This window comes from Anolis carolinensis, chromosome 1 (assembly GCF_035594765.1).
Source record: "Anolis carolinensis isolate JA03-04 chromosome 1, rAnoCar3.1.pri, whole genome shotgun sequence".
NCBI classification, from domain to species: Eukaryota; Metazoa; Chordata; class Lepidosauria; order Squamata; family Dactyloidae; genus Anolis; species Anolis carolinensis.
The window spans coordinates 329,318,137-329,583,328 of NC_085841.1; the positions used below are offsets into that span (position 1 = coordinate 329,318,137).

At 40.2% G+C, this 265,192-nt stretch overlaps 3 protein-coding genes across 4 annotated transcripts; 1 reads left to right on the top strand and 2 right to left on the bottom strand.

Annotated features, from left to right (window-relative positions):
- Positions 1-29,975: 29,975 nt before the first annotated feature.
- On the bottom strand, positions 29,976-38,364 carry isca2 (iron-sulfur cluster assembly 2). The gene is made up of 4 exons (XM_003214384.4): positions 38,233-38,364; positions 32,231-32,390; positions 31,549-31,664; positions 29,976-30,490 (listed from the first exon to the last, which is right to left on the bottom strand). The coding sequence occupies exons 1-4, from the start codon at positions 38,289-38,291 to the stop codon at positions 30,316-30,318; spliced, it is 510 nt and encodes a 169-aa protein (XP_003214432.1). The 5' UTR covers positions 38,292-38,364; the 3' UTR covers positions 29,976-30,315.
- Positions 38,365-50,559: 12,195 nt separating this feature from the next.
- On the top strand, positions 50,560-65,343 carry npc2 (NPC intracellular cholesterol transporter 2). Its single transcript, XM_003214383.4, has 4 exons — positions 50,560-50,733; positions 61,236-61,343; positions 63,156-63,328; positions 64,587-65,343. The coding sequence occupies exons 1-4, from the start codon at positions 50,655-50,657 to the stop codon at positions 64,671-64,673; spliced, it is 447 nt and encodes a 148-aa protein (XP_003214431.2). The 5' UTR covers positions 50,560-50,654; the 3' UTR covers positions 64,674-65,343.
- Positions 65,344-65,716: 373 nt separating this feature from the next.
- Positions 65,717-219,291, bottom strand: ltbp2 (latent transforming growth factor beta binding protein 2). Of its 2 annotated transcripts, XM_008124397.3 has the most exons (34): positions 218,367-219,291; positions 204,195-204,265; positions 181,809-182,052; positions 158,807-158,997; positions 153,290-153,460; positions 151,573-151,764; positions 151,021-151,292; positions 145,946-146,048; positions 127,838-127,912; positions 116,901-117,023; positions 115,129-115,293; positions 111,805-112,035; positions 109,970-109,989; positions 106,817-106,856; positions 105,356-105,454; positions 101,607-101,732; positions 100,262-100,390; positions 99,187-99,306; positions 95,203-95,328; positions 92,942-93,067; positions 87,298-87,420; positions 85,929-86,054; positions 84,584-84,706; positions 83,791-83,922; positions 81,818-81,943; positions 80,691-80,834; positions 78,471-78,662; positions 78,222-78,305; positions 75,904-76,032; positions 75,077-75,217; positions 72,999-73,166; positions 70,342-70,617; positions 68,953-69,102; positions 65,717-66,859 (listed from the first exon to the last, which is right to left on the bottom strand). In XM_008124397.3, the coding sequence occupies exons 1-34, from the start codon at positions 218,867-218,869 to the stop codon at positions 66,693-66,695; spliced, it is 5,208 nt and encodes a 1,735-aa protein (XP_008122604.2). In that variant the 5' UTR covers positions 218,870-219,291; the 3' UTR covers positions 65,717-66,692. The 2 variants fall into 2 exon arrangements, with proteins under 2 accessions (XP_008122604.2, XP_016846813.2); XM_016991324.2 differs by lacking the exon at positions 127,838-127,912 and having other exon boundaries at positions 218,367-219,289.
- Positions 219,292-265,192: the final 45,901 nt, after the last annotated feature.

Consider the following 265,192-nt stretch of genomic DNA (forward strand, 5'->3'; position numbering starts at 1 on the left):
ACACAGCCTGGCACCATACCCTGTTTCCCCGAAAATAAGACATCCCCGGAAAATAAGACCTAGTAGAGGTTTTGCTGAATTGCTAAATATAAGACCTCCCCCGAAAGTAAGACCTAGCAAGGTTTTTGTTTGGAAGCATGCCCAGCACCTGCCAATCAGAAGCATGCAGAATTGGTAAATGTACATACCAGTTGTACATGGAAATAATGGTAGTAACAAGAAATTCTTAATAGGATTCACAGTTTGTCCAGTTATGTTGGTTTGTGATGACAACTACTGTACAGTATATAATAAATGTTCCTTTTTTTTGTTCAACAATAAATGTGAATTCTTCTTCATAGAAAAATAAGACATCCCCTGAAAATAAGACCTAGCATACCTTTGGGAGCAAAAATTAATATAAGACACTGTCTTATTTTCGGGGAAACACAGTAGTCCCCTTTCCCCAGTGCTCCATGGTGTACTAGGGAAAAGGGGGAAGATGGGAACTATGTTGTATCTGTCACCACGGCAGCCAGGTTTGGAGCTACAAGGGGCTCCTGGCCTTCACCTGGTGCTGACAACAAAACCCATGCAACAGGTAAAAAGAGGGGGAAATCCCTCCTCCTTCTGCTTGATTGTACAGGTGCCTTTGCTGATGTCAGCAAGGTATGGATAGCTGCTCTAGATTTTTTCTTCTTCTTGACCAATGCAGCTTACTTTGTTTACATGGCTGGAATCTGTTTCCCTGATGTTAATCTTTTTCGCCTACATTTTCCCTCTTTTGGATTTTTGAGTTCTCGGTCTTCTCTATGGTAGAACAAGCTCTGAAAAGGAAAACTACAGCCATTCCCTCCAGTTTCCCAGACATCACAGCAAGCCTTCAGCAACCTGTTGGAACAACACACCAAAACTCACCAGATGACCAAGTGTCAAATGCTGTATAATCTTTGATACATTATTTAGGTGTTTGTTTATAGCAGGCAGTGGAGGGGAAATTGGCTAGTTTGAGGTTTGTGGTAGGAAGGACAGAGATAAACCACAAAGATCTTGAGTAACTGTGGAGTGATGACAGAACACTCTGATGGGTTTGCTTATTTGCTTGCTTCTAGCCGATCCATTAGTTAATTGCATGTGTGTGTAATTTCAAGATACATCTGATTATTTGGCATGAAAACTTATGCCAAATAAAACATGTTAATGTTTAAGTTGACCTAAGATATTTTGATCTTTCTTGCTCAGATGATCTTTTAATTTAGCGTTACCTTTACAAAATGATATTTTATTGGATTACATTTATATTATATTTGTATGTTGTGACATTCATTTATAAAATTAATTTATTTCAGGAAGTTAATGTTGTATTCTATCGTGTTGTATGATGATAACATCTGTTGTCTTTATTTCTTAATTTCTTGCTCTGCCAAATGTATTGCAATTCTCTTGTTATGGCACACATTCTTTTGGGATTACTTTATTTTCTGCACCTTTAACAGTCGAATAGACATTCAATAAAGAAAAGGTCTCCCATGAACGGCTGCTTCTTCCTGGTAAGAAGTGTTGCACTTAATGCACCTGTCAAAAGTTCAGAGCCTCTTTCCACAGGGGAAGAAAAAAATATATAGCAATCCTGATGCAGGTTTTTAGCATTCCTTAACCACAATTCGAAAATCCAAAATACTTAAAAATATAAAATACATAGTCCAAAGATAGTGACACCTTTGTTTTGTGATAGTTCGGTGTAAACAAATTTTGCTTCATACATTACATTGTTTACAAATGTATAAAATTACCATGAGATTAAGTGTATAAGTTGCATACGAAATGAAATGAATTTTGTGTTTAGACTTGGGCTCCAAGATATCTCATTATGTAGGTATATATAGGCATTCCAAAGTAAAAAAAAAAATCTGAAATCCAAAACACATTTTGGCGGAGGGATACTCAACCTGTACAGAATTCACAGTCCATCTGTCTACCTCTCTACAGACTTCTGGTAAATCACACTGTAATTAGATGCGAAACTTCATGACATTGTCTCCTCCACAGGAAACAAGAGAAGAAAAGGGGCATGGCCTTGCCCTCGCTGAATGACTCAGGGCAAGTTCACCCTTCCACTGTGATAACTTCGGTCATTACATGATGACTCACTGTAGATCTCTGTCTAGCGTCTTGTGTGGTGTGTGCTTGGGATGAAGTCATACTCCATTTTTTCAGTAAGGTTGAGACCATCTTCAAGGAGTAGCTCTTATTCACAAGTAGGTGGGGATAAGAGCAAACTGAGAAGGCACGATTCCCGGTTTCTCATAATGCCTCAAGAAATCTCTCTGTAATGGCTTCATATCTGTCTTCTTTTCTCCAGAGTCAAGTTGTCCTTTCAGTTCCGTCACTAGAATTGTCAAAGGAGAAGCAATATCTCCTTCAATAATGTTTCGTGGGAGGCAGGGGAAAGGAAAGAGACGTCTTTTCAAACATGTGGGTTTTGCTATTAACCTCACAGGCTTGGAACTCTCATTTGGAAAACAATTTCTGCTCTTTCACAAGATGAAAATATCATGTCTATATCTCTGAATATTTGCAAATGTTTAAGCTGGCCACACATTGCAAGTAAGAATCATCTCTGTATGATCCAGATATGAATGGAATGGGAAATGAGCAATGCATTGAAATACTGTTATTTTCAACTTGAGAAACATTCTCACCACCACAGAGGATTTGATATTAATTTTCACCCACTTCTACTTCAAAATGAAATATGGCCAGTTTTTCTTCTCCATCAGAAAGATGGATAGATAGAACTTAAGATCCTTAAAGAATTAAAACATTCAAAACATAATAGAAGTTGAATAGATCCCATGTCTCATCTGCATCTAATTGCATTTATTGTGTTTTGATTGTATTTTTAAGCAGACACACAATACTATTTAATGACTCAAGTCTACAGTCCTTAATGAGAAGCAACTAGATCCCATTAGGCTAGGCTGAGGAAATCTCTCCCTCTCCTGAATGTCTGTTGAGGTATCTGGTTTTCTCTCTCTCTCTCTCTCTCTCTCTCTCTCTCTTTCCTCCTATTCTAACTGATGATGTGGAATGGGATTTCTTTAGGATGCATGTCCTTTCATTTAAGACCTCATGGTCACACTTCATCTTTTCCCCCCCTTTTCATTTAGACCTCTTTCTACTCTGTGTGATTGAGAAAATGTAGTATTTACAGGCTCCCCCCCCCCCTTTTGTTTGAACCTTAGAAGCAATGGAGTTAGAGAGAAGCTTAAACCCAATCATTTCTATCAAGAAAAGATTTTTCTATTGACAGCAGTACATGTGAAAGATCCTTGTGGACCACAAGTTAAACGTGAGCCAACAATGCAATGTGGTGGCAAAAAAAGCCTGCATAAATAGGAATAGATCCAGGGAAGTCATGCTACCCCTCTAGTCTGCCTTGGTCAGACCACACCTGGAATACTGTGTCCAATTCTGGGCACCGCAGCTGAAGGGAGATATTGACAAGCTGGAATGTGTCCAGAGGAGGGCAACTAAAATGATCAAGGGTCTGGAGAACAAGCCCTATGAGGAGTGGCTTAAAGAGCTGGGCATGTTTATCCTGCAGAAGAGAAGGTTGAGAGGAGACATGATGGAGGCCATTTATGTAGGTGAGGGGAAGTCATAGGGAGGAGGGAGCAAGCTTGTTTTCTGCTACCCTGGAGACTAGGACGCGGAACAATGGCTTCAAACTACAGGAAAGGAGATTCCACCTGAACATCAGGAAGAAGTTCCAAACTGTGAGAGCTGTTCAACAGTGGAACTCTCTGCCCCAGCGTGTAATGGAGGCTTCTTCTTTGGGGATTTAAACAGAGGCTTGGTTGCCATCTGTCGGGGGTGTTTTGAATGTGATTTTCCAGCTTCATGGCAGGGGGTTGGACTGGATGGTCCACAAAGTCTCTTCCAACTCTATGATTCTAAGAAATGTAGTCCTTATATATTTTTTTTAATGAACCTTTTGAAACTTTAAGGATTCAACTCTGCATCTTTTTCTCCTTAGCTGAATAATTCATTTATAGTCACAATACTACACTGTTTTAACTGTTTTAATCATTTTAGTTTATTGTATATCAGTGTAACAGCATCAATTGCCACTTGTAAGCCACCCTGAGTCCCCTCGGGTGAGAAGGGCAAGGTATAAATAATTGAAATAAATAAATAAATAAATAAATAAATACACCTTCTGCTTGCTGTGAGCTAGTTGCTCAGCTAAGTATCCTGTTTTGTATTTTAAATACTCTGCTATTTTGGAGATTTCTATAACATTTAATTGGTTTTTTAAATTTTTGTATTCGCTTTGTTTTAAATTGATCAAAGTGTGTGGTTGTTAGCAGGGCTGTAGCCAGATTTTCAGGAGGAGTTTTGAAAATTTCAGGGCGGGGGGTTTAAACCCCTAACACCCCCCCCCCCCGGCTACAGACCTGTCAATATCTACTTCAGATAGTGCCTGGAGGGACTCTTAATTTTTTCCGTCTCATAGACTTAACATGGGGATTTGGTTAACCAGTTAAAATTCATGAGTAAACCAGGTTTTTTTTTAATCTGAAAAATTTTTAGGTTGAACCCCTAAAACCTGCCCCCTGGCTACAGGCCTGGTTGTTAGCCTTCTTGAGTCACCTTGTGGAGAAAAACAGGTATAAATATGGTAAATTGAAAAATAAAATAAATCTCCAACCCCCTGCCAGTGCAGGAATCCACACCTAAAGATCCCAGACATAAATCTGTGTGACGAAAACCTCAAATGAAGGACAATCCACCACCTTCAGAAGTGCCTGTTTCCAGTATCAAGTCACTCTGGCCACCAGAAAGTTCTTCTTAAGGCAGGCATGGGAAAACTTAGGCCCTCCAGGTGTTTTGGACTTCAACTCACACAATTCCTAACAGCCTACCAGGCTGTGGGCTTCAGCAAGACAGGAAGATATTTCTATGTCCAATGGAAACTTAAAACCCAGAAGGAAAAGTGAAAAGTGCCACTCTACGCTCTCTCCTGGCTAGATTTGACGTTGAACACATGACCCCAGTCAGTCGAAATATTAAAATGCATACACTGGCACAGCAGCAGAGCGTTCCGCAGGTTAATGCAGCTTCAATTTTTATAATGAATATACTGTGAACATCCGGAAAGCTGAAGATATCCAGCAGCAGTTAATGACCCCCAGGAGACTTTTCATAAACCTTTTAGTTAAATATATCATTCCAAACTCTAAATAAAAGGGTTGTCCTTATTTTTCTACTTCCTGGCAGATCCAGCTGGAAAGGATGTCAGCCGCGATCATTGCTCAAGAAGATATGCCATACAACAGAATACATTACACTTTATAGCAAAGAAACAGGGCGGTAGGATTTGAATTTCCCACTCACCGCCCCCTCAGCCGGCTTCATGCTGATTGGTCGTCTTCATCAGCTGGAGGGGAGGCGCGAACCCTCACCCAATCAGGGAGCCAGCCCTGCTTCGGCCTCTCGACCAATCAGGAGCGAGGGGGCAGTCTAAGCCATAAACAATGGTCTGGAGAGCAAATTATGAATTAATCAAGATGACTAAGGTGTGCCTGATGGCTGTCGATTACCCTGGGGGTCCTCAAGACAGTCTGGTATTATTTCCAGCAGTGAGAATATACATTTTGGGTCTGACGTGGCTGCCAGAATCTGGTTTTTCTAAAGACTGGATATGTAAACAGAGAGATCCTGTCAGTCGTTTCTGCCAGGTGTGAAGGCAAAGAAGAGACAGTTGGGACAATCTTAGCTTTTCAAAGGCCAGTTGCCCCACATTGGAATATGATAAGAGCACCAGGTGGGCGTCCCCTCAGGTGGTCATGCTCCGAGACCCAGGGGGATGTCCATTATAATTGTTCATGCAAAAAGTATTTGATTTAAGTCCTTTTTTGTGAAGGGATTATCCCCCCCTTGAAAGTGAGGGAATTTTCCTGCAGCCGGGGTCACATAGAGGTGGCATTTCATATTTCATTTCATAGTTCATACATGGGGCCAAGGGGAAGGGAAACATATAGGGGTACATTTATAGGATCAGAAATCATATCCACCCATCCCCAACCCCAAAGAGTCCAGGGTAAACTCATGAGTTACATAGGAAGGCATGAAACCCAAAGGAAAGGAAAGGGTTCCAGTTAGTATCCATGAGGCATAGCCATGCCGGTCAAAGTTCAGCTGAAGGGGGTTGATGGAGGCTGTGATCATTGCCTGGGGCTTGGAGAGGCATTTTGGATGACCCCCTTCGTGTCCACCATGAAGTCTGAACTCCACGAGCTGGGAAACGGCGGCGAGGTGGCAGAGGCTCAGTTGACAATCAGCTGTTTGTCCCTTTAAATTTGGTTCTTATAGGAATAAAAATCATGCCCGGAGCGTAGGGGTCCAAAGTGCAAAAAGCAAGATAGTAGTTAGGCTTAGAATTAGTTCAGGAAGATGTGGTGTGAAAATGGTGCCAATCCGTTAATGTGCGGTTACCAGAATCCGTGGATCTAAGTAACCGTGGTTTAAACGGAACGTACTTCCAGCCCGCAGCCAGCGATCGCCGGAGAATTGGGAGAGAAAGCACGATATGGAGAGCTAGTTGTTTAGTGGAAAGGAAAGGCTCACACGCTAGTATCAATGGAAAGACACATAGTAACCACTGTGAGAGGAGAGGGTTAGAATGTAGAATGTAATGATACTTTTATTAGGGATTGGTTAAAATGTTAGGGTTAGGGAGGGAAGCAAAAGAAGAGATCCAACATGTTGAAAGCTGCTGCTGAGGCACACATTTCATTGTTGGCTGGCTCATCAGGGCTTTTCCGGATCTGTGGAACTCCCTGCTGCAGATCAGATTTGATTGAATGCAGGGAGCTTCTGGTTCGACCTCATTCTGAGGTGGTTTTGAAAGTTCCTTCCTCTGAAATATAGTCTACAGCACCTGGCATTCATTGGTGGTCTCCCATTCAAATATTAACTAGGGCTGGCCCTGCTTAGCATCCAAGATCAGCCAGAACCTAGTGCCTTTAGGGTATTTAATCTTTTCCTGGAAAGAACCCTTATTCTTTCTCTCTCCCTTCCTTTTTGGATCAGGCGGTTCAGGCAAATCTAAACTGCAAGTCTCTAGAAGAAGCAAAGTTGACAAAACTACAGAAAATGACTTCTCTTTTGTCCTCATGTTCTGGTATGACTGAGCATAAGTGAGGCAGTAGAATATAGCGGCTGACATGCTATATCATTTCACTGGCATAAGCAGAAACAAGGCACAGCTCTGAAGGAAAATTAATTATCTCATTGACTCTGGGCCTAGCATATCTATTCTCTTTTTGTCTAGAGACACATGTGATGGGGTGGGCCCTAATGCGGAGATGAAAAACAGCTAGACTATATTGGGGGCGGGGAGATGGAAGCAAGCTGTAACTAAGATTCTACATTGGAGTGGCAACCGTCAAGTCTTGAGAGGGGCTGCTGTTACCGCTTACTGAGTCAGGCCATGAAAGAGAAATTGATTCAGGGAGCTGAATTCAGCTGGGAGGGAAATGAGGATGTAATTGCAGATGGAGTGGATCATCCTTTTCCTTCCCCTAGGAGCCCTGAGCAGCTATATCTTCGTGGTCTGAATTGCCTCTCTTCTCATTCTCCTACCCATCAGTAAGCAGCACAGCAGTCTGAATCACATCTCCACTTGGGTTTTAATCGTTTTCTCGGGAGGGGAGTTTGGGGATGGCCCATAAGAGGAGAGAGTAGTTCCCATGCTCCATCCAAAAAGGTACACATCCATAGTGTACCTACATGAATGTATCTTGTTAACAGGCCAGGTCAACCTGTTAATGACATGCATTCACATCAGTACAGTTGGTATATGTTAGAGAAATGAAAGCCAGCATGGTTTCGTGAGTTGAGGAGTGGTCTATGACTGGAGACCAGGAGTTAGGGATACCCGATCCTGGGCAAGTCACAAACTCTCAGTTTCAGAGGAAGGCAGTGGTAAACTCCCTCTCAACAAATCTTACCAAGAAAACCCTATGATAGGTTTGCCTTAGGGTTGCCATAAGCACACAACACAATGCATTTGAGTAATGACTGCAAGTCAGCAATCTTGTTAATGACATACACACATAAGTTGTTTTCAACAATGCAAAGTGTTATTCTGTAGTCTTTTGCACTCTGTCTTAAAGAATTCCCTGTCAAGCACCCTAAGGATACTATTACAGTATGTGGGAGGTGAGCAGAAAGAACTGCCTCTTGTCCATCCTGCAGTTTACTCTAAAGGCAGATAAGGGACATGGTTGCCGTTGTGCTTCATGTCTTTGTAGTGAACTGCAGTTAGCACTAGAGACAGTTCCTGCTACCCAATTGCCTCATCTTCCATAGCAGTGATCTCAAGGGGCTTGGCAGCTGTCTGCAGTAGGAAGACATGGGACTGTGTGTGTCAAACTGTTAAATTCCATGTATGCCATTTGAGATTTTGGCCAGTAAGTACAATTGGCTTGCCATGTGTTTTCTAATCTCCTAGCGGCAGTGACCCTGGAAAGTGTGCTGCTGGGCTGTGTTTCATGAAGTGTGAAGTACACTTAGAAATATTAAATCCAGTTCTTAGGATTATGCACAAAAAACAAATGAGACGCTGTTGTCACTCACTGAGCACAACGCTGTAAAGAAGGTCTTCAGGGAGATGCTGCCAAGTGGAGGATTTTATAATGGGATGTGCATTTTAGAAGCATAAAGGATGAAATGACATCTGGATCATACGTAAAACAAGCGGACACCCACGCTCTGTGCCAGCTAAATGCTTCCCAGATACTATATGTGATTCTTTGATAGGGCTTAACAAAAGTGAAGTGGCAAAGATAAAAAAAAAAAAGGGGGAGATGACATTGAGCCAAGTGAGCATGTCAGCTCAGGTTCAGACCTTTATACTCTTGTTCCTGTGCATCCATAGATTCAGCATCCACAAATTTAATCCTCCACTTGAAAATATTTTTTTAAAAATACAAAAAAAGAACCTTGGTTTTGCCATTTTATATGAGGGACACTATTTCATTCCACCACTGTATATAATGGGAATTGAAAATCCATGGACTTTGGTATCCATGGGCGACCTGGAACCAAACCGCAGCAGATATCAAGGGACCACAGTACAGCTGTGATGGAGGACCAAACAAGTCCAGGTTTGTGACAACTTGAGTTGTCACAAACCTGGAAGATGCTGGAAGACTTGCTTTAAAGCTGGCTAGATACTGGTTAGAGCATATAAGCAAGTCTGGCATATAGTAATGTATAGCTAGTGGAGAGAAACCAGTTCAAAAGGGTGCCAAGAAGCAGGGATTTCCTGCTTCTAGGCAGGGTGTTGGACTGTATGGCCCGTGAAGTCTCTTCCAACTCTATGATTCTATGATTCTATTTCACTGCCTCTCTTGCATCCTTGAATAGTTCCAGTGCTGGTGTATCTCAGTATGAATCCCTGAAAAATTCACCAGGATGATGTTTCTAAGCAGTCTGAACCTAACATTAATAGGCTCTGAGATTGCAATGACCCCATGGTTCCAGTAACAGGTCAGAGCTGTCACTGCTGCAATGCAAAATACTTGGGAGGTGATTAAGTCTTACATGGGAAATTAAGATCTATTACTTATACAAAATCCCCACTCCTGCTGAAAACTGCTAGAAACGTTTTCTTGCAGCTTGAAGTTTTGTTCTCTTCTGGGAACAGAGTTATGGGGACTATCCTGATCAGCACCTGCATATCAGAATTAATCACTATCTTGTGGTGGCAACCTGCTCTGTATGTCTTCTGCCCACAGTGGGTCACAGAAGACTTCTTTCCTTCTTTCTTGCCTGCCAGGATGGTTGCACTTTCCATTCATTGGACAGTGCTGCAACAGAAAAAAGTCAAGAAAGGATGATAGGTGTTTTTGCAACAAATGAGGGTGCGATTTTGCACTCCCTTTAGGAGAAATGATCAGTACAGATATTTCTGCAGATAGGTGAGATGATGAAATCCCTGGGAAATAAGGTCTGCTCCTCCTATAGTAGAAATGGGGTCCATGTAGCTCATGAGATATTAACTACATTGGCTAGAGCAAATTGCCAGGAGTTTCCATGTCAAGATACAGAGGATCTATTTTCTTTGATTCAAGACTTTAAAGACATTGTCCAAGGTTCTGAACCTTGTCCCTAAAAAGAATTTGGCACTTCAGAAAGCTCCTTCAAAGTTTTTACATCTCTGACATGGAAATCATGGCTACCATTGGCTAGGGGTGATGGAATTTGGAGTCTGGCAGCGATTGTAGGGCCCCATATTTTTTGACAGTGCATGAGGAGCTTTCTTGCAATGGTTTGTGGTTTTGCTATGTAGAAGGATGGAGTCTCCAGCTCTTTTGGCTCTCCCTTCAATATTTCTCATTTTGTGTGAGAGCTGAAGAGCAAAACCTGAGGTTCTAGGATAGAGATTTAATATTGATAGTCTGACAATAGTGGCATGAATGCACTTGAAATTCAATATCTCCTTTTGCAGTGTCTTTTTTAGAAGTAAATTTATCTCTCCTATAATTCTGCTAGAGGTTGTGTGTAACACTGAAATAAAGATAAATTTGTTCCCATATATGTCCTCACACATTGCAGCATACAGTTATGAGTATGGGGATGAGCATAGCGAGATGCCTCATAAGAGGCTTTCTCTGAATATTTTCCTGCATTGTCCCTGCTTCTTATGGGTTACTGTAAAACTTTGGTGTCAAGGCAAATCAGAGTCCGTCTTACTTTTTACTCATTTTCTTTATCTCATGTGGGGGAGACCTAAAACTGCTAGATTAATGCCATTGTGCAGGTTTCACATTGAAAAGCGAGGGAACACTAATAATATTTAGAAAGAAAAGAGTTTTTAAAGAGAGAAAAAATCTACAGCTGTCTTTGGTGACAATGGGAGAAATAACAGAGATACTCCCCATTGTGAGCAAAACTTTATCTCCCTGCTAGGATTGAGCACTTAGTGAGGAGAAGGGAGGCAGGAGGGCTGCACAGGAGATTTTGGTCTCTGTTAACAACACTCTTCTCACAACATCACTGTCCTACATTCCCAGAGCACAGTCAGAGTCCAGAAATAGGACTGAGAGAGCGAAAGAAGTTTCTTAATCCTTTCTGAGCAGAACAGAAATGTAAAAAGCCAATTCATAGGGTAAGGAAGAATTACGCAGGAGAAAATTGGGTCCACAAATCAAAAAGCAGCTTCTCTTGTGCAGAGGAAGAGAAGAGAAGCCAGATAGGAGGAGAATGCTATGGGGGAAGAAAAGCCTGTGGCTCAGCATGGTGACAAAATAACATTTGCTGAAGGGGAACTGAGTCCAGAATGAGGGTCTAGTCCCATGTAGTACAGCTAGAGTTTGAGTAAGTTCTCCTCCAGAAACACTCTTTCCCACTTGAGTGATGTTTCTGTTCTGCTTACAATGTAGTCTGTCTCACCAACATGTTCTGCATGTCATCATTTACTGCACTGTAGAGGAACCTGTGAGGTTTTCTGCTCCAGAGGCCAAACTGTCCTGTCTTGAGCATTATGCCTGTGTTATGGTGGTGTCACTGGTATCCACAGGACCAGTTCCAGTGAATGGGCTTGTGCTATTCCTATTCAGCCACATAGTTAATAAAGCTCCAGAGTGCCACAGGGCCCCATTCTATCCCTCATGCTGTGAAATGTCTATATGAAGCTTGTAGGGGGTCATTAGAGGCTGGGAGGTTGGTAGCCATTAAATAGCTCATGAAACGCAGCTCTAGTTCTGCTTTTCATTGGAGTCTCCTGGGGCCGTGCCTGGATGCTGTAATGGGCTGGATATATGTCAGTAAAGTGGAGATGAAGCCCAATAAGACAGAGGGGCTGTGAGTTGGTGGGTCTCGGGTTTGGGAACTGGCTAAATGGCTTTTCCTGGATGAGATTACATTGCCCTTGAGGGAGATTGTATCTCAATTCATCTTTGTCACTGGAGGCCCAGACAGACATCATGGCTCGAAGCCTGATTTGACTCATCCACCAGCCAAACCTTTCATGGACAGAAATAACATGATTAGTCTCCTGAAATTTGTTCTATATGGGGCTGTTGTTGAAGATGACTCAACGGATACTGATTGTAGATTGTTTACTGGGGAACCTTATTGACACCATACAACACAGAAATGGAGATAACAGCATACAGCACAGTATGACGCTGGTCTAAATTTAAGAGGCTTATGATAGTCAGAGCCATAAATGGCTTGGGATATCAATACTTGAAAAAATGTTGCTCCCTATATATGCCTTCCTGAAGACTGTGGTCTCCAAGGCTTAAGGGATGCTATTTGTTCACCCTGTTCCTTCCTAATAGGGTATTTGTAGTGGCATTTGTAGTTCATGTAAAGCATGCTTTGGATTTAGTTGATTTCCGTACCGAAACAAAACAACCAGCAAGGAGAAAATTCAACCTGATAAGAACTCTTGATTTAAAGTATGGTTTTGCTATGCATTGCAGAGTAAGGGAGCTTCTAGACAGGGTCTCATATGTCAGAACACTGGCTATTCTAGTGATAGCTGAGGCTTCTCATGGCAGTGAAATCATTCCAGGATTTCACAAACTTTAGAGAAACTTTCCAAAGTGCTGGGCCTACTCAAGAATTAGCCTCTTGGAGAGCTCCTTTAAAACGTGAATGAACACCTGCAATGGATTCACCATCTCTCTGAGACAGGAGCCACCAGCCACCATGGAGCTATTCCATTATTCTTTTCTTAACTAGTTTTTAAGTAATCAAAAACACAAAAGAAGCTATTGGAAGGCATGAGGAAGTTGCATGCTGAAAGTGTCTATATCTGGAGACCCCCTGTAAATTCCTCAGAATGAAACTCGGCAGGCAATTATACAGCAAAAACCCTGCATGAAGGAAGAAGGGAACGATACCTGTTTTTCCTTCATAGCTGAACATTATGTTCCATACAATATAGTACAAAAGATTTTCCAGAAAAATGCTCACGGGGCAAGCTCATGACACCATGTAAAACAGACTGAATATAAATAGACTGTGTGTGGGATATATAATAATAGTATAGCATCAGATGAATTTATGTCCTTATTGTGATATTAAGGCGGTGGGGGCGGGACTTTGAGAATGAACAAGGAGGTGGCACCAGCACTGATCAATGTGCTGCAGAATTGGTGCATTTGATTATCCTCCAACCTTGTTTCCGGAATGACACCCTTTTTCTTACCATTTTCCCTGTTCTTTTCCCTTTGTTTTTGGTTCCTAAATCTTTTCTCAAAGTTTCATGAGAGAGAGAATGTAGTGGACAAACACAAGCTTTCAATTAATCTTTCTTGTTTATTAAGTGAAGTAATTCCAGGTCACTTAAGCTTTGGGTAAAAAAGTACTCAAGAACGTAGATTTTGATGAGTCTGGAATTGGATGAGTTTTGTTTAGTAACTGAAAAACTCAGCAAATGAAGGTATGAGTGTGTACCAAGTGGACTTCATTTATCTTTTAAAATTATATTGCTGCCTATTTCTTTTATGGACAGTTGCATTTCAATGGATATGCCACATTCTCCTAAAAGGTCTTACTTCTAGGACAAAGAAACTTACTCTACATTCAAAATATTATGCATGCTGTTGATGAATATACATGTTTTAACACTGACTTTAAAACGTAAGACCAATTCTGATGAAAAATTGAACTGATTTTTTTCACATATAATACTTACACCATTATAACTTTGAAGCCCCTGGTAGTGAAGCGGATTAAACCGCTGAGCTGCTGAACTTGCTGTCCAAAGGTCAGCGGTTTGAATCAGGGGAGCGGGATGAGCTTCCACAGTTAGCCCCAGCTTCTGCCAACCTAGCAGTTCAAAAGCATGCAAATGTGAGTAGATCAATAGGTATTGCTCCGGCAGGAAGGTAACGGCGCTCCATGCAGCCATGCCAGCCACATGACCTAGGAGGCATCTATGGACAATGCCGGCTTTTTGGCTTAGAAATGGAGATGAGCACCAACCCCCAGAGTCAGACACGACTAGACAATGTCAGGGGGAAACCTTTACCTTTATCTATTATAACTTTGGCTTTCACAATATTTAGTATTTATGTTAAGGGTCTTGGGGAAGAATGAGAGCCAGATCAGGAGCAGAGTTTCATTCCATGGGAATGAATGGTGCTTCCAAAAGAAGGAATGATACTCCAGTACTCTAAACACCAAAATGTAACAAGGGTATCAACAACATGCTTTATGTGGTTTAAATGTTAGACCAAGGCACTGGGAGAAAGGGGTTCAAATCCCCACTCTGCCATGGAAACCTATGGTGTACCTTGGGGAAGTCACACGATCTTAGCCCAGGAGGAAGGCAAGGACAAATCCTGTCTGAATAAATTATGCCAAGAAAATCCCTTGATAGAGTCAGTCACCTTAAAGTTGACCTAAGTCAGAAATGACTTAAAGCCACACAACAAAAATCAACAAGCTGGAACATGCCCAAAGAGGGGTGTTCAGGATAGTAAAGGATTTGGAAACCAAGCTCTGTGAAGCAGAATTATGTGAAGCAGAGCATGGAGGACAGAAGGTTGAAAGGTGCAACGATAGCCATCTTCAAATATCTGAAGGGCTGACACATGGAAAACAGAGGAAACCTATTTCTCCTGCTCCCGAAAAAAAAAAAAAAGTTTTAAGTTACATGAAAGCTATTGCAATTACACTTTAGGACATTGACCAAGGTATGTTATTTTGTTCTGCTTTCCTTCCCAAATTTAAGTGGGGGCTGCAAAGGGAGATAGGCACCGCTTATCTTTCTCCCAGCACAACACAAGATCAAAAGCGTGCATCCCTTCTGAGCTAGTCTACTTAATTTCAATGCCAAATGCTTGTATGAGGTTTAATGATGTCCTTTGGGTGTGAGAGAGACACGAGTCTCCCTAACACACCCAAAGGATATAATTATGGGTGGCATCATTGACCCTGCCTCCAGTGGCCCTGTCCTCTGGCTCACCTTTTCCATCCTGCATGAGCCACCACTGGCTTTGCAGCCCAAGTGCATCACCAGAAGGGAGAAGGTTTTTTAAAATGAAGAACTCAGTAATTGAACTTATTTTCTCCTTCTCCGATCACTAAAGCAAGATTTCTCAATGCAATTACTTTTTGTAGCCTGCTCAGGAACTGCTGAGGTACAAATTCTGAACACAAGGTATCCACCAAGGAGGTGGCGGTCATGACAAGTTCTGTGTCATGAAGACACTGCTAATGAGGTGAATCTGAGACTGTTTTCTCAATAAACTGAGAAGTGAGTAGGTGATCACTCCATAGTTGCAACCAGGGATTCTGAAGTTTCGTTGGTAACCCATCTTCCAGCAAGCTCAGAAGACAGTCTATGACTTTACAATGGCAGATCCTTTGTTGCTTATCCCCACCCCCATTTTGAAGGAATGAGTCCCACAGATAGAAGCTGAAGATCATGGCAGGTTGCTATGGCGATGTGCATTTAATCTCACTGTTTCCAAGGCAACTGTAATGGCCCATTCTGTTCCTCTAAAGGATGTCAAAGGTAAATGAGACCTGATTAGCCAAACAGGGACATGAGTCAAAATGCTGATAGGATACAAAGACTGAAGGAAGGAACTCTTGTCATTAAAAAATAAACTATCAAAACACTCAGGAAGACATGATATAAAAGGGATCAATTTTTAAGCAGCTTCAATATAGGAGAAGGCCTTGTTTGAACCATCTAAGACTACATCATTACAAGATCCTGGATAAGATGTTGACCATCAGAGCTAGGAAATTGGGTTAGAGAGGAGAGTTACACCCATAAAGTCAAGAGAGGTCACTGGTCATTTCTCATGGTTAAACGTAGGATACTTCGAGTATCTTGAAGGTTATTTTTAAAATAAACTGATTGTCTTAACAAATAGATGCCACAAAGCTCAAATATCTTGTCATGTTATGAGAACATGTGTGTGAATAACATTTATTTTTGTAGATTTCGTCTTGGCACTGGAAATTTTTGCTTTACATTGACATTCAGATTTATAGAGACACTCCACTGTAACCTAGAAATCAAGACTGAGATGTATCATTAAATGTTTCCATTAAACAACATACCTTAGTACAGGTTGAGTCTTCTTTTTCTGGAGATCCAAAATCAAAAAGACTCCAAAACCTGAAAAATGTTGCTCCTCTCACATCTCCATCTTTGGGGAAAGGGGGCTAGTTATCCATCTTTGAGAAAAACTCAGCAGGAGCTGAATGTGCAGGAGCTGAAGCTCCACTTCTCTTCCTTCCCCTCATTCACTATGTATATGCAAATACAAGTACAATGTGCTCTTAATATCCACTGAAATTTGGTTCCAGGGCCTGCCATTGGATACCAAAATCCAAGGACACTCAAGTTCCATTATAAACAATGCCATAGTAAAATGGTGTCTCTTCTATCAAATGTCAAAATCAAGGTTTGCTTTTTGGATTCTTTCTTTTGTATGAAACTTTATTTATTTATTTATTTATTTATTTATTCATTTACAGTATTTATATTCCGCCCTTCTCACCCCGAAGGGGACTCAGGGCGGATCACATTGCACACATATAAGGCAAACATTCAATGCCATAACATAGAGCAGAGACAGAGACAAACGCAGGCACGGGCTGGCCTCAAACTCATGAACTCTTGGTCAGAGTGATTTGTTGCAGCTGGCTACTAACCAGCCTGTGCCACAGCCCGGTCATGAATGATACTGTATCTGTTGATACAGAGAGCCAGCTGTATTTTAAAAATGGAGGAGGGGAAAGGAATCTGAAATACCTCTGATCTCAAGCATTTTTGATATGGGACATTGATCATATTGGAATAAAACCTACATGAACATAGGTTGAATAAGACCAAAAGCCTGTTTAGTACAATGTTATGTTCCTATGGAAAGCCACTTACTCATTAAGAAGAGCAGCAGAAAATGAATGCAACTACATTGTGCAATTTGTGTGTCCCAGCAACTGATACACAGAGGGATATGACCTCTAATAGTTGGGATGACATGTAACTATCCTGACTAGAAGACATTTGATGGTCCCATCCACCAAAATTTATTTTTAAAATCCTTTTACAGTCACCTAAGTGGGCAGCCCTCTCTATATCTCATAATAGTGACTTCCACCATTTAACTACCGTTTGTGCTGTGCAAAGAAGTACTTCTTTTTATCTGACCTGACTCTTCCATTCAACGCATGTCACACTGGAAATTACTGTGAACCAAGTCCTGCAGTTCATAAGCTACTTTACTTGGAAATTTAGTTTCAATATGTAGGCTATGACCTACATTTAGCTCATATACCAAATAAAAGCACGAGTCTGAGATCCTCTTTATGTTGTTCCTTTCGATGAATGTTGCAGGCTGGCTTGTTTTATTACATTTTAGTTGAAAGATAGCATATGAAAACATATTCTCAAACCTTTCCCTTAAAAGAATTTAGTTGTGAACTCTTGTATTTATTCATTTCATCTGACCTAACTCAAAATGAATTGCTTCAACTAAAGTGTAAGAAAACATAGATATTATGCCAGGGCCCCATCCAGCTATTCATTTTACCAACAGAATACATGTCCCTTACATCTGTTGTGTTTGAGCATTTGTAAGTCTGAAATATATAATTAATAAATTAGTTTTACATTTGAAATTAAGAATATGATCATTTGAACATATTGACCTGTATTCTGTTAGTGACATATGGCAGACATAAGTTGGAGGGACAATAATAATGGTCATATTTAGTTGATGGCAGTTGCAGATGTGGGAATGCCGTGCATGCAGTAGTACATTATAGTACATAGAATAGCAAGGGTGTTGTGATGGAGTCTTTGAGTAGTGATACTACTAGGAGTACTAGAAGGGGAAGAAAGACTACTTGTGAGCAAGACTCCGATGAGGAGAGACAAAGGAAGCAGATCCGGGAAATACTTATGGAGCCTACTGACGATGACTCATTTGAGGGCTTTGAGGGGGATGATGGGGTTGAGAATCAGGAGGATGGGATGGCAAGTTCAGAGGATGAGGCAATGGACTGGACTAAGGTGCAGGAGATCCAGGACATCTGTAGAGAACCCACAAGCAGCGGCACGTTTGAGGGTTGGCTCAGTGGAGATCCAGCTGAATCTTGGGGAGTTATGGGTTTGGATAAAAGATGGACAGAGTGGAGGGCTCGGCAAGGGGCTTCAGCTGAAAGGAGGTCTGGTGGGTCGTTGTCTGATTCCAGTTCTGAGGAGGAATTGTGAATAAAAGTGGGGTTGGGAAATGGGGCCCCTTTGCAGTCGGCAAGGTGTTGATGGGTATTCGTGTGTCCTTGAGAGCTGTTTGGGAAGACGTGGTTGGGAAGACTGCTGTGGACGTAAATTTAATCCAGATTATTCTTGGCTACGGGGGTTGGAACTGTGATGGTTTTCTCTTGACTGCTTTGTGTTGATCTTGTGCATTAGCTGCCGTGCTGCATTCTACGCCTTGGCTCTGTGTATGACCTGGACTGGATTCTCGTGTTTGCTGCCTTCCCCTGCTTTGACCTGGATTGAATTCAACGACGATGATACTGTGTTTGACTGACTTCACCAGACGTCTTTGGCCCCCCGCTGTTCGTCTCTTCCTGCCTGCTGGCATCCTGCTGTGAACTGGAGTGCTTTTTCTGTTGTTTTGCACAGTTTGGAGTTTGATCCGGATTATACTCCGGTTAAATCCGGGTTATTTTCTAGGGTGTGAGGTTTTTCTTTAACTGTGGAAAATACTGTGCTTCACACTGAAGATTAAGTGTTTTGAACCTTTTTGAGTTTGTTTTTGGGCTCTTTTTGTTGTGAACTAATAAACTCCACTTTCATTAAAGACTGGTCTGGCACTTTAAGGGGTCTGTCTTACTACAAAGGGAATATGCATTGCTCCTATGCATTGTCATTGTACATTGCATTTTCACAATGGATTGTCAGCCATGCACATAGACTATTCACCCACATATGGTGCAATACGTTGGTCTTCACTATGGGGCAGAGCTTTACAAACATTTCATGTTGATGACACACTTTTTAAAACATGCATTTTGCAACACAGTAATTCAGTTTTACTTGCAAACCAGAGGTTAAACCAACTCCTTATAAGAGATATAGACACATACATACATTTTAATAACAAAATGTATGGGGACACAGGTGTTTTGGACCTCAACTCCCACCAGAGGTGGTCCACCGGCGAGGCCAATTAGGCGCTAGCCTGTGGTGCATTATTACCGGGGGCGCTGTCGAGGCGCCCCTGCGTGCACCAGGAGTCCCGGCCCGCCTAGGCCGCTCCATATGGCACAAGGCCGAAGCAATCACTCCGCGCGGCACCAGGCCGAAGGAATCGCTCCGCGCGCCGCCAGGCAATCGACTGCGCAGATGGGTGGGCCTTCCATATCCATGCGGTCGATAGGAAGGCCTGTGCACGCGCACAGGCCCATCGCCCAAAAAGCATGGTCAATGGGCCTGTGTGTGTGCGCAGGCCTTCCAATCACCTCTGTGGATGGGTGGCTGGGCCTTCCGTGTCCGCGTGCATGCTCTCCAGGGGGCTGCCATCGCTGCCGCATGTATTTTTCAGAGATTTGTTGGGGGGGGGGTGTGCCAAAATTCTGGTCGCCTACTCCCAAAAATCACCTCAGGATGGCTCTGGCTCCCACAATCCTTAACAGATGGTATGATGGCTGGGATTTCTGGGAGTTGAAGTGCCAAATACCCGGAAGGCCAAATGTTGGGAACCACTGTGTTACGTTCTAGTGGCATACCTACACACTTCAGCCGACATGCTAATGTGTTGCAACAAACTGTTTGGAAAGCTCTGCTGTAGGGGTTGCATAGTGTAACTCTGATGGCAGCTATTATTGCTGCACTAAAGCAGTGTAAGTTCTTTGCCAGCAAAGAACTCCATAGCATCAAAGAAACTCACAACAAAACTTAAGTTTTCTTGTTCCAACCATTGTGCAGAAAATGGTTGCATTTAGGACAAAACTAAGTAGGCTTTCATGAATAGTGTACTGCAAGGTAGTTTCATGGTATGGATGCAATTACACTCAACCAAATAAGCAACCGTATACTTCAAGTCCATCTGACAATAGTTGTATTCAATAATCCATTCCCGATGTTCGCCATATACAGGAGACCCTTGGTATCTACACTGGTTACCAAAATCCATAGATGCTCAAGACTCATTATATACAATGACATAGCAAAATTGTGCCCCTTACACAAAAAAATTGAGGGTTGCTTTTTGGATATATTTTAAAAAATATTTTGACTCCATGGTTGAATCTGTGGATGCAGAATCTGTGGATACAGAACACTGACTGAATGATGCTTTCACTATATAGGTGTAAAGACTAAAGACAGGTATATTTCATTACAATAAGCAGTCGGCTTCCAAACTTTATACAAGTGGTTAAACAAGAATATACATCATCTTCACAGATGGTACACGTGGGTGTTCATGTTTGCTGCAAAATACACCTACATAAGGAAAATATCTTGTGTGTAGTAGAAGCTAGTGAGGGACACACCTGATTTTCAGTTTTTTAAAAAAAACAGGTGCCAAAAAGATTTGTTAAAAACAACAACACCCCAAATCCTCTATGATCATACATAATCTGAACATGGTAACAGTTTTCAAAAACAGCATCTACAGTGTAGATTCAAAGCAATCTTTCTCATTCAGTGAAAGGCATTCAGGTTTTGTTAGGGTATATACATGCATTAGGGTATAAGGAAATGTACAACACCTTTAGTTAGCTGGGGGAGGGGTTGATTAGTTTTTATTACTTCTTTTTTGGCTCCACTTGTGCTCTTTTGGTAATGGCTCTAACAATTCCCCCCAGGCTGCTCTTTTGCATTGTTACACTTGAAGAACTTGAGAGCACTTGCTCCATATTCCATACTTTTTGGACTACTAGGATGACCCTTTTGAGCAACCATCAGCAGTCAAAGCTTTAGAGCCAAAGAGCTGAACCAATTGCTTACCATACTCCTGAATAAGAGGTTTTCTAAACAAAGGAAACACTTCACTACTTTTAATGCACAGGGAGAGAGAGCCAAAGCAAAATATCCTACCAACTCAGTTATTTGCATCTCAAAGGACAAGGATGCCCTCTAGCGAAGCAATACTATAGTTCTAGAAAAGGGGAATACAGTTTTGGATGGATCTCCTATCAAAGCACAAAGGTGCATGAAAAAACACTGGCCTAAATTTAAATGTGGAGACATGATTAGATATGACATTACATCAACGAAACTTTAATTCAAATTTCAGTGTACCATTCTCATCCATTGTGTAAATTAAAGCTATTTTATATATGTTGTTCTTAACCGCTGCTGATTTTGCTTTAAGCGAGAGACCTCTAAGACACCCTGTCCTCACCAGCCCTGCACAGGTCCTGCGCATTTGGGGCTGTAGCTTACCTTATTGCATCTATCCACCTGTAATTTCATACATGCATGCACACACATACTTACACACACACACACGTCTTTCAAGGAAAATAAGTCAACTGCATCTTTTATAATTTCACAATGTTAGCTGGACAAATTCAATATATTTCATCCTGCAATTTCCCCCCACAGTCCTTTCAAAACCTTCATTGTTCTTCAAAATGGGCTTTGCCCTTCCTTATAGAATTTGATTTATCCATTAAATGACTTGGAGAAATGTTTCAAAGACGTTTCCAAATGGGTGATGCTCTTTTTACAGAAGTACCTGCTTTGTTAAAACTGAAAAGGAAACAATTAAAAGAGCATCAAAATAGTTTGGAACATAAAAACAATGCAGATAGATAACACAGCCTGGATATGCTTTGGTGGCAGTGGCCATCATGTAGTGATATAGTGAATCCGCCATGAGTTTTAGCCTGCACTCTGAAAGTGCTGAACACTAGCTTCAAAATATGTTCAGACCTTAAAAAGGTCCTTTTCACTTCAGAAAAAAACATAAACTGGACTGATTGCTCCACTAACATGGGCATCACCAACTGTGTTTCTTTTGTGGGAGGGAGGTGTTGAAACTCAACTACACCTTGCAGAAAGTTGCAGTCTTCATTAAGGATTTAGATAGGTAAATGATGTCTAGATACGTAGTTCTTTGAATAAAGTCTTTTATAGCTTTTTAAAGCTTGACTGTGCTCCTGAATTGCTTAAGCTTAATCACTCTACTCCTAGCACTAGACGCTTCTGATCTGCTAAACTGCTGCTACTGCTGTTGTTGCTGCGTTACCATTTTTCAATGCTATTTTTTCCTTTTTGGAAATTACTCCTCCGCCCGCACCCCAACACTTACACATAGGAGGAAATACCTTATTTATATATTTACTTATGTAGTCAGAAATCAGTCAGAAATCATCCTATATCATAGAAGAGAGTATTTATTTATTTATTTACAGTATTTATATTCTGCCCTTCTCACCCCGAAGGGGACTCAGGGCGGATCACATTGCACATATAAGGCAAAGATTCAATGCATTGACATAGAACAAAGACAAAGACAAACGCAGGCTCCGAGCTGGCCTCGAACTCATGACTTCTTGGTCAGAGTGATTGGTCTCAGCTGGCTGCAGCTGGCTGCTCACCAGCTTGCGCCACAGCTCGAGTAGAAGTAAAATCAATGTTAGCAAATGAAAACAATCTAAATAAGTTGTCAAGCTAAAATACAGTTACAACTCACTATAAGCATTCTAAGAGCATATTAGAATTAGTTCACCAAAGTAGAGAACAAGTGGGGTTTCATATGGCTTTTAAGCCTCCTTCAAGGATCCTAATGGTAATGAAGACTTGAGCTTTCCTTCACACTGGAAAAGTTAGTTGCCGTTGGAGGAGATGGGGACAAGATTAGGATCCTAAGGGTCCAAATCTCAAAAGCACATTTTCCTCCAGATCCTTTTTGCAACAAGAGAGGCCTATAGTGGTGGAATTTAATTCCAGTAAGAGACAACTTTACAAACTTTTTTTATCCCCCCTTAATCTCTTGGCCACTTTAAGGCACAGAAATTCAGCACTTGTTGTTTTACAACAGAGGGAAATGTTCCTTAATTACAATGCTAAATAATACTGCTTTGACTCTAATTCCCCTTCAGAATCAGCTGGGAATTCAAAACTTAATTCTGGAAGCAGAATTAGGCATTGAGTAGCACAAAACACTCCAGCAGAGGAAATTTTTCATTGGCCTCAAAGGAAGCCCAGTGTGCATAATTGCAAGTTAGCAAGCAGGTGCAGCCAAGTCAGTTTCCCTATTTCCTGTTCAGTGTTTTAGTATATAACCAAAAACTCAAGAGGCACCACAGGCTGTGGCCATCTCTTTTTCCCCAGATACATCTTACTCAAAACAAACTGAATCATGAAATATACATGAGTTATTCTACTTTCAGTATAGTGGGGCCAGCTGTGCTGAGCCAGTGTGTCCAATATTTTCATTTGTAACATCAAGCAAGGCATTAATTGGATATTTAAATTATTTATACTAGAACATCTAAAATCTTCCACAATATTTGGAACATTTTCTAATGTCCATTCCACACATATATACCCATGCAAAGTGATAGCAACAAAACAATACTTGCCTGTAACACACCCACAAGTAGGCTCTAGATCACGGCTTCTTAAACCTTTTCCACTCGTGCCCCTTTGAACCTGACACATTTTCATGTGACCTCAAGTATATAGATATATAAAATAGTTATAAAAAGTAAACATTTACTGATAATCAGCATTTGCAAAGCTTGCTAAAGAGGCTGATTTCCCTTTTTATGAAGTACAAATGAAGCATTTTGTGCAGAATCCACTGTAAAAAGTTGTTCCTAACAATTTCATGTAAATGTCTAGGTGGCATTCAGAAACCTTTTGCTATTTCCACATTTTTTGTGACTCCAACATTGAAATAAGGACTTTTAAGATGTGCTCTGCAACAAATTCATGTAAATGTCTAGGTGGCATTCAGAAACCTTTTGCTATTTCCACATTTTTTGTGACTCCAACATTGAAATAAAGGGATGTCATTTGGGGTTGAGAGACCACCTTTTAAGATGTGCTCTAGATGTACTGGATGATGCTCTGCAACACTATCTGCTCCCTAGCAGGGATGGTGACAGAAAATAAAGCTTTGCCCATCCTGGTACTTTATCCACCAAGGACCTTTTCCAAGTTAGATGCATTCTGTCAGCTTCACCACAGGCATATCCCTGCTGATATCATGAATTAGAAATAAGAGTTAAGACTCCTGTTCCTGGTCATCCCTAGGAGCAGGTAGTGGAGAGAAAAAGTCAGGGACAACATATATACTCATGTAGATGGACTTCATCCCACAAGCAGGGGAGAGTGGAGGAAACCAATTACCTCGTTCCCTCCAGTCGAGATCCATCTTCTGGGATAGCCAGCCATCCCACATCCTTTTCCCATCGAGGTCCGCCTTTCCTCTACTTTCTCCCATCTGGAGTTGGGTAACACCTGAAGGGCTCTGTTTCCATGCATTGCGGAAATGAAACGCTAGAGTCCCACTGGAAATGCCTTTACATCTTGTGATGGCCTCCATGAGACTCTTGTAAGACTGTTTCTGAAGCACATGGAAACAGAGGTCTAAGTCTTTGTGATGAGTTAGTGAGTCAATAAGCCAAGCACAGGTTTTGGAGCCAAAATGATTGGTTTTGATATTAAAGGTAGAGTTTTTCCCCTGACATTAAGTCTAGTCGTGTCCGACTCTGGGGGTTGGTGCTCATCTCCATTTCTAAGCCAAAGAGCCGGCATTGTCCGTAGACACCTCCAAGGTCATGTGGCTGGCATGACTGCATGAAGCGCTGTTACCTTACTGCTGAAGCAATACCTATTGATCTTACATTTCCATGTTTTCGAACTGCTAGGTTGGCAAAAGCTGGGGCTAAAGGCAGGAGGTCACCCTGCTCCCTGGATTCGAACTGCTGATCTTTCCATCAGCAAGTTCAGCAGCTCAGCGGTTTAACCCGCTGCACCACGGGGACTCCTAAAATTTTAATATTACCCCTGAATAAGTTGGGGGGCATTCCATGGAAAAGGTACAGCTCCTGGGCTGCCTCAGAGACTAGTCACCCCTGACCACCACCACCATTTTTCTGTCCAGACATTCAAAAAGACCAAAAGCAGAGAGAGTAGAGGGGGTTAGTGCTTCTTTTAGGTTATCTTGGGACAAACTAAGCTCTTGCCTTTCACCACTCTACCCAAAGAACCTAACTCCTTTTTTGATAAGAGTTAAGGCATAATATTTGCACAGATCTGTGGATAAATTTACCCACATTTTGGGGTTGGTTTTTACTAAAATCACTAAAACAGACATATATATAAGTTGTGAGCCTCTGCCAGCCAAGTGATGAAACCTCATGAGCTAAATTAGGTTTCTGTGCTCAAAGTCTCCTATTCCTGCTGAATCATGTATATCTCATATTATGCTACCCATTTTCGGTGTCATAATATGCACTCAGTTTCAATGTACTGTGACAAGACCATGGCAGGACCACACCAGGGTAATACTTGGCACTGTCAACTCATTCCACTTCTCCAATTCACTTTTCCATAAACCTCGTTGTCTAATGATGTCCGTGCAGAGATTGTTCAGATTGCTCCTTAATTTCCTTTCCAAACTGTAAGGAGATGGGCTCTAGGAAAGCAAGCAGGAGTTCCTTTGGACCCAAAGAAAAATAATTACATCTGTTCACACAAATCCTGTGAAGATTTGCTGTGAATAAACAGCAAAGGTGTGAGGAGAAATATTGTGTGTGTTTCCTATGCTTACATTTAATGATAACTGATACTGGGGATGTAAAGCATACTGACAAATGTTCTTATCCTTGATTAGAAAAGGTGTCTCAACACATCAAGGCATCCTATCAAGAAAGCAGCCAACTGTCAAAAGAAATTGATATACATGTGAGTGTGAGTGTGAAAATTTGCACAAAATGTGTGTATTTTGCATGCATACACATCCAAAATCTTTATCACACAAAAAACATTGGGCTGAATCCTATTGTTAGTCCCTTATAGGATTTGCCTACAATAACAAACAAAAAAAATCTATTTGGTACCCCATTTTCCTCGTCAGCATTGACCTCTTTAACCCTGCTGAAGTCACCTCACTATTAGGGGGCAGTCCACATTCCCTGTCCTTCATTGCCCTTCCCATCACACATACAAGTAAACGTATATTTGGTTAAACAAAAGTATGCCAATCCTATCTACTGATATACAAGTATCTCAACAAATACGCCTTTTAAAAAAAACAACTTCCAGGAAGTGGGTGAACTACACCTCTTATCACTCTCCGCCAAGTCCCACATAACCCACCAGTATTTAAAGTTGGTCATGATGGGTATGTGTGCCGAATTTTGTCAAGATCCATCATTGATTGGATTCAGAGAGCTCTCTAGGTGTGGTTGGAGTATTGACATCATTCTTGTCAATCCCCCCCAGTACTTTAAGTTGATCATGATGGGTATGTGCACCAAGTTTGGTTGAGATCCATCGTGGGTGGGATTCACATGGCTCTCTGGATGTCAGTAGACTACAATGCCCCCCACCAGTATTTTGTCATGATGGGTATGTGTGCCACATTTGGTCCAAATCTATCACTGGTGTGGTGCATAGAGCTCTCTGGATTTGAGTGGACTGCAACTCCCATCATCCTCTTCCAACCCCCCTACTTCCAATCCCCTGCAAGTATTTAAATTTAGTCATGATGAGAATATGTGTGCCAAATTTGATCAAGGTCCATCATCAGTAGCCATGATGGGGCTCTCTAGATGTGAGAGTCCTCCTGGAAAGTACATACACATAGATACATGCATACACACATACATACAAACTTTGTTATTATACAGTATATATAGATATAATCTATGTTACTATATATTTAACACTGATAAAATCTTTTGTTTGTCACGAGCCAAACTGTTAGAGGAACAGAAAGGAATATTAAACTATTCTTACACGAAGACAGTTAGAAAATATATTTTATAATAAATCATCAGAAAGTGGTGTTGTGTCTTAAGTTTCCACTCAATGTGAGGCAGCAACTCCCATTCACAACCAAAAGGTAAGCATCTTCACATTGGATGAAGTAGTGGGATCTCTATAGTCACATTCAGGTCCCTTCACTGCCATGTAATTCAGAATATCAAGGCAGATAATCCACATTATCTGCTTTGAACTGGATTATCTGAGTCTACACTGCCACATAATCCAGTTCCATGTGGATTTTATATAGCTTTGTGGGAGAGGCTTTAATCTCATTTCTTAGAAACTTTATCTGGCACACAATTTAAATTTCCTGTACCTCAATTATTCCAAACATAAAGTGGAATATCAAGTAATGAGTTATTCAGCTGTGTCAGTGTCAAAATATGCTCACCTTCCTGTGTTTAACGCCTGGCATTCCTGTACCTTCCCACAATTTCCCTGTGCCAAATCTCCATCCAAATGCATGTTACATCTTCAAGAGGGCTCCAGGATCCATTGCTTTTACCTACAACAAGGTAGGTAAAAACATTCAAATCCCTCATATTTAGGCACAGATTTCTACCTACTTCTAGTCAGGATTGGATCTAGTTCATAAGTTATCATCTGTGCAATAAAAAAATCTGTTAAAAATAATATTGGCACTACAAAAGCTTTCATATAAAAACATGCATATTTTTTACAGGTGAATAAGTTATAAGATTTCCAGAAGTCCGCCAGTTGTGTTTAGGTCTTATATGAGGCCAAGAGATTTCCCAGTCTTGCCATGCAAAAATCAATTAAGTTCTAAGAATGGGGCTTTCAATTCCCAACTGGTTTTGAGTGGAAATTCAGCCAAGGCATTATTATTTAGCATTCTAATTATGAAACTTTCCCCTGCCTGTCAAAACAATAGTAGCTGAACTTTTTTGCCTTAAAATGGTCAAGAGATTTAAAGCAGTTTTTAATTGTTAGCGTTCATGAGAGGCAAAAGAATTTAAATCACCAAATCTGTTTCCATTCAAATTCCAAAGAAAACCTTTTCAAAAATATTGATTTGCCTACCATAACAATGGAACCCCGGTAGGCAGATATTGATCTGCCTACCATAACATAATGGAGTCCCAGTGGCGAAGTGTGTTAAAGCACTGAGCTGCTGAACTTGCAGACCGAAAGGTCGCAGGTTCAAATCCCGGGAGTGGAGTGAGTGCCCGCTGTTAGGTCCAGCTTCTGCCAACCTAGCAGTTCGAAAACACGACAATGTGAGATCAATAGGTACCGCTCCGGCGGGAAGGTAACGGCGGTCCATGCAGTCATGTCGGCCACATGACCTTGGAGGGGTCTCCGGACAACACCGGCTCACATAATCTCGGAGGCGTCGACAGACAGTGCTGGTTCTTAGAAATGGAGATGAGCACCAACCCCCAGAGTCAGACATGACTGGACTTAACGTCAGGGGAAACCTTTACCTTTTTACCATAACAAATGGTTAAATTTAATTCATTCCGTGACTGAGCTTTTAACTCAAGTCGCTCTTATCTCAAAGCAAATTTTCCCATTGAAATGCTATTAATCCATTCCACGAGGTCCAAGCCCCCCTTTTTGTTACATGTTTTTAAATAAGAAAATGTAGCAAATAATGTATAAATGCACATTCACACGGAACAATAAAGAAGAAAGATCAATTTTAAAATGGTAGAAGCACAAAGTTGTGACAAGGAAGTACATTTGAGACAATAAATTGTATGTTGGCCAGTGTAACAGCAAGGCAAAACCTGCACATTTACATGGAACAATAAAAAAGAAAGAGCAACTCTAAAATAGTAAAAGCACAAAGTTGTGGTAAGGAAGCACAAAGTACAAAGGAAGAAGCATCACTTTCTTCATACTGTACTCATTCCAGCCCCCCTCCCTTTCTTGCTCTTCCCCCTTCTCTTTATGAAGCCAAACATAACAGAAATAAAAACCACACAAAATCAACTAACATAAAGTTCCTCAAAGCGGACAAGAGCAAAGCGGCCAGCAATCCTGAGGACGAGGCATGGACGCTGCTCCCTTGAAGCCCTAAAGCTCTGTACTCTGGCGCTAGCTCTTTGCCCAAGAAGTTGCTCATATGTCAAAGTGAAATCAGAGCCATGTGATGGCGCTTAACTCAAAATGCTCTTAAGTTGGGATGCTCTTAAGTCAAGGTTCCACTGGATACAAATATGAGCTGCCTTTTCTAACTTTCCGTTTTATGGTTACAGTCCACACAAGGGGCCTACAAACACTTTTCCTGTTCACATGTTAGTGCAAATAAAATAAACGAGTAACTCAATTCAAGTATGCATTTTGAACATATATAAATGGTTCAAAACATGGACTTTAAAATCTGACCAGGAATCTCTCCTGCAAAAAAGGGTAGTCCTAATGGTTCTGGTTTACAAAGACAGAAATTAATTGCCATCAGTAATGCAGACATGCAAGTAGCTATCAACTATTATCAAGAAAAAAACAGGCTATGCCTTACAGCTGCTCCTGTTTGCCCTACCCGACCTAGTGATTTACATTTTTAAGAAAACTAGAGATATGATTAGGATAAGAGTCAAGGCCCTTCAAGAACACTATCAGAATCCAGTCTTCACAATCTTTAGCTCCTGGTTTTCTTAAGTTGAAATCCTTGCATTCCTGCACATTTGCTCTGATTTCTTTCTTTCTCTATATACATATATACGAATGTGAGTTTTTGTGTTCCCAATCTGTCCACAGTACTGGCACCATCCACAGATCCATTGTATGCTTTTATTCTTGGAATGTATATTATTTCTGCATTACTGGAACCTGGCAAACGCATCCTCCAACAATTTGAACACAATGCTAGAGGAATTCAAGACTCTGCACATGGGTTCCATAAGGAGTTACTTATGTAGAGAAATCTGGGACGGGTTATGGGCCCCTTTCACCCATCAGTGCTTCAGCATACAAACAGATATATGAAAAGGTATTGTAATATCCACACAAATTACATGTAATGTAAATTTATTTTTTAAAATTAAATACATTAATCACAGAAGTATATACAAACATCTCCCAGCACAACACAGTACTTCACATGCTATGCAGAAAGTCATCATGGTTCCACTGGGAAATTGCATGTGGATTCAGGTTGAACAATGAAAACTAATCCAGTTCACATTTCGTCTTGAAGAGTTGAAATGTTGTTTTGAGATTGTTCAGAGGATATTTTTGCATCTTTATGTACTAGACCAGTTGTTGCAGGAAGCAGAACTTCGCTGGGGAACATGCAGCTGAAATGAAATTTGCCTGTCAGCATCTACAAAAGTCTACATCGAGTCATTTGATCAGAGCTTAACTGAAAACGATGACCCACAAGAACAGCCTTGTTCTGCTTGTGGATTGTTCACCACCTGGAAGGAACTGCGAATTAGCTCCTGGTTGAAATCGACCATTGCTCCTTTCACAAAGCTTAGGCTGTCCAAGTCCACAACCACTCGGGCACCGCCTTGTTCAAAAATCCTGGTAAAGGAGATCCATATAGCATGTTAGAGCACTTGAATAGACATCTTGAAAGACTATATATCTGCCTGTCTCCAGGCCACACACAGACTGGCCTCCAAGACTTACTAGATGCCTGTCCTGCTTGCAGGCTACTTTACATCACTGCTTCTTAAACTGTAGGTCTTGTCTCCAAATTGGGTCCCGTAAGAAAAAATGGGGACAACGAAGAATTTGGCAAGGGTAAAAAGTTTCTGTATGTCACCTAGTGGCTGTTTCAGACATTTACAGAAATAAATACTGCACTGTTTACAGTGGGCTCTCCAGCGAAAATGCTTCAGCTGTACTTCATAAAAAAGAAAACCAGCCTGTGTAGCAAGCCTTGCAAATGGAGATTTATTATTTATTTATTAACAGTAACTGTTTGATTTTATATACCTATGTACCCTACCCAGGCTCACATAAATGTTTCTTGAGTGGAACAGGGTCACAAGTGAAAAAAGTTTCAATAGCCTGCTCTGCATGTCCTAAAGGGCAGCCACCTCTGGCCTGATTAGCTACAGACATTATTTCAACTCTCAATAGCTCCAGCCAACATAAAGGTCAAGGAACACGGGAGTTATTGTATAAAACTTCTAGAAGATATTAAGCAGAGAATGCTCCCTGCATTTTATCTATCTGAAAAAATAAGAACTTAGATGTCTTGAATCAGGTTTTCCTGGTTATGAACCTACAGCTCTTGAACTCTTCTTCAAAAAAGGCATGTTGAACCAACTTTTCAAGAGGAAAGCCATAACCTTTCTCTTTCTAGATGTTTTTGATCTTGTCAAGCCCCCATTTTTAACAGATATTACTTTACCCTGGTTTTTTGTTGTTGTAGATGGTGCGGTTGTTTTTATTGTACTATGTTTTTAAAGGCATTGTCTATGTTGTGAAGCCGCCTTGAGTCCCCTCCGGGGTTGAGAAAGAAGGGATAAAAGAGCCATAAATAAATAAATAAATGTTCTTCATTTGTTATCCCTTCTTCTCTCCCATCTACCATTCCCTCTCTTACTACACACAGGAATCTATGTTCTTACCTATCATCCGAATTCACAACTGTATCCAAGGAAAATTTATACTGGAAACCAGAACAGCCACCTCCTTCTACTTGCAGCCTGAGAAACTCAGTCCCTTCTGCAATCTCCAGTAGTCTCTATTAAAACACAAAGAGATGGGCAAAATTCACACAACTAGCAAGACTGTTCTACAGAATGGTGAATACCAGACAAAGAGTGACACAAAGCACATGATGGAGAAGGAAGTTATACTTATCAGCCTGCTGGCACATTATTTCACAACTGCTACAAAAGAGGTCTTTGTATGACTTATCTAGGAGTAAATGGGTTATTATCGCAACAAACCTCCAGATCAATCCACATGACCTATTTCTTTATCTTAACTGAAAATAAGCCCTAATTTTATCTCTCCAGCATGGATCAAATACTGCATCACAAATTTAAGTTCCTGTGCCGCCATATGTCACTAGTAGCTCACTGTCATTAATCATAACAAAGCATGTCTTTCTCATATGGGGAGATGATGGAGATTGTCAGTAAAATAATGTGTACCCTTTGGACTAGGGCAGTCACACACTTATCGTACACACAACTTTACACATTCATACCCAATGCTGCAAAGTCACATTAAATAACAGGTCAAACTACAACTCAGGAACATTACAGCTGGCACATACATAGGATGAGTTCCGAAGAATGTTACCTTCACACAATTCTCACTGAGGGAGATTTGTCCTTCATTGGAATCACTCTGGATGCTGGCAGAGGATGCTACCCATTGCACTCTGATTCTTGGCACACAGGTACCAACCTGTGAGGCATGCAATGGAGTTTTCATGAGATGCCAAAGATGAAAGGGACATCTATATGGTAAAGATGAGGAATAAAATCTCATCAGTTGTTGGATAAAAATTCATCAGATTAGCAATATGAGGCATTACAGTAGAATAAATGCTTTATTAGAAAAAGGCAATGCCAGACAGATGGAATGTCTTACAAGTTTAGAGGAAATATCTCCAAGACGAAAACTGAGCACACCAGCTACAGTACTGTACAATTCAATGCAATTTAGTATTTCTCTATATGTGGTGAGTTCTGCATTTAGTAAACAAACAAGTGAAAATTTGGCTTTGGGAGTAAGCACTTGGTCCAGCATAATTATCTGTGCAATATAGTTGGAATTGGCTTTGGATTGATGAATATGATTATCTGGCTTTGGATCTATGCACAATAGTTGTCTAATGTCTACATATGTTGTTTTAATGTTGTTTCAAATTGTTGCTTAATTGCTTTTAATTGTTGTTGATCAGGCATGAAATAATGCCACTCATGTAAGTCACCCTGAGTCTTCTTTGGGGTGAGAAGAATGGGATATAAATGTCATAAGAAATAAATAATAAAAGTTTTGTATATATACTATATGCTAGGTTAGGCTGTATACCACTGTAAAGCCCCTGAAACGTACCCACCTTCCCAACAACCAGGCCATTCTTTAGCTTGTGGGGAACATACAGAAGCAGAAAACAATTATCCTATTCACTCATGTATAAATCTAAAAATTATAGTTAAAAACTGAGCTCAAAACCCTTGGTTGACTTATCCATGAGTCAATCTAAGTATTGAACCTTAACAATTATAAAAAAAGAACCATCCTCTTCTCTGAGTTGAGCAGCAAAAGGTAAAACCTTAAGTCTGCCCTGGACTTATACTCACGGTTGACTTCTACATGAGTATAAATGGTACATCACTGCTGGGATCCTTTGGAGACCTCAGCATTGTTGTAACCATCTTGCATCTGCCTATAGTACATAGCCAGATATTTGTCTGATCCTACGTAGATTCAACATGGCATAGCATGGTTACACAGGATTAGGGTGCTTAAGAGGCTTTATAGCAAGTCCAGGAGCACTCTGGCAATTGTGGACCGAGTGGGGGAACACCAGTGTCCCAAAAAGCATAAAGAAAATGTACACATATGCTACTAACAGGATGCCTGACAGAGACAGCAAACTAGGAGTTGAATTTCTAAAGTCATGAGCTCGGCGAAGCACTTACAAAACCTTTTTGAAACATACTCAGAAAACCCAGAGCCACAGTTTTCATCCTATCAATTCTGCCCTTATGTCACAGTGTTGACTCAAGGAGAATTTGAACATTTACTATTAGTTTTAAAACGAAGGTTTGAACCTATGTCAAAGAAGACAGTACTTCCTTTACCTGCTCAAACCCGTCTGTCTTTTGAACACAAAGTCCTTTCATCATTTTACAAAGAACTATTATATCAAGTCAAGTACAGTTATACCTCAGCTAACAAAGAAAAATGTGTTTTTGGACATTACTTCTTTAACAGAAAATTTTGTGCCAGAGGCAAAAATATAATCAAAAGAAGAGAGATGGGTTCCTTCATCACAAAAAATATGTTTCAGCAACTTTTAAAATTCAAAACTAATAAAATGCATGTGTGAAGTGAAACAACCTTATCTGGTAAGCCTTGGAGAAGTAAACAAAACATCTGAACCTTCTAGAGACCACATGAATGGATTTTCTAAAGTCCATCCAAAGGCAACTTTGTCTTTCACCAGCTTCTACTCTTATGATTTACATTTGATAGTCCAACTTGCAGATCTACACTTTTTAACATGCTGGAGAGAGGTGATGAAACAATCTCTTTTCTTTCTATTCTACTCTTCCTGCACACCGAGTAAGGGAATCTGGAGGCAGTAACTACATTTGCCTGTTGTAAGCAGGCACGAAGAGTTAAGCAGAATTTCTTTCTTTCTTTGCTCAAGTTTTCTTGCACTGGTTAGTACAGGTACAACACCAAAAGCCTATGTTTCTCCAGTTCTTTTTCACTATCCTCCCAATGCAAATGCTGCTAAATAAAAAAAAACTTCCAGCTAGACAGAGAACAAAAAAGAAAAAGAGGGGCTGGGCAATCACAGCAAGACTTCGTAAAAAGCAGCTTCTTTGTCAGCTTTGTTAAATGAGGTTTGCTAGCATTCAAGAGTGTACTTTGGCCTTTTAATAAACTCCACAAAAGACATTACTGACTTCCCTCTGTAACTATAGGAGATTTATGAAGGCCGCATTTGGCCTTCTGAGCAGGAGGGAGTAACTGCTGCCTATAACAATTATGTCACAATCTCAATGACTTTTTTTGAAATACAGAAGTAACTGTCCATTCATATTGTAAATGACAAATTGTGAATCCTTTAACTTGAAATTAGTACTAGTTATTTTCATCTGCATTGGCCTTGTGTATACCAGAAATCAAATCATCTCTGTAGCCATTTTTCTTACTGGTCTGTTGTCATTAGCCCTATGCATGAACCTTACTTGAACCCAGTTAAACTCCTAAACTCAATACAATCTTCTGATGGGAAGATCCATACACTAATTACGTCATACAAACAATGTGATTTGTTTGGCTTTCAATTTTAAAAAAAAGATTTCCTTTGTTCTTTCCTGGACTATTCCTTTCTCTCAGAGATGTATCACTACAGCTCAATACTGTATATAGATTTCCGAGTGATTATTTTCGTCCGTAACTAAGAAGCTCTAGATGCTTAAGTATTGATAGACTAATGATGTTAACATTGTTTTCATCTTTGCTTTTCATTTAAAAACATCCACATCTTTAGGATTTAATTCTAATTGAAAACACAATGCTGTTACGTGCATTTCTTTTACTATTATACTATATATCAATAGGGCAGTTCTCTATAGATGAATGCCTTCTTCTGCTTTCCTGAGATAATCCATAAAAATATGCCTCATTCTCCACTCTTCCCCTTTTGTTAATAAACCTCTAGAGTCATTCAGCATTAAAGTGTATTTGTGAAGGAATAAAGAAAACTGGAAGAGTAACCACCGGTGCCTAGTGAGGATGATAAGAGATACTGGTCTGCTGCAATATCATAGAAGTGTTTTCAAGACAAGGGGGCTTAACTTTGACAAGTAGGTACTTAAAGGTATTTTTTTTACAAAACAACTTAACACAGATTATATTGCATGAAAATAACCACCAATTGAAATAGAAATCAATCTTAATAGTATGATAGCAATGATAAAATTCAAATGAATTCTGCATCCAAAAATTTGACCATCTATGGCTAGAAAATGTTTAAAAATAAATACTAAAATTTAAAGAATAAACCTTGATTTTGCCATGTTATACAAGGGACACTATTCTACTATTCTACTGTGTGTGTATTGAGTTTGGTGCAAGTTTTAAAAAATATTTTTGTGTTTTTAGCTATGTAACTTATTGCATATATTTTATGTTCATATGATTTGAATTTGTTGTACCCCACCTCAAGCAATCAGGAGAGGCGGATAATAAATTTTAAAAAATTAGGCCTGAGCAGATATTGGTACCCATGGGGACTCCTAGAATTAAGCCTCTATGAATACTAAGGGCTTAATTACTCATGAAGGGGAAATATAAAAACAGTTAGAAGGAGTGCAAATTACTACAAATTGCATTTAAATCCTTAAATATGTGTACTGAGAAGTTCCATGTTCTCAGCATAGCTTACTTCCAAATTCGTTTACACAGGATACATTGTCTGCAACCTTTATTTTCACATGAAGGCTGAACTACAGTAACTGCAATATTTGTGTGAACCCTTAATAAAATCTTGATTAATAATTGCTTGAGGGAGCTTGGATACAACCACACAGGAGTTGTTGTCATGTGCTCCAAGTCATTTCGGCTATGGTAACCTCATCACAAGGTTTTCTTTGCAAGATTTGTTTAGAGAAGGACTGTCATTGCCTTCCTCTAAGGCTGAGAGAGTATGGCTTGGTCAAGGTAGCCCTATGGGTTTCCAGAGTTGAGCAGGGAACTGAACTCGGACCTCCAGAGTCACAGTCCAATGCTCAAACCACTACATCATTCTGTTGTTTTAAGGCAGGCACGGGCAAACTTTGGCCCTCTGGGTGTTTTGGACTCCCAACATTCCTAACAGCCTCAGGCCCCTTTTAAGTGTCTGATGGGGAAAGGAAAGGTCCTGAGGCTGTTGGGAATTGTAGGAGTTGAAGTCCAAAACATCTAGAGGGCCAAAGTTTGCCCATATCTGCTCTAAAGGGTGGATCTATGCTGTATAATTAATGCAGTTTGATACCACTTAAATTGCCATGGCCCAAAACGAATGTTTTGATTGTATGTATTTTATGTTGATGTGTTTCGACTGTGTTGTACCCTGCCTCGAGCCATCAGAAGACAAGTAACAAATAAAAGGTATTATTATTATTATTATTATTATTATTATTATTACTACTACTATTGTTACTATGGAATTACGGGAGATGTATCACAGGATGTCTATGCCCTAAACCACTGGAGAAATTATGCTGTTTAGCCAGTATTGCACTACCTGATATCTGTCAGGAAATAGCAACCTGTAATGAAAGGACCAAGGCACTCACATCTCTGGCCCATCCCCTGTACAGATATCAGCCAGCAAACCAATGCCTTAAATCAAGAAATAGCTTCCTAAGATCTACAGAGATACTCGCAGGAACACCTCAGCAAGCGAAAGTCCAAATGTGGCAGGTTAAAACCCGGAACCTCAATCCATGGCTGATACCCAATGAGAAACTCCCTTCCTGGGCACACAGAAGACTGGGCGACTTGGAAGATACTGAACAGACTGTTCAAGATGCAGAATTAGCCTTAATAAATGAGGCTATAAAGCGGAGACCACGACATGCGAGTGTGGGGAAGAGCAAACCAAAGACTATTACAGTGCAACCTGAGTCCTGCCACATGCACAATGGAGGATCTTCTGACAGCGACACCAGATGCACTCCAAGCGGCCAACTTCTGATCAAAGGAAATCTAGTATAATGTCATGTTTTAAACTTTGTATGCTTTAAAAATATATTATAACTGTACCCTAAATTCGCTTCTGACATGATAAAAATGGGAGATGTATTCTTGTAAGGCACCAGCACTCTTTGGCAGAGAGGACTTGTAAAAACTACAGATCTCGTGATTCGATAGCATTGAGTCACAGCAATTAAAGTGGTGTCAAACTGTATTAATTCTACAGTACAGATCAGGCCTGGGCAAACTTGGGCTCTCCAGGTGTTTTGGACTTCAACTCCCACAATTCTCAACAGCCGGTAGGTTGTTAGGAATTGTGGGAGTTGAAGTTCAAAACACCTGGAAGGCCCAAGTTTGCCCAGGCCTGGTATAGATGCACTGTAAGACTGAAGTAGAAATGTCAACAAAACATTATGAGAGTTGCCAGAGTGAAAACAAGAGAGGCCTCCTGTGCTTTTAAAATTCTGCAGAAGCAGGTTTTTCGGCAGGAGTTGTGTATCACCAGGTCAGAAGTAATTATTTCTTAATTTAGACAACCATTAAAGGTACAGGGACTCTCGCTAGTGTTCATTCTGCCAACCTCATAAACCGCCGTCACTATTTTCTTAAGTCGACCTTCTTCAGCTCCCAGCCTTTGGGCCGCTAGGCTTCGTTAGGACTTCAAATCCCAGAAGCCTCAGCCAGTTTAGCCAACTGCCAGGAATTCTGGGAGATGAAGTCCAAAACACCTGGAGGACTAAAGATTGGGAACCACTGAAAGCCGTGCGTGGATTGTAAAATAAAGGTGACTCCCTCTCTGCCACTAAAAATCATCTCGATCAGTCTGAGGGCACATTTGGACGACTGACGGGAAAAGGGGAAAGAACCGCCACTACCTGCTCCGCCCGCAATTCTTCAGCGCCCTGAAACAAATAAGTGCTCCCAGTGCCGCCATGTTGTTGTCCTCTTGACTCTGTCGCTATTGGTGGAGACGAACCATTTGTCCCGCCCATGCCCTATGTCAATTGGTTTGCGGAAAAGGAGACGGCTGCGCCATTGGAGGTTAGCGGAGAGTGACGGAAAGGTCACATGGCTTGGGATGAAGGCGAGGAAACCCGGGCGGAAGTCTGGGAAAGCCAATCTCATTGTTTGTACATTATGAAGCGTTTTGATTGGCTGGCGCCGAGACCCCATAGGCGGGAACTTTTATTATTGATACTTGAGTTTCTTGTGTAAAGTGAGAATCTGCTTAGGGGTTTTCTCTTATAATTGCAGAAAAATAACTGAAAACCGTGTCAAACTACACATTCATTGAAATCCACAAGCATGTGGACAATTTCAACAGAAAGGAGGGAACCATAAAAATGAACAAAATCTGGCTACTAGTGTTTAAAAAAACTCTAGAATCAGGACAGTAAATAAAGAACAATACAGTAGAGTCTCACTTATCTAACATAAACGGGCCGGCAGTACGTTGGATAGGCGAATATGTTGGATAATAAGGAGAGATTAAGGAGAAGCCTATTAAACATCAAATTAGGTTATGATTTTACAAATTAAGCACCAAAACATGTTATACAACAAATTTGACAGAAAAAGTAGTTCAATATGCAGGAATGCTACATAGAAATTACTGTATTTACGAATTTAGCACCAAAATATCATGATGTATTAAAAACATTGACTACAAAAATGCGTTGGATAATCCAGAATGTTGGATAAGCGAGACTCGACTGTACTGTGAAAACAGGAGAATTCCAGATAGAAAACAATCAGCGCCAGCTAACACCTCCCAACAAAGGATTCCCTCAGGCAATAAGCAGCCAGTCCTTGAAGCTGCAAGGCCACTAAATGCTAATCAAGGTAGCCAACTGCTACATAAACACTTGTCTCAAACAGACAAGAGTTATTTCTCCCACTCTGGACTTTCCACAGATATATAAACCCCATTTGCCTAATTTTCAACAGACGTCCCAACCTCTGAGGATGCCTGCTAAAGATGCAGGCAAAACGTCAGGCGAGAATGCTTCTGGCAAATGGCCATACAGCTTGGAAAACTCACAGCATCCCAAGTGAAACGTTATTGTAACTGAAAACATTGAAAACATAACTCAAATCTTATTTTCAGGGTTAATTTATACTTACCAATATGTAACCCTCCTCCCCAAGTGAATCTAATAGGATTTACTAACACGTGTGTTAACAGGCTTTATGATAATTTTTATATGCAATGTTGTTATAAATTAAGCAATAGGGGTAAACGTGAATTAAGGTCTACACGGCCACAGAATAACTTTCCGTGAAGCTATTCATAGCCTATCTTGTGGCGTAGTCCTCACTCATTATCTCACAAAGTAACTAATGGTGTAATGCCACTGAATTGCATGATAATATATCAGATGAAGGACACCACACAAATCGCTCCCCCAAACCATCTATTTTTCCATTCCTTTTTTGAGAAAATGGGGTCACCCTAAGTTAATAGGTAACCTGAAGGCAGGCACAAACACACACACATATACAGGCAGTCCCCAAGTTATGAACAAGATAAGTTCTGTAGGTTTGTTCTTAAGCTGAATTTGTATGTGAGTTGGAACATTCACATTTTAAGTGTAATTCCAGCCAAATATTTATGTAAATGTATATATAAGATTTGGATAGCACAGGGAAGGGTTAACACTACTGTGGTGTTTGTTTTGCTGTCTGTGCTGTCTGTTGTTGTGAAAACCAGAATTGGTGATAAAGCTTCAGTAGAAACACCTTTCCCCCCCAAAAAACTTTTAGGAGTAATTTCCCATTCTAGGGGTAGATTTCTCTCACTTCCTGTTGTCTCAACCCGTTCTTAACTATGGTTGTTTGTAAGTCGGATGTTTATAACTCGGGAACTGCCTGAATATTGTTTTGAAAATCCCTGGATCTTAATCTACACCAAATAAATAAGATGGAAAACGAACTGCTCTGACAGTTCCATTTCCTCGAACTATTGGATAATATTTGACAGTTAGTCTCAAAATTGCTAAGCTGAAAGTTCAGCACCTAAAATTTAACTTATAAGTTAAATTTATCTTATTTCTGGGGAAATCAAATGTGTGCACATTTCTGAGACATATAGGTTGGCCTTAATAAACGTATTGCCCAACTCCCACCAACTGTAGCCTTGGTTTTTTCACTTTCCTCGTCATAATATTCCTTGAGTTAAATGCATGCTCTTGATGTAGGTGAAAGGGATCTGCTGAACAAGCAAATTTGGACAAGGTTTAACCTATGTTCCTTCTTGCTGATCTGACAAAGATGAAGAGACATCTCCAAAGTGGCCCTCAAGTGATATGGTTATCATCTTTGAGGTTTTGAAAAAGGACAACGACTTGCCCTGCACAAACAAAATAGAGTTCTAATCTTGTGAACTGGGCTAAAGGTTTCCAGAAGCAAACAGTTTAAGCCTTCAAATGAATCCTTATGGCATTTTTTGCGCACTTCAGTGGGGCTGTGAAAAATGTTATCGAACTGGGTTAAGGCTGAGTTAACTGAGGTGAGACCTTTCCAAAGAGGTGGTAATGGCAGTTTGTTGCAATTATTTATTCATTTATTTATTTCGTGTCAAAAGCATTGAATAAATAGCTAAGTTCATAACTGATAAAATAAAGGGATCGCAAGCTGCTAAATAGTTTTAGACCAAAAATGGGCAACAGCGGCTGCATTGTCTATAGCTTTAAACAGTTCTTCTTCAGTGCATGAGGCAGACCATTGTGGGCAAGCATACAGATGCAGATTTGTTTGTTATGCTCAAATGGTCGCACAAAGTGAAGGAGTCTTCTAGGTAGTGCTATTTTGCCAGATTGTCTTTTAATCTGCCAACTCTCTTCCTGAGTCTTTCAGGGACTTCCAAGTTGCCCATTCTTGGTTTGCCCCTGGAGGAAGAACCTCGTGGTGGTGGTGGTGGTGGTGGGGGGCATCCACTTGGAATTGCCTGATTTTGCTGCCCACAGGGATATTTTTGCTGTTGCTAGAGGCACATTTAGAGGAGTGGTGGTTCTCATGAAACTTTTCCTTAATTTAAGTCTACTGGAAAGAGGCTGATAGCCACACAGTGGGTGGCTTTCATAGTGTTCAACCTTATTTCTCTCACAATTGGCAGCAACTTCCCATCGCACATCAGGCGGGGCAATGCCAGCTAGTTTATAGAGTCTATCAACAGGTGTAGGTTTAAGACATCCTATGATTATTCTACATGCCTCATTCAGTGCTATACTCACCTGCTTTGCATGGGCAGATTTATGCCAGATGGGGCAGGCATAATCAGCAGTTGAGTAAAACAATGCCAGGGCTTATGTTTTTATTAATTTTGGGTCAACACTCCATGCTCTGTTAGTAAGTTTCCGCAGGATGTTATTGTGTGCAGCTACTTTGTGCTTGTTGTTTGCTCAATGTTTCTTAAATGTTAGCAGTCGATCTTAGGTGACTCCGAGATATTTATGGTGAGAACCGTGTTCGAGCTCTTGGGCTTCCCATGTAACCTTCAGTTACTAAAATACATTACTAAAAATACATTAGAAGACCAAACCAAAATCAAGTAACTGACAAATATAAATTGTGTAAAGAAATCTGCCACCTGCTTCACGTGGCAGATTTATGCCAGACAGGACAGGCATTCTTAGCAGTTGAGTAAGACAAGGCCAAGGCTGATGTTCTTATTAATTCTGGGTCTGCATCCCATGCACTATTAGTAAGTTTCCACAGGATGTTATTGCGTAACACCTGACCAGATAGTTCACCAGCAAATTCAATTTGTTGCAATAAAAACAACACATACACAAATTTTAGTGCCTTGTATGTGTTTTCGTGCCTTCAGGTTTACTAACAGCATATGGAAACCTTCTTGAATTTCATACAATTTTCTTAATCAGGAATTCTCAGAGGTGGTTGGCTATTGCATTACTCTGAAACACAGTTTACAGCATCTGATATTTCTGGTCAATCTCCCATCCAAGTACTAACTAGGCCTGACTCAGTTTAGCTTCCAAAATCAGATAGAATTGAGTGCTTTCAGAATATCTAGGCCCTTTTGGCATCTTAAACCTTAAAAACTAATAAAGTTGTAAAGTTTTATGGAATATGGTTCAAAAATTAATTATTGCTTCACAGATTGCCCCTTTTCTACTTTCATTCTAGAAAGCATATAGCAGTTGGAAGTCTCAAGAAGGACACACTGCTGTCAGCATGCTAAATGAAAAACACATTACAACAGAAAGTCCTGTATGAAATGTTAAATTCTAATATATAAACTCATAACTCCAACTATGGCCTTAGTGAGATTGATGGGGACTCTATGACATAAAAAGCACAAGGCTGAAGAAAGCAAGAGGCAATACTTCGTTGCCTCCAACAAACTAGTTTGCTGTCCAAGATCACATTTCTGCAAGCTGTATCTTGGACAGCAGCCACATGATGTGCAATGCTGAATTTCTTAATCTAGCAGTGAGACACAGTCATTCATCCATTTGGAAAACCAGAAGTGGGTGTGAGTGACATGGGAGTTTTTCTGGTGAATAAAAAGTGACATATACACTACCTCCTATTTCCCAAGTGCCAGTTTCTAAGGCCAGCTTATAAGAGGGAAATGGTGAATGAACCATTAAAACTAAATACAACTGCTCTCTTCCCATGGGCAAATTATGAGACAGGCATGCACACACACAATATATGTATAACTTAGCAAATCAAATAGATGGATTCCTGCACATTATTGTTATAACAGAATACCTGGAACCAGAGGCAGGAACAAAACAGAAGGAATGGGAATGTGTTCCTGCATCATAAAAAAGAGGAGCAGAGACTTCTGGCAAGATGGTGGGGCGATCAGGGTGGGTCTAGATCAGGGGTCCTCAAACTTTTTAAGTGGAGGGCCGATTCACAGTCCCTCAGACTGTTGGGGGGGGGGGGCGGACTAGGATGAAATAGTCCAAAATTAGGATTGTTTTTGCGTGCCTTCAAGTCATTTCACACATACGTCAACCCTAAGTCTAATGTTTAGGACAGATGCCAGGTAAATGACCTTGGAGGGCCGCATCTGGCGCATGGGCCTTAGTTTGGGGACCCCTGGTCTAGACAATCTCATAAGACCATAGGTAAGCAAAGAGACCTCCAAGACCATCTAGATGGTCTCATAGGACCATAGATAAGGAAAGTGACCTCCAGAAGCCATCTAGATGGTCTCATAAGACCATAGATAAGGAAAGGGATCCTCAAAGACCATCTAGACTATCTCATACAACCATAGGTAAGTAAAGGCACCCTCAAAGGCCATCTAGACGGTCTCATATGACCATAGGTAAGGAAAGTGACCTCCAAAAGCCATCTAGATGGTCTCATACGGCTGTAGCTAAGCAAAGAGACCTCCAAAGACCATCTAGACAATCTCATAAGGCTATAAGTAAGCAAAGAGACCTCCATCGACCAGGTAGACTTAGGTCAACCCTAAGTCTAAAGTTTAGGACAGGGGCCAAGTAAAGGACCTTGGGGGGCCGCATCTGGCCCCCGGGCCTTAGTTTGAGGACCCCTGGTCTAGCTTCTCCACGGGGCAGTTTGTCTGGAGCTTGTTATCAGGGAGCAGTTTGATGGGCACAATCCCTCATCACCCCATTTCTTTACCAGGCTGCAATTGGCAGCAGTGGAAAGGAACAAGGGGAGGGAGAACAACAGTGCCTCCGAAAACCGTTGGCTAAAAGCCAGTAGCCCTAGCCAAAAAGCCATAAATCCATAAAACTACTTTTTGTAGTGTCTAGAAGAGAAAGAGAAAAAAGTGAACAGAGAAGGAAAAAGTAAACTCCAAAGTCCAACTACAAACTGCAAGTTTAACCATAAAATGATTTAATGAGGACTTTAAAAGAACTTAACTATTGCAAAGTTGAATAATAAGGGGACTCAAACTGCTATGAAGAGAGACCTTTCCCCCTGCCTCCAACAAAAAGAAAAACAACCTAATAATAAATAAGTTTATATGAAATACCTGAAAAGAGGGGGGAGGCCTTGAGATTGTTTACATTCCAAAGAGATAGACAGACTAAAAAAGCAGCCAGGAGGAGACTCTGAAGTCCAGCGAAAATGGAGCTAATGTTATACGTCTGTAGACAGCCAAAATGGAGAAAATACTGAATTTTTAAAAACAAATTAATTTTGAGAATGCAAATGAACCAAGAAGATGAATTTCCAATACATTAAAAACAGAAAAAGATAATTACAGTGATTCAGGATAATGGTCACGAAATCATGGAAGACACAAATATACAAAAAACCACTGTAAAGTATTACCAAAGCGTATGCAAACTACAATCTGTCCATCAAGATGACTTAAACAATTATCTTTAAAAGTTTAACTACCTTTACTAAAGAAGATCAAGATTGTTAAATAGCCTCATAACTACATAAGAACTCAGGATGGCCATTAAAAATGTAAAAAATGACAAAGTCCCAGGCCCGGATGGGTTTATTTCAATATTCCATACAAAAATGGAAGATGTTCTAATTCCTCAATTACACCAATTAATGAATGAGGCTCTACAGAATAGATAGATTCCCAATTCATGGAGATAACCTAATGTTATGTTAATCCCAAAGGAAGACCAGGATATAAAAAAAATTTCAAAACTATAGACCTGTCGCTTTGTTAATTATGGTTTATAAATTATTTATAGTCATACTAGCCAACAAAATAAAAAAAGTATTGAGAACTTGAATAACATGGACCAGGCAGGTTTCTTGCCCAGTAGACAAACCAAAAATAACATGAGAATGATAATTAACTTAATTGAATTTCTACAAGGTAATAGAGACAAACAGGCAGCCTTTATATTCTTGGATGCAGAAAAAGAGTTCAATAAGATCTATAGGAAATTCATTGAGGAGACCTTAAAAATTATAAAGTGCGGTGACAATTCCTCAACAGAGTAAAGAGAATATACTCCAAACAAAGGGCAACACTGCAAATTAATGGAGAACACTCGAGTATTTTCCAATCTAGTGGGGAGTATGGCAAGGATGTCTACTGCTCCCCTGCTATTTATCTTAACAATAGACATTTTGGCCAATAAAATTCAAGATTCTGAAGAAATCCCAGGTATTGTTAAACAAGAAGTATTTAAAATCAGGCTTTTTGCAAACAGCGTGGTCCTGATGGTGGAAAAACCTCTCAAATCTGTACCTTCAATAATAAAAATTGCTGAAGAATTTGGAAGATATGCTAGCCTCACCATTAATAAAATGAAAACCAAAGTAAAATATGTTTATTTTTTTATTTTGTGTCAAAAGCATTGCATAAATAGGCAAGTTTAAAACTGATAAAATAAGGGGATCACAAGCTGCTAATAGTTTTAGACCAAAAACGGGCAACAGCAACTGCATTGTCTGCAGCTTTAAACAGTTCTTCCTCCATGCATGAGGCAGGGAATTGTGGGCAAGCATACAGATGCTGAGTTTTTGTTCTGATCCACAGTCGCAAATGTGGAGGAGTCCTCTAGATAGTGCCATTTTGCTAGGTTGTCTTTTGATCTGACCACTCTGCTTCTGAGTCTGTTCAGAGTTTTCCAAGTTGCCCATTCTTGGTTTGTCCCTGGAGAAAGACCCTTGTGGGAGGCCATCCATTTGAAATTGCCTGATTTTGTGGCCCACAGGGATATTCTTGCTGTAGCTGGAGGAACATTTAGAGGAGTGGTGGTTCTCATGAATTTTTTCCTTGATTTAAGTCTACTGGGAAGAGGCTGATAGCCATACTGGTCAACACAGTGGCTTTCATAGGGTTCAACCTTATTTCTCTCGCAATTGGCAGCAACTTCCTGTCACATATCGCGGGGGGGGGGGGGGGGCAATGCCAGATAGTTTATAGAGTCTATCAACAGATGTAGGCTTAAGACATCCTGTGATTATTCAACGTGTTTCATTCAGTGTTATACTCACCTACTTTGTGTGGGCAGATTTATGCCAGATGGGGCAGGCATATTCAGCAGTTGAGTAAGACAAGGCCAGGGCTGATGTTCTTATTAAATTTGGGTCTGCACCCCATGCTCTATTAGTAAGTTTCCGCAGGATGTTATTGCGTGCAGCTACTTTGTGCTTGGTGTTATACAGCGTTTCGATCTAAGGTGACACCGAGATATTTAGGGTGTGAACAGTGTTCAAGCTCTTGGCCTTCCCAGGTAACCTTCAGTTACCAAAATGCATTACTAAAAGTACATTAGAAGACCAAACTAAAACCAAGGAACTGACAAATATAAATTGTGTAAAGAAAGTAAAATATTAAGGGTTACAACTAATGATGGATACCTGGTGAGAAAATTTGGGCCATTATAAGGTCTGACCTGACTAAGTGGTCAAAACATGAACTATCAGTAATGGTACATATAGTGTCAATTAAATAAATGTCTTCCCCAAAATGATATATTTATTTCAAAATATACCAATGACACTACTTTAAAAATTGGAACAAGGACATCTTAAAGTTTATCTGGAATGAGAAAAAAACCACAAATAAAATTAAACTATCTACACAGAATATAAAAGAGAGAGGAGGATTGGTGCTATTCTAAATTGTGAAGCAGCCGTGCTATCTGGGGTTAAAGAGTGTATCACCTTAGAAAATAAAAAACTACTAAGGCTGAAAGGATATGATCTGAAATTTGGATGACATGCCTATTTAGTATACAGAAAAAATGGACACTAATTTTAAAAAAACATTTAAAATAATGTTTTTAAAATATGGATTAAATGAAGTTCCAAATGTATTTTGAAAATCCCAAATTAGATATCACTGCATTCCACAAATTGCACTACAAATATACATCCTGGCTGACAGATAAAAACCTATTTTTTAAAAAAATTGTGTCAGAGGCGATTTGAGAACATACTGCAAGTCGCTTCTGGTTTGAGAGAATTGGACGTCTACAGAGACGTTGCCCAGGGGACGCCCAGATGTGATACTATCCTGCTGGGAGGCTTCTCATGTCCCCATAAACTAGAGCTCACAGATGGGAGCTCATGCCGTCTTGCAGATTCAAACTGGCAACCTTCAGGTAAGCAGTTCAGCTGGCACAAGGGTTTAACCCATTAACCTATTGAAAATAGGCAATAATAGGAAACTATTACAATCCCTATCAAAATTCCAAAGCAATGGGCACTCAGTCTCCCGGTTCCAATATTTTCAAACTGATTGCTAGGATCGACAAAGTATTACTCAAAAATCACAGGCAGGAAGATCAAGTAAAAGACAGATGATTAAATGGGCACAAAACATTGGACATAATATTAAAATGAGTACATGGGAATACATGTGGAAAAAGAGGATAAAGTTCACCCGTAACTCCATGAGAATTTTTGGTATATTTATTGTTGGTATATGACACCAGAACAACTAGCTAAAATCCAACCTAAGAGAAGGAATATTTGTTGGAAATGTAATGCAGCATTTGACTCCTTTTACCATGTGCTATGTGATGGCTGTATTAGACGAAAAATATTGGACAGACATACACAAAATAATGGAAAATATATTAAACATTAAACATTATTTTAGAGCCCGAAACCTTTCTATTAGGTCTCGTTCATAAACCAATTTCAAAAGAATATGAGAGAGTTTTCCAATACATGGTATCAGCAACCAGGATATTATTTGCAACAGACAACGCCAACAGTTGAAGAAAACTATTTTAATAGATTAGAGAGAAGAGCCAAAAGTAACAAAATGAAGTTCAACATGGACAAATGCAAGATACTTCACTTAGGCAGAAAAAATAAAATGCAAAGATACAGAATGGGGGAAACCTGGCTCAATAGCAATACGTGTGAAAAGGATCTTGGAGTCCTCTTGGACAACAAGTGAAATATGACCCGGATCAATGGAGAACTAAATTGATGGACATTAAGGACATGGACAAATTGACTTTTTTGATTAAAAAGAACCTGGGTAACCCTATAAAACAAACAATCTGGGATCAGGTAGAAAATTACTTCAGAAGAAGATGAAACAAATAACTACTGGGAAAGGTACAGTAATATAACAATATACCCAATTGAGGGAGAATCTGCAGAATTAGAAAAGAACCAAACCGCAAAGTATTGGAAGTCAATATCATTTTTTTCTTTTCTTTTTTTTTCTTTTCACAATTATATAAATATATATATACAGTAGAGTCTCACTTATCCAACATAAACGGGCCGGCAAAACGTTGGCTAAGCGAATATGTTGGATAATAAGGAGGGATTAAGGAAAAGCCTATTAAACATCAAATTAGGTTATGATTTTACAAATTAAGCACCAAAACATCATGTTAGACAACAAATTTGACAGAAAATGTAGTTCAATATGCAGGAATGCTATGTAGTAATTACTGTATTTACGAATTCAGCACCAAAATATTACGATGTATTGAAAACATTGACTACAAAAATGCGTTGGATAATTCAGAATGTTGGATAAGTGAGATTCTACTGTATATTGCTTTTTTACTTTTTTGTTATTATTACTATTTTTTCTTCTATTTTTCACTATTTTTGTTTTTCTTTTTATATATTTTTTCTTTTTTCCCCTCTTTTTTCCCCTCTCCTTTTTTACAGTTCCCCCTCCCCCCTTCATTACCACTCCTCTTTTTTTCCTTCACTTTCTATTCAATAATTGTTCTCACTCTTTTGATATATTCTATCTCTATATATGTTAATAAAAATAGTTTTTTAAAAAAACAAGTTAAACATGAGCCAACAATGTCATGTGATGCCTTAAAAAGCCAATGAGTTTTTGGGGTGCATCAAAAGGAGTGTAGTGTCTAGATCAGTGATGACCAACCTATGACACGCGTGTCAACACTGACACGCCTAGCCATTTTTGCTGACACACTGCCGCATGCAGATTGATTGGATGACTTGTCTTTTGTGGCCAAATTTGGTGTGATTTGGTCCAGTGGTTTTCTTGTTTATTCCGTGGGAATTATGCACATTTTATTATATCATTCTATTATTATTCTATTATTATTGTAGTATATTATTACTATTATATTATTATTATATTATTATTCATTATTCATGACTACATTGAAACTAGAATAGAGAGAAACTGCAAGCAATACCATAGATTGTTGTACATGGAAATAATGGTAGTAAATAGTTTTTGGCCTTTGGAGATATAGTCATTAATTAATCAGCCCCAGAGAGTTTTTAATAATCTATCCCGTTTTTATTACGATTTTACCATTTATGTGTAGTAAATGCAATTTTTTATCCTGTATTTTTGTTTTAATTGATATATTGTATTACTGTTTTATCTTTTTATAGTGTGATTTGTATTATGTTGCCTATGTTTTGTTCTATGTTGTTTGGGCCTCTGCCCCATGTAAGCCGCCCTGAGTCCCCACGGGGAGATGGTGGCAGGGTATAAATAAAGTTTTATTATTATTGTTTTATTATGACACAGCAAACATGATAGATATGCTGGATTTCGTATCACAAAATCACAAGTCGAACAATTCCCAAGTGTCTAGGACTGTGTGATGTATTTTTGTATGATGCGTGCAGATCCCAGTAGGGTGGCCTTTTGCAGTTGGCAGATCGTGATTTTGTCAATTTATTCTTATTAATATAACCATTATTATTATTATTATTATTATTATTATTATTATTATTATAATATTACAATTATACATTTTTGTTATTTAAACCATCCATATTGCGAAATTATGGTTTTTTTTTCTCGAAGTGACACACCACCCAAGTCATGCTAGGTTTTTTAGGTGAATTTTGACACACCAAGCGCAAAAGGTTGCCCATCATTGGTCTAGATCCAGGGGCCAAAGGGCATTAATTGTACAATTGAGGCAAATCTATGTATCTGTGTGCATTTCAAATACTATCAGCACGCACTATTGACACAGATGGAGAAATATCAGCAATGATAAACAGAGGGAGATGTCATGCCCTAACATTATTGGCACAGCAGAGTCCAAAACACCTGGAGGGCCCAAGTTTGCCCATGCCTGTAGTATTAATGCGGTTTGACACCACTTAAATGGTCATGAGCATTCCCTGCCTAATCATGCTGTTGCCTCTCCAAATTACAATCCACAGCCTTGAGCCCAAGTAGTACCAAACTGCATTCATTCCTCATTGTGGATTCACCCTAGGCTCCCCCATTGGGCCCCGCCCCTCAGGTGATTGCTGGGGGCGGGGCCAGCCCGGACAGCCTCCCCTCACGTGGCGCCGACGTCACTCTCGCCCAGTCGGAGATAAACTCGCGCCCGCCCGGCGGAGGAAGAAGAAGAAGTTTGCTGCTCTTTTGGGGACGATGCTGGCGCTTACCCTCATCCTGTTCCTGGCTGCGAGCGCCGCGGTGAGAGCCGAGCCACTGAAGTTCAAGGACTGCGGTGAGGCTTCATCCTGCGAGATTTCCTCTCTCTCTGCTTGGCCCCGCCTGGCACGGCTTCTTTTCCTCCTCCGTTGGGTCACATGGGGTGCATCTGCTCAGGCGTGGGCAAACTTCGGCCGTCCGGGTGTTTTGGACTTCAACTCCCACAATTCCTAACAGCCTACCGGCTGTTAGGAATTGTGGGAGTTGAAGTCCAAAACACCCGGGGCGGGAAATTCTGAGCCTGGCTATCCTTAAAAGTAACTTTGCAAGTTCTGTTTTTCTCTTAAGGAAGGCAGGTGACAATTGTGGAACTGACAACTATGTCCTGCCCACATAGATCATGCAGAGTGTTTGAATGGACTTTGCTATGCCTTTTATTATGTCTCCTGCAAGACCAGCATATAAAAACTCTATGGCAAGGTGGAAAAGGGAGCAGCTGTGATAATAATACAGTAGAGTCTCACTTATCCAACATAAATGGGCCGGCAGAACGTTGGATAAGCGAATATGTTGGATAATAAGGAGGGATTAAGGAAAAGCCTATTAAACATCAAATAACATTAGGATTTTACAAATTAAGCACGAAAACATGTTATACAACAAATTTGACAGAAAAAGTAGTTCAATACGTAGTAATGCTATGTAGTAATTACTGTCTTTAATAATAATAATAATAATAATAATAATAATAAAACTTTATTTATACCCCGCCACCATCTCCCCAATGGGGACTCGGGGCGGCTTACATGGGGCCATGCCCAAGACAATACAATATAACCATAACATAATACAATTAAATAATACATTACATAAAATAAACAGTACAACGTAAGATCGAAACAGCAATATAACAAGAGCGGGCCGCATGAACACTACATTTAAAAACTAGATTAAAAATTAAAACTCTGGGTGAGAAAGGGATCAGAATAAAAACCTCGAGGGACGGGACATCAGATAGTGAACCAGTCTAGAGGATAAATATTGGGAGGGAGTAGCATAGAACATTTACTCTCCGAAAGCACACCGGAAGAGCCATGTTTTTAAATCTTTCCTGAAGGCTAAAAGGGTGGGGGCTTGCCTGATTTCAATGGGCAGCGAGTTCCACAAGCGAGGGGCCACCGCAGAAAAGGCCCTCTCCCTTGTTCCTACAAGGCGGGCCTGAGATATAGGTAGTGGCGACAGGAGGGCTTCCCCTAATGATCGGAGAGATTTAGCATCAAAATATCACAATATACTGAAAACATTGACTACAAAAACATTGACTACTGCGTTGGATAATCCAGAACATTGGATAAGCGAATGCTGGATAAGTGAGACTCTACTGTAATAATGTTTATTTATATTACAAATTTGACAGAAAAAGTAGTTCAATATGTAGTAATGCTATGTAGTAATTACTATATTTATGAATTTAGCACCAAAATATCACAATATACTGAAAACATTGACTACAAAAACATTGACTACTGCGTTGGATAATCCAGAACGTTAGATAAGCGAATATTGGATAAGTGAGACTCTACTGTAATAATAAGTTTATTTATATCCTGCCTCCATCTCCCCCCGGAGGGGACTCGGGGCGGCTTACAGAAATATCAGATACAAAACAATAACAAAGTACAATACATCAGTAAACAATAACATACACCAGTTACAATATTTCAACATTGACTAGTAAAATAAAAACACTTACTAAAACATAGAATTAAAAACAATGAGGTTGTAATAGTAGATTAGCAAAGTGCACATTATAAGTTGCGAACTCAAAAGCATAGATAAAATGCCACAGATTCGTTTGAGGTCAACTTGGGATGAGAACAGTGATGATACAGTAGAGTCTCGCTTATCCACCCTTCGCTTATCCAACATTTTGTATTATCCAACGCAGTGTGCCTTTTAGTAGTCAGTGTTTTTGTAGTCAATCTTTTCAATACATTGTGATAATTTTGGTGCTAAATTCGTAAATATACGGTAGTAATTACTACATAACATTGCGGTGTACTGAACTGCTTTTTCTGTTGATTTGTTGTAAAACATGATGTTTTGGTGCATAATTTGTAGAATCATAACGTAATTTGACATTGAATACGCTTTTTCTTAATCCCTCCTTTTTCAACATTTTCATTTATCCAACGTTCTGTCTGCCCATTTATGTTGGATAACTAAGACTCTACTGTAAAAGATGCTTATTGAGTCATGGCCTGGCAAACCCATTCCTTTCTGTTGTCGAAGGCTTTGGGGGCCAGAATCACTGGGTTGCTGTGATTTTTCTGTGCTGTATGACCAAGTTCATGAACTTGAAGATATACTGTAGTTGTTTTTCTTAATCTGATTATCCTATTACGTTAATGTTATTGATGTACTCTCATTGTTGTTTATGCGATTTTAATATGTTGTGAGCCGCTTTGGGTGCACGAGGGAGACAAGTGGGATATAAATAAAGATTTATTATTATTCTCGCCTGATGTTTTGCCCACAGCTATGGCAGGCATCCTCAGAGGTTGTGAGGTCTGTTGGAAACTAGGCAAGTGGGGTTTATATATCTGTGGATTGTCCAGGGTGGGAGAAAAAACTCTTGTCTGTTGGAGATAAGTGTGAATGTTGCAATTGACCGGCTTGATTGGCATTTAATGGCCTTGCAGCTTCAAAGCATGGCTGCTTCCTGCCTCGACTAGACTTAATGTCAAGGAGAAAGCTTTACTTTTTAAGTAATGTGGTACTTTGATGTTCAGCCTCCAGGAGCTCAGCCCATATTCCTGCCTTTTCTTTTTTTTTTTGACAACTAAGAACAGTTCTACCCTATTTTTGTGAGCCTTTTGCTCACAAGAGGGGTATAAACCAGGCATGGTCAAACTTCAGCCCTCCAGGTGGTTTGGACTTCAACTCCCAAGCACATGGAGAGCTGAAGTTTGACCATGCCTGGTCTAAATACCCAAAGGCACCAGATCCCTCCCAATCCTGGCAGCTAAGCATGGTCAGCCCTAGTTGGTGTTTGGATGGGGGACTATCAGTGGCAAGGTAGAAAAGGGAGCAGTTGTGATAGTAAAGAACTCCCAATTGAGAACCATGGATTGGCAAACCCATTCCTTTCTGGGTTGCTGTGAGTTTTCTGGGCTGTATGACCATGTTCCAGAAGTATTCTCTCCTCATGTTTCACCCATATCTATGGCAGACACCTTCAGAGGTTGTGAGGTCTGTTAGAAACCAGACAAGTGGGGATTATATATCTGTGGAGTAATGTCCAGGGTGGGAGAACTCTCGTTTGATTGAGGCAGGTGTGAATGTTGCAATTGGCCAGCTTGACTGGCATTTAATGGCCTTGCAGTTTCAAAGGCTGGCTGCTTCCTCCCTGAGGGAATTCTTTGGGAATCATGAAAATGAACAAAACCTGGCAACCAGTATAAAAAACCCTCTAAAATCAGAACATTAAATAAAGAACAACATTAAGAAAACGGGAATTCCAGACAAGAAACAATCAGAGCCAGCTAACACCTCCTAACAAATGATTGCCCCCAGGCAGTAAATAGCCAGTTCTTGAAGCTGCAAGGCCATTAAATGCTAATCAAGCTGGCCAATTGCTACATTAACACTTGCCTCAAACAGACAATATTTCTTTCTCCCACCCTGGACTTTCCACAGATATAGAAACCCCATTTGCATAGTTTTCAACAGACCTCACAACCTCTGAGGATGATTATCATAGATGTGGGTAAAACATCAAGAGAGAATGCTTCTGGAACATAGCCATATTGCCTGGAAAACTCACAGCAACCCAGTGATTCTAGCCATGAAAGCCTTTGACAACACCATTCCTTTCTTGTAGACCTCTGGTAGAACTGGTTGCTCACCAGCAGTTTGAGTTTGCATTTAGATTGCTTGATGGCCCGTCTTGGGCTAATTGAGAAGGAAAGGATAGAAATTAACCTGTCTGCCCCAAGCCTTAAATAAATTCTTGCAACTCCATTCATTCATTCACTCTCTTATTCTATTACAGTAGTTCTCAACCTGTGGGTCCCCAGATGTTTGGCCTTCAGCTCCCAGAAATCTTAGCAGTTGGTAAACTGGCTGCGCTTTCTGGGAGTTGTAGGCCAAAGCACCTAGGGACCCACAGGTTGAGAACTACTGTTCTAGTGGCTATCAAGGACAACCTGATTTTTATATGTGAGGATCCATCCATTCTTCATTTTTAAATTGGGTAAAGTCAAGGGTCTTTACCACAGTTTTTTTTTACTACTGTTTAGTAATGTCCCGGGGACTGCGGTGGTGCAACAAGTTAAACTGCTAAGTTTCAGAACTCTGATCAGAAGGTCAGAGGTTCAATTCAGCGGACGGGGTGAGGTCCCTTTGTTAGCCCCAGCTTCTGCCAACCTAGCAGTTCGAAAACATGCAAATGTGAGTAGATTAATAGGTACAGCTCCGGCAGGAAGGTACTGGCACTCCATGCAGTCATGCCAGCCACATGACATTGGAGGTGTCTACGGACATTGCCAGCTCTTCAACTTAGTAATGGAGATGAGCACCAAACCCCAGAGTAGGACACGACTAGACTTAATGTCAAGGGGAAACCTTTACCTTTTAAGTAATGTGGTACTTTGATGTTCAACCTCACTTTGCACTACAACATCTGAAACGTTATCCCAGAGAAGTTTCTGGGTATGATAAGGGGGTCTGCAAGAGGTTGTAGTGGTTTTTGTGCACAGTTTGGAATTTGCTCTTGCTCACCCTGCAGTTGCCACTCTTCCAACTGACATGGTCCCACGGTGTATGGTATTCCTGCCCTCATTTCTTAACAACTAAGAGCAGTTCTATCCTATTTTTGTGAACTTTTTGCTCACAAGAGGGGTATAAATCAGGCATGGTCAAACTTCAGGCTTCCAGTGTTTTGGACTTCCACAATTCCTAACAGCCAGTTGGCTACTAGAAATTTTGGGAGTTGAAGCCCAAAAACACAGAGAGGGCCAAAGTTTGACCATGCCTAGTCCAAATACCTAAAAGCACCAGATCCCTCCCAATCGTGGCAGGTAAGCAGGGTCAGCCCTAGTTGGTGTTTGGATGGGAGACTGTCAATGAATACCAGGTGCCATAGGCTACAAATCAAGGGAAGTAACTGACAAAACTACCTCTGAGTATGGCTAGCCTCCGAAAACCTTATGAAATATATGTGATTGCCATCAGTTGACAGGTACCTTTAAAACACGTACACACACAGTACTTTAAACAGGCAATGTCATGCAAGTCAAAACATGGCTTTTAATTAAAGTAGTTGTGGTCTGATTTTCTTTTCAGATTTGTGTTCATGATTTTAACTGTTTTAATCTTATAAGCTGTTTTAACTTGTTAGCTTCTTTAATCTGTTTTATTCTGTTCATTTTGTTGTTTAAATGTGTATTTGTTTGAAATTATTAATATTGGGTGGCATCCTGCTAGTGAATGCTGAAGTTATCAGTTGCAATGTGCAATGCTTTTTTCCCTTTGGTTTTTCCAAAACAGGGAATTCTCTACTGTCCAAGCCAGGCATCCTCAAACTGTGGCCCTCCAGCTGTTTGGGTCTCCAACTCCCAGAGCCCTAGCCAGCTTGTTCAATTGCCAAGAATTCTGGGAGTTAGAGGCCAAATCAGCTGGAGGACCGCAGTTTGAGGATGCTTGGTCCATGCAAACATCAAATGCTCCATGTAGTCACTGCTGCAGCTCTCCCCCTGACCCAGCACGACCATTTACTGGATAGGGAAAGTGTGGAAGGAATATGGGGCAGAGCCCCACTTTTTTCAAATAGCTGTATGCAGAGTAATGGCATTATATCCCTTGTGTCTCCAGCTACAGGAATAAAATTTGACACTACTCTACACCCTGCCTACCCCCAATTTCCAAAGACTTAAGAAATGGCTGTTTTAGAGGCACTACAGTAGCTTTGAATGTAGTGGGGAGATTCATACTACTTCCTTTGGGAAAGTTTACAATACAGTCTCCGTTCTAGGATCTCGACCAGAGTTTCATGTGCATACTGCTTTCATACCCATCATATACTATAGCTCAGGCATGGGCAAATTTCGGCCCTGCAGGTGTTTTGGACTTCAACTCCCATAATTCCTAACAACCATGCCTGCTATAGCTTATGTATAATAATTAAAAATAATGCAAATCCATGCATATATACAGAGCATTTGAAACTCCAATTACATGTTTCAGTAGTCAGAACTATGCACTCATATATTTCCTTCATGTAAACTTTTCCCTCCACTAACAGATTTTATAATACCATGGAGTTTCCATAGCAGGTATTCTTTACACTATTTTGACTGGGTTGCCCAACAGGTGTACTGGGAAGCAATAGTTCAGATTAATTTGGTAATGCCACAGTTGTCTAGCCAGGTCCCTTCTAGGAAACATGAATTTTAATTATATCAGAAAGTATAAAATGTATCTCAAATCTATAGGAGGGGGGAGAGAGAGGCTGGTCTCCTATTGCTGGATTGACACTTCCCTATTGTCCAGCAGTATTGTGCTTGAATAATAGATCAATAGAGGCATGATTCTCCCTTGTCTTCTGGGTTGTTTTCTTGTTTAGCCCTTGCCTGCATTTGGAATTCTAAGATAGTATTCATTCTTGATTCATGAAACTGGTTTGTGAGCGTCAGCTGACTCTTTGTGAGGCATGGTGTTGTTATGGACATATATTACATATTGCATTCAGTTTATTTTTTGAAGTGTGGAGAGAAGAAAGGCATTGATTCTTATGGGAAAACTTCAGAGGGCAAATTGATTTGCTCAGACAGAAAATGGGTACACAGGGATGAGGTGAAATGTGGCCTGTTGCAGAGTGACAAACTTCTTTCCTCCTCATGGAAATCTTCAAACAGCCACTTCTGTTTTCTTAAAGGGTTTTTATGTGTCATGAGGGGGTGCATGGAAAGTCATTTGGCTACGCTGCACATTATTTTCCTGAAGCTCAGTGCACACACATACTTTATAAGATAAGAACAATCTGGTTATGATACATGAAGTGGTAAAATCAAAATTGCCGAGAGGCCAAAGTAGTTGACAACTCCATGTCTATACTACTAATAACACAGTGCCTCCTCTTTCACTGTCCATTTTGTATGGGAAGCAGTTTTACATTTTACACACTGTTTTGTATAAATTACAGGTTTTCCTTACAAGCCAGGAATGTTAAGTGCTTAACTATTGGAATGGATAAAATGTAATTCTCTAGGTCATGTTGAACTGCAACTCTTAGTATCCTTCACATTTGGCTTTGGTGTCTATTGTTGATAGGAGGAGCAATTCAGACACCAAAAAGACTACACATGCCCCATTCTTGACCTGGTGGGTGTCTTCTATTTCCTTGTTGTAGTGGTGGAAGGCAGCACATAGACAGAGACAGTACCAGCCCTTGGAGGCTAGAACCCCTTTCAGCCCTGTAAAAATCATGTGGCCCTCCAAGATCTTGTGGGATTGCAACTCCTATTAGGATAGCTAATAGCAAGGAGTATGCAGTACTGCAATCCAGCAGGAGTCTCGCCACTGTATGATATGGAATCTAGATAAAAAAGAGGCATGACCATATTAGAATACTAGTATTTCAGGCTTCTTTATTTTGTCTCGAGTCCAGCTCTCATCAGACCCAGTCCCATCAGCCATGGATACTGGGATTTTAGCCCAATATCCTGAGGTGTCTTTATTTATTTATATTTATTTATATTCTGCCCTTCTCACCCCGAAGGGGACTCAGGATGTATCACAATGTATATATACATGGCAAACATTCAATGCCATTAGACATATGGCACACACAGACGGAGACACAGAGGCTATTTAACGTTTTCCAGCTTCTGGCTTCATGAGAGTATACTCGATTCTGGCCACAGGAGGAGCTGCTGCTTCATTATCCACTGTGAGTCCAAGTCCCCTACTTGACAGTTGCAACTGTCTTTCGGGTTGCTTAGGTAAACAATGAGCTGGGGCTATTTAATGGTCAGGCACTCAATCCAACCTAGGCTTCGAACTCATGACCTCTCGGTCAATAGTGATTTATTGCAGCTGGCTACTAACCAGCTGCGCCACAGCCATATAAAGTTGTCATAGCCAAGAACATATAGGTGTAGCACAGTGGTTCTCAGCCTGGGGTCCCCCGATGTTTTTGGCCTTCAACTCAGAAATCCTAACAGCTAGTAAACTGGCTGGGATTTCTGGGAGTTGTAGGGCAAAACACCTGGGGACCCACAGCTTGAGAACCACTGGTGTAGCAGAATGTTGGCTATGATCTGGAAAAAAGAGATCCTATTTGCAAAAATTGAGCTGCCTGACTTGTACTAATTTTCCTTTTTACACATTTACATGCTTGCACTGCTTGTGATGCACTCCCAGTCAGAATAAGGTGTGGTTTGAAGCTATAGAGGTATGGATGTGAGTGTGTGTGACTTGCAGGATCAAAATTGCTCTGAAGGCAATATTACTATAAAATATAAACTAGTAGCTGTTTTAAAATGTATGCCTAGCCGGTGTTCTTCTTTAGTGACCCAGAACAACAGCTAAGCTGCACCATCAGATTTATGGATTAGGGTACAAAGTTTGTAATAGTTTGTCTGATTTCAGAAGAAGAAAATACTTCCATTCACCAAATGCCATTGATGATAACTTGTTCCACATGGAACAGTAAAATACTTTGGGGAATGATAGACTAAATCTAATTGCTAGTTCCAACTAGAGTAGACCCACTAAATCATTGAGATTTACATAAGTATTCACTTAACATTCAGCAGTTTTTTGGATGTTCTGTTTTAGAGCAATTGGATTGAACCCAGTGTTTGTGTGGTAGTGGCATTTATAAAACCACATGTTTTAAAACTGCTTTCCCACAAATTGGAGTATTATCATGCTTTGCTATTGCATCAACTAAGGTTTCTTCACTATGGTTTTGAAGAAAGCTTTTGTACAAAGTCCCTGTTTCTCTACACCTGGTTTCAGAATTGTTGTGAAACCATGTGCAGAATGATTTGGTAAACAGCACAGCTTGACTCAGTAAGTTTAAGTTCTGAGTAAACATGCACAAGAGTGTGTTGTAATACTGTGGAAACATAACTGCACTTAATCAGGAGTATTGGACACAGAGTGTCTTGTTTCTTTGTAAATATACTTCAGATTGCCCTGCATTCTGGGCAGCAAATCCACTGAACCCAGTGTGGCTTTCATGTGAAGAAATGCCTGGGGATTGTGAATATTCTCGTGTTCTCTCTGCAAGACAGGCTTTTACATTAATCGGCAATATAAACACAAATTCAGCAGTCTCCCCCAAGCCACAATTTCCTGCCACTTCTGCATGAATAGCTAAAGAAACAGCCTGACGTTACAATGGATTGATGCGTCACTAATCATATGAGGATACACAAGGCTGATTCACACTTAAAACTGTATTTGTTATAAATACTCTGTGTTTTCCATGCTAAACATGGCAGAGTGTAGAAAAGTTAGTTTCTAAAATCTGTCCTATTATCCTTGACTTCCCTTTTCCTCTCTTCTCTTCAAATGTTATGTTGGGACAGAAACATTTTTGCCCTCCAGATGTTTTGGTCTACAGTTCCAATTGGCATGGCCTGTATTGAGCCTAAAGGTTTTGTGGTCTGAAACATCTGGACAACCAAAGGCTCTCCAGGTCGATTTGGATTAAAGTTATTGGATCAGGAACTGGTCTGTCCTTCTTTTAACTGTTGCTATTTCTAGATGCTCGACACTTTCCAACATCCTCTCACTCCTGTGCAATGAACAAAGCTTTTCAGTAGTGGAGGTAGGACTCAGAGGCAGGCATGCTCCTCTGCTGTGAGGAATCATTAGGTTCAGGGAACAGGTTTAGTGTTCACTTGGAGATGTCCTTAAGTCAACTTCTTAAAGTTCTACTATTATACATGAATTAAGTCTTGCCATTTCCTCCTATGAGAAAAATAAAACCTCCACACTTGAACTATTGCTTTCCCTACAAACCTCAACCTGTGTTACTTGGGTTTCGTTCACCTTTTGGTTTTCTTACATATACAGGTAAATTTGAAATGAACAGTAGTCTTGCAAGCTTTGTGAAACATTTGTGTTTCACCATTGTGGAAAACATAACTTTCTCACCATCATGCTGCAATCTGTTATGTAATCCATTTCCTGTTCTTTACCCAAGCCACCTGTTATTTCCATGCAGAATTCTTTCTTTTATATACCTCTTGCAATTAAGAAAATTTCCCTGAAGTTATAGGCTGTTTTTTTCTAAATAGCTACTTTTGGCTGCTATTTCATATTCTCATTTAAGGATGTATGAGCCTCCCTAAATGTTAAAATAATAAGTAACATCTTTAATTTATTTCTGTCAGTTGGATCATATTGTTAGGTTGTTACAAGGTGTGGTTGATGCAGCAGTTTATAGGTTCTCATATAATATTCTGGACTTTGACTAATGGTTGTAACGCATTTAACATATTGTCTAGTAGAGCTAGGACATTAAAAATGTGGCTTTTTGTTTTGTTTCCCTTTCTTTCTCAGGTTCCAAAGATGGAAATATTACAGAAGTCAATGTGACTCCCTGCCCTACAGAACCTTGTGTCCTCCATAAAGGAACATCTTACAGTGTCAATGTCACATTTTCTAGCCGTAAGTATAACCTCTTGATTCTACACTCTCATAAAACAGTCATATTTATTGGACTGAAGGGTTTTAAAGAAGTTTATGTTCAGCTTTCAAATGGCAGGTGCTTTAGCTATTTTCATTTTTTATACAGAAATATTTTTTTCTGTAAAAAAATTAGAACATTAGTTGCATATAATGAATATGAGCATGTAAGTGTCTTACATGGTTAGGTGACCAAGGTTTATGCTGGATTAATTCCTTTTGTGGATATTGTGCAAGGAGGCATCTAGTACCTTCTTACAAAATGTTTCCTCACTGCTGCACATTTACAGCATGATGGTACCAAAGGACATTTTGGCAGCTAATACATCTGTGAGCAGGAGGGATACCTTGTTTTATCTGTTTGCTTCATATTCCACAGCAAACGTGTATCTTTTGCAGGACAGCATCCTGTTAATGGCCTTCTAGCATAGATGCGTGATACAAAAGAGTCACAAATATAGTTACTGCATCTAACAATCTGCATATTGTTTTCATTGTTTTTATAAAAAAACATGGAATTATTTTTGTTCAAGAAATGCAAAGGAAAAGGTGAAGATACATTGATATGAGGGTTTTCTAGCACACTTGTTTTTAGTAAGGCTAGGCAAGGTGCAGCTCTCCAGATGTTGTTTAGCTGCATCTGCCAGTATTCCATACCATTGGCTATATGAGCTAAGGCTAATGAGAGCTGTAGTCCAACATATCTGGAGGGATACATTTAACACTTCCTATTATACACAGAGTAACAGTACATCTCCAACATGGAGGTGTGAAGAATTGAAACTTAGAATTTTTTTTGCATGCAAAACATGTGTTCTACTATTGAACTACAGCCTTTCTCCTGAGATGTGAGAGAATATATACATATAATATTAATAATATTATAATGTAATATAATATAATACTAATAATAATACAATATGATAATCTTAATTATGTATTACATACTACATGTAATATTACTAATAATATTACAGTATAGCGGTATAGTTCAATATAGTAATATATAATGCTAATATTGTGCTATGCTAATAATATAATATAATATAACATATGTACATATAATTTGTAAGCCGCTGTGAGTCCCCTTCAGGGTGAGAAGAGCGGGATATAAATGTAGTAAATAAAGTGAACCCCCACCCCCATGCACTGTAGTCTTGATGCAAAACCAGGAGAGCACTTTATTCTGTTAAGTAGCTGTACTATGAACACTATGTAACAAAATTTGAAAAAATCTGTTCCTACTTCGAAGGTCTTATTTCCTGTTTAATTGTGCGGTATCTACTTTGAAAGTTGTTGTTATATTCCAAAAAAAATGTTTTTGTGGCTGCCATAAACTATGTTGAATTGGTTGAGACTCTACGAAATGTTCATTTTAAAACTGTAGCAAAATGTGCTGCAGGATGTCCTGTCAAAACAATGTTTGTGCAGTTTAATAAATGTTTTCCATGTTTTTATGATAGTCCCAATTAGCAAATGACATTTATAACCCAGGAGCAAAAGTCGTGTTACATAGTGGAACGGGGCAGTAAATTTGCCCTTGATTTTAATTCAAACTTCGAATGAGTTAGCCATAGTGCTGAATCCTATACCCCAAGTTCAGTGCATTAGATAGCTCATTTAAAGTTTTGAGCCAAAAGAAAGGGTGGCCTGTTGCCTCCCGGACACTGGAACCATCAATTGCAATGGCTTATGGTCAGCCTTGGAATCCCACATTCCCTGCACCTATCAAAGCTCCTTTCCTCTGTCGTAAACTCTAATTCTTATTTTGTTAATATTTTTCTTTTTCTGCAGATATTAACAGCTCGGGCAGCAAAGCAAAAGTCTATGGAGAAATATTAGGTGCGGACGTCCCATTCCCCCTTGATGAACCTGATGGCTGCAAGTCAGGAATAAGCTGCCCTATCCAGTCAGGCCACACTTACAACTACCTGAACAAGTTACCAGTAAAAACCATCTACCCATCTGTAAGTGATTCCAGTAAATAGTAAATAGAGATCTCTCTTTATCTCATTTATGGCAAGGGATGAAGTGCTGGATATCTGTCTATTCAGTGTTTGGGGAATGAAGGATACATGATTTTTGAAAGAGTGGCAATAAGCAGTTTGTAAGGATGAATCATAGAATCATAGAATAGTAGAGTTGGAAGAGACCTCATGGGCCATCCAGTCCAACCCCCTGCTAAAAAGCAGGAAATCGCATTCAAAGCACCCCCGACAGATGGCCATCCAGCCTCTGCTTAAAAGCCTCCAAAGAAGGAGCCTCCTGAGTGTTTAGGATGCTTTGATTTAATTCTCAGAAGGGACATCTGGACTGTACTACTTTAGACTAGGGTTTGGAGTCAGTTTCAGATGACAGAAAGCTCCCAGTTTGAAGCATATCACCAGCATATCAGAGAGGAGGAGTTCTCCCTAACATCCAGCTCTCTGTTCCCAAGGAACAGCTTTGTTTTGTTTTCTTTGAAAGAGCATTCAGTCAGGTCACAATACCCTGTCTTGCAATTTCAAAAATAGGGACCCAGATTCAAGTTCCACATGTTGTCTTCTCAGTAACACTTGGTAAAAAAGATGTCCCTGTCTTTTCCTTTGGTGGAAGGCCAGGGGATGTTTGTGGGAAATGTAGTAATTCATCAATTATATCATTTATTTGTTCATGAACATAGTAAGAGATCATACTGAGAATAATCATAGTGTAACTCTATAATTCTGCAGAGCTGTGGAGAAACATAATACAGCCAGACTTTTGGGGGGGGGGGGGGTGGCAAGGAAGAGCACCAGTGACTGTTATGCCCTTAAGAATGTTTTTGTACAATCTCCAGGGCCTCCTTTTGTAAGTTTATAAAACATACAGCCACTTGCAAAATTGGTTGCTTACACAAATATAAATTCTCATGAAGATTTATTCTATAGTTTGATTCTATGTTGAGGTCCAAAGTGAAAGCAAGACTACAGAAAATGCCATATATATTCTTCAGCTGTAAACCTGCTGTTTAGGGTGGCACAGAGTGGTGAATTTTCTCAAAGTGCCTTTAAAAAAAATAAAGTTGGGATACAGATCAAATAAATGAATAAAAATAGACAGGGAAGTCTGTTGCTTATCCTAATCTCATTCTGACCCAATGTATGGTGGCATTTCCTTGTATTCTCTCTCCCCGTTCCTACACAAATACTGGCTAAGGCATGGCTGTCTGATCTTGTACTACTTTTCTCTCTTTATTTCCTACAGATAAAATTGGTTGTGAAATGGGAGCTGTATGATGATCAAGACAGTTTGTTGTTCTGCTGGAAAATTCCTGTTCAGATCTCCGGTTAAGAAGACCCTGCTTAACCTTTACCAAATTTCTGCACAAGGGGACCATGGGGGGCTGGGCATAGAGAGGAGTCAAATGCCTCGCTCTACAAGGCATTTCTTCTTTCAATTCCTGTAGCATCTATGCAACAATTACTATTTTCCCCCAGAGTCACAATCTAGATGCAGTGGGTGGTCAGAATAAATCCACCCAAAACATATTGGAAGCTGGGGAAAATCCTGCTGTAGCTCAGGGCAAAAGGTCATGTAAAATCGACAGATAATGTTTGGAGGATATTGTTGGCTTGAAAAAGAATATATATTATGAAAAGACTTTTTTTGCAAGAAAACAGGCAAACTTCTGTCAGAATTATTGTACATTGTTGACACTACAGTGCCTCTCGTGGTCAGATGCTGCAGGCTTTCATCTGCTTTCCCATGACTTTCTCCTGCTCAAAACTTTTCCTGGTTTTCTATTTGTCATCTGGAGCCAAATGTGGATGTGAATAGCCATCTGCTATAATTATTTACAGCAGAGAATGGAAACTATCCCTCAGTAGATGCCAAACTAAATGGCATTTGGTCTCTGCATAGAGATAATTTGTATTAACCATTTTGCACTATCTTGCAAACTTACCTGAAGTTTGTTGTGTACTCCAAATCCAGCCTCTTTTAATAAACCCTTATCACTAAATGTTTTCTGTCTTGTTTGGGGATGATGAAGTATTTGCTAGCTTGCCATAGTACATTTAAAAATTCCGGGAGCTATTTTAAGTAAAATTTCAACCTCCAAATATAGGTAACTACTTAATTGTGCAATCTCCACTGTATGAAATAAATATTGGACGGAACATGTGGAGTATTTTCTGCCTTTGTTGCTGGATCTTGTAACATCCTTCTGAAAGTAGAGAATAAATTTCCAGTCATTCTGCAAGATGATTCTTTTGTGGAGTAGCTCTGCTCTTCCTCCTCTCTCAATCAGCAAGATTTGGGGGTTTTGCTCTCCTTCCTCTGTTTCTAAGCTTGGAAGGGTGGAAACAGAAATATATAGTTCCAGTCTATAAACATAAGGCACAATATAAAACCATTTATTTTACATCGTGTTGTATTGTCCCAGTAGAAAACATCACAAGAGAGCACTTCCCAAAACGTAAAGGCTGCAATCCATCTTGTTTCCCAAATTAGTATTTCAGCAGTCATGGAAAGTGCAGGAATGAATGCCCATGGTTTGGTTGAATAAAGAAAGATTGAGCCCAAAATATAATCCATACACTCTGAAGAGGCGAGTAGCCCCCGCTTCCAGGCTCAGGTACTGGAGACTGACTGTTTGTTTTGCTAATGAGGGGATTTGAGGGAATGTTAACCCTGGGTAGATTCATTGGGGCTAAACCTCATGCCCAGGTCTTCTGTGGAATAGGGTGTTCAGTCACTGTAGAAAGCTACACAGTATGTCAATATTTGTGTGCTGGTAATGTGACAAATCTCCTTTAGCACACTGAATTAGAAGGGGTCCTGAGGTTTTGTTTTTTTTGTCGGATGTGGCCAAGTGACAAGACTCTCAAGACTACCTAAGAAAAGTCTGGTAAGGATTGTAAGTACAATTAAAATGTAGTGAATTTGTGAAAAGTAGAGATCCTACACAATAGGCTGAGGTGTGGGCGGAGAGAGTGAACACTTTACATAAGGTGGTCTTGTGAGAATAATTCTTGGGACACAAGAGCCTGCAAATCCTTGAGGGACAAGAAATGTTTGGGGAGGTCATGCTGCTTCCTGACACTGCACATTAGTCACCAGAGGGCAAGAGCCTCTGAGAATAGAGACGGACAAGAACTTATCAAATAGCATGTGGTGACAGGACTGGGCCCTGAGTGTTTAGTTACCAAAACAGGAAGCTTGTGCTGTTGAGTTTTTAGTCTTTGGAAAACAAGCAAGAGGTTTTTAAAGCTGCTGATATCCCAGTAACCTTTCAAGCTGGTCGGAACTCCACTTCTCTGGAACCAAATGGCTGAAAGAGTTGCCTCTGTTCCATCAGTGTTTCAAGAGTCACGCTGCTTCTGGATTCTGTCCTGTCTCCGGCACACAGTGATGAGGCTCTGCTAAAGCGACATAGCCAGGCAAACAGTTACAACGATAGGAGCCCTCGGTGTTCTCACAAGTGCTGCCTTCACACAAGATCACAGAGGCATTTGCTTCCTCACACTCATTAACATCTAAGAGAGGAAAAGAAAAAACAAAAATCCTCAGACTTAGCAGTACAAATTCACTCCAACATTTCTGTTGATCAATATTTTCAATAGGTCCCGGGTTCAATAGGGTACTGTTTTGCATGCAGATGAGAACACCTATGCTGGGCTGTGTTCACCACATTCCTCTGTGTATATACCATTAAATTGCCTGGCAACCCCATGAATTTCATTTCTTAGGCAATGAATACCAGTTCCTTATTCTGAAATACAGTCTAGCCTTGCAGTATTTGGCAGAGACTGGAAGTGTTACTTTTGTATAACTTCCCAAAATCTTTAGCCAACTCCTGACTAGGGGATTCTGAAAGTTAATGGTCCAAAAACTGACATTTACAAGCCTTCTTGTTGGGGCGTAGATTGCTGAAATGCCAATGCTGAACAGTCCTGCTTCAGGGCAGATCCAACAACCAGAATAACAATCGTAATGTTACCATCATCATCATCATTCAGCCTTTTACTCAGTATTGGGCCTCAAGGTGGTGTGCAATTTAAAAATACAATAAAAATACAAAAAAAGTGAACATTAAAATAGAATTAAACTATTGGTAATGTTAGAGTGATTTTAAAATCACACTTTAAAAGATAAAATGTCAAAAAAGAGAAAATGCAATTAAAACAGATACATTTAGGATAGCCCATTCTTTTAAAACTATTTTAAAAGCCTGTCAGAATAAACAATTATTTGCTAGCCAATGGAAGGGATTTAGAGCATCTAGGAGTAGCCACCAAAATGATCTGTTCTGTTTTTCAAAATGAGAGAGCCAGCAAAATGCATTGCAGCTGGATTGCTAATATTAAAAATAGAAGTACTAAAACTACCTGACTGTACGTACAACTTTTATGGGGGCCAATACATAAGAGCTCTTAATACACTGTGCTGTCACATTGATGGCTAAGTTTTTGGTGTGTGTAAACATTGACTCATTAAAACGAAAAGTGTCTCACATTTGCTTATATAGAAAACATCTGCAATGAGCAGAATTCACCAAGCATTCCCATCAACCATAGCAGGTGATGATACTTTGAGTGATCTCATACGTGTGATCTTAACCTGGTATAGAAAATATATTGTTATGAACGTGCAATCAATAAGGGCATCTGTGATGCGCAATAGATTTACCAGTAATCCATCACAGAACTGAAACTACTATTTAAATGGCAGTTTCTAATACTATTTGTTTTCCTTTTGCTTGGAGATTATCTTATTAAGTGAAAGTTCTGAACAAACATTGGTGGATCTTACAGCTACCAATTTTGCTTTGCTGAGTGGCATTGTTATATCAAGTCTTAGCAAGCGGGTTAATGATAATGCAGATGCTCAAAAGCAAAAGAAAAGGTATCTTGCCTCCTGCAACTAGCAATAATGCCTTTACTTCTGCTGTGTCGAATGGTTCTGGAAATAGGTAAGTAAATGTTTCTCCTTGTGGACACATGCGCTTCAATGACCAATAGGAGATTGCAACTCAAAAAAAAAACCTGTCAAAGTGTTATTGAAGGCTTCCATGGCCGGAATCGGAAGGTTTTGTGTTTTCCGGGCTGTATGACCATGTTCCAGAAGCATTCTCTCCTGATGTTTCGCCCACATCTATGGCAGGCATTCTCGGAGGTTGTGAGGTATATTGGATATACCTCATAACCTCCGAGGATGCTTGCCATAGATGTGGGCAAAACATCAGGAGATAATGCTTCTGGAACATGGCCATACAGCCCAGAAAACACACAATAACCTTTCAAAGCTCTGGTGGTGGATTCAGACACTGCTGTGAAGACTTGGTATAATCTTGGTATAATCTTTAGGCACTTTGAGTGTTGCTATAAATCATAACAATCCTATAAGTCACATCAATGTTACTTCCCTTCTCAACTTCAGGCAGAGAGGCTGTGGGAAAAAGAAAGGAAGTGAAAGAAAATGGGAGAGTGATTTACCTAACCACATTTTGAGTTTCAACAGAAGTGAGATTTCAACTGAGGATGTGTTAGGTCTGTGCTTTAGACATTCTCTTGGATCCTCTTTCTGTTTCTGTCAGGCTGAATCTCCTTTTGCTCACAGAGCCACTTACCCACACAGGCCATACGGATCAAATCTAACTGGAAGCCATCAAAGCAGTCGCACGTGTAACCCTCCTGCACACGAACACAACGGCCATTATCGCAGCCATTCAGGATCCCACATTCCTCTGCCTGAAGTCCTTCAAAGCTGTTGTACTGCCCTGAAGGGACATGGAGGGAACAATAAATTGCAGTCTGGTACCAAGTAGGAGGGGGAGCAACTTTCCACACAAACCATCATTCTCGAAGAAGTCATGCTTGAAATTATTATTTCAAAGATATGTGTAAATGTTTAGATATGGTAAATGTTTAGGGCATGTAGAGGACTGTAAAAAGATTTCATAGTCTGTATTTTGCTCTTAACTTTCCCCTCAAATTATTAATATGTTGCCTTCAGAATGAGAAACATATTTCCACATTTATATTCCTTGCTGGATTAGACATTCTAAGTGTAGCACAGATGGCCTTCCCATTTGCTTTCTCTTCCAATTTAGTACCCATTCCCAACTGTCAGAGGAGTTTTCCTTGAGGTGGGAAGCAGAGGTTTTTAGCAATGGGATGAACCTAAGATTCTATTGCATATCATATGGAGGTGTTTCCCAGTATGTAGGATCCCACTCCTGGACACCCCCTGAGTCTGTTTTGGCACCCAGTATATTGTACATGGAGCGCCCGATGGTGCAGTGGGTTAAACTGCTGAGCTGCTGAACTTGCTGACCGAAAGATTGGCAGTTCAAATCCAGGGAGCAGGATGAGCTCTCGCTTTTAGCCCTAGCTTCTGCCAACCTAGCAGTTCGAAAACATGCAAAGGTGAGTAGATCAATAGGTACCGCTCCAGCGGAAAGGTAACAGTGCTCCATGCAGTCATGCCAACCACATGACCTTGGAGGCATCTACAGACAACACCAGCTTTTTGATTTAGAAATGGAGATGAGCATCAACCTCAAGAGTTGGACACGACTAGATTTAATGTCAAGGGGAAACCTTAATCTTTACCTTTACATTGTACATAGTATACCCAGCTTAATAATAAGGGAACAACACTAGAAATCAACTCAAAGAAGTTTTGTTTTTTAAGGGGGAAGATGATCTGCCCACAGAGTGGCATTTATTTGTAGCATGTATGTATGTATATGTGATTTAAAGTCGCCTGTCAACTAGTAGTGACCCATGAGTGGTTTTGGCAGTTTCTTTCACTGTTGTGTTCTCCTACATCCAAGATTAATTGACCTGATCATAGATGAGAGTGCATTACCAGGGCTGATCCTGCTTAGCTTACAAAATCAGACAGGATCTGGTGCCTTTAGGGTATTTGGGCCAATTGTAGCATGTCCCTGAGATGAAGCTGAATTAAACACTCTTTATGTGGTGTTTTGCATGTGTGTGTGTCATGTATTTACCAGTTTGGCCAGGCAAGTAATGAGGCTGTGTCTGTACTGGACGATACTGTGGGGCTTGTTGGGATGTGACGTCTTCAAATTCATTGCTTTGTTCTCTGTTGGAGAGGCTGCTCTCAGGTGTTCCATACTCAAGACCCAGCTGGTTGTAGTACGGTTCTAAATCTGGGCTGTAGAGTCCATAGTGATGTTGGTCCTGATTTGGCCCATATTCATAGCCAGACCTTTCTTGGGGTCCACCTTCACTCCTGGCAACATTGCAGAGCTGAGCAAAATCCTCTGGAATGAGAGGCAAAGAACACAGGCTAATAATAATAATAATAATAATAATAATAATAATAATAATAATAATAATAATAATAATAATAATCAGCTGATGACCCAAAATGCAGACTGTGCAAGGAAACCGACGAAACCATTGATCATATCCTCAGCTGCTGTAAGAAAATCGCACAGACAGACTACAAACAGAGTTACAACTATGTGGCCCAAACGATTCATTGGAACTTATGCCTCAAGTACCGCCTCCCAGCAGTAAAGAACTGGTGGGATCACAAACCTGCAAAAGTATTGGAAAATGAGCACGCAAAGATACTATGGGACTTCTGAATCCAGACTGACAAAGTTCTGGAACACAACACACCAGACATCACAGTTGTGGAAAAGAAAAAGGTTTGGATCATTGATGTCGCCATCCCAGGTGACAGTCGCATTGACGAAAAACAACAGGAAAAACTCAGCCGCTATCAGGACCTCAAGATTGAACTTCAAAGACTATGGCAGAAACCAGTGCAGGTGGTCCCAGTGGTGATCGGCACATTGGGTGCTGTGCCGAAAGATCTCAGCCGGCATTTGGAAACAATAGACATTGACAAAATCACGATCTGCCAACTGCAAAAGGCCACCCTACTGGGATCTGCACGCATCATCCGAAAATACATCACACAGTCCTAGACACTTGGGAAGTGTTCGGCTTGTGATTTTGTGATATGAAATCCAGCATATCTATCTTGTTTGCTGTGTCATAATAATAATAATAATAATAATTAATAATAATAATAATTAATAATAATTAATAATAATAATAATAATAATAATAATAATAATAATAATAATAATAATACGCCAGTTTCTCCCCTACACAGAATCAGATAATGTGATCACAGTCAGAAGTCTTCATTCAGGCCATTTTTGAGGAAAAGTGACCAGTAAATGGCAACAGGGCTTTTTCTGTGCTGATGCCCAATTATAGGATGCTTTCTGTAAGGATGTATGTATGCTTGTCTCTTGAGTCAGATGTCTTTCAGTGGCAAATTTTGTACTTGTTCTAAACTATTGAATCTTTAAATCTGCTTGCTCCTATTTTCAGCACTGCCATTGTTATTGGTTCTGTTTTAATTGCAGTACTGTAAGCTACTCTGGAAGTTTTGTGACTGAAGAGTAGGCTGTTAGACCAGTCAATCAGTATTTTAAAAGGAAATCTGGATACCAAATAACACACAAAAGACAGAACTCATTAAGATTTTTGCAGTTAAAGACATGATTAGGAAGAAATGGTTCTGCAAATATCTATTGTATATTCCCTTAAGAAGGTAGCATGAAGTCCCAGATTGGGCATTATTCTAAGGTTTCCTTGATCAATTAGTTTCTAGTTACTTTGGCTCAGTGCAGAATTCAGAAATGCATTTTCCATGCATCTCATCTTATAAACTGGGTATGTTTAGGGCCTTTTGAGAACAGGGGCCTACAAATGAAGCAGTTAAGGGCCACAGTTGGGCATTTTTGATTTAAGATTAACCACTCCTGCTGATGGACCAAAAATGAGTACCGTAATTGTTGAATATGCATCCGCATGCTACACATGAATGATAAATCAAGATTCTCTAGGATGCTGGTAAACCACTATGTGTAAATATGGCTATAGTGTGCTTTTGATGTTGAATAGCTCAACAAATGTTTAGACAGCTACAAGAGGCAGTAGCTGTAGTTCTATGTTGCAGGCGGAGAACATTTTGTGAGTAACACATTTATTTCTTGGAATTATAGTAGAGTCTCGCTTATCCAACATAAACGGGCTGGCAGAACGTTGGATAAGCGAAAATGTTGGAAAATAAGGAGGGATTAAGGAAAAGCCTATTAAATGTCAAATTACATTATGATTTTACAAACTAAGCACCAAAACATCAAGAAATCGATAGAAAAAGCAGTTCAATGCACAGTAACGTTATGTAGTAATTACTGTATTTACAAATTTAGCACCAAAACATTGCAGTGTATTGAAAACATTGACTACAATAACATTGGCTACTAACAAATTGACTACAAAAAAGATAGAATTGCATAAAATGAACTTTCAGTAACAACATTTTTGGAAATTAAATCCGTAAAAAGTTCAGTCCTTGCTGCCTAGAGAAACAGCTGTGGATCCAGATGGGAGGCAGACTGTGTTGGATAATCCAGAATGTTGGATAAGTGAATGTTGAATAAGTGAGACTCTACTGTACTTATTATGGGACAGGAAAGCAATTTAATAAGCACAGTGAATCTAATAAGTTGACAAGTGTGCCATAGCTCAGTGAAAACTTTAGCTGAACCCTAGCCTACCTATTGAAAACGGTATCCTTTTCCCCCAAACCCCAACATGACTAGCGCATTCTCACCTGAGGACCTGGGAGGACAAAGTGCACAGTCTTGGCTCCAGGCCTCTCCAAAACGGCAGCAGCATTCTGTGTATGTGGTGCGTTGCCCCAGCAGTGGCTGGCTACAGATATAGTTGGAGACACTCTGCCAGCAGATGTCCAAATGGAGGTCGTGTTCATCCACATCATCTGTCAATGGGAGAAACAGGAAAGATGAAGGCCCAAGATTAAAGTGGGATAAGCAGAAACTTTAACCTCTATCCGATTTCTGTACTGGACCACATACTTCTACTCTCTTGGATCTCAAACTCTATAGGGTTTGTGTCAGAATGCACAATGATTGTTACAGTACTAGCCAGGTGAAGCCAGATTGCAAAAATATCAGAGACGAATAGGTTGTAGAAATGAAACAGACAAGGTGCAAGGATCGCCCTCTCTCCCCAGTGGGATTTAGGGCAGTTAACATACATATAATGGATGCCTGTCATAGATGTGGGCGAAACGTCAGGAGATAATACTTCTGGAACATGGCCACACAGCCCGAAAGACATACAACAACCCAATGTCATAATTATTTCACTAATATCAAAAGTATAAAATGACAATAACATACTGATTATAATTATTGTTTTTTTCTAATTTGGAATTTTTATTATAATCAGTATGTTATTGTCATTTTATACTTTTGATATTAGTGAAGTAATTATGACATTGCATGTTTACTGTTTATATGTATGTTAACCGCCCTGAGTCCCTCTGGGGAGAGAGGGCAGTCTAGAAAAAAATTATTATTATTATTTGAAACACAACAAGATGAGTCCACAGCAGACACTCTGCTGGCTGTTGTATTGGATCACACATCGGACACTTCCTATTATTATTATTATTATTATTATTATTATTATTATTATTATTATTATTATTATTATTATTATTATTTTATTATGGCACAGCAAACAAGATAGATATGATGGATTTCATATCACAAAATCACAAGTCGAACTCTTCCCAAGTGTCTAGGACTGTGTGATGTATTTTCGGATAATGCGTGCAGATCTCAGCAGGGTGGCCTTTTGCAGTTGGCAGATCGTGATTTTGTCAATGTCTATTGTTTCCAAATGCCGGCTGAGATCTTTTGGGACGGCACCCAGTGTGCCGATCACCACCGGGACCACCTGCACTGGTTTTTGCCAGAGTCTTTGAAGTTCAATCTTGAGGTCCTGATAGCGGCTGAGTTTTTCCTGTTGTTTTTCGTCAATGCGACTGTCACCTGGGATGGCGACATTAATGATCCAAACCTTTTTCTTTTCCACAACTGTGATGTCTGGTGTGTTGTGTTCCAGAACTTTGTCAGTCTGGATTCGGAAGTCCCACAGTATCTTTGCGTGCTCATTTTCCAATACTTTTGCAGGTTTGTGATCCCACCAGTTCTTTACTGCTGGGAGGTGGTACTTGAGGCATAAGTTCCCATGGATCATTTGGGCCACATGGTTGTGCCTCTGTTTGTAGTCTGTCTGTGCGATTTTCTTATAGCAGCTGAGGATATGATCAATGGTTTCGTCGGTTTCCTTGCAGAGTCTGCATTTTGGGTCATCAGCTGATATTCGATCTTGGCCTTAATTGCATTTGTCCTGATGGCTTGCTCCTGGGCTGCAAGGATCAGGCCTTCTGTCTCCTTCTTCAGTGTCCCATTTGTGAGCCAGAGCCAGGTCTTCCCCTTATCTGCTTTTCCTTCAATTTTGTCAAGGAACTTTCCATGCAATGTTTTGTTGTGCCAGCTGTCAGCTCTAGTTTATAGTGCAGTTTTCTTGTACTGATTTTTTTGTCTGCTGTGCTTTGAGGAGTTTCTGATTATTATTATTATTATTATTATTATTATTATTATTATTATTATTATGTATTTCATGGTTGAGTGGGAATTTGGACCTCAAACATCTTGTTCTGCTACTCTTATCATTATACCACACTGTTTCCCATATATTTCACATTCCATGATGTTATTTTTTGGCTTTTTAAAATTAAACCATCACGAGTTCTACCAGATGTATTAAAACCTGCTTTTAGAAAGCATTTTACACAGTAAAAAGAATGGCACTCACCAGCACTATTAGAGACATTGATGCAGCGGTTACGGATAGCATCCAGGACCAAGGGGCGGTTGCAGAAGCAGTGATAGGATCCAGCCATGTTGACACACATCCCATTTACACAGGTCTCCTCTCCTACACACTCATCTATATCTGTAGTTACAAAGGTTCAGTAGGGAGTTTACACTAGCAAGAGAGGAGACTGTAATCTAAACCACTCATGCAGAAAAGCCAATAGGTATTTCCCACACCCCATACATCAAGGTGTACAGTATTTTGGGCAGCACTTTGTTTACTGTCCAAAAAGGTATTGTTCATTCCCTACAGAAGGTATGTACAACCCTACAAAGAACAGGGAATTCAAAAACAACAACAATGAAATAGTCTGGGCGATAAGCAAAACCAAAAATACAAAGTAGGCCAATACCATTCATAAGGATCACCATAATATTACTGTAATTTCATAATTACATAATGAGAAGACAGGAAAGCTTGGAGAGGATAATGATGCTGGGGAAAACGGAAGGAAAAAGGAAGAGTGGCCGACCAAGGGCAAGATGGATGGATGGTATCCTTGAAGTGACTGGCTTGACCTTGAAGGAGCTGGGGGTGGTGACAGCCGACAGGGAGCTCTGGCGTGGGCTGGTCCAGAGTCGGAAGCGACTGAACGAATAAACAACAACAAAAGCACAAAGGTGGTGGGAGCGTTTGAGTTCTCCCACAGAGTTCACCATAAAGCATGATGACAGAAATATTAGGGCATAGGGGGTGAGAAAGAAAGTGCAAAAAAAATGGCCTGCAGAGAAAGTATATCAAAGAGCCAGGAGGAGGCTTCTCACCAACACATTCAAGCCTGCTGGCGTCATAAAAATATCCAGCCTGACAGAAGCAAGTGTACCCTGGCACGGTGTTCACACAGTGTCCATTACGACAGACCTCAGGGCCAAACATTTGGCATTCATCAGCATCTAGGGAAAGAAAGGATCTTTCAACAAACACAGTAATGAAGCCCCCAGAATCAATGTGGATCCTGCTCTATTTATTGGCAAAAGTAGTAATTTTCAAACTATTTTCAGGGAATCCCTTCCATAGCAGTTTGTATTGTTTGTTGCAGATAACTCTGGGATGCAATCTAGGGATTTTTTTTTCTTATTTCCTGTGGGATTGCTGTTGTGTCTCATCATGGCTTTGACTATACCTTCCTAGAACTGCATAGGGAGAACGGATCCTTTTCAGGTCAATTCATTGATTTGTGAAGCACAGGTCGCAGTAAGAGATGTGAAGCACAGAAATGTGAAGTTATAATATGCGTGTTGTAAATCCCCCAAATAAAACTTTGCCTGGGGTTGCATAAAACTGGCATTTCAATATATCATTGATTGCCTCTGTTGCCTCTAACTGTGAATTTCTTAGAAATAAGTTCGCAGACCTTTTAGTGTGCTTCACAACAGGTGTTTTCTGTGGCATAACCATACTTTTCTTCACTCGCTTTTTACAGGGTCAATATACAACACTGCCATTAAACTGTTATCCTGTAATTCTCTGTAATTCTCCTCTGTCTTTTCAGCCTAAAGAAAATCCAATTTGGGGAAAAGAATTGAAGCAGTAGTATAATCTTCAGAGGAGCAGGTCAGCTTAGTTGTACATTTCCATCTTTTCTAAGAGCCATGTTTTTGATGTCTGTGTTTAGGTAGCTAAGCCTTCTGCCACATGCCTGTTTTTACATGCCTTCACTGTTATCTTTCCTGCCAGCAGCGTCTTAGCAATGCCTTTATTCTTTCTTATTAAACATTTATACTAAAATATCTTTTCATTTGTAAATCCATATTTTTTACACTGTTGAAGTATTCAGGCATGCATTTCAATTATTTCAAATCAATTAACTATTTTATGTCAAGACATAAAATACAACTTTTTAAAAAACCAAAAAAAACATTGTATCATTCTAATCAACATCTTTTTGACTGTGTTAGTGTGCCATGTACATCTGTATAGAATTAAGGAGATCATATAATCGATTCTTGAATCTCCCCTTTTAAGGCTATGAAAGCCTTTATTCAAGATGACTTATACAGAAATATTATAGAAATCATCTTATTTATAGAATAAATATTTTGAAAAGAACATGTCCAAAACTGTTCATTCCCTTGTATGAATGAAAACTTTGCTGAAATATGTTACACTGCCCTTCTTTTTTATTGTGTAGGAACATATCTCTATTCTTTCCATGTTATTTCTGCCTCTGGTGCCTCCTTTTCTGCTTAGGAATGCATTTGCATTATTAACTAAGGCAGCGTACTTGCTTTTTCTCTGCAAAATAATCTTTATATTGAGTTCTATTCTCCCCCTTTCAGCATATACCTTTCCAGAACCCCAAAAAGTATTTTAGTGAAAGTAGTTTTAATCTTATTGGTCTAAATTCACTGAATCAGTGAGATTTACATGTTGATTTATGTAAATCCCATTAACTGAACAAACCTTTAAGATCACCAACATTCAGACCTTGGATTAAATCACCCATAATTCTGGGTTTGTAGTTAAGAAAATGTTTCCAGTCTTTGCTATCTTACTAAAGATCAGTTAAGAACTTTTTATAAATTTTATTGGAACATGGAAATAACCACAGACTAATCATACCTTCTTAGCATGAAGTTTAGAGCCACGGTGGCACAATGGGTTAAAACCTAGTGCTGGCTGAACTGCTGACCTGAAGGTTGCCAGTTTGTGAGATAGGGTGGGCTCCTGTCTGTTAGCCAACACATCCAGACATCCCTGGGCAACGTCTCTGTAGATGGCCAATTCTCTCACACCAGAAGCAACTTGCAGTATGTTCTCAAGTCGCTTCTGACATGATTTTAAAAAGCACGACTCTTTAATTATCAGGCATTTTTTCTTCATAACCTTACTCTGTTCAGAGCTACAGTATTCTCAAAATTGTCAGTGGCAATTCTTTCGAATCCTCTTTTCTGAAATATTGGAACCAAATGAATTACAACAGTTTTGTAGTTTCCATGCTAAGTCTGTCTTATCCCCTTCCCATGACTAATTGTAGTATGTGTGAAAAATAAAGTTGAGAGCTCTGATCTGGCCCTCTTGTATCATGTCTGGTTGGATATTCAGATGATTTGCAGAACCAGTACAAAAAGAAAAGTTGTACCTGTATAAGACGTCTGTCCAAAAATAAGCGTCCCTTCCACTGGGATATAGCCCTTCCCACTGGGGCAAATCTCAATGTAATCCACTGTCAAAAATGGAGGACAAGATGAACAGCAGGAACCACAAGAAAATGGGAGACAAAGCATGAAGCAGATTATTAGGATGAAAAACTAGATGACACAAACAGGGATATCCCTGTTTTTATTTGGCTCTGCATAAGAATAACATTGTTCACAGACATATAACATACCTGAGCCAATAATAGGGCATGGGTGAGTTTCACAATTATCTCCCCAGGCTGCTCCTTCAGTGCAGCAACATTCCTCTTTTGTGGTATTGTTGGCCAAAACACTATCACATAGTGGGGTGTCACTGATACGATAGTAGCACTCCTTCCTTTCGGTGATGCTGGGATACAAAGATACAGGGCTTCCAAGTTCCTCTGCAATTAGAGACAAAATCTCGCTGAAGGAGGCTTCTGCTGATAATATTCTACTGGTCAATTAGTCAAAACACTGGAATTCTAGGAAAGTTCCTAGCAGATCCCTATTGATGAAGACAATCTAGCAGATAGTAACATCCTCGTGATTTGCTCATATTATTAACATGAGGAGTGCATATGCACTCTAAATTTAACACTGCAAAGTGTGTTTTGCACACCCCAGAAATCTCTTCTCCCCTCCTCTTCCTTGTATTTCCATTATAAATATAACAGTCAAGAACCAGATTCCATACCTCAACAACTGCATTCCCACCAAAATAGCAACCCAATTTTCTCAAGTGTAATGGCACCAGTGAAATTGTGTCAAAGACTTCGACTGGCTTGTCATCTCCCACCTTTTGATTTACAAGCAATGCAATTTTCCTCCCTCCCTATTGTATGCAATTTTTCAAAACTAATCCTTTTTTAAAGTAAGTGTTTCTCTGATATTGAATTGCTTCTTTACCTGGAATGCCTATGGCCTACAATTAAAAATCATCATGTGCTCTATCTTTTCCTTAATAAATGTTTTCTGATAAGAAAAAAAGTGGGAAATAGGCAAAGGTTGCTTATTTCTAAGTCCCTCACAAATTCTGAGGCCACAATAAATACGAGATTTGACAGAGAAGGATAAATCAGTGGATTTACACTTGCTTGTAAGGCATTACTACTACAGTTGCCACTACCATCACCCCTATCTCTTTCCAAAAATCAGACTCAAGGTGCCTGAGCAATGCACTCTTCAGCCATTTCAGGAATGTTTACTGTATTTTTTGTATCATAAATAATTTGTCCTTGAAGATTATGCACAATTTTACACTGTGCAAAGCCTGCATCTGAATCGCTCACCTAGCTTTAAAAAATGCAGAAAATAGCATGAGCAACATGCCTTTCATTACATCATGTGGGGATGAGACAACATCATGTCACCAATGCCAGATCAGGAATTATAGATCTCACAGTAAGAATTAAATTCATCTGTGGTTTATATTTTTGCGTCATGAGAACTGCGATTTCAATTCATTGTCCAAATCCATATCACACCATACCTTCTCACTCAGATGTTAATCCTTCCAAATTAGATAAAAAGACAAGTAGTGCATTATCACTGGAGTTATGATAATTAGATCAAATGGTTGTGGAACTCCCTTCCAAGGAAATCTTGATGGGCAACTCAAACTGTACTATTCTAAGTGGCTCATGAAACTGATTTTGAAAAATGGCAGTCAATCAATTTGACAATCAACCAACTTTGAATTCTAGCTTTCTTCAAAGATGGAGATGTATGATGGTTTACAGCATATGAAATTATAAATATAACATTATACATTAATTTAAACAATTGTGTGAACACTTTGAAACAGAATATTTATATGGAATGTTATCATGCTATCAGCAAGCAAAAGTCTTTTTGTTAAATAACTAACTGAGCCCTTATTAACTAACTGGATCTAAATAGAAACGATGGGCCCAGTTAGCTAATAAGGATCTAGCTAGTTATTCAATAAAAAGGTGTTTGCCTGCTGGAAGAAAGGTAACATTCTTTTTTCAATTTTTAAAATCTGTTTTTTATTTTTTTAAAAAAAAACCATTTTAAATCAGTTTTTAAAGAAAGCCTTCCATATCTTTGGATCCTATATCCATGGATTCAACCATAGCTTAAAAATATTCCATACAAAAATTCCCTAAATCAAACTTTGATTTTGCCTTTTTATATAAGGGATACCATTTTCCACACCATTATATATAATGGGACTTGAGCATCTACAGATTTTGGTCCTGAGTTCTGGAATCAAACTCCATGGATACTGAGGACCCACGGTATTTCTAAGAAGCAGATCACATTGCATGTGTGGTTTCAACAAAACGACAAATTTAAATTTAGGAACATAGAGCAGTGGCTCCTCTCACATAGGCCCACAAGAGGATCTTCTGTCTCAATAGTGTCTTCAGTTCTGCCTTGCATCTGTCTGCCCAGTGAGCTCTCACCCATGCCTTCTCGCGGGCGACACTCTCCTACTTCTGTGTCATACTCCTCATGGTCACTGGGACACAGGCACAGGAAGGCTCCTTCTACGTTCTCACAAAGTGCGGTCCCACACACTGCAACCATCAGCTCACACTCATTCACATCTGCAAGACAGATAATCAGGTCCATCAGTACTCCAAATCTTCCCACTAAATTCCATTAAATTCCACATTAAATTCCATACCACCCTCCAATATCCATAATATATATATATATATATATATATATATATATATATATATATATAGTTGGACCCACCTTTTTCTGGCTTTTGCTCTCTCATTTTTTGAAATGTCTCTCCTCAAAATGTTTCTTTCTTAGCAACACAGACAGAACGTGGAAAAAATAATTTTTGGACTATCGACCACACTGGCTGAATGATTGTGGGATTGATCATTCAAAAAGGGGAATGATTCTTCTTCAAGAGATGATGGCCACAAACCCTTGATTGAAAACTTTCTCCTGATTAGCCCTGCCCAAATAAGGAAATGTAACCCCTAGAATGCAAGGAGTGGAGGAGTATACTGGGATAGGTGTTGGGCAGGATGGGATAATTTGTTGGCAAAGGTGGAGGGGTGAGAGAAGAAGGATGGGCAGGAAAATAATTAAGAGTCAAAAGGATGAACTCCCTGATGGTTTAAGATGTTTATTACTGAAATATACTGCTTCAGAAAGTCACAGGGTCTCCTTTTCTAGAGGTCTTTAAGTAAGAATGGGATGACTACTCATTATGGGATGCTGCTACAGTGGATTTCTTGCCTCACAAAAACTTGGATGAGATCCCTTGGAAGTCGCTTTAAGCCCTCTGATTCAGCGGACCTCTTCTACACAGTACTCTTTCAAATAAAATTACATCCTACTGATTATTACCCATCAATCATAACTTTTTGACATCATATCTAGTGTGCCCTTAGGAAAGGAGCCAAGCTTTGAAATTTTGACTAGAAAATGCTTTTGGTTTGCATTTTATCCTTGTTGTGTTAGGTCAAAAATACCCTTCATTTATTACTGAGAATTATGAGGGATGGGGCTTGGATGGGAGCAAGGTTAGCAACAATGAGAACAGAAACACAAAGGTGACCCTTACCAACGCAGTCATGGCCAGATAGCGAGGTCTCATAGCCACGGTCACAAAGACAACGGAAAGAACCATCAGTGTTGTCACAAAAGGCGTGGTTTCCACACAATGTCTCATTGGCACATTCATCAATATCTGCGAGAAAGACGAAGAAATAAATCAGTGCAGAATTATACGTGAAATAAACCCTACTCTATTCCTATTCCTTTTAATCTAGTGTTCATGTGGCCCGCCCTTGGTTTTGTTGTTCTTTGACCTTGTTTAATGTAGTGTATATTTTCTTTTATTGTGTTGTTTAATGTGCTATGATTTGTTGTTCTATTATATTTTGTTATATTGTATTGTTCTGGGCATGGCCCCATGTAAGCCGCCCGAGTCCCCATTGGGGAGATGGTGGCGGGGTATAAATAAAGTTTATTATTATTATTATTATTATTATTATTATCATCATCATTATTATTATTTTCCTCAATGACATGCTAGAAATCCCCTGTGGCTTGAAAGAGGGTTGACACACACACCCTGACTTCTTAGCGTCTGAAAGAGGTTCCCACAAGAAAAATAGAGAAGAATTCAATGGACTCCTTTTAAACAAGCATTGCCTCAGCAGCAACTGAAGGTATTTCCAGATGCTAGTAAATGGAAGGATCGAGGCACTTTATCCTTCTTTTTCTCTTGCGTGGAATGTTTGTGGCATGGAAAAAGATGGAGGAAATGGAAAACAAGGGAGGAGGATGACTGTAGTACAATGAAACATAAACCTTCCTAAAATTTTATGGAAATGGCATCTGAAACTGCTCTGTGTGGGAAAAGGGATTGCTAAAGCAGAGGAAGGAAAAACATAATGATATAAAGAGAAGGAAGTAGCCAAAAGGAATTGGTAGAGAAAGGCTGTGTCATTAGGGATTATGGTGGAAAAGAAGGATGTGTAAGGACCTAAACATTCAGAAAGACAATAGGGACAAAAACAGAAAAACAAAAGCTAATTGAAGCACTAAACTGTAACACAATAGAAGTGAGATTAGCAATTCCTGCAGGGTTATCATTAAGAGATAGAGAAATAACATGGGACAGTGTCAAGGCTGCGGGATATGGCCTGGTAAACAGGTAGCCTTGTTGTACAAAGGCCCCAACTCCACCAAATTTTTACTTCATAGAAGAGAGCAAAGGACAGAAGTAGCTTGGAGGCTTTAGAAACATTAGGCTCATGGTTTTTTCAGTGTAAAACACCTCCATGTAAACATTCTTTTATTTAAGACATAAGACATGTGCAATTTATCTGAATGGACACGTTAGATAGACCAGAAGTGGGAAATATGTGAACCTCCAGATGCACAACTGCAGCTCCCATCAAGACCACCCAACGAGGCAATGGCAAGGAATGATAGGAGCTATAGTACCATAACATCTGAGAAATCAGACATTTTCTACCCCTCGGCCAGAGATTTCTATGTTTTGCCATTGGCATAGGCAGAGAATTCTCATATACTAATCAAGGAAAGAATATGTGCCTATATGTATTTTAAAGCACCTAAAATGTTAAGGACCTGGAGTTTCTCTTCAGTACACTGAAATAGTGTTCACTTTAGTAAACTCGCTTGGTTAAGTTCCTTCTTTCATTACTTCCACTTCCATTTTAACAGCTGTTACAAGATAGAAGTCATGAACTTTAGAAAAAATAGACCAGAACAGAAAAAGGGAAAGGGAGAGAGAGAGGGGTCAACCAACAAATCAAAAGGCTACTTTTTGTGGAAGGATCATCCTTATACTTAATTGCTTATCTTGTGCATAGAAACATAGTTCTCTTCAATAAGAAGAAAGTTTTTCATGTTTGAAAAAGAAAGGAGTTTAGACCAAGTAGACCAGCATAGTCATGAAGGAAGAAGCTCCATTTTGGACAAGACTTTCCTTCACCAACTTTAGCTAGGCTCTTTCTTGACTTTTACATATACACTCTCATTTTCTCCAAATATGTAACTCACCAATGCATTCGCCAAATGGTGTGCGATGGAAGCCAGGTGGGCACCCCATAATGCAATGATATGAACCCAAGGTGTTCTGGCATCTCCAGGAGCCACAAGCAGTATCCCCATATTCCTCACATTCATCCACATCTGTCATCAGAGTCATTTTGAGGGTGAGAAAAGGTAATAGCAATCACTATATACAAACACCAGAAACAAAGCGAAAATGCAAAAAAGCAAAACAAAGCACATACTCCAAACCCAAAAGCAGTTCTGTGCCTTTTCATAATGTACAACACAAGTAATTCTAACACATTGTCCTCAAACATTACCAGCTCAAATAATCTAAGAAACATGCAGTCCTAGAGAACTTGGAGAACCATAAGTACTGAGGTCATAATTACATTCTTAAAAGATTGGGTATGGAGCAGAAATAAAAGGATTATTTTCTCCGTTGCTGGAGAAAAGAACACTCTCCATACATGATGAAAGTAGCTTTCTGCACATATCAGAATAGACATGATGAACATTGTTCATCTGAAGATGTTATTTTTATGAAGAGAAAATCCTCTCGGCAACAGGGAGGGGTTTCTTCTCATGCAAAAGAGCAATTTCAGGGGAACAATTTTCATCAGAACTTCAGGATTAAAAGGTTAAAATCTTCCATGCAACTCCCCATATCAATAATTACTATCCTTCTTAACTCCCTAGTCATTGTTCTTTGCACCTTAAATGGAAATACAGTTTTAACAACATGTCTAATTTAGCTCTGATCTAGAAACTTTCCCTTTATTCTGAGGTCAACTCTTACCAATACAGTCGTCTGTCTCCTGGGAATGTTTGAAGCCAGTTTGACACAAACATCTGTAGGATCCTTCTGTGTTGAGGCACTGGCCATGCAAACACCTGGAATGATCTGCACACTCATCTACATCTGAAGAGGAGAATGACACAACAATAAGACATCTAGTAAATTTCAAAATAACTTGAGGGAAAGTTGGAGTGTGATGACAGAGAAGACCAAAAACAGAAATAGAAAGGATAAGATCCCTTGGATCCAATTCTAATAAATTAGTTTGAGCCTAATTTGAAGTGGGCTATGTAGTTTTACAGCCATAACCATGCCAGCTGCCACCTATCTTTTCCCAAACTGAACTCTGCAAGTGGTGGTAGTGGTGGTGATGCCTCACAGCAGCAGGAGTATTAATGGAGAATAGGATGCTCCTGTGTTAATTGATGCCTGTAAACATTTTTGCAAGTGAATCTATGTCTCAATCCTAAAGCTTCCAGTTCCACATGACCTCAAATTCCTCATAAAGGTTGATTTGGGAAATGATGGCTGTTAGATACAGGGGTTGGCAGAACTTTTTTTAAAACACCATAACTCATAGTCACCAAGGCCAGTGGCCACATCAGCTAGAATTTGATGTAAAGTTTCATCCAAAATGTAATGTACTGAAATTTAGCCTATCATTGAGGGATATCAACTATATGAAAAGCTGGATGACACCTCAGACTTATACTGGCATATGTAAAATCCAATACACGTAGATAAGAATGAGATTCTTTGGGAAGGTGACTTTTCTGGACTACATCTCCCTGGCATGCTTTCTGGGATATTCTGGATAGTCTGGGCAGGGCCGTAGCCAGAAAAAAATTTCGGGAGGGGTTTTGAAAATTTCGGGGGGGGGGGGTTGAACCCCTAGCACACACCTCTCCCCGCTACAAACCTGTCAATATCTGCTTGAAATAGTGCCTGGAGGGACTCTTAATGTTTTGCGTCTCATAGACTTAGCATGGGGATTTGGTTAACCAGTTAAAATTCATGGATAAACCAGGTTTTTTTTATAACCTGAAAAATTTCGGGGGGGGGGGTTGAACCCCTAAAACCACCCCCTCGCTACAGGCCTGAGTCTGGGAGATGTTGTCCAAAAGCTTTTCAAGATCTGGTGAATTCATGATGTTAAACTGAGCTGGATCATAACTGGACTGAATGTTTATGGTTGCAATTTGGCAGGAGTATTGTGTAAGTTACTCTTGACCTTTCCTTTACAATTCTGCTCCCATTATAAAATGTGTATCTCTACTGATAAGGCAAGAGCATGGGGACAGGACAGCTATGTGGCTATTCTCAGTTTTATAATCCAGGACCTCACCTTGACAGCTGACCCCACCAGCAGCATTTGAGAAGCCAAGAGCACAAATACAGAAATAGGATCCATGGCTGTTCAGGCACTCGCCATTGGGGCTGCAGATACCACTGTCCAGGCACTCATTCAGATCTGTAGGGAGCAAAGAAAGTGACAATCAAGTCACTCAGACCATGTGCTATGGATTGCACTTGTCTGTCCATGCCACAAAACCACCATAAAATGCTATAATAAACTGGGCTAGTATTTAAGGTGCTGCATGATTCTTGGTGTTTCTTCTTCAATTATCCTTCAGAATATTTCTACAAAGAAAATAATCTTTATCATCATCGCAATCAGATGATGATAAAGAACAGAACATGAAATGAAAACAATACCAGCACCACAGATGAACAGCCCAGAGACAAAACATCATGTGGAAAAGGGAAGTGGATAAGGAAAGAGGAAAATATACTGAATGCAACTGCAAAAACAGCTATGTCTTGAAACATTTTTTTATTAAGTGAGAGAATGGGAAGGGATCAGTGGGCATCTACGTTTGGTCTACAAGGGATGAATTCCTTACCATATATGCTACATAATGCTGCAAGAGCCTCCTCCAACCTGTCATCTTCGAAGTCTGTTGAACTACAACTCCCATAAGCCCCATCTAACTTGGTCAATGGCTACCTTGACCAAGCAACATACGGCAGATACCAACTCTCCTAGGCTTCAGGAAAGCCTTAAAGACATGGTTGTACACACAAGCTTTTAATAAATGAGAACATGGACTTTACATGACCTGTACGAAGATTTATTGAGGATTCTGGATGAATGGATTCTAATCTTGGACATGCTTAAAATTTTATATAATGTGATTTTATTTTGTAATGGTATCTGTTTTATATGAATTGTTGTTTTGTAGATTGTTTTATATGAATTGTTGTTTTTACATTGTTTTTAGGCATTGAATTTTTGCCTATTTATTGTAAGCCGCTTTGAGTCCCCTCGGGGAGAAAGGTGGGGTAAAAGTGATGTAAATAAATAAATGAATGAATACCTTGACTGGAGGGCACCACAGTGAGAGACACTGATATAAATAATATTGTGAAGACAAACACATACTATTTGAACAGGGTTTACTATGTTTTTTCCCCAAACGTTTTATCACAGCTATGAAAAATAAATGAACTTCTAAGAATGCAACAGAGTCACTGCATGGAACAGCATGTTACACAGATGGGGCTAGTTTGCACCGTGTTTACGTCAGGAATGGGAATATCCAGAGACACCATGTTTTGTTTTCTCGCCATGCCCCAGCTTGTGTTAATTCTACAACTGTGGCTAAATGGCAGAAAAATAGGAAGATCCATCCAGGGGTCACAATTTGTCATACCTTCACACATGGTTCCATTGTAGAGCTCAAATCCAGGCTGGCAGTGGCAGATGTACGAGCCCGGTGTGTTTAAGCACTCGCCTCCCAGGCAGTGACTGTGGGGGTCTGCACACTCATTAATATCTGTCCAAGAAAAGGAGAACATGATTAATGATGGAGAGCAATAAGAAACCTGTTATGGGATATAGCAGCACCTAAGGAAGGAAGGGAATAAAGAATACAGCAGATGGAAATAATTGATCTACATAGAGGAATTAAACAAACCTAAATATTTATATGCAATATATATGAAAAGCAATAATTAACATGAATAAGAAACCTACAGAGATGACCTACATTCAAGCTGTGACAGGGATAAATGTGTTTTTGAAATCACAGCAGATATTAAAACCATATTGTAAGTTTAATGCAATGCCCTGCCTTTTTGTCTGCAGTACTCTCTAGAGCAGGATAGATGGCTTCTAGATTCTTTTAACAGGATAGTCAGGATAGTTCATGGACTACAAATTCCATTAACTTTGTCCAACATACCTAACAGTGAAGCTTAACAGGAGCTACATCTCAGGCCTGATCTTGCTCTACAAAGTTGATTTTGACTTAAACTCAGATGAACTTTGCACTGATTTAAAAAAAAGAAGAAATAAAGAAAGAACATAATCCAGCCAGGACTGGAGTTCCACTTTACATGGGAATGCACACATAGGGCTTTTTTTCCTGAGTTATCATATTTATTTAAGCTACCACAAATTTCTGTGGCTCAAGCAAAATCCCGGATAAGGATATCAGTTCAAAGGGGAAAGAAGTTGACATTCTTCTCTAGGTCAACTGTCTCTTGCTTATCTCTCATCTAATCACCCTTGTGTAAGTTGCAGGGTAAAGCCAACTGAGATAAGACATCGTATTATTAGTCTACTCATTCTTCGAAGGCCACTGATGTATTTTTTCTTATGGTGCATCAACCAAACCAGACAGTACAAAAAGAACTTTTTTTGTTTCTGATAAAGCAACATTTTAAACATGAAGAAGAAGCAAACCTGGGCTAGTTGCTGAGTGTTTAGTTTATTCAATCAGTAGCTGCAACCAATCTAAGCTTCCTAATGAGGGTTCCTGTATGGTACACCATGTCTGCAAACAAATGTTTGCAGCATTCACAATTTATATTTTTATACATACTCTTCCAACATCTAAAGCAGGGGTCCTCAAACTTTTTAAGCCGAGGGCCGGTCCACAATCCTTCAGACTGTTGGGGGGCCGGATTATCATTTGAAAAAAAAAAAAATACAAATTCCGATGCACACTGCACATGTCTTATTTGTAGTGCAAAAACAACAACAACAAGAACAATGAAAGAACAATACAATATTTAAAAATACAAACAATTTTAACCAACATACATTGATCAGGATTTCAATGGGAAGTGTGGTCCTGCTTCTGGCCAATGAGATAGTCAAGTTAATTAGGATTGTTGTTGTTGTTGTTGTTGTTGTTGTTGTGTGCCTTCAAGTTATTTCAAACTTCGGGCGAGCCCAAGTCTAAAATTTATGTATTTATTATTTATTTATTTACTGCATTTATTTACTACATTTGTATCACACCCTTCTGACCCCAAAGGGGACTCAGAGTGGCTTACAAATTATATGTGTATACAATATATTATATTATTAGCATAGCACAATATTAGCATTATATATTACTATATTGAACTATACCACTATACTGTAATATTATTAGTAATATTATATGTAATATAGAACATATAATTAATATTATTATATGGTATTATTATTAGTGTTATATTGTATTACATTATAATATTATTATCAATATTATATGTATATACAATATATTATATTATAAAACTGAGGGTGGGGGCCAGGTAAATGACCTTGGAGGGCCGCATCCGGCCCCCGGGCCTTAGTTTGGGGACCCCTGATCTAAAGTATACCAAAAATGACACACACAAAATTATTTTCTATGACATAATCCATCTGGAGGTTTTTAAGCAGAGATTGGATGGCCATCTGTTGGAGGTGCTTTGATTCTATGTTCCTGCATGGCAAAGGGTAGGACTGGATGGCCTCTGGGGTTTTTTCCAACTCTATGATTCTATCATTCTACTGGTACTCAGTCTATATTTTAGGCTTCTCAGTGTGTCCATTGAACAATTTCATACATTATGCACCTGCCACTAAGTGTGATTACTACCTCTTGGGTGTACACTATATGTATCAACAGCACAACATTATGGATTTGTATTCATAAGAAAGTCCCACTGAAAAATGTGTCTATGTTGCAATCCTATACAAACCTACTCAGAAGTAAATCCTACTGAATTCAATCGCTCTTACTCCCAGGAAAGTGGTTTACAGTGCTTGCTCAATGAGAACTCCACCACCATTACATACTCAAAATGACAACTAAAGGCAAGCAAGGATGAAATATTATCACATTGCACTGTTATAGCACTATTATTACACTTTTAGTGCCATGGCTGCCCCTGTGGAACTCTGGGATTTGTAGTTTAATGAGGCATAAATGTTCCCTGAGAATTCTATTATCTCCTCCCCAAACTATAAATCTCAGGATTCCATAGGAGGCAGTGACAGCAGTTAAAATGGAATAATAGCACCATAAGAGTGCAGTTTGATATTGTCCTCAGATTTCAAACCTTGCATATGTTTCTATGGATTTTAACTCTGAATTTTTAAATACCATTTATATCTAATTCTATTTTAATGTTTGTATATTTTTAGATTTTAAATTCTATTGAAATGCTATTAATGTAAGCCGCTTTGAGTCCTTGTAGAGAGAAAAAGCAGGGTATAAATAAACATAATAATAAACATAATAATAATATGTCCAGTGTACAAAGAAAAATAATGATGCTGGCTCTTGCTGGCTGCAGTGTGGCACAGCTGGGTATCCTGATGCTCCCCTCTCTCCATCTCATCCCCACCTTGCTCTGATCCCCATCCTGATATACAGGAAAAAATAAACGACAAACCTTTTTTCTCAAAACTGTGAACTAAAATGGAATTTTAATTTCCTCAAAGCATTCAGGCATGTAAAAGATTTGATTTCAAACCAGATTGGGAAGAAAGTTGTGTGTTATGACATGATTGAGATTAAAGAAAGGATGGATAATTTGCCCCTTGTAGATTCAGTCTTAGTTCACTCATATCTAGTGCCACCTCATGACTTTCGTAATGCAGTAGCTATATACTTCTTGAGTTCTGGTGGGTGTATAAGGGCAATAAAGATCAAAATGTTACCCTCTTCCCTTCCATAGAGAGCAGTTGCCAGAACTGGCAGAATAGCCGTCAACACTGGTTATCCTCCAGAACACAGTTAGCTCAGAGGGCACAGGATAAGATCTATAGCACATGGTTCCCTCCTCCTAACACTGGCAACTGGCAAACATCTGTTTCTTCACTCTAATCCACAAAAAGATTGGTTTTGCATATATATGTTTCCAACATATATATTCCAACAACTGTACAGTTTTTCAGAGTCTCCCTTTTTATTATCTTTGTTATGGGAAACAAAATGTTCCACAAGACTCAGGCTGTTCTTTCAACATTTGAGTTGCTAATTTTGAGCCTGTAGGCATTGCTGATTTTACTGAAGTTATGTCCTTCAGATACACATGAATCATGGGCACGATATACTCCTTATTACACAGTACCCTTGATGTCTGTTTTTCTAAATTTCATGCATGCATGAATAGGAAAAAACAGCTGCAAAAAGAACATTAGGAAAAGAATATATGACATCTATATATATAAAAGGGTAATGAAATTTCGGCCTAGGACAAAACAACAAAACTACACATCCCAGAAACACTAAATTTGGCAGCACAACCCCTCATCCATGCCTCTACGTTCATACAACAAAAAGAAAAGAAAAATAAAGTCCTAATTAGAGGGAGAGGAATAATTGTTTTTATCCAATTGCTAGGAGACCAAGTGGGGGGAGCTTAGCCTTCTAACTGGCAGAAATTGAATAAAAACAATTCTTCCTCTCCTTCTAATTAGGACTTTGTTTTTCTTTTCTTTTTGTTGTATGAACGTAGAGGCATGGGTGACTGGTTGTGCTGCCAAGTTTAGTGTTTCTGGGATATGTAGTTTTGTTGTTTTGTCCTAGGCCGAAATTTCATTACCCTTTTATATATATAGATATGTAAGCTGGTGTGATGTAGGGGTTTTAGTGTTGACCTAGAACTTCGAGACCATGGTTCAAATTTCCAATTGACTATAGAAACCCATTGGGTTTTTTTATTATGTCAGAAGTGACTTGAGAACATACTGCAAAGTCGCTTCTGGTGTGAGAGAATTGGCCATCTACAGAGACATTGCCCAGGGGACGCACAGATGTGTTGCTGGGAGGCTTCTCTCATGTCCCCGCAAGCTAGAGCTGACAGACGGGAGCTCATGCCATCTCACAGATTCTAAACAACAACCTTCAGGTCAGCAACCCAACCTTAAGGTCAGTAGTTCAGCTGGCACAAGAGTTTAACCCATTGTGCCACTGACTCTCCCATTTTTCAGCCCCAGAAGAAGGCAATGGCAACCCCCTTCTGATAAAATATTGCCAGCAAAAACCTATGATAAGGCAACCCTAAGGCAACCCTAACTGGAAAATGAAGGCACACAACACTGGCAAAAATATCAATATTTCATTTACAGGTAAATTCACTATTTGTTTATAAGATTACACACACACACACATATAATAGGTTATCTCTGACACTAATTTTCCTTGTTTTATTTCTATATAAAAGAGAAGAAACACATCAGTTTGTTGGTGCATTATCTTAATTCATTTTCAAGGGAACACTTATTTATTTTCAGATTTCACAATTGTTTCAGGCAGCTTAAAAACATAAAAACAATTAATCTTTGTTAATTTTCTTAGTTCTTCTAAGGCAAACAATGGAAAATTGATTTGAACTGGCCTGAAATTTAGGTGCATTTTCAAGCACTTTGTTGAGTGCATTCTCTAGGCTCTGTTCACAGTATTCTAATTAATTGTTTGTTTCTTTTTCATGTTGACCTTGTTCATACTTTGCCTACTTTTTATTTTATGTTGGCATATTTATCCTATAACTTGGTATAATTATTTTCCCTTGTAGTCTTCCCCCTCATGGAAAATTCAATATATCTCCTCCACTTCCTGCCTCAATCCTCTAATTTAAGACTTAAAACGATGAGGCAGTCTTGTCTCACTTAATCTCTCTGAATAATTACATCCTCATTCCCTTTACTCTTCTTAACCATTTGGTTTTTCTCCTCTGAATTGTCCTAATTTGAGCTAATATAAATTAGCAGTAAAGCTGAGACCAATTCATTAATGAAAATATTCATCTGTGCCAGATATTCCCATGCCATATATCCTTCAACATTACACATTAGCTACACTGCCAATGCCCAGGACTTTTGTGAATGAAGGTATCTCCAGAGATGGAGAGAAAAGAGGATCGATGTGCTGTGAGCCACTCTGTTGAAAGATGGGTCATACTGAAAAATAGGAGAATCAATCCAGGCCATATTCTCTGCTTATACAGCTATTTTATTGCATATAAATACAATTCATGGCTTGATGCTGCAGCAATTAAAACAGGAAGAGTGAAGCCCAGTATTTTTACCTTCACAAGTGAGTCGGTTAGATGAGAGCACATAACCAGTGTCACAGGACTGGCACGCAAAGGAACCCGGAGTATTAGTGCAGATTCCTTGGGGACAAGCCATCTGTGAGAGACATTCATCAATGTCTAGAGAAAGAACAGATGGTTAATATAGCATACTTCTAAGGAAAAACTCAGAAAGTTCCTTCCTACCACATTTAGTAACTGGTCAGCACACTGTCAAGGAGCTGTCCGAATGATGCAGTTCTGAAAGACACCATCATTTGCTCTCTAAGGGTAATGTCAGAAACTTGTTTAATTTCTTCAGTTCACTTATGGAAACTGCCCTTTAACAGAGATCATACACCAGTGATGGCCAACCTATGACACGCGTGTCAGCACTGACACACCTAGCCATTTTTGCTGACACGCTGGCGCATGCAGATTGATTGGATGACTAATGTCTTTTGTGGCCAAATTTGGTGTGATTTGGTCCAGTGGTTTTGTTGTTTACTCCATGGGAATTATCCACATTACATACATACATACATACATACACAATCATTCTATTATTATTCTAGTATATTATTATTTATATTATTATTATTATTATATTATTCATTATTCATGACTACATTGAAACTACAATAGAGAGAAATCAGCGTGGAAATTGCAAGAGGTACCATGGATTGTTGTACATGGAAATAATGGTAGTAAATAGTTTTTGATTTATTAAATATAGTTATATATTACAATTATATATTTTTGTTATTTAAACTATACATATTGTGAAATTATGGTTTTTTTCTCGAAGTGACACACCACCCAATTCGTGCTAGGTTTTTTGGTGAATTTTGACACACCAAGTGCAAAAGGTTGCCCATCATTGTCATACACCAAAGTAACTTCAAACCTTAGGCTCTTGTAAGTGCCGTGTTGACTTGAACAGTAGTCATTCACTGCTGTAGCCACACTCAGATTTTGAAACAAGTCAAATGAGACTCTAAAATTACTCTCTAGCACTTGAACATTATAGTCAAAGAGCTTTTACCATGGGGAAAAACACATTCCTTAGTCAACCTGGACGGATGTTCACCTGATGATAGGTGGAGTAGGAAGAATATAAAAATGGGCAAATAGCTAAGAAATTAATCACTAAATATGAATGCAGGATTTTACTGTTGAAGTCCCAGTTCAGCTGGGTCTCCCATTTGAATCCCTGCAGAGGCACAACATCCTGTGGGAGGCATCCTTTGGTGCCCCTGGTTCTCATAGTATGTGCTGCAAAGAGGTGGCTAGCCTTGATTCAGTCCTGCCTGGCCAACCAATCATATCCCTCATTTGGCCTAGCCAATGGCAGGGCTCCCCTGCTCAGACTGGAGTGGGGCAGTCTTTATTTTGCTCCAGCATGTTGCAGTCCCATTCAGTGGTTGTTTTCTTCTAAATCATCCCAAGGATGAGCTGTTTTGTAAACCAGCATTAAATTACTCCAAAAGCAGTTGTTGTGGTGTTTGTTATTTAACTATGTTTGGCACCAGTTACAACTTTTTGGTTAGTTTCAGTATCGGGGGCGAGGGACAGAGCTGGTGTATGTGTCTACACCAGTTGGGGGGTATCTGTTTTTCCCTTTACATTTCACACCACTTCATCACTGTTGTTCTTTTCAGCTTTTTCTATTCCTTTAACTTTATTTCATTTTCACCCAAATGTTGAGCTTCCCTATATCTCATATTCGGAGAAAGGCAGGATATACATCCCGCTGTTAGCCTCAGCTTCTGCCAACCTTGCAGTTCGAAAACATGCAAATGTGAGATCAATAGTTACCGCTCTGGCGGGAAGGTAACGATGCTCCATGCAGTCATGCCGGCCACATGACCTTGGAGGTGTCTATGGACAACACCGGCTCTTCGGTTTAGAAATAGAGATAAGCACCAACCCCCAGAGTCAGACACGACTAGACTTAACGTCAGGGGAAAGCCTTTACCTTTTATATATATATAGTACTAGTAAGCATATATGGAACATGAAGTATGTCCTATATGGGACATGAAGTAAATGCTAACTAAATGTTATGAATTAACCAAAGATGGTCAAAGCAATCTAATTTCATCAGTGAAAAGGATTAGCAACAGTTACCAGCTAGGGTAACTATTGCCACTTCAGGTTGCTAGGTACTGAATTTAGTTTGATATCTATGGCCACAATAATTGAGCTGAGCTAATGTACCACTGATCATTCATAAGTATTTTTTTCTGCTCATTACACTGAGCCACAGGATATACCTTCACATGTTCTTCCATCCTGTGATGCAATGTATCCAGTGCCACAAGCAATACATGAGAAGGAGCCTTCGCTGTTGACGCAGCGCCCTCTGGGGCAGATGTTATAAGCTGCACACTCATCGATATCTACAACAGACAACACAGAAAGTGCTTTGATCTATCAGAAGGCATGCCGAGATCACTAACAGAAGATGGTCAAGAGTTGTGTCTGCACTAAATATCAGCAACTTCATACGTCAGGAGAAGGCAGCCTATGCTCTTCAGATGTTTTGGGCTGCAATTCTCACAACCCAGATGATTGAGCAAGTTGTCTGGGTTTTGCCAACAAAATACATAGCATCACCAGTTTGCTTATCATTCTTTTACATTAACTAGAACATCATAATACAATCAGAAGACTTAAAAATATACTTAGGCTAGCATTGCTACAGAATCCAGGGAGAGTCAAGACCTTTCTGTCCTATTAGTTCCTCCCAGCTCTCTTCACAGCCACAGCAGAAATATCTCATGAAAAAACCTCAGTGAATAACATTTTTATTTCCACAAATAATGGCATTAATCAGTACTAGAAAGCATGCAAAGCTGTCCAGAAACATTTATAGCATTACATGTAGACTCTGACTTGTGAAAAATAAGTATATACTGTACATTGCTCATAGGCTTGGTGCAAAATAATCATACCTATTCATATTCCATTACATTTTAATAATATAAAGAGAGGAATGCACATGCAGGAAATAAACTGCCAGCCCCGCTTAAGATTCCTCTCATACATATCTGAAATATGGCCCATTCTTAAAAATCTGCTTCCAAGGCCCTTTGGTAGAGTCTACCACTAAGAGAGGTAAGTAGTGGGAATATAGGACAGGGCCTTAACTGTGGTGGCATCCCAGTAGTGGAACTCTCTTCCTAAGGAGGTACACTGGCCTCTTCTTTGTGCAGTTTAAAATAGGCTATTAAAAACTTACATTACACAGGGCTTTACAGCGACCATCTGTATCTCTACAAATATACTCTACATTTTAAATGATTATTTCTAGAACCATAAAACCATAGAATCGTAGTAGGAAGAGACCAGAAGATCCATCCAGTCGAACTCCTCTTTCTCGTGCTCTTAATTTTACTGCATTGAGACATTGTAAAGTTAGCTTTTGGGGGCCAAAGACAGAAATAACTGTATACATACACAATAAATATATATCTTATAGCCACTGCAAATTGGTTTCATCAGAGTAATAGTTTCCATCATATATCTGAAGCTAAATGATCCAGTGATGTAGAGGTTCAAAAGTTGGAATAGACCAGTGTTTCTCAACCTGTGGGTCCCCAGGTGTTTTGGCCTACAACTCCCAAAAATCCCAGTCAGTTTACAAGCTGTTAGGATTTCTGGGAGTTGAAGGCCAAAATATCTGGGGACCCACAGGTTGAGAACCACTGGAATAGATGCTGTAAGACTAGGGTTCAGATCTTTGCTCAGCCACACTCTCTCAGCCTAATGGGAAGCTTTTTTGTGTAACTTTTGTCAAGAAAGCCCTGTGATAGTGTTGTCATAAACTACAGTCAAAGCAAAGACACATAACAATAACAGCGTCAGCAGAAACTATGAATTATCAGCTAAGCTGGGCACCGTCATTTAGGGATCTTACCTGCAACCTATTCCATCAGTGTCCCAAAACAATTTGCACAATGATGCACATAAGAGAACCTTAGGCATATTAGAACATAACACATTTATCTGTGCCCACACAGGGATCAATATTTTTTCCTTCTCCAAAGAAACAAACAGAATCTGCTATTCCTCCCAAGCCCCTACAGCCTCTTTCATTTGATCTACACAAAGAAAAAAAGCCATGAAACACTTAGTGATGTAAAAACATTTTGGCTCTGGCCAAGAGCATTAGATGCAAATGATTTTAGCAGGGTGTCCTAGGAACATCTGTGTGGGACAACATAGCAGTTGCTAACATCAGCAGAGAATCCAAGGGAAAAGGAGAAGCTTGAAGAGGAAGCAAGTACATGTTGAGATATCACATGAGTGAAAATGTAAGATGTTCGTCTTCTTTTTACCAAAACAGAATAAAAACAAGTGTAGTATTCTGGTGCCTAAGAGACTGAGCTGCAAATGAGGAAGTCCTTGGTTTGATTCTTACTGCTAACCAATCAGAGAAGGATCCTCAGTGCAACAATCTGAGTTTTACATCCCAAAGGCCTCAGGTTTAACTTGATGGACCCCACTTTAAAAGGTCAAGGAGTAGGTGATAGGAAAGACCAATCCGTGCCCAAAATCTTGGAGAGTCAAGGAGGAGTAGATAATATAGGGCTGGATGGAGAAAATATCTGATGTCTTATGAGACAGCTTCCTATGTCTTAAGTCATCACCCCAAGCGTTAGCTCCTCCTTTGAAGTGGCAAGTGGCAAATGTCTAACATGGAAATAATTATACTTATCTGAAATATAGGGTTTTGTAAGGATTACAGCAAGTTATTATGTGAAATGCTTTGGATATTCTTAACAGTAATTAGTACTTCAAAGAAATAGCCAATCTTTTTTTTAAAGCCTACATCAGGGGACTCCATCTCTTTACTGTGTTCTCAGCAAAAGAGTGAAACATCTTTCATGTTTTTTGACAATTTCTCCCATATATATGTGTATCTGTGTGTGCATGAGCGCAACATTTGTACCAGACTATAAATAGATGTTGCTGAGTGTTTTGAAGTTAGGTTGCTGTGAGTTTTCCAGGCTGTATGGCCATGTTCCAGAAGCATTTTCCCATGACTTTTCACCCACATCTATAGCAGGCATCCTCAGAGTTTGTGAGGTCTGCTGGAAACTAGGCAAGTGAGGTTTATGTATCTGTGGAATGTCTAGGGTGTAAGAAAGAACTCTTCTCTGCCTGAGGCAAGTGTGAATGTTGCAAATAGGCCATCTTGATTAGCATTGAATGGCCTTTCAGTTTCAAAGCCTGGCTGCTTCCTGCCTGGGGATCCTTTGTTGGGAGGTGTTAGGTGGCCCTGATTGTTTCTTGTCTGGAATTCCTGTTTTTTGAGTGTTGTTCTTTGTTTACTGTCCTGATTTTAGAGTTTTTTTAAATACTGGTAGCTAGTTTTTTTTCTTCATTTTCATGGTTTCCTTCTTTCTGTTGAAATTGTCCACATGCTTGTGGATTTGAAGTTGACACAGTATTATGATGATTTTATTACATATCCTCCAACTGTTCTGATTTGGCAAAGATAGCCCAGGTTCATTCTCTGTCATCCTACTTTTTAAGGTGCTTTATTGTGTGTTATTCCTCAATAACTTTTTTCTCTTGAAATACCCTGATGTTGCTTTACCATATGTCAAGGATTTTGTCTGTAAAATGCTAAAGGTTATTTTATTGTAGGATTGTCTTAGCAAGATTTATCAAAGGGACATTCGGCCTGGCCTGGAAACAATGTGGTTTATTCAAGGTGAACAAATAGGTTTCCATAGATTAGAAGGAATTCTAACCTTGGTACTCCAAAATCCTAGCCAAAACTACTATATCACACTGGTTCTGTTTGAGTGTAAAGGGGGCAAAGGAAGAGATAAAGCATTTAGCATTTCCCTTATTTCCCAGAAGAGGGCAGCCGCCATCCAGTATGTTCAAGAGATCCCACTTTGGATTTACTGCCTAACACCAAATCATGATAGCACTGGTACAGAAAGCCTTTGTTTAAATAAGCATGCACTCTACTGAAGATGCAGAAGTTTAATCGGTTCTTCAAAAAGTCTCAAGTGAATAAATCCAGATAATCTGCACTGAAAAGGAAATTTGCTGTATCTCAAACTCCAGCCAAACCCTCAAGCTAAACAAGTTCTGCTTTTAAACAAAAGTTCTGCTTTCTTTTAATTTAATTTCCTTAGTTAGTCCTTTGTTCCCAATACTTGAACAGCTGTACAAATATAGGAAGGCTTTTGCACTAGCTCCTCAAAAACAATTTTTTGTTTTGTTTTCACACTCACCTTCACATTGTCCTCTGTAGTCCATGATATAGCCTAATTTACATTCACAGTGATAGGAGCCAGGTGTATTGATGCATTGCCCTCCATGGCACATGTTTGGCTGGTCACACTCATTTAAATCTGTCAGTACACAGGATTGGGTCTCATTAACAAAATGTAAAGTGTGAAGGTAGAGTTATAGGTCAAGTAGCTGATTAACCTCGCCTCTGCGCATTACCATTCCAGTCTATATAATCTGGCCTAAATCACATCCCACCTCTGAACCAGTGTCAGCATCAGGTATCATAGTGGATGCAAGCGCAGCATTGAGTGGCCATGTTATTACCTTTCCATTTGATCACAAAAGTCCTTGCTATGTACCGTAGTACTTCTCCCTCTTTATCATTTAGAAAATCACAAGTCAGAAAACTCAAAGCAATCTAATATACCATGAGAAAAATAAAAGACAAGGATGATGAAGACTTCTAAAGCACTTTGTTGTGTTTCTTTCCTCTTCCATTAAAAGGAAGAGAAAGGCAATACTATGTAACAAGATTTTTGTTCCTCGGTTATAAATGTAATTTCCTAATTGGTTCTATTTTTTTTAAAAAAAAAAAACCTTGGGAAAAATTTATTAAACTGCAAAAACTTTGTTTTTGTGGGATATCCTGCAGCACCTTTTACTGTAGTTTTTTCAATGAATATCTCCTCGAGTCTCAACCAATTCAACATAGTTTGTGGCAGCCACAATATAGTTTGGAAAAACTATATTCCAAAGTTTTTGGAATATAACAATTACTTTCAAAGTATGTACCACACAGTCAAACAGGAGTAACACTTCCTGTTTAATAACCAGGAATGTAATTTTTTTCAAATTTTGTTACATAATGTAATCAAGGGGAGTTTTCTTGGACATAGGGGAGAGAGCAGAGCTGTCACCTCTGCGCAAGGCAGGGAAAAGCTCAAGCTAAAGAAGAAAGAAAAGCTTTCTTCCTTTCCTCCAGCAATATTTTGACATAAGGAATTACTCTTTTAGCAAACCATCTTCTTTAGGTGGGCAAAGGCAGCTGTTGGGGGCAGCCCAAGCATGACTTACCCTGGCATGTTTGTGTGTTTGGTGTAATGAGAAGGGTATAACCAGAAAAACAGATGCAGGAATAAGAGCCTTCATTATTGTTGCAGTGACCTTTCCCATCACATGGATTTCTCTCACACTCATCAATATCTGAAACAAGAGAACAGTCAAATTAGTTGGAAAGATTCTGTATCTCATCCAACCTAAAAAGGCAAGAAGAATACGATGGCCCCAAATTCCTATCAATTCCAACCACTGACTGAAGGGAAATAAAGTGCAAAATAAATGGATTGCCACATCTTCCTAACCCCTGAATAAACCTCATTACAGTCAATAAGTTTGACTTTGGCAGATTTAATTATTTATGGATTTGATTAAAATGTTATCTCTAGGAATCTCTAGATCCTCCAGTGAAGTTGCTTGAATTCCTTAACCATAAAGTCACACTAGAGAACCTAGACATTCCTAGAGAGAACATCTCTGCATGAAACTCTTGAGTCTTCCAGCATGATTCTATGGTAAAGCAGAAGTTGATTGTAGAGGTCCAGAGTATTCTAGAGACATGTTCGCTCAGATTTTTAAAAATGCACTGTTTTATTTATGGGTTTCTTTTTTCATTTTCATTAGGGTCTTGCAAATGTGGAGGGTTGACTGTATTTTTTGGAAATAACATACCACCCAAATTTGATCTCGAGATTTTGTAATACATGACTTCATGTTACTTTGTGCCTTTTCACTAAGCCAACTTGGCTTCAGCCAAGTTAACAGATAGATCTCTACATTTCAGTCAGCTTTTTTTGTATCCAGATATAAAGAGCAGCCATTAACTATACATCCTGGCAAACAACATTAAGTGTAAGCTGATAACTTCACATCTTAATCTTCTTCACTCAAGCTATAATTTCCTTTCTGGGAATTAGTCCAGTTAGAAAACCAATGACACCGGCATCTGGTCAAATTGCATGCTCTGTTGTCAGTCTAAGTTTTCCACTTTCCATCCTCCCCTTCCGCATTTTTTTTAATTTTCAAGAACAAGAAATCTTTCTTTTAGTTCTTTCTCATGTCGCTTACTCAACATTACATTTGTACTCTTCCTTGCCTCTCCACAAAGGAGAACTCAAGGCAATTAACAATGAAACCAAATACAACAAAAACATTTAAGGCACAGTTAAAACATAAGAAGAAAAATAATTAAAACACATCAATTGTAGGAAAGGCAGGAGCCAACAGGATTAAGTATCTTCTTCCATAACCTAGGCTTAACTGCCAAAGACTTGCCGAAACAAAAATACATTTGCCCATTTGTTGAAGGAAGGATTATCATCCCTCCATTTCTCCCAAGGGGAAAAAGAAAACACTGAAATACCAATGCAATAGGTGTGACTGGGATGCTGTTGATAACCCGGATAACACAAACAGGCATATCCTCCTGGCAGGTTAACACAGGTGCCTGGACCACAGAGGCTGGGTGAAGAGGAGCACATATTTGTTTCTGGGATCAAAGAGAGAAGGTATTATTAGGAGGCAAGCCCAATCTTCACATTGTTCCTTTGTTTTAGAGCTCATCAAGTGTCCCAGATCCTCAAAAGCTAGGCACTTTGGGGGCTGTTCTCACCAGCAAATGTAATCAAGCCAGAGATGCAGCATTCTGCCCTCATTTCACTCCATTGGCATTATACGTGCTTGCAAATATGCCAGGCCTAAATTGTATGGATGGTCACACATTTCCCTGCCCAAACTCAAATTGGCACCACTTTCTTCCTTTTCCTCAGAGCCGCTGACCCCTCCCCAGCCGAGTCCAGCCAAGCGATTAATGATGAAGGGATCATTCTGGCTATCACCACTGATTGTGCGCCTAGGAAGCTTGTTGTGGGTGAAATCTTTGGCCTCAATGCAAGCAACTGCACTAGTAGATATTTGTCAGAGAGATGCTTGAATGGGAAGGTGACAGAGTTCCACTGTTGAACAGCTCTTGTGGTCTGGAAGTTCTTCCTAATATTTAGGTGGAATCTCCTTTCCTGTAATTTGAACCCATTAGTCTGAGTCCTGGTTTCCAGGGCAGCAGAAAACAAGCCTGCTTCCTCTTCCTTATGACAGTCTTTCACATATTTATACATGGCTATCATGTCTCCTCTCAACCTTCTCTTCTGCAGGCTAAATATACCCAACTCTTTAAGCCGTTCCTTATAGGACATTGTCTCCAGACCTTTGATTATTTCAATTGCCCCCCTAAACAAGATGTGAGGGAGTTTTTTTATTTTAAAAAAATCACATTAAAGCTTAAAAGAATTGCTTTCATCATTAAAACAATCATATGTTTTGTTCCTATAGCACCTAGGATTTCTGGGAGCTGAAGGCCAAATCATCTGGGGACCCCCAGGTTAAGAACCATTGATTTAAAGGATCAGCATCAGAAAGAAGTCAGAGTTCGATCCCCCAGTGTGAGTGAACAGTGGGCAAAGCATCCAGACGCTTCTTAGGACTGGATAGAGAGGACAAAGAACTGGAAGTCTTGTCTCACATGTGGGAGTCAGTCATAGTCTGGAAAGAATGCTCCCAGCTCTGAAGAAGTTGGAAATGGCTGTATTTGTAAGTAGTGATAGGACCGTTACTTAGCTGTGTTAAGGAAATTATATTTCTTTCAACCTCTGGCTGGATGTGATTCAGATTGCTTTGCAATTTGCATCCCTTTTTAAGTGTATCTGATGGGGGTTGTCTTGAAGTAAGTAATCTTTACTAATGCAATGTAAGTAATCTCTCTTTACTTTCTTTACTAATAGAATAAAACTTTCATTTTAAAAGATACTTCATACTCTTCTTTTAGGTGCCTTTTTGCCCTCCATTCCCCTAGTCATTTCCCATTGGATTACTAGCAAAGAGGGCTTAGATCAATGGATGGTGGCTGCATTATATAAAGCATCATGGGGTCTCAAACTCCTATTCAAGAGTAAGAGTTAAAAAAAAATCTTACAACAATCTTCAAGAATCCTGTCATTGTTGCCCAACCAGTTCAAGAACAAGCCAACAGCAGTGGCCAAGATCCAACTTTTCAATAAAGTTTGAAGTGGGAGTTCAAGGGCAGGAGGAGAGCTCTCCCAGATAGTTAGGAATTCTGTAAACGACACCACTGCCATTATCTAAGCAGTAAACACATTAGCTATTTTGAGATGCTTCCCTCTTCACCAGAAAATCCCCATGACTTAAATCTGCAACATGGGCCAAATCAAAAGAGACAATTTTCATGCCTTGTCTATCTAAGAAGCTGAAATCGCTGGCTCTTGCCACTTTGCTGTCATAAAAGGACCTGTTACTTCCCATCTGTGCTGGTTAGCAAATGTCTGCTTTTATATGCTTGGCAGACTCATTTTCTACAGTGTGTGCGCAGCATGAAAATAAATATTTGATAAAATCACAGTTGTCTGAACCAGTTAGGGAGCCTAGTCGCTTATGACAATGATGCACTGAAAACATGTGAAGCATGGAAAAAGGGCTCATTCCCAACTTAAATGAAACATTACAAAACCTTATGGGAATGAAGGTAACACCTGAATTGGCACCAGAAAGAACCTGGCTCAGATCTTGTCAGCATTTTGGTTAATCTTTCTTTAGTCTCCTTGTAGCCCATAAAGAGATAATAATACAGGGTGTATAAACATGGAAGCAACAACGCTTTGAATGCTGGGCAGGAGGGGACACCCACTATGCTCTCAGTATTACAATTATCTTTAAATCCACTGGGAAAGCAGTAGGAAAAGAATAAGACATGTTATTGGTGGCTTGAACCAATCAAGAAAGTCATGACCTGAGGAAGACTACTGATCACCAGGACTCTTGGAGGTCTCTTATTCATAGGATTTCCCTAAATAAAAGATGACCTGGCAACACTAGAATTAAAAAAAATCCAGAAATTGCTAATTTTGAAACATCACTTTATGAAAACGCTTGAAAGCAAAGGATTTACTATATCTTCTTTTAAAGAATTAGACCATGTATAGTGTCTAAATCAAGGAAAGTCATGCTACCCCTCTATTCTGCCTTGGCCAGACCACACCTGGAGTACTGTGTCCAATTCTGGGACTGCAATTTAAGGGAGGTGTCGACAAGCTGAAATGTGTCCAGTGGAGTGCGACTAAAATGATCAAGGGTCTGGAGAACAAGTTCTATGAGGAGCGGCTTAAAGTGCTGAGCATGTTTAGCCTGTAGAAGAGAAGGCTGAGAGGAAACATGATGGCCATTTATAAATATGTGAGAGAAAGTCCTAGGGAGGAACGAGCAAGCTTGTTCTTTGCTGCCCTGGAGACTAGGACATGGAGCAATGGCTTCAATCTACAGGAAAGGAGATTCCACTTCAACATTAGGAAGAACTTCCTAACTCTCAGAGCTGTTCAGCAGTGGAACAGTCAGCCCCAAACTGTGGTGGAGGATCCTTCTTTGGAGGCTTTTAAACAGAGGCTGGATGGCCATCTGTTGGGGGTGCTTTGAATGTAATTTTTCCAAAGAATATGCACTTTCAGGTTTCCATTTCCCCTTAAAATGGCCCATGTCCTATAGTGCTTGACTACTGATTGGGTTTACTGTCTATGTTTTCAGTTATTTTAGCTTTTGTAAGATGTGGTATTATACTGTGATTTGATTGTGTTACTGTTTTTATTGACATAATACTGTTTTGGGCTTGTCCCAGTGTAAGCCACCCTGAGTCCTTCGGGAGATGGAGCGGGAAATAAAGTAGTAGTTATTATTATTATTATTATTATTATTATTATTTTATTATGACACAGCAAACAAGATAGAGATATGCTGGATTTCATATCACAAAATCACAAGTCAAACACTTCCCAAGTGTCTAGGACTGTGTGATGTATTTTCGGATGATGCGTGCAGATTATTATTATTATTATTATTATTATTATTATTATTATTATTATTATTATTTTCCTTTTTCTTTGCCAGGGATTGGACTGGAAGGCCCACGAGGTCTCTTCCATGATTCTATGATTTTATAATTCTATAATTCAATGTATTTCTCCTGCAGCTTGATCCTCTCAAGTGTGACATCTGAACAATCTTTTACCTGCCACATATTTTAATGGGAATCCCATCTTCTGGTTGCTTTACCTGTAAGCATTGTTGGTATATCTGTGGAAGCAGTATCTTCCCCAAAAGATTCCGGAAATGGGTGGGCAGGAAAATGGGGAGAAATCTCTACCACATCCACTGCAAAGGATACAAAAAAAAAAGTTACTAATTAGAACCACTGCCAAATAAAGAAGAAGAATCAACTGGAATCTGCAGTCCCGTCCACTAAATTCTATTAATCAAAGAAGTAGAAGGGCCATTAAAAGTCAATTAGTCCAATTCTATTGAACCCAAACTATTACTTATTACAAGTGCAGCAACATGTGAAAGATATATACATTTCACAAATGAGTCAGCAAGGACTACATTTTTGGCAGTAACAAGGACCAGTTTGCAGACTGCATCTAAATTCTCTCTTCAATATCAAATTTATTTCTGATCAGATACTTTTGTGATAAAGAATGGAAACATAATTCCTAACTCAGGCTGTTGACATGCACTCAGATAAAATACCTTTTCTATATACATACATATCCGACAGAAAAGGAAATGCCAATCAAAATGATATTTTAAAATAGATAGAACTCCTGCTGACAACATGCAATGATAAAATACTCTCTGATTTATACATGCACTTCATATTCTAGAGCTGATTCTTACAGTCATTCACAATTTACAAGCATTCTGTTTTAACAAAAGAGTACTAGAACTAATGACATAAACAGTATCATCATTCCTGATTGCTAGTACACTTTTTAATGATAAGCTTCAGAACACCAAGCTATAAAAAGAAGATCCAAAGAGTATCACCAAACATTGTTTTACTGTATATTTCATTCACTAAGAACTAGACATTTATATGTTTCAGGTTCAATGTTAATTTAGCAATCAGTCTTTGCAACAAAGTAAACATAGTATCATCAGAATTGGCTCTTATAATAATAATTGTAAACTTATTAAAACATTCGAATCATAATGTTGAAAGAGCCATGGCCATCTAGTCCAAGCCCCTGCCATGCATTAAACTTCAGCATATAGATTTGAGTATTATGAATATATCTTTATATAATAGATAAATAATCATTTTCTAGTGAACTTTATATATTATATATTTATATAATATGCATATATTACTTTCTAGGAATCAGCCCACCTACTCCTCTGACAGCATACTCTAGTGCATGTTTACTAGGGAGCAACTAAACATATTTCTGAGTGAACAAGCATTCAACCCATTGTAATTAAAAATAACTGAAAGAAAAATTACATGTGATATATGAAACGCATTCATTTCCAGTCTATCTTACTGAAGGTACAACAGAGTAGATTCAGTTGTTGTCCATGCAATGACACCATGCAATAAGCTATAGGCTCTGTTAGAAGATCCCCTTGGGATGAAGGGGGGACTTTCCCCAAAGCATTTGAATGGTCAGCATGCTCTGAGATCAACCCCATACTTCTTTAGCTTCTTCATTTTCAGCAAATTACTTTGCAATTTACCTGGGGTAATATCTGTTTCTTGAATAGCATCATCGGTATCCTATGACCAAAAACACATAGACACAATTACTGGCTGTCTATAAACCAGGTAGGTTTGATGTAGCTAGGGAAAAATCCTAAATTTCAAGAATTTTCTTCTTCAGCAATTTCCTGTTAAGTATTTCTTAAGGTGAGGAACGACCCAGTTTATGTGTCATAATCTCATATGGGATTGGACAGTTGTAGGGAGGATGGAGAAACTGTTTGAGACAAAAGTTGAAATGAGCTTTGATCAGATTCATTTCCATGCTCACAACCTCACAAATAATTTTCATATTAAGAGGGAGCAGATTCCACTGTGCTATTTTAATTTTAAAGAGCAATTCACTTGACAGGGATAATTGCTATTGAAACACATGAAAATAAAGGATGGTGTCTTTACATCTGTAAAGATTTTCTATAGGGGGTTTTTTGCAGCTGTTTCCTGTTACTTCCATCTTCCCCTCCAGCACCTGTTCAAAAACTTGTTGACAACAGATTGAGTATTGCTTGAGATTAATAACAGGAAAACAATGGCATGATTCAGAAATCAATTTCCTGATCCCACAAACTTGAATATGATGTCAGTATCATATTACTTACACTATGTAACACAATTTGAAAACAAATTCTGTTCCTACTTTGAAAGTGTTATTTCTTTTTAATTGTGCAGTACTTATTTTGAAATTAGTTTTTATACTCCAGAAACTTCATTTTTGTGGCTGCCGCAAACTATGATGAACTGATTGAGATTCAGGGCCCTTCCAGACAGGCCCTATATCCCAGAATCTGATCCCAGGTTTTCTGCTTTAAACTGGATTATAGGAGTCCTCAATGCCAGATAATCTGGGATAAACTGAAAACCTGGGATCAGATCCTGGGGTATAGAGCCTGTGTAGAAGGGCCCCCAATGAGATATTAATTGAAAAATTAAAGCAAATTGTGCTGCAGGATAAACCTTTAATAACCTTTTTGCATGTTCTTATGATAGAACCAATTAGGAAATTACATTTATAACCCAGGAACAAACATTGTGTTACAGAGTGTTATTATTTTCCCACTAATCTGCAAAAAAAATTTCTTTTGCTTAACAGAACTTGCTGCAATCAGCAATTACACCAACCATGATTACTTGCAAATCATGGTTTGCGAAAGCGTTTTAAACCATGTCTTAAAACCATGGTTCGGTGGCAATTAGACCTAATTTTAGTTTGCCCAATTCTGACATTGCAGCAAATGATATTTATACAAATCAGAAAGGAAAGAGGAAAGGAACGGAAGAAAGTAAGCTGTAACTCATATAGGATGTTTCAATTTGTGATCTAGAGAACAAAGAATCTGAAACTTGGTTTAATCTAGTAAGTCAAAGGATCAGGAGTATTCACATGATTTTGAGGAAAGTTGCACATTTCATCCAGAATCCAGATGGTGACTTTTGCTAGTGTAATGATCTGATAAGGCTTAAATACTCTAAAGGCATCTGATTGTCTCTGATTTTGGAAGCTAAATAGGGACATCCCTGTTTAATACTTAGATGGGAAACTGCCAGATATCTTCAGCTATATTTCAGAGGAAGGAATTGGCAAAACCACCTCTGATTATTCTTTGCCTAAGAAAACTCTATGAAATTCATAAGATCACCAAGAGTCAATAGACAATTTGAAGGTGTGTGTATTAGTGGCATCTGATATACTAGTGTATGGCACTTGTGGAGTGGTGTGTAATGATTGTGGGAGGAAGATAGCAGAGAAGGCTGCCTACATCACCAGAGAGCTGTCCACCTTGTGCCACAAGTTTTTACTCCTCTCCTAATAGAGATGGCTTTTTCTACCATCCTTTATCTCTTTGATCCTCTGTCATGGACCGCTATCTATTCTGCGATCTGTGCAGTGGTCCTTTGCTACCACTCACATTAGTCATCATCATATTTTAAAGTTACAGTTCTGTACTATATATTGTTACAATATGCCAGTGCTGAATGGAGCCAGATCTGATGGTAGGTGGGATCACAACATAAAGTGAATAGAATTTGTGGGACTGTATAGTTTTCATCTATCACTATGGAGAAGATGTACTCATGGAATGATAGAATAATAGAGTTGTAAGCGACCACATAGATAATCTAGTCCAACCCCCTGCCATGAAGGAAAAGCACAAGCAAAGTATCCCTGAGAGATGGCCATCCACCCTTTGTTTAAAAGTTTCCAAGGAAGGAGCACTCCAAGGCAGAGTTACATTATTGAACAGCTTGTGCATTCAGGATGTTCTTCCTAATGTTCAGGTGGAATCTCATTTCCTGTAATTTGAATCCATTGCTCTGAGTCCTAGTTTCAAGGGCAGCAGAAAACAAATCTGCTCCCTCTTCCTTATGATATCCTTTCACATATTTATACATGGCTATCATGTCTCCTCTCAACCTTCTTTTCTGCAGGCTAAACATACACAGTTTTTTAAGATACTCCTCATAGAGCATGGTCTCCAGACCTTTGATCATTTTAGTCACCCTCCTCTGGACGCCACAATCTGATGTTGCCTGGATGTATCTCCCATCTTTTGTCTATGAAATACTGGAGGGTATTTTATGGAGTTCTTCATAATGTCTGCTCTCAACTGTCAACAAATCCTGGATTCATTAGTCATGGAGTTGCATACATGTTTTTATGTAATTATAGTCTTTCACACTTTAACACTTGAACTTCCACTTACTTGGCTGTAAAACAATAAGCACTTATATTGTTGATGACAGAGTCTTCCAAGTTAAAGCCAAAAATATTCTTGGTGATAGAGAGATATTAAAATTAAATAGTTAAGAAAAATAATCCAATCTCTTATTATAAAGTTGCAGAAGTTATTTCTTTAAATGTTTTCCTTAAATAATTCATTGTTTTTCAGATATATCACTAAAATACTACTTGGTTGGTCCCAAATTTAGGAACTGGCATATAATTTCTAAAATATTTGTCTTTTGACAAAGCTGAAGCCATTTGTGTTAAAATAATTTGAATTTACACAACTATTTTCCATATCCCTTTGTATTCAAACAATATTCTTCAGTTACTTCTTTGTGTATGTATAAAAGACTGAATGGATTCTTACCCCAAATGTAAAACTGCCAGCAACAGATATTTTACTCACCTGATCTTCTTCAGAGTCCCCTGTAAAATGACAGATGACAATATATAAAAAACACGTTTTTAACATTAAAAGTACCTTTGTAAATGCATGACCACTTCAGTAATTTATTTGGAGTGCCACTCCTAAACTTAGAATACACCCTTCTTTAATTCATCCCTAAACTCCCTGTTTGAATTGCAAGAAGCTTCCCCAACCTGGTGTTCTCCACCAGTGCTGAACTATAACTCCTACTATATCCTTACTATATACTCCCACACCAGGTTCTATTTCCTTGGCATCAATACATTAAGCACTTAAAAATGCTATACAGAAATAAAACATTGTTAACATATCTTATGAGTGAGCACTTGCATCCAACACCAAAGATAAAGACATTTCTCACTTGGATACACCTTGCCTTGCATCCTAGATATACACATGGCAGCCTTTCTGGGATTCAATATTAATCAGTAAAACTCCCTGATGGAATTACCACCTGGAGTAGATGTCAGATCCTTTTCAAAGTGGGCTCAGAACTTTGGATGGTATCTCCACCAAATGACCGCTTGCTTGTCTCTTTATCTCTCGAATGGATATATACATTAATTTTGTCCCCTTTCCTAGGTTTCCTTCATGAAGGAAGGGTTCATTTGATGACAGGGAAGTCATACTGTGCTACTCTTTGCAAGTTGCAGCACAGTGTAATACAGTCCCACTGCTCCTTTCAACATGTGAACATGATCACATGAATAATGTGTGAATAATTCAGATCTTTAGGAATTACACTGTTCAAGATATTTTCTGTGCTAAGTTATTTCATTTAGTTTTATTTTTGTTACTTGTTTGAATGGTACTTTTTAATGACATGATCATTAACATGTTCAAATGCAATCCAGAAATGCTATGTCAGGATGGGGACCCTGCTCTTTTCTGAAGCCTAAGCTCACAAAGTTACCTTGCCTCACCACAATGAAGAGTCTAATGCCTTATTTATTTATTTACTGATAGACTAATTTTTTACCACACCACTGCGGCGAGAATAAGTACCGAGCATGGAAAAGTGGCTAGAAAAGGTACTGGATAATATGAATATGGATTTATTAACACAAAAAAATAGCTCAAGATAGAACATCAAACAATAGAACTGACTGGAAACCTTTGATAGATTACTTGCAAAAAGAGAAAATAAGTTTCCATATATACTTCGATTAAGGAAAATCCCTAGGGCAAAATTACAAAATAAATGTAGTGTGATTTATAACACAACTACAAAAGATAAATTTAATGGGAAGAGGAAAAAAATAATGACCACGTCCTGGGCTCTGGAAGCAACAGGAATAATATAGCAACTGTTTATTTGTAATTTTTTCTCTCTCTTCTTTCTTTTTTCCTATCCCTGATACCCTCTTCCCCGCACACCCTTTGTGATAAACTGGTTATGTGTCACTTGTTATGTACTTTTATTGTATTGAGAAAAGACAATTTTTATTGTAACAAGAATTATACCAAAGTTGCTTATAAATTTTACAATAAAAATGTTTTTTTAAAAAAGAGTCCAATGCCTTTACCAATGCAGGGGCCTGACTGAAAAAGTTGAACATAAGGCAGCCTTCACATTCATAGAATCATAGAATAGTAGATTCTATTACATTCCTTTATAATCCAGGACCAAACGGTTTCGAGAGAAATGCTGTCAGTTCACCAAAGATCTGTAAAGTTGTTTTTAAATAGGAGTTTCCATAATTCCACAGTCAGTATGACTATCGCCCTGATGACTAGGTGATTGTTGGAGTTACACGTTTTTCAGACCCTTGAATTTGACCAAACCAGTTGGATCTACACCAACAATTCCTCACCTTTTACTGCAGAGATGTCGATCTTAGAGAATGTATCAGTGATGCCACCACTTAAGACTTCCTGCAGCGATTGATGCCTTATTGTCCAGTCGGGAACCTTGTCAGTGATTTCTCCCTGCTCCTCTGACCTGTGTGGAAGCTCATCGGCTTCTGCCTTTCTCATGGACATCCGTATGTCAGAGCTGGAATAAGTGTAGCCATGGCCAGCAGGGCAAATCTCTTTGAAAGCATCTGCAAGGATGGCAGAGTGAAAGAAACCCATTTAGAGTAAGGAGAAATACAGGCAAGGAGATGAAACAGATGAGAGAAGCTATGATCTTTTCACCTTCAGACCATCAAAGTTACCCTTTTTGAAAAAATTCTATAGCTCCCTCAGTCTCTCAGTTGGAAGATTCTGAGAGTTGTGGTCCAAAATGCAGTAATTCCAAATTTTGGACAAAATACGTTGCAGTAAGAGTTCTTGTTTTTCTGTTACACAGGTAAGATACGTTGGGGCATGCTTCTTCTCCTTTCGTCTACTTAAGTATCCATCACAGTTTTCTAACCAGGGCAGAACGTGTTTAGACTATATTTACCTGGAGCCAGAACTGAAGATTGGAAGTTGCCAAAAAAAGGAAACAAAGATGTTTGCAAGAATGGGTGTGTTGTTAGAAAATGCAACCCACCATTAACTGATACTAGAAACTGTATCTGCACTTTGTTTCAATATAACCACACAGGAACACTCATTCTTTCCATAGCTATTTATCTCAGTCAAAAAACAAACAGGTGGGTAATAAAGCAAAGGAATCTCCTGGCTGTTAAACCAAACAAACAGTCATAGTTCTACAAGCCCAAGCAACCTTTTCATTCTTTTGATGGTGTAAACATCTCAGGGATGACTGAAAAGGCCACCATCCAAACTTTTTTTAATGCAAGGCTGATCCTGGAATAGAGCACAGCAAAGTAACTTGCTTCACGTAACGCCATATGGGCACAGACCGAAAACATTAGTGTCACAATAGAACAGGGAGAGTTTGGAAAAGTGTCAGCATTGACTTGGGAGGAAAGGAGCAACTGTCATTTGGCTCCTGCTTTAGGCAACACACCGTTTTGAGCTGACCCTGCAACCAAAGAGTGAATGCACACGCCCTTTGAGCATGTTTCTCTATCCTTAAAGAGAAATGATAAATGGCTTACTACTGTTTTTCTCTTTATTGACGGGTGAAGAGAGCCCAAATTGTGGTACTCAACTCAGGCAGGGGGAAATCCTTTGTGAATCCCACCACTGCCTCCAATTGAGGAGATGTGCACGCGTGTGAGAGGGAGGGATGGAGGATGTGTGAATGTATGACAGGGAGGATTTAGTGGATAAGGAAGGATAACAGAACTGATTGGGTTTAAATGAGTAAAGATGGTAACTTATATAGAAAAGTACGGTAACTTATATAGATAGGTACGGTAACTGCCACCAACGTGAGGGTAATGGCTTTCCCTCAGGCTCAGAGTGAAGCAAGGAGACTGATCTTTGTGAACAATAACAAAATTCAAGTTTATTTGTACATAAGCGTATGGTTCCAATACATAAACGTTTCAGGATCTTAAGTTACAATGTAGTCTTTCTTGAATGGATATATCTTAAATAACTTCTCTTCGAACCGTAAATAAAACACCCGGTCAACTTATATCACCAGCCTTTCTCCTGAGTGACCATAAGCTGCCGTCCTTAGCTGATTCCCACAGCTCCTAATCTTTTCAAAACCTAACCGCAACACTTCTTCTCAAACCCCTAACAGCCACTGTCCTTTTTAAACCCTCACAGCAACTGAACTTTTTAAAAGGGAATATGCTCCAACTGTCATCTTAGCCACGCCCCTTTTCTCCCAAGGGAAGCTGTGTTACCATGGCAACCTACCAAACGCTGCTTCCAGCTGGTTTCCATGTTAGGCTTTTCCTTGCTAATATATAACTCTTTTTTTCCTTTAACAAACAAATAAATAAAATCATATCAATAATCTCTGTTTAACACATAACTTCTCTACAACGGGTATCACAGAAACAATGAACACCCCATAGTAACTGCACAGAAGCACAGATAAAAGGAAGCTCTCCCCCTGAATGAAGTTTCTCTCTATGGGCTGAGAAGTCATCACTCTCTGTTCTTCTCAGAGGGACCTAGGGTTACAAAGCTTCCAGCTGCATTTTATTTAATATCACATATCCACTCTGCCTGGATAAGGAGTGTAGAAACTTACTGATAGCGCATGGGGTGCAGACCCCAAATTAATAAGAACATCAGTCCTGGTCTTGTCTTACTCAACTGCTGAGTATGCCTGCCCTGTCTGGCATAAATCTTCTCACATGAAGAAGGTGAATATAGCACTGAATGAAACATGTAGAATAATCACAGGATGTCTTAAACCTACACCTGCTGATAGACTTTATAAGCTAGCTGGCATTGCCTCGCCTGATGTGCGGTGGGAAGATGCTGCCAATTGCGAGAGAAATAAAGTTGAACACTGTGAAAACCACCCACTATATGGTTATAGTCTCCTCCCAGTAGACCTAAATCAAGGAAAGGTTTTATGAGAACCACCACCCCTTTTAATGTTCCCCCAGCAACAGCAGGAATATCCCTGTGGGCAGAAAAATCAGGCAATTCCAACTGGATGACCCCCCACAAGGGTCCAGGGGCAAACTAAGAATGGGCAACTTGGAAGACCCTGAACAGACTCAAAAGCGGAGTTGGCCAATCAAAAGACAACCTGGTAAAATGGCACTACTTAGAAGAATTCTCCACTTTATGAGATTGTGAAGCAGAACAAACAACTCCACATTTGTATGCTTGCCCACCATGCTCTGCCTCATGCACAGAGAAAGAACTGTTTAAAGCTACAGACAATGCAGTTGCTGTTGCACGTTTTTGGTTTAAAATTATTTAGCTGCTTGTCCTCCTTTTATTTTATACTTATTTATTTATGCAATGCTTTTGACACAAAATAAATAAGGAAGGTAGAAACACCACTGCCCTAGCAATATTCTGAGTGTTATCAGAACCATGGATCAGAATTTGGCAAATTTATTTTTTCTAGTTACACCTCCCAGATTCACACAGCCAGCATGATCATTGATCATTCCAATAGAAGGCAGGAGTGGAATGGGAACTTTAAAACCGTACAAGCTAACTTTTTCAAAGCTGACATTATCAAACTTCAGAAGCCCAATTTCTGCATAGAATGTGAAACGTTTATCTGATTTAGGACCAACTGAATTAAAGCAACCACAAAATTAAAATGATCAGACAAAATGGGGAAAAAAGCCCCAAAGACCAAGCAATATTCTTACCGGAGTCTGGCAATGGACACTTTTCACAATTTGCCCCCCAACCTTTGCCAACACGACTGCAGCAGCAAATCTGTTTGGTGATGCGATGATTGAGCGGCAAGGCACACGCTCCTCCTATTGCTGAGCGAAAGCAGAGTCCCTGCTCTGTGGAAACCGCTTTATCAGCTGAAACATAAGAACAGGATTGATCCTTTGCACAGACCGAAAGTTGGAAAAAAGAGAAAGATTTGGAGTGCAATCATATGCACATTTACTCAGATGAAAAAACAATGGTGCCTGCTAAAGCAGAAGGCAGTAAGAAAAGAGAAAGACCACAATACAGGACATAATAAAAAAAAAGCCGTGGCCCTGACTTTGCAAGATCCGGGCAGGGCTCTTGATAGCAGGGTGTCTTGGAGGTTTCTCATTCACAGAGTCACCAAAATCGAAGGTGCCCTAATGGCAACCAACAACAATGAAGTCCTACTAAAATTACTCTCATGTGCCATTGGGTATGTCCTATGCATCCTCAAGTGCCACTGAATATGCTGGCATTTAATTCTGAATAAATGCACACAGGATCATGCCATTACGTTCTTCCAAATTCCTAACTGCTTATCCTTAATACTTCACCAATAATGAATCTAAAGGCACAAAAAACTGGCATTTCTTCAATAAAAAACATCGTGTTTTAAGAATAACACTTGTTTAAAACATTCCATTCTAAGATTTTAATCTTGACATCTCAAGACTGCTGGCAAAGAGGCTAGTTAATACATTAATCTTGTATCAGAATTTGCCAAAGCAAACAGATACATATACTATCTTAATGTATAAATGAACTGCAAGATTCACAAATGTAGTATAAATATAACAGACAAATACAAATAGAAAGATTGAAGGCAAAACTAATCAGAACAAATGCACAGCAACCAGAACAAACTGTTCCAGGTTAGTAATCAGAACTTATTTTCAAAGGGGAAGAGCAGTTTGGGCTAACTTTTGTCCAAAGAGGAAAGTGTGGCAAGTCTTTCCCTGTTTTTGCTAAAGATGCAGACATACACTAAAAGGAAAATATGCTTCTTTTCTTTCATCATCATGGAGCTTCCGGTGGCCTAGGGGATAAAAGCCTCGTGACTTGAAGGTTGGGTTGCTGACCTGAAAGCTGCCAGGTTCTAATCCCACCCGGGGAGAGTGCGGATGAGCTCCCTCTATCAGCTCCAGCTCCATGCAGAGACATGAGAGAAGCCTCCCACAAGGATGGTAAAACATCAAAACATCCAGGCATACCCTGGGCAACGTCCTTGCAGACGACCAATTCTTTCACTCCAGAAGCAACTCCAGTTGCTCCTGACACGAAAAAAAAAATCATCTCCAAAATGTTGTTCATCGTCAGGGGGAATGGGGAACCCGGCACTCCATGCCCCGCATCGCCCGGCTCCAGCTGAGGGCAATCCCATAGGGGGGAGCGTGGTGCATGGGGCTCCCCCCATTGATTATATGGCAACACAGGCATTTTTGGTGGCATGCACCGGCTCCTCCCTACTTCACCCACGGAGCTCCACCAGCTGATTTGATGGGAGCCAGCAGGCTCCATGGGTGAAGTAGGGCAGAGCCGGCACATGCCACCAAAAATGCCCTTTGTGATGAGATTGTTAGTCTAATAAATGGAAAAAGTGTCCTGGTTTGATCCTTCTGGCTAATACCAACTCCTTATGATCAAAGTGTAGCACAATAATTACAGAAAAACATACAAAAGGAAAGGAAACTTATTATTTTTTATTAATACTTACAAATACAGTGACTGCGGGATGGATCCAACATGGTACCTGCTTTACAAGTGCAAAGGAAGCTGCCACGGGTATTCACACACTCTGCATCTTTGCATACACCAAGGATTAGACATTCGTTGATATCTGTAAGGTTAACAAAAACTATATGAACCAGTATATCCTGATATTACCCGAAAGAGGAGTAGCACTGGCAAAGAGAAATAAAGCAGATGTGACAGGATAGAGAAAGATCACCTTATTGATATGATGGGATCAGCAAGCAAAAGAGAGCGTGGAGGAGTATGTTCATGGACTGAAGGAGAAATCATAGGTAAACATAGGTAGAAATAATAAGGCAAGGTAGTTTAGTGATTTTTACAAAAGATATCTAATCAGTACTGTGTGCAGCTGCCTTTAAGAGAAAGAGGAAAAATGAATTGTTCCTCAGGCTAAATAACTCAGAAAAGTATTTAAATAATTTTGAAAGCCCATACCTCTTGCCCTCATTCAAATGATTGTGCATCCAAAACAGGTCTACTATTCCAACTATGTACATTTGTTCATTTCCCTGTTTCTCTTCTATCCTGTGTTTCTCCTTCATTTTTATAGGATAAGCCTTCATTACAGAAATCCCATTATTTTATGAATACTCTCCAATATTTTACCAACGGGGACATATATATATGAATAACATATGGGTATGGTCAGGATGGCAGCAAGTATGCTTTAATAATACTTGACTTAAGCTAGGGTTGGCTACAGCAGTTTGCTTTTGCCTATGTCTAAAGGAAAGGATGAGATTCCACCAGTTTCTCTCCTCTCACTGAGTTAACTGAGTGCATACTACTTTTGCAGTTTGAACTCAGTTTCCAGCAATTGAGCTAAGCTGAAAACATATGGGGAAAGTGAAAGGGGGACCGAGGAACTGGAATATTTTCAAGCATCTGAAACACTGGATGACAGAGTATTAATCAGGATTATCTTTGCAAAGTGCATATTTTACTCTTTGCTTCTTCTCTAAGATCACCTCATATGACAGGGGTAGGCAACCTGGTGCCTTATAGAAGTTTCAGAATCCACTTCCTAATAAGCACAGCAAATGGTTGGGAGTTATAGTCCTTAATATCTGAAGGACACTGGATTGCCTACCACAGTGACAGGCATAGTGATGACCCTAGAAGGTATTTTATACAATTATATTGCCCTTTTCTCCAAGTAGCTCAAGGCAGCATACATGTGTTTATACCAGTGGTTCTTAACCTGGGGTCCCCAGATGTTTTTGGTTTTTAATTCCCAGAAATACTAACAACTGGTAAACTGGCTGGGATTTCTGGGAGTTGTAAGCCAAAATCATCTGGGGACCCCAGGTTGAGAACCACTAGTCTACACCTTTCCATTGTACCCCGACAACAAGCTTTGAGGTAGGTTAGTATGGGAAATGACAAGGAGCCCAAGTCCTCTATTCAACAACTTGGCTGAGTGAGTATTTGAACCTGGGTTCTAATCTAAAATCCTGTCCATGACAAAGGGATAATACTTCTCAGAGGGTCATGGAAAGTGTATGCTTTCCTTCTCTGTAACACCCTTAAGATTTCAACACTGAACTCATTCTGCCTTTACTGTTCCATAGAATCTGAACTTCTTCAATGAAGGGTTAAGAAGGAATAAAGGAAAGAATCTGGTTTTTCTAACTGAGTACCAGGTGGATGTAACCATGTGCCAGTAGACTTTAGATGTTCTCCAAAAAATAAAGAAAATTAAAGTGTTCCATATTAGAGTCTTGGCCAGTTTGACTCTTAGCCACAAATCTTGGCCAACATGTTCCATATGATTTTTGTGTAAATGAGTCTGCTTAGAATTAAATGTACAGTAGAGTCTCACTTATCCAACTTAAACAGGCCGGCAGAACGTTGGATAAGCGAATATGTTGGATAATAAGGAGGGATTAAGGAAAAGCCTATTAAACATCAAATTAGGTTATGATTTTAGAAATTAAGCACCAAAACCTCATGTTTAACAAAAAATTTGACAGAAAAAGTAGTTCAATACGCAGTAATGCTATGTAGTAATTACTGTATTTACTAATTTAATACCAAAATATCACAATGTATTGAAAACATTGACTACAAAAACATTGACGACTAAATGGCAGACTTCACTGGATAATCCAGAATGTTGGATAAGTGAGACTCTACTGTACATTCATTTGCTAATCTCAACAAGAGCAGACACTTTGAATCAATGTGATTTAAGCAAGTGTTGACTTACCATTCAACAGTTGATTCGCTGGGTCTGCTGCAGGTAGAACTACCAATAGGATTTATGCAAGTATTAGGGAGGAAATTAATTATAAGCAGATCATGTCACTGCTTCGTCTAGTCTGGTCCTCTTCACATCACACTGTAGCAAGCATTCAAAGATAAAAGAGACTTGGAACATCTAATAATCTAGTTGTGAGGCAGAGTGGGGGTGGATACCAAAGCAGTCCTTCCCTCTCAACTTGGCATACCTCACAGGATTGTTCTAAGGGCGAAATGGGAAGGAAGTGATCCATATATAAGGCATTACGTCTATGTATAGGTAAAGGTAAAAGTTTCTCCTTGACGTTAAGTCTAGTTGTTTCCGACTCTGGTGGGTGGTGCTCATCTCCATTTCTAAGCCGAAGAGTCCATAGATGCCTCCATGATCATGTGGCCGGCATGACTGCATGGAGCATTGTGACCTTCCCACCATAGCGGTACCTATTGATCTACTCACATTTGTATGTTTTCAAACTGCTAGGTTGGCAGAAACTGGGGCTAACAGCAGAACTCACCCTGCTCCCTGGATTCGAACCACTGACCTTTCGGTCAGCAAGTTCAGCAGCTCAGCGGTTTAACCCACTGTGCCACCTATGTGTATAGGAAGCATAAATTAATTTCATGTTTAGACCTGGGTTCTATCTCCAAGATATTTCATACACAAATACAGATATACCAAAATCTGAAAAAGTTTGAAATCAAAAACACTTTTAGTTCCAGGCACTCAGATAAGAGATACTCAACCTGCACTTTTAACCCACATGCCAGGGCTGGGATACTTGTGGGCCTTCAATTTCCATGAGTCCTTGCCATCTCTCCAATAGTGAAGGATCCTCAGCAATACTGGGAGGGCTCCAGGTCTTCCACTCCTGCCATATGTCAGATCAAAGTCATGTGTCTCCCAGGACCTTTAAGAGTATTTTCCTACAAGGTCCAAGCTGTCTTGTTATCGAGATGGCTATTTGTCAGGAGTATTCTGGTTGTATTTTCCTACAGGGAGGGGGTTGGACTGGATGGCCCTTGTGGTAGTTTCAACTCTCTGATTCCGCGATTATATGTTTTCAGAAAGAAGTTTGGTGGATGCTTTAACTGAAGAACTCACGTTGAACAGGTGATTGGACACAGTAGCCCATGCAGCCTCACCCAACTCAATGACTTTATGACATTTGGGAAAATGCTCTAGGTTGCAAATGGTCATGCATGATCATTTCTTTACATGGGCAGATGGGGGCACTGTCTGCACATGATCTATAATATGAATTACAATGGAAAAAATGTCCTCCTGAAATTATAGGAGCAATTTGCATGACAATTGCTTGGGAGTATAGATTGTGGAGGAGGACCAGATTGCAAAGCTCTGTCAAAGGAGAAAGAAGATGCTAAATTGCTCTCCACTAACTCACACATGACCTACAGTGATCTCCTTCCACTTGCCATTCCAGCTGTACAATGAAGACAATGATCCCAGTGGTCCCTGACCCCCAGAGGCTGGAAAGAGTGAAGTTGTGTTTGTTAATGATTGTAAAGTTAGCAATAGGGACAGATGCCTGTGAAAAACTATGATCAATGACACAGCAGGAGGGAAGAGGTTAATGTTTCTTCTGGTTCCATCAATCAATGAAGTCATCAATACAAAAGTGTAAAGTTTTACCCAAAGTCCAGTTGTGTCGTGCATAATGCTTCCAACATACCAAAGAAAAGGAAAGAAAAGCCCCCTTATATTTATTTCTCAAGAAACCCAGTTTTCAAAACAAATTTGGGAGGTGTAGCTTCCACGATACAGCCAGTGAGTGTGAGATACACTGGACAGGACATGCAAAAAGATCGTTCTTATTGGATTCATAATTGTTATGGGACAACATGATGAAAAAAAACAAGACGAATAGGGTTTGAATGTTGTTACCTTCTAGTTGTTTCTGACTTATAGATTTTATTTGCAAAAATTTGTTCAGAGAGGGTTTGCTTTTGCCTTCCCCTGAGGCTGAGAAAGTATGATTTGCCCAAAGTCACCCAATGGATTTCTGAGGTTGAGTAGTTCAACACTGCTCTCCAGAGCTGTAGTCCAATAGTCACACCACTACACTTTGCTGACTATCAAGTTATAATAGCAGATCAATATTTGTAAATTTTGGTGAATAGATAGGTATGCTTTCTATGATATTTAAATCCTCATTACTTAATATACTCAGCTCTTTTTAATGGTCACTTTTTGACACTGAATGTTTTACAGTCCAAACTGGGTGAAATTACATTTGCAGTACTCTATAATATTGTTCTGGGGATTGTAAAATAGCTATTACTCCATACTTCTTATTGCAAATTCCATGCTATTACCTGAGATTATCCCAGTGAAAAGTCACCCTATTTTCTACTTCATTATTTGGAATAATGATAGCTAGCAAAAATCTTGCAATAAGAGCTCTTATAGTTTGAATTTAATATCAGAAAGAAGAAGCCCGGTATTCTCCTTTCAATACAGAGGGATGGGATTGTGGCTAAGTAAGTGGTACAGTGTTCCCTCACTACTTCGCAGTTCACTTTTTGTGGATTCGCTGTTTGGCAGTTTTTCAATAAACTCTAAAAGACTATTATAAATCATAAAAAATTTACAATTTACAGCCAAAGAAAGGAAGGAAGGAGAAGCCAAAGAGAGAGAAAAGGAGCCCAAGCGGCAACGGGAGGAGAAGGAGGCAATTTATCAACACACAATTGGTTGATAAAGACTTGAAATAGTTTATAACTACTAAAATAATGTATAAATATTAAAATAAATATAGGGTCCCTACTTTGCGGATTTTCACTTATTGCGGGTGGTCCTGGAACCTAACCCCACGATAAGTGAGGGAACACTGTACAGCACAGGGTTTCCATGTCCGCAGCTCTATGTTCAATCCTTGGCACTTCAAACTGGGCTAGGAAAGACCATTATCATAAACCTAGAGAGCCACTCCTAGTCAGTCTGTAGCCAATATTCAGGGTGGATGGACAGCTTCCTCTGTTTCTGTTAGCAAAAGCAGGGAAGAAAAATACTTGGTTAACCATTCATTTATTGGCTCTTGCTCAGCTTGGCAACAGAAGTAGAGCTAAAGACCTTGAAAAATCAGTTTAACCATCCCCTTCACTCTTATTTCCCCCACCCTGCCTGGGAGGATCTGAGACATCCTGTGTGGTCTCATTCCAGTGATCTCTCAGCCAAACGGATCTGAACATCTACAGAAGGCTTTCAGATTCACGTTCTGGACAAGCCAAAGTCTGTGAAGTAAACATTTCACTATTGCCAGAAAGACATCTGAATTCAAATGGAGCAATAGAGTTCCTAAGACCAGTAGGCTACTTGGAGAGCAGCACCAATTAAAGCCAGGGATCATGTTTAGTTTTTTTTAAAAAAAATCATGCACTCTGTATACATATGTACATATAAACAGAACATATCTCTCTGATATGGGAGTGGCATTTAGTTTTCTGAGTTCAAAATAATACAATATGGCTTGTATTTTATCTGGTACCAACAGATTCTTAAACTGTCGTTTAATTATTGCAAGCTCTTTTTGTCTCCCTTGAAAGGATTCAATTCAGTTTTTATATGGTTCCCAAGCCATGCAATGATGTTTTCGGGAAGTACTTATAGCAAGAGTTAGTCCATCAGAACTACTGGATATTATTTGGGCCATGCAATAATCTATGAAATCTAGTTCCAGATGAGAAGTTTTTCTAGTGCAGTGGTTCTCAACCTGGGGTCCCCAGATGGTTTTGGCATTCAACTCCCAGAAATCCTAACAGCTTGTAAACTGGCTGGGATTTTTGGGAGTTGTAGGCCAAAAATATCTGGGAACCTCAGGTTGAGAACCACTGCTATAGTGGATTTAATCCTCTGCAAACAAGCCCTCATGTTTTATCTTGCATTGTTTGGCAAGAATATTCCAATCTATGCCAGCCATATGGAATATAACCATTTAATCTTTTCACTATACAATACTGCTTGAGGGCATTGTGGGAAATTTGAATGGCAGCTCATAGATGCTATATGCTGATGATGCCATATGCAGGTATCTGTGTGGAAAGACAGGGTATTTGTTTCATTTTCTATATGGATTAGTCCATTATGTGATAAGGAGAACATACATTATTCTGAGAGAAAAATTTAAGAATCATGGGGCAAGACAGCTAGTTAAAGCTAAACTCAAAAGCAAGGCTCCTAGATTATTTGGGGACATGCACCATAATGTAGAACATCATAATTATTAATCCAGCACTGTTTTCAGCTAAACTGTGTATTAGGGAGGGAATTCATTTTGGGTATTAGTCTGAACTTTAAAGAAGCTATCTGAGATGCTGGACCTGTTTGGGAATAAATTTCAGCAATGTCAATAGTTCATTTAACTTTCAGGCTAATATCCTGAGCAGATGCAATGTTCCACTGATACTGAAGCTGTGAACCACCATTTGCCTCTGCTGGTCTTGAAATCAAATCAGCAGACAGACTAGTTCAGATCTATGGCAGCAAAGAGCTAACAAGATTAAGAAGTTATCCAATAATCTCTTTGCATTAATGAAGCATCCACCTCAAAATGTCTGCCTGGCAAAACCAAAAAAAGCAGCAAAGGGCAAGTCAATAGACCTATTTCCAGCTTTATTGCTCTTGGATTCAAACTTGGCTAGGATTTCCACACTATATCCTATGTAAGCTGAGGGAATTTTAATTCCTTGGCTGCTCCTGCTACTTCCTGTGCAAAAGCACTTCTAGTCTGGGAAGCGCCATAGCCCTGCCAGCCTTTCTCCAAAACATTCCTCATGCTTCTGACTGTGTGCCCCAGCAAAGTGTCAAGACCTACCTACCAACTGAATATTCTTTTTAGCTGTAGCTGGGCCAATGACAACAATTGTATATTTTTGGCTTCCAAATTAAGACCCCAGTGAAAGGTCTTTCCCAGATTTCAAAGAAGGTCACAAGAAGCAAATGTGTTTCCTCAAATTTATTCCCAGCCAATCTGGGAAGGAAATATGGAAGGGAGAATCGGTAGGCACAGGAAGGTTTCAAACCCATCTACAATTCCATTCTATAAATGTTCCCACTGTCCCACGATGAAATGTTATATCAGCAAACAAACACATCTAAAGCATTTTAACCTTGCTTTTCAGCTGAAATGTTTCTCTGAATGGCTTGCACAGGTATGTAAGAAGACCCTGCCCTCCATATCACAATTTAAAAGACCAAAAAATGGAATAGAAATTGGAGGGACAAGGAGAGCCTACCAAATAATAACATCACTGAGAATATAGAATCATAGAGTTGGAAGAGACTTCTTGGGCCATCCAGTCCAACCCCCTGCCAAGAAGCAGGAAATCTAATGAGATAGATGGCCATCCAGCCTCTGCTTAAAAGAAGGAGCCTCCACCACAGCCCGAGGCAGAGAGTTCCACTGCCTAACAGCTCTCACCATGAGGAAGTTCTTCCTGGCGTTCAGGTGGAATCTCCTTTCCTGTAGTTTGAAGCCATTGTTCCACGTCCTAGTCTGCAGGGCAGCAGAAAACAAGCCTGCTCCTCCTCCCTATGACTTCCCCTCACATATTTATACATGGCTATCATGTCTCCTCTCAGCCTTCTATTCTGTAGGCTAAACATGCCCAGCTCTTTAAGCCGCTCCTCATAGGGCTTGTTCTCCAGCCCTTGATCATTTTGGTCGCTCTCCTCAGGACACATCATAGAGAAACCATCTAAGATTTTTCTGCAGCTTGTAAACAGTTCTTTTTCTCCTTGTGTTTCAGGAATTGTCCACTCAATAGGGGCCCTTTTGCACTACACACTTATAATGCTATTATTAGTTAGTTAAAGCTGAATCATAGCAATATAATGGTGCAGTGTAAAAGGGTCCTAGAGGTTTGTAAAACTCTTATAGATGCCTTAGGCTAAATTTGGAGGTCTACAGAGAACGGTCTGCAAGGATGAGTTACACCATTGTTAATCATTCCCTGGGCAGTACTCTGAATGAATTCTACAGCAGAGCTTATCAGGCAGAATGCATGCAGCCCTGGCTGTTAGGGAAAGGCAAAGGAGGTGTGTGGAATGGTAATGACAGGCAATCAGGGTTTACAAATGGGCTGCGTGAGCCAGAAAGGTTGAGACTCTTGGTGCTGTGGTAAGTTGCTAATCAGTTCAGTATGACATTTTGAAGGAAATGTGTCAAGAAACACCATCAGTTGACTTCCAGGCCATGACTTCACATTACACCCCCCAAACAGAATCTCACAGTTAGTTCTGGAGAAAAGACCACAGAGAACAAAGGCTACATGTGAGCAGATGGAACTGTGAAAGCAAGGAAGATACCTTTAGCATATGAATCTTTTATGTGATTTTGAAGAACTATGTGCCTCCAGGGACTCTATACTTGCCACTCCTCTGGGACTTCTGATTATAATTACATAGTTACTTCTATGCTCAGTTACTTCTAGCCTGCAGAAGAGAAGGCTGAGAGGAGACATGATGGCCATGTATAAATATGTGAGGGGAAGAGGGAGCAGACTAGCCCTGCAGACTAGGACACGGAACAATGGCTTCAAACTACAGGAAAGGAGATTCCACCTGAACACCAGGAAGAACTTCCTCGCTGTGAGAGCTGTTCGGCAGTGCAACTCTCTCCCCCGGAGTGTGGTGGAGGCTCCTTCTTTGGAGGCTTTAAGCAGAAGCTGGATGGCCATCTGTCGGGGTGCTTTAAATGCGATTTCCTGCTTCTCGGCAAGAGGTTGGGCAGGATGGCCCATGAGGTCTCTTCCAACTATGATTCTCTGATTTAGTACATGTCCAGAGAATCACTGGAAAATGTTTGGACAAACCCCAAGCAGATACAAATATTGGACCACATTTCATTATGGAGTAGATTCGACCACTTGAATCTCATTGTATAGAATCAACATAAAACTGCACTGTGATTGGGGACACTCTTTGACAGCATTCTGTACTGAAGTCTTTCCTTAACAGCTCCCTCAGTTTTAAGTCTTATTGGTTCTATAACCAGAGGTTATGCAAACCTCTAGGTGTGTTTCCAGTAGCCCCAGACAACACAGCCAATGGTGACGAATGCTGAGAGTCGTAATTCAGCAACATTTGGAGGGCTAACCAATTTCCATTCAGAGCTGGGTCAATGAAGCCTAAGTTAGGTAAAGGTTTTCCCTTGACATTAAGTCTAGTCGTGTCCGACTCTGGGGGTTGGTGCTCATCTCCATTTAGAAAGAGCCAAAGAGCCGGCGTTGACTGTAGACACCTTCAAGGTCATGTGGCCAGCATGATTGCATAGAACACCGTTACCTTCCCTCCGGAGCAGTATCTATTGATCCACTCACATTTGTATGTTTTCAAACAGCTAGATTGGCAGAAGCTGGGGCTAACAGCGGGAGCCCACTCCACTCCCCTGATTCGAACCAGAGACCTTTCGGTCAGCAAGTTCTGCAGCTCAGCGGTTTAATCCGCTGAGCCATCAGGGGCTCTGAAGCCTAAGTTACTATGACCTAAATTACTGATTTACTTTGGTCATGCTAACACATCGTGAGATTATAAAATAAAATGTTACTTGTTATTGTTGCAGATACCCAAGCTGTGCAATAAAGCTCAGCGGGATCTCCTCAAAATTGTGGATAGACTAGTTTAATTCTATTCTTTTTCTTGGAGAGTGTAATGTAAAGTCTTGGCCTGGAAATTCACTGATGGATGGTCTTTTGAGAGTTTTCCTTGAAAATGGAATTTCTGTCATATTGAACTGATTAGCAATGCAATTACTTCAATTGGTCCACTTAAATAATGCTATACTTTGTATTTAACTCTTCATATACTACATTGCATTACCTTATTTTATTTTGCAGTAATTTTATTTGGCACACTGTATCCAACTTTTTCACCATTGACACCTAGGTTGCACACATGACTCTCCTCCTCCCCACCCGATCAGTCAGAAAGAGACTATCTGGATCAGTCCCAGTCCAATCCACTTCCTCTACACTTGCTTTCAAAAATAGTGTAATCACTGCATAATTATTGTCTATCCTATTTATTGGTAACTAATTGTTTAACACTAATGAGATAGTATTGAGCTGGTAACTGTTGTTTCAGCGCCCTGAGGCTTTTAAAGCATGCAGCAGGATATACACTGAACAATAGAGTAATAAGAGATTTCTCCACACCTGTTCCCTTTCAAACCTTCCTCTCAACACCTCTTACACACATATGCACGCACACACAAGTCTACTACAATTAAGGTTGCTTTAGGGTAAAGAAAATATAATCCTTATTCAAAACACCTAGATCACACCCTGCAATTAAATTATCACAACTTCACCAAAGGCAAAGAGATATATCATTCCAATTCACAGGTTAGAAGAAACTATTTTGCATGGATCAGGATTTACTTTATCACTTGACTAAGGTAAACTTTCATCCTTTGGCAACAGGCACTGGCTATAGCTGAAATGTACAAATACAGGTGTGAAATATCCAATAGAAGAGACATTACCATAACTAGATATTTCACTAGAAGTAGATATAAGTTCAAGTTTGTTTAGTTTTGCAAATAAGGCACACATTAAACAAGCAACAATACTTGATTTAATATAAACAGATAAAATTTTCCATAGCTGATGAAAAGGGACAGGACAGCATTTTGTACTTACCTTGGCAGTGGCTCCGATTCAACCTCTTATATCCCTGGGGGCATTCAACGTGTCCATTTTCAATCACTGGGTGATCTAAATAGGCATTTTTTAAAAAGCAAAACCTGTATTAAATATGCTAAAGTCTTCATTCCCTGAGAAAACTTCTTCCATTTTTGTTACCATGGACTTGTTGATGTTATGTGCTTCAAATCAACTCTGACCCTCTAACATGATTCTCTTGGCAAGATTTATTCAGTGGAGTTTTGCCACTGTCTTCCTCTAAACCAGACAGTTATCCAACTTCACTCACAGTGTGTTTCCATGGCTGTGCAAGGATTCAAACTCATGTCTAGTCCTATTTCTAGTCCAACACACACCAATTCTTCACTACTTTTAATATCAGCCGAAGGTTTGTTGACCAAAACAAAGGCTACTGACCAACTGACTACTTTTAATACCCTTCATATTCAACTTCTCAGAGTACCACTATACTTTCCTTGGACATCACAAATCCACTTAATACTGATATGTGACCTTCCCTCTTTATGTTACGTCAGGAGTTCTCAGCCTGGGGGTCAGGTTGGTATGTTGGGTATGTGTGGCAAGTTTTCTAGTTCCATCACCGGTTTGGTACAGAGTGCCAAGTTTGGTGCAGATCCATTGTGGGCTGGGCTCAGAATGCTCTTTGATTGTAGATTAACTATAAATTCCAATATAAATAACTATACAACTCCAAAATGACAAAATCAACCCCACCCCCAACTCCATCAGTATTCAAATTTGGGTATTACAGGTATTTGTGCCAAATTAGGTCCAGTGAATGAAAATACATCCTGCATATCAGATATTTACATTACGATTCATAGCAGTATCAAGAATTACAGTTATGAAGTAGCAGCGAAAATAATTTTATGGTTGGGGGTCACCACAACATGAGGAACTGTATTAAGGGTTCACTGTATTAGGAAAGATGAAAACCACTGCGTTACGTATTCCCTCGGAAAAGCTTTAAAGTTTCATTGTTGTTAATTTAATTACACAACTGAGAATTCACTCAGCTGTGTCCATTCAAATACAAGAGCACCACAGAATTCAGCAACTTAGAAACCTTCTGATGTTTTTGGACTGCAACTCCCATCAACCCTGTGTAGCAAAGCCAACGATGAGGGATCATGCTGTCCTACAAGATCTGAAGAACCACAAGTTGTCCAGAGTTTTCTGGCACTTGCTCATCTGGACCTTCTCTTTGCAGTTTACTTCAAGGAACACCCAAACAAAGCTTTTGTCAGTTGGATCTTACAAGCAAAAACAAACTGTTTTTAGAGCTTCAGACTTTAGTCATGGATTATAGATGCCTCAACCATTTAAATCCTTCAGTCAAATATAGCAGCACTACTTTTATACGACGTAGAAATAACAGGATTGAAATATGTGTATTAGTTGATGCTGGATGAAAATACCCTTTTAAGGGAGCTATTCTTCATATCCACATCAGCACTGAATTATTTGTGAAGAAGAGAGACAGGCATTACCCTCACCTGGAATTGGTTTTATGGTTGAGATTAAGATGATAGAAATGTTTGTTCCATCATGAATGACTATCTTTAAATTTGCCCTAGATGAACAACGTAATTTTTCCTGTTGGATGACCATAGGAAGCTTGTTCCATGAGTCCTAATATGGATTTCATTCAAACCAGTTCTATTTCTGATTTTAATAACACAGCAAAACAGAAAGGATAATCAAGAGGATATATGGCAGCAGGCTCCCTTAAATATGTGCTTTGCTCAGAGAGCTATAAAACAATTTTTGAATATGAACTGAGTCCTTAATTAAAGCATGGATGACTAATATTTCAATATTAGTGTGTCTCTGTTTTAATAGTTGTATAGATGAAGGAATGTTGGCTGGTGCAACTTGCCAGGTCTTTGTATTGCAAGGAATGGAAAAGCTAGACACCTGCCAGAAGTCCCTCCTCTGGTTAATATTTAAAGGTATGAGCTCCACAAGGTTAAAAAACTGGTCATCTCTGGAAGTTAATTTTCAATAATACACACATTTTCAGAGCAAAGTGACAAAGTGTTATATTCCAGCCAGAAATGTTCTCCACTAAGATGCTAAGCAAGGGTTTTTCAAAAACAAGTCATGCTAAACTAATTTTATCTCTATTTTGTTGCAAGCTTGGTAAATATGAGGAGTGCCATGGTTCTAGCACATCTTGATTTCAGTATGGCTGCTACAAGGATTTCCATGATATTCTTACAGATAAATTGGTGAAATTTGGGCTAGACAGTGCTACAATTAGGTGGATTAATAATTGGTTGACCAAATGAAATGAGAGAATGCTCACTAATGGTTGTTCTTCATCCGGAAGAGAAGTAACTGGTGCAGTGTCTCAGAGGTCTATCCGGGCTCACTATTGTTCAACATTTTTATAAATGACTTAAATGATGGAATAATATGTAAGCTTATCAAATTTGCAAATGACACCATTAGGGAGGGATAGCAAGTACCCCAGAGGGGAGCATTATAATTCAAAATGACTTTGACCAATAAGACAGCAGGGTCAAAATTAACAATATGGATTTGACCAGGAATAAACTCAAAATACTACATCAAGAAAGATAAAACACAAATGTAGAAAGGATGGCATCTGGCCTGAAAGCAGTACACATGAAAAAAGATTAGGAGGAACACAACTTAACAGTGTGATGTAACCATCAAAAAACCCCAATGCAGTTGTGGACTGCATTAACAGAAGAGTAGTCTAGACTGAAGGGAGTAGAAGTGCCACTCTATTGTGTTTTGATCAGATTTCATCTGGAATACTATCTTCAGTTCTGAGAATCACATGACTTATTAAGGACAACTTTTTAGCAAGGACTCAAGCTCACCTCTGACCTTCCAAAAACTGAGGGAAATGGTTTCTTCACCTCCTCTCCATAATGAAATAGAGTAATCAACACTCAATAAAATGTATTTTTATACTTCCCCCAAAGGATCCTGGAAACTTTAATTTGATGAGGGTGCTAAGTATTATTAAATAAGTCAGGTCCGCTGCTATTTCAAGTTTCTTTTCATATGAACAGTTTTCAGACCAGGTAGCATCCATTCTAGATTTGTGTGATTCTGTGAGGTAAGAAGCTGTGCTGACAACATCAGTGTTGCTGGTAGAATTTCCCAGTTCAGATGGAGCCAGACTAAATATGCCAAGCACATAGTGGACAGCGGCAGGAGTGGTGGGTTATACTTGCAAAGGATGTTGCAGATGCAATGGGACAGCCTCCATAGCTAACACTTATCTGTGTTGCATATAAGAAAGCACAAAAACTCTTCAGTGAGATAATCCAAAATTAAACAAGAGGTAGTGCCAGCAGCTTCTGTATAGGATTGTTACCTTGTTGCAGTGCTGGAGCTTGAGCACCTCAATGATGCCACAAGCAAAACCGTGAAGGGACACCCAAGATGGGAAAGTCGTGGCACAGAGGTCAGACTAAATATGATCCCTGGGAAAGGTAATGGCAAGCCACCCCAATATTTTTGCCATAAAACTAAATGGATCAGTACAACCAGAGATATATTGGTATACCATCTGAAGATGGGACTCGCAGGTCAGAAGATGGTCAAAATGCTACTAGGAAGGAGCAGAGGATAAGTTCAACTAGCCCCAGATGTGATGATGCAGCTAACTCAAAGCTGAAAGGAGGGCTAACAGCTGACAGTGGTGGTGGCAAACAATGAATCCAATGTTCTAGCTAAAGTGGAAAAAACATGGAGGTAGTGACAGACTTTGTATTTCTAGACGCGAAGATTACTGCAGACTCAGACTGCAGCTAGGAAATCAGAAGACGTTTGCTTCTTGGGAGGAGAGCAATGACCAACCTCAATAAAATAGTGAAAAGTAGAGACATCACAGTGGCAACAAAGGTCTGCAAAGTTATAGCAATGATATTCCCTGTAGTAACCTATGGATGCGGGAGATGGATCATAAGGAAGGCTGAGTGAAGGAAGATAGATGCTTTTTGGAAGAAAATCTTGAGAGTGCCTTGGACCGCAAGAAGATCAAACCAGTCCATACTCCAGGAAATAATGCCTGACTGCTCACTGGAGAGGATATTAGAGGCAAAGATGAAGTACTTTGGCCACATCATGAGGAGACAGGAAAGCTTGGAGAAAGAATGATGCTGGGGAAAATGGAAGAAAAAAGGAAGAGGGGCTGACCAAGGGCAAGATGGATGGATGGGATCCTTGAAGTGATTGGCTTGACCTTGAAGGAGCTGGGGGTGGAGACGGCCAACAGGAAGCTCTGGCGTGGACTGGTCCAAGAGGTCACGACTGAACGAATAAACAACAACAAAGGTGACATTGACTTCTAATCAATCAGGCACATACACCTAGCAATTTCAAAAGATTTCAAAACATAAGAGGTAGAAATAACATTTTCTGTTCTGCCACAAACATCTGGAGATATCTTGGGCATCTTCCCCTGTGCCTGCTGAGTGCAAACATTCGCACACTATATGAGATTTTTTTTACAGCTTTTAAGACTCTTGTATATGATTGTCATTGGAATCTCTACAGCTGAACTAGAGCTAAGAAATCTCAGAGATGGGCAAGAGGATATTGTGAGGCACTGAAGCATGATCAGAAACGCATCGTTTTCATCATATTTTTTACAAGCTCCCATCTTTTTTTTGTGCTTCAGAGCTGGCTCAGTGCTAAGCAAAATTGTCAGCCTTTGTCCACGTGACTCTATGGACTGGGAATGTGGACTTTTCATACAATTTTAAATCCTTGTTAAATATTATTAAAAAGTTGTAAAGTATTTTTATTGTGCAAGTATGGAATCATTATTGAATTTTTCATAATTTCCCACAGCAAGTGGTTTTAATATTAAGTAAAATGCTCTGAGTGATGATTGATATTAGAAAAAAATATTTTTGATGATAAACAGAGTTTTAGCCTCCAGCCTTCTAAACAACATATGCCCCCTTTCTGCTGGTGTCATATTGCAAAACCTTCATAATGCATATAATACACAAGAGTGCCATGATTGCCAGGCGTGTGTCACTTGCTACTTACATGCACGCACTTGCTTTGTGAAATGGCAAGAATGGGCACCTGCCACACCTTGAGCATATGCACACACCAATCAAATTCAGAACAAAAGTGCTAAATCCAGACTTGGCTCAGAAATTGAGCAACCTACTAACCTGGGAGTAAGCCTTACTGAAAACCATGAAACTTAAATCCAAGTACACACGCATAATTTGAATTTCTAGATTTTTTTAAAAAAGGGCAAAGTTCATGGCCATTTCAATAATCTTAACACTGTATAGTAACAGTAAATAATGAAATGACATGATTCATTGGAAAAGGCACTAAGGCCCAGGAAAGTAAAAGGCTGTAGAAAAAGAGGAAAGCCACATTACAAATGCAAGATTTATTCAAGTTTGTTAATGACTAGGTCTCTTTGAAGTCTTTAATGCAGAGGATCATCAAAGCTGACAGCTGACTTTATGTCAAATAGTTGGGTGCTAAATTCCTGCTCAAACCATATACTCACAGTGAGAGGTATTGAGAAGCCACTGGCTCACTGAAAAAATTAATGGGGAGCTGCAGTTGATGATGGGAAGAGTCAGAGATAAGAGTGGACCTATTTGGTGGCATTGCATGGGTTTTTCACTCTTTGTTGCTTTATCTCTGCCTCTTCCACATGCTCATACATATGCAGAACAGAAGAGCAACTCATTCCTAGAGGAACCGGAATGCTGTGGAGCAAGAACAAAGATGCACCTATCATGTCCAGAAACTTGTATGGCATTGAACATTCAGAAAATGGGACCCTTCAGCCACTTATTTCCCACTTCAAAAATTAAAGTTCACATTCTGATGAAGGCACCAAAGGTGACCATTTAATGCAGTTTGAAGTTTGCTTTAAACTGAGGTGGCCAGACAAACTTCCACAAAAGCACATGAAAGAAAGTCCTTAGTGTGCATCAGTGCTCTGAGGTTTGTATCACCATCTGAGCCTCAAACTGGTCCCAGGATTTCCTATGTAATTATTTGCCAAGAAACCACTTTCTTAGAACTGGTTGAAACAACATTAAATTGTAAGTGTAAATGGGGTCAAATTCTCAGTCTAGTGCTCTATCTTTCAAAGCAAACTAGACTTAGAAACATTTCTGTGAACATCCCAACATCAGTACTAATTTGAAACACGTCCACACATGAAGCAAGAAGTTGAAACGCCACCTATCCTGCACAATCCTTTTTACTGACATAAGAAAATGGAGAATAGAGGAAGGAAAATTGTGTCCACTCTTCATTCTAGAATAAGTAATACAAAGCAACTTCATATTTCCTCATGCTAAAGCCTGCCCAGCACACCTCTGAGCATGTGGAACAAAAACAGCATTAATGAGTAAACAAAATTTCAGTGCTTTATAATAAACTACCACATACAAAACTTGCTCAGGTCTTGCAGAAAAGGTATTAGTAGTCTAACCCCCTGTTCATTTTTAAGAAGTCTACGTTTAGTTTTAAAGTCAGTTTCAAGCTACTCTTACATTCAGGTGTTGCCAAAATTGTGCATTTATGCCACCTGTGACTGCCATTCCAAAATACTCTGCTCGTGTGTGTGTATGTGTGTGTGTGTGTGGGGGGGGGGGTTCTGTGTTCTGGTGGCACGTGATAAGGAAAGTGAAAGTGGAAGGAATGACATAGGCTCCTGATGAGGTGCTGGAGTAATAGCCCAGGGCTCATTTATTACCTTTTCCCATTTTTTACAAGGTTCTCACAGTCTTGGCTACACATGGTTTCCTGACTCAGTATAGAGAGTTTTTAAAAGTTGCTTAAAATAGTTCTATGGTTTTTTAAATGGCTGGCAACATGGACAATTAAACCTCTAAAAAACTCTTTTTATAGGTGAGTATAAGCAAGCCAATAAATTCCAGGAAAACTTCAGTGCCATGTTTTGAAGTGAACCAACATGATTTTTGAATGAAAGGCAGGACATAAGCACCTGTGAAGACAGGACGGCTAACGTCGGTCTTTTCAGCTGTGATTGTTTTGTCATGATTTCACATATGTTTTCTTTGTTGGTCTTCCATTTATGGTTGTGTATCTTGTTTTATAGTGCTAGATCTTACCACTTCTCAAATGTGTGCATGTTTCTCCTTCTGTGTGTGCACAAATACACACATATCGACATCCAGCAGAGAGAAGAAAGATAGATAGAAAAAAAGTGTTCCTCAGGAGATAGGTTGCCTTATCTATTCTACTAATTGGAGCTAGAAATGTAGAGCTAAGCGAGGTAAATAAATCATAATCTGAAAGGATCCACAGTTTAGGGTAACAATTGATGGGACCTTTTCAGTGGTGGTACCCCTACTTGCTTTGATGGGTTGAAGCATCAGGATCAGTGCCAGACTATTTTGGGGTATCATTTCATAACATACAACCCGAAGAAACATTGTGAGACTTTGCAGGAAACTAAATGATGAACTATGCCTTCCCTTGAGGGTTGATATTTTGACATTACAGAATGTCTTAATGTGACAATACTGCATCAAGTCACTGTGGGTCACAAACACAGGCACCCACATGGAAGGTCCTGGACAGGCATCAATGTCATGCAAAATCCTGCTGAAATGCTGAGACCCTGGAAGAAGCTGCTGTATGCTTTTGAGTCATTCACTATGACATGCCTTCAGACATACTCCAATTAAGCTACATTTAATTATTCCAGGTTGAACAATGAGGTAGTCATCTATCAAAAAGGCCAGTATTTTAAGCAAATATTCATACAGTAACAGGTCTACAAAACCTATCCCACCATCAGTGGTACTTTCGCAGTAACTGTTGAATGTTTTAATTAAGCAGATTGGTTCCCCTTCTTTTTTGTGTGGTTCTTCACTAAATAATATCTTTCTCTTGTTGGAACCTGTTCTTCACTCCATAAGAAGGCCTCCTGTCTGTCATACAGGCAATTCCCTGTTTTCTGACTGTGATACCTGGCCCAGTTCCATCACTTTGCTGCTGGAAGTAGCTCATCACCCCAGAGCAGTTAAGGGGCCCCCCAGCAGAGATTAACTGTGACTGTTAAACTGATTTCTAGTATGCAACTACTTCAACAAGGTGCAAGTCTGTGTGGATTTGGCAGGTACTCATAATTCATAGCTGCAATGACTCTCTTCTAGCTTCTGTTAGCCCCCAGGTCTTATGCTTTCATATGCAGCTGCTTTCACTAAAGGAGGGAGCTTGGAGCACTGTAGCAGACATACAACCTAGAACTATATGCATCAAAGTGCAAAGTATGCGGCAAGCACTGAGTGTTTTTCCAAACCACTTCTTTTAATTGAAAGCTGGGCACCCTGAGGACATCTGAAAAGTGGCATGTGTATATGAAGCATCTAAAATGACTTGGAAATTGGATAGGACACAATCCTCATGCCACTGGCACTACCTACCTGTGTCCAAAGCTGTTTTATTGAAAGTTGCAAAAATCCAACTTTAAATTCACAGCATACTGCATGATATGCAACAGAAGGAATCTAACTCTAGGTTAAAATAGTTTTAATTTCAGAAAGATCACAGAGGAAAGTTTCCTGGCCTTTCTCCCCTCTTACATTTCCTGAAAAGCTAAGTTGGAATATTGGAGAGCTCCATAGTACACGTGGAAATGGTGCAGAGAGCTGGGATTTGTCTACTTGGGTAACTTCTCACCTCCCAACAGCTCCCCACAGCTGAACCTGTTTAGATTAGAAGGACACCTGGAGACTTACTGTAAACTTTCTTTTGTGAACTTCCTCAAGCCAATGTAGTGTAGGATCTAAGTGACCCAGTGATTAATAAGAGGATGAAGATGAAAATGAATATGTAATTATTACTAAAATATGTGTTATCAAAAGGTGTCCATTTTGTCCTGTCATAGAATAACTCAAAGCAACAAGACTTAAGGGGAGGGGGAGCAGGTGGGTTGAAACAATGGCAGTAATATATGACGGCTTTAAGGTTTACGTGCAAGGTTTATGTGGACAAATGGATTAAGTATTTTTATTGTACTGTTTTAAATGTATTTATTTGATTATTTTAAATTGATTGTTTTAATTGTTATGTTTTATTTTTGTACTGTACTGGCATTGAATTTGCCAGACTGTGAGCCGCCCTGAGTCCCTTCGGGTGAGAAGGGCGGCATAGAAATGATGGAAATAAATAAATAAATAAATAAATAATATATGGTGGGCCATCAAAAAGAAGAAGCCACAGTAAAATAAATTTCAGAGTATAGGGAAACCTTCCCCAATCTGGTCTCCACCAGACAATGCTGGATTACAAATTCTGTAACACTAATCAACATAAGGTAGCCAGAGGAGGGCAACTAAAATGATGAAAAGTCTGGAGACCATGCCCTATGAGGAGTGTCTTAAAGAACTGGGTACGTTTAGCCTGCAGAAGACAAGCTTGAGAGGAGACATGATAGCCATGTATAAATGTGAAAGGATGTCATAAGGAAGAGGGGGCAGACTTGTTTTCTGCTGTCCTGGAAACTAGGACTCAGAGCAATGGGTTCAAATTACAGGAAAGGAGATTCCACCTGAACATTAGGAAGAACTTCCTGACAGTAAGAGCTGTTCAGCAGTGGAACTCTATGTCCTAGAGGATGGTGAAAGCTCCTTCCTTGAAAGCTTTTAAACAGAGTGTTGTATTCCAAGGCTGGGAAGCACCTTTGTACTTAACACCAAACTCCAGTCCAAGGTGAAACAGCAAAGTAGTTTATTGAAGAATATATATGAAAAGCAGTTCAGCAAAATAGAATAAAAACCAAAGTCAAAATGTCAGAAATAGTCCGCAGAATTCAAAGTACAAGAATAGCATAAAAATCAGGAATAATTCTGAACCATGAGATTTAGGAACAATCCTAAAAACCTGGAAGCATGGAACATGAGCAACAGGAAACATGGAACTAGAAATCCCTTAGCAAGCTTGACTTGGAAAAAGATGTATCCTCTAACACCAACATTGACCAGGCTGGCAAAAAAGCTTTCTGGTCTTGTTAATAGAGACAGAAAATCATGCCTTCTCCCCTGAAAAACTGATATGGACTTTTTGGCTAACAAGTGTCTTGACCTTCACAAACTCTGTTGTACTGCCCTGTGTTGATGAGAGATAAATCTCCTATCTAACTGTTCTGACTGTGCACCTGGAATCTCCTCCTCTGAGCTCATCTCTGCTTCTGACCTTGCTTCCCTAGTGAACGGTCTTTCTGGAATGTGGCCTTCAAACAGAGACCACTCAATTTCAGGGCTTAAAATCTCTTGCTGACTCTCCAGTAGCTTCAGGCTCGCTTGCAGGTCCAGAATCTCCACTGACTTCAGGTGCAGGCACAATCAAAGGCTGAACTACAACACAGAGACTGGGTGACCATCTGTCAGGGATACTTTTATTGGATTTTTCCTGCATGGCAGGGGTTTGACGAGACGGCCCATGTGGTCTCTTCTAACTCTATAATTCTATGATTCTATAAGATGTTTAGAATGGGAGATTTTGGTTCACATACCTGGAGCTATTGAACATTATTTCAAAGCAATGTGCTTGCTTTCTGAAATGTTTATGGTAGTTTGAAAGTCAGCATGGTAGACTAGCTGTTCACTAAAATATCTTCTTGCCATAGATTTTTTTTTACTCATATACCGTATCCTAAAATATTTTCAACCTACTATAAAGAAAAGCATCTCAGTTTTAAACTTCTGAACAGTGTACATAATAATAATATAATAAAACTTTATTTCTATTCTGCCCTATCTCTCCAAAGGGACTCAGGTCCAGTCTCTCTTCTCTCCAAGGATCTAATTGTGCCAAACATTCTGCAAAATGACAAAAGTTCCCCATATCATTTAGTTGCAGTCATAACCAAGACTAATACATCACTGATCTGACACTGGGGAAATGGGTTACCCTCCAGGCAGTGTAAGTGGAGTCCTGCTCTTTAGCTACCTGTGGATTACTGGTACTTGCAACAAAGCCTACTGTTTACAAATCTAGCACTAAAGATAACTTAAAGATTACACCATTTTAACACTTAGTCAATTTTTTTGGCCAGATTGATACCCTCTTTCTCCTAAGGAAGGATCTCTCAGCTGCCAGATGGTCTAAGCCACATTTCCTCTTTCTGAAAGGAATTATAAACAGACACACACAGAGTGAGAACCCCTAATCCTTCCTGGCTGACTGTATAGATCCAGCCACCAGCTGTGCTTAGTCAGAGCATCTGACCACTCTTCTTCAACTGAGTTGTACTTTCTCCTTCTTCCAAATCCACAGCCCAGAGGGTCATGCTCCTTGGAATGGAAAGAATTATAAGGTCATCTGCAATTCTACAGCAGACCTAGTTTTTATGGCTACACCCTCTCGAGACCATTGTTGAGTACTTAGTGACTTCACATATGTGGAAGAAAATGCCTCAGTACCAAATGCCAAACTTGAATGATAGCCCAGACAAGAGCAAAGGAAAGTTATTGCTTTTGGACCATAACTTTCCAGAACCTCTTTCCCCAGTGCCAGCAATAGCACTGAGTCCTGCACTCAAAAAAGTAAATTTTCTAAGCTCTGGTTTAAACTATGGGGTATGTGATACGCGCATTTAGGAAGAGCCTAAAACTTGGCTCTTCCAACAGGCCTTTGGAAAGTGAATTCCCCATCCCTTATCTTGCCCTACTAGTTTGTTATAATCACAGGGTCTACCCCACCCCAAGTGCTCTCCCATTGATGGCAGCACTTACTCAACTACCTCGTATTATAATTTTCACTCGTTTCACTTTGCCAAGTTCGTTTCCCCCCCTCTAGTTGGGTGCCAAATCCATGTTTTTACTATGATCATTATTTTATGTTTTTACTGTGTTTAGAGTGTTAAATTTTAATACCTGTGTTTTATTTCTTGATGTTATTTTATCTTGGTTTGCTGTTTTATCTGGGCTTGGCCGCATGTAAGCTGCCTCGAGTCCCTTCAGGGAGATGGAGATGGGGTATAAAAATAAAGTATTATTATTATTGTTGTTGTTGTTGTTGTTGTTGTTATTATTATTGCCACACATGGCACATATAATAGGTATTTGCACAATTAAAAAAGTGAGGCTTCTCAAGTAGTGCAACACTCCCAGATTTGGTAAACTAGAAACAACTCTATTCCAAAACAGAGATGGCATATATATACTAGGTTTGGTATTAGAGTAGAACCATGAAAATAGATAGAATTTGTGTCTTGCTTGCAGAAAGGGTTCACCTACATCTCTTCATAGCTAAGTCTCTCTTTTTCTACAACCAGAGTTCAGCTAATTCGCCGCACAAAACTTTAGGTTTTAGAACTGATTCATGTAGTTTGTGTACATGTGGTGGGGGATGTATGGGTAATTTATTAGGAGATGGTCACCTAATAAACCAAAGATGAATGTAATGTAGACATCATAGCAAATAAAAAAGAAAGAGGAATTGAGTTGTATACGAAGAATACAGAGCCAAACTCCTTATAACTATTTAAACTGATATTTATGTATAAGTATAATGTACAATAAATGATCAATATGCAGGATCTGTTTTGTTTGTTTTTTGGTATTATCAGTTATTTCAGAAATTAGCACTTCCGCCCTCATGTTATTGTTCCATCTGTATAGTGAAGTTTTCTCTGACTTTCTGAAGTCAAATGCTATAATAAAATGAAATTGCACATAGAATGCATGAGATTTTATCTGAAAAGTGAGGTTTCAGTAATGAAGTATTGACAGCATCACAACATCACAATGGAACTGAGCAAATGCAACATAACTTTGTTATCAGTTGGTTCCATATGATTTAATGTTTGCACCATTGTTCAACATTTCACTGCAGAAGCTGCAGAAAAGAGAAAGGCTAAGAACCTGTTCCAGAATCTTCTCATTTTAGTTTAAGCGTGCAAGAATGTGTTTATGCCACATATTCAATTTGCTTGCTGTGAGGCACGTGAGGCTGGTGAGCCTCAAGTTTCCCTAGGAGGGCAATTCTCTTGGGAAGCTAGTTAGCCATCCATCTGAACACCTTCGCAAAGACTGCTGAGCCCAACTGAACTGCATTCTTTCTTAATAAGCTGAAGCTTTAAATTCACAGCAGGCCTAAAATCGCTTGGATTCCTGGTGGCTTCAAACAGGGTAATTGTGTGGATGGTTTGGAGAAAAGGGAGGTTTGGAACAGATGCCTACAGACTATCCCAACAATATGATTCTACAATGGCATATGCAGTTCTGGTCACATAGATTGTATAGCACCCTCAAAAAGCTTTTAATAGCTTTGGTGTCTGGGATAGGTTTCCATTCATGCATCCCCAGTGAATCTATTTAAGCAATTAAAATTGCTTGGTTACGCTTCTATGCACTGGAGAACAATTAGTGCAATACTGCCAGCTGCACTCCACTCGCAAAAATCTGAGAGCTAACAGACTGTTGATACAATAAGTATACATTCAGTCTGAGATGATTTGCTGGCTTGAGGATAGCAGAATCTCTCCCAAATCTTTGGGGACTACTCTGGAGAGAATGATGAGCAACCCACCCCTAGCTCATGCTGAAATTCCACTGGATAAAAAGATTTATATAAATGAACAATTGATGAAAAGCACTACATAAATTCCATTTCCATGGACTCAACTCCCTTTTCTACTTAAATTTGCCCCACAGCAGGGCACACCCTCCCCAGGGCACCTTGGAGCAGCTCCATTGGAGGATTCATTTGCTATTTTCTGAATTTTAACTGAGTCATCTTTATTATTACCCTAGAGAGGATGGGCAAGGTTTAATTTTCCCAATGTTTTCCATTCTAGCACAGAGAATGGTGTGACTGTAACATCACTCAGTGTTTCTCAATGTTTCTGCCTTAAATTGGATGATCTGCCACCTCTTTACCAACTGGCTGACCTACTGGGAGCTCCATTAAGAGAATGTACTAAATACAATGCTATGCACAAGGGCCCATCCCAACTTTCCAACAAACGAGACCCTTTCTCTCTCTAGGACAAAACTAAAAACCTTGAGAAATATTAGATGGCAAAACATATTGGATGCACTTTGAGAACATTGTTAATCCAATTAAAATACTGGGACAATGAGGCTGGGTAACCAGAAGATAAATAAGAAGGACATTGCACATAGAAATACTCTATAAGTCTGCAAGACTGCTAGGTTGTTGTTGTTGCTGTTGTTGTTGTTATTATTATATGTTTATTTCTATTCTGCTTTTTCTCTCCACAAAGGAGACTCAAAGCAGCTAGGTTAGAGATGTCTAAGCCGACATTGCATGGATTAGCATCAGATCCAACTTCTAAGGCAATTCTGGCAGCTGTCTCCCTATTTTTTAGTCAAAATTAAAATAATTTTGAATTTTAATTAAAATGTTTAATTTTTTTATTCACTATGTTTTAAGTTGTGACCAAAGTGTGTGGATGTTATCCACCTTGAATCCCCACAGGGAGAAAGGTGAGGTATAAAGTAAATAATAATAATAATAATAATGTTTCAAGTACCACCTCCCAGCAGTAAAGAACTAGTGGGATCACAAACCTGCAAAGGTAATGGAAAATGAACACACAAAGATACTGTGGGACTTTCGAATCCAGACTGACAAAGTTCTGGAACACAACACACCAGACATCACAGTTGTGGAAAAGAAAAAGGTTTGGATTATTGATGTCGCCATACCAGGTGACAGCCGAATTGATGAAAAACAACAGGAAAAACTCAGCCGCTATCAGAACCTCAAGATCAAACTTCAAAGACTCTGGCAGAAACCAGTACAGGTGGTCCCGGTAGTGATCGGCACACTGGGTGCTGTGCCAAAAGATCTCAGCCGGCATTTGGAAACAATAGACATTGACAAAATTACAATCTGCCAACTGCAAAAGGCCACCCTACTGGGATCTGTGCACATCATCCGAAAATACACAGTCCTAAACACTTGGGAAGTGTTCGACTTGTGATTTTGTGTTATGAAATCCAGCATATCTATCTTGTTTGCTGTGTCATACTGTGTCTGTGTGTCAATAATGATAATAATTATTATAATAATTATAAAAATAATAACAACAACACCGTAACTGCAAGGAAGAGAAAGGAGTTTTCTAATTGTCAGGATGAGAAATCCCAAGGTTACCATGTGTGCTCTTAAGAGCTGATAGAAGATGCCCTCGCAATATTCTAACCTTAATGGCAACACCAACTTTGTGTGTTAGTTGTGTTTGCCTGTTATCCAGCCAACCTCAAAAAGGCTAAAGATGAATGCAAAGGCTTGAACAGGTTCCCTTGGCAAACTCCAAGCAGGCTAAATATGACCCAGATAAAATGATACAAATACAGTGAGGCACCTGAAATCTCAATGACTGCAGCCACTGATTCTTCAATCCCATGAGGCTGTGCTTTCTGACATAACAGTAATCCCTTTCTGAGACCATGAGCTGAATTTCACACACCCCACGTAGGGAGCTGCTCATTAACAAACCAAAGCCTGGTTTTGACTTGAGGAATGCAAGGGCATTTAGAGCCTTCTTGTACAATCTACTTGTTGAAGCCTGAAAGCTGTTGTGTCACTCCTTGGTTGCCAACAGTCAAGTCTTTCTTCAAAGAGGCACTCGGGATGATATGTTTTTCTTCCATGTTCTTCTGTTGTTGTTTTTTTCATTTGTTTGGTTAGTGAAATACATTTGCATCAATATTGCTGGAATAATGGGATTTTTGCATCATGTAATCATGATATGAAGTGCAGTCCTTCCAGTACATGTTTACACTATTTCATTATTCCATTCCTGGCTTGCATTATTTTATCACTGCATTTATATTATACTATATTATATTTTCCGCTGTTTGTCTAAAACGACTACCTAGTAGAGATGTGCGTGGTATTTGTTTCATCTGCTTCATTAGTCTTATTCATTTAGTATCATCCATTAGGATGCACAAAATGAAAAATGCAATTTTTGGACGAAACAAAAGGAAAAATGAAAAAGAAAGCTGCATGGTCACCGTGTTTGCTTTCCTTTTTCTTTTGTTTTGGGCTGCGTAACAATAAGCAGGTACTGACAGAGGGCTGCTTTCCCATTACAGCTGATGTGTGCCATTGGGTGTTAATAATAATAATAATAATAATAATAATAATAATAATAATAATAATAAACAATAGTACTCAGGGGAAGACCCAAATGTTTTAAAAGTTGCCCTCCGAGCATGGTGATTTTCACCCCTCTAGCCCGGAAATTGGGGGCGGGGGGGGGGGGAGGGGAGAGCCTCAGAAGCCCTCCTATTACTGTCAATGGTCCGAAAATTTTTAGGGTTTTTTGTAAGCAAGACAAAAATTCTATTCGTATAGGCTCCCCATTTTCGGAAACAGGGATAAATACTAAACTGATACAAAACCAATGAAACTAAACAAAACAAACAGTGATTCCATACAAAGGCACACTACTACTACCTAGTTGTAATTTTCATAAAGGAACAAACATCAGCAGACGATTTATCCAATTTCCATGTTATGAAGTGTTTGCTGATTTCTACTTTATTTTCTTTCTTTGGAGGTTCTAATCTCTTCTCAACCATATGTTTCATTTGATTTGTAAAAGTATGAGTGGGTGGCCACTGAAAACTAACACAGCTATCTCTCCAAAGCCTTCTGCCTCTTCACTTGTGAAATATGGCATTTTACCACAGAGATGTTGTCTACACAACTGAAAAAATTCTCCTTCAGCTTACATTTTTCTAGACTATAATGACTGGCTTAACATCACATACAGACTTATTAAATCATAATGAGAGTTTTGCCAGCCACATTTTCTCTATGCAAGCTTACTTTAGTTTAAAAGGGCAGTCCTGCAATGTTCATATGTACTATATTTCTCATTATTGCCCGCCACATGGCCATAGCTACTCCATGTCCCATCCCCATGAACATGCACATGCATATACAAATGCCCAAATTTTATGCATATACCTTGATAAGACCTCTTATTAAGCAAAGCAAAGTGGCTGGAATTTAAATGCTGATAGAAAGAGGTGCACTAACACCAACATGGAATACACTTTCAAAACAAAGATGGTTCCATGCCAACAACATGGAAATGAGTAGCATTTCATGGTCAGAAAGATCATGGGACCTTCCACCTATCTTTGCCACCCACCCCCTCACTCAACACCAAACCCAACTCAGATTGTGGGACTGCATATAATAACTCAGGTCTTTCAGAAAAGTATGGGGTAAAGTGTCAATGTTTTCAACTTGGATCTAAGCCCTCAAGAGTGGAAAAAACTGAACACAGAACAAAGAAAAAATGTAATTCCCTCAAAGTGTGAAAAGCCAAATGTAACTTTGAATAGAGCTTTCAGCAGAAGAATAGCGAGCACTAAGGAACCAACCATCTGGAAGGACCCTCTGTCGGTCTCCCTTTTCACCCCGTATACACAAGGGAATAAATCAATGGAAGTACCATGTTCTTGACAAAATAACCAAACTATCTTCTGTGGTTGCTTCAATCTCTTTGGACAGTGGGGAAAAAATGCAAAGCTGTATTTCTATGCCCCTGGAATGGACTTTAGATTCAGTGCTGCCAATTGTTTGATGTAGTGTTATTTCCAGAGGCTTTGCCAAGCCCTCATCGAAAGCAGACCTATAACTCCATAAGGCTGAGTATGCAACCTCACCAGCCAATCTCCAGCTTTCTAAAAGGATGGCCTTGATTTTCCAGTTTTCTCTTTTCTAAAGTCTCGGAGATGGAACAAACATCAGGCTGCCCTTTGGTTTTACTGAAGTAGTATGTAGGAAGGCTGCAAAGTTTTGAGCCAGCAAGCAAGTCAAACCAAACTGAACTGATGTGCCAGCCAAGTAAACAATGCTGAGAATGCCACACAGCTGCCTGAGGGTATTCACAAAAGAAATTTATATCAGAGAGGAAACAATATCCCCCAAATGAGAGGCCATTACTTATGTTGTCTTTTTTCTGTTCCAAAAAATTCATCCCACCAGAGCTTAGTTTTGTGCTCTTTTTTGTAAATAACCCCTACCAGAAGAACATCAACAGAAGGTAGAAGTGCTAGAAGAGACCCACTTTAGAGGACCTACCTGGTTTCAATGGGCATGGGATGCATCTGCTGGCCCCCCAAAAGGCCCCCACACTCCCACAACAATCCTCATACTTGGCCAGGCCAGGCAGTGGCTCAGCGCACTAGAAAGGAAAGAGAAAATGTAGTATCAGAATTCTATCCATTTCATCCTTAAGAAGAAAGTTTACACAATGCTCAAATCCTTTGTTCCTATTGTCTATTACCGAAGCTAAAGCAGTCAAGGCTCTACCAGGCAGCAAAGATCTTCAAAAGAAGCCCTTTTGAAAACGCAGCCTCCTATAGATGCCTTATTGACAGGCCCAAGGAGGCAAATTTCTCCCTGTGTTACTCCCATAGAATATTGTAGATTCTCAAGTAAACAATAGCAGGGTGTATCGTCTGTTCATAGTACAGAAGAACACATTTTCATACTATCCAGTGTTAGATTTAAATTTCTTAAACATTTACCTGAAATAACAACAGTTCAAGATGGAAACATTTTTGACAATCAGAGAAAAGATACAGATGAACAACTGAATGGTTTTTAATGATTTGGAGGAAGTATATTTATTTACATGTGCCTATGGCTCAGGTGAAAAGAAATATCTTTGTTTCCAGTTACGGGAGTCTCATTTTCAATTTCAAGTCGTATCATTTGGTTTATAACCTACTCTCATTATATTCACCAAGGTGTGGGCTCCAGTGATACCACATTTAAAGAAGGAAAAAAGGAGTACCACTATATCCATATTTGGATGACATTTTGAAGACTGGGAGCAGGAAATTTTTCACATGGCAGACGGACTGATATTGCAAAAACATAGTTTTGTAGTTCATTACAAGAAGAGTCTGTTAGTACCAACTCAGTCTCTGACTCATTTGGTTGCTTTGACAGATACCCAAAAAGGTTGACTTTTCCCATCTCAAGAAAAGAGATTGAAAATAAAGAAAGAACTGAGCAGATGATAAAGACTAGACCTGTGGATGTAGCATTTTTGGCAAAGATTCAAGGGCTACTGATCTTGATAGTGCAGTTGATACAACGAGAAATATTTTCTACTCAGAAATTGCAACACTTCCTAATACTGCATCAAACTGAAATTGGAAGAAAGGAATATTGCAAAGTTACATTACATTACGTTGTCTGTGGAATACATCCTGCTTGCACTTGCAATAACTTCTCATTCTCCCTTACTTTTTAATTTGTTTTTCTTTATTATAAGGACTCAAATCACTCCATTGCTTGTAATATGGCTGGCATCCTGTAGTTGATTCCATAAGTGGGATTTACACCATAATTCAGGGGTTTGGTCATACAGAGGTCAGAATTCACTATTGACCATGCAATTCTTAGCCTTTCTAAAAACCATTATTTCCAGGAATCAAAGCCTTTGCTTAATGATATCATCTTTAAGTTATGCAACTACAATGTTTCCTGGTGAGTAGAGAGCAAGGAGAGCAGCAGACAAGTGTCCACCTGCTTCCCATAGCTATATGCACAGTGAGAGGCATTGGCAGGGACGTCTGGGGGTCTTCTGAGTGATGTCATTGCTCTGCATCCAGCTATAGGCTATAGATCCAGCTGCAGATGATGTCATTGATCTGTGTCCAGCTGAAGGAAAATAGCTGGACAATTGTCTGTGTCCCATCCTCCCCTCCAGCCACACACATACACACTAACAGCCAGGAAAATAAAGGAGCTATAGCTGAGAAAACGTGAAGGAGAACTAGATGAGAAACTAATGTAGCTACATCTTGTAGCTACATCACCTAATACAGAACCATAGCTGATGTTTCTTAGTTGTTTTGAATGCTATCTGTAGTGGGAAAGTGAAATAAAAATAAATAAATAAAATAAAAAACAATAAGTGTAAGGAACAGAAGGAAAAGTACAGACATGAATTTATGTAAAGGGGTGGACCAGCATTAAGCCCACATAAAGCTGTCTGCTTTATATTTAGTCACTTTTACAGACAGCAAATCTCTCTGCTCTACGCATGAGATACATTTAAAGACAGTAAACAGTCTCACAGACAGGAAAACGAAAAGCTGCCTTTATCTGCACTACTTGGAAATCTAGGATGTTAGTATTAAATGCGAAGTATTACTGTGTTAGGTTTGAATAGTGGAGCGTAACCTAGAAATGATATCATCAAGCCAAGTCTATGGATATAGCAAATGCTTGTTCCCCAAACTTAAATCCATTAGCTAGTGAGAAGGGTACATACTTCCAGACCTTGTGGTGACACCTGTTTCAAGGCATTTTCATTTACTTAATGAGTCTCTCTTTCCCTGCCAACAAGACCCACTGGATTACAGTCTTCCACATTAGAGCTGAGCTGTCGCTGTCCACAGGCCAAATCTGGCATCCATCCATCCTCAAAATGGCCATGTGCCCAACATTCACATTCCACTGAGTTTAGCTTCAGACTGAAATGGAAGAGGAAAAAATTTCCTGTCCAGATTTTTAACCATCATCCTGTCTGCTTAGTTGCAGACTCTGCCTCAGATGAACATGAAGGGGAAGTGGACAATTGTGCTCCTTTGCACATATTGCTCAGGTTTTTCTGATATTACACTCACAACTCAACATTTTGACTATGTAAAAGAGTTATATGCACCTCTTCTCACTAAATCAATCAAAAGAAAAACTCTTGAGAGGAGAAAAAAAACCAGTAAACCCAAGGATAATTCGCCCTCATAAAATAGAATTATGAACCTATGGAACATTTACTTTCATAAAGTGGAATTGGATGTTTCCAACTTGCTTTATATAGGCAGAATGTTACAGACTAGGTTTTCAGATTGCACTTAAAACTGTCTGGCTTTAAAACACACACACACACACACACACACACGGGAAACTGGGATGGACTAATATCAAACTGAATTGCTTTTCATGTTGACACTGAAGGCCTTGTCCACAAAACTCATGGAATAGTTTACAGAAATAATTCGGGTGACAAGATCAGAAGATACAGGGAGACACTTGAAAACTCTGCAAAAGTGCACAATAGTGATTAAATATATAGGCCTTATTCCAAACTGTAAATGTTGCATGAGATAAAAATGAAAGACAAAAAAAGAAAAGGAGAGAAGAAAGGGAAGGAGATGGTTAGCTAGCTGCCTTGTTTCAGGTCGTATTAATTTATTTCCCCTAGAAGCTGCAAAAGGGATTAATGCACCAAGAAAATCAGGCATTCCTTTACTGAGTGATAAAAGAGGTTTTATCCCTTTCCTACTAAAATCACAGGTTCACTATAAAAAGGATACACCTTAGACCCAGATTTCCTGAATGTATATTGCATGTGAATGACAGACAGTAATAGAAAAAGTGTCAGTACAATGGTCAAGGTAGCAGCTGCAAATTGTATTTAAGGCCCCATGTGCACCATCCTAACTTATGGGGACCAGATGTGCTCTCTGAACAAGTGCAAACTGTTTCAGGATGGTTAAGACCACTACACTCTACATCATTAGTTTCCGTCTTCACTTGGAAAGGGTTCTGGAGAAGGAAAAAGCCTCCGGCTCCAGTAGAGACTCACCAAACTAAAAGATGGAAGAAACTGACATGTGAATGTGCTCAGTCTAATATTATTAAGAACATTTCACAGCAGCAGATAGTGTAATGAGGTCTGAATAGATGTGATCATGATTTATTGTGTACTTCACCATGTCATTTCAACATTTCAAAAATAAATAAATTGATGACCTTTTAAAAATGCACGAGTTCTCAAATTGCTCACTATAAACTCAAGAGGCACACATCAAACCACACATCAAAGATCAAAGCACACATTTCACCATCTCAGAATGGTGTAATGATGTATCTCTTCTCATCTGAATAGAAATAGGGAATTAGTCTGTTTTACATTCTCCAAGTTTCAAATTCTGCGGATATTGGCAAATTTCTGGTTTTCAAAATCCATCTCTAAGGAGTCGTTGTATAATTTTGGAGTTTGCTTCCAAAAGATACCAAATCCAAACAATTTTTTTAAAGGTACAGTTGGAAACACATTGTTAAGCAGAACTAGAATATTATGTACAGATCAGAACTATCAAAATGTATCAAATCAGTTCAGTAGAGAGCTTGGAAAATTGTATTTTATAACAAAAATAATGCATATCCTCAACACATTTTTTCAATTCCTGGGAAATTTGTTCAGATGAAGTTGGTACCTTTTAGAAACAAGTTTCACAATTATAGTGCTATGGTTCCAGTTTAACTGCCATGATTCCATTCCATGAATGCTGGTATTGACAGCACAGGGAAGGTCATTTAAAATTCACATCCAGTGAATTCTAGTGCCTCATCACACTAAAAATCCTAGGATTCTATGGAATGCAGCTAGCTACAGAAGCCAAAATGGCACCATAGTGCAATCATTATACAGGGTGTTTGAAAAAGAACTTCCTAGTTTTAATGTATTTATACTTAAAACTAGGGAGTTCTTTTTCAAACACCCTGTATAGTGTCAAAGCGCCTTGAGATTCAGCCATATACTTCAACACAGCACCGAAGCACAGCCATTTACCACTTCTTCCAACAAACCAAGGACTGAGTCCTTTCAGTAGGCGAGCCTAGGATCTAAACTCTCTGCTTGCTTGCCTACAAAGTGTAAATAAGGCTTTTGCCCTCTACAAATTCAGTTACACTTTGCTGTTTATCCTTCACCAATTACAGAAATTTTCATTTTACGTTTTTAAAATCATAGCTGTACATTCTTTGATGAAGGATGACTCACCTTGATGGGTTTTTTTTTTTACTATTAACGGCTGTTGCTAAATTGTTTCCATCTGTTTTTATCTCCCAGCTTTTTTCTGTTGATTGCTTTATATATTTTTTGACTGATAACACTTTCTTTTTATTGTTTTCATTGCTTTTTTAACATTCTTTGCATGGTTAACTGCCTTGAACTTTCTATGGTAAGGAAGGATATATAAGTAAAATAAATACACATTGGTATTTCATAGTTAAGTATTTACAAATGTCTCCTGGTTCACACATTTCATTCTTTAATCTCTTGTGCCATAAATGTCAGGTGTACCACATACCTGTAGAAAAAAGATAAAGTTAAACAGAACACTTCTGACCTTTCCATGTAGAGTCTGCAGGTAACATCTTCCCAAGAAGCTCTGGGGCTCCTGCTGCCGGTTCCCATCTGTGACAATGTTGTTGCTGCTGCTGCCTGTGGCATTATCACTGTATTGGAGGCTTGTGGAAAGACGAGTTATCAATGTATTTTCAACACTGTTGTCTTCTGATTGGTCTAAGTCACTTTTTACTCTGGCCACCTGATGGATCTGCACTGCCGCTTCTGGAGGGTGGTTGATGTGTACATTCACAAGGGATGGGTTTATTGATGCTGGAAGAATTGATTAAGTTAACTTATTAGTGTACACACCACAAGTAGCTTCTACATTAGGTTGGATAATGCTTTCACAATTTGTGTATCGATTTTAACCACAAGACTATATTGGTTCTCAAACTGGACATTATTTAGTTTTAAAAAATACCCATCAATGGATAAGGCACATGACAACCAAGTCAAATAATTTTGGCTTGGCATGAAGTTTAACAGAAAATATGAACTTGATAGGTTTTACATGATGGCTGGCAGAAATAAAAAGATTAGTGTTGCTTACCAAGTTGGTTGGACAGAGGAAGTGTGTACATGGAATGCTTCATAGAGCCACCTGCCAGACTATTTGGCACTTGTCTTCTTTCCGGTTTTAAAGCTGGTAGGTGGCAAAACTTCCCTGTTGAATTAGATGGACACCAGCATTCGTCTCTGCCTACACAGCGTCCTCCATTTAGACAGGGAATTTGGCAGAAATCTGTAAAGAAGATAAATCTGTCACACAAAGTTGATTGAGAGGAAGGTCTAAGAGTTCACGTTGTTTAGCAAATGAGCCAATGTCTCACTGGGAACGAACTCACACAGTTCATGTGCTCTCCCAATCAATCACAGAAACATTTCAAGCTGTCGTAGTTGGGAAGGGTGCCAACGTAACTGAAGTAGACTAGGAAGCTTAACTTTCAAAGAAGACGGAGGACCTTTTCACCTATGACATTTACATCCGCTTCAAATCACGTTCCTTGTGCTATAGAAAGAAAGTTTCTAAAACAGGCCAGAGGAATCCTGAAAAACTGTTGAACATGCAACATTGCTAGGCAGGTTGGATGCTCTATTTTATCAATTTAAGCCAAATGTATAGACATTGTAGTGAATGAATGTGAATGTGAATGTAAATGTCACAGGTGAAAGGGTCCTAAGTTTCCTTTGAAAGTGCAACTTGACAAGGAAATTGACAAGAAGAAAATGAACTCATTTGAAACATGATGCTGAAATTCTACAAATACCATTGACTGCTAAAAAGACAAATGAATATGTCCTATAGGAAACCAGGCCTGAATTCTACCAGAAGTCAAGATGAGGGAGTTAGGGTTAAACAGCGTATCTCTTGTTCTACTTGGACATATTATGAGCTGATGTGACTCACTGGAGTGGATCCAGTGGTAAAATGGAAGGCACTAGCAAAAGATGAAGACCACAGTACAGGTGAATTGATACAATCGAGGAAGCCATAACCCCGATTTCACAAGAATTGAGTGGATGGCTGGAGCTCTCTTATTCAGGAGTACCATAAACCAAAGTCGATTTGATGGTAGTATACGTCTGCATGGTCACTAGTGAAGGGACAAGAGGGAAGGGAAGCCCAAGAACTTTTTCAAAAGTCACACCTCCCAAGCACTGCATTTGTGTGTATGGTTGCCAAACCATGAAAACAGGGCAGGGCAATCTCTTGGAGGAGATAGTGGTCTGCCACTTAGTGTGATAACACTCTAGCACAAACAAATGCTTTTGTCCTGTAATAGCTCCAAAGGTGCACAAGGTGAGAATGCAATAACGTTTTTGCAGAAAACACAACTATCACCGGATAGGATCCCTGTGCGAAAAGGATGTTTATGATTTTTAAAATCAGAAGAAAAAGAATACCATAAAATGAAGAAGAAGAAAAAATTGGATTCAGGGAGTAAAACCCCAAAACTGATGTGAAAGAGAGGAGAAATCAAGCCAAGAAAAACAAACATTACAGTGCTATCCGTGACTCTGACTGAATGCTTGAGATTCTTGAATTAGATTGGTGGGGACAAAAAGGATAACTGTAATTGACCTCTAATTCCAGACAAGACAGAAATGGTGTCAGAGAAATAGTTTGTTTCAGGCAAGTAGAGCTGTCTTATCTCCTAGCTTTGGACTCTTCTTATATAAGGAATTGCCAGTCTGATCACAAACCAAAGAAACAGAGGAAGAAATATAAACCATGTGAATTGGGTCAGACATCTTGGAAGACTCACATATACGGAAGCCAGATTTGGGGTCAGGGTCATGTCCACCTTGGCTGTACAGGGTGGTGGTATCCCCTTTCTCGCAGCTATTGTAGCAACGGCCATGTCGACAAGTCTGCTTACAGATTGTGGGAGTAAAGACAATCTTTATCTTCTTGATTTTTTCTGTAAGGTTGGCACCTGAAAAGAAAGGAAAAGCAGCATACAAATATAACAAAACCTGCAAAATAGCGATATCGTCATTGAGCCAACTAAAACACACAAAATGCACCATGCAAACTTTTGAAGCTTCACTGGCTTTTTCAACAGGCAGCAATGTTAAAAATCATACAAGAGAAGAAAAGCAACAATATTTGAGTCATGGGCCTATTTATCTTAGATATTACTTCTATTGGAAGGAAATAACAGCAGCAAGCATCTGCTGGACTTAATTCTCCCCATCTCCCCACCTCTTCTCCCCATCTCCCCACCATACATCCCCTACTCCTCATGTTTCATGTCTTTTCAAATTGTAAGCCTGAGGACAGGGAACTTTCAAATTACCAGTAGTAAATTGTAAAAGGCCATGTATACTTAATAATAACATTATACTTTATTTATATTCCATTCTATTTTCCCAAGGGGTCTCAGGGTGGATTACAGAACACACATATGGCAAGCATTCAATGCCGTTATACAATTAACAAGGACAGACAATACACAGACAGACAGAGGTAAAGGCATTTCCCATCCTATTTCTAGCATCTTGGAGGCTGTCACTCCATCTTCCATGCCAAGGAGCTTTATTGTCCTCCTGATTGGTGTTCTTAAAGGCACCTTTATTACCTCCCCACTAAAAACAGTACCTATTTACCTACTCGCTTTCTGCTTTCAATCTGCTAGGTGGGCAGGGAGCTAGGATTAATGGCAGGTGCTCACGCTGACCCAGGTTTGAACTGCCGATCTTTCAATTGGTAGGATTTTTCTGTATCTAGCAGTTTAGCCCGCTGTGCTAAGCCCAAAAGACGATGATGGTGATGATCATGGCAACATGAAGTTACATTAGGCACCCCCTTTTTTGTTTAAAAAAATAACGGACTCAATCGAGATCAGGTCTCTAAAATATGAGAAGGGACAAAAAGAAGTCTGACAATCTGAAATTTCCTCTACAATTTGCATAGGAAAAATACACTATGACAGAGCTTTCCAAACATTTCATGTTGGTGACATGCTTTTTGGACATGCATCATTTTGTGATACAGTAACTCAGTTTTACCAGCAAACCAGAGGTTAAACTAACCTCTTATAAAAGATATAGACATATGCATAAATGTCAATAACAAAATGTATGGAAATAGAACATACCTGAAGATATTCAAGTAAATCAAGATAAATCAAATGAATTGAATTAATGACCATTGATTGCTATAACTGACTAACTTCCATTCATGTGACACACCTATATACTGTAGCTGACACACTAATTTGTCACAACACATAGTTTGAAAAACTGTGCCCTATGTAATACTCTTTTGTCTTTTATTCTTGTTATAACATTGAAATCCTTTCTTTTCTTTTGGACACGGTCCATGCTTGATTTTCCTTCCTGGCACCTTGGTTTAAGTAGCTTTCCTTCACATTACTTTCTCAATAAAGTATATTAAATATAAACCTTATGCAAGAATTATTATAATATCACAGAAACATATTTATATATTCTATATTTATATAGAAATGTATAGAAATATATTTAGAAAGCACAATTTTATGTACAGCGTTCCCTCGCTACTTCATGATTAGCTTTTCACGGACTTGCTGTTTTGAGGGGAAATTATTTATTTATTTATTTACCCCATTGCTGCTTCTCCTCCTCAGGGCTGTCCCCTTGCTTCATGCCTGCCATGTTGCTCTGGCTGCCTCTGCTCCTGCAACCAGGGAAGAAGAAATACTGCTCCACTGAGTGAGTGAGTGAGCGAGCGAGCGAGTGAGTGAGGGTGGATGAGAGAGTGAGAGAGTGAGGGCGGGTGGCAGTGGCGGCAGTGGCAGTGGCGGCGGCAGCAGAAGCAGGAGCCTGGAAGAGGTGGCCAGGCTCCTGCTTCTGCTGCCGCTCCATCCGGGCCACGCCGGGAAACGTGGAGGACTCAGAAGAGAGGGAGGAGTCCTCCATGAGTCCCACCCCCTCCATGTTTCCCGCCATCCTCCATGTTTCCCGGCATATCCTGGCTGGAGCGACGGCAGAAGCAGGAGCCTGGCTGTCTCTTCCAGGCTCCTGCTTCTGCTGCTGCTGCCGCCCACCCCCACTCTCCTACCCACCCTCTCTCGCTTGCTCGCTCACTCACCAGGCGGAGTGGCATTCCTTCTTCCCTGGCTGCAGGAGCAGAGGCAGCCAAAGAAACATGGCAGGCACGGAGCAAGGGGCCCGCCGGCGCTGGTAGGGAAGGCTTCACTGTCTCCCCAGGGCTTGTAAGGGGAGAAAGGCCACCTAACTATTAAAATAATATATAAATATTAAAATAAAAGTAGCGTCCCTACTGTGATGACTCATGGGCCTTGTAGTCCTGCTTATGACACTGTAATGCCTGATGATGAAGAAAACTTGGGTTTTTTACCTTCCCAGTCTGAACTGGAATCTTCCCAGCCAGATCTTTCCCAGGCAGATCTGGGAACCTTGCACCTGCAAGAGAGTTGTGACCCAGAAGTATGTCAAACAAATCCGGAGCCCACTTCTCCTGTGTTCTCCCGCCATGAGTTTTGTAAACAACAGAGAGGTTTGGAAGCTGCTTCACGCAGGAGTGCGAGGATAGCAGCCAAGAATTCAGCCAATTAAGTCTGCTTTTTCGTGAGAATCCTTAAGGAGTCAAACATCTGGTCTCAAAGATTAGCTTTCGTTTCTGGTTCCCAGAGAACTGCTTCGGCGGGAAAGTTAGACTCTATATAGGTGATTTACCCGCGAAGTAACTTCGCGGAGTCAATTCGTCAGCCTCCGGAGCGAGTTGTGTCTGGACAGCGCGCTCCGTTTCAAGCCTCGCTCCTGCTCAAGCCTTGCCCTGCTTTCCAGCCTTCGCTCCTGTTTCAGCCTTTGTTTACCTACGGACCTTGTTCTTGTTCCTTGTTACCTTGTTCCACGTTTTAAGCCTTGTTTCAAGTATCAAGTTATTTCCTAGCCTTGCTCAAGTTTATGGACTAAAGGACCTTGTCATCTCCCCTCACTTTGCCTGGCAAAGTGAGTGTTTCGATTATTGGATTACAACTTTGAACCTTAATATTTCATATTGGACATCGCTTTTTTGGACTAATTTAGACCTTTCCTGAAAGGTCTGCTTTTGGACTATTTCACATACTTGCTTTTATTAACTTTATATATTCCTTCAATAAAGATATTAGATAGATTCTGGCCTCTGTGTTTGGTTATTGGTGCCTTTGCAGCCTGGGTCCTGACACCTACTTTGCGGATTTTCACTTATTGTGGGTGGTTCTGAAACGTAACCCCTTCAATAAGTGAGGGAGACAAGTGACAAATCACTATTACCAAGTGATAAACCACTATCTCCTCCAAGGAGATAATTTTAAAAAGAGAGTAAGAGTACATTGAGCAAAAAAAAATTGCATATAGGCATTTCTGTATTTCAAAGCTAATAAATCATTTCTCTGCTTTTTGTATTTACAGTATGTCTCTGTGTTCATTCTCTTTTTGGAAAGAAAACAAAGGCAAGACATCAGGAAAGCTACCCTGAAGGGACAGGCTTAGTAACATGTTTGTTTTGAGAACTGCCACACGTCTCATAAGGAATATAGTGGTATTCCAGTGCACTTCTCTGCAGTATTGAAGGGGAAAAAAACATAAAAAACAACATGTTTTTTTGTTTAAACTAGTTTTTTACATTGATGTTTTAATGAAAAGATTTGAATCCTGCTTATTATATTAATACTGTGAAATTCTTTTATGTATTAGAAAGCTTGATCAATCATGTTTCAATGCTTTCTAACACTAACAATCCAAAGTTATTAGGCTTTGATATTATTTACATCTTTCAATAAAAAACCAAACTTTTACTGTTTAGTATTGCTATTAAATCTGAAAGTATATAGACTATACATCATAAAACATACAACATACTCTCAGAATAGATTAAATAAGAATAACTTAATGTTAACCATTAGTCCTACTTATTACTTAATTGTATCTGAGTGAATAGAAATACAAATATGCAAAAGCACTTTACAGATTAACACACAAAAAGGAAGATTAGCATTAGGACTGACAAACTCTTTGAATTAAAAAACTATTTGAGAAGCAATTGACACTGGTTACCAGTCTAACAATGAGCAACTGCCAATAAGCTGCTAAAGTAAAATCAAACAGTCATTGCTATTCCAGTAAGAGAGTTGGAAACATAGTAATAGCCAGATTTAAAAATATATATGAATAATCAATTAAATAAACCAGGAGTTTCTTTTTAAAGTCATTTAGTTGAAACCAACCTTGGTCTAATCCAGCCAACCCAGTTTCTCCTCCAGCTGAAGGAAAAAAGAGTGTCAAAATCAAGAGAACTGAGTAAGCCAACTGAGATGAGAGAAAAGGAATGTTGAAACAGGAACAACCATTACGTGAGTAGAGGTGTCCTGGTTGAGAAAGGCATGATTGACACAGTAGGCAGGAGATATGATGTCAGGATGGCAAAGATCAGTTTGTCCACTAAGAAAGGGAGAGTGATTCAGGAACAGATTAATGGTATAGATGGCTGACTTGCAAAATTAGCCTCTGCATTGGGACTTCACCTGTGCCAAAGCTGAAATATGGAACATTACAAAAAGAATCCTACCTCCAAGTGCCTTTCCCTCTCTTCTTAGTACTGATAACCTACACAAGGGCTAGGAAGTGTGCTGTTCCCCAGATGATGTTGGACCTCAGCTTTTGTCATGCCTCACCATTGGCTATGCTGCTGGAACTTGAGTCCAATAAAATCTGGAGGACTGCATGATTCCTATACCTGGACTCATCCTACTTATTAAGGGACAAAATATACAAGGAAGCAGAGATAAAGGACCATAATTTCCTTACAGATTCAGGACCCTAAAATTGACTGTATCATACATTCAACGGTGTCCATCCAGCAGAATATGAATCCACTCTCCAGAGAATTATTAGACACACACACACTCCCCCGAAGCAGATTGAAGCATAAAGGATTGAGAAGAAGTCTCACCAAATGAATTCCATTTACTTAGCACCGTCTATGATAAACAATAGTCTCCGAACCAATTAAAATATATGTTTCCATCTAAGTGGAAACAGAAATGGAAGAAAAAGATGGCTTGCATTTTCAGTACAGGAAAATTTAGCTAAGATAAATCAGAAAACAACACGATAATATGTTTCCTACACTAAGATAGCTGACTTAGTTCTCTGCTGATGTCCTTGCCTCAAACATCTAAAAAGTCCTCTTGTAGAAATAAGTAAACTTTTTCATGGGAGAACTGCTTTAAAAAGTCCTCTCCACAGAGACCTTCCTTTTTGAGACATCAAAGTCATCCTTCAAACCTTACCCCAAAGAGGAGACATAGGCTCTGGATATGCCATACGTGGTCCAGAACTGTTCAGATCAAATCCATTTCCATTTGGCAAAGCATTTGATGTTAACGGGTCATTATTTGCAGCTGGATAGCGTCGGACTGTACGAGATGGCCCTGTATGATGCTGCTGGGAGGTAGCAACGGAGCCACTTCTGCTCTGAGTCCTGTGGAAAGGAAAATTGAACTAACATTTACTTTCACACAATGAAGTGTTGAAGCACAGTGACGCAGGGATCAGAGATGGAGACATTATGCATATGTCATCAGAATGAAACCATAGCTGGCACTCCTGTGCGGCTCCATGAGGAAGGGGTCTGCACATCCCATACAAAGTATATGTGTGTGGGGGATGCATTGTGAGAGCCTCTGCCTGTCCCACAACTATAACCATCAACTGTAAGGCCTTCCATTTATCCTCACCCCTGCCAGTGAGAATCATACCCAGAGCTATGGCATCAAATGTGGGGACATTCTAGATGCCTTCATGGTACCATAGCAATCATCTAATTTCCCCACTGGACAGCACCATCCTTGAACAGCTGTTGCCACCAGTGAATTATTGAGGCTAAGATGAATGTAAGTTGAAAGATTACTTTTTTAATACAGTGGAATCTCGCTTATCCAACATAAACGGACCGGTAGAATGTTGGATAAGCGAAAATGTTGGATAATAAGGAGGGATTAAGGAATAGCCTATTAAACATCAAATTATGTTATGATATTACAAATTAAGCACCAAAACATTATGTTTTACAACAACTCGACATAAAAAGCAGTTCAGTAAACAACAACGTTATATAGTAATTACTGTATTTACGAATTTAGCACCAATACATCACAATGTATTGAAAACATTGACTACAAAAACATTGACAACTAAAAGGCAGACTGTGTTGGATAATACAGAACATTAGGTGAGTGAAGGTTGGATAAGCGAGACTCTACTGGACATCCAAAACTTGGCTGACCTCCAACTCACAGCTGTATTCTGAACACCAATACTCATCTCTCGATCTCTCATATGCACTCATATCCTAACTGACCTAACTAATCTTCATCTTTGATCTTGACTATCTCTCTTGCTATCTGTAACTCTTATCCATGACACTTAAACTCCTCATCCAACTGTCACTCTAATTGTCACATATACCTTCCTTTGTAATATCCACAGACATTCAGTCAATCACCAGCCACTCTGAACATTCTTTACTCCATCTCAACAAATCCTTACCTGCTTGCATAATATTTTATCTTATTTTCACTAATAAACTCACAACAACATTTTAAATAAACATGCAGCAAAGTAGGGGGACGCCCTATAATTGTCTCTTTGAATCCTTTGACTCTTTCGCTCTGTCTTCAACTTATATCAACTGCAAACTTATGCAGTAGCTAGGGAATTCTGACATCTATTGACTGAAGATGCCAGTATACAATGAATCCATCTGAATTAATTAAAAGCAACAGTTATGTTTTAAAAGTCCAAAATACTTTCAGGGTATACCTCCCACATCCCTTCAGTATATGAATTCTAAGTTTCATGACATTCATTACATTTTTATTACAGATTGTATTTCTTAGATTGTAAGTTACTGTTTAGAATGGCAAACTGTTTTAACATCTCGCCTTTTGAAAAATGAGCAAGTAGCGTGATTTAATTTATCCCAATATCACTTTCATATTATACTTCTTAGAATTCAGTCCCTAGTGATTCTAGTATCAGTTCACAAGACCTCAAAAGAATATATAAACCTTTATATTTCTGCTGGTTCATCTTGAACATAACCAGAACAGATCTCCCTTTGGCACATTATCATACAGCCCATTTCAATGCCAGTCATGCATACAGTGTTAAGTGAACAAAAGAGCCATCACTGTTGTGACTGTGCAAGATGTTAATATATTCACAAGGTTCAGCTGTTACCCCCACTCTCATCTTCTTCCAAATGTGAGTGATTGCTTGAAAGCCTGTTCATCCTATTTAAGGGTCGGAAGAGCACATTCACGTTCCCGTCTTTGGAACAGAGAAAGGCAGCAATGTAGCCAAGAAGTGCCTGACCAGGGAAATAAACAGATTCCATAACTCATAAATGTCACAGATGAAAGAAACTTCACAGGGAATGAACACCCATTAGTGAATCTGCAGTTTCTTCTGGGCAATTTTATTTATGGCACTTGACTTTTTTGCACAGCCAAGCAACAAGAAAATGCATATCCCTCCCAGTTGGCAAGGGCAAACTTTTAAGTGCCCATTTAACACATGTTGGTTGTCACAACAGACTCTCACACAGAGCAGAGCTTGTTTTAACTCACCACTTTCTAAACCCCTTTCTTTCAGCCTTTTAACCCAATTGTGCTCTGTTCCTCCCCATTATCTTTGTGTGTGTTGAGGGAGGAAAGATTAGTTTCAAGCCATCCAGACAGCTTTGTTCTGAAGTACCCTCACTGCCCTGTAATTTTCAACATCCTTAAAACACCCTGAATTAGTCCTGGAATCCCCAAATAAGCCTAAAATGAGCCAATGAGGTTAAGTAGCTATCAATGCATGGCCCACAAATTGTGCCCCCAGAAAAAGCACTGCCTAAATTCCTTTTAGAAAAAAATAGCTGTGTTTGTTTTAGCTTGAAATCTTGTAAAACTGAATTCAAGATTGGCAGTGAAATGAAGCATGGTTTCCACTGTTTGGAACTTATATGAATAAAAACACTTTCTTACATCTCCAGGCTAAGGGAATTTCTAACATGTTTACTTTGGTAACTTGTAATTTTTAACTAGTTCAGCAGCAATCACATTAATGATTGCCTGCAGACCTAACCTGGAAATTCCAAATCTTTTCTTCCACTTGCAGCCCCCCCCCCCCCACACACACACACACCTCAATATACTAAATGCCACGCTATTCATGAGGACTATCCTATTTTTGGGGGGGGGCGTAAAAAAACCCTCTTTTGTGTTAATTCTCTGCACATCATTCAGGATCCAAGTCAATGTTCCATGCAGAAGAGTACTCATGATTCATGCTCAGTTTTAGATATACGGGTCTTTGATTATAGCATCAGTTAAACTCTGTGCTTTTCCAGCCCATGGTAAGTTTTTATTTAAGCAAATGTCTTACAACACTATCTCAGCTAGTCCTCTGCAGAAAGCAATTCAGGTGCCTGCAACTGCATTGCAGGCCTATAGTCAAAGTCTTGGATAGGGCCAAAGTCTGATTCTGATTCTGACTCCAACTCAGGATGAGCTACAACAGTAAGATTTCTTGGGTCTGCTTAGAACTCACCACCATTCCCAAACAACATATCAATGGCATCTGCATTCCCTAACCCTTATATAATAACCTGAAAGATGGTAGTGTCTACAATCTGCAAAACAACTGCTCTGAAATTGGTTAAGGATAATCTTTTCCACCTTTCAAATGAACCACAGGACTGACAAAGCATGACCCACATGATAATTCTTTCACCAGCAATATCTGTCAGTTGCACTTGATTTATAGAGGATGTGTGGCTTGCTTTCCAAACATTCCAGATGCTTTGAAGATGTCAGCTGTTTAATTCACCTCCCAAAACATAATGCTTGTAAGGCTTAAAGTTACTGGGATGAAGGCTCTTGACATCCAAGCAGGAACAAGTGGGTGCCTGAATTACTTCCATCACTGAGCAGCAGAAGGAAGTGGCTGTATCTCTAAGGACCTCTTCACGGGGCCATGTCATTGTGCTGGCAGTTGCCGGTAAAAAACCCCATGCACCCTTCCTCCTTCCCCCATCACATGGTAGGGATGGGACAGGGGGTGTTGGCACCCTGTCCCTGTCTCCATCAGGTAAGAGAAAGGGCGGCAATATGTGTTGCCTTGCTGCCCTTTCCCCCATCATATAGGGAAAGGTAGCTCCATTGGAGGCACCAGAAAAACACTTTCCTTTCCATGGTGGAGAAGGAACCTAGGAAGCACATTTTGACACTTACCCTCCACTTCGGGAGGAATGTAAAGTAAGGTAAAACTTTATTTATATACCGCTCTATCTCCCCGAAGAGACTCAGGGTGGTTTCCAACAACAAATACAACAACAACATACATTACATAAGCTGCATAAAAAGTACATTATTAAACAATTAAAAACCTGCAAGTAAAAACAATAAGTGACAATCACAATAATCTATAATCGAGGGGACGAGCATCATTGGTCGAATGAATTGACATCATCTGTTTTTAGGGATAGATGGATGTGGGCAGGGTCTGCTGTGCATCGTTTGATAGCACTCGGCAGATTCCGTCCAAGTCCCGGCTAAAAGCAGCAAAATGGGACTATTTTGCCCCGTGTGAAGAGGTCCTAAGTTTTCATTCAGAATTGCTTCCATTCTGTTCCATCCACACTCATTCCATTCAGTTACTCTAAACTCTACCTCATTTCTTTTTAATGAATGTGTAACATTCCTGTGGTGAACACAAGACTTTAAAAAAGTAAAACAAAATCAACTTCCAAAGGATATATTCTCAAGAAGTGAGTTGTCCTGAAAAACATGAGTAAACTGATATACTAAAGCCAATTATATTCCAGGATTTAGATGGATTTTGCCCAAGATCTCTAGAGGCATCTAAGAATGGACTGGCTAAAGTACTAAAAATATGAATTTTCTCACTAGCTGTTCCTTTACTATGGAAAACATTTTTCTGTTCAAAAAATCATCTGTGGGTGTTGTTCTAAGAAAACATGGTTTTGGCAACACTGAAAGCACAGTCCTATAAATGCCTACACAAAAGTCTGAGGGAGTACATTTGTTCTACAAAAACTAATGCTACCAACTTCTTTCTCTATGACATGCTACAAGATCCTTTGTATACTAATATTCTAGACCAGTGGTTTTGGGCTTCCAGGTGTTTTGGACTTCAACTCCCAGAAATCCCAGCCAGCTTATCACCTGTTAGGAACTGCGGGAGCTGAAGTCCAAAACACCTGGAGGTCCAAAGGTTGGGAACCACTTTCTAGACAAATGGCTATGTCTTTGAATTCTATACAATAGTAGTGTATATACTCAAGTATACTAGAAATGTTAGTTTAAAAAATCAATGCACCGAAAACTGAGTTGACCCATCTATGGGTCAATGTATGTAGTGTACCTTAACTCTCATCCAACAAAGGAACCACCCCAACAAAGGAACCATCCAACAAAAGCAAGAGTGTAGTCCATTCCAGGAGAACCTAAATAAAGCGCCAACCCTCTCTACTCTCCACCATAGTGCCACTTCTTTCCTTTTTGAATGCCTTGGTGAGAACATTGCAGCGGTGGCAACTCATTGGCACTTCCCCTTAAAGGAGCACTGAGAGATTTGAGGGGCTCAGGGCTTCTTTTAGGTTCTCCCAAGACATTTTTTTTAAATGCCTGAGTGTGCTAATTATTATAAGGTTACTAGGAGAACAAAGAATAGCTCAAAACTTCTGGATTTTTTAAATCTCTGGGGTGTGGTGCTCATCTCCATTTCTAAGTTGAAGTGCCAGCATTGTCCGGAGATCCCTTCATAGTCATGTGGCCGGCATGACTGCATGGAGCATTGTTACGTTCCCGCCGGAGTGGTACCTATTGATCTATTCACATATGCATGTTTTTGAACTGCTAGGTTGACAGAAGCTAGGGCTAAGAACAGGAGCTCACCCTGCTCCCCGGATTCGAACCACCGACCTTTTGTTCAGCAAGTTCAGCAGCTCAGCGGTTCAATCTACTGTGCCACCAGGGGCACCAAGAACTGAGTAGTGGAAAGGAAATAGCTTTTATTTTCAAATTTTGTCTATAATACACACATTGGAAGAAGTACATCAGTCCTTTTACTGATATTTCATTCCTAGAAACATATTTGAGATACAATGATTCACATTTGGAGATTCTGTCAAGCATAGGAAATAGACTTCTTCTGCGGCTAGTAAAAACAACTGCATCTGACCTTATTATGTCTGCATGTTCAGGAAAAATGGACATACAGAAACAGAGTAAAGCAAGTAAATTCTTTTCAGCATTGTTGGAAACTTGTTTTATCCATGGCACATAAAAACATATTTGCTGAACCAGACTACTAGCCCAGGACTCTGTAAACAAAATCAGCTGGCCAAATGATTTCTGACAATCACAAGTAAGATTCCCAAGAAGATGTGTTCTAGCCAGGATTTGGAAACCTCACTTTTTGGACACCAGCTGCCCATATCACCCTGTTAGTTGGGGATTCTTGGAGTAAAAGCCAAAAAGGATTTTCTTTTCACATTTTTGTCCTACTTCATGGAAAGCCATCTTATATTTGAAGAGTTTGATCCTAGTCTGATTTAAATTTATTTATTTATAGTATTTATATTCCGCCCTTCTCACCCTGAAGGGGACTCAGGGCAGATCACATTATGTACATGTAGGGCAAACATTCAATGCCCATAAACCACATCGAACCGAGACAGGGACAACAGACAGACAGACGCAGAGGCAAGTTAACCTTCTCCTGAAGGGATGTTCGATTCTGGCCACAGGGGGGAGCAGCTGCTTCATCATCCACTCTGATGGCACTTCCTCACTTCCTCATTCCAATGTTGTAAATTAGTTAAACTTGCCTCCCCACTTTTATAAGTAGTACCTTATTTCCTACTTGATAGATGCAATTATCTTTCAGGTTGCTAGGTCAGCAACAAGCAGGGGCTATATTTTATTTTTAATTGACAGGTGCTCACCCCGCGACGGGCTGTCCTCGAACTCATGACCTCATGGTCAGAGTGATTTATTGCAGCAGCTGTTTACCAGCCTGCGCCACAGCCCGGCCCCTTAAAGATAAGGGAACATAAGAAATGAAGAAAAGATGGACTAGAAATTTCCCATCTACAGTACCACAGTTATCTGACCACCTGGTAAAACAAACACCTTTTTAAAAAACTCTGGGCTGGATCTAGCAAATCTCACAAAATCTGTAGAAAGTTGTTGTTTTCAATTATCTATCGTACAGTTTCTAAGAAATTCGGGGGAGGATGAGAGGTCTTTTGCATAGACATTCTTGACACAACAAAAGGGAAAAGCAGTACACGACATGGAAAAAAGAGAACCCACACCTACTTCTTCTTTAAAAAATACGGAAGGCTTGTTCTCTTTTTTCCTATAATAAATATATTTTGGTGTGATCCATGTTGAGTCTCATCCTTTCTCTCAAGGAAAAAATGGAAGCTGCAATCCCACCATAAACTCTGGGACACAAGCACAAACCTGTCCACTCCCTATTCTTTCCCTTCTCTTTGGACAGTAACTAGTGTTGCAATAGAGATTATACATTAGATGCACTGAGGCTATTTTATATTCTGTGCTCTTAGTATTTTCAGTGGTTATTTTATGAGACATAAAACATGTCATGGACATGTCTGGGGTATCAGTTTCCCTGATCTGTATGACATACAGAACATCTCCTAAAATTGAAGGCAGATTCCACACAGGAGAAGAAAAGAAACACTTGTATGACTTCTGTCTCACGTTGCATGATAACATTAACTTTATCAGGATCTCAAAAGCGTCTTAATCAACGTAACTTTCCAATAGTTAATGGTAGCCAAAACCTCACGTGAAATAAAGGAGACAACTCCAATTTATACTGAGAAACCACGGCCCTGGCCCAGAAAGCACAAATTGTTCTTGGAACGGCTTCTTGGGCTGTTTATTTTTACCTTACATACTGAACACAATTATTTATTTTCCTTATTATTTTATGTTCCCACAGTTTGTTCCTGGCATTTATGCTAACCTCAGCCACAGATCTCCAAGAAGAATCACAGGGAATTTGTCTGAAGAGTTCAGACATTCTGTAGGCACAACAAAAACATGGCAGCCAAGCTAATGAACTTATGCCTTTTTGAGGAGAGCCGCCATCCCTGCTCAAGATCTCCACATCCATTTATTTCTTCACGATTTCACCACCCTTTTGAAGCTTGCTAGTTCATATGTTTCAAATGAAACCAGCTGGGCGATGAAGATGGAGGCCATGTAATTGTGAGAGCAAGGATTCCTTGGAAGCCATATGCACAACACGTGACGGGATGGATGCCTCACAACATCTGCACACATCTGCTCCCTATCGCCAGTCCCTGAAAGTGCTGCTGTGAGCCAAATGTAGCATGAACTGCAGGGAACTCCACAGTGTGCAGGAGAGCATCCAAAACATGATGAAATCCATGGGGCCATATGAAAAGGCATCACAAGCAACATTCTGTGCTTGGTAAGAGCTTCAAGAATGATGTGAATATAGAAAATCAGCCACAAGTTTAGCAATTGGGCTCCTCATCCATCCATACTCGTATTATAATAAATGCATATGGATGGATAGGAGTCCAATAGCTAAACTACACACACACACACACACACCTTAACTTGATTTGATTCCCACTTTAACTTTATTTTCCTCTGCTCTTTTTTGTATAATCAAAAAGCATAGGGTAAATATAGTTTCCCCTGCACATCTGCAGGTTAGGAATTCGTGATTTTGATTTGACTGGACTGTATTGCTATATAAATAAAAATCACAAACCTATTTTTTTTAACTGAGGGAACACTTTTCTAAGCAGCCTTAGTATATACAGCATAATTCTATGGTATGGTCAATTTCTGGTGGAAGGGGCTACACTAGTCATGTAGGAGATCATGGAAGGCTGCAGCCCCCACCATACCAAGCTCTGTAAAAATAAAAATTCTAGCTCCCACACCAACAATACACTTTAGGGGACATGGAAGATTTTGGTGTTTTTCTGGGTGTCTAGATGTGTTTTGAGAGGGAAAGGTTTTTCTAGAAAATTGGGGAAAAAGTAGTTTGGATCTGGAGCAGGGCCCAAGAGGGATCCAAATGTTGTGGGAATGCATTCCATACCCCCTAATCATTTTTTTTTAGCATTTTAGAGCAAAAAAGGGTTTTTTCTGTAAATAATATTTTGGCCCCTGAGGAGATATATGGACCACAAAAATGGCCCTGAGGGACCTTCAGGCTACACTTCACCTGCCCCTGATTTTAACTGATTCCAGAGGGGCACATTTAATGGGTTCTTGTTACTTGTTGTCATCACAAGCCTTAAACACATATACGTTTTCCCATCTTCCATTCTTAGAAGCGATTAATTAGCCATGAATTTGAATGCTAATTATTTTCAGAAGACTTTTCAAAAAGAAATTCTAGAATTACATTCAATGAAGAAGACTGAATTTGGCAAGTGTGAAAGCTGGAACTCTCCCTGTAGAAAAGCCTGTGAAAGGTTTTCCTTAGGCTCGCCATAAGTAAAAAAAAATAACTTGAAGGCACACAGCAGGGACAGGCTGGCCAGCTATTGGGAGTGTGTTGATTGTATATTCCTGCATGCAGGGGGTTGGACTGGATGGCCCTTGTGGTCTCTTCCAACTTTACAATTCTATGAAAAGTGAGGCACAGCTGGCCTTTAGTATCTGCGGTGTTTTAATTCCAGGAACCTCAATGGATGCCAAAATTAATGAATGCTCAAGTCCCAGTATATACAGTGACCTAGTATCCCTTATACAAAATGGCAAAATCAAGCCTTGATTTTTTCCCCCAGTTGTGGATCGTTAAACCCATGGATAAAGAGGACTGATTGTAGCCCATTTCCCTATATACACATGAGGCATATATATGGTTTGAGATGTGATTGAGGTCTGAACACAAATATATCCCAGTATTAAGAACAGAAAGAAACCTGTGCTAGATCGGATGAAAGGTATATCTAATCCAGCATTCTGTTACCAGTTGGTCAGACAGATGCCTCTGAGAAGACAAAAGCAGTGTATGAGGGAATCACACATTCATGGAGTTGTTCCCCAGCAACTAGTATTTGCAACACTAATGCCTGGAGATGGTATACATAGTCATATCAGTGAGTTACTAATCTGACCCCACCAGCTTCAGTCTAGACGTTGAGACACAGGGCACTTTACAAAAGAATCACATTACTGAGCAAAACATGAAAACAAATGTGTAACACTCAAAACGTACACACCAGAAGACACGTACTAGTGATTTAAGTTATTGTCTTACACTGTACAAAAGATGCTAAACAATTGTTACCTCGGATTTTTGAGGGGCCATGAAATTTTTCTATCTTGAGCTACAAGGATTTAATTTCTCACAGCTGTACACTACTAAAATGCTGGCAATTCCATTCAAACATCTTTGACTGGAGGAGTCTGAGAATAAATAGCTTACAGAGAAAGAACTTAATTATGGTCATCTCTTGATAACCAGCCACTAAAATGTTTTATCTTAAAATTCCCAAGAGTTGTGTCAGTTTTTTGTCCCATCCATCTGCCTTCCCTCTTGGCCAGCATCCCTCTTTATTCAAAGCCACTTAAGCCATAACCCAATGATTCACTTCCTTCTTTTATGTAATTTTCCATTGAATCACTGGAGAAGAATGGACATCACACCAAGAATCAGACCAACAGGGACAGAAATAAGTAGCCAGGCTTGGAAAGTCCCAAATAAGCTCCAGTCCAGCAGCTTTCCTTCTTCAGTCTATGCAGTGGTCATGAGACAGAATGACTATGGTCAATATTTGGGCTGTCATGTGGAATCTCTCTTAACAACAGCACTAGAGTGTCTCACATGGGAGAGCCCACAGACATGACATCTCACTTGGAATAAAAAGCATTGCACAAAAGAACCTATGTTTCCATATTCCACAAAGCAACAAAAGTGAATCTTTTCTCTTCACTATGGCCAAGTGCCCAAGTCAGTAACCACAACATAGAACACTTTCTAACAGAATAAGCTTTAAGACATTTGGCTCCTTGGCTACACAAACCTGATGGTTTTCCTCTCTTTTCACTTTCAGTGATAGTAACTGGAAACTTTATCTCAATGCCTCAGACACTTCTTTCATCATTCTCAGACAGGTATGGAACAGCCAAAAATACTTACTTTTCTTAGTAGATAACCTGTCTTTATGTAAACAATATTTTAAACTCAGGAAAGGCATCCAGTTTCATCTTGTAACTATGATAGACAGTGTTCCTACTTAATAAATATTCCTATTTGGTCCTCCAAAAAAAATCAAACAAAAAAATAAACAGCAATCACTCAGGCTTCTCCCAAGAACAGTGGTGTCAAACTTGTGACCCTCCAGGTGTTTTGGACTTAAGCACCCAGAATATCTGGCCATTGGACAAGCTGGCTAGAGCTCCTAGTAGTTGGGGGCCTAACCATCAGGAGGGCCAAATGGTTGACACCTCTGCCCTAGAATGACCAGCTAGCAAACTGAATATTTATATCCCTTAAGAGCTCTAAAGCAAGAAGACAATGAAGCTGCTATGTTGGGTCCTTTAGACCATCCTCCACAACAACCTGCTGTGAATATATGTAGGCTAATGACTTCATCAATGCTGCCCAATGCTGCCCAGAAGACAGGAGTGAAAATGATGAACATCAACACCAGAAGGACCGACTTCATATGAATACAAACATCTTGATGATAATAGTTCACCAGTTGAATGAATTACCTAGAAGGATGATGGGCTTTGTCTCTGTGATGGCTCCTGGCAAGAGAAGTTTAAAACCCTCTTTGCTCTCTGAAATGCATGAGCCTACACCAGGTTCTAGTGTTCAGAAGGCTTCTCTGTTGGCTTCAGTTGTAATTTCTATACCCCAATATGCCTCTCCAAAGGCACATCACAGCCTTTACAAGTCTCTGTTCTTCTCTCCTGTATGGCAACCAACACTTCAGTGAAGCTTCCTTTGAGATTCTAAAAGCCCAGGCATCTTAGATCCAGCTCTCTTCAATGACTGACCAAGCCTCTAGACTAGGCCTGCACAATCTGTGAGCCTTCAGCTGTTTTGGTCTCCAACTCCCAGAAATCCTAGCCAGCTTGTCCAATGGCCAGAAATTCTGGGAGTTGGAGGCCAAAATAGCTGGAGGTCTGCAGGTTGTTCAGGCCTGCTCTAGACCCTGGTTCCCAACATGGGCCACACGTCCCATAATTTGATTGTTAAGCAGGGCAATTCGGGAGTGAGTTATTAACAGTGAATCTTTTGCATTTCTTATGGTTCTAGGGGCCTTATATACACTTTATAAATATATATTGTGACATATATTTTTAAAATTAAAACCAGAATGTACACAGTGGTTAGCTGTGAGGGGGAAAGCCCGCTAATAGAGAGAAGGGTAAGAGCATAAAGTTAACTAGAGAGAGCATGAGCACAGAAAAGTGAGACCACTTCCATTCCAAACACGCAACTCATCTCAGTATTCTTTTAAAATTACAGGCTATACAAAATATATAAAATGTCTTTTTGTTCTTAAAAAAAGATTATCAGCCACAAGAAAATTGATGTCAGGTGATAAGATATTCTTGCATATTCTCACCAAATACAGGCAGTGAGGTTGGATACCAAATGTGCCATCGAATTGTTAACAAAACAGCTTCTTCCACATAAATAGGAGTTCACTTTTTGAGTAATAAGAATTTTATGCCACAGGGAGGAGAGTGAATCAGGAGTTTAGAGATGCTTAGGTGGGACATGACCAAAAAAAGGTTGGGAACCACTGCTCCAGACCCAAATGTCTTTTAGTTCCTGCATTGATTTGACCACCTATCAGAATTTTTCCAGCTGCCCCTGTAACAGTGGTCACGAGAAGGATATGCCATATGTAAGCCACTCCAAGTCCCTCCGGGGAGATGTAGGCGGGATACAAAAATAAAGTTGTTATTATTATTTTAATGATTGCAAAGTCTGGGCTCACTCAGATTGACCAATTTGCTTCTAAAGTTCACTCCTTCTGCTTTTCCTCCCTTTTAACTCAGTGTTTTGGATACCTCTTACAAGATAGCCTGCTACAGCCGCACTACTTTCTCAGCTTACACATCTTTTGGCCCTCCACATGTTTTGAAGCAATGTCCAGAATCCCCAGCCAGGAAGTGATTCCAGGACTTGATGTCGGAAACATCTGGTGGGCCAAAGGTTCAGCATCACCGGCCTACAAGATCTGTTCCAATTGGGTGGGTTGTGAAGAGTACAGTAGACCTATTAAAATAAATGAGACTACAGACATCTGTTTCTCCCTCCCACCCACAATTGCTTAAGTTATGTCCAACTTAGCCTGAAAAAGACTTTAAGAGAACTGAAAGCTTGCATACTTTTTCTGTTGCACTTTGATAGATTCTATTGAATTTATGGACTACCCTGGATTAAATAAGAGGACACACATGAATGCATATATGCAAACAATATAAAAATGCATAGCTCACCACATCAATTTACCACTGTGTTCTGCCTAGACTTTTACTATCAGTGGCCACTGAGACATGCAAGCAATTGTTTTTTTTCCAGTGGAAGCTGGATCTTAATCCATGGAATTTGCTTCTACAAAAATAGAAACATACCCAGAATTAAAAGCAGATACCATCTGCATGATTTAGCTTTCTGCCAGCAATTCCCTCCATATCCATTCATTTATCACTCTTAATGAATGAACTTCCAAGCAAATAAATGTCTTGTAAAATTAATTAAGTTAGTTTTCCTGCAGGCATAAAAAGAAAAGATAAGAGATAAATGTTGTTTCCTCCCATTTTCTTCTATTTGGGCAGAGCCAGATAATGTGCAAAGAATAAATGTGCATTAGTAACTAGATATACAAATTATGTATGTATCTAGATCTCTTTCAAATATACGCTACTGGGGTGACCTGCTTCACATCCAATACTCTGAAAAAAGTGCACACATGCATACACATAACTTCTAAGTAGTGTATCTACCTTTTTCAGGAGCTACCTATTACTTTGTTATTGCTGGAAATCTATGTGGCATTATCGTGTTCTTGTTTTTATAACTGGCTAGCTTTGCCATATTTAAACAAAAGGGCCCCCTCCCTGCCTGGCAGCCAGCTACCTCAATATTCAAGAAACGTCTTCAAATGTAGGAACACAAAACCTTGGCATGCTTTTAGCTTAATTTTAATGTATCCAGTTAGTAACGTTAAGATCTACCTGAACAGACCTTGGAAAAGTTATTTGGCCGTGCTGGCTAGAGATAGATTGAAAGATGCAGTCCAAAGAAGTAACTTTTCCAAGTTCTGCCACTGGGACATGATCTTCCAAAAATAATCCTTGCAAGTCAATCGGCAGCTCATGCTTCCTATGGATGTACTCAACTCCAGCATGGAGAATAAAACAAATTGACTTAAGGTGTGTGGGTCAGAAGAATGAACTTTCTTCTGAAAGACAGGAATGTCAAGAAACCTCTTGAGACCCTGAATGTTTTTCAGAGAACAGCAGACATTCTAATTTCAAATGTCAGTCACCAAAAGAAGACCTCTCATGGTGCTTAAAAGCTCAGGGCAGGGCCCTTTTGGTCTGTTCTACTCTAATTAGGTTTCACATGTTCTCTCCAATATGCTATTGGCCCCATTCCTGTTTTATGAACCATTAGGGCTGTACGGCTGAGCTACCTCATCTCTCCACAAACCTTTGGCATTGCACTATATAGGGAATAAGCTTCCTGGTGATTCTCCTCTGTTAGCAAAACCAGTTCCATCCTCCCTATTGCTCATTAGCAAAGGGATTACAGACACATAACATTTCAGTAGCATATATCTACCTCTGTTTGCTTTAAAAACCACTTTTACAAACAATTGTAAAAATTCAATCAGATTGCCTTGCGCACATAATGTCATTTCAACAATAGGAACTGAATATTGGGATCCTTTCACTGCACACACTTAAAGCACCATGGAATTAAGAGCCTTGATTGCACCAGAGATATCTGGCTAAAATATTTAAATACCCCCCTCCCCTCCCTAAACTGCAGCTCCCAGAATTATGCAAAATCCTGTCATTCAAGCTGGAATCATAGTGCTATAATTGTATAGTATGAAAAGGTCCAAGGAGGAGGCTCTTCAGCACAGCTTCTGACTTTAAGAAAGATGAAGTGTTTATCTACCTCATAGGAGGCCACAAACCAGTGCCAAATTAGAACAAAAAAAACCTCAGACCTAGTGCTGTTATCCTGTTCTCCTGCCCATGAAAATGTCTTCAGAATGGATAGAAATAGTAAGAACAAGAATTTTCTCCTCTCATCATCTCAACTGCCTCCATCTCTTTCAGAACCTGAAAATGTTACTTGTTGGACTGCAACTCTAAGAATCCACCATGGCTGGGGATTCTGGAATCTGTACAGGCAGCCCTCCAAATTTGCTGAGATTAGGGGCACAGGACTCATGAACACATGAAAATGAAAAACGCTGGATACAGAAACTGATACATTTTTTACCTGAAACAACACCACTCTAGAGATTTCTAGGTCTTCCAGTATGATTTTATGATCAACATCCAATGGAAGCTGACACAGAATAACACTGGAGGACCTAGAGATTCCTACATTGGTGTTCTCTAAGAAACTCGCTAGGTCAGTGGTTCTCAATCTTCCTAATGCCACGACCCCTTAATACAGTTCCTCATGTTGTGATGACCCCCAACCACAAAATTATTTTCATTGCTACTTCATAACTGTAATTGTATTGTTATGAATTGTAATATAAATATCTGATATGCAGGATGTATTTTCATTCACTGGATCAAATTTGGCACAAATGCCTGATACACCCAAATTTGAATACAGGTGGGGTTTGGGGGGGGGTGTGATTTTGTCATTTGGGAGTTGTATTTGCTGGGACTTATAGTTCACCTACAATCAAAGAGCATTCTGAACTCCATCAACAATGGAATTGAATCAATCTTGGCACACAAAACTCCCATGACTAACAGAAAATACTGAAAGGGTTTGGTGGGCATTGACCTTGAGTTTTGGAGTTGTAGATCACCTATATCCAGAGAGCACTGTGGACTCAAACAATGATGGATCTGGACCAAACTTGGCATGAATACTCAATATGCACAAATTTGAACACTGGTAGAGTTTATGGATAATAGACCTTGACATTTGGGAGTTGTAGTCGCTGGGATTTATACTTCACCTACAATCAAAGAGTCCCTTGAACCCCACCAATGATAGAATTGGGCCAAACTTCCCATACAGAACTCCCGTGACCAACAGAAAATACTGGAATGGTTTGGTGGCCATTGACCTTGAGTTTTGGAGTTGTAGTTCACCTACATCCAGCCTTCTCTGCCAAAGGGGTTCCTATGACCATCAGAAATATGTGTTTTCCGATGATCTTTGGTGAGCCTTCTGACCCCCCCCCCCCCCCCCGTGACCCCCAGGTTGAGAAACGCTGCTCTAGGTGACTGAAGGAAGTTGGCCATAGAATCACACTGAAGCACCTAGAGAACCCTAGAGAGAACATGTTTATGAAATTCTGCAAATAATGAAATCCACAAAAGTCAAAGCAATAAATGTGGAGGGACAGCTGAAGTCTAAAATTAATGGTTTTCAGGCTCTGACTGCTTCCCCACCCATGACTGTTTATTCAGTGATAATATATGCCAGACTCATTACATACAACAAAGGTGCCCCAAAAGTAAAATCTATTTCAATTTGTACATATAATATATAATGGACTGTCTCTTCATTTTTATGCTGAGCTATGGATGAGGAATCACTTGATTGTCTTTTATGTCTTTTATGGAGAAATACCTTCATCATACCATTTGCACAATGATTGATAATAGTAATTCTGTACCTTGTGCTGTTATTATAAGCTTTTATTAATGTAAGTTATTAAATAACATCCTTCTGCAAGAGAGGACAGTGATCTTAAATTAGCTAAGTCTAGAAACTAATGTAGCTATTGGACAAGCAAACTCAAAACTATGCCATGGATTTCATATACAATCTAGCAAAATGTTTATGTGCTGTATCTACATTACAATATACACTACACGCTTTTTAATGTTTGTCTCTGAGTGGATGAAATGCCAGCTTATCTTACTGACAGGAAATCTGCCTGTTCCTTTCTTACCAAAAGAAACTTTGTGAAGTCTATGCAAATTTCTCTCTCCAGAAAGTTAACTGTTTCAAATAAGATCCAGAAACTCTTACAGAGTTTAGAGGCTCAGGCTGTATGCCGCAAGATTTTTAAAAAGTACTTCTATGTAAAAGCAAAAGATATTAACACCTCTCTTGGAGAGTCCTCATGTTTTAGGTTTCCTAAGCTATTTGCCAAAAGCAATTGAAATTGTATCAAAGGATGAACTGAGACTTGTAACTTTCTCCTTGTTCCAAGTTAAACTGTTATTGTATAATTCTCTGCTGGTTGACATTAGATTTTTGCTTACTTTTAAAAAGAAAAAGAAAGGATAAAAACAGCATCTCTTAAGTATTTCTTTTGCTGTATTATTTATGCATCACCTAATTAAAAAATCTCTGGGTAGTTTACAAGAGCAACATCATTTTCAAAAAGGCCATAAAATAATAAATCATAAAGTACAATAATCCAGTAATTAATCTAAAATCATAATATTTGTATTCCTATATAAAGTATTATGATGTGAAAATAGTGAGATTCAATCAAGGCCGGTTGTGGGTAACCTTAAAAATATTGATTGCTGCATGAAAATTGTATTTTGCTGAAGATAAAAGTATAGTGAATTCTCCCCCCACTTTTCAGAAAAACATGTATGGACACGGCATGATGAGATGAGATAACTTTAGTATGCACCAACACAGTCTGATTTTCCACTCACATGAGTACTCCTGGCCAGCACAAAACCTAAGGAAACCTTTTCTGAATGTCAACAAGAGTGTCTGAATGAGTACACAAAGGACTTTTAGTGGCTTTTTGGCTGAGCTCAGATTCAACTTTAAGATAATGTGATAACGCTAAATGAACACAATTATTGCCACATAACTGAACTGTAACTGAAGGCCACAGTGATGTAATCCAGCATAAAGCTTAATGTCAGCGCAGAGGCAGAGCAAAGCTTAATGTCACTTTTCTTTTATTGCTGCTTATTACTGCAATAAAATTTTCCTCGCAGTTTCTGCTTCTCATTTATTATGTCCATAACCACACAGCCATACACCACCCTCTTCTGTTAACGAAACTGCCTTATATCGAGTCAGGCTCCATATTCATCCATGCCTGTAGTATCTTTTGTAAATGTAATTGTGTTCTTTCTGCAAGCTTTTCTGAGCTTTCTGTCTGAAGATACTAGGAACTGAGTCATAGAGCTGAACGGGTCAACAACTCATTGACTGAACCCATCCAAAAGAGCCCTAGTTCAGTCCCTGCTATTAAAAGCATCTCAAGAAACAACTGATGTGAAAGACTAAAGGCCTTTCCACACAGCCATATAATCCAGAATATTAAGGCAGATAATCCACAATATCTGCTTTGAACTGGAATATCTGAGTTCACACTGCCATATAATCCAGTTCAATGTCGATTTTATACAGCTGTGTTGAAGGGGCCTAAGACCCCGGAAAGCTGCTGTGTCTCAGAGTAGGCCAGAGTGTGTTCTAGTGCTTTCCCAAATGAAAGTTATATCATCCTTGGAATCTATTGCACATCTGACAATTGATTACACATCTCACAGTTGATTACACTAACGTGCATTTTAAAGTAACTATTATGTTGTTTTTATCTTGTATTGCATTGTTTTTAAATTTCATTGTTTTATTGGATTGTGTGTATTGTATGCTATGTTGTCATATTCTTGTTGTAAGCCACCCCGAGTCCCCGCAGGGAGATCGTGGCAGGGTATAAATAAAGTTGCTGTTATTATTATTATTATTATTATTATTATTATTATTATTATTATTATATACTCTTAGATGATTATTTTCCATTCCTCAATTCTGTCATTACTACCTTGTGATGTAGTCACACTCGAACTAAAAAAGAGGAGTCAGGGCCTAGCAAAGATTTGCAATAGAAAGGGCCAGAGTCCAAGATTCCTACAACCAAAAATGTATATTTCCCATACTATATATTTTTATGGGAGCAGAAAAACAGATACCCATCACATTATTCAGTTCCAACAGGTTGCCTTCCACATGTTTTTGCAAACTGAATTTTAAGTGCAAAAGTAGTTTGAAATCAGTTAACTCAATGGAAAAGGGGGGAGGAGAGCAGGGGAGGTGACTCTTTCCCCTCCTTGTAGATTTGGATAAATGCAAGCCACTGCAGTTTCTCCTAGCTTGTGTGTGCTTCCTTGTTAATATCTCTTGCCATGTTGATGACACTCTACTGTTACTTGGCCTTTGTGTCCTGGTTTTCTTCAGGGAAGCATTAGATGGTATGCCACCATAGTCAATGGTGAAGGACAACATGCTTTTTAATGCAAAATATCTGAAGAGTACTAACTCTGAGGAAGCTCAGCTACTGTGTTAAATCATGGCTGAGTCCAAACCTTCTCAATAATTCAGTGGGGGGAAACTGGTTGTCATTTTTCTCTTTGGCAATTGTCAGGAATTCTGCTCATTAACTGGTACTTATTATGAAGAGAGCCACAGCCAAGCATTTACTGCATCAAAAGGAATTACGAACAGATGTAGCTGGTGGCACCACTTCAAGATCCAGAAAGATTTTGCCGAGTGCCAATTGCATGAGCAATTCAAGGATATTGACAATCTGGCACATGTCCAGAGAAGGACAACCAAAATGATACAAGGTCTGGAACTTAAGCCCTATAGGAATGGCTTGGGAAGCCGGGTAAATTTAGTCTGGGGAAGAGAAGATTAAGAAGGGACATGACAGCCATGTTTAAATATTTGAAAGTGGATGGAACAAGATTGATTTCTGCTACTACAAAGATTAGAAGCAATAGAGTCAAATTGCAGGAAAGAGATTCCACCTAAATTTTAAGGCGCATTTCCTGACTGTAAGAGCTATCTTACAGTAGAATTTGGAGTTTTGCTGAATCTTCATTATCTGGAAGTTTTTAAACAGAGGCTGAATGGTAAAAGGTCTGGAAGCCAAGCCCTTTGAGGAGTGTCTGGGAAGCTGGGTATGTTTAGCCTAGGGAAGAGGGGATTAAGAGAGGACATGATAGCCATGTTTAAATATTTGAACGAAAGTTATATGGAAGCTATGAACAAGAGAGCATATGGGCATTCACTGTGGCTTAGATCTTATGAAATTAATACCACGCTGGAACAAATTATGAACAGCAATAATATTTGCATTATCTTAGAGGGATAAGCCTGGTAGGCTATATCATTTCTAGAAACATCACAGGTAATGTGGAAAAGAGCTTTTCATGGTGATATACACTGAAGGCCACCAATGCTGTATCTTATTTAAGGTCTTACCAAAAACCTGGCCAGCTGAGGCAATAAAAGTTAGGAAATTTGGTATAAAAACACTTGCCCAGCCTCCCATGAGAACCATTTATTTCATTTCAGATAATTTAGATACTTTGCAAAGCAGTGTAAGCCTTTACTGCAACTCTTTGAAATATTCTTCCAAGCCACTGAAACCAAATTCATTTCCACTTTCATTTAATAGTGTAAATGTAATGGCAATGGCAAGGACCACCTTTGTGTGTGTGTGTGTGTGTGTGTAGGCAGTACAAAGTAAAATAAGGCCCCAAAGCCTGAATGACTCCCTTGATACTATTAAGCAATTAAAAATGAAAAGCAGCCCACACAAGTGGCATTACTGGTATTTTTCTGCAATTGCATAGAAAACCATTTCTCCCCAAGTTCCTCCAAGGACCAAACCCAACCACTGAATTTTGCCTCCTGGAAATGGAAATCCCAACAATGGCTTTCTCCAATTAAAAAAAAAGATAGTAAATTTACTGGTCTTTTGCTATTTGTTATGGCACCTAATGCAGCTCCACTGTGCCTTATCCCAGCAGGCGAGAAAAGGTCCTCCTTCCATCCTAGCTGCACATCCTAGCTCACGTCAGGGACCTTTTCACGTGATAGGAGGTACAAGAGACAAGAGTCCCCTCTGCACTTTACCAAAACAAACTTCACTAGACTGTAATACAATAAATAAATACACACATAACAAGACTGGGGCACTTTGTGCAGGAGAGCAGGCTCTCAGATGATCTGGTCTTGAGCTGTATAGTTTAGACAGGATGCCATACTGATGTTAGATATTGTTACACTTGGCTTATGATGCTCCCATGAGAAAGTGTGACTTACCTAAGGTCACCCAATGGGTTACACCACTCCGGACTCCGAGAGGCCATGGTTGAAATTCCCACTCTGCCATGAAAACCCACTGGATGATCCAGGACAAATCACACAAGCTCAAAAGAAAGCAATAGCAACATCTCTCTGAAGAAATCTTGTCAAGTCAGAAATGACTTGAAGGCACACAACAACAATGAAGTTGTAACATGAAAACAGAACAGAGAACCCCAGGTTCAAAATCCCACTTAGTTATGGAATTTGTTGGCTGCTATCAAGCCAATATAATAAACATTTTAAATATTTATCTCCATAGCCTTAAAGGCAACAAGCAGCTTCTCTTTAAACTTGTGTCAAATAAACACCAGAGTCTCCCTGACAAAGGGCAAGAGCCTAACTATAATATACTTCATACAATATATAATAGTTGAATGCTAGACTAAACTGGTACCCGTATCTTGAGAACACTTAATTACATTTTGAACAGCAGTGGCCTTCAAGGCATGTGTAGAATCTTTATCAATGCCGGACAGAAAACGCACTCAGGATATGCATGTTAGTGAAATCAGCTGCCAAGAAAAGTCACTCACAAGCTCTTTTGAATTACAAGAACAATGCCAGAAATACTCAACTATAGCATTTAGGCATACCATCATCTCCCCTTTTCTAAAGCAATTTGTACAAAAACTAAATAAATAAGGAGGAGTCCCAAATGTTCCTATTAAGGCAATAGAAAAGTATCTGGGTAAGTAGGTAATTTGAGCCTTTCATATTAAAATAATTTTTAAATGAAAAAAGCCAACATATTCTTTAGTCAACAGGGTTTTATTTCCTTGGTATAGAGCCAATGAATCTTAAGCAGCAAGGAGCAGCTGGACATTCAAAATCCCAAATTAAGGCCCTCTGATAATCACTGTGTCTGACTGTCTGGACAGATACAATAGCTGAAAGGCCATGGTCTTTTCTCCAACTAGCTGCCTACGGAGTTGTGTCATACTAAGATATCAGACAGCCTTTATGTTCTGTACTGTCACCTTTGATCTGGGAGACAAATTCACTGGAAATAAGAACACAAGGTATACAGTCTAAATGACATTACCAATTCAAAGTATATTCCAGATCAAGAAGAGTCACAGTCTGGTCTACGACTGCACAAGTCTGATTCAATGGCTTGCATTTCACCTATCATTAAAGACTGGTGAAGATCATATCCAATTACTGGAGAAGTATGGGGCTCTGACATTGTACCTATTCCAGTGGTCTTAGGGTTTGACTATTTCCCTGGCTGCTCCTTGGGACATCTATGCTTCCCACAATCAACCATTGCCCTGGGGAGAAATCTTCATCAGGAAGCTGTTTGGCTGCCATTGAGTAGCATAGGCACTGCACAAGGAGGAATGGGCTATCTCCTTCTAAAATGCTAGAAAAAGTTTATATAAAGGTGTACCTAGGGGATACATGATTACCTTAAAGGAATCCCAAAGGGCTAAATCCCACTTTTTCCTCAAAGGGATTTAATCAACCCTGGCTGTGAGCCAGATTAGAGCTTAGAAAAGAGTGAGATTTCAAAGGTATTGAGGGGAGTACTTCAACATCTGAAATGGCCCACAGACTTCCACAAATACTGGGTGGTTCTGGGGTTGTAGTCCAAAGAACAATTGGCATATGCAGCTGATGAGGTTGTAAAAGAGCCCTGGCTCTGGACTTGAATTAAGTTTCAGTCCAGCAAACATACCATATATCTCTTCCTCTTCCTCTTCCTCTTCCTCTTCACAAACAGGAACAACAACTCTTAAGCAGAGTTTTAAAAAGCTTTGGGGGACTACAGGTACCTGAATATTTCAGCCATCATTACCAGTGACTAGGATGGCCAACAGATTCTGGAAATAGTAATCCCCCCAAATCACTTTTTCATTACGGTCTGGAACACCTTACCCAGCTGGTAGCTTCTGAGTGGCAGGTCGCTGCTCTCCTCTTGGTATGCCATCTCTCACTGCACTTCCCACTCTTCTTTGAAGAGAGCCTCCTGAAGGCTGTAAGGCTGTTGCATGGCCAGGTGGATGATACTCTTGTTCTGGAACTACCTCTTCACATCGGGATCCTCTGAAACCGGAACGGCAAATACAAAGCTGAGGGCGACTGCAGGATCCTTTGTTCTGGCATGGAGGGTCACACACAGCTGTAGAGAGAAGAAAAGACTGAACATCCCCGCTGTGATAAAGTATTCCTTAAATCCCCTTTCCTCCATATCCACGAGATGAAAGGAAACAGGGCACTATATATAGATATAGCATCAAAAGAAGAGATACAAGTTGAGCTTCAAGCTGATTTTGGCCTTTATAAGAAGCATATACAATCAGCCCTTCACATTCACTTGGGTTAGCACAGAATCACCATGGAAATTTTAAAAAACATAAATATATTGCTCTTTTTTACCTGAAAGACCATCTCTTTAAGAATGTCTAGATCTTCCAACATGACTCTATGGTCAACTTCCATTGGAAACTAACCATATAATCACATTGGGGGCTAGCTGACCTAGTGGGATGTTCTTTCTAGAAATCCCTGGTCCTCCAACAAGATTGGAGAAAATTGGCCATAGAGACACAGTGGAGGATGTAGAGAAGTGGTTCCCAACCTTTGGTCCTCCAGGTGTTTTGAACCTGTCTGTACATTAGCCAGTCCAGTGTTGGGCCAGTAAATAGTCCCTCTCCTTTTATTTTTTCAAAATTGTTTTACATGTGTTCATTAATTTACATTTTATACTTCCTTTAAAAAAATCCAGAGTTTTACCAAAGTTGCAAAACTCAACCTGGACTATGAGAAAGACATAACTCTTTGACTTCCCATATTGGCTACTGTCAGAACAGAAAGCTTAGCTAGACAGTCCTTTTGTCTGATTCATCATAACTTTACAGTCATAATTCAATTGACACTATGCACACCTAACCGGTGCTGCATCTGCTGGGGTTTGGTTTCAGGATCCCCCTAGGATACCAAAATCCATGAGTTCTCAATTCCCATTATACATGATGGTGTAGTAAAATTGTTTTTAAATTGTATTTGAATATAATTTTAATTTATTTTACTGATGTTTTGTATGTATTTTAATCTGCACCAGTTTTATTATTATGTAGGCCACCTTGAGTCATATTACTCAGTAAAATATAAATGAATAAAATAATAACAATAATAGCTGTGTAGAGGATATACAATATGCTTGAAATTATGGTCTTAACTATATTTTACTTGTTTTTATTGGTAAGATGCATTGAGTATCAGTTTTGGGGAAAGTGGAATAAAATTTGTATCACATTTGTATCACAACAGCCACATATATACAGTGGCGTGAACCCCATTGTTATTTCAACAAGTTCAATTACATTGTTAAGTCATCCAACAATTAATTAGATGTGTCATTTCTAGATGTGACTAAGGCTGGATCTACACTGCCCTATATCCCAGGATCTGATCCCGGATTATCTGCTTTGAACTGGATTATATGAGTCAACAATGCCAGATAATTTGGGATAAGGTCCTAGGATATAGAGTGGTGTAGATCCAGCCTAACAGTAGCATAGCATACTCCACAACTGTCCTCATTATTCCTCTGCTGTATCACTTTTTCAGCTGCTTTTGAAAATCACAGTTTCTTTTACCTCCTTTCACTTTCTTCCTTTGTCATCAACTTACTTCAATTGCTACAAACTGTGTTCAAAGTGCAAAGGTAACTCGGTGGAGGAGGGGACAATCTTTCCCTTCCCAGAAGGCTCTGGCAAAAGCAATCTGCTGCAGACTTTCCTGGCTTGTGTGTTCTTCCGCATTGAATATTTGATAACCGCACTCTGATACTGCTAGCCACACAAATTCCCGTATTCATTTGTGAAACACTGGAATATGTGGGATTTAGGCCAGAACATGTGTTACTATGAGATCTCAGCACTGCTTCCTGCAAAATTTACTACAATAGTCAACACAAATGTAGGTTTATTACACCCTGAACAGCTCAGCTATGCTACAAGTCAGTTCCCTGCTGAGGAGTTCAACACACAAGATGTGCATACAACAAAATATGGCTAAAGTGTTTCTATGTTGACGCAAGAGACTTGTTTCTTTAAAGATCACCTGCGCTGAATATAGGATCAAATGTATTGTTACTTTAGATAGGGTCCTATCCAATTAGGAGCATTCCCAAGAAGCACAGCCCCGTCCACTAGCTAATTCAGAAGTTAACACACTCAAATTCTTCAGCAATTATTAAAAGCTACAGTTCATTAACTCTGCACCCAAATTACCTCCCAGTCTATGTATGTTCCTAATTACAGGACATCAGCTTCAGCTGTAAATGCTGAAGTGGAAAGCACTGAAGGAAAAATTACAACACACTGGGGGACCTGTGTTTCCTAACCGCTAGGAACCAATTTTATTTTATAAACCAGGCAGGTAATAGGGCAGAAGTCAGCTTATTTAAAGGGAAGTAAGCCAATTGTTCTCTGTTCTGCTTAGTTACTTCCCAGAAGCAGCCTCATAGTCATTTTCAAAAACATAGCCATGTTATTATGATTGCTTCCTTGTAGAAGTCTTGGTCTTGACTCAATTGTGATGGAGCAGCAAATGAACTGCAGCTTACTAGTTTACACCAATGGCTTGCAAGGAGGTATGGTTTATGGGAAGAGACTGCTGCTCCAGAGCAACAACCTGGGGAAGATGGTTTTACAAAAATTACACAGAAAGGTACCGTTGGCAATTGTTGAGATACATGGATCTGCCCCTAACACAGACCTGGCCAATTAACTTGGACATCTAACACTGTTTTGCCCTTAAAGATGTGAGGATAGTTCTCCTAGGTCAAGGTGGACAGAAGGTAGATCGCTGGGTGGTCTGAAACAGATTGGAAAAAATGTGACTCCCACCCTTTCCATTGCACTGCTGAAATAATGAACCCTAAAAATGAAGCTCATAATTGGAGGAAGATCTTCATATATCACAACTATATATGACTCTTCAGCTCAGAGTTTTTACTTTTTAACTACGTATATCTTATTCCCCTAGTTTCAATCTGTGGTTCTCAGGATTCAGGGTAGGGGGGAAGAGAAAGGTAGATGTGATAGACCTAAATGTTGCCCTTTCTTCTCTACTCTAGGATATCTGGGTGACTGAGGTTCCTATTCAAGGCGGAGAACAGAACCATGATGGGAACAGTGCCCAGAATGGAGCTATGTCTTCTTTCTGGGGCTCCCTATGGTCCAGGAATATCTTTAATAGCTGCAAGGAGATGCCAGCCAATGAATTTGAACCTACTTGGAGTCACTGCTGCTGAGTTCCCCCCTCTCAGCTGGAATGACCTGCATGGGAAGTCTTTGCTCTTTTGGATGAGCTAGTATTTATTTAGGAGATATAGGCAGTTCAAGTTTGATTCCTATATTTGCCTTATTGTTAAGTGTATGTAGTAGTTATGCCATTTTGTCACAACTTTGTGGGGGCAGCCGGTATGGATTCAGGATTGGGTGACCAGCTTGTGTGTGTGAGTGTCAGGAGCAACTTGAGAAACTGCAAGTCGCTTCTGGTGTGAGAGAATTGGCTGTCAGCCAGGACGTTGCCCAGGGGACACCCAGATGTTTTTTTAATGTTTTTACCATCCTTGTGGGAGGCTTCTCTCATATCTCTGCTGGAGCTGATAGAGGGATCTCATCCGTGCTCTCCCCGGGTTGGATTTGAACCAGCAACCTTCAGGTCAGCAACCCAACCTTCAGGTCAGCAAACCAAATTTCAAGTCATCAGTCCTGCCAGCACAAGGGTTTAACCCACTGTGCCACCAGGGGTGAGCAGTGTATATCAGGCATTGGAATCATATGCAGGTCTCCTTAAAGGACTCCAGAGTGGCGTATGTAACCTGTATTGTCCAGCTGGAGGCATGTATTTTGCCTACCTCACCTGGCACCTGTAAGATCACACTGGGGACTGACTAGGTGGACCATCCCATGATATCCCAGGGGGTACAAATATTTATTCTATGCCATGAATGGGGAAGCCAGTCTTGGCCCTCTGTTGTGCAGGTTGTGCAATTACGGAAAGAAATAGAAATATTAATCTGAAATACAGTTCTGGAGAAATTTCAACATATGGTAGTGTGCCTGGTAGTATATAAATAACATATGGATGTATATAAATACTAAACCTCTTGCTCAGCAGAATGCAGGGCACTCATACCATGTACAACAGCCAAAGCCAAAACCATCAACTAACACTTGGGGGTTTGACGAGTTTTACTGGCAGATACAGTTAATTAATTTCACATTTATCTCTACTCCTTTTTCCCACCAGCTGTCTGTACAGACTAAGCTTTTTAACATCCATAGAACTCCTGAACAGTAAACACTAACACAATTAGGTATAAAAAGTTTACATGAGTGATAGTGAAAGATTTCAATAGCTAAGGCTACTTAGTCAGGAGAAAAAAGATATTCAGTTTTGTTGTTCTGTGCCTTCAAGTTGTTTCTAACCTATGGAAATCCTATAAATAAGGTTTTCTTGGCAAGATTTGTTCAGAGGTGATTTGCTTTTGCCTTCCTCTGGGTCTAAGGCCCATTCCACACTGCCCCCATATCCCATGATTCGATCCCAGATTACCTTCTTATTGCAGAATATCTGGCAGTGGAGATTCATATAATCCAGTTTAAATCAGATGATTTGGGATCAGATCCTGGGATCAGAAGGGGCCTAAGAGAAAGTGACTTGCCCATGGTCTCTCTATGAGTAGCCATGGCTGAGTAGGGATTAAGACTCTGCCCTCCAGAGTCATGCTCCAACACCCAAACCACTGGCACTCTTCAATATTTATCACTTACGCAATATGGAAAACTACAAAAATTACAATAGTCAGAAACAGGAATTTATGGTAGAGGAAGGTGCTATGAAGACAAATCTGTTTTTCATTTTGACAAATTGATTTTACAACTAAAGTTCATCCACTGAAGAGCAGTATTGTGACTTTCAGGATCCAATGTAAATCCATCTGTTGATGTATCTGTGGAACACTTCCAAAACCCATCCTTTCAGATTAAAATAATTTTTTTAAATGCCTTGGAATGTGTTGGGTTCTATTTAACTCCAAGCTCCTCTTTCTTTTGCAGGAACCAGTTCTCTGCCTAATATTTGCCATTATCTCAGAATGTGTCATTTTGCCCAGGCTGACACTCAGGAAATAAGAATTATTGAAAAATGTATAGTATAGAAAAATACATTATAGAAAAATGTATAACACAGACAACATTCAAAGAATCAGAATTTGAAGGGACCGCAAAGGCCACCCAGTCCAACCCACACCATGCAAGAATACACAATCAAAGCACTCCCAACAGATGGAAATTCAGTCTCTTCCCCAGGCTAAACATACCCAGATTCCCAAGCCACTCCTTATGGGGCATAGTTTCCAAATCTTTTATCATGTTTGTCTCCCTCCTCTGGACATATTCAGGCTTAGCTTATCAATAGTTTTCTTGAATTGTGCTCAGAACTGGACACACTGTTTCAGGTGAGGGATTCTATGAGCTGTCTTTAGGAACTCTGTATTGGCTCTTAGTAATTATAATAGACCTTTCTAAGTGTGCACAGACCAATATTTAATGATATGTTCTAGTATCATTCCTGGTGTTGATGTCAAGCTGACAGGTTGGTTGTTGCTTGGTTGTTGCCCTTCTTGAGGATGAGAGCTATGTTTGCTTTCTCCAATTTGCTAGGATCTCTGCAATTCTCCTAGACTTCTCAAAAATTACTGATGGTGAATCTGAGATAATATCTGTAAGTTCTTTTAATACTCTTGACTGCAACTTATCTCATCCTGAATACTATTCTTTTACTACCTCTTTACTATTTCTGGGCTACGGTCTCCTAACTGCACCATTTATTCTGTTGCCTGGGCATGGGCGATCAACCTCGCCGGGTGATGATGAACAAATAACCACGAATACAACATAACTATTTGGTAGAAAAACTGGCCACAACATTTTATTGGTTACAGAAGTAAAGGGTTGGCTGCCCTACATGGGTCCTGGATCAACGATCGAACAGCCCAATGCTGCCCGATCATAACAAGCCACGGCGCAACCGATACCGGACCCGGTAGTCGGTATCTCTAGCGCCACCTGGTGGCAACAGCGATATTATCTCCCCTCCCCCCTTTTGCCAATGAAAAAAGGGGGGGGGGATTGAAGAATACTGTTTTTTTGGGTTTTTTGAAATAATTATCTCTTCTGTTAGCATTTCACCACCTTCTCCACACAGTGGCCTACCATATCCTAGTTCTTCCTTTTTCTTCAGACATAACCAAGAAAGACTTTTTATTGTTTTTAACCTCTTAAGCAAGTCCGAGCTTGTTCTCTACCTTAATTCCTTTGATTTTCTTCCAACACATGTTGGCTATTCATGTTTTCCCGCTTTTTCCATTTCTGGTACTTTTAAATCTTAGCTCAGTTATGTCCTTTAGACACAACCCACTTTCCTCCTCAATAGAACTGTTTGAAATTGTGCCTTCAACATATAACTTTTAAGAGGTGACCATCCATCATGAGCCAATTTCTATTTTAGTATTCCTGACCATGGGATTACACCCAGTATTTCCCCAAAGTTACTGGAATCAGCATTCTTAAAGCCTAGAACCCATGTCTGAGTATGCTTGGCTTCCCCTTTTCATTTTATAATAAACTCTAGAAGAACAGTCACTTCTAACTAAGGAACCTTCCACCCATTAACCAGGCCATCACTGTTGGTTAGGATCAGATCTAAAATAGCAGCTCCCTTTGTTAACACTTCCATCTTCTGGACAATGGAATATCTACAAGGCAAGTGAGGAATTTGTTGGTGCTTATATTCTTGATGACATGTGACTTCCAACAATAATCAGGATAATTCAAAATATATATATACATATATATCTCCTTTCTTAAGATATACATATCTCTCCTTTCTTAATGTTTAGTTATCTGTTCCAAAAAAAAACATCATCCAAACCTCAGTCTTGCTTGGGGGTATTTAGCATACTCCTATAATGGCATCACTGTTGTTTCTCCCCCTCTTAATTTTTACCCTGATGTTCTCAACCTGGCTTTCAAAAGCTTGTGCCATATTAACATATGTTAATGTCATATTAATATCATCTTTCAGATGTAACAAGAATTATAATTTTGTAGTTCTCTTGACTGAGATATTTAAGTAAGTGGAGATAGAATTGTGATGCCCTGAAGCAATAACTCTCAACAGACGGCTAGTTGACCATTCATAACATGATGGTACTGTGTTTCAAAGGGAGATATCAAGGTGGCCCAAACAAGCCTACAAGAGTGGCAGAATTGACTCATTTTACTTGCTGCCATTAGAAAAAAAAGGGAGAGGCTAAGTGTTCATGTTACAAAAAGTCAGTCTGTGTTGTAACGGAGACTGAAAGGAGGAGAGAAGTGATTTTGCTCTCTGCAGGAAATCCTATGACACATGGGATCTGGATATTTGATGGATATATGATATCTGGATATATGAGACTTTAGTATTGTTGACACTCATCATAGGCTCAGCCTTAAAATGTGTGTGTAAATAAACCTTTTATCGTGTAAATGCCAGATGTCTCCAGCAACTTCCATTTAAGTCAAATTAATCCAGGTAAAGCCCTTCCTCTGACACCTCTTACTGCTTAGAAGTAGGATGCCTGTAGCACATAACAGTATGCTATCTATGATTTAGAATTGAAGATTCATGTGTGTATGCAGAAAGGGGGAATGAAAACAGAAATGTAAGATGTAACCAATACTCAAAACCACAGGCCAGAGTTTGGTAGGGATGCAGAGCAAAAAACAGAAATCACATTATAACTTGGAATGTGGGTTTGAAGACACATACTCAGTTTTCAGCCTGCATCCTCTCTTCCCTGCCTTAAAACTGAACCCATCAAAACCTGAGTTGTTATTTTAGGATGTGAATACAAGAATCTCCTTTGTTTTACAAGACCCTCTCAGCTGTGGACGCTCCTCGACACTCATTCAAAGGAAAACATGTTGCCCCAGATCCAAGCATAAAAGGTAAAAAATGTAAACTGAACTAGAATGATGCTTCTATGGTTGACATTCACAAAGCCATTTCGATTATTTGGCCATTCATATTGAAATTAGTAAGATTTAAACATCCTTTACCAGTGTGTAGCTGTAGAGATTTCAGCTTTTATGCTGTCTGCAACCTAAATGGCCTAGGAACAAAGATGGGAGGGATGCTCCCAGGAGAACTAAAGCCTGTTTACACATATAAATTATTGGCCTTTTGCTTAAGAAAAAAAGAGTATCTTGACCTTAAGGCCCAGTTGAAATCCACCATTCTCTGCCACAAAAGGATCTTTTTAGGACTTTGACAGCATCCTTTTAATTAAGCCGCACAGACAACAGTCTACCACTTGAAAAGTCACCAGGCTGTCCCTAATGGCCAGGAGCCCAGATTCAAAATAGCATTTGTGCTCTTCCCAGAAAAATCTCTAATGCGAGAAAGATGCTGCCATTCCTGGATGTGTGCGCTGTTTAGACACTCTTTGGCAGCTTAGCATCCTCTCTACTGTTCAGCTTCTGGGATAATGAGTCAATCCTTGGCCCCTTTCTCCAGGACACTGCTTTCAGACAGTTCTTTGGCATAATCACATTAACAACTGTAGGACTTGGTCTAGCAATAAACAAAGCCCATCCTCGTTGCCACGGAACACCTGGGAATTTCCTAGCATCCTCTTTCCTGCCTACTATCATCACTGCTTAATCTGTAACATTGTGAAGAGCCAACATTTGCCTGGAGGAGCAATGCCCAAGAATTTGCAAGCTCTGGCTAGGGGGAGGGGGTGAAGAAGGGTTTTCCACTTTAAAGCAGGCTCCAAAGACCTGTTGTTTGCATATAGTATATTCCTTCAAGTTGACTAATGGCAGCCACATCAATTTCATAGGGTTTTCTTAAGCACTAATTTACTCTCCATATAGCCTACATCTTGTGTTCTCTAACGGTCCTTCTTTGCCCTAGCCAGGTCTAACTAGCCTTAATTTCTAAACTCAGGTGGATTTGGTCCCTTCTGAGTATTTTGGCAACTGATTTGTTCAAATGCAAACAGACCCCGGAATTATTCTCTTCTGGAGGTAGTGTGCTTCTGTACATCCATTGTTGGGGGGACCGTGAATGCAGCAGGGGTGCTGATACACTCATTCCTTGCTTGGGGCTTTCCCACAGGCATTGGCCACTATGTGAGCAGAATACTGAACTGCATAGACCTTTGTCTCATCCAGCAAGGCTCTAACAATTATTTCTTTGTTAGGCAGACTATTGTCAAACTGTTCAAACTGGGTTAGAAGATAGTTTCCTGATAGTGGATAACCTCTCTGATTTTTTTAAACTATGTATGCACTGAGGCCTGGAGAAGGCAATACTTCTGCAGCTGGGAGGAGAGGGAAGATGAGTGTCATTAGAGACACAGCAGCTGGAACGCTGAAAGAGGTGATGTTAAATGGAGCTAGAGTTTCTAGATGGATTTAGCTAAAACTAAATGTACAGCTGGGGGGAGAATGTCAGGGTTTTTTTAAAATCTGTACAGGAATCATCTATGTTGTAAGTATGCCCTTTCCCCAAAGCACCCATCGATGCTCTAGCTTTATCTATGTTAGTAAGAAAAACAAAACATTGCAGATTACATTCCACCTCCAATATTCCCTGATCCAGAGAAAACTAAACCCTATTTTTCCCTTTGAATGTCTCACCAATTAGTAAAGTGGGAGGCATGTAACAGTATTTTCAGAGGATTTGTTATGGTGATTTGTATGTCTCAAAATATCCAAAGACATGGATGCTCTTGAAGAGAATTCACAATATGTCTAGAACATAACAGCAGTGGTGGAGAAATAGTTCTTCATAAATATTTCTTCATAGTTCTGGTGAGAAGTTTGATAAGAGAAATGTGAGATAGATAGGGACAAATGCATATAGATAAAAAACTTTGAACCTCAGCTATTATTAAGCATCAAAGCTGATCCTCTGAAATTCTGCAGCAGATCCAGAAATCAATTTTCTGCCTGACACTCCCTGAGGACCACACAGTAATATAAAAATGGAAGCCCACCTCTGGGTTTTGAAATAGATCAGTATTAATGTTGAACAGTACTGCGAGGAGCTGTAATCTATCTAACCACCCTTTCATACTACATCTTTATAGCACTATGATTCCACTTTAACTGCCCTAATAACATTCTTTGGAATCCTAGGAATTATCGTTTGGTGAGGCACTAGAGCTCTCCAGTTGAGAATTCATAATAACACTCCCAAGATTGTGTATCTCCAGAATTACATAGTATGGAATGACGGCAGTTAAGATGGAAACATAGTGCTATACAGTGTGAAAGGCAAGTTACCACTCCTGCAGCTTCATGAAAGAGACAATTCGCCCTTTTATTGAACCAAAAAGCACAGTCCGGTGAGTCCAAAGGGGTTAAGGGTTACCAACACTTTGATTAATACAACCAATTTGGACTAAAAGAGGCGAATGAAAGACGCCTGTAGGACAACCTCATCAGTTGGACTCCTGGGATGGAAGGACATACATACTATTACAGTAACATTGAAATGTATTACATATTTTATTTAATTTAGTATTTGCCAAATAGCTACTTGGGTCAGAAATGATGTAAGCCTATTCTTCAATTGTCTTGATTTAGAAAGAAAAGACCCAGTTAATCCTCTGTCCTTCCATTTTTTCTGCTGCTTTAAAATAGCCTGGCTTGTGTTTTTGTCCACTTTCCCTCTTTGCCACTCTCTTTGTTCAGTTGCTGTAAACTGAGTTGCAAATGCAAAAGTAGTTTGCACTCCGTTATCTTGGCAAGGTGAGGAAGAGGTAGAATCTTTCTTTCACAGTAGGTTCAGGCAAATGTTCAAAGCTCCTAGCTCATCAAATGTTGTGGAGTATTTACATAATAGTAGAGTACTTCCTCCCTAAGCACACACTACTAATCACTATCTTGAGAAATATCCTGAACTGTAGATCTGATCAGCTAAATTGAAATGATGTAACGATGTTTCTTGTTCTCTCTCACTTCTCTCATCTACCTCTTCTTCTGCCTTTGACATATTCCCAGCTTCCTCCCACCTACAAGACTAGAGAAGCATTTGGAGCAATGCTGCCAGGCAGGACATGCATTCTCTTATACTTGATACTGACTCTTACACTTCAGTGGTTTCAACAAAGCAGAAGCAGCTGGAATCTCCTCCTCTCAAGCACAAGCCTTAGCATGTTCAGCCCATCAGTGGGAGGACATGAGTGAGCGGAAGGCTTTAATCACCCAGCACTTGGGAGAACTAAAAGCTGGGAAGTGACACAAACCCACCAAAGATAGGTTTATAGAAAGCAAAGAAGTAACACTACCCAAAGAGGAAACGGAGGAAAGTTGAGTGGTGAGTAAGAGGCTCTCATCAGCTTAACTGGACAAAGAAGTCAGTCTTTGGTATGGTTTATTCGATTGTAGGATCCAAGAGCTCTCATTAGCTCTGATATAGTTCAAAGGTTTAGGTGCCTCTTTTGATTCATTTTCAAACCCACTCACCTCTTTTTATAAGGAGTTATGCCCTCCTTGTGTCATTATTGGACTGCAAAACCCATCAGTTCTAACTGACATCACTGATAGTGAGGGAGTCTTGTGGGCGCAGTCCAACGGCACATGATTTCTACTCCTTCTGTACATCCTATGATGCTCTCACAATATATATTCCTAAACACATAATGGCCTGAGTACGATTTTTGTGCCACTTAGAATAGATTGTGTCACTAAACATTGATTCATCATTCAGCGATTAGGTCAATAGATATAGCTGGAAAAAAAACAAGAGGATTCAGACCATGATTATCCTATTATGTTTCAACTATAAATGCTGAATATCACTCCAGGAGAAAGGCAGCATATAATTCAAATTAAATTACATAATAAGAAATAATAAAAGTTACTGGGGTTTTTTTTTAGCAATTCATTTCAAACTGTTTTAATTCAATCATTTTCAACAGAATTTCCAAATTGTTTTTATTTGTTATTTACAGTATATCTTAATAGAAAAACAGGATTGATCATTGTTGTTCTCCTCCTCCACAAGTTTGTTAGACAATAGCCCTGGACCAATGGTTTTCCCCAAATTATCAGTTTCTGCATCAAATTGCTGATATTTTGAATACTTTTTTGTTGCTGTTATTTGCCATAAAATCCACTTTTACTCACGGTGACCTTATGAATGTGAGACCTCTAAGAACATGGTCACAAACATCTTTGTTCAAGTCTTTCAAATTTGGGATAGTTATGGATTTTTCAATTGAAGTAATTAATCAGTAATGTAGTCTTCATTTTCCCCCACTGCTTTTCATGTTTCTGAGTATTATTATCTTTTCCAAAAAGTAATGACATTTCATGATGTGTACAAAATATGGTAGCCTCAGTTTAGACATTTTGGCTTCTATGGAAGGCTCAGACCTGATTTGCTCTGGGAGCCTTTATGTGTTTTTTCAGCACTCCACAGTATCCATAGAGCTCTCCTCCAGCACCATAATGCAAATCAGCTGATTCTCTTGATTGAAGATAATGCCTTGGATAACAACATCATTCAATTCACAGGATACAGTGTTTCCTTATCGAAGTGCAGCACTTTTTCATGCTGTGATCCTGTGGAGACACCACCCACTCCAAGCCAATTCAGTGTGTGCACAGAAGCACACAACTTTATGAGGATTTCTGCCCATACCAATGATGTGACCATGTGGGAAATATTAATGCCTGCAACACTTTAATAGGCACCATGTGCTCATGAAACCATTTCAGTCCATAGTGTAACAAGTCTGTGGGTTTTTATAATACTCCCTCAGTTTTGCCTAATTGAAAATATTACTGTTAATGAACCGTATTTTTCTGCAATGCTGTCTTATGACAAGACAGACTTTTAGACCATCAGCATCTATCCATCCTGTAGCTGGGTCTCTCCAAAATTTCAGCCCAAAAATTCTTTTTGGATCTGCTACCAGAAACTCTTCAATGCTGATAAGGAGACATAGACTTTCAAGATATCTTGACTGAAGTATGAAATGTGAAGTCTCTTTGTGTAAAGCACATGGTTTAGTCCTGATTCTAGGTTCAAGGCAGGGCTTGTACAAGGGATTCTCAGTGAGCCTCCTCTTCTGAGTGAGACCAATTCCTTCACAACACTCTTCCCACCATCTTTTTGTTTATCTCTAGTTCTAAGACCACATTCCAGAAGCTGCGACAATGTGTGTGTGTAGTGTGTTGCTTGTCTGGAATGAATGGGCCCAGGTCTGGTTGGGGGGTGAAGGGGGGCATAAAAAGGAAAAGGAAAGGCCATGAATTTACCCACAGCAGTACAGGAGAGCACCTAGGCACAGAATAGCAATTCTTTATACATTTGCTCACATATTTATATCGTTTCTCAGTATGGCTAGGAGGAGGACAGTGTTTCTGGGCTTCTAAGATCCTTGTTTTTCTGTAGCTAGTAGTGAGAGAAGAACAGCAATTCAGTGGCGATTACAAGGGGGAATAGGAAAAGATTTAACCTCTTCCTCTTTAAGGCGTCAGCAAACAGGAAGTTAAACCTTCCTCTAGAGCAGGGGTCCTCAAACTTTTGAAGCAGAGGGCCGGTCCACAATCCTTCAGACTGTTGTGGGGCCAAATTATCATTTGAAAAAAAATACAAATTCCTATGCATACTACACATGTCTTATTTGTAGTGAAACAACAACAATGAAAGAACAATACAATATTTAAAAATGAAAACAATTTTAACCAACATAAACCTATCAGGATTTCAATGGAAAGTGTGGGCCTGCTACTGGCCAATGAAATAATCAAGTTAATTAGGATTGTTGTTGTTGTGTGACTTCAAGTCATTTCAGACTTTGGCCGAGCCTAAGTCTAAAATTAATTATTTATTTACTGCATTTATTTACTACATTTATATCCCACCCTTCTCACCCTGAAGGGGACTCAGAGCAGCTATATGTACATACAATATATTATATTATTAGCATAGCACAATATTAGCATTATATAATTCTATATTGAACTATACCACTATACTATTATATGTTATGTAATATATAACATATAATTAATATCATTATATGGTATTATTATTAGTATTATATTGTATAACATAATATTATTATCAATATTATATGTATATACAATATATTATATTATTAAAACTAATACAAAAATATTATATTATAAAACTGACGGCAGGGGCCAGGTAAATGACCTTGGAGGGCCGCATCCGGCCCCCGGGCCTTAGTTTGGGGACCCCTGCTCTACAGACTGAAATGTGCAGGTGTGGATATTTTCCAGACCCTAAACTCACCTTGGGCATGGGACCTTGAAGCAAAAACAGTTATATATCCCAATGTAGATATAAACCAAAATGCACCTGATTGGATTCTGAAATAAGATATTTCTCCACCATGCAGCTAATAAGAAGTCCTATCCACCTACACAATCAGAATTCACCTATGTCAATCATTTTTTAAAAAACAGGATAAATGAAGATGTTTTTCGCCTAAGTAGCCCTACTGCTCTACATAAATTGTTTCTTCAATACTTGACAATTCTTTTAAAAACACAAACTTCATTGGGTTGTTGTATGTTTTCCAGGCTGTATGGCCATGTTCTAGAAGTATTCTCTCCTGCCGTTTCGCCCACATCTATGGCAAGCATCCTCAGAGGTTGTGAGGATGCCTGCCATAGATGTGGGCAAAACGTCAGGAGAGAATACTTCTAGAACATGACTATACAGACCAGAAAACATACAACAACCCTGTGATCCTGTGATCGAGGTGACCACCCCCCCCCAGGACTTTGTAAAAGATAGTTCAAAAATCAAGACTTTATGTTCTATATTCCATATATTTATAGTAGAAGGTGATTGAGACTTTTTACTGGAGTTTACTGTGGTTTACTAAAACTCTCTGCACAAAAGGTGTTTGACCTTTTAGCCTGAGGCAAGAGATAACAACTTCGTGAATTGTAAAATCATGCTGCTAAAACTCCACTTTTATGAATTTCCATGCTGGGTTCTCCAGATGTTATGAACTTCGTTCTTATCAAATATTTTCAATTGTTTATATCATTCATGATTCCCCTTTATGAAATGTAACTCACTTTTATGAATTCTCCCTTATTTCAATGAAATCTATCTATCTGCCTATATGTATTTGTACTCTTTGGAATCCCCGGAAAATATGTATTTTTCCCAGCCTGGGTTATATTCCAACTTTATTTTATTTTTCATTTTATTTCATATAATTGTCAAATCATGAAATCAAATAGGAAATATTTTGAACTCAACATGAACCCCAGAACCTATCCCATTTCCTATGACCCAGGCTTCCTTTCCCAAAAAAACAAAAGGATAATCTGCCACCGCTAAATCCAATCAAATTCAAATTGCATGGACAATATAGGGCTTGAGTCACCGAATTCGGAGTGTTGACCTAAAGGAGATTCGCCCCAAGGCAAACATTGTCATATCTCACCCAAAGAAATATCCAGGACACCTCAGGAAGGCGCCCTGCAGAGCCTGTCAATATGGCTCATCACCACCCATCTTTGCTTCCATCTCTGACACCCCAAGGCATATCTAAAATCTGTATATGTGACAGAAACCCGGACATCCTTGATTGCTGCCATTAATAAAATAGCACCCTTTAGAAATCAGTCTAGCAGGACTTAAGCCTCTGGTTCCTGTCCCCGTCACCTCATTGTTTCGCTAACTCCCGCCTTCTCTCTCCTGATTGGCCCAAGTGGAGACGTAAGGCAGCTTCCTATTGGGCCAACGGAGCGAGGCGGGAAAACGAAAGCCCGCCTCGTTCAACCTTCTAGCCTATCAACGATCAGATGGGCGGGGAAGCAGGGCGGGAAATTCCAAGGGCTGTCAGACTGAAATTTTGTATAAATATGGCTTTATTTTGATTGTATGGGACTGCTGGTAAGTCGAATGATCGCTACCAGAGTCCTCTTCAGCTGAATTGCTCAATAAAGACTCCTTGGCGGATTTTCCTTCAACTTTGGCGGACCTTCTTCATTTCGGCTTCAGGTTGCATTGCGGCTCGTATTTTCCTTTTGGCTCCGCCAAGGTCCGTTCTCTCAGGACCGGATCGGGTCTCTCCTCAAGGGCCCCGATCCCCTAAAATGCGGTCGACAACAATCCCGTCCATGAAAGCCTTCGACAACACAACAAACTTCATTCTTCTTGCACTAGTACTCCAATCTTTCTAGGAGAGAATTTCAGATCCTTTAAACATGTTCTTCCTTGTTTTCTCCTTGGATATTCACATCTGGATAAGCCTAAAGGCATTGTTAGCACCAGAGACTTCTGAAGAACACTTTAGGCCTAAATTATGTCTGCCTACCAATAACAGCAGTATCACAGGATTTGCATCAAGAACATCAAAGAACTGGTAACAATTGCTATACATATAGCAGGGGCAGTAGAGTGATAATTTATTTCATATGACTCGATCAGTCCTGTTAGATTCTCTTTTCAACAGAAAATTATACACAATGCAATCTCAATGTTCTGTTTATTCAAACCTTTAGAAATCTGTTTCCAATCTCCTCATGCCATTACAAGAGAGACTCATCAAGAGAAAATCCAATTAGCAAAGAACATGGTTGCAACATGCAAGAGACTCCAGAAAGAGCAAAGCTCTGGCATGAATGTGACAATACTGCAGATGACTTTAAGTCATTAAAAGGCACTGAGAATTGCTGCCCACACCCATGTAAGCCTATAACAGCCAGAATAATTCTTTCTCCCTCCCTCACACTCACAAACATGCAGGCACAGCTGCCTTTTATTTACCGTGACAAAATAAATATCAGCCAAACTTCATAGGAAAGCTGTCAGGAAAATATCCCTGAAACAAGGTTTGTTACGCTTTGCTACCTTTGTTACACTTACAGGTAAGCTTGGCCCCCAGACTTACCAGAAAGCCTGTTGTAAACTGTAATATAGCTCATTTCAAGATGGGGTAGATGATATTTCATCCTATGGTACTTGAATCTTCTCCTCTAAGAGACTGCATGGGTATTGCAGACTTCTAGAGGATGAGCCAAACAGCACTTCCAGGAGGCAGCCCAGAGAGGATAGAAAATGGCCCCCCAGAGATCACCCAACATTCAAGCCCTGGCTACCTTCCCACCCTCCCTCTATGCACTTGTGTTTTATATTGACACAACTGATCACGTCTTATTTATATTGTCACAACTCTGGTGGTGCAGAGATGGTGGTGCCTTGTGAGCTCTTCATTCTCAATAAGGGATCTACATAACGGACCTTGGAGATGTTGGCAAATAGGGTTAGGCCCAGCCAGAAGCCAGAAGCATTCACCACTCCTAGGTTCTCCAGATCTCTGAGCAGAGTCCTGAGTCTCGAGTCTTCATAAGTCACCTCCAGGTAGGAGAAAAGGGTACAAATTCTTCTTTGGGTGGGCTCAGTTCTGGCCAAGAGGAAAGGGCTGTATGCAAATCTCCAGCTCAGCTAATAGGGAAGCTGTTTAATACATTTTGCAAGGTTTAATGGATTCGTTGCTGCAATTTGAAAATACATTTTTCAGAGATTCCTCCTCCTTCCCACTCATTGTTGCCCCAAGGCTCATGCTCTGCTCTTCTCTGCATCCACCTTCTGGCTAGAAGATAACCAAATAGACTGAACATCTCTTGTCTCCCTATGTGAAAGCAAATAATTTCACCTTTCTCTTCAAACAGTCCCTTTAGCTAAGATATGCTCGGAATGTGTTTGAATTACATGTTTTCAGCAACTGTAGCTAATATTTAATGACATCCTTAACAGCTGTCCCTAGGTGCCAAGTTTTGACCTTGGAAACCTCCTGGTTTGGAATGATCCTGAAAGGACAAACCGAGTGGCACCACATAGGGGCTGTAAACCCACATGGACTCCACAGTTGTCACTCCATGGCTGCTGCAAGGCAGTCAAGTCAGGGGCTGGTATGATGGATAGGAGGCAAGTTACTGGAATCTTAGATCCATCCCACATGCCAAACCAGCATTACAACAACTATAAGCAATACAATTTCAGTTTCTTCTCCTACAAGCTGCAAATTGCACTCTCATATTTCCTTCTGCCAGACCCTACTTTTCATCACTTGGTCCACACTCCCAGGTTTAACCACTACCTGCACTTGCACATAACAGACATGTACACAATTCTGTAGAGAAAATAACAGTTCTATAGAATTCTAGTTTATCAGGGACAAGGCAGTATTAGTGGTGCATATTTCCCAATCCACATTTGGATACCATGGTGTCCAAATCTGGCTTGTCTCTCTCCATCAAGAAAATCCTGTAATTTATTCTAGGTTTTTATTATTATTATTATTATTATTATTATTATTATTATTATTATTATTAGGATCCTCCGGTGGCCTAGGGGATAAAAGCCTAGTGACTTGAAGGTTGGGTTGCTGACCTGAAGGCTGCCAGGTTCGAATCCCACCCGGGGAGAGCGCGGATGAGCTCCCTCTATCGGCTCCAGCTCCATGCTGGACATGAGAGAAGCCTCCCACAAGGATGGTAAAACATCAAAACAATGTCCTTGCAGACGGCCAATTCTCTCACTCCAGAAGCAACTCCGGTTGCTCCTGACACGAAAAAAAAATATTATTAATTTACTTACTTGCTTATGCCCCATTTTATTTCCCCAAAGAGGACTCAAAAGTTTATTTTCTCTGTCTTGTTGTGGGTAGGAGTATAATTTTTGGCTGTTTATTTTGAATTCCACCTATGTTCCTATCCCATCCTTTAGTCATATCAAGTTGCAAAATGTTTTCGCACACATTTTAACTATTTCCATTATTTCATGTATACAGCCTTTGGAAACTTGCAGATGTCTGTAGCATGGTGTCCTTGGACTCATAATAAATCTTGGAAGGTGCAAAATTAGTTATTTCAAGAATATCAAAACCACACTCACAAATTCTATCCATAGCTAAGATAAAGAAGACAGATTACTGGATTACTGGATTTGAACACATCATGGTATAAAAACCAAAGATTAAGATTCTTCTGTTTGTTGTTCTTGCAGTGAGATTGAGCCGACATGCTGATTCATGTTTGAATCCTGGCCTGTGACCATTCTCTGATAACTGTGTAATTGTTGCAGATTATGATCATCCATTTGTTGCTTTTAATTGCCATTAAGTTGACTTCAACTTATAATGAAGCCATGGTTTCCTTGAGTGAGTTCATTCACCTTGAATGTAGCCTTCTTTTTCTGGTGTCTTCTACCTTACCAAGCATTATTGTCTTTTCTAGCAAATCTTGTCTTCTTGTGATATGGCCAACGTGCAGCATCCTCAGTTTAGTCATCTCTGCATCGAGGGGAGCATTCAGGGGGTTTCCTCTAGGACCCACTTATTTGTCTTTTTAGACATCCAAGGTATCCATAGAAATCTAATCTAGCACCATACTTCAAATGAATTGATTTTTTTCCTCTTAGCTTTCTTCAGTATCCAGCTTTCCTAACCATACATAGAGATGGGAAATCCACACAGCATTATTATCTCTTTCTAAGCATAGTTACTAATCCAAACAATTCCTTTCAACCTTAAACTGATTTAATAATAGGATCAAAAGACAGTTTAAATACGCCTTGGGTATAGCTGATTTTTTTTCTCAAAATGTTTTAAGATCCTGTTTTTTTCCTTTTATTGCAAAGCAAACAAATAATGTAAACACAAACTACCTGATTGTTCCTTCCTTCTTTGTAGGAATGCCACCTTTATTTAATTTGTAGCAAATAAGGAACAAAGTTATAGTTTCACAATTGCCTTTGATCAAAACCTCTGGAGCGTCATTTTGGGCAGCAGGCCAGAGTTGTTCAAGCAGTTTCTTTTGCATAGATCTATGGACATCACAAGCATGCTATGAACACTAGAGAAATTAAGTCTTTCTTTAAAATTCTTCTGTGGTTTACAGGATTGCCATGTTTGGAAACTTAAAAGTATTGCTGGAGACAAAGGTTACCAAAACGAACTAGCCATGAATGAGCTGCCCTAATTAATTGTATTCCCAGGTTTCCAACTCATATGGTTAATGATGACATCAGAGTGCCTCTGTGGGCCTGTTTCCTTGTAAATCATTCCACGCTATCCCCATGCTATTAATACAACTGGAGGCAAATGGCCCTGAAGCAGGGCCCAGCTTACATGATCCCATGTTTAAAATTAGAGAGGAATTTTGAAGTAATAACCTAAAAGGGGAAGAAAGTTCCAAATAAAGAGGGTTTCCTGCTGGAAGCTATGAAGTGGAAGCATAGGTATCTAAAATCAACCAGGAAAATTCCTTCTGCTTTAAAATAAAAACTCTTGGAAAAGTAACTGACTGGAAAGGTCTCGGGTCACTCTCATTATCGCTCCTGATTACATCTTTGCTCCTCTCAGTAAATTAATACACATTAATGTACTAGCACTTAAACCGCATGTTCTGAAATCAACCAGAAGCATTACTATGTGCAAAAAAGTTCCTCTAACCATCTGACCTCAGCCTCTTTTGGCAATCTTGTCTGGTTCTCTTATTCCAATGGTTCTCAGCCTGTGTCCCCCCAGGTGTTTTGGCCTTCAACTCCAGAAATCCTAACAGCTGGTAAACTGGCTGGGATATCTGAGAGTTGTAGGCCAAAACACCTGGGGGCCTGGGGACCCATGGGTTGAGAATCACTGCTCACCAGTGATATCATTTCTGGGCACTTGCATCTTCATACGTCTATGACCACATATGCTGTGGGAAAGTGGGCTATGCCCACAGCAGGCACCCTGATGTTCCCAGAACCTTCTTAACCCTAGAATGATTCACCTACTCAAAATTTCTAAAGCATCATGACCAGGATAGATTTAGTTCAACCAGTGTGAATATATGTACCAAAATACTGTTAGCAAACTCATAACATGAGGTTGCAACAGGTAATCTGTAAGAAAGAAATACTACTGCAAATACTTTCCAGATAAAGAAATATGGAGTAGAAATAATAAGATCTTCATACCATCATGACATGTCACATATATTATATGATTCCTAGCACAATAGCAGAGCAATAACCATGGTCTGTTGCAAATCATGGTTGTTGCAAACCTTCTTGTAGTCCAGTTGGCACTGATAGGAACTTACTAGGCTAAGTGGAACAGGTCAGAATAGACAGGTCAAAAATCTCATTAATATTTTAAGAAATGCAATGAAAATTAGATTGAAAGATTTTCATATCTAGCAGTGACTCCTTTCTCTTGCCATTCAAAACCATCACCACAATCCACTGTCATCAAAAACCTTCTCAGGAATCAATTACTTTAATAACTCAATCTTCATCCTCAACAAAGTTTAAGTACAACTATCCCTACTTTATTCAATACTAAATAAATAAAATACATGAAGAAAAACTGCCCCCTTGCCAAACAAAACTACACATTTCAATGCCTGGACTGAATTCAGAGTTGATGCAATATGTGCTCCGATCCAGCCATGAACAAAGCTTGGGAGCAGTATGCAACTAATAACAGCATTAACTCTCAACATATTACTTTGGAAGTATTTTATATTAACAATGGTTACCACATTTGGGAAGCAATGTAACAATTGCTAATTTCTTAGCGCAACAATGTTTATTTGTTACTCTGGAAACATTGCTTTCAGGGGATCATTTTGGAAATCTTTGGCCATTTTTGTATTTTTAAGTAATGAATTTGTTTTTAAAGGAGTATTCAAAGCCATGTGTTGCACATATATAACAAGAGAGGCACAGCCTGTGGTTACAAGGTCATTCCCACCGCAAATATGTTTCCTGAATGTACCTCTAAAATGCCTGAACAGAAATGATGTGTGGTTGATTTGCTCACAGCCATTAGCCACTACCTTACACACTGTGCCTCTGAGGGCATAAAAAACATATTGGGTGAGAGAAAAGTCTTATCTAATTCAGCATTCTTCCCTCACAGTGGCCAAATCGAAGCACAGCAGACCACCCCCATTTGAATCCCCAACAGCTAAAACGCAGAAGTAATTACAACATGGTTGTCTATGAAACTGCCCAATCTCCCTTAAAGCTAGCTAAACTGAATTCCTTCTTGAAATGAAGTTTAGTTGTACTAAAATTACAAACTCCACAATACAAGAGCTAGTCCTCCTTTTCTGCTGACCTGCCATCCCTTTTGTATACTGCTCATATAATGTTGCATAATGCCATCATAATAATTAGGTTTTTCAAAATACTCACGTTTAATGCAGCGATTTGTCCCAGGAGCAGTTGTCCACCCTGAGCAGCATTGTCCTCCACAGACATTAGGCCTAGGCAAATGCAAATAACAAGATTAACAGAAAATGTTTCTAGTTTCCCAAATACATCCTTATTAATTCGGACAATAATGAGGACCCTCCAGATATTATTGGATTCCAGTATGCCTCAGCCACAGTCAGAAGATCCCAGCGCCCTTCCAAACAGCCGTATCACTCAGAATATCAAGGTGGAAAATCTCACAATATCTGCTTTGAACTGGGTTATCTGAGTCCACACTGCCATATAATCCAGTTCAAAGCAGATAATGTGGGATTTTATTCAACGGTGTGGAAGGGGCCCTAGTCAAGATGATGAGAGTTGTAGGCCAATATTTGTATATTCACCAACATTTCACAGATGAAAACCAGGACATACAGTATGGCAAAGCTCCCATCTACACTGCCATATAATGCAGCTTGAAATTGTGTTATATGGACAGTGTAGATGCATGTAATGCAGTTAACCGCAATGAACTGCATTATATGAGTCTAGACTGACCATATGTGTAGATGGGGCCAAAGCAGCATCATTATCAAGATGATGAAGGTTATTAGGGAGCTAAGAGAGGCTGCAGCAGTTTGTTTTTGCTGGAGCCTATTGGGACAGGAAGATTCTGCCTCCATATTCCTGAGTTAATTGAGTGCAAACTGCTTTTGCACTTTAAACTCAGTTTGCAGCAACTGAAGTCAAGCAAGACAAAGTAGGGAACTGGGGGCCCTTCTACATTGCCATATCATCCAGATTATCAAAGCAGATAGGCATATTTGACCTGGATTTTATTAGTCTATACTTCCATATAATCCATTTCAAAGCAGATAATCTGGATTTTATATGGCAGTGTTGAAGGTTCCTGGGAAGAGAAACTGGGACATTTTAAAAGCATCTGAAAAAGTGGAATGTTTAATCCGAACTATCCCTGTCAAGGGCATGCATCTAGAGGGATACTGGATATAGGTGTAATTAGGGAGCACCCGGTGGCGTAGCATGTTAAAGTGCTGAGCTACTGAACATGCGGTTCGAATCCAGGGAGTGGAGTGAGCGCCCGCTGTTAGCCCCAGCTTCTGCCAACCTAGCAGTTCAAAAACATGCAAATGTGTGTAGATCAATAGGTACCGCTCCGGTGGGAAGGCAACGGCGCTCCATGCAGTCATGCCGGCCACATGATCTTGGAGGTTTCTACGGATAATGCCGGCTCTTCAGCTTAGAAATGGATATGGGCACCAACCCCCAGAGTCAGACACGACTGGACTTAATGTCAGTGGAAATCCTTTACCTTTACCTATGGGACTGTGAGGTGGGAGGAGGAAATGTGGTAAGGGAATGGTAAATATATGTTACAGACTCGTATTCCTCAGTTAGATAATATAATGAAGTGCTCCAAACCATTTGGTGTGAGCTTGTGAGTACATAGACTATCTAGTTTAATAACTTACATGTGTTTCCTTCAGAAGCTCAGAGACTTGCTTCCTTAACCTGTGTAGTTTTGTTAAGGTGCACTGTTGACAAGGCCTCCTTTATGCTTTTCTCCAGGCCAGATTTCTATTGTAGTGAAGATGGCTATTTCACAGCATCGCGTTCTTCCCCAAGGATTTGCTAACTGGACCTTTTGTGAAACTACTGAACATGATTGCTAAGGGGGAAAAACATTTCCTGTTCTTGCCTCACATTATTGGCACAGTCTGGCAGTGGTTCCTGCAGGCAGCACAAATCACCCCATGAAGAGAACAGCTCTGGCTGTAAACCAGACCTGCAATTCCTGATGGGATAAACTCCAGATCCCTGACAAATATAAGACCACTGCCTGCTTGTGCACAAGCACAGCTTGTTCACATTAAAAGAAAAGGTATATTGCTAACACCTGGCTACCATCCTGAGTGGAAAAAATGTAGTGTGGGGTTCCTGTTATTTGTTTAACCTTAAGGCAATGTTTCATAAACTTCTGATAACCAAAACCTTATTCAGCCACTCTGGATTTGGTTTATCCAGTATGTGAGGAGTGTGAACATATGTGTCTCCTGTGCTTTGTAATATTGTGAAGACCTGAAAGCCTTCACCATAGTCTTGAACCATCCTGCTTGTTGTGTGCCTTCAAATTATTTCCAACTTATGTCAGCCCTTTCATGTTCAGTGTATGGCATGATTTGTGCAGAGTGGGGGTGCCATTTCCTTCCTCTGAAATTGAGAGTGAGATCTGGCTAAGGCCATCCATGGCTGAGTGGAGATTCAATCCCTGATATTCCAGAATCCTAGTCCAACAATCAAACCACTAAACTCAGCGGGCTCTCATTCATCCCATTGGCCCGAAAGAGAAAAGATAAGCAGAGCTGATTGTGGCCCATGGGTTGCACTTTTCTCACCTGCAGTAAGCAAAGGGTAAGCATATAATTTAACAGGTATTACCTGTCACTTACTGTTCAGGAGCACTGTAAATTACACTTTCTAATGAGGGCTGAGGTGAAGTTTGTGAATCTAGAACATTAACATTTTAGTTCTATCTGAAGCATGGGACATTAATGCAGAGCATTCAAATGTTGTTTCCATGCAAGTGCGGGAGCCCAAAGAGGGTGTGCCTTGTGGTGCACCTCGCGGCCAGGGCTTGCTCTCACCTCCACTGCTGTCCTGTGTCATTTCACTAACTGGGATATATGGGGGAGAGCTGCTCTTCAAATCTATAGTGGGTTGAGTCAGTGGATAATGTGGATATGGCAGGTCCAATGTGCTATATTTGTGCTTATTGCCATAATAATAATAATAATAATAATAATAATAATAATAATAATAATAATAATAATAATAATACTTTGTGTTCCACCCTATCTCCCAGAGGGGACTCGGGGTGGATACCAACATACAATGGCAAACATTCAATGCCTCCATAAAACAAACAAATACTGACATAAAATCCCAGAGAAACCCCACATATGAAAAGAACATTAAAAACCTAACATCAATTTAAAATCTAACATCAGTAAATTAACTCTAACATCAATAAATTAAACTAGGCGTAGTCAAACAAAATTATATAATAGCATAAAATCTAAGCAAACATCCACAATAATTTACAACAGCCAACTAGAGTTCACAAAACAGTGTGTGTTGGTTGTGTACATTTGTTTTCCTCTTTTCTGGACCTCTTTAAGCATCAATAGGAGATGGGTGAGAAATCAGCACTTATTCAGGGATTGTTGAGTTGTATTACCCCAAAGTACAGTATTTCCAAATACTAACCAGGTCTGATATAGTTTAATTTCTGAAATCAGGTGAGATCTGGTGCTACTGCCTTCCCAGTGTGAATCTATAAACCATGGTTGGGGAATCTGCTGTCCCAGCTGCTGCTAAGTTGTAATTATCATCACCCCCAACACAATCTATGCTATTTAGGACTGATGGGCTTTGCAATCCAACAATAACTGGAAGGTCAGACATTCTCCATCCCTGCTGTAAAACGGACAACTGAGGCACAGGTTATGAAAAAATCATTTCTTGAAGCCTTCAAACAAACATAGTGACCCAGAGTGCAATTGACAGGACATTCCACCCAGTCCTGGTGCTCCAAAGAACAATATTATCAAATAAATGTTTTGCATTTTAATTGTACATGTTAAAAATCTTATCTGTATATTGAGAAATAAGAAACTGTTTCAAAATTATTTCCAAAGTGTACAAAATGCATGGGAGGAGCACATACATTTACTGCCAATAAAACCTGTGGTATCAAGTTAAGGTTCATTGTACCAAGTAAGGCAAGTGGCATATTTTTCTCTACTTCCAATTAAAGAATTTTAATAGCCGATCACATGCATTGGTTAGGGGCCCTGGATATGGCTATGGAGATGACTAAAGAGCCTGTTACCTTTCCTCTGCACAATAACCAGCCCCAGCAAGCATCTGGTTGCATTTAAACAATTTACTCAACATCTGAGTGGTTTGAATGCTGTGCGGTTTTTGCTGCCTTAGAAAGAATTCAAAATAAATTCCTGTAGCTTTGAGGACCACCACGTGTTTACAGTTCAGGGAAGGTTGGTGCTCTCAGGAAGGAACAGTCAGCATCCTGCTACTGAGCACCGAGGTAGAATCCCCCACCCACTCTCTTTCCAGCATCGTCATCTCCTGGTCCATCCCGGACAGTAAACACACAAGTCACAGGGTACATACAGATCTCGAGGCTAAGCCCAGCCTGGATCCTGCTGAGTCTCTAAAAGTACAGTCCCCCATCCCCCATTTAATCTAGTCCAGTTGCTTCTAGCCAGAAGGTGGATGCAAAGAAGAATGGATCTTCTGCCCAGGCACAAAATAACTGGAAGGAAAGGGGGGAACTAAGGAAACACACAGAGCCTCCTAGAAAGAGTCTTGGCAAATTGCAGCAACAAATCAATGAGACCTTTTAAATTGTAGCAAACTGCTGTTCTAGTTTCCTCTTGCAGTGAACAGAGCCCTTCAAAATTGAAAAATGTTCACTCTCATCTTGCACCTGGAGATGACAGGCCAAGCCTTGAGCTCTGACAGCCCCACTCTGCTGCCCTCTACTGTGCCATCCTGTACTTTAAATCAATGCTTCTACTTAAAGCGGTAAACTAGTGCTGGTCCTCAAGCCATTGACAACTGGTCCCTGAAGAGTTTCAGGAAAGAAACACTTGTTGTTTATGGGTCACTTTAAATTTGTGGGGTGGGACCCTACAGGTCCTCCACATTATGTAGCTTATGAAGCACTGTTTTAAATCGCACACTCTACAGATCATCTACCGGTATCATGATTAATCAGCAGAACCAATTCTACACATGGCTTAATGACCAATATAGCCATTTGACCTATAAAGCAGTCTGGCATGTTTCTAATGTCTCACATGCCACTGAAATTCAAAGGGTGGCCCAACAGCTATGGGGAAGTTCTGGTCCTCCAGATGTTGTTGGGCCCAGTCCCCCATCAACCCTTCTCAGATCGACCAATCAACAGGTCATAGTAACTCCTAGTTCAACAAATAGAAGGCACAAGTTCTATATCTCTGTGTCATGATGTTCAGTTTAAAGGCAACTCAAGAATACACATGAATAACAATGTTGAAGCCAGAGTTTGGAAATGTTACTCTAAACTACAGTTAGTAAAGGTAATTTTTTTCCTCAGACATTAAGGCTAGTCATGTCTAGCTCTCGGGGTTAGTGCTCATCTCCATTTCTAAGCCGAAGAACCAGTGTTTGACTGCATGGAGTACCGTTACCTTCCTGCTTGAGCAGTACCTATTGATCTATTCACATTTGCATGTTTTCAAACTGCTAGGTTGGCAGAAGCTGGGGTTAACAGCGGGAGCTCACCCCATTCCCTGGATTCAAATCGCTGACTTTTCAGTCAGCAAGTTCAGCAGCTCAGCGGCTTATCCGCTGTGCCACCGGGGGCTCCCAGTTATAGGATGTTAAAGTGACCCATAGCTCCCACTGTCCACAACAAATGAAGGATTATAGGAGCTGCAGTCAAAGAAGTAAATTATCTGATATCTGCACTTAAGGCTCTAAAACAAAATAGTGGGAAAGTAGGATAATGAAATAGTTATGTCTTTGCCCAGAAATCCCTGCTGTTAACCTAATTTATCTGGCCTAGCTTCTAAATAGATGCAAAACATATTAGCTACTCCTCAAATTTCATTTCCCCCTCAGCTGGAATCAGGGGAGACAGTTTAATTAAAGATGTCAAATCGCAAGTATGTTTGTATTTTAACATGCTACGAGAACTAGTCATTTTTTCCTCCCTCTCCCACTTCACTGTAGTCCCAGTCAAAACCACACTCAGAAATAGAGCCAGGCCTACCATTAGGATGAGTGGGGCAGTTATCCAGAGCACTAGATTTTAGATATCATAAACAAGCAGCAAAGCATTAGTTATTTATGTCATTAAGTGCATTTCTGCTGCCAAGAATGGGGGAAGTACTTGTGATGTTTTCTGCCTTATATGCCAAAATAACTTGGCTGGCTTTTGGGATTTGTCACATGAGTGACTGGAGGACACCTTCCACTCTTCTCCCTCAGGTGGCAAAATGTATTGGACCATTATTGTCTCTAAGGTACAATTCAGTCTGGAAGGGAAATTATCACAGGTACCAGTGGCAGCTTCCCACCTTGGAACGATGACACCCGAGTTGGGGAACGGGGAGACAATTTTCTCCCCATTCCTGCATGTCAACATCCCAGCCCTAACACACTTGTGCTCACCACTATGAATTTTTAAACAGAAACCTTTCCAACCCCATGCTCTCTAGATATAATACATGTATGATATTCTCTTTTTCTCGCATAAGCATGGTGAGAGGTACAGTTCAAAATATCTGAAAGGTAAGTCTTTGGAAAGGCAAATGAAACACTACCTAGTTTGACCCTTCCAATAGGAATGGCTGCAGGGATACATCTCACTAATGCTACAGCCATACAATTAACATAAAAACGTATTACACTTTCCATGGTGTTGTCTAGTGCTAACTCTCTATTAGAGTCTCTAGTTAGTACACACACTTAGCAGCTAACTCACATCAGACACCTGCTTTGTTGAAAAGAGGCAGCTTTGGTCACCTTCTAGATGACCTACACAGGGAACTGGAGAGGGGAAGTGTGTCCCTATTGAGTTTGCTGAACCTCATAGTGGCTTTTCATATCGTTGACTATGGCATCCTTCTGAATCTCCTCTCTGGGATGACTTTTGGGGGTACCATTTTACAGTAGCTCCCATTTCTTGGAGGGGCAGACACAGAAGGTGTTGCTAGGGCATGTCTATTGGACACCCCTGGCTTGGTTCAGTTCCATATGCTTGTTAACATCTACCTGAATCTGCTGGGAGACATCAGACGGAGATTTGGGGTTCACTGTCATCAGAATACTGATGGATCCCAATTCCACCTTTCCATCCAATTCTAAGGAAGCTGTTTCTGTATTAAACTGATGTCTGCTGTGAATAATTGACTGGATTAGGATGAATTAGTTGAAACTTAATCCAGACAAGACAAGAATGTTCCTCATCAGTCAGAAGGTCATAGAATCATAGAATAGTAGAGTTGGAAGAAACCTCATGGGCCATCCAGTCCAACCCCCTGCCAAGAAGCAGGAAATCGCATTCAAAGCACCCCCAACAGATGGCCATCCAGCCTCTGCTTAAAAGCCTCCAAAGAAGGAGCCTCCACCACAGTCCGGGGCAGAGAGTTCCACTGCCAAACAGCTCTCACAGTGAGGAAGTTCTTCCTGATGTTCAGGTGGAATCTCCTTTCCTGTAGTTTGAAGCCATTGTTCTGCGTCCTAGTCTCCAGGGCAGCAGAAAATAATCTTGCTCCCTCCTCCCTATGACTTCCCCTCACATATTTATACATAGCTATCGTGTCTCTTCTCAGCCTTCTCTTCTGCAGGCTAAACATGCCTAGTTCTTTAAGCTGCTCCTCATAGGGCTTGTTCTCCAGACCCTTGATCATTTTAGTTGCCTTCCTCTAGACACATTCCAGCTTATCAACATCTCCCTTTAATTGCGGTGCCCAGAATTGGACACAGTGTGATTCCAGCTGTGGTCTGACCAAAGCAGAATAGAGAAGCATGACTTCCCTGGATCTAGACACTATACTCCTATTGATGCAGGCCAAAATCCCATTGGCTTTTTAAGCAGCTGCATCACATTGTGGGCTCATTCTATTGGGGAATAGGGATTCAACATATGCAGGATTGGATTATACTCCCTGAAATTTCAGGTTTGCAGTTTTGGTGACTTCCTGGACCAGATTTGAGCCTGGGTGTCCAGGTTTCAGCTGTGGCTTGGAGTGCATGTGTACAGTTAAAACATGTGTGCCAGATGCACCCATTCCTTGAAAAGCAAGATCTGGTTACAGTAACAAATGCCTTTGTTACATCCCATTTGGGCTGTTGTACTGTATTTTCCATGAGGCTGCCTTTGGAAATTGTCTGGAAACAAGTGGGTTCAAAATGCTGCAGCCAGGCTGTTAGCCAGGCTTGATTACAGGGATCATGAATTCTCCTGTTAAACAGCCATATTGGCCAGTGGTTCATTTCTGGACAGAATTCAAAGTCCTAAATGATGTCTGTCCAGACTATCTGAAAGATTGTATCTCCCTATATAAGTCAGCAAAAGTATATAGTCATATGGGTATATAAGTGAGAAGTCCGGTTGGCCCTCTTCCTACTCTCCTTCCACTGGAAGATTAAATAAATTGTTTTTATTTAAATAAGCTTTTGAATCTTGAATTTTTAATTATGGAGCAGCAGTGTCATGTATATGTATATATGGGGTAAGTGGTGTGCTTTTAAAAAAAGAAAGATGTAATATTTTTATCTTTTATTGAAAATATGTTTGAAGTGGTTTAACTACTTTAGCATGTTTAATTTCTTTTTAGCATTTGTAAAATAATTATTTTAATGGTATCTTTTGAAATTGTTATGAGCCTCCTTGTGTATAGTATGAATTAAATCAAATAAATAAACAAATAAATCACAAGGGGACAGTGGGCAGAGATACCAGAAGTGGATTTGGCTTCAGACAGCAAACAGCTTATACAGAAAACATTGAAAAGGATGGCCTTGTGGCATCAGCGCTATACAAAATGCTGAAAAGAAGTTCAAGTGCTTGAATGCAGGTCCCAGCACTTCAAAACACCACTTTTGAAGATTGTTGACCTCATCATATGTGGCAAATTTTGGCGGCAACTCCAGTTGTGCCACAGCTTTGCCATGGAGCCTGCTGGCTCCCACTACACATGGGAGAAGTACTTCTGGAGCAGCTCCGGGGCAAAACTGTGGAGGAACTGGAGTCACTGCAGAAAAAGGTGGGGCAAGCTGGCTGGCAGGCACTTCTTCCCATATGTTATGGGAGGGAGGAAGCTGGAACAGTTCAGGGCACCGGGCAATAGGTCCCCATGCCTTCTGGGCGGACTCTGTGATGTGCAGCGATCAGCAGCAACTCCGGCAGTGCATGTTGTAAGTTAGTATGTGTTTCAGGATCCCCCAGTCAGCATGACCATGAGGGCTGGAGAATTATGGGAACTGTTCAAAAAGCTTATCCTTTTCAAGCTCTTTAGCCAGTCTTGTATGATGGAATCACTTGTTTCATTAACAGTACTAGAAAACCAAACTAAATCAGACACACAGTGCCGCCTAGGAGAAGATTTTAAAATAGCAATGGCAATTGGGAGGTGTTCAAAAGAGCTAACTATTTGTTACTGTGTGTCTACACAGACAGACATATTCCTCCTTGGTAGATTATTAAAAAACAAACAAACACAAAGTTATTATTATTCTTCAACCATCCAGGGGAAAATATACTGTATTTACTTGAATATAATGCTCACTTTTTTGGGCTAAATTACCTTCCCGAAATTGGGGTGCACCTTAGAATCATGTAATATGGCAATCTTAGTGCTGAGCCAAAGCCAAAGGGGAAGCTACTTCAGGAGCTGCACCTGGAGCTCCTATTCGAGGGATGTCATCGTTAATTTAATTGCTATGGTTCAATGCAGTGCAATGCTGGGATTTGTAGTTTGGCAAGGCATCGGTACTCTTTGGCAACCCCCATGATCCCAAACTACAGCCCCCACAGCATTGAGCCAGGGCAGTTAAAGTGGATTCGTTCTACAGCATAGATACACCCCAAGGTTCTCTTTTCCATTGCTGAAGGCTTTGGTGTTCTAACACTTTTGTTTTTAAAGAAGGAATTATAAGCATGCAGCCACTATAATGCACACCTTTTTTGGCCAAATTACAAAGAGTGCACTTTTTTGCTGCTGTGCATTACATTCACCAGCAAATACTTTTTTTGGTTTCAAGGTTTTGAAAATTGAGTTGTGTATTAGAGTTGTGTATTAGACTGTTGGCTTCCACTTCAGTGGGGCAGCAAATCTGAACTTATCTAAAATGCTAGACCTGGTTGCCTGAACAGTTTCTACACCATGGACAATGCCTTTAGATTTTGGAGTAAGAGCCACAGCGGACTTACTACCCAATGGCATGGAAATCATCAGGAAAATTAGAAAATTAGTGTCTACATTCACCTACTGACTATGCTCAGTGGACATTAAACACAGGACTGTGAAAAAATGAACTTTGTTTACATCAATGTTTCCTTATAGGGCACCCTCAAGGATAGTTTCACCACAATTCCCATCACTCCCAACCTGCAGCGTAATGTTAGATGCCTATACAAAATTGGGGGAATCTACAGTTGGCATCCATACAACATTAAATGACGCTAACAAATGCTCCAGGAAGAAGTTTTGCAAGTAAACAAAAATTAATAGAAAGGGGAGAAAAACTAGAAATGAAAGAGAGAAGTTAGTTGAAATAACATCTTTTGTCTTTTTAAAGAAAACATAGTTTCAGAATCCATATCTTTATTTAGTAGTTTTGGATTTGACTGAGAAGGACTGAGCTGGAATCAGTACTTGCATCCCATGGCAGCTGCCCAGCCCCAAGGGTCCTGCTACACCTGCCCTGGGGACTCTCTGCTTGTTTGTCTTTCAATGGCCTGGTATTGTAAGCTGCAGAAGCTCCAAAGACTGCTGGGTAGTTGACCTTGGGCTACACTTCCCAGAATTCCCCAGCATGCTGACTGATTTTCCAGTCCAAAAATGCAGCTTTTCCAAGCTCAGTTTAGTTGCCATATTAATATCTTACAGTGCCCCTAACTTTGCAACAACATGGGACATGGTGGGACCTTAGCATGCTGCAAACAAGTCATAATTGCCTTGTATTTCTTTTCACATTGGTAAAATGCTGCGGTCTGCTACTGCTATATAAGACAGCAAGAAAGGAGCCTCCCCCTTGAAACTGTTTTGTCCAAACTTGCAGCAAGGCATTTATGCTACAAAAACTTCAGTAAAGTAAAAGCCAACATGAGTGTGAGGCTTGTAGATTAGCTCTAGGTGTTATATGTTTAGAATGTGTTTATTAGTGTGTGTTTGTTTATGTTGGGATGATTGTCCTAGATATGGTTGTGTTAGTTGTTGTAGTTTAGTTTTACATATTATGAAAAAATGTTTTCCTGGTAGTGTTTCTATTTCCTTTAATCATTTCTTTTGTATTGCTGAATAAAAATTGATATTAAAAAACAAAACTGCAAAAATTTTATCTGAAAAGCTTTGTACTTACAACCCTTGTTGTCTGAGCATGATGGCCTTCCGAGTGTAGTGTCTTGGCAGTGGGTACGTAGGTGACTGTAGAGCCTTATTCTTGACCTACATGTTCTTCCACAGCGAGGGCATCGGTGGAGGGAGGTCCCAGTCAGGGTTGGCATGGCGTGCCTTCTTCTTGGCACATTTCTTCCTTTTCACTCTCCTCTTATAATTCCACAGCATTGCTGGTCATAGCTGACCTCCAGTTACTCAAGGGCCAGGGCTTCCCAGTTCTTGCTGTCTATATCACAGGTTTTAAGGTTAGCTTTAAGCCCATCTTTAAATCTTTTCCTGTTCACCAACATTCCCAGGAGAATGTACAGAAACAGGACACTAGAACTAGTTCTTTAAAAAATATATCAAAACATATAATTTGTGTAAATGTGCTTTTGTTTGCCTTTATTTTTTTGTCTTTGAATAAAAAATATTTTTTTAAAAGAAAACAATAAAACAGTACTGGTAGTGGTAAATTTAATACATTTGTTACTACTGCTGGTAGATAAAGGTAGAAACCATATCAAAAAATAGCAACAGGGAAGTATAGGCAGCAAAAAAGAATATGGAAAAGACCTTACATTGTGCATCTATACCATATTATTGTATTTAACTTCCACCATAGTCTGCTTCTACCAGAGCTTTGCAAATAAATTTTAAAACATAGCTGTCCTCCAATTGTTGTCTGTTCAGTGCAGGAAAAATAACTGCACTTGTTAGCTAACACGTACTGTCACTTCCTCCTGGTTGATTATGCTACATGTTCTTAAATTACCTGAATAGATCTCTGTGAAACTGGCTATTAGTTATTGCTGTGAGGAAATCAGAAGCAGCTGCACACCATTTTGTATGGCATTAAATGAAGCACAATGTAACATTACTGTGTTTGTTTTCTGTATGCATAAATGTCTATGCTCGTTTTTTAAATAAATGTTGCATTTGCTTTTATGGAAACAATTTACATTTGTACCAGAGTTAATCTAAAACAAGAGTGGGAAATCATCTGGCTTGCAGATGTTGTTCTGGAGTGCAATACACAGCAGCCTTGGGCAGCATAGCCGATGATGAGGAAGACTGGGAGCTACAATCCAATCATCTCTGGAGGGCCACATGATTGCCATCCCTGGTCTAAAGCTCTCTGCAGTCCAGAAGCCTTCAGGCCAAATTATATGTGGCCATGTGCTTATGTGTGATATTTGAGCAAAGAGCATTTCTTTGTCTCTAAACCAGGCCTGCTCTACCTGTGGCCCCCAGGTGTTTGGGACTCCAACATCCAGAAGCCCCAGAATTCTGGAAGCTGTAGTCCAAATTACCTGGAAGGCCACAGGATGCACAGACCTGCTCTAAACCATTCTCAGTATAAAGGGTGGCAGGGCAGGACTTGCACCTGTCCACCTGTGCCTTTCTATCAGAAATTTCCCATCATTCTGCAACTGATTTTGACACTGCCAGGATTTCAGAAGTGCAATGTTTCCTAGGTAAAATTAATCTGGACAGAGCTTTTTTGGGCAGTGTTTTTTGTGGAAAGTAGCCAATGGAGCAACTGTCAGGAGGGAAGTAAAGTTAAGGACTCTTTATTCATTCTTCTGCCTCCACTACCTGTGTGTTGCAGACCTCTGGAGGATGCCATATTACAGAAACATGATTTCCAAACCAACATTATTTAACTGCTGAAGTGTGCTTTTGGCTTCTTCTTAAGATCCATATACACTATAGAATGAATCCAGTTTGACACCACTTTAACTGCTATAGATCAATACTATGGAATCCTGGGGATTGCAGTTTCACAAGATCTTTAGCATTATCTGATAAAGGTGGTAATGCCTCACCAAACTACAAATTATAGGTTTACAGAGCATTGGCAATTGCCATAGCTAAGCTAAAAAAATATGGCATGAAACTGGGAAGTTCTGGCCCTCAAGCATTGGAAGTGGAGGTCAGCTGTTACCAACAGTACTATTGATTTTGAAGAGGCACGAATAGAAGGCTAAAATGAGAAGCATGTCAAGAGGAAGGCAAGTCAAGCAAACCCTTGTCAGGACCACCTTTCATTTGGAAATGGATGTTCTCAGATCCAGAATCAGATCTGGAAAGATCCAGAATTGGAACTGACAGACATTTATGGACCCACTGCCAAGACTCTACCCTTGGAAGACAATCAATCATACTCAGCCACGAGGGATCACCTATGATGGATGATGATGATGCTGTTCTTCAATCATCCCAGGGATTCTGCAAATTTTAGTTCACAACATTTCTAAAAATTCCAAGCTATGGATTATTTGGGAAATAAACCCATATGACTTGATGATGCTGCCAAAATATTTTTCTTGAAACGCATTAGTCCTCTGGAGTAGCAATAATAATTATTATTATCACCACTACTCTCAGCAGACAGTCTATTTCTGTGAATTGGCCAAAGGCATTTTACACCTTTACAGCTTAATACAGAAGCATAATTAAACATAAATAATGAGAAATATTCTTTAATTTTATCAGTAAAAAACCCTGCAAATAAAGCATTTCAGTGTCATACTTTGTGGCACTTTATTTCATATGAAAGAAGGCAGTTGTTGCCAAGATATATGAACAGGATGCACACACATCACTATATGTTCAATTGACCAGCTGCAATGTTTCTAATCTGCTTTGAATTTCTTGTCAATATAGATGACAAAAAACTTTGCAGCATGTGGACCATAGCATAGTGCTATAAATAAGATAGAAAATTGAAAGTCACCTATACAGTGATCTGACAATTGGCTTACAAAGATCTTAGACGTATAGGACTGCACTTAATTAGTTTTCTCTTTAAAGAAAGGAGATGTTTTCTGAGACAATATCATTGCAACTAGATGTATATGCCAAGAGATTTTATTGGAAAATTACTGTTGTTGCTGTGTTCTAAGCATGAGCAAGGAGCTGTCACACCTTGCAATCACCATATTTGACAGTTGAAAACTATTTCTGCACTTACCCAATTATCCGGCTTCGGGAATTTTGCGGCCTTGTTTGTGGTACTACCCGTGGCCGTGGTCCATTTCGTGACCACTGCTGTGAGAGGTCCGTCCTTTGTCTCTGCTGCACAGTCCAACTTGGGCTTCTGCCTGGAGCATCCGGTCTTGTTCCAGGATTGCTTGCCTGGGATCTGATGCTTGAGGAAGCAGAGTTAGGTTTTCGATTTTCCCTCCCTGCCAGGTTTCTCATTCGGGCATTAGAGACTACATCAGCTTGAGGAGTTGCAGAAACATGGTCCAAGGAAGAAGAGGGATTGTGTGCCTGGAACAAACTGAACACTTTGTTTGTCTGTCCCGAGCTACCTTGGTTCCAGAATCTTAGCCGATTTGCATCTCTGCTGCCAAGTTCAGTTCTGAAGGAAGGATTTTGATCCAATTGTCCAGCAAAATCTCTTTGACCATCAGTCACCCCCACAAAAAGAACTACAGTGAATAAGAGAAGACTCCTCCAGGAGCCTCTCATGGTTTCTGTCCAAAAGGAAAAGCACTCCGTCTCAAGACTGGTAGTTTCATATAAGGAGCGCAACTGGAGTTTGGGAAGGCAGTTGTCAGAAAGTGAGTCAGGATAAATACTTCAAACACATTTCAAAGCCATTTACATCTTAAGGTACATGTACAAATGGCTCCTTCCAAGGGGTAGAAGGGGGTCCAGAAGGGCAGTGACACAGAGAAACGCTGAAAGTATAGGTCCCACAAAACTTCAGCAACTGTTTCCTACCTTAGAAAGAATAAGAACTCCCTGCCTTTCCTCGACCCGTCCCCTTTCTGTTGGCTGTCAGAAAGCTCATGTGCTCTCTGCAGACAGCTCCAAGCACCTTCTCGCTTGCCTCTGGCACTGGCTGGCTCTGGAAGGGATGAACGGTTTTATTTTTGGAAACCTCCCCCTTTTGTGCCTTTTTGATGCTGACATCGCCCCTCTCCAGAGGACACAGCTCACCCCCCCCCCCTTACGAGAGACATTCCAGCAACACCCACTTTGGCAAAGGGAAACAAATTACAAGAGAGCAAGATTAACCCATGAGCAACCAGGGGCCCATCCACAGACTGCAAAAAGTTTACTTTTCATCTCTCCCTCTTCTCACTCACTCACACTTTGCACATACTGAAGGAATCTGTGGTTCTGCTTCCTGAATGTTCAGCATGTGCTGGAATATCTACACAGTGTTAGCTGTTTAGTACAGGGAAGTGGTGCTGATGCAGGCATGAATGGATGCATGGTACAGGTGACAGAACTCACCAAACACACAATTTCTCCCATTTATGAATAGGTAACCATGTTAGTCTATTCCAGAAATATAATAAGGAGCCTTGTGGCATCTTATTAAGACTAACAGATTGATTTTAGCATGTATTTTATGGATTACGATCCACTTTCTCCCTGGCAAGCTGAATAATATTTGAATGTCTCTCTACATTATGTTCACATGGGTCAGGCAAGCATATGGTATTTCATAGTGTGGCCACCTGAATATAAACTATAGATTAAATGGAGAACTTGGAAAATGTCTACTTTTTAAACAATATAGGTTTAAAAAAGAACCGTCTTACTCTCCCAGTTAATATGGCCAGCAGCCATTGTTTCATACAGTTTTATTTATTTGAAGTAGTTATTCCCAACTTTAGTTCTCCCCATGTTTTAGACTTCAACACCCAGAACCTCAGCGGCCAAATGTAAAACACCTGTAAGAGAAGTTTGGGAAACATTGAGAATAGTGATGCCTTCCAGTGATCCTATGAAGGAGCCACAGAGGATCCTTCATAGTGTTAATTTAAAAGTTGCCTACCCTCAAGTTTATAATTGAAAATGACACATATCACAAGGAAAGGAGAGTGGCAATGGGATACACAAATAAGCCCAACATATGCTGGATGCTCTTCGCTCTCTCAGAGGCCAAGCAGTGGCAGTTGGAAAAGAGGGAGGGTTTTTCATCAACTGCAGGGAGAGACCAAGGCATAATGCAGCTGTGCCTGGCCATATTGCTTTGGGGATTCTAGGGACTGTAATCAAAACAGACATATTTTGATATAAATTTTAAATAAGAATTTTATTTCTGATATTATGACTGTGTCATACGTGTAGTACATGAATCTAACTTTTGATTCTATGCCATGGTCAAGATGAAATGCCTCCCAATGTTGTAGCTCAGCCATAGCAGGCAGGGTTCACTGATGATTTTGAGTCAGATGGGATTGTAGATTTTCCTGATGCAGAAGGTCCTGTGATTCATTCTCATGCAGAGCCAGAAAGTGAAAATGTTTTAGACACGGGCATAGATGGGCCTGAGATTATAGTTGCCTCTGATCCTCCAGGCCTTCAAGGCCGTTCATGGGAGTTGGAATCATCTTCTCCAGATAAGGAGTCTAATAAAGATGAATTGATGAGAAATTCTCATAGGAACATATCTGGTGACATTTACCTAAACTAGGAGACTCATCTGAAACTCGAGCAGATAGTCGGCTTTGTAGGTCAACGCACCTCTCAACATGCCTTTGTGGGAAGTGAAAGTTCCAGGGGAGTCGTAATGCTTTCATGTTTGTATATTAGGAGCTACCGGCTCTTTGCTCTTCAGTTCAGGCAACATGGCTTTCAAGTTACAGTCAGGCCTAGATTCTCTAGTTCTTGTTTTTGGTATTGGGATTCAAGTATTCTGGGAGTTTTTTCATGTTCATGTTGTGCATCGTTGTTCACGTTTTGTTTATGGACTCAAGTTACTTTTGGATTTTTGAATTGTTCTTTAACTGCCTTGCTTTTGGATTTACAAGAAACATTTGATTGCTGACTTTTGGGTCTTACACCTTCTTTCCTTATTCCTGCTTTTTTACTTTGTTTTTACAATAAACTGTTTGCCTTTACTCTGGACTCTGGTGTGATGCTCTGGTCATAGATGACTTCAGGTCTGGAGTGCGATACCCAAGCTATTTGCAAGTAGGATTGTATGCTCCTGTGAAGCAAGAATCTATGCTGATGGCAACAGTGCTGCTGTTGGATCTCTCATGTTGGACAGGCTGATGAGACAACCCATATGTGCCAAACAGCTATTGAACACTAACTTTAGTGTATGGTAACACTAACAGAGGGCCTTTTCTTTGGCCACCTCTTGACTCTGGAACTCCCTGCCCAGAGAAGCCAGAATGGCCTCCTCCCTAATGTCCTTCTGGCAGCAGGCTAAAGCCTTTCTTTTTAGGCAGGCTTTTAAAGAAGTAAGTTTTTAAGACTGAGCCAAAGGGTGCTGTGTTTTATGGAATTTAATAGGTTTTTAAATAATTGTATTGGTTTTAACTATGTATCTTATATTTAATTCTATTTTCATGTTTCTGTGCTTTTGATTTTAATGTGCACGTTGTATGATTTTTAGTGTTAGTCACTAAAGTCTCAATGGAGGGAGAAAAAGCAGGATATAAATACAGCAAAAACAACAACTACTAATAATAGTAATAATTTTTTTTTCAGAGAAAATGGCAGTGTTATCATAGTTAACACTTGTTAGTACTACATGGAAGGAGATCTGGTAAATCTCCTTTTGACAACCTGAAGCTGAAGAACATCCCCATAGGGACATTGTCAGGGTAGGATGCAAAAAGATATTACCTGTAGCCAAAAAGAAAGAGAATCCTCAGTGAAGGATTGATTAAATTCTTCAATCAGATGAGAGGGCAGATGAGAAACAAAAGCAAAAGGTGATGACAATAGAACCCTGAAAGCAACCATTCAAAGACTTGTGCAGAGGGACAAGAAGAACTACCTATTATAATAATCAATGCAGCGAAATAGAAGATAACAAGAAAAGGAAAAATGAGAGATTTCAAAGGAAATTTTAAACTAAGAGTGTGGATGCTCTACATCCATTAGGGAAACCTTTGGGAAGATAAAGTGGGGTATAAATAATAATAACAACAACAACAACAACAACCACTGTCACAGCGATGTCTGGTGAGGAAACGACAAAGTCCTTCTTGATAGTTCTTCCCACACTATGGAATTCCTTAAACCTTTTTAGACCATCTTTTTGCCTTTCACTGCTCATCACCAGAATGCAGTTCAGAAAATTTTTATGAAGTCGAATTTGTCCCACAGGCTGAAAGAGATTTGCTTGGGGCAAACACAAAATTGTGCTGCTAAAGTGGTTTTTTGGCATCAGCAAAGTCCTTTTTTAAAAGGGGGTTTTCTCATTTGATCTTCATGGCTTGTTCCAATGACTCCGCCATTTTAATCTTTTGTTATTTCATGTTTCTGCATTTGATATGGGTTTTTGTTACATTATTGTTGGAAGCTGTCCTCAAAGTGAAGTACAGTGTAGAAATATTTTAAATATAAATAAATACCTGGGACTAAGCAAGTGTGTTGTATAAGCCCTGAAGGGTCTGGCTGAATTGGTGTTTTGCTCTTCATATTTCCTGTTGCTGATTTGTCACTGAAGGATTTTGCTGGACAGTTCCAAGCGGCTGCATTAGGCTTAGAAGTTTGCATGCAATGCTCTTCATATTCTCTCCAAGGTCCTCATTTCCATGTAGAGATGAGTTTGCGATAGCATGTGTCTAGTTATTGAATGCAGAAAGTTCAGTCTGATAAACGTCACCACTATTTAGAGGATTATTGTTTTCTCTCTTTTTTTAGGTTTTTGTTCTAAGGCAAAATGTTCTATGCAATTCTGCTTAATTGTTTTCTTATGTAGTACTTGAACAAAAAATAACTGATATCTAAACCCAACACTAAAGCGATCCAGACTTTGCTGATTTTTCTTTTCTAAATTATTTCAGGCGTTTTTCGTATTATACAATGTTTACATCTGAGGAAGATTTTCCTCCCAGGAGGTAGTATTTCACTTATTTGGAACAAATATGAAGTTGGCTGTTTACACAGCCAATTAAATCTCTTTGGATAGCTACACACAACCAGAGCCAATTAGTTCTTGGAGCAACAGTTAAACTATAAGCATCTGAGAAAAAAGATATAATTTTCCTTTAGAACATAAGAGAAGAATTTAAAGAATCCACCTGAAATCTAATGGAAATGATTCATGATCAATCTTCTGCGCATATTCCTAACACTTGTAGCCGAAATAGACAGAGAATCCCAGAAAAAACATAAAAACATAGAATCATAGAAATGTATGGGAACGCAAGCATCATCTTGCCCAACCTTCTATTATTGAGAATATACAAATAAAGCTCTTTTGAGAAATAATCATCGAACCTCTGTATAAGGAATTCTAATGAAGAGTTCACTTCGAAGCAGTCTGTTCCACTGTTGAAGAAGTTCTTATAATCAAAAAGTTCTTACTGATCTTTCCATTGATTTTTTTTTCTCATAATTTGAATGCATTGATTCATTGGTAACAAAAAGTTCCATCTTCAACATGAAATACTTTGATATATAAGGATGGCTATTATATCACTTCGTAATCTACATATTCAGCCCCCTAGAACTTTGTTGAACTGTAGTACCCAGTACTGGACAAAGTATTCCAAGTGAGTTCTGAAAAGAATAGAATGGGACAATGACTTCCTTTCATCTGGACACTGGAGCCCTGTTGATATAGCCTAAAATTGCATTGGCTTTTGGAGCATTTCATGTTTAACTTGTGGTCTACCAAGACCCCTAGATCTTTTTATCATGCACTTTTGTCAAAGCAGGTGTCACTCAGGCTGAATTTCATTTTCTGTGTCTAGATTTCATTTTCCATGTCTAGACCTAACATCATATATTTATCCCTGCTAAAATTAATTTTGTCAGTTTTGGCTCAGTTTTCCAAGCTATTTAAGATAGTCTTGGATGCTGTGGTCCTGTCGTATCAGGTATCAGCTACTCTTCTATCATTTGCAAAGTTGAAAAGCATGCCCGCTATTTCATCATCCAAGTTATTGATAAATATGTTGAACAATCCCAGGTCCAGGACAGAATGATGTAACACTCTAGTAGTAATTTCTCTCTGGGATGAAGAGGAACCACTTCAGGTTCAGTCAGTAACCTAACAATAGATCTGTCTAAGCCGCATTTCACCAGCTTGTCTGCAAGAACTTCATGGGTCATCTTGTGAAAAGCTTTAATGGAATCACAATACATTCACAGCATTTCCCTAGAATCATAGAATAGTAGAGTTGGAAGAGACCTCATGGGCCATCCAGTCCAACCCCCTGCCAAGAAGCAGGAAATCGCATTCATAGCACCCCTGACAGATGGCCATCCAGCCTCTGTTTAAAAGCCTCCAAAGAAGGAGCCTCCACCACAGTCCGGGGGAGAGAGTTCCACTGCCGAACAGCCCTCACTGTGAGGAAGTTCTTCCTAATGTTCAGGTGGAATCTCCTTTCCTGTAGTTTGAAGCCATTGTTCCGTGTCCTAGTCTGCAGGGCAGCAGAAAACAAGCTTGCTCCCTCCTCCCTATGACTTTCCCTCACATATTTGTACATGGCTATCATGTCTCCTCTCAGCCTTCTCTTCTGCAGGCTAAACATGCCCAGTTCTTTAAGCCTCTCCTCATAGGGCTTGTTCTCCAGACCTTTGATCATTTTAGTTGCCCTCCTCTGGACACTTTCCAGCTTGTCAACATCTCCCTTCAACTGTGGTGCCCAGAATTGGACACAGTATTCCAGGTGTGGTCTGACCAAGGCAGAATAGAGGGGTAGCATGACTTCCCTGGATCTAGACGCTATTCCCCTATTGATGCAGGCCAGAATCCCGTTGGCTTTCTTAGCAGCCGCATCACATTGCTGACTCATGTTTAACTTGTTGTCCACAAGGACTCCAAGATCTTTTTCACATGTACTGCTGTCTAGCCAGGTGTCCCCCATTCTGTATCTTTGCATTCCATTTTTTCTGCCGAAGTGAAGTATCTTGCATTTGTCCCTGTTGAACTTCATTTTGTTAGTTTCGGCCCATCTCTCTAGTCTGTCAAGATCGTTTTGAATTCTGCTCCTTTCTTCTGGAGTGTTGGCTATCCCTCCCAGTTTGGTGTCGTCTGCAAACTTGATGATCGTGCCTTCTAACCCTTCGTCTAAGTCGTTAATAAAGATGTTGAACAGAACCGGGCCCAGGACGGAACCCTGTGGCACTCCACTCGTCACTTCTTTCCAAGATGAGGACGACGCATTGGTGAGCACCCTTTGGGTTCGTTCGCTTAGCCAATTACAGATCCACCTAACTGTAGTTTTGTCTAGCCCACATTTTACTAGTTTGTTTGCCAGAAGGTCGTGGAGGACTTTGTCGAAGGCCTTACTGAAATCCAGGTATGCTACATCCACGGCATTCCCTGTATCGACCCAACTCGTAACTCTGTTGAAAAAAGAGATCAGATTAGTCTGGCATGACTTGTTTTTGGTAAATCCGTGTTGACTATTAGCAATGACTGCATCTGTTTCTAAGTGTTTGCAGACCACTTCCTTAATGATCTTTTCCAGAATCTTGCCTGGTATCGATGTGAGGCTGACCAGACGGTAATTGTTTGGGTCGTTCTTTTTTCCCTTCTTGAAGATAGGGACCACATTCGCCCTCCTCCAATCTGCTGGGACTTCTCCCGTTCTCCAAGAACTCTCAAATATGATCGCCAGTGGTTCTGAAATAACTTCCGCTAGTTCCTTCAGTACTCTTGGATGTAGTTGATCTGGCCCTGGCGACTTGAATTCATTTAGAGCGGCCAGGTGTTCCTGGACAACTTGTTTTCCCTATTTGGGGTTGGATTTCCCCAAATCTTTCGTCCATTTCATGTTGCTGAGGTTGAAGATGGCTTTCTTTTTGTGAGAAGACCAAGGCAAAGAAGGCTACAAAGCTTATCTACAAATCCTATAATTCTGCTTTAAAAAGAGGTACATTAATCTAGCATGCCTTGTTTCTGAGAAACTCATGTTGGCTCTTAGGGATCTTAACATTCCTTTCTAAGTGTGAACAGACCAACTATTTAATTATCTGTTCTAAAACCTTTTCTTATTGATGTCAAGCTGACTAGTTGGTTGTTGCTTAGGTCCTTCTTTTTCCCTTTTTGAGGATGGGGCAATACTGCCTTCCTCCAGTCTGCTGAGATATCTGTGGTTCTCCCAAGAATTCTCAAAAATTATTGATAGTGATTCTGAGATTACATCTGCATGTTTCTTTGATATTGTTGAATCACTGGGTGTAGTTCATCTGATCCTGAAATAACCAGGCATTCCTGTAGTATCTCTGTGCTGCATTTCTCCTATTGCATCATTTGCCCCCGCCCCCCCGGTGCACTCTGACTAAACATTGTTTCCTTTTTGGGAGAAGACCAAAGTGTTGTAGTTCATCCCTTAATTGTGCCTGTACCTGATGTCACTGAGGATGTAGATCATGGGATTTCTGGCACTGTAAGCCAACATGAGAGTTTTAGTCCTGAAACTGAGCCATCTCTGTCTCCAGTAGCTAGTGAAGGCCACATTCCAGAAAGGGGCCCAGATGTTGTTGAGAAGCCTTTTGCTAGGGAACCAAGGTCAGAAGCTGAGATGAGCTTAGAGGATGAGATTCCAGGTGGACAGGATAATGAGCTGATAGATAGGAAACTTAGTTTTTGTGAAGGCAGAACTGCCCAGCAGAGTTTGCGAAGGCCACACGATCGTTAGCCAAAAAAAGCCATTATCAGATTCTCAAGGAAGACGACATGATTTCATGTCTATATTAGAGAGACCAAAGGGATTTTTCAACAGTCTGGTCAACGTTGGAGTTTGAGACAAAATTTCCATGGTCATGTCTTAGTGAAGCCCACTAAGGGAATTCTAGTTTCATACTTTCAAGTTTAAGTGATTATTTCTGGATTTCTGTCTTGGATTTTTATGCTGCCTTTTTGTATCCTATGCTGGATGTCTTGTTGTCTTGGATTTTGAAACAACTCTTGTACCTTGATTCTTATGGTCTTTTTTTTACATTTAGACTTCAACATTTCTACTATTTTTGCTGAACTGCTTTTTATATAAGCTTCAATAAAATGCTTTGCTGCTTTAAATTGGACTGGAGTGTGGTGGTTAAGTACAGAGGTGTTTCCTGCCCTGCAGTACAACACAAGGACTCCACAAGGGGCGGGAAAATGGAGGAAACCAGAAAGTAGCGGCTTACCTTATTCCCTCTCATCTTTCTCCGTCTTCTGGGTGGCCAGCCATCCCATATCTTTTCGCACCTTTCTCTGCCTTCTCTGCGACTTCTGCAATTGTGAGTTGGGTAAAACCCATCCCCTGAAAATTGAGTCTTCCTCTCTTTCCCTGCTCTGCCATCATGGAGTCCATTCAGAAGTGGCCTTGCATCATGTAATGGCCTTTGTGGAACTCCATTTCAGCAGCACAGAGAAACAGAGGGAAGACGGTTTCAAGCCAGCATGAGATGAAGTCCCAAGGCCTTTTCCTTTTCCTTGCTCCCTGTTAGGATTTTGCCATCTTCTGCATGCAGTAGCCCTATCACTTCCTTTTAATTCCTTTTGCAACAGACATGACCAAAAATTCCCTTTAATTGTTTTTGACCTCTCTAGCAAACCCAAGTTCATTTTGCACTAGCATTTCTGACCTTCTCCATACACATGCCAGTTTATTATTGTAATTCCTCTTTGGTGATTTCTCCCCTTTTCCATTTCTTTTAAATCTCAGTTGAAAAAATCTTTATACATACATCATACCTATTATTCTTCCTCATTGAAAGAGATTGTAATCAAGGCTATCTTAACAGCATTATACACCCCACAAGTAAAGCAGTACACTGGGCCCTGCCTACACAAATACTCACAGGAATAATAATGTAAATTAGCAATAAAATAAACTTATATTTATTAGTAACTCCATCAAAATCAGTGTTTTGATATTATAAAACATATTTGCACAGCACAGATTAATCAATGCAAATGTTTGTACAATATAATGAGCCTTAAACTTGAAAAACAAAAATGTAAACATAAAAATGGTAGTCAAAGGCTTTCATGGCCGGAATCACAGGGTTGTTGTGTGTTTTCTGGTCTATATATACAGTACCTCACAACCTCTGAAGATGCCTTTTTGATGTGGGCAAAATGTCAGTAGAGAATGCTTCTGGAACACGGCCATACAGCCCAGAAAACACACAACAACCCCATAAAATGGTACTTAGTTGACTGTGCCGTCCGCCGGACAATAAAAAACTATAAAACTGAAACGTGCTGTCCTTTATCCGGGCGAACTGCAAATCCCTATAAGCTGTCCTATAGATATTGAACGACTGAGTCTGGATAACTTCAAAAAGGATGTTTATTCATACAAGGTTGTAAACCTGGCACAGATCTTAAAGTTGCAGAAAATGAAACAAATTTCTATAGGTTTTAGTTGCAGAATTATCCCTGGTTCCAGAAGGCAAAGGTGATTATAAAACCACTATACCCTAATCACGCTGCCTATATTAGAAGGAGAAACTCTTTCCTTCCCTATCTTTACAGCAAAGATTAGTTCTAGAAGCGACAGAATAACCCTGCTCCTATAACTAGATTTCCTATTCCAGATCAATATAATTCAATACTTATCTAATTTGGATAGGCTTAGATTGGCCTGGTTTTGAGGATGATTTGTCCCAGTTAGCCTTGCACAGCTCCAGCACGTTGGAAGACTATAGCCAGAATGAAGCTCCAAAATGGAGACTAGACCCTGGTAAAAAGGGCGGTCCTAAGATGTTGCATTCTTTGACCAATCACTGCAAAGAAAACTGCAGCCAGCACTTGCAGATTCCAAGCCATTTTTCCTAGGCTTTTGCAGCCAGAGGCTCAAACAAAATGTAAAGGAGGGAAAACAAACAAACGACCAATAGGTAAGGCAAACCATCGTCCTGGGGGACGGAACACTCCCCGCTAAATTCCCAGGATGTGGGAATTTACCAATCAAAAACATACAAACACCTTTGTATACACAACAATACAAACACTAGAACTTTAAACATCTCCAATAAGCAACACGAGGTCACTAATTGGTCTGTCCAAAATGGACACTTTGCCTCTGTTGCAAGTCTTTAATTGAACTTTCCTGACCTTACCGTCCGGGCAAGGAAAGGTCTTTAATACAATGCCCATGGGCCACGCATGGCGGGGCAAGTCTTTGTCCTTTAACAACACAACGTTGTTAACCTCAATGTTGTCCTGTGGGCTTTGCCAGATTCGTCTAGCTTGAAGCTGGCTTAAGTACTCAGCTTTCCACCTTTTCCAAAAGTGGTTGGCCAAGGACTGCACCTGTTTCCACAGGGCACGGTGAGTTCCGTCCGGAACTGGCAACATGACGTCCTTCCATCCTGGCACCTTTTGTGTCAAAATAAGTGCAGGAGTCAGTGGTTGTAAGTTCTCAGGGTCACTGGTAAGGGGAACCAGCGGCCGGTTGTTGATAATTGCGGTAACTTCCGCCATAAGTGTCACCAAAACATCATGCGTCAATGACCTATGACTCAAAAGCATGGCATTAAGGATTTTGCGACTAATACCAATCATCCTCTCCCAAACACCACCCATGTGGGAGGCGTGAGGAACATTGAAAGTCCACATAATTTGTTCAGTATTCGTAAAGTTCTGAACCTTTGGGTCTCTCCCAAACCTAGACACACAATTGAGTTCTTTGGTCGCACCTACAAAATTGGTGCCACAGTCCGACCGAATTGACTTAATTGGCCCTCTGAGGGCTATGAACCTTTTTAATGCGTTTAAAAATGATGAAGTGTCCATCCCTTCTATGACTTCTATATGGACAGCTCGTATTACTAAACAAGTAAACAAAACTGCCCACCTCTTGTTATTTACAACACCACCCCTGGTTTTCCTAGTGACAACCTCCCAAGGACCAAACACATCGATTCCCACATGGGAAAAGGGTGGGTCTGTCAAAGTCCTATCCTGAGGTAGTTCTGCCATCAACTGACTTTGACAGTTTCGCCTAAGGCGCCTGCATTTAACACATTTGAAAATACAACTGTTGACCAACCTTTTGGCATTAACTACCCACAGACCTTCATTTCTAAGGGCTGCCTCAGTTAGAGTTCTACCCTGATGATGGATCCTTTCATGGTGATGCCGAACGAGCAGCAATGCAGTGTGACTATTAGGGGGTATGATGATGGGGTTTTTTATGCACGCCTTGAGTTTAGCTTTGGCTAACCTTCCTCCAACTCTCAAAATACCCTCCTTGTCTAGAAATGGGTTTAACTCATTTAGAAGACTTTGATTAGGGATGTTGAGCCCTTGCTCTAGCCTAGCTATTTCCTGCTTGAAAGCAGATCTCTGTACTGACTTGAATATGACGCTCTTAGCCTTTATCATATCCTGGACCTGTAAAGGCTCACTATCTTTGCAAGCCAAACGATGTATAAGCCTAGCTACTGCTCTAAGAAGACTGTGCCATTCCGAAAAACGTTCAAAACGGTGTGGTTCCAGGCAAGATCTTTGGCCCATCTTGATTTCTGTGGTTGATTTGCAGGCTTTCACCTCTGCACTTCGTGAGACTTGAGCATTCATAATGTCCGAAAACCTTTGCTCATCTTTCGAGAGCGCTGTGGCTTCGTCTCTCTCAGAGACTTTGAAGATGGAGGAATACTCTGGAGTTATTGCTTGGCAGTAGACTGAGATGTGACTTAGGCAACTGCGCACAAGTGTAGGACGTCCACCTTTAAGCACCTGTGCTTGATTGGAGTCCAACGACGATGGTGGGTGCATCTTGTTTATGCACACTGGGCCTATGACTGTCCAGCCTAATGGCAATTGTTGTGCGATAGGTGCACCTGGAGGTCCTTTAACTTGGTCGTTCACACAGAACAAGCTCGGGCAGTCCGAGCCAAGCAAAAGGGCAATGTCCACATCTGGCCGAAAGGCTGGTATAGCATTCTTTAACCGTCGCAAATGTGGATGAGCCTCCACAACTTCTCTGGTGACAATCTGCCTTTTGTTCCGGGGAATAGAGGAACACTCAATCAGGTCTGGCAACTTGAACTGTCTCTTCTGGTCGCAAGAGGAGACAACGAAGCCAGATGCTATGCGACCCTGCAACTTCTTTTTTCCTGCACACGTAGTCATAGTGTAGTCGACCATCTTGGTTTTAAGGTCAAACATGCGGAAGAACTCTGGAGTAGCCAGGGAGGCGTCGCTCTGTGAATCCAGGGCCACATAGAGTCTCTTTCTAAGCCAAGGGCTCTTGGCTGGATATACATCCGCTAGGCAGATAGGATGACAAACTCTGTACTGGTGCGAGTCAGAACACAGCTCTGTACAGGCGACTGCTGAAACTTCCACCTGCATCTCTGGTGCGGCTGGCTTGTCGGTGTCTTCGACTGCTGACTTTTCTTTTGGTGAAGCGTTCTCTTTGGGGTGGGAGATGATATTGGAGTTGTGCATTGCGGTGCAATGCTTGAGGCTGTTGCATTTCTCACACTTGATGTTTTCTTTGCAGTTGGATGCAAAGTGTGGAGTTGCTCCACAGCATCTAAAGCAGATTCCCTGCCTTTGAACTAGCTGTTGCCTTTCTTTGTATGTCTTTCTACTAAACTCCCTGCAGTTGGCCAAGCTGTGAGGCTTTTGGTGAATAGGGCAAAGCAACTCTTTTACCTCCGACCTGGGTTCGTCAGTCTTGTGTTGAGTTTCGACTGCCTTTACGCTGACAGGTCTATTGGCCTCTCTAGGTGGTTTCTTGTCCACTTCAGGTGCCTTCTCTGGCTGGGTCCCTTGGTATAAGGTGGGGAGGCCCGTCTGTGGATCATTCCTTTCTCTGGCTGCCCTGGTGATGAACTGGACCAAATGAGAAAATGGAGGGTATGCCTGGGAGTGGGCCTCCTTGTAGTTGAAGACCTCCTGTCCCCAGCGTTCTTGCAAAGTGAAGGGCAGCTTGGTCAAGATCTGCCTCTGGGACAGGTGCTGATCGAGGCACTTCAAACCGGGCAGTTCTGGATTCTCCTTGGCCGACTCTAATTCCGTAAGGAGATCGCTGAGGTCCCACAAGAGTTTGAAGTCTTTGAGTTTTAAAGCTGGGAACCTTTGGAGCTTGTCCATAAGAGATGCTTCAATCTCTGTGCTGGCCCCATACCTCTGCTGCAACCTGGCCCAGGCCTTTTCCAGGGCTTTGTCGGGATCGGCTACGTGGGCTGCGTAGATCTTCTTAACTTGTGAGGATGAGGCTGGGCCCAACCATGCAGCCAGAAGAGTCAGTTCTTCCTCCGGCAATAACTTTAAGTCTCTGATTGCTCTCTGGAAGGTGGCCTTCCAGAGAAGAAATTCCTCAGGCTTGTCCGAAAACTTTTCGACACCCTTGTCCTTAAGATCTCTTCTGGGGCTTCTGATGATGGAGACAAGCTGGGACTCCGGCGTCGAAGGGAACAATTGAGGAGTTTGCTGTTGTGGAGTGGACTCCCACCGTGTACCTTGCGTCAACCTTTGGCCTCTTGGAGGGATGACATCGACCACTGACGAATCGATGGTTCCCTGTGCAGCTGTCTGTAGGGGCCAACTAGCGCTCGGCCTTGGGGCCCTGATTGACTGACCTAGGGTTTTAGCAGGAGGCACAGGTAGCTCGAGCAAGGGTGAGCTCCCCGCTATGACGCTCTGCTCTGCAGGAAACTCAAACGTGACTTTGGGGCCCTGCTCTGGGTAAGGAGAGAAGTCTTCCTGTTCCTCATCCGAAAACTGGCTGTTCATGCTGCCAAGGTGCGCAAACACTTTGGCAGAATATCCTGTATTGGTAACTGGCTTACATTTTCTTCTGTGAGTGGCTCAATTAGGGCCTTGGCCAAAGTCTCAGCCCTTACCCTTTTGGCTGCGGCATCCATCTTTATTCTAAGCATCTCTATACGAGCCTGTTCTATTTGCATTTCGCTTTGTCTTTGGGCCTGTTCCATTTGCATTTCGCTTTGTCTACGGGCCTGTTCTATTTGCATTTCGCTTTGTCTACGGGCCTGTTCTATTTGCAGTCGTTGCTCTTCTTCTTTAAAGGGAAGGGTGAGATCAGCTGCCTTAGCATCAGCCTCCGCCCCCGCTACCTTGCTCTTTAGCTCTAGACGTGCAGCCTCCTTAATGTGCAAGGCAGCTAGGGAAGAGATGGCACTCCCAGCAGCAGAAGACTTGCTAGAGTGGCTATGTTTAGATGATGCACACTCCCTTAGTTTAGATACCTGGCTAGAGCGGTTGGACTTAAGACTAAGTGCCACAGCAGGTGATTTTAAAAGATTGGTCTCATGGCTGCATAAGGAAGACTGATTTCCTTTTGGCTCAGACCTTAGATTAACAGGTGGAGAACTAAATTCCAAGGCATCTAGAATTGCCCTCACCTTATTTTCTTTCTCATTAGTGTCAGCTAAGACACTCACTATTTCTAACTCTGAATCCTTGGCGTTAATGCGTTCGAGGACCTGGACTATCTTAGACACCAAACCCCTCCAGAGACCGAAGGTCTCTTCAAGGTCTGTCTGTAATATGGATGGCACCCTTGTAATACCCAAGCTCTCAATTCTGTCCATCAATGTTACAATTCGCTCCCATGCCGAACCTAACCTCACATGGAGGAGCTCCTTTTCATCTATTAGATGGGCTAGCATCTTGGCTGAAGGGTGCTTTATCCTTTGGGGCCTTTCATTCCTACTTTCAGCCTCAGAAGGAGGTATACCATCTGTATCATCTTGAAATTGCATAGACATTATGTATTCTTAATAGCAAGTAAATTTACAACAAAAGCAAATACAACATACCAGCAAGTAAATTTACAATAAAAGCAAATGCAATATATAATACAATGCACAACACTTAACCATAGCAATATATATCACTAAGTAACTATACTTTACAAAGATTGTGACCTTTGGCGCCAGATTTTAGTGGGCAAGCTGCAAAATGCCAACTGACAGCAACTTGCCACTTGATACCTCCCTTGCCCGAGTGACGTAAACTGCCAAAATGGCGACTTCGCCAAATTTTCAAGCACCTCGTGCTCTGCGGCTCGAGGCCTGCCGCCGAAGGAGCACCGAGGCTGGCTTTGGAAAGGAGGAGAGAAAAGACGCCTCCTCCCCGCTGTGAAGGGAGGTCACCACCGCAGGACGATGAAGCAGGTCACCACCGCAGGACGATGAAGCAGGTCACCACCGCAGGACGATGAGGCAGGTCACCACCGCAGGACGATGAGGCAGGTCACCACCGCCAGGCGATGAGGCAGGTCACCACCGCAGGACGATGAGGCAGGTCACCACCGCAGGACGATGAGGCAGGTCGAAGCCGGCCGAGTGCTCCGGCCGAACTCGCAGCAGCGTTGCCAGGCCTGTCCAGGTTCTAGCCTGGTTCTGGTGGGCTTCACGCCTCAGAGCCAGCCAAAGAACTGTCGCTGGTGCTCCGCGGCTCGAGGTCTACCGCCGAGGGAGCCCTGGACGTTGCTGGGAACTGCACAGCCTGTGCAAACCCAGAAAGCCACTGGGCCACGTGCGCACACGCGAGCCAAATAGCAAGGAAATAGAGCCCCACTATTTGACTCCTTCAGGTCTGAGAGCGGGCTCCACTGCCTCAGACGCTGGTAGAGTCTTTAGGTATGCAGACTGAGCTCAGGCGGAAAAGCCGCGGCCTAAACTTCCTAAACTATAAAAAACTATAAGCCGTGCAAGCTAGCTCAAGCGGAAAAACCGCTGATCTACCTCAAAACTGTGGCGTCCGCCGGACAATAAAAAACTATAAAACTGAAACGTGCTGTCCTTTATCCGGGCGAACTGCAAATCCCTATAAGCTGTCCTATAGATATTGAACGACTGAGTCTGGATAACTTCAAAAAGGATGTTTATTCATACAAGGTTGTAAACCTGGCACAGATCTTAAAGTTGCAGAAAATGAAACAAATTTCTTGTGATGAACCATGGGCCTTGTAGTCCTGCTCAGGACATTGTAATTCCTGATGAAGATGAAAACTTGGGTTTTTTACCTTCCCAGTCTGAACTGGATTCCTCTCAGCCAGATCTTTCCCAGGCAGATCTGGGAACCTTGCACCTGCAAGAAAGTTGTGCCCCAGAAGTATGTCAAACAACCCCAGAGCCTACTTCTCCCGTGTTCTTGCGCCGGGAGTTTTGTAAACAACAGAGAAGTTTGGATTCAGCTTCGCGCAGGAGTGCGAGGATAGCAGCTAAGAATGTTGCCAATTAACACTGGTTCTCGTGAGAATCTTTAAGGAGTTTAACATCTGGTCTCAGAGTTTAGCTTTCGTTTCTGATTCCCAGAGAACCGCTTTGGTGAGAAAGTTGGACTCTATATAGGTGTTTTGCCCGCGTAGCAACTTCGCGGAGTCAATTCGTCAGCCTACGGAGCGAGTCGTGTCTGGACAGCGCGTTCCGATTCAAGCCTCGCTCATGCTCAAGCCTTGCCTTGCTATCCAGCCTTCGCCTTGCTTTCCAGCCTTGTTTACCTGCGGACCTTGCCTTGTTTCCCAGGACTAATCCTTGCCTTGTTTCACGGATTTTACCAAGTTATTCCACGGACCTTGTTCTTGTTCTTAGTTACCTTGTTCCACGTTCAAGCCTTGTTCTAGTATCAAGTTATTTCCTAGCCACGCTCAAGTTTTATGGACTAAAGGACCTTGTCACCTCCCCTCACTTTGCTTGGCAAAGTGAGTGTTTCGGTTATTGGATTACAACTTTGGACCTTAATATTTCATATTGGACATTATTTCCTTGGACTAATTTTGACCTTTCCTGAAAGGTCTGCTTCTGGACTATCTTTTACATTTGCTTTTACTAACTTTATATATTTCCTTAATAAAGATATTAGATAGATTCTGGCTTCTGCGTATGGTTATTGGTGCTCTGTAGCCTGGGTCGTGACAGTTTGACTCCGCCGCCCTAAGCACCAATTAACCTTGGCCAGAATGTCTACCGGAACCGTACCCGGTGGGCAGCCACTGAGCTACACCATCAGCAAGGACGAAGTGGATCGCATCCGCGACAGACTCAACGCCCAGGATGGAGAAATAAAGGGCTTGCGGGAGCGCGGAATCCGCCTCCCGGCCATGGCGTTGCCTACCAAGTTTACTGGAGAAGCTTCCAAGGTTCATGTTTTCCGTCGCCAATGTCAAGCTTATCTAGAGGCCCGTGATGCCGAGTTTCCCCAAGAAGACATCAAAGTGGCATGGGTTTACAGTCTTCTAGACGGGCCAGCGGCCAACTGGGCGACGGCACTGTTCGACCAAGCCTCTCCACACCTAAGATCAGCGCAACATTTCTTGGACCACCTCAAGGAGACTTGGGGAATCGAGGACAATTTGGAGGCAGCCGGCCACAAACTCCGTCGCCTTTTCCAAGGAGACAGACCTATGTCTCAGTATATAGCCGAGTTCCGAGTGCTGGCCCACAACACCGGCTGGAACGATGTAGCCCTCAGAGGACAATTCCGGGAGGGTCTCAACATTGAAATGCTGGAAGAAATCTCCAAGGTGGATCCTCCCCAGACCCTCGAGGCACTCATTGATCAATGTTTACGGGCTGAAGTCATGATTGCCAACAGGAAACAGTGGGTTCGAGGCCAGGGCAGTAGAGCCGGGGCAAAACCCCCCGCTCCCGCCAGCGTTCAGCCACGTCCAGTGTGGAGACCCCCACCGCCAACCCCATACCCCAGAGGAGGCGAGGAGGTGCCGATGCAGTTGGGCAATGTGCGTCCCAGACTAGATGCCGCCGAGAAGGCCCGTCGTCAACGCTTAAACCTCTGTTGGTACTGCGGGAACGGGGGCCACTTCGCCAGAGAGTGCCCAGCCAAGGGGAAGCCTGCCGCCCGGCTTGCGGCGGCGTCCTCCACGGAGACGAAGACGTCTGAGCCGACTGGCACACAGCCGGCGGGGGAAGCCAACGACCGGGTGTAGAGAGGCTCGCCAACCCGGTCAAAAAATCCATTCAAGAGCCGCCAACCGGGGTCCTGTTCCTTCTCGTGGTCACATTATGGTCAGCAAAAAGGGGACCCGTCATGATCCACGCCATGATAGACTCTGGAGCTACCAACAACTTCATTGATAGAGAGTATGCCGACTCTCTGGGATTACAATATCATGATTTCAAGAATGCCCGTGTGGTGCAAGCCATAGACGGCCGCCCCCTCAAGACGGGCCCCGTAAGTCAATGGTCGGAACCCACCAGGATGTGGATAAGAGAACATATGGAAGAGATTTCCTTCTTTGTTACCGAGGTTCCCCATTTCCCTGTGATTTTGGGAATTCCATGGCTGACTCTCCACGACCCTAACATCTCCTGGTCCAACAGAGAACTGCAGTTTGCTTCACCGTACTGCCAAAACCATTGCCTCGTAGCCAAGGTATGCCATGCCACAGACACCGAGCCCATCATCACCTTGCCAAAGAAGTACTCCGAGTATTGGGATGTATTCAATGAGAAAGAAGCCGAGAAATTACCCCCACATAGACCTTATGACTGTGCCATTGACTTGGTGGAGGGGGCCCCGATCCCGCGAGGGCATCTCTACTCCCTGACTGAACCAGAGCAAGAAGCTCTCAGGGAATTCCTAGAGACAAACCTTCGCAAGGGATTCATCAGACCCTCTCAATCCCCAGCCGCCTCTCCAGTGATGTTTGTGAAGAAGAAGTCAGGGGAACTACGATTGGTGGTGGACTACAGAGCATTGAACAATATCACCAAGCGGAACAGCTATCCCCTGCCCTTAATCTCGGATCTACTGGATCGGCTTCGAGGAGCCAAGGTTTACACCAAGCTGGATCTTCGGGGGGCTTACAACTTAGTTCGCATCAGGGAAGGGGACGAGTGGAAGACCGCCTTCCAGACCAAATTCGGATTATTCGAGTCCCGAGTTATGAATTTCGGTTTATGCGGAGCCCCCGCAACGTTCCAGCATTTTGTCAATGACATTTTTCAGGACTATCTGGACAGGTTCTTGATAATCTACCTGGACGATTTTTTGGTGTTTTCTAGATCACAATCAGAACATGAGAACCACGTCAAAATGGTGTTACAACGATTGCGGGATCATGGACTTTATGCCAAACTGGAAAAATGCGCCTTTGATCTACAAGAGGTAGATTTCCTTGGTTACCGCATCTCGCCTTTAGGGCTCTCCATGGATCCAGCCAAGGTTTCAGCAGTATTGGAATGGCGGGCGCCAACTAACAAGAAAGAGGTGCAGCGTTTCTTGGGGTTCGCGAATTATTACCGCAAGTTCATTCCAGATTTTGCCCACTGGTCTGACCCAATCACTAGCTGCATCCGTGGAAAACAGCCCTTCCGCTGGACTGATCAAGCAGAGAAAGGGTTCCAGCAACTAAAGAAATTATTCACGTCCCAGCCAATTCTACAGCACCCAGATCCTGGAACCCCTTTTGTTGTGCAAGCGGACGCCTCGGATGTGGCAATTGGGGCTGTACTCTTACAACCGGTGGGAGACCACCTTCATCCCTGTGCCTTTTACTCCCGTCAACTAACCACACCAGAGAAAAATTATACCATTTGGGAAAAAGAACTACTGGCCATAAAGGCAGCTTTTGAAACTTGGAGACATTGGCTAGAAGGGGCCAAATTTCCCATTGAAGTCCACACTGATCATCGTAATCTAGAACACCTAAGAACTGCCCGCAAACTAAACCAGAGGCAGCAACGTTGGGCTTTATTCTTTGAACGTTTCAACTTCCAGATCCATTATGTGACCCCAGCCCAAACCAAGCAAGCAGACGCCCTGTCACGTAAACCGGAATACGCTGCAGGACGCAAGGAGACCTTTGAATCCCAACTGCTACAACCCGAGAACTTTGCCACGCTCACGGTGGGGAACACCAAATCCATTCCCATTGGTTCAACTTCCCCTACTCCAGGACCCATCTGTGCTCAAGAAATCAGGGCTAGTCAGCAAGCAGATGCCTGGGCGCAGGACCAACTTCGCCAAGGTCTGCATTTTCCCTTTTCGCTTAAAGATGGGCTGCTCTGCTATAGAAATCATGTTTATATCCCACCCGGACCGGGCAGGGAAAAAGCGCTTCGCCTGTGTCATGACTGCAAACCAGCAGGACACTTCGGACTATTTAAAACTATGCATTTGATCCTAAGGGATTTTTGGTGGCCCAAGATCCGCAAGGATGTAGAAAAATATGTCAACACCTGCCCAGTATGCCAGCGCTCCAAGATACGAAGGGAAAAGCCCTCAGGGCTTTTACACCCCCTTCCTACCCCATCTCGCCCATGGGAAATAATTTCCGCGGATTTCATCACTGACCTACCACCTTCCTGTGGATTCACCACGATCTTAGTGGTGGTGGACCTTTTCACCAAGTTAGCCCATTTCATTCCCTGCAAAGGCCTCCCCACGGCCAAAGAAACTGCGGATCTATTTCTTCAGCATGTTTTCAGACTACATGGATTGCCCAAGAGTTTAGTCACAGACCGTGGATCTCAATTCACCTCTCGTTTTTGGAAGGCACTACAAAAACTACTGGGCATAGACTCTCGCTTATCTTCAGCTCATCATCCCCAAACAGATGGGCAAACGGAGCGCACCAATGCCACTTTGGAGCAGTATCTTCGCTGTTATGTAAACTACCAACAGGACAATTGGGCTTCTCTGTTACCACTGTCTGAGTTTGCCTACAATAATGGAGTTCAAGCTTCTACAAAAGAAACGCCGTTCTTTGCAAACTACGGCTTCCATCCACGTTTCTTTCCCCCTGTCATTGAAACTTCAGAAGTTCCCGCAGCAGAGGATTGGTTGCAGGAACTCACAGCGGTGCAACAACTTTTGCTCCAGCAACTGGACCAAGCCAAAGAGGACTATAAACGCCACGCTGACAAACACCGCCAGCCGGGCCCTGAAATCAAGGTAGGAGATCGGGTTTTTCTGTCCACTCGCTTTCTGCCCTCCCACCGCCCTTGCCGGAAGTTAGATGCCCGTTTCATCGGCCCCTATCCAGTGGTGGCGCAATTAAACCCCGTGACTTTCAAACTCCAACTTCCGCGTTCAATGCGCATCCACCCAGTGTTTCACCGTTCCCTGCTCCTTCCGGCGGATGGTGTGCGTCCTGATACAGACCAACCGGCCCCCCCTCCTGTTTTGATGAATGGGGAGGAGGAGTTCGAGGTTGAGGACATTTTGGATTCTCGCTTTCATCGCCGCCGCCTACAATATCTCATTGACTGGGTGGGTTTTGGGCCTGAGGAACGCTCTTGGGAAGACGCCTCCACAGTCCATGCTCCTGATCTAACCCGTCGCTTTCATCTGACCTATCCCACCAAACCGCGACCTCGCGCCTCGGGGAGAGGATCCCAGTTTGGGAGGGGCCCTGAGGAGGGGGATAGTGTGATGAACCATGGGCCTTGTAGTCCTGCTCAGGACATTGTAATTCCTGATGAAGATGAAAACTTGGGTTTTTTACCTTCCCAGTCTGAACTGGATTCCTCTCAGCCAGATCTTTCCCAGGCAGATCTGGGAACCTTGCACCTGCAAGAAAGTTGTGCCCCAGAAGTATGTCAAACAACCCCAGAGCCTACTTCTCCCGTGTTCTTGCGCCGGGAGTTTTGTAAACAACAGAGAAGTTTGGATTCAGCTTCGCGCAGGAGTGCGAGGATAGCAGCTAAGAATGTTGCCAATTAACACTGGTTCTCGTGAGAATCTTTAAGGAGTTTAACATCTGGTCTCAGAGTTTAGCTTTCGTTTCTGATTCCCAGAGAACCGCTTTGGTGAGAAAGTTGGACTCTATATAGGTGTTTTGCCCGCGTAGCAACTTCGCGGAGTCAATTCGTCAGCCTACGGAGCGAGTCGTGTCTGGACAGCGCGTTCCGATTCAAGCCTCGCTCATGCTCAAGCCTTGCCTTGCTATCCAGCCTTCGCCTTGCTTTCCAGCCTTGTTTACCTGCGGACCTTGCCTTGTTTCCCAGGACTAATCCTTGCCTTGTTTCACGGATTTTACCAAGTTATTCCACGGACCTTGTTCTTGTTCTTAGTTACCTTGTTCCACGTTCAAGCCTTGTTCTAGTATCAAGTTATTTCCTAGCCACGCTCAAGTTTTATGGACTAAAGGACCTTGTCACCTCCCCTCACTTTGCTTGGCAAAGTGAGTGTTTCGGTTATTGGATTACAACTTTGGACCTTAATATTTCATATTGGACATTATTTCCTTGGACTAATTTTGACCTTTCCTGAAAGGTCTGCTTCTGGACTATCTTTTACATTTGCTTTTACTAACTTTATATATTTCCTTAATAAAGATATTAGATAGATTCTGGCTTCTGCGTATGGTTATTGGTGCTCTGTAGCCTGGGTCGTGACATTTCTATAGGTTTTAGTTGCAGAATTATCCCTGGTTCCAGAAGGCAAAAGTGATTATAAAACCACTATACCCTAATCACGCTGCCTATATTAGAAGGAGAAACTCTTTCCTTCCCTATCTTTACAGCAAAGATTAGTTCTAGAAGCGACAGAATAACCCTGCTCCTATAACTAGATTTCCTATTCCAGATCAATATAATTCAATACTTATCTAATTTGGATAGGCTTAGATTGGCCTGGTTTTGAGGATGATTTGTCCCAGTTAGCCTTGCACAGCTCCAGCACGTTGGAAGACTATAGCCAGAATGAAGCTCCAAAATGGAGACTAGACCCTGGTAAAAAGGGCGGTCCTAAGATGTTGCATTCTTTGACCAATCACTGCAAAGAAAACTGCAGCCAGCACTTGCAGATTCCAAGCCATTTTTCCTAGGCTTTTGCAGCCAGAGGCTCAAACAAAATGTAAAGGAGGGAAAACAAACAAACGACCAATAGGTAAGGCAAACCATCGTCCTGGGGGACGGAACATTGACAATTCATAATGTCATACTGGCACAAATTACTATGAATTATTTATTATTGATCACTTGTTCAGCATAAAAATCGTGAAATTTCTTTGCAGATAATTCCTTTATAATTGTCTTAAAGTCAGTGGTCTTCCAGATGTCATTTTCCATACACATGAGTGACAGCCAGTTTAACTGCTGTTGCCCCATTGCCCTGCAAAGCAATTTTTTATAAGTTTCAGTCTTGAAAATGAACTTTCTCCTGCACAGTTGATCGCCATCATACACATGACACCTCTGATTGCAATTTCAACATTGGGATACACTGATGTCAAGTTGGCTGAAATTATTTTTTCTGTACAACTCAGATAGAATATCACAACTTTCATCAAGAAAGATGTTAACTTTGGAATTTTGCTCATTTTCTCTTTCTCCTCTGTAGCTCATTTCCTCTTTTGTGCTCCACTTAAAACAATAGATTTCATTTCTGTTCAAAGAATTTACAAATTTTTCTAACATGTAATAACTCTATAGTTTCTTCTTCACTTTCTTACTTTCCTATCTTTCACCACACAAATAGAATGATTAGAACACAAGCAGCAGAGGCTCTGTTTCCCATAATGGAAATGCACATTGTCAGCAATTATTCCCAGTTGTTAATTCCCCTGCGAATCCATTACAATATTCCACTTCCATAGCATTGCAATCAATATAAACAGAAGAATGCAGACATCTCAAGTCTCCACTACAAATCATATTTTCTCCTTGAGTTCGTGGGAGATTTGGATGTTGAAGTGGATGACTGGAAAAAGTGGAGCTAAATTCTGTGCATAGATTAGCATGGGGCCCTATGCTTGTGGGCTGCCCGGGCAACTGCCCAGCATGCCCATTTGTTAAGACAGCACTGTTTGTAATGGTGAAATATTTCACTTTTAAGAAACAAGTATTTTAATACAGGGGGAGAGTATCTTTTTGCCAGGGGCCTTGGAGAGCCAGTTCTAGGCAAACTAAGCAATAAGATCTATTGGCTGTGGATTAGACCCTTTTTGGACCATACCATAAACCATTCTGATTTTCCATTTGGGGCTGCATATATTCACGTACATTCAGTATTTCATCGCAAATTTATCAGTCCTTTAGGGTGGGGATCTGTCAAAAATAGAGAACTGCTATGCTTGTGAAAGATTATAATACAAGTTGGACTTTAACAAACTACTCAGTGGGGGTTTGATGAACAAACACAGAATATCTCATTTGTTTGGAACTCACACAGCGAGCAAAGATTGAACATTTCAAAGCCAATCACACTATAAATTCAAGACTTTATCCAAAAGAGATTATCTATGGCGAGCAAGAGAAAAAGGAGCCAACATCACTAAATTAAACAAATTATCTGTGATGACAGTGCTATACTGCCTGACTATTTGATGCTTAGAACTTGGACAACTGTGCTTGGCATCAGCTGAGATGTCTGCCTCTCAGAGATCTTCAAAGACAAATTCTTGTTGAGAAACTGCTGAAAATGTCTAAAAGACATAATTTTCAAGATCCAAGGGTACATTATCAATCAAGTATGCTTCTAGACAAATAACATGGAGCATCTAAGGGACATCTACAGCTATTGCATCTTTTCCTCTTCTGTGATGTTTTTCTAGTAAGAAAAATGGCAGCAGTGTGAAAATACAGGAACATTAAAAATCAAAGATTGTGGCTTTTGCACTACCCCCCTTCACTGCAGTCCTGTTTGAGGCAAGATGACTTCAGGACAAATGCCTCACTTGGAAGCACTTGAAAAGTCACAAGGACAAGCAACTAACTGTAAGGCTTGGTGTTCTGTGGATAAAAGCTATGTATAGAGGGAGATGCAATTTTTTGGAGGATGGAAGCAAACCCCTGCATATTTAGACTGAAAGTATAACTTGGATAGTTTGAGAGTATACCTATTAATTTATTCAGGACAGGGGTAGCATTATATTTCAGCATTTCCATTATACCCTGTTTCCCCGAAAATAAGACATCCCCTGAAAATAAGACCCAGTAGAGGTTTTGCTGAATTGCTAAATATAAGGCCTCCCCTGAAAGTAAGACCTAGCAATTTTTTTGTTTGGAAGCATGCCTGCCAAACAGAACACCAGAGCATGCAGGATTGGTCAATGTACGTGCCATAGATTGTTGTACATTGAAATAGTGGTAGTAATAAGACATTCTTGATAGATTTCACAGTTTGTCTGGTTATACTAGTTTGTGATGACAACCACTGTACAGTATATAATAAATGTTCATTTTTTTGTTCAACAATAAATGTGAATTTTTCTTCATGGAAAAATAAGACATCCCCTGAAAATATGACCTAGTGCATCTTTGGGAGCAAAAATTAATATAAGACACTGTTATTTTCGGGGAAACACGGTAAGAGTAAGACTCCCCTACTGTCCAGTGCACTCAGCAGCAAATCTCATTCTTGGGGTTGTTGTATGTCTTTCGGGCTGTGTGGCCATGTTCCAGAAGCATTCTCTCCTGACGTTTCGCCCACATCTATGGCAGGCATCCTCAGAGGTTGTGAGGTTGTGAGAAAGCAAGAAATCTCATTCTTGCTTTCTCTTTCTCTCTCTCTCAACCTAAAGGAAGGAATTGACGTGGTAGGTAGAACTGATTCAAGATCTTCTTTCTTTTTTAATGTGAGGATTAGTCATAAATCATTATTATCTATCACCTCCTCCTCTTTTGGGGACAACATAATCCCTTTAATATCAAGCATTCTAAAACTATAGTACCCTGGGATTCAGGCATGTTTGGCAGTTGGCTCCCAGATGTGGCTCCTTAGATTAATTAGGCCTTTTTCTTCTTAGGAAAAGGTTCAGAATTCACATATGCTTCTCTCTCATTCTCTCAGAGCACATCCTTTAATAAACTGCAGATGGGATGCATTCCATGGACTTGGGATCTGGCTGTTGCAAGGGGGGTTCTGGCCAAGAGGGGACATTTCTCTGCATTTGGGTTGAGCTGATGAATTTTAGGCCTGTGGTTCAAAGGCAGTAGTACTTGATCCTGTTCAAGCACTAATGTTGATGGGTGGGGCTTCTGGGCGGAACATGTTTACCTTACAGGTTCTCTCCTTGCAATTCTGTTAAGGTTCTGACTTCCATTGTTTAAAGGCCATTTGTCTTTTGTTTTTAAAATTTTTATTTGCTCCTCTATATGACTCACATTTTCTTTTTCCATTCCAATGCCAGCACTTGGACAATACCAATGTCGGAACCTATCAAGCTATCATAACACATTGGCCAAGTTTTCATGTTTTCCAAAACAGTCAACACATCTCAGGACTACTCAAGGCAAGAATACTGGAATTTGCTTTATGCTATCATATTGGGAAAAGAGAGAGAGAGAGAAATACAGTAGTCTCACTTATCCAACACTCGCTTATCCAACGTTCTGGATTATTCAATTCATTTTTGTAGTCTATGTTTTCAATAAATCGTGATATTTTGGTGCTAAATTTGTAAATACAGTAATTACTACATAGCATTATTTTGTATTGAACTATTTTTTCTGTCAAATTTGTTGTGTAACATGATGTTTTGGTGCTTAATTTGTAAAATCATAACCTAATTTGATGTTTAATAGGCCTTTCCTTAATCCCTCCTTATTATCCAACATATTTGCTTATCCAACGTTCTGCCGGCCCGTTTATGTTGGATAAGTGAGACTCTACTATACATTGTAATTAAAGTACAGATTGGATTGGATTGCTTTGCTCACAAAACTGAAATTCATATCCTGCAGGCCAAAAGGACCAGTTAGAAAATAAGCTCACCTGAGTATGTGCATGCCAGTTTTACCATAAGAAATAAACCAGATATGTATGTGCTGGAAAGACTCCAAAACATATTAACAGAACTTGGAAATTGTACTTTTTGGGCTCCTGCTCAAATCCTTCAACCTCTATGGCCAAGGTTTCCCAGGATTCTGGGAACTGCAATTCAAAACAATCTACAATGTTCAAGCTTTGTTTATTTGATCATTCTTCATAAATGAATAGTAATGGCCAAGTCAGTATTTCTGATTACATATATCCTCCCATTGTTTGAAGCCACAGTGATTAAAATTTGGCAACAGTGATACAATTTGAATGATGCCAACAGAGAAAAGAAGCATGACATTTTTAGGGCAGTGGAGCCAATTTGGCAGTACTTTTAACTGTGTTTGTGGCAAACATTCCATTTCTTTCCAGAGCTGAACTATGTGCTGGAGTGGAGTGGGATGTGGTGGTAGGAGTAGTTCTGCAAGAGGCCAACTACATTTGGAGCTGATGAACTGATGCCAGAATGCCTGGTGCCTCTATGTCCAACCTGCCCAGAGCATTTGTTGCCATTTCACACTGTGATGGAGGTTTGATGTACAAATAGAGCTAGTGAAGACATAAATGTACAAACATAAATTGAAACACTGTCTTTATTTTAAGGGAGTCAATTTGGAGAATGGAGGAAGCAGCAAGATTGAAAACTGAGCCAATAACGAGTCACTGATACACGGATTCAGCTCACACATCTATTCCCAAAGAAATTGCGAGTCAGGTTCAGCACACCTTCAGTAATGATGGTGGTTAACTTTATAACCCACAATAACTATATAGCAAAAAATATAAAGAAGTCAACATCAAAACAATATAGCACCTGCCTAAAAGCTCTTTCTCTAAAAACCTTCACATCTGTCAGAGTAAAAAAAAATTCTACCAGAGGAAGAACAGCAAAAACAGCTGTCTCTCTCTGATACCTGGGCAAACATTATGTTTATGGATACCCGCCGTCTAGCAAGGGAGCCAGTGTGGTGTGGTGACTAGAGCACTGGACTACAACTCTTGAGACCAGTGTTCAAATTCCCATCCAGCCCTGAAGCCTCACTGGCAACCTTGAGCAAGTCACATTCTTTCATCCTCAGAGAAAAACACTTGTCAACAAAACCTGCTAAGAAAACTCCAGGATAGATTCACCTTAGGTAAAGGAAAAGGTTTCCCCCTGACATTAAGTCTAGTCGTGTCTGACTCTGGGGGTTGGTGCTAATTTCAATTTCTAAACCGAAGAGCCGGCATTGCCCGTTGACGTCTCCAAGGTCAGGTGGCTGGCATGACTGCATGGAGCTACCAGTATTAAAAAACTCAAAAATCAGAACAGTAAATAAGAAGCAACACTCTGAAAACAGAGGAGTTCCAGACATGGGAACCAGGGGCAGCTAACGACTCTGAGCAAAGCATGCCCCCAGGCAGGAAGAAGCCAGGAGATGAAGTGATTCAATGCTAATTAAGGTGATTAACTACAACATTCACACAGGTCTCCAACTGAAAAGAGTTCTTCTCTCACCCTGGATTTTCCACAGATATATATAAACCTTCCTTGCTTAGTTTCTCCATATCTCAAAACCTCTGAAGATGCCTGCCATAGATGTGGGTGAAACATCAGGAGAGAATACTTCTAGAACATGGCCATACAGCCCAGAAAACATACAGCAACCCTGTGATCAACACAATATATTATATTATTGGCATAACACAATATTTCATATATTACTATATTGTACTATACCACTATACTGCAATATTATTAGTAATATTACATATAATATATAATTATGTTATTATATTATTATATTGTATTATATTGTATTACAATACATTATATTATTAGAATAGCACAATATTAGCATTGTATATTACTATATTGTACTAGACCACTATACTGCAATAGTATTAGTAATATTACATCTAATATATAAAATATAATTATTATATTTTATATTTAAGTCTAAACTCCACTCTATGTCAGATTACGACCCTAAATACGAATGAATCTGTACATATATTTGTTTGTTATATCTTTAGCAGATCGGGACCAAATTTGGTCAGTGCATTGCTTATAGTCTAAGTTAAAATTAATGGGGCCTTTCAAGTACAAACTCTGTATAAATATGTACATTTATTTGTTTGTTCTGCAAATAATCTGATTTATTGATTTATTAATTAATGTATTTATTATTCATCTATCTGATGTCATACTGAAGAAATAATCTCTGCACATACTATCAGAATATGGTCTAGCAAACAAGGCAGGCTAATATACTAAAAAATTGCAAAATATATTGAAACCTCTAGAGAAGTGACCATCACTATATATTGTGGCAACAAATATCATACAATAGTTACGTATTGGCATTAGTTAATATGAATACAGAGCCAGTCCAACAATGAGGCGAATTAAGCGGTCGCTTCAGGTGCAAAACATACAAGGGTGCAGTCGAGACTGCTTTTTCTGTTGATTTGTTGTAAAACATGATGTTTTGGTGCTTAATTTGTAAAATCTTAATGTAATTTGATGTTTAATAGGCTTTTCCTTAATCCCGCCTTATTATCCAACATTTTCGCTTATCCAACGCTTTTATTTTTCAGTTATTGGGTTTTTTTTGGGGGGGGGCAAAATTCTGTTCACCTACACTTGAAAAATACCTAGGACCGGCTCTGTATGAATGCATATGTTTAGATAATGCTATTCCCAAATCTTTGACAAACTCCTTTATTCTCTTTATTGCCAATGAATTTTATTCCATAAATTCAGGTATTCTGCCAAAGGTAGAAGAATTATTCATATTACTCAGTTCCTGCCACTCATATGTTTATAGACTTCTATAGTTATGTATTGCAGACTTCTTTAAACCTGAAAATCATGTGAAATTTTTCCTTCTAGGGGAAGTGTGTGGCTGCATGAAAAACTCCATAAAATCTTAACGCACAACAGTGGGAAAAATTGCAAAATAAGGAATGGCAAAGATCAAGGAATGCTGGAAATGAGTTATCTTTTTAGATGGGAGAAGGCAGGCCTGTAGCGAGGGGGGATTTTAAGGGTTCAAATCCCCCCCACTGAAATTTTTCAGGTTAAAAAAACCCTGATTTAATCATGAATTCTAACTGGTTAACCAAATCCCCATGCTAAGACTATGAGACATAAAATATTAAGTGTCCCTCCAGGCACTATCTCAAGCAGATATTGACAGGTCTGTAGCCAGGGGAGGGGATGCTAGGGGTTCAACCCCCCCCCCCTGAAATTTTCAAAACCCCTCCTGAAATTTTTTTCTGGCTATGGCCCTGGGAGGAGGCACTGCCAAAATGAAGGAGGCAGTAAGGAAAACTTTTGGGATCGTTCCATACTTTTTAGCAGACATGGCCTAGAAAACCTTGCTGTTCTTTAAGAAACTCCAAATAAAATCAATAACCGTTTCCAAATGAATCTTTGAGACAACATTCACTGGATATTTTCACTGATACCCACAAGTCCTCAGGCCATCTTTACCAATTCTATGAGACCCAGCACAAATTCTGAAATGCAAACCCAGAAAAGCAGACATTTGCCAGTGATGTTCTGCTGTCAGAACAAGATGTGTAGAAAGCTGTCCAGCAACAACCAGTTTACAAGCTAGTGTTTGTTTACTTTAATACTCTTTCTGCTTTCACTTAAACAGGACACCTCTGAGACACAGGGAGGGACCGAGGCAAAGGCCAGGTCTGTGGCTGTCTCAGGGCCACAGGCTCTGGGAGCAATGTTGTCTAAACACATACATGTTAACTATGGCCTGGACCACACATTGTGAAGGTTGGCACAAAGCTCAATATGTAAACATCTGAATACAAATGAGAGGGGAAACTGGGGAGGGGGCTTAAGCAGTGGAAGCCCTTTATCCTGAGATATTTGAGATTAGGAATGCAGAAGCAAAGCAACAGAGCTGGCAAGAGATGGTGGTGGTCTGAACAGCAGTTTCAGACTGTTCTTTGTTCAGTCATCACATTGATCCCATGCCTTCTTTGTAATACCACCATTGTGCCAACAGTTAACAAATTTGCAAACATGTGCAAAGAAATTTTTATGACTCTCCCACAACTCCTCTAAATGTATTATTTATTTATTTACAACATTTATACCCCGCCCTTCTCACCCGAGGGGACTCAGGGCGGCTTACAAAAATTGGCAAAATTTAATGCCCAAAATGCAATCATAAAAACAAAACAATATAAACTGATCCATTAATAACATTGTTAAAACACATTATAAAAACCTTAAAAACGTATATATAATTAATTCCATTCATCCGAGGATTCATTAAAGCAGTGTTCAAAATATTTAATTAAGTATTTCTCACTTTGCATTTTCTATTCTCAAGAAATTGAGTCTCGCTGATTTCTTAATCCCACCCTGTTTCGGTTTTGAGATCTTAGCATACCTCACAGATGGTCTGCTTCCACTTAGGCATGGGTGCTCCGAGTGGCAAAAATAGCAGTGGGTTCTTAAGGAGCCCGGCAGCCCTTGTAAATGGTCCGGGATCCTAATGCAGATTTCCACTCCTTTCTGTAAATTCTATTCTGTCTTTCTCAGTTGATTTGTGAGATCAAGGGCAGAATGACAGCAACTAGAATGCCAGGTGAAGTTTCACATAAGCAAACCAGGAAAATAACATCAAAGATTGCAAAAGTTATTAATAAGGTTAAGAGAGGCGGGAGATGTTTGCAAATTAATTTTATATATTGAAGGAAGTTGAGGACAAAGGGGGAAAGCAAGGGAAAGAGAGAGAAAATAGGGCATTTTAAAAGCAGTTGAAAAAAAAGTTGGACAATCAGAATTGTCTGCCAAACAGAAACTGTTGGAGGGTTTACAATTGGCCTCTATTAAATGAGACAGGGGCCACAAGAGGAAGCACAAAGTTTAGCAACCTTGGACTAAGAAGTGGAACCAGATCCAGATCCAGTCAAGGGAAAGCCGCATATGTTTAGACAGAAGCAATACTAATAGCCTATGTGGTTGGACTGTCTCTAGAGTACATTGAAGCCTGCATGACAAGGAATAGTACCAAACTTGAGGCTTTAGTCAGGAGCACAGCATGAAAAGAAGCACAGCTTTCCAGCTTCAAAATCACAGCCAGTAATCTTAAGTGGAGAAACTATGACACTTCCCCTGCTGCCCAGACTCAACAGAGATAAAGGCTGAGTGCGGAAGAACAAGCCGGGGAAGACATGATGACAGCCTAGAAGGTGGTGAGGAAATTACAGTGACAACTGCAAAAGTGTCTATCCAGTCATGTTAGAAGCTCTGCTCCCTCAACCCAAATGTCAGTAGACTCACCCTCAGATACTTTCAGATTTCCTAAAACTAAAACTGTCTCATCAGTTGCACAAATAGTTCAAAAGAACAGGGAAGACTCACTAAATTAGGTTTTCATATAATATCCCCTTGCTCATGCATGTCTATAATACAAAGTCTTGTAATTAAATGTGTTAGTTGAGAGAGCTGGTTTTCTGTAAAGAATAATAGCCTTGCTACATTTTACCACTGTGGTTTGAGTGGATATTTCTACTGTAGATTTTTAAATAAGGGAGTATGGCTCAGTGAACAACTAAATTACCAGTAATTGAATTGCTATAAAGAACATCTGTGCTTCTGTCCAACTCCACAGTCTCTCGCCTAAAAGACAAGATAATGCCCTTTGCATATTGATTTACCAAAATTAAAGTTTCAAAACATAATTTTGAAGTGAACAGGAGAGAAAATCAATGTTTGCCTACACAGCTCCAACATCCTCATTGCACAAGCATTGTATAAGCAAATAAGATAATTCCAGCCAGTGGCGTAGCTGACACACAACTCCTCAAATCATACATTGTATAGCTAGTATCATGATTGTACCTTTGACTTGATCCTGTGCTTTTTAATTTAGTTTTTCCACACAACCTGAATAGTCAGATCATTTTATGGAGAGTAAGCTGTAGAGCAGTGGTTCCCAACCATTTTTCGACCAGGGAACACTTTGACCAGGGACCACTCTCCAGTATTAGTACCAAATAATAATAATAACTTTATTTTTATATCCTGCCTCCATCTCCCCGGAGGGACTTGGGGAGGCTTACATGGAGAACACACCCAATCCACCAACAATTAAAATCAATGATAGATTAAAACATAACTCAATAAAATCAATAACATTACAAAAGACAATAACATAAAATGAAACAGCATCATCAACCAATCAAAAAGGATACAAATCAGTTTTTGGTCAACTATAGATTCAGTTTGGTTATCTGGGGTGCTGATTCAGAAAATTGCATTTGATAGACCATCAGCTCTAGTTTCTGATACAGAACATATGCCATCCAGTAGTCACCATCTGCTTGCCCACAGAAAACATTATTATATTTAAATATCTAGAGCTGATGTGGTCTATTCAATGCAAGTTTCTGAATCAACACCCCAAATAATCTCAGGAACAGGCCTAACAACAAAAACACCAAGACGCCTCTGCTTCCAGGTGCCACATGGAACGGCTCTGCTCATGGGGAGGGAGGAGGAGGAGAAGCAGCAATCAGGAGGCTTGTTGTCACACCTTTCGTGGGTAGTCAGAAGAGCCGTCCCAAGGTAATTTTCGGGAGTAGGCGACCAGAAATCCCCCCCCCGAATTTTTACGCCCCCCACCCCCAAACAGATTGTTGTAAAATACTTGCAGCAGTGGCGGCAGCGGAGGCAGCCCCCTGGAGAGCGCCACCCACCCGTGCGGTCGATGGAAGGCCTGCACACGCGCACAGGCCCATCGCCCAAAAAGCATGGTTGATGAGCCTGTGTGCGTGCGCAGGCCTTCCAATTGACCGCGCCGCCATGGGCACGGAGGCGAGAGCAAGCCGCAGGGCTTCCGGGAGAGGTGGAATCAGGCCTGCAAGCAGAGGCAGAGCCAAAGCAAAGGGGCCGCATGGGCCGAGGCGGAGGAGGAAGGAGACCCCTCGGTGCCAAAGCCCAGGATCCTGAGGGAGGGGGGAGGGCGCCCCCGGGAACAATGCACCACAGATGGCTGCTTAATTGGCCTCGGCGGTGGACTGCCTCTGGTAGTCAGCCTCTCCCCTCCTGACATCTTAGTTGCCTCGGCACTATAAGAGCTTTTTGCGAGACCAGTTGCTCTCGTTGCAAAGGTATTGTAACAGTGAGGCCGCGGACCCTATTTTTGTTCTTGGAGACTACTGATGGTCCATAGACTACAGGTTGGGAACCACTGTTATAGGGAGAAGGTGCTATGCTTTTTAATTAATTTTGTTTCCGTCTCATCCTGCAATCAAATCCGAAGAGCAAGGGATTGCCCACATTTGTGGCTGAAAAGACAGTTATTACATTTTATGTCGTTTCTCCCTAATAGTGGTGAGGAATAGCAGACAGAACATAACATGAAGTAGCATCTCTTAACCTTTAAAAAACACAATAATGGGCATCCTCCTGTTTCTGAAGCCATTTTTCACTTTATGACCTTTATCTGTCTTTTCAGGAACACAGCCCAATGTTTGAAGTTGTCATATATTTAAAATCCTACCCAGTTAAAATCTAGCCTAAAGATAAAGGAACTCAGAAGGAAAAGCTGATAGGAAACTTGAAAATTGTCTTCCAGAATTGATACCTGGATAGTACGCTAGTGCAGACAAACAGGGTTGTAGTGGCAATCTTTCTCAAAAGGATATTTCTGTTTAAATTTTAATAATTGTTTCTAAATTTGTATCTATGCCTATAAATTATAATATGCAGATTTAATGCAGATCTGTGTCTGCTTCTCCCTTCTTTTTTGTATAATGCATTCCTTATTAATATTATCAGGAAGAGCCAGTCTCTTGCAGATGTAAATTACTGTTATGCTGCATTGTGTTTTGTGTGTTTGTTTTTGATATGTTTGGATGAGGAGATCTGATGAGGGTAAAGTAAGTAATATTAGCTTCACAGTACAGAACAATGCAAATGATCCTTTCCAGGAAAAGGACAACACAAAAGCGCTTCAGGCTAAAATCCAAAACAAAATATAACAATGTGAATAAAGTAGGGAATTTGCTTTTTTCACTTGTGAATAAGAACCCCAGGAAAAATATAAAATGGGATTAACTGCTTTATTAAATGGGGGAAAATGTGAAGTGAACCATCCAGAGATATAAAATATGTAACTATGAAAGAGATCCCAAACAACTGTATCACATATTCCTGAGTGTATTAGTTTAATCTGTTGAAAGTAAAATGTGAGAGTTATTCAAAATATAATTAAAATATATTGAAGCAATAAAAACACAAAATAATACAAAAGGCAAAGGAGAATGGCAATGATAATCCACTATCATTCCTGGAGTCCGTAGGAAGAGTTAGAAATACACTCTGGCAGATGTATTGTTTTTAAGAATCAAGATACCATATAAAAATCTTCAAGCAAGGACAGCTCTTTGCATTGTGAAAAAAACTAACACTCTCATCTCAAATGCCAAGTTTCTTTATTGTCCGGTTAGAACCAGACATCCCTAAAGGGACACAGCTTATATTGTCATTGTCTTTTAGGCACTTGTGGCATATGAGAAGTCCTTAACTAACATTGACCCAAGCCAAAAAGACAGCAGCTGCTGGCTAGCTTTGAGTTCCAAGGGAATCAGAGAATGTTGACAACCGAACTTGGGAGAAATAGTAACAGCTGGAACTCTTATCTGAGGAGAACTTGGCCTGAAAGCTGAAAAGGCTATGTCTGCTGCCTAAGTCTGAAGGCTTAGAAGGCCGCCCAAAAGCCAAAGGAAGGCTTTTGAAGAAACCCAAATATCTTCGTTTTCCCAGTTTGAAATACGGGGAGAAAATTAATAAGGCCTAAAAGTTGCAAATGGCAGACGGATGCTCCAACCATCAAGATGACTTGCTGGCTGAGCTGTGGAACTACAGTGCTCAAGACTTTAACATCTGCTACAGACCCTAAACTGGACTGAGGAGAAGGGGTGTACTATAGACCTTCAGGTCAGACTAAGGACTTAGAAAATGCCTTCCTGGAACAGATGACCACCCTTTCAGGAAGGAGACACGAAGTAGCAATAGATTTCAACTATCCTTATCTGTTAGAAGTCAAACTCTACCAAGAATATAAGCTCCAGTAAATCCCTCGAATGCCTTGCAGACATTTTCATTGTCCAAAAGGTGGAAGAGGCAACAAGGGGGTCAGCTATTTCAGATCTGATTCTAAACCCAAGTGATGACTGGTTAATGGGGTGGAAGCATGCTTAGGTGGGAGCGACTATGTTCTCCTGGAGCTTATTATACAGTGGAAAGGGGGAGCCAAGTACAGTCAGACACACGTTCTAGACAGATTTAAGTGAAGTGAGGGGAATACTGGGTCAGTCCCACAGTCAGGAATACTAAAAGAGAAGGGAGTTCATGATGGATGGGGAGTTTCTGAAAAGTAGGTATTTTACCATTTCAAACAGTTCTAAGGAAGAGGAAAAATGAGAGGTGGCTGAAGACACTGGAATGGATGTCTAAGAACGTTCAACTGAGATAATATTTAAAAGGGACATGTACAGTGGGAAATCACCAAATAGGAATTCAGACAAATAGCCAGCACGTGTTGGGAGAATGTCAGAAAAGCTAGAGAGCACAACAAGTTCGGGTTTACAAGCAAGGTCAAAAACAGTGAAAGGGCCTTTTTGTTATATCTACAGCAAAACAACGAACAAGGCAATGGTAGGGCCACTCTGTGGAGAAGATAGCAAAATGCTAACATGGGATCTTCTTCCAGAAGGAAAACAGTGCTCAAACTAGGAAAAATAGAGCAGAATAAGCAGTTGGGGAAATGCAGCACATAATAGGTAGTAAAGGAATAACATTCAAATCTCTGCAGCCAAATGAATTATATCCAAGGGTATTCAAAGAATAGGCAGAGGTACTATTCTTTGAAGGGTGTTCAAAGAATAGGCAGACTTACTTAGGCGATCCCTCATTGTCTGAGTATGATTGTCTTCCAGGTGCAGTGTCCTAGTGGGGATACATAGATGATTGTGGAGCCCTATTCTTGACCCACATCTTCTTCCACATTGAGGGCCTCCGTTTCCAGGTGGAAGGCGGTCCCGATCAGGGTTGGCTTGACGCGCCTTCCTCTTGGCACATTTCTCCCTTTCGTGCGCCGTTCATACCTCTTCAAATTCCACAGCTGACCTCCCAGAAGCATAAGAGAAGCTCCGCCTCTCATTGAACATCAGGAAAACCATATAGGCAGAAGTAATGCCAAAACCACTGGCAATAATCTTTGAGAATTCCTGGAGAACAAGAGTATCAATTGGTTAATCAATCAAACCCAAAGGGTGCTTTCCAATGGCTCCCTTTGAAGAGAGGGCTCGGTCCTGAGCCCAACACTATTCAACATCTTTATCAATGATGGAATAGAGGGTTTGCTTATCAAATTTGCCCATGACACAAAGTGTGTTAAAGCACTGAGCTACTGAACTTGCAAACCGAAAGGTCCCAGGTTCAAATCCCAGGAGCGGAGTGAGTGCCCGCTGTTAGCTCCAGCTTCTGCCAATCTAGCAGTTCAAAAACATGCCAATGTGAGTAGATCAATAGGTACCGCTCCGGCGGGAAGGTAACGGCGCTCCATGCAGTCATGCCGGCCACATGACCTTGGAGGTGTCTATGGACAACACCGGCTCTTCGGCTTAGAAATGGAGATGAGCACCAACCCCCAGAGTCGGTCACGACTGGACTTAATGCCAGGGGAAACCTTTACCTTTACTTTAGCTAATATTCCAGAAAACAGGATCAGAATCCAAAATGACCTTAACAGATTAGAGAGCTGGACCAAAACTAACACAACAAATTTCAACAGGGAGAAATGTCAGGTACTACACTGTAGTAGAAAAAATGGAATGCACGAGAGAACGATGAATAACAAGATGATTCCCTCAGCTCATCTGAAAGACCAGCTCTTTCTGGCACTTCTTCTCCTTTGCCTCAAGTTGCAATGGTTAGAGAACTGCACTTTTTTTTAACACTCCTGTAAAATGAAAACTTTTAGCATGACAAGCTCCATCAGCTAAGATCTGTCTTGTGAATACCCTTTAAATGCATAGAAACCTGTCTTGTTTTTCATATGGCCACCTTACTTCAAGTATTGTCTAGCAGGCAGCTGTTTCATTTTGCTGCAGAAGATAGAGATGGGACATGTGCTCTGACAAGTAGCTAGATCCATTTGGCTCCTTTTTGATCCTCAGTTATTTCCTTCTTATGTTGCTGTTGTCTGTCTTCAAGTAATTTCTGACTTAGGGAACTATGAGGCGAATCTACCAAAAGATTTTCTTGGTAAGATTTTGTTCAGAATAGGTTTTCCTTTGTCTTCCTATGAAGCTGAGAGAATGTGACCTCTCTAAGAACACCCAATGGGTTTCCAAGACTGAGTGCCAATTCAAACCCTGGTCTCCAGAGATAGCCCAATGCTCAAACTTCTCTACCACACTAGCTCTCTCATAGTTATTTTAATTCTGTAACTTCAAGAACTAGCATCTATATTTCCTTTCCATCATAATTTTATTTTTATTTTTATTAATATAGAAGTATATTTCTTTTTCAAATCACATATAGCCTCAAGGCAGCCTATCAGACCTAAAAATAAAAATTAATAAATAAATCCGGCCATAATTAAAACCAGAAAAAAACTGTAAAAATAAGAAAAAGCCAGTGTCTGAGCCAAACCATTAAAAGAGGTCTCAAATGTTAAAAGCCCTATTGAGACTTTTAGCATAACTCCTTTTGAAACAAAATGGAGGAAATTAGCAAAATCTTTCTGGTAATATGAGCACGGGCGTAATGGGAAGAAAAGACAGGAATGTAGAAATAGCCAAGAGGAAGGATGGTATCGAACACCAAGCTGAGTTCAAAGGCTCACTATCTGGCATTAAATGAAATTATATCAGTTTGAGTCAGTATAGTTTCCATCTATAACTTTGTCCTTTTTTTGGAAACAGACAATGTTCTTGGCTGTTTTCCTAATTGGTGGGTTCTCTAAACCTTGAATTACATGGGGTCAGAAATGGTTTCTAACGTATACATTCCTTCTCATGGAAGCATGAAAATAGCACCCATCCACTAGAGATTTCATCTTTAATAATTTCTACTATATTGCTTGCTTGGGGGAAAACGACTACTTTGTTTTTGATAAACCACATATTTCCTCAGGAGAAGGGTAGAATAAGAGTAAGCTGATGATTTTGTGCTATAGCAGTGGTTCTCAACCTGTAGGTCCCCAGATGTTTTGGCCTTCAACTCCCAGAAATTCTAACAGCTGGTAAACTGGCTGGGATTTCTGGGAGTTGGAGGCCAAAACACCTGGGGACCTACAGGTTGAGAACCACTGTGCTATGGGAATACACCAGCAAAGCTGATTTAATTTTGGTGAAAAGGTCCACATTACCATTTGTCTCAACTATCCTCAACTAAATATGATGGCAAGGAGAGCAGTATAGATTTTAAAGGAAATCATGATAAAGGAAGTGCCACATATTTTATTTTAAGCTACCCATCAACACCACTGATTGTTACTGGATACAATCCAGCAGAATTGCTAGTGTAGGAAAAAAAATCAGAAATCCTGGTCCAGGTGCTAGGTTTTCTATATTATAACAACAATAAAGACTACTTTTAAAAAAGATATTTTAATAATAATAATAATAATAATAATAATAATAATAATAATAATAATAATATGTCGCCATACCAGGTGACAGTCGAATTGATGAAAAACAACAGGAAAAACTCAGCCGTTATCAGGACCTCAAAATCTAACTGCAAAGGTCTAGCATAAACCAGTACAGGTGGTCCCAGTGGTAACTGGCACACTGGGTGCCATGCCAAAAGATCTCAACCAGCAATTGGAAACAATAAACATTTACAAAATTACGATCTGTCAACTGCAAAAGGCCACCTTATTGGAATCTGCGCGCATCATCTGAAAATACATCACACAGTCCTAAACGCTTGGGAAGTGTTCGACTTGTGAATTTGTGTTATGAAATACAGCATATATATCTCGTTTGCTGTGTCATACTATGTCTTTGAGTCAATAATAATAATAATAATAATAATAATAATAATAATAATAATAATTTTTAAAAAAATCTTTATTTATATCCCTCATTTCTCCCTCACAGGACCCAAAGCAGCTTACAACATATTAAAATCACATAATCAACAATCAAAATACATCAATAATACATATAAACATCATAAAATAAGCAAATTTGAAAAACAGTTACAATGTACTTTCACATTCATGTGGCATCATATCGAGATATACGTATTGCACTTTGCTCCAGTCCATAACATATGATATATCTGTCACTCCAGATTAATTTTCTTCACTAAAAGCCTTTCTAAACAGGGAAGCTTTTAGTTGGTTCTTAAAAGAAGAAAGGGAGGGAGCTGTTTTAATTTATTTTGGAAGGGTGTTCCACAGGGTCAGGACGGCCACCAAAAATGCCCTGTCCCTTGTCAATGTCAGTTGCATTCCCAACGATGACGTAAGTGAAAGTAAGGCCTCCCCTGAAGATCTTAAAGAGCGGGCCAGTTGGTACGAGGAGATGCGGTCAGATAAGTAAGTTGGACCTGAACTGTTTAGGACTTTAAAGGTCAAAATCAGCACCTTGAATTGGGCTCGGAAACAAGGAGTTGTGTGCCCCCTGGGTCCAGCACCTGTAAATAGCCTGGCTGCAGCTCTTTGAACTAACTGAAGTTTCCAGGTACTCTTCAGGGGCAGCCTCATGTAGAGCCCGTTAAAGTAGTCTAATGGGATGTAACCAAAGTGTGGACCACCATGGCCAAGTCTGGTTTCTCAACTTATGGGCACAACACTAGATCCGTTAACCATCCTTGACATTGACCTCAAATGACTATGGTTAGACCAGGTGAAATTTTGGATAAATCACTAGGGGAAGATAAGACCATTATTAATAAAAATAGACAATTATTAGTTAGAGGATTGAGAGGGAAATGTTTTGTATACATATATGGAAAATGTATGGCTATGGTTACCCGCTTTAAGATAAGCAAATGAGAAGGAATATAATTCTTTCAAATTCTAGAAATTAAAATATCAAAAAAAAATCCACTGTTGTGGGCGTACTTTTTAGATTACTTATTATACACAGAACATCAAGGAAAAAGAGGCTGTAGAGCACTGCAGCAAGAGAGCACAGCAGTCTTTAAGTTTACAGTTTTGTAGCAGAAAAAGAAAAAATGATACACGATTCCTTAAACAGCAATTACGTATCAGTCTGCTAACATGAATACCACTCTATCAAACTCTGGGCCTTTCCACACAGCCATATAACTCAGAATATTAAGGCAGATAATCTACAATATCTGCTTTGAAGTGGGTTATCTTAGTCCACAGTACCATATAATCCAGTTCAATATGGATTTTATGCAGCTGTGTGGAAAAGGCCTAAGAGGCAGGAGAGAGAACCTATTTCTGCTGCAGGCTTTCTTCAGTAGGATGGAGAAGAAACATGAAAGTCAGGTATTTTGACTCCAGGCCAGGTGTTCTGTAGAAGAAATTATGGTGTGAGCTCTTTACTCTCTGTTGAGACAGCTGACCAGAATATTCGTCTTTTCGAGGGCCCTTCCACACAGCCATGTAACCCAGAATATCAAGGCAGAAAATCCCACAATATCTGCTTTGAACTGGCTTATCTGAGTCCATATATTCCAGTTCAAAGCAGATAATCTGGTGTTTTATTCAGCTGTGTGGAAGGGGTAACAGTCAAAGGACTAGATATAGAGAAGGAGGAAGGAATGATATGAAATTCTTAATAGGGCCATCCTTGAAGATAATGTTGAACTCCGAGTGCAAGAGAAGAAGATACATAGCATTGAAAATCCTATTTCCTATTGCTACACGTTGAAAGATAGGATACATAGCACATGGAATTCATTGTGGGATTTTAGAACTGACAAATGAATACCAGATTTCATACTCTGGCAAAATGGTTTAACATTAGTTTAATAATACAGTTCCTTTTAGCTAATTCTCCTAAACAAGAAATGAACAGTCCAAAAATACCTTTCTTCTCTCCCCACCTCAGAATGATGTTCAAACTATTCAACAACACACTTCTATTCATGTTTATTTGTTTACAGAGTAGCCAGATCTACTCTATTGACTATCTGTCCTTCCAAGTTTGTAACAGTTGCAGTGTCTCTCAAGATTCCCGCCAGGAAAGGATCGATATACATCTCACTTATTCCTTCTGGTCTTTACAGTGTTAATTGTACAAAGTATGTATGTAGTTTGTTCAAATTGTCATAGCCATTAGGGGTGTTATGCACTTTTAAGAGCACATGAAAGGAATTGATCTGTTTGTTTGCTACAATATCTAAACATCACACAGTAACAACCTGTCTCAAAACCTATTAGGGTACATTTTGATATCTGATCCTAGGATCCCTGAATACAAAGATTAAACAGTGCATACACTACAAATCACAGGTAATGGAAACCTAGAATTATCTCTGTTTCCAGGTCTGTAATTCAGAATCAAAGCACTTTATCTGGAAGGGCTCTTGAAAAGACAATTGCCTGACTCCTCTGGGTTTTTCTTTCTTTCTTCTTTTAGCAAAGTGGGAGATCAATTAACATTAAGGAGTTCTGTCTGAGTTGCAATGCAGGATTCACAAGACTTGGCATTGGCCCTTTGATACTTTGCAGCTTGGTGGCTTTGTCAAATGGAGAATCTTATCATTAGAACCTGTAACTACTATGCATCTCAAGGTACATCAGGTATGTGGCATGAACCTTTCCTTTTTGTTAATCCATAATTGCCAGTTCTTTCTGTCAGTTGGCTTCTGTGGTGAATCCATGATGCTAGGGTATCAGCCTTAATTTGTTGAGAGTACAGAATATGCTCTCAAACCACCATTCACACTCAAGATATTTTTTTCTATCACTACCGCTATCACCTCTTTTTGGAGGGTGGGGGACACCACAATGGCAACTGCTGTTTTTCCATCCTAGGAGTGACATTACATTAGGTCATACTATTATTTCTATCCTGCCATTCTTCAGGTATGATACCCAAGATGTCTCACAATTTGATTACAGTTAAAATAGTGGATAATTTTTTAAAAAATAAATCATATTTAAAAATTAATTTAAAACAGTTTTCAAAAGCAATTAAAATATGACGATGATAATGAAGAAGATATGAATACAATACAACCCAATAAAAAGATCTCCTGCACTATGGAGCCCCTGGTAGCGCAGTGAGCTAAACCTTTGTGCCAGCAGGACTGATGACTTGAAGATTGGGTTGCTTACCTGAAGGTTGACGATTCAAATCCAATCCGGGAAGAGCAGGTATGAGCTCCCCCTATCAACTCCAGCTCCATGCGAGGACATGAGAGAAGCCTTCCACAAGGATGATAAAAACATCAAAAATATCTGGGCATCCTCTGGGCAACATCCTTGCAGACAGCCAGTTCTCTCATACCAGAAGCAACCTGTAGTTTCTCAAGTTACTCCTGACACGAAAAAAAAACCTCCTGCACTAGACAATTAACATTCAAAGGCCTGGATAAGTAGATAGACCTCTGCCTGCCAGCAAAGTCTAGTAGACTTCAGCAGCAGGAAATAGCAAGAGACCCAATATCTTTCTTATAAATGCAGAAGGTATCACTACAGTGACCAAACTTCTTCAGAATCACTAGAGACTAACTCAACCTTACATCTCAGGACAGTTTAATGAAAAGAAGAGAGGATAGTTTCAATGCAGTTAATACTGGTTATAGTATTCTGTATTACAGCAGCCAGGTATCAAAAGCATTTAATCAATTGAGGATTTTTTTTTAACTTTTTTTACTTTCATAGAGGGTATTTGAAATGAGTTCATCTATTTTATGACATTATTCTCCCAGATCACACATTATCCTTGTGAATTATCCATCAATTCATGGCATCTTTAAAAGTCAATTTCTAGAAACTAAAGAGTCTGGTGGTGGCAGAGATCTAAATCCTGGGAAGAACAACTTGCAGATATAAGGGGAGTGAAATCTCTCACAGAAAGAAATATTTGTTTTATTGAATAATTACTTGCTGTTATTTATTATTAATACCCATAGCAATTATTGTTAGTACCGAGTATTGTTCTTGCCAGATTATAGAGAAACAATATTCTTCTTCCATTTTTTGGGAAATGGTTTGGTGATATCAGGGATCTTGTTCCGCCTCCAGAGGCATTTAGGTTAGCATTTCCACAGACAACTCTGTTAAAAATCAAAGGAAAAAATGTCTATTTTTAAGGTATAGATAGAAATTGTTCAATCCTGTTTGCTGGGAGATGCAGGGGCCTCCTCTTCTGTGCCTGAGGCATGGAGAAGAATACAAAGAAGGGGGTGGAGAAATGAGTTCCTAGGAGACAATATAGCAAACTGTGAGGACACGTCTCCTCTTGTAAGGACAATGCTGCCTACACTGCTGGGAAGTGTATTGTACTAGGGGACCGTCTGTCTACTGGGGAAATCCCTGAAAACAATCCATCCTGAAGAGGTTAGGAGAGGAATGTGGGGCTCCTGGGAGCTTTTGTATATATTTTTTTTCTCTGAAAACATTTTTTCCCCTGAGGTAGCCCCAGGAGAAGCACCCCTCTTGGCTTCCAAAGAGGTTCAGTCCCACTGTGCTGCTGGGAAAAGAGAAGGCCATATTTAGTACAATAGAGTCCCATACAATGCATGATTGTAGTTCCCTTTCATGTGCAGAAACAGAGGCCTGACCCTAACAATAAGTGGCAACCGAACGAGGAAGGCCACCGTAGCCCCATTGACCAAGGGAAGCCCATACGTGAACCCACTCTGTTAGAAACCTGCAAAGACCATGGGGAAGTGACAGCTGGGCCAGATGGGAAACTGGTTCAGAACAGTGTCACAAAATGAAATCTCGGGGGCTATTATTCAGCCTCAGGACTCCCTTTGAAATTAAATTTAGCTCCTGTGAAGACTCGTTTGAATCTATATGATAAAATAATAAATGCACTGAGATAACTTGTTGGCATGAATTTATAAAAGGCATACATCTTAAAACCATTACTGGACTCTGCTTGAGGAATTTGAGAGATCAGAATGCTGTATCTGCTTTCCTCTTTGTTCAAATATCCATAAAATGAATTGTTACCAGACTTTTATGTTTAATAACTCATTTACAGTTATTGTCAGGAGATCTTCCCTTTTGTAATTCTAAATTGTGCAGACATCCCCCTCGAAGAGTTAATACCATTAGAGAAGCATGTGTGCTGCCTATTACACGCATACGGAGTCCAGAAAGAAGCAGTTGGCTTCTTACCCTGAAATACAATGGTTCAAATATTGCAGTAATGTAACACCCTCACTACAGTATTATTTCCCTTCAACAAAATGCAAATGAACAAAGAATTACAGTAGGTGGTGAACTTTCTTACTTGGGGTAGATTTGTCATTTCTCTTACTCTTCCACAGGGTAAAGAGATTTATAGCAGACCTTGTACTAATGTGTGATACAAGTTGAGTATCCTTTAACTGAAAACCTGGAACCAGAAGTGTTTCAGATGTTCTTTCAAAATTTGGAATACAGGCAGCCCCCAAGTTACAAACTACTCATCATTAAGAACGAGGTGAGACAACAGGAAGTGAGAGAAATCAACTTCTAGGCAGGGAAATTCACTCCTGAAAGAGTTATTCATGAAGGAAAGGTGTCTCAAATGAAGCTTTCTCACACATCCTTGTTTCCCCAACAGCCCAAATCCTTCAAAAATCCAGTTATCACAGGACAGAAAATGAGGAGAAATCTTCTGAATAGGGGCACAGACAGAAAAACAAGCACCACAAGGGTGTTAACCCTTCCCTGTGCTCTATCTATCTATCTATCTATCTATCTATCTATCTATCTATCTATCTATTCTTTGGCTGGAGTTACACTTAAACAATGTACTTACATACAAATTCAACTTAAGAATTTGAGTCCCCATGGGGAGAGGGGGAGGTCTAGAAATAAAGTTTATTATTGTTATTGTTATTATTATTATTATTATTATTATTAGAACAAACCTACAGAACCTATCTTGTTCATAACTTCAGGAATTCCTTTACCTGTATTCACATACAGTAGAGTCTTATTTATCCAACATAAACAGGTCGGCAGAATGTTGGATAAGCGAATATGTTGGATAATAAGGAGGGATTAAGGGAAAGCCTATTAAACATTAAA

What these genes read in the sequence shown, in the direction of transcription:
- npc2 (XM_003214383.4), top strand. Translation starts at nt 50,655, where the DNA reads ATGCTGGCGCTTACCCTCATCCTGTTCCTGGCTGCGAGCGCCGCGGTG. An exon ending in CAATGTCACATTTTCTAGCC is followed by an intron (nt 61,344 to 63,155) that starts GTAAGTATAACC and finishes CTTTTTCTGCAG; the next exon opens with ATATTAACAGCTCGGGCAGC. An exon ending in TAAAAACCATCTACCCATCT is followed by an intron (nt 63,329 to 64,586) that starts GTAAGTGATTCC and finishes TATTTCCTACAG; the next exon opens with ATAAAATTGGTTGTGAAATG.
- isca2 (XM_003214384.4), bottom strand. Translation starts at nt 38,291, where the DNA reads ATGGCGGCACTGGGAGCACTTATTTGTTTCAGGGCGCTGAAGAATTGC. An exon ending in TCAGTGAGAATTGTGTGAAG is followed by an intron (nt 31,665 to 32,230) that starts GTAACATTCTTC and finishes GTGTTTTAATAG; the next exon opens with AGACTACTGGAGATTGCAGA. An exon ending in GTTGTGAATTCGGATGATAG is followed by an intron (nt 30,491 to 31,548) that starts GTAAGAACATAG and finishes CTCCTTTACCAG; the next exon opens with GATTTTTGAACAAGGCGGTG.
- ltbp2 (XM_008124397.3), bottom strand. Translation starts at nt 218,869, where the DNA reads ATGAGAGGCTCCTGGAGGAGTCTTCTCTTATTCACTGTAGTTCTTTTT. An exon ending in CAAATCTGGCTTCCGTATAT is followed by an intron (nt 151,765 to 153,289) that starts GTGAGTCTTCCA and finishes TCTTCTTTACAG; the next exon opens with ATTTCTGCCAAATTCCCTGT. An exon ending in GTGTCCATTGCCAGACTCCG is followed by an intron (nt 112,036 to 115,128) that starts GTAAGAATATTG and finishes CCATCCTTGCAG; the next exon opens with ATGCTTTCAAAGAGATTTGC.